The sequence below is a fragment of the Mesoplodon densirostris genome, chromosome 15 (genome assembly GCF_025265405.1).
Source record: "Mesoplodon densirostris isolate mMesDen1 chromosome 15, mMesDen1 primary haplotype, whole genome shotgun sequence".
Taxonomy (NCBI): Eukaryota; Metazoa; Chordata; class Mammalia; order Artiodactyla; family Ziphiidae; genus Mesoplodon; species Mesoplodon densirostris.
Genome location: NC_082675.1, coordinates 15207663 through 15487180, shown reverse-complemented (window position 1 = coordinate 15487180; position 279518 = coordinate 15207663). Strand labels below are relative to the sequence as shown.

General features: G+C 49.8%; 12 protein-coding genes and 1 pseudogene across 26 annotated transcripts in view; 9 read left to right on the top strand and 4 right to left on the bottom strand.

Moving 5' to 3' along the window:
* Nucleotides 1-6223, top strand: part of RPH3A (rabphilin 3A) — a 276562-nt gene extending 270339 nt beyond the window's left edge. For all 4 annotated transcript variants that reach the window (XM_060119651.1, XM_060119652.1, XM_060119649.1 and 1 more), the window contains 3 exons: nt 1589-1670; nt 3009-3105; nt 3911-6223. In XM_060119651.1, the coding sequence (XP_059975634.1) occupies nt 1589-1670; nt 3009-3105; nt 3911-4041 (310 nt within the window). In that variant the 3' untranslated portion in view covers nt 4042-6223. The remainder of the gene's footprint in view (nt 1-1588; nt 1671-3008; nt 3106-3910) is intronic.
* Nucleotides 6224-8094: 1871 nt separating this feature from the next.
* LOC132503237 (2'-5'-oligoadenylate synthase 1-like) lies at nt 8095-17437 on the top strand. The gene is made up of 7 exons (XM_060119653.1): nt 8095-9020; nt 9505-9544; nt 9944-10133; nt 10927-11215; nt 12441-12625; nt 15089-15321; nt 16146-17437. The coding sequence occupies exons 1-7, from the start codon at nt 8969-8971 to the stop codon at nt 16303-16305; spliced, it is 1149 nt and encodes a 382-aa protein (XP_059975636.1). The 5' UTR covers nt 8095-8968; the 3' UTR covers nt 16306-17437.
* Nucleotides 17438-21241: 3804 nt separating this feature from the next.
* LOC132502592 (2'-5'-oligoadenylate synthase 1-like) lies at nt 21242-28846 on the top strand. Its single transcript, XM_060118545.1, has 5 exons — nt 21242-21541; nt 22332-22620; nt 23850-24034; nt 26498-26730; nt 27555-28846. Exons 1-5 carry the CDS (start codon nt 21362-21364, stop codon nt 27712-27714), a joined length of 1047 nt encoding a protein of 348 aa, XP_059974528.1. The 5' UTR covers nt 21242-21361; the 3' UTR covers nt 27715-28846.
* Nucleotides 28847-32650: 3804 nt separating this feature from the next.
* LOC132502590 (2'-5'-oligoadenylate synthase 1-like) lies at nt 32651-42236 on the top strand. Of its 2 annotated transcripts, none has more exons than XM_060118543.1 (7): nt 32651-32950; nt 33741-34029; nt 35259-35443; nt 38935-39167; nt 40524-40677; nt 41765-41915; nt 42079-42236. In XM_060118543.1, the coding sequence occupies exons 1-6, from the start codon at nt 32771-32773 to the stop codon at nt 41894-41896; spliced, it is 1173 nt and encodes a 390-aa protein (XP_059974526.1). In that variant the 5' UTR covers nt 32651-32770; the 3' UTR covers nt 41897-41915; nt 42079-42236. The 2 variants fall into 2 exon arrangements, with proteins under 2 accessions (XP_059974526.1, XP_059974527.1); XM_060118544.1 differs by having other exon boundaries at nt 41765-41920.
* Nucleotides 42237-47515: 5279 nt separating this feature from the next.
* On the top strand, nt 47516-65554 carry OAS2 (2'-5'-oligoadenylate synthetase 2). 3 transcript variants are annotated; one of them, XM_060118542.1, is made up of 12 exons: nt 47516-47772; nt 49849-50032; nt 51829-52007; nt 53185-53420; nt 53918-54053; nt 56259-56432; nt 58874-59156; nt 60366-60553; nt 61549-61787; nt 62671-62824; nt 63734-63855; nt 64141-65554. In XM_060118542.1, the coding sequence occupies exons 1-11, from the start codon at nt 47596-47598 to the stop codon at nt 63821-63823; spliced, it is 2040 nt and encodes a 679-aa protein (XP_059974525.1). In that variant the 5' UTR covers nt 47516-47595; the 3' UTR covers nt 63824-63855; nt 64141-65554. The 3 variants fall into 3 exon arrangements, with proteins under 3 accessions (XP_059974525.1, XP_059974523.1, XP_059974524.1); XM_060118540.1 differs by having other exon boundaries at nt 49762-50032; XM_060118541.1 differs by lacking the exons at nt 63734-63855; nt 64141-65554 and having other exon boundaries at nt 49762-50032; nt 62671-63726.
* A 14346-nt stretch (nt 65555-79900) lies between these two features.
* Nucleotides 79901-111549, top strand: SLC8B1 (solute carrier family 8 member B1). Of its 4 annotated transcripts, none has more exons than XM_060119658.1 (17): nt 79901-80096; nt 80490-80644; nt 81273-81522; nt 91075-91227; nt 91318-91370; nt 91520-91578; nt 91711-91815; nt 91897-92064; nt 93034-93141; nt 96062-96121; nt 96348-96478; nt 97971-98112; nt 103470-103591; nt 105125-105278; nt 106054-106134; nt 107252-107316; nt 110064-111547. In XM_060119658.1, exons 3-17 carry the CDS (start codon nt 81355-81357, stop codon nt 110259-110261), a joined length of 1767 nt encoding a protein of 588 aa, XP_059975641.1. In that variant the 5' UTR covers nt 79901-80096; nt 80490-80644; nt 81273-81354; the 3' UTR covers nt 110262-111547. The 4 variants fall into 4 exon arrangements, with proteins under 4 accessions (XP_059975641.1, XP_059975642.1, XP_059975644.1 ...); XM_060119659.1 differs by having other exon boundaries at nt 81273-81510; nt 110064-111545; XM_060119661.1 differs by lacking the exon at nt 103470-103591 and having other exon boundaries at nt 110064-111549.
* On the bottom strand, nt 99639-102511 carry LOC132503194 (cytochrome b-like; annotated as a pseudogene).
* On the bottom strand, nt 111497-176379 carry TPCN1 (two pore segment channel 1). Of its 3 annotated transcripts, none has more exons than XM_060119655.1 (28): nt 176200-176379; nt 173506-173742; nt 144702-144829; nt 138860-139036; nt 138412-138525; nt 137482-137612; nt 136522-136610; nt 134739-134773; nt 134121-134179; nt 133775-133874; nt 131674-131790; nt 131325-131449; nt 130198-130246; nt 129608-129671; nt 128532-128576; nt 125932-125988; nt 125800-125853; nt 124573-124645; nt 122420-122527; nt 121354-121425; nt 120718-120807; nt 119253-119368; nt 118466-118512; nt 117618-117686; nt 117335-117419; nt 116065-116204; nt 115790-115870; nt 111497-114116 (listed from the first exon to the last, which is right to left on the bottom strand). In XM_060119655.1, the coding sequence occupies exons 2-28, from the start codon at nt 173615-173617 to the stop codon at nt 113997-113999; spliced, it is 2457 nt and encodes an 818-aa protein (XP_059975638.1). In that variant the 5' UTR covers nt 173618-173742; nt 176200-176379; the 3' UTR covers nt 111497-113996. The 3 variants fall into 3 exon arrangements, with proteins under 3 accessions (XP_059975638.1, XP_059975639.1, XP_059975640.1); XM_060119656.1 differs by having other exon boundaries at nt 173506-173739; XM_060119657.1 differs by lacking the exons at nt 125800-125853; nt 125932-125988.
* A 13397-nt stretch (nt 176380-189776) lies between these two features.
* Nucleotides 189777-197217, top strand: IQCD (IQ motif containing D). Of its 2 annotated transcripts, XM_060119663.1 has the most exons (4): nt 189777-190505; nt 193426-193659; nt 195481-195552; nt 196906-197217. In XM_060119663.1, the coding sequence occupies exons 1-4, from the start codon at nt 189777-189779 to the stop codon at nt 197215-197217; spliced, it is 1347 nt and encodes a 448-aa protein (XP_059975646.1). The 2 variants fall into 2 exon arrangements, with proteins under 2 accessions (XP_059975646.1, XP_059975647.1); XM_060119664.1 differs by lacking the exons at nt 193426-193659; nt 195481-195552.
* A 1907-nt stretch (nt 197218-199124) lies between these two features.
* Nucleotides 199125-204529, bottom strand: RITA1 (RBPJ interacting and tubulin associated 1). 3 transcript variants are annotated; one of them, XM_060118082.1, is made up of 4 exons: nt 204313-204529; nt 203495-203636; nt 202714-203079; nt 199125-200190 (listed from the first exon to the last, which is right to left on the bottom strand). In XM_060118082.1, exons 3-4 carry the CDS (start codon nt 202980-202982, stop codon nt 199683-199685), a joined length of 777 nt encoding a protein of 258 aa, XP_059974065.1. In that variant the 5' UTR covers nt 202983-203079; nt 203495-203636; nt 204313-204529; the 3' UTR covers nt 199125-199682. The 3 variants fall into 3 exon arrangements, with proteins under 3 accessions (XP_059974065.1, XP_059974064.1, XP_059974063.1); XM_060118081.1 differs by lacking the exon at nt 204313-204529 and adding an exon at nt 203810-204059; XM_060118080.1 differs by lacking the exons at nt 203495-203636; nt 204313-204529 and having other exon boundaries at nt 202714-203482.
* DDX54 (DEAD-box helicase 54) lies at nt 204325-225301 on the top strand. The gene is made up of 20 exons (XM_060118078.1): nt 204325-204529; nt 207179-207308; nt 210278-210348; nt 210949-211137; nt 211262-211311; nt 212673-212714; nt 212840-212935; nt 213619-213740; nt 213850-213911; nt 213990-214121; nt 215264-215474; nt 217894-218028; nt 218824-219054; nt 219141-219214; nt 219817-220029; nt 221150-221292; nt 221381-221494; nt 222112-222216; nt 222515-222627; nt 224684-225301. The coding sequence occupies exons 1-20, from the start codon at nt 204356-204358 to the stop codon at nt 224914-224916; spliced, it is 2640 nt and encodes an 879-aa protein (XP_059974061.1). The 5' UTR covers nt 204325-204355; the 3' UTR covers nt 224917-225301.
* A 1236-nt stretch (nt 225302-226537) lies between these two features.
* On the bottom strand, nt 226538-235747 carry CFAP73 (cilia and flagella associated protein 73). Its single transcript, XM_060118083.1, has 7 exons — nt 235692-235747; nt 234028-234136; nt 233008-233112; nt 232477-232677; nt 231737-231958; nt 231295-231453; nt 226538-226615 (listed from the first exon to the last, which is right to left on the bottom strand). The coding sequence occupies exons 1-7, from the start codon at nt 235745-235747 to the stop codon at nt 226538-226540; spliced, it is 930 nt and encodes a 309-aa protein (XP_059974066.1).
* Nucleotides 230559-277024, top strand: RASAL1 (RAS protein activator like 1). Its single transcript, XM_060118079.1, has 22 exons — nt 230559-230579; nt 247735-247848; nt 251937-251993; nt 254434-254547; nt 254706-254767; nt 259927-260056; nt 262114-262195; nt 262334-262465; nt 264244-264332; nt 264582-264699; nt 264833-264986; nt 265365-265429; nt 265723-265835; nt 268142-268334; nt 271022-271159; nt 271719-271863; nt 273070-273242; nt 274387-274524; nt 274612-274747; nt 275476-275596; nt 276580-276629; nt 276915-277024. The coding sequence occupies exons 2-22, from the start codon at nt 247784-247786 to the stop codon at nt 277022-277024; spliced, it is 2385 nt and encodes a 794-aa protein (XP_059974062.1). The 5' UTR covers nt 230559-230579; nt 247735-247783.
* Nucleotides 277025-279518: the final 2494 nt, after the last annotated feature.

The following is a 279518-nucleotide window of genomic DNA, read 5'->3' as shown; positions in this document are numbered from 1 at the left end:
CAGCAGCTTGTCAGTCTCCCCCTGCAGTTGGAGATCTGAGAGAGACATTTTCATGGAGTCGGTGCTCAACAAATACCTGCCATTATGGTTATAAATAATTACTATCACTATCTTACTCATGGCAAAGAGTGTGTATTAATGATCTCTCCAACCTGGGAGACACTCCTTCCCCCATCCCCACTGCCTCTGACAATAGAAATCAATGCTTCCCTTAAGGTCATGGCTACAAATCAGGCCACAGTGGACTTTGCTCCAGATTTTCTTTGGAAGAGGATTTTAGTTAACAAAAGAACACACGTGTCTGGAATGCGTTTGATTTCTAGGAGTAATTTGGTGTAATTTTCTAATTTTCCCCTATGGTCCAATAGAGTACATTAGCTCCTGGGCTCCTGTCCTGTACTCCATTGAATCCCAGACACATGCAAATTGTTTTTCTTAAATAACTCTCCCCATCACCCCTTCTCCCATCTACCCAACCCTCCAGAAGAAGTAGAGTTGCAGTGGTCACCAGTGAATCAGCTGCCCTGGTGGGCATTGTAAAAAAGAAAACAGGAGATCATTAACCAATTTAAGATCCAATAAAGTTTTTTAAAGTCAGAATTGCCCTTTATTTTTGTCCAGCATCTGGTACCTTTCAAATCCCCTTTTGTATCTCTTCTTTCAGATTATCCTCAAAAGCAGTTCTGTGAGTGAGAAAGAAAAGTTTGCCTTCTTTACAGATTGGGACGCTGAGGCATACCGAAGTTACACTCATGTTGAGAGTTGCACAGCTAGTGACAGCTTGCTTCAGAATCCAATTGTCCTAACTCTTAATTAAGAGTTTTTATTAGCCCATTTTATTTATTCGCCCAGAAAATATTGATTGAGCACCTACTACGTGTCATGCATTGTGTCTACACTGGGGAAGAGCCTTCTAGGCAGAACAGATAGTATGTGCAAAGGCCCTGGGATGGACAGGAGAGTGAATGGGGTGTGGGGTGAAGCACGTGGCACAAGATCAGGCTGGACAGGAGCAGGGACCCAACCACATAGAGCCTTAAGGCCACATTAAGGATTTTGAACTTCACCCGGAGGTTAAAGGAGAGCCATGGAATAGTTTTGAACAGGAGACTGATCGTAATTTGCATCTTCTCCCTTTTGTCCATACCCTCATCATCTCCCCAGGACCTGGGGGCAGCTTAAGAGATAATCAGTAGTGAAGCCCCAGGCACCGTCATCCAGGTTCTCAATGATCCATTGGGAGAAGGTCCTAGCTAAGAGCACAGACTCCAGAGGCAGCAGCTGGGTTGAGTCCCCATCTGTGTGACCAGAGGCACATGTCTCAACTTCACTCTGAACGCTCAGTTTCCTTATATGTAAATGGGTGGTTGTACCATCTAGGGTTTGTTGAGGATTAAATATGCATAAGGTGCTTAGGTAATGCCTGGCACCAAGTAGATGCTCTGATGCACATTGGTCATTATTAATGTTGATTCACTTTCTGATCTGTTCATTATTCTCCTGACACTGGGAGGACCTTTGGGGTCATCAAGAGGCTGTTCTTATTCATTAAACTTCATCCATAATAGCCTCTCCTGTCTCCTCTCAGCTGGCTGAAACCAGATATGGGAAAGAAAGCCAAACATAAGACTCAAATTAAGAAGAAAACGTTGAATCCTGAATTTAATGAGGTAAGGCTGCCCCATTTTTTGCCATGCTCTGGGATAGTTCCTATATGTGAGGGAGGAACAAATTCCCTGCTAGAAAGTTGTAAAGCACACACACAAAAAAGCTTTCTTACATAGATCAGCTTGAATTATCTAAAGAAGGAGGAATGAGTTCCTCATCATTGGAGGGAATCAAGCCTAAAACAAAAGCCTATAGATTTGGAATGTCATAGGGAAGACACTGAATTTGGAGAGAGAATGAATTAAATCATCTCCAACGTCTTTATCAACTCTAATAGTATATAATACTGATATTTGAGGAAATAAATAGGGGTAGTTGTCCCCTTTACCACCCACCCAGTTGGCACTGCCCTATCCCTCTCCCTCTCCCTCTCCCTCTCCCTCCATCCATCCCCAGGTCCATCCAGTGCATCCAGTCCTGCTAAAGCTACTATCTAGATACCCATTGAATGTGCTTATTCCTCTGTATTCACACTGTGACCTGTCAAGCATCTAAATACTCAAATGTTGAGCACTAGGTTATGGTCCAGCCACACAGCTGTTAGACAAAGCCATAAAAGTGGTGATGCAGAAAAAAAATTAAAAATAAAAATAAAGTAGTGATGTAGGAAAAAAAACCTGCTAACACACAAAGTTGGTTTTTACCATATGTTATAAAATGGAAAAAGGAAGCCACAGTACAGTATATTCATACTATATTTCTATAATACAATATTCAAATATTTCATATGGTATAAAATTCATATTAATTTTTCAAAACAGACACCAGTATGGTCACACATGGGGAATGTTGACAGTGGTCATTCTTGGGTAGATAGATAACAAGTTTTGATTTTGGATTTTTGTGGGGTTTTTTTTTTTTTGCTTCCTTGTTTGTTTTAAAGATGAACATGAATGAATTTTATGATTAGGCAGAAGAGTTATTGACAAAATCAGATTATCTGAAAACATAAGCACCTAACCCTCAACTACCTTTAATCTCTGAACAATGAGAGGGAGGAAAACCACTTCAGAAGCTATCAGAATGGAAGGACTGAGTTCATGGCTATCTGCCTTAAAGGAAACTTGACCAGGACCAGCCCTCTTAGAAACACCCCACCAGTCTTCTCAACTTGAAGCAGAGTCATTGAAAAGAGAATTATAGGGGCTGGGGGGCTTTGTTATATGGAGTGTTAGTTCAGAGGGGATCATCAGGCCTGGGGTAAAGGCCCCTTTGATTCCAGATACCCAGTACAAGGTCCTCCCCTTGGTCCATGAACCCCTAGGACTCAGCCTCTTAGCTTCCGATGCCGAAGGCTCAGAGAACTTTGTCACTCACATGTCTTCCTCTGCTGCATCTAGGAATTTTTCTATGACATCAAGCATAGTGACCTGGCGAAGAAGTCACTGGACATCTCAGTCTGGGACTATGACATTGGCAAGTCCAATGATTACATCGGTGAGTGCTCCCAGCTCCCGGGGAAAACCCTATCCTCTGTCCTCCCAGGAAAGGAGAGCCTTACCCAGGGATGCACAGGGTTGAGGGCACTGCTTTACTTTGGTAATTACATTGTCCAAACGCTAAGTCGGGACCCATGGTCCTCACTTGGGTCCAATTTGGGTTACAAAGCTGGGAAGATCGGATCACGATTGGTTATTTGCTGAACAAATCACCGCCAGCAGAATAATTAAATTACAGAAGAGTGGAGTGTGTGGCCTCTGCAGAAAATAGGGTGCAAAGGAAGTCTCCTTAATCTATTTGCAAGTCCAGAATGAAGGTTCTACTGTTCCCAGTCCCCCTCCAAATAATGAGGAAGAATAGTCATTACAGGTGGAGCAGGGAGGGAATTCCAGACAATGGATACAGCATGAGCAAAGATGTGCAGGCAGGATTGAGCAGGGTGATGAAGTGGACTCTTTGGAAATAGATGATGAGTGCCAGAAGTAGTGAGAGAGAACTGCAGTGAGTGGAGTGGTGACTTAAAGAAGGTCTTAAAAAATAGACAGTGAAGTTGTGACTTGATGCCACAGTAGGGAGCCATTGCAGGTTCTTGAGTAGGTAGTCTGTAGGCAGAGAAAGCCAGTAGTAATAATAACCTCATAACCACAACCTCCAGAGAGAATGGATCCCAAGTGGCTGGAGTGGGGGTGGGTCACTGCTTGGTGGCAGTTTTTCCCCAGCTAGACATTTGGGTCCAGAATGAGATTCCCGTTCATCCCTCCACTCTGACCGCCTGCCCCTATCTTCCCATCTTGTCCTCCAGGAGGCTGCCAGCTGGGGATCTCAGCCAAGGGAGAGCGCTTAAAACACTGGTACGAGTGTCTGAAAAACAAGGACAAGAAGATAGAACGCTGGCACCAGCTACAGAATGAGAACCACGTGTCAAGCGATTAGGATGGCGCCCAGGTCCCCACCTCCATGCCCCATCACTCCACAGCCTGTCCCAGCTGCCCGTTGCACTCTGGTCTCTCTTCTCTATTGCCTCCCCCAACCCCATCACTCCTGGAGCCTGCCTTTGAAGTCTCCCCCGCACCTTGGGCATTGCCACCAAAAACCTCCCCTCTCCTCAACGCTATGATGCGGGCTCTGAATGCAGCCCCTCTCTGATCACTCCAGGATGGAGCCATAGGGATGGGGATGGGGAGATTTTCACAAGGAGGTTGGTAATTTAACAACCTCTCAGCCTGGGTAAATTACAGAGGCTCTTCATCATTTGGGACTGTTTTTAGACCCTCCTGGCCTTGGACACACGCACATAACACACACACACACACACACACACACAACTTGTTTCCTATGTCGCATCCACCTATACCCACAGTTGTCAGCAGAGCCAGACAAGGCTGTGAGGATAAGCATTTGGGCAGAAACAGCATCCCAGGTCCCTCCACCTCTTCACATCATACACCCCAATTGCCACAAAACAGACCCCCATGTTTAAACTCCCCGGTGACTAGGAACACACCCTCCCGGCTCCAGGTGCATCAAGGAATGACCATGCAGAATACCCAAAGGAACTGGGTAGCCCCCTCCTCTTTCAGGATGTCCCCTATTTGCTTCCTAGCAGAAACTAGCTCCCATTTTCTACCACCCACCTCCCCCCTTCTCCTCCTTCCCCTTCCCTTAGCCCAACGCCACGTTCACCTCTCCCTTCCTCACCCTCTGACCTCTTCTCTCTGCTCCCACCTCTCGCCCCTTCTCCTTTCTCCCTCTCTGAGGGGGTAAAATAGCAAAAGCAAAAAAGTGTATCTTAACACAGCCTCACCTCCTCGCCTCCTCTCACCAGCCTGACCAGCAAATGCTGAGAAACTGGCAAAACCCTGAACTTCCATGTAGGTCTGCGCTTCTTCAACCACCCACTTCTCCCCTTGGCAGAGCCGGGTGTCCTCGGGCCTTGGGCTGCTGCTGGCGCTGCCCTGGGTGCATGGCAGCATCCCGCAAGCTGTGTAGACACCCCGTAGAGGGGCTTTCTCAACCCCTGGCCTCCCCAAGTGGGCGCAGAAGGTGTTTAAACCAGAGGTCTGGTTTCCAGGGGGCCTCTCCAAAGCCCCTAGCCTGCCTTCTTCCTTTGCTCTTAGCTAAATGAACAAATGACCCCCACATCTCTCTCTCTCTCCCCCTCCCTCCCTCCCTCCCTCCCTCTCTCTCTCTCTCTCTCTCTCTCTCTCTCTCTCTCTCTCTCTCTCTCAGACTCTCTTGCACCCTGTCTCACTCAGAATCGCCTCTGGTCTCTCTCTATCTCTTGCACCCTCTTCATTGTGTCAGGAGAACAAAACACCATCATGGTCATAAAACTTTAGAGAGTGACAGATCCTGACACCAAAGGCTTCTGTTCCATCATGAATTGTTCAGTCTTTCTTCCTAAAAATTAAAAAAAAAAAATTTTTTTTCAAAGGAGGAAAAGGCGACAAGGACAAACACTATAAGGTTCAGGGTCAGGTCATCCTCGGCGCCCTGTGAGGAAGGTTTGATTTTTCCCAATTTCCGGTAAGTCTTCCCCCACAAACATTGCACCCCCTCTCTCCAGTACCCCACCGTTATCTATAGAAGTAGCCAGAGGGACACTAAAGCTCTCACTTTCTCCAAACACACATCTTTTAACCTTCCATTTTGGGGCCCTCCACTCCTAGCTCCCTTGACAAGTCATTGGAAGTCATTGATTTCTTGCCTTGAATAACCATTTTCTAGACACCAGGTATTTCACCTTCTCCACGATGGCCAGCAGCTTCCTGGCTGCCATCTTCCCTCCTGAGCCTCTCTCTCCAGTGGCTCCCTTGGCGCCCACTCTCAGCCCACCTCCTGTTCATGGTTTGCCCTCAGGAGAAGGCACGCTGGCTGTGTCTCCCAGGCCTAACGCTGGCATTGGTGCTGGACTCAGCATGCGGCGAGCTCACAGTGCCTCTGTAGGCGCGCCCCCTCCCTGACAAATGTAAGCATCTCTCTGCTAGAACACACACGCACACACACACACACATACACACACACACGCACACACGCCCTCTGGTGCATGCAGAACCACCCATCGCCTTTCTTTGTGACGATGTAGCCAAAAATAAAGTAGGAATATCCAGGAAAACTGATGGCCTGGGTTTTTCCTCTCTGGTTTCTGGAAGCTCTTTCTCCCCACCAACATCCATGATGTTAGCTGGATAGTCAGTAGTTAATGAGCATCTACTATGTTCCAGCCACTGGGGATACAGCAGTAAACAAGGCAGATGCGGTCCCTGCCCCCGTGAAGTTTTCTTTCTGATGGATTTCATCTTGGAAAGGTGGGCTCCAGCCAACTTGACTGACCTCACGCTCTCCTGGAAGAATGCTTTTTGCTGGTGTCCACCCAATAAGAAGGCAGCATCCTCATCTTTTCCCGACTAACCCAACCTTGGGGAAAACTCCCTAGTGCTTGTGGAATCAGATAATTTCAAGGCTGAAAGAGACCACAGAGTTGAGCCAGAGCCTAGTTCAGTCAGCTCACTTACCTGACAGGTGAACAGCCCAAAGCCCAGAGAAGGGGATGGGCACATCCAACATCTCATGGCTGCAGTGCCAGGAAAGGAGCTAGATCGGTGGACCCCCTGTGCAATGCTCTTAACGCACCGATTATAAGAAGGCAGATCACCAAACACCTCTTTTATATTGAAGCACTTTCCATCCTGCGATGAGCCTTTTCAGAAATGACCCCTCACTTGAGATACTCAACAGTCCTGAAAGTGAGCTAGTGAGTAACTAACTTTCCAGAAGGATTTTTAAACTCACTGCAAGAGAGATTTTCGGCTTACATCAAAAGAGCTTAAGCAACTCATCAGGAAGATTGGTTGCTTTTTAGAAGGAGCTGACAATTCCATCCAACGGAAACTTCTCTTCCATGCCAAGTTTGAGGCAGTTTCCTTTTCTCACTCCCAAAAGGGTGGTTCTCACTGTTGGGGGCAGAAGTTGGCATATTAGAATCACCTGGGGAGATTTATTTTTCAAACTACCCATGCTCTCCCTACCACCATCGCCCCTTCCTGCAGATTCTGCTACACCCTGGGGACCAGAGGTATATTTGAAAATATTTCCTGGTTGATGGCTTGGGCTTCCCACCTCCATCGTGACTTTGCAAACCACTGCCCTAAAAGTCCATCATTTTGCCTACGATTCAGTCAGCTGCCGCTAAGTGGAGAGGGGTGCCAGGGCCACACAGGCCTCCGAATGGCAGGAAACCCTAGTTGCCGTGCTCTTTCCTGTGCTCATGGTGGATCACTAATCAATATGGCATTTTCCCCACAGAACCCACTAGCAGCATCTGCATTCTTCTGAACACAGCAGTCTACCCATGGCAGCCACCACCAGTCAGTCATGGGCAGCTGAAAAGAAGCTTAATTTCCACCTCTGAAATGGTTGATCTCCTTCCCTAGGCATGGGACATGCTTAACAGGCTGAGATGAATACACATGAGGAAAGTTTTCATAAGTATCAGTACACCTAACTTGACTAATTTTCTTTTTTTTCCCCACTGAAACCAAACATAGTGTAAGAGGCTACGTGGTGTGGTAGAAATCACCTGACCAGAAAAGCACACCAGCTTTTTAATCCACTCAGTGCAACATTCAGATCCTGACTGTCACTTACTAGCTGTGGAACCTAACCTCTCTGAGTCTTGGTTTCCTCATCTGGAAAATGGGGACAATATGTGAGCTTGAGCAAGTCCCTCCTGTGGGTCTTCAACTGTATAGGCAGGACATCATTTGCGGTCCCCCGGGCCCACAAGTAATGCCTTCATTTCCCAGCCATTCAAAGAAGACCTAGAGGGCTTCCCTGGTGGCGCAGTGGTTGAGAGTCCGCCTGCCGATGCAGGGGACACGGGTTCGTGCCCCGATCCCGGAAGATCCCACATGCCGCGGAGCGGCTGGGCCCGCGAGCCATGGCCGCGGAGCCTGTGTGTCCGGAGCCTGTGCTCCGCAACGGGAGAGGCCACAGCAGTGAGAGGCCCGCGTACAGCAAAAAAAAAAAAAAAAAAAAAAAAAAAAAGAAGACCTAGACCTCGTTGAGGGCAGATCCCCTGACTGCAGTCCTGCATTATCTATTTTGCATAAAACACACAAGAATGAGCCATCTGTAATTTCCTGTTCCTGTTTCTTTAAAGAAAACAAGAATGTAAAGAAACCTTCAAAGACATGAGGGCCTAATTCTGGATTTTTCCAATTATGCCCTCAGTTCTTTCAGAGTTGTCTCACTCATACCTAATTCTCTGCACTGTTCTATGGTACTAGGCATTAACAAGTACGATTGCCCAAAAAGCATTTGGGAGTAAACAGAATCTTTGATAAACATACATTCCAACTGTATGTATAGAGTGTCACATAGATGAATGCCCATCCCCTTCATGGTTCCACATGGCTTAGGCATAAGTCAATATGTTATACACAAGGCATGGGGAGTGTCAATTAATTGATGAGCTGGTTAAGACAAGGGTGATTCAAAAAGATAGCTAATTGGCACTGGCAGACTACTTCACCCAACAACAGCAGAATATACATTCTTCTCAAGCTCACATGGGATATTCACCGAGATAGACTACCGTCTGGGCCATAGAATGCACCTTAACAGATTCAAAAGCATACATAGCATACAAGGTACGCTCTTTACCACAATGGAATTAAACAAGAAATCAAGAAAAGAAAGATCTGGAAAATTCCAACGTCTTTGGAGATTAAATAACACACTTCTAACACACATGGGTCTAAAAGTCTCAAGAGACATTGAAAAAATATTTTACACTCAAGGAAAAGAAAAAATTTAGAGACAGTGAAAGCAGTGCTTAGAGGAGAATTTTTAGCACTGAATGCATATATTAGAAGAGAAGAAACATCTAAACTCAGATCGTGGAGCAACAGGTAAGACTATTCTGCAATGATTTCATAATTGGTGGAGACAACACATTATGATTTGACAAACCCATAAAATGTACAACATAGTGTGAACCCTAATGTAAACTTTGAACTTTATTTAATAGTAACATATCAGTATCAATTCATCTTGCAACAAATGTACCACACCAAATTTGGTAATGGGGGAAACTATGGGTGGAAGGAGAGGGGACATAAGTGAACTCTGTACTTCAATTTTTCTTTAAACCCAAACCTTCTTTAGGAAATAAAGTCTATTAATCAAAAGGGGGAAAAGTATAGGATAATGTCATTTAGAAAAAAGAGACACATGTTTAGAGTTTGTGTATATGTGTGTGTGCGTTAACCTAGAAAAAAATATCTGGAAAGATCTCCACCAAAATGTTTATAGATGTAGTCTTCGAAGTTTAGGATCCTGGATGGTCTTTATGCTCCCTGATTTTTCTGACATTTTTCTTTTTATGATATTCAGGTACTGCTGTAAAGATCATAGGAGACCATAAACCAATTTTGTAGGTAACAAAGACAAAGGAAACCCCCCCAAAAAGTTTTTACTTATGACTCCTCTTGGGTGAGGTACTAACCTGGGCTAAAAAGCAACATTTTCAGAACAGTCTGAAGAAAGGCCTGATGTTCTAGGGGGCTGGATAAAGGCAGAATAAGTCTCAGAGAGCAGGGGAAAGAGCTGGGAGACACAGGGTCAAAGGGCTTTTTGATTTCTTAAAGGCAAAGAACAAGGGTATGGCTCCTCCCTTTCAAAGAAAGGAAACCAGTGACAGTCCAGACTCAGGGCACACCTCTACCCTTTCGAGAAAATGAAACTAACAGCCTCCTAGACCCAGGCAGCAGAAGAGGTAGAAGCTAACAGGTTTTGGCAGCCAACTCTGCCGCCTCTGGCTCTCCTGTCCCAGCCTGAGCATCATAAAGAAACTCAGAAAGACCCGAGCCAACCAACTGGACAAGTTCATCAAAGACCACCTCCTGCCAGACGAGGATTTCCGCACGCAGGTCCATGAAGCCATCCATATCATCTGCAGTTTCCTGAAGGAGAGGTGTTTCCGATGGGCCCTCCACCCTGTTCGGGTGTCCAAAGTTGTGAAGGTGAGTCCAGAACTGCCTGGCTGGGGAGAAGGAGGCTGGAAGAGCAAGCATTTCCACAGAGACAGACAGACAGCAAAAGGTTGAGGTCTCTGGGGCTGGTGGTTTCTGATTTATCCATGCCAAAACTGTAACCGCAGCTTGTGAAAGTAGCTTTTGGGGTGAGGGCCTCCATCTGTAAGCTTTTAACAAACGCCCAGGTGAAGTTTATAAACCACCTATGTCACGTCCACCACAGAGATAGACAAACTGAAGCCCAGCTGTATCAACAATCCGCTGATCATTGACCAGGCTGGGAACTCACCATTCCTGCAGACTCATGAGCTGGTTGAGAGTATAAGTTTTGAAAGCAGATAGCACCTGCTGCTGTGAAATCTTGGGCGAGTCACTTAACCTCTCTGTGCCTCAATTTCATCATCCATAATTCCCAGTACTTTGCAGGGCTTGCAGATCAAGTAAAATAAGCCAGGGGCCAGTTTACAGTATTAATTATATAAGATCGTAAAGAACAGGGAGTAAAGAACACAGACTGAATTGCATCTCTGCCACCTACTAGCTGTGTGATTGGGCTGATACATAATCTCTCTCAGCATCTGTTTCCCCATCTGGAAAATGGGAACAGATAATAATAGTAGCTAAATCACAGAGTTCTTGTGAGCATTCTAGGAGTTAAGACTGGTAATGCCTTCAGAACAGTGGCTAGTACTCAAAATGGTAGTGATTGTTCTCAGCATTTTATTTAGGGAGGCTCTTCTCAATGATAAATATCAGTTCTCATTCTCATCACCTTTTTCAGGGTGGCTCCTCAGGCAAAGGCACGACCCTCAGGGGCCGATCAGATGCTGACCTCGTCGTCTTCCTCACCAATCTTACAAGTTTACAGGAACAACTTCAGCGCCGAGGAGAATTCATCGAGGAAATTAGGAGACAGCTGGAAGCCTGTCAAAGGGAGAAAACATTTGAAGTGAAGTTTGAGGTCCAGAAACAGCAATGGGAGAATCCCCGTACTCTCAGCTTCATGCTTAGATCCCCTCAGCTCCATGAGTGGGTGGAGTTTGATGTCCTGCCCGCTTTTGATGCCCTGGGTGAGCACTCTCAGCCACAAGGTGTTTCAGCCTTTGTCCTATGTCAGGGCTTCTTCTGCTCTCTTTTCATGTTTCTGAGCAGAAGTCTCTCTCACTTTGAGAGTCTTATTAAACAGGGCATCCCTTCAAGTGGGGAGGAGATCCTAGCATCTCTTCTGGGGCAAGAATGTTTAGGGTCATACTCAGCCACTGCAGTGACATTAACAACAAATTGGTACAATTTGGGAGCAGTATATTTTTATAGAGCACCTGCCAAGCTTACTAGTTTTACTCTTGGCAAAGTGTGTGAATCTTCTCTTTCCAAAAATGAGGCAGCGTATATCTGGTGTAAACACAGTATGTTAATTTCATCTTTTATCCAAAGCATAAGGAAATATCATCAAATTTATCTGAGGGTTGGAATCTGTAGACAATCTGCAGGAACACTGGGACAGGAAGCAGTACATCTCTGAGGCTCAATTTGCACTGAGTACCTTCCATGTGCAAGGCACTGTCCTATGGCCATAAATGAGACAGGGAACTTCTCTTCTGGAGCCTGACAATAATAATTTAAATACCATAAATGAAAGGATAACTTGTTGTGACAGAAACTAAATATGGTGATTCAAAAGGGAATGATGGGGCTTAGAGGGCATTTTTAGGGCAACAAGGGAGGTGACCTCTGACCCGAGGCCCGAGGGATGAGAGGAAGCCAAACCTGGGAAGACCTGGGGGCTCCAGGAAGAGGAAACAGCAAGTGCAAAGGCCCTGAGACAGGAATGAGCTTGGCATATTTGAAGAAGTGAAATAGCCAGGGGAGTAAGTAGCAAAGGGATCAAGGCAAGAGGTGAGATGGCAGAGGTGGCAGGAGACAGGTCACACCAAACCTCCTGGGCCACCGCGAGGACTCTGGATTTTATTCAGATATCCTGGGAAGCAAGAAGTGGAAGGATCAGGTTTTAAAAGGCCTCTGTGGGTGCTGGGTAGAGAATGGGCTGTGGAGGATCCAGGAAGGAGGCTGCTGCCATCTCTGCTGTGTCCAGGTGAGAGACGATGCTGGCTTGGATGGGGTGACGGCAGTGGAGATGGGAGTAGCGAGGACTGGGGATGGTCCTCGGGCCTCCTGGCTCTGGGCCTGCTGACCTTTCCACTGCACCCCATGGTCAGTGAGCTTGTCTCCTCAGAGGGATTGAAAGAAACTCAGAGAAAAGCTGACATCCTCACATTATGGATTAATTCCCAACAGGTCAGTTGACCAGAGGCTACAGACCTGACCCTAAAGTCTACATCCAGCTTATCCAAGAGTGCGAGTCCCTGAGGAAAGAGGGCGAGTTCTCCTCCTGCTTCACGGAACTGCAGCGAGCCTTCCTGAAGGATCGTCCAACCAAGCTGAAGAGCCTCATCCGCCTTGTGAAGCACTGGTACCAAATGGTATGGCATGTCCCATCTAGACGGAGGAGGAGGAGGAGGAGGAGGAGAAGGAGGAGGAGGGAGAGAAGGGAGAGAGTGAGGACAAGAGGAGGAGGGTGGGGTGGAATAGAGGGAGGGAAGGAGGAGGGAGAGGTGTGGGGAGGAAGCAAGGAGGAGGCAGCGGGAGGGGGAAGAAGGAAGGGGAGGGGAGGGGAGAGGAATCAGAAAGGATGGGGGAGGAAGGAGGGAGATGGACAGAGATGAATGGAGAGGAGGGAAAGAGCATGAAGGAGGGGAGAAGGCAGGGAACAAGGAGGGAGAGGATAAGAGGAAGAAGGTGGAAGAGTAGAGGTTGTGGGGAGGGGGGAAAGGAAAGGGAGAAGAAGGGTAGGGCCCGGGACAGGTGCCAGTGGACTCAGGTGTCTCATTCTTCCTGGTCTTCTGTATCAGGAAATAACAACTCCACCCTTCCAGTTACTCTGGATAAAACTGTGGCTCTTTCTTATCTTTTTCACACACACACACACACACACACACACATATCCAACCAGTCTGTAAATGGCTTGGTCCTATATCTAAAATATACCCATTATCATCAACGATCACCACCTCAGTCACTCCTACCGTGGTCCAAGTCACTTGGGAGGCTCACAGGATCTGCCCTTGACCTCTCTGAACCCCCATCTCTGCCCCTCACCACTCCCCCAGGCCATGCTCTCCTCTTCATTAGTCCTCCAAGAGGGAAACTCTATTCCAGCCTCAGGGCCTTTGCATGAGCTTATTTGTTTATTGCCTGTCTCTCCACTAAAAATGTACATGAAAGAAGGGATTTGTATATTTTCTTCACTGCTGTATCCCCAGAACCTAGAACAGTGCCTGGCACATAATAGGTTCTCACTAAGTAATTACTCAATAAATTAATGAGTGCTAACACCCCCACCCCCCAACACACACTCTTCTGTTCACTTCCTAGCTGTCCGAATTTGGGCAAATGAATTAACATCTTGCCCCTCCCGTTTTCTCACTTGCAAAGAGTAACATGGCACAGCAGTAGTAAATCACATACCACAGTGATGCGCATGTAGATTGCTTTGGGTAGTATGCACATTGTAACAATATTAATTCCTTGAATCCATGAGCATGGTATATCTTTCCTTTTATTTTTGTCATCTTCAGTTTCTCTCATCAAAGTCTTATCAGGGTACAGGTCTTTCACATTTATGGTCACATTTATGGTCTTTCACATTTAAATTTATTCCTAGTTTTTTTCTTCTTTTTGATGCAATTGTAAATGAGATTGTTTTTAAATTTCTCTTTCTGATAGTTTGTTATTCATGTATAGAAATGCAGCAGATTTCTGTATATTATTTTTGTGTCCTTCAATATTCCTGTATTCAATTTTTAGTTCTGAAAGTTTTTTGGTGGCATCTTTAGGGTTTTCTATGTATAGTGTCATGTCATCTGCAAATAGCAATAGTGTAACTTCTTCTGTTTTAATTTGGATGCATTTTGTTTCTCTTTTTAATGTTTTTTTTTAAAGTTTATTTATTTTATTTATTTATTTTTGGATCTGTTGGGTCTTTGTTGCTGTGCGTGGGCTTTCCCTAGTTGCAGCGAGCGGGGGCTACTCTTCGTTGCAGTGCGCAGGCTTCTTATTGCGGTGGCTTCTCTCGTTGCAGAGCACGGGCTCTCGGCCCGTGGGCTTCAGTAGTTGCAGCACGCAGGCTCAGTAGTTGTGGCGCACGGGGCGGGCTTAGTTGCTCCGCTGCATGTGAGATCCTCCCGGAGCAGGGCTCGAACCTGTGTCCCCTGCATTGGCAGGCGGATTCTTAACCACTGCGCCACCAGGGAAGTCCCTGCATTTTGTTTCTTTTTCATGCCTGATTGCCATGGATGGACTTCCAATACTATGTTGAATATATGTGGGGAGAGTGGGCATATATATCTTGTTCCTGATCTTAAAGGAAAAGCTTTTAGCCTTCACCGTTGAGTATGGTTTAGCTGTGGGTTGGTCGTATAGGGCCTATATTGAGTTATGGTCTCTCCATACCCACCTTGTTAAGAGTTTGTATCACAGATGGCTGTTGAATTTTCTCAAATGTTGTTTCTGTATCTGTGGATAATATGGTCATATGCTTTTTATCCTTCGTTTTGTTAATGCAGATGTATCACATTGATTGATTTGTGGATACAGAAGCATCCTTGAATCCGTGGAATATATCCAACTTGATCATGGTGTATGATCTTTTAATATATTGTTGAATTTGCTTTGCTAGTATTTTGTGGAGGATGTTTGCATCTATGATCATCAGGCCTATAATTTTCTTTTTTTGTAATATCTTTATCTGGTTTTGGTGTAGAATGAGTTTGGAACCATCTCTTTATCCTCAATTTTCTGGAATAGTTTGAGAAGAATAGGCATTAACTCTTCTTCACATAAAAGCTGAACAAACTCACTTTCCTAATTTTTTTTCCTCTTCTCAGTGTAAGATGAGACATGGGAAAAAACTGCCCCCACAATATGCCCTGGAGCTTCTGACAGTCTATGCTTGGGAGCAAGGAAGCATGGAAACAGAATTCAGCACAGCTCAGGGATTTCAGACTGTTTTGGAATTAGTCCTGAAGCACCGGCACCTCTGCATCTACTGGGAAAAGTATTATGACTTTGAAAACCCTATTATTGGACAATACCTGAGAAGGCAACTTGTAAAACCCAGGTACTCTATCCCCACATGGCTTAGCTCCCCACATAAATGAACCCATGATTACAGCTGTGGCACCTTGGAAATGTAGGAAGTGAGAGGGGTCCATATTTATTGATCATCATCTATTGTCAATCACTGTGCTGGGCACTTTACTCCTACCATCTGATTTAAATAATAAATTTAAATAATAACCTCCAATCCAGTGAGGCAGGCACTATGCTAACCATTCTACAGATGACTGAGGTTTGGAGAAATAAGAGCTTGTCCAAACCTTAACAGTAAATGAGTGAAATAGCTGAAATTCGACTAAAATAACCATAGCTACAGCAACAATAATGACTGCTCCCAGGAAGTAAGAGCTTGCTGTAAGACCAACACACTCGAACAGAATAGTAAAATTTTGATTATTAAAACTGACATGTATGGACCCCTTATTATGTTCCAGTTACTGTTCTGAGCACTTCACATGCTTGTCTAGATCCTCATACAACATGCTTTGAGGTAGAGTTATTCAAATCTCCCCATTTCACTGATGAGGATACTGAGGATTAGAGATTCAGGTGACCTGCCCAAGGACACACCACTAATAAAGAGCAGAGGTAAGATTCAAACCCAGGTTTATCAAGGCCCGAATGCAAGCCTCCTTCTCCTTGTGTTCAATGCCCACCGTAGCAGAGGGCACTCAGGTCACACCCCCGGGAGCAGTGCCCTCCTGGGCCCCTCCTGCTGCCCCGAGTCCCAGTCTGCCCAAGTTGGTATTTTGCTCTTCCAGGAGCTCTAGACCCCCCAGCACAGCCCACATACTCACCTGCCCCTCTCTAACTGTTGCTTTTCAGACCTGTGATTCTGGACCCAGCTGACCCTACTGGAAATGTGGCTGGTAAAGACCGATATAGCTGGCAGCTGCTGGCACAAGAGGTTAGAGTCTGGCTGGGGTACTCATGCTGTAAGAATTGGGATAGGTCTCCAGTCAGCACCTGGAAGGTGCCGGTGTGACCTCCTGATTCCCTCATGTGACCTGATATTAATGGCATGTTGAAATAACAACTTCTAAAAATACTGCATTGAATCAAATTGAATTTCATCTCTGTCTTTGTACTCTTTTACTGTGGTTGCTAGAAAATGTAAAATTACACATGTGTTCTGCCCCAGAATGGATCACTGGATTAGACAATAGGCTTACCAACTCACATTGTCACCCCGTCTTGGTACCAAAAGCAACATTGCATTTACAAAAGTCCAGTCAATAAAAACTCCCTTAAGGATGCACAAAAGATCAAGCATGTTCTTACCACCTGAGTTGCTGGCCACGTGTGTGGCTGGGAAACAGTCTTTGGCTTCTCCATATTACTGTTCCTCCTTTGAGTCCTCCAGCATCCCTGTGAGATGGGTCTTATTCTTGTTCTCATAATAATACACTGAGATTTGGGCACTTGCTTGAGTCACCAAACATTCCAGCAGCATTTGTTGAAGGGACCATCCTTTCCCCACTGTTCTGTAAAAGCCACCTCTAACATTTGTCCAGAGCCCGTCTGTGTGTGAGTCTGTGTAGTTCCATTGGTCAACTTTGGCATCCTTGAGTTAATACTACCTTGACTAATTACTCTAGCCTGGTGTTAATTCTTAATTTCTTGTAGAAAACTCTTTTTTTATCCAAACCAATGTCTTCTCTTGGCTCTATATCTATGTTAATATTATACTCCGTTTGTGAGGTTTCACCCAAAATACGGGGAGGCATTTGATTAGAATTCCATAAATTAGTTCAGGGAAGATGACATCTATTGAGAATCCCAATCCACAAACTTGGAGCTTCTTTCCATTAATTTTCCTCTTCTTGAATTACTCTGTAACTATGTTTTATCATTTTTCCCTGCATTGGTCTTAAGTGTGTTTTGTCATATTATTCCTAGATACTTGTTTTTATGTTATTGTACTTTGTAGGTTTTCTTTCATTTCATTTTGTAATGGTTGGTTTCATGAAGACCTAAATGTTTTCAGTGGGTATATTTGATTAAAGCATGGTGAGTGAGTGAGCTTTATACTTTTCTGAATTTTGTGATTTTTGTTTTGCTGTAAATTTGTACTGCTTGAATGACCACAAGAAACAATAAAGCATTTTCTTTCAAAACCTTTTGTGGTAAGTATTTGTCAGCTGAGCTCTGAGAGTTTGGGCAAAGCTGGCAGACCCAGGTGACAGAAAGCTCAAGGGTGCTGCAGTTTGGAGCTGCTGGTTCATGAGGTTCAGAAACAGAGGAACAAGTGTGTAAGGGGTGACGGAAGTGCTCTTGTGAAATTTGAAGCACCCGAGTCATAAATTCCTGACTGCCCAGAGCTGAGTCCCCATTCTGGGCAACTTCCTGCTGAGGAAATGAAACTGGGAAGAACTAAGGTTGAAGCAACAGATATGAGGGTGGAGTTCTCTGAGCCGCCCTGGGCACTCAGCATCGTGGTCATGTGCCCTAGCCCCACCAGGGGGTGCAGTTATTTTTTTCATTATTATTAACTTTTATTGGAGTATAGTTGCTTTACAGTGTTGTGTGGGGTGCAGTTTGATGTACTACCTGCCTTCCACCCTCCCAGCCACATGGGGTTTCAGCCTTTGTCCTGTATCAGGGCTTCTTTCTCTCTCTGTTCCTATTTCCGAGCAGTTTGAGAGCCCCCACAGTTTGAGAGCCTCACCAAAATAAGGTGTCCCTAAAAAATAGGGAGGAGATCACATTGGGTGGGCCAAAAAGTACCTTTGGTTTTCAATTAAAAATAAAAGACCCATTTTTCATTTTTACCAAGAGCTTTATTGAACAACGTAATCACCCTTTTGTTCCACTACCTTCTGCCATTTTTCATGCAACTTCATAATTCCATCTTTCCAAAACTTTTTATCTTTTTGAGAAAAGAACTGTTCCAGGTGCCTTTTACAGCGTTCCAGGGAACTGAAATTTTTTCCATTAAGAGAATTTTGTAAAGACCGAAATAAATGGAAATCCAAAGGTGCAATATTTGGTGAATACGGCGGATGGATCAGAGCTTCCCAGCCAAGCTGTAACAGTTTTTGCCTGGTTATCAAAGAAACATGCGGTCTTGTGTTACCCTGATGGAAGATTATGCGTTTTCTGTTGACTAATTCTGGACGCTTTTCATCGAGTGCTGCTTTCAGTTGGTCTAATTGGGAGCAGTACTTGTTGGAATTAATTGTTTGGTTTTCCAGAAGGAGCTCATAATAGAGGACTCCCAATCCCACCATTTACTCAACATCACCTTCCTTGGATGAAGACTGGCCTTTGGTATGGTTGGTGGTGGTTCATTTCGCTCGCCCCACGATCTCTTCCATTCCACGTTATACAGTATCCACTTTTCATCGCCCGTCACAATTTGTTTTAAAAACAGAACGTTTTCAGTACGTTTCAGTAGAGAATTACATGCGGAAATACGGTCAAGAAGGTTTTTTTCGCATAACTTATGTGGAATCCAAACATCAAAGTGATTCACATAACCAAGCTGGTGCAAATGATTTTCAACACTTGATTTGGATATTTTGAGTGTGTCAGCTGTCTCCCACATGGTATAACATTGATTGTTCTCAGTTATTGTTTTGATTTGATCGCTATCAACTTCAACTGGTCTACCCTACCGTGGAGCATCATCCAGCAAGAAATCTCTAGCACAAAACTTAGCAAACCACTTTTGACACGTTCGATCAGTCACAGTACCTTCTCCATACACTGTACCAATCTTTTCTTGCATTTCAGTTGCGTTTTGTTGTTGTTGTTTGCTGTACGTGGGCCTCTCACTGTTGTGGCCTTTCCCGTTGCGGAGCACAGGCTCCGGACGCACAGGCTCAGTGGCCATGGCTCACGGGCCTAGCCGCTCCGCGGCATGTGGGATCTTCCCGGACCGGGGCACGAACCCGTGTCCCCTGCATCAGTAGGCGGACTCTCAGCCACTGCGCCACCAGGGAAGCCCTCAGTTGCGTTTTTACCTTTCTTGAAATAATAAAGCATAATATGCCGAAAATGTTGCTTTTTTTCTTCCATCTTCAATATTAAAATGGCTACACAAAAATTCACCAATTTTGATGTCTTTTTTTAAATACACACTGATATGACAGCTGTCACATACAATCTAACAAAATTGTTTGGAATGAAGTTAAAGCTGGCTAAGTGCTGCTAGAGCCATCGTACGGAAAAAACCGAATGAAACTTTTGTCTCACCCAATAGTATCTCTCCTGGGGCAGTCCTGGTTAAACCATGCAAGCAACAGTAAACAGCAAACTGGCACTATTTGGGGCCAAGACATTTCTTATGGAACCTCTACCAGGCTTACTTGTTTGATTTATGGCAAAGTGTGTGAACTTTATTTTTCTAACAATGGGCCAGCATAGATCTGTCCTCTGCAGTTGGGGATCTGAGAGGAGCACTTCTGTGGAGTCTGCTACATAGGAAGTGCTCAGTTAATACCTGCCATTATGGTTATAAATAATTACCATCGCTATCTTACTCATGGCAAAGAGTGTTTATTAATGATCTCTCCAGTCTGGGAGACACTCCCTGCCATCCCCTGCTCCCACACCACCTCTTATAATAGAAAGCAATGCTTCCCTTAAGGTCATGGCTAAAAACTCAGGCCAGTGTGGACTTTGCTCCAGATTCTCTTCGAATGAAGAATTCTTAACAAAAGAATATGCATGTCAGGCATAAGTCTGATTTTTCATAATTTGGTGTAATTTTCTCATACGATGCAATAGAGAACATTAGCTCCTGGGCTCCTGTCCTGCACTCCCTTAAATCCCAGACACATGCAAATTTCTTTTCTTAAATGACTCTCCCCACCACCCCATCTACCCAACCCTCCAGAAGAAGTAGAGTTAACAGCAACCACCAGTGAAACAGCTGCCCTGGTGGCCATTGTGAAAATGGGAACAGGAAACCATTTAAGACCCAATGAAAATTTTTAAAGTCAGAATTGCCCTTTATTTTATTTTTTTTAAGATTTTTTTTGAGGTGGACCATTTTTAAAGTCTTTATTGAATTTGTTACAATACTGCTTCTGTTTTTATGTTTTGGTTTTTTGGCCGCGAGGCATGAGGGATCTTAGCTCTCCGACCAGGGATCGAACCCGCACCTCCTGCACTGGAAAGTGAAGTCTTAACCACTGGACCGCCAGGGAAGTCCCTGTCCTTTATATTTGCTCTGCATTTGATACTTTTCAAATCCCCTTTTGTGTCTCTTCTTTCAGATTATCCTCAGAAGCAGTTCTGTGAGTGAGAAAGAAAAGTTTGTCCTCTCTACAGATTGGGACATTGAGGCATGCCCAGTTACACTCGTGTTCAAAGCTGCACAGCTAGGGACAGCTTGCAATTTTTCTATCGACTTAAAAATGCCTTAATAAATAGTCTATTAAAAAGTAAAACCATTAAAGTCATGCCATTAAAAAAGAGAGAGAGAGAGAAATTATGTTTGTGTGTATGTGTGTGTTAACCTAGAAAAACATCTGAAAAGATCTGCACCAAAATAGTTGTAGTCTTTCAGGTTTAGGATCAGGGATGGACTTTATGCTTCTGGATTTTTCTGACCATTTCTGTTGCAATATACATGTACTGCTGCAAAAATCACAGGAGACTATAAGACAATTTTGTCAGCAATGAAAAAAGAGGAAAAGGAAACCAAAAGTGTGTTTTTACTCATGATTACTCTTGGGTGAAGTACTAACCTGGCTTAAAAAGTACCTTTTCAGAGTACAGTCTGAAAAAAGACCAGATGTTCTAGGTTGCCTGTTAAAGGCAGGGAGTAATTCTGGAATACTGGAGGAGAGAGCTGGGAGACTGAACAGGGCTCAGAATCAAAGGAATGTTTGATTTGCTGAGAGACAAAGACTCAGGGCAAAGCTCCTCCCTTCCAAGGAAACGAAACCAACAGCAGCCCTGACCCAGGGCACACCTCCTCCCTTCCAATGAAATGAAACTAACAGCCTCCTGGACCCAGGCAGCAGAAGAGATCGAAGCTAAAAGGTTTTCCCCGCCAGCTCTGTCCCCTCTGGCTCTCCTATCCCAGCATCATGATGAAGCTCAGTGATACCCCGGCCAGGTCTCTAGACAAGTTCATCGAAGACCACCTCCTGCCAGACGAGGATTTCCACACACAGGTCCATGAAGCCATCCATATCATCTGCAGTTTCCTGAAGGAGAGGTGTTTCCTATGGGCCCCCCACCCTGTTTGGGTGTCCAAAGTTGTGAAGGTGAGTCCAGAACTGCCTGGCTGGGGAGGAAGGCTGGAAGAGCAAGCATTTCCACAGAGACAGACAGAGAGCAAAAGGTTGAGGTCTCTGGGGCTGGTGGTTTCTGATTTATCCATGCCAAAACTGTAACCGCAGCTTGTGAAAATAGCTTTTGGGGTGAGGGCCTCCATCTGTAAGCTTTTAACAAACGCCCAGGTGAAGTTTATAAACCACCTATGTCACGTCCACCACAGAGATAGACAAACTGAAGCCCAGCTGTATCAACAATCCGCTGATCATTGACCAGGCTGGGAACTCACCATTCCTGCAGACTCATGAGCTGGTTGAGAGTATAAGTTTTGAAAGCAGATAGCACCTGCTGCTGTGAAATCTTGGGCGAGTCACTTAACCTCTCTGTGCCTCAATTTCATCATCCATAATTCCCAGTACTTTGCAGGGCTTGCAGATCAAGTAAAATAAGCCAGGGGCCAGTTTACAGTATTAATTATATAAGATCGTAAAGAACAGGGAGTAAAGAACACAGACTGAATTGCATCTCTGCCACCTACTAGCTGTGTGATTGGGCTGATACATAATCTCTCTCAGCATCTGTTTCCCATCTGGAAAATGGGAACAGATAATAATAGTAGCTAAATCACAGAGTTCTTGTGAGCATTCTAGGAGTTAAGACTGGTAATGCCTTCAGAACAGTGGCTAGTACTCAAAATGGTAGTGATTGTTCTCAGCATTTTATTTAGGGAGGCTCTTCTCAATGATAAATATCAGTTCTCATTCTCATCACCTTTTTCAGGGTGGCTCCTCAGGCAAAGGCACGACCCTCAGGGGCCGATCAGATGCTGACCTCGTCGTCTTCCTCACCAATCTTACAAGTTTTCAGGAACAACTTCAGCGCCGAGGAGAATTCATCAGGGAAATTAGGAGACAGCTGGAAGCCTGTCAAAGGGAGAAAACATTTGAAGTGAAGTTTGAGGTCCACAAACAGCAATGGGAGAATCCCCGTGCTCTCAGCTTCGTGCTTAGATCCCCTCAGCTCTATGAGTGGGTGCAGTTTGATGTCCTGCCCGCTTTTGATGCCCTGGGTGAGCACTCTCAGCCACAAGGTGTTTCAGCCTTTGTCCTATGTCAGGGCTTCTTCTGCTCTCTTTTCATGTTTCTGAGCAGAAGTCTCTCTCACTTTGAGAGTCTTATTAAACAGGGCATCCCTTCAAGTGGGGAGGAGATCCTAGCATCTCTTCTGGGGCAAGAATGTTTAGGGTCATACTCAGCCACTGCAGTGACATTAACAACAAATTGGTACAATTTGGGAGCAGCATATTTTTATAGAGCACCTGCCAAGCTTACTAGTTTTACTCTTGGCAAAGTGTGTGAATCTTCTCTTTCCAAAAATGAGGCAGCGTATATCTGGTGTAAACACAGTATGTTAATTTCATCTTTTATCCAAAGCATAAGGAAATATCATCAAATTTATCTGAGGGTTGGAATCTGTAGACAATCTGCAGGAACATTGGGACAGGAAGCAGTACATCTCTGAGGCTCAATTTGCACTGAGTACCTTCCGTGTGCAAGGCACTGTCCTATGGCCATAAATGAGACAGACAGGGGACTTCTCTTCTGGAGCCTGACAATAATAATTTAAATACCATAAATGAAAGGATAACTTGTTGTGACAGAAACTAAATACGGTGATTCAAAAGGGAATGATGGGGCTTAGAGGGCATTTTTAGGGCAACAAGGGAGGTGACCTCTGACCCGAGGCCCGAGGGATGAGAGGAAGCCAAACCTGGGAAGACCTGGGGGCTCCAGGAAGAGGAAACAGCAAGTGCAAAGGCCCTGAGACAGGAATGAGCTTGGCATATTTGAAGAAGTGAAATAGCCAGGGGAGTAAGTAGCAAAGGGATCAAGGCAAGAGGTGAGATGGCAGAGGTGGCAGGAGACAGGTCACACCAAACCTCCTGGGCCACCGCGAGGACTCTGGATTTTATTCAGATGTCCTGGGAAGCAAGAAGTGGAAGGATCAGGTTTTAAAAGGCCTCTGTGGGTGCTGGGTAGAGAATGGGCTGTGGAGGATCCAGGAAGGAGGCTGCTGCCATCTCTGCTGTGTCCAGGTGAGAGATGATGCTGGCTTGGATGGGGTGACGGCAGTGGAGATGGGAGTAGCGAGGACTGGGGATGGCCCTCGGGCCTCCTGGCTCTGGGCCTGCTGACCTTTCCACTGCACCCCATGGTCAGTGAGCTTGTCTCCTCAGAGGGATTGAAAGAAACTCAGAGAAAAGCTGACATCCTCACATTATGGATTAATTCCCAACAGGTCAGTTGACCAGAGGCTACAGACCTGACCCTAAAGTCTACATCCAGCTTATCCAAGAGTGCGAGTCCCTGAGGAAAGAGGGCGAGTTCTCCCCCTGCTTCACGGAACTGCAGCGAGCCTTCCTGAAGGATTGTCCAACCAAGCTGAAGAGCCTCATCCGCCTTGTGAAGCACTGGTACCAAATGGTATGGCATGTCCCATCTAGACGGAGGAGGAGGAGGAGGAGGAGGAGAAGGAGGAGGAGGGAGAGAAGGGAGAGAGTGAGGACAAGAGGAGGAGGGTGGGGTGGAATAGAGGGAGGGAAGGAGGAGGGAGAGGTGTGGGGAGGAAGCAAGGAGGAGGCAGCGGGAGGGGGAAGAAGGAAGGGGAGGGGAGGGGAGAGGAATCAGAAAGGATGGGGGAGGAAGGAGGGAGATGGACAGAGATGAATGGAGAGGAGGGAAAGAGCATGAAGGAGGGGAGAAGGCAGGGAACAAGGAGGGAGAGGATAAGAGGAAGAAGGTGGAAGAGTAGAGGTTGTGGGGAGGGGGGAAAGGAAAGGGAGAAGAAGGGTAGGGCCCGGGACAGGTGCCAGTGGACTCAGGTGTCTCATTCTTCCTGGTCTTCTGTATCAGGAAATAACAACTCCACCCTTCCAGTTACTCTGGATAAAACTGTGGCTCTTTCTTATCTTTTTCACACACACACACACACACACACACACATATCCAACCAGTCTGTAAATGGCTTGGTCCTATATCTAAAATATACCCATTATCATCAACGATCACCACCTCAGTCACTCCTACCGTGGTCCAAGTCACTTGGGAGGCTCACAGGATCTGCCCTTGACCTCTCTGAACCCCCATCTCTGCCCCTCACCACTCCCCCAGGCCATGCTCTCCTCTTCATTAGTCCTCCAAGAGGGAAACTCTATTCCAGCCTCAGGGCCTTTGCATGAGCTTATTTGTTTATTGCCTGTCTCTCCACTAAAAATGTACATGAAAGAAGGGATTTGTATATTTTCTTCACTGCTGTATCCCCAGAACCTAGAACAGTGCCTGGCACATAATAGGTTCTCACTAAGTAATTACTCAATAAATTAATGAGTGCTAACACCCCCACCCCCCAACACACACTCTTCTGTTCACTTCCTAGCTGTCCGAATTTGGGCAAATGAATTAACATCTTGCCCCTCCCGTTTTCTCACTTGCAAAGAGTAACATGGCACAGCAGTAGTAAATCACATACCACAGTGATGCGCATGTAGATTGCTTTGGGTAGTATGCACATTGTAACAATATTAATTCCTTGAATCCATGAGCATGGTATATCTTTCCTTTTATTTTTGTCATCTTCAGTTTCTCTCATCAAAGTCTTATCAGGGTACAGGTCTTTCACATTTATGGTCACATTTATGGTCTTTCACATTTAAATTTATTCCTAGTTTTTTTCTTCTTTTTGATGCAATTGTAAATGAGATTGTTTTTAAATTTCTCTTTCTGATAGTTTGTTATTCATGTATAGAAATGCAGCAGATTTCTGTATATTATTTTTGTGTCCTTCAATATTCCTGTATTCAATTTTTAGTTCTGAAAGTTTTTTGGTGGCATCTTTAGGGTTTTCTATGTATAGTGTCATGTCATCTGCAAATAGCAATAGTGTAACTTCTTCTGTTTTAATTTGGATGCATTTTGTTTCTCTTTTTAATGTTTTTTTTTAAAGTTTATTTATTTTATTTATTTATTTTTGGATCTGTTGGGTCTTTGTTGCTGTGCGTGGGCTTTCCCTAGTTGCAGCGAGCGGGGGCTACTCTTCGTTGCAGTGCGCAGGCTTCTTATTGCGGTGGCTTCTCTCGTTGCAGAGCACGGGCTCTCGGCCCGTGGGCTTCAGTAGTTGCAGCACGCAGGCTCAGTAGTTGTGGCGCACGGGGCGGGCTTAGTTGCTCCGCTGCATGTGAGATCCTCCCGGAGCAGGGCTCGAACCTGTGTCCCCTGCATTGGCAGGCGGATTCTTAACCACTGCGCCACCAGGGAAGTCCCTGCATTTTGTTTCTTTTTCATGCCTGATTGCCATGGATGGACTTCCAATACTATGTTGAATATATGTGGGGAGAGTGGGCATATATATCTTGTTCCTGATCTTAAAGGAAAAGCTTTTAGCCTTCACCGTTGAGTATGGTTTAGCTGTGGGTTGGTCGTATAGGGCCTATATTGAGTTATGGTCTCTCCATACCCACCTTGTTAAGAGTTTGTATCACAGATGGCTGTTGAATTTTCTCAAATGTTGTTTCTGTATCTGTGGATAATATGGTCATATGCTTTTTATCCTTCGTTTTGTTAATGCAGATGTATCACATTGATTGATTTGTGGATACAGAAGCATCCTTGAATCCGTGGAATATATCCAACTTGATCATGGTGTATGATCTTTTAATATATTGTTGAATTTGCTTTGCTAGTATTTTGTGGAGGATGTTTGCATCTATGATCATCAGGCCTATAATTTTCTTTTTTTGTAATATCTTTATCTGGTTTTGGTGTAGAATGAGTTTGGAACCATCTCTTTATCCTCAATTTTCTGGAATAGTTTGAGAAGAATAGGCATTAACTCTTCTTCACATAAAAGCTGAACAAACTCACTTTCCTAATTTTTTTTCCTCTTCTCAGTGTAAGATGAGACATGGGAAAAAACTGCCCCCACAATATGCCCTGGAGCTTCTGACAGTCTATGCTTGGGAGCAAGGAAGCATGGAAACAGAATTCAGCACAGCTCAGGGATTTCAGACTGTTTTGGAATTAGTCCTGAAGCACCGGCACCTCTGCATCTACTGGGAAAAGTATTATGACTTTGAAAACCCTATTATTGGACAATACCTGAGAAGGCAACTTGTAAAACCCAGGTACTCTATCCCCACATGGCTTAGCTCCCCACATAAATGAACCCATGATTACAGCTGTGGCACCTTGGAAATGTAGGAAGTGAGAGGGGTCCATATTTATTGATCATCATCTATTGTCAATCACTGTGCTGGGCACTTTACTCCTACCATCTGATTTAAATAATAAATTTAAATAATAACCTCCAATCCAGTGAGGCAGGCACTATGCTAACCATTCTACAGATGACTGAGGTTTGGAGAAATAAGAGCTTGTCCAAACCTTAACAGTAAATGAGTGAAATAGCTGAAATTCGACTAAAATAACCATAGCTACAGCAACAATAATGACTGCTCCCAGGAAGTAAGAGCTTGCTGTAAGACCAACACACTCGAACAGAATAGTAAAATTTTGATTATTAAAACTGACATGTATGGACCCCTTATTATGTTCCAGTTACTGTTCTGAGCACTTCACATGCTTGTCTAGATCCTCATACAACATGCTTTGAGGTAGAGTTATTCAAATCTCCCCATTTCACTGATGAGGATACTGAGGATTAGAGATTCAGGTGACCTGCCCAAGGACACACCACTAATAAAGAGCAGAGGTAAGATTCAAACCCAGGTTTATCAAGGCCCGAATGCAAGCCTCCTTCTCCTTGTGTTCAATGCCCACCGTAGCAGAGGGCACTCAGGTCACACCCCCGGGAGCAGTGCCCTCCTGGGCCCCTCCTGCTGCCCCGAGTCCCAGTCTGCCCAAGTTGGTATTTTGCTCTTCCAGGAGCTCTAGACCCCCCAGCACAGCCCACATACTCACCTGCCCCTCTCTAACTGTTGCTTTTCAGACCTGTGATTCTGGACCCAGCTGACCCTACTGGAAATGTGGCTGGTAAAGACCGATATAGCTGGCAGCTGCTGGCACAAGAGGTTAGAGTCTGGCTGGGGTACTCATGCTGTAAGAATTGGGATAGGTCTCCAGTCAGCACCTGGAAGGTGCCGGTGTGACCTCCTGATTCCCTCATGTGACCTGATATTAATGGCATGTTGAAATAACAACTTCTAAAAATACTGCATTGAATCAAATTGAATTTCATCTCTGTCTTTGTACTCTTTTACTGTGGTTGCTAGAAAATGTAAAATTACACATGTGTTCTGCCCCAGAATGGATCACTGGATTAGACAATAGGCTTACCAACTCACATTGTCACCCCGTCTTGGTACCAAAAGCAACATTGCATTTACAAAAGTCCAGTCAATAAAAACTCCCTTAAGGATGCACAAAAGATCAAGCATGTTCTTACCACCTGAGTTGCTGGCCACGTGTGTGGCTGGGAAACAGTCTTTGGCTTCTCCATATTACTGTTCCTCCTTTGAGTCCTCCAGCATCCCTGTGAGATGGGTCTTATTCTTGTTCTCATAATAATACACTGAGATTTGGGCACTTGCTTGAGTCACCAAACATTCCAGCAGCATTTGTTGAAGGGACCATCCTTTCCCCACTGTTCTGTAAAAGCCACCTCTAACATTTGTCCAGAGCCCGTCTGTGTGTGAGTCTGTGTAGTTCCATTGGTCAACTTTGGCATCCTTGAGTTAATACTACCTTGACTAATTACTCTAGCCTGGTGTTAATTCTTAATTTCTTGTAGAAAACTCTTTTTTTATCCAAACCAATGTCTTCTCTTGGCTCTATATCTATGTTAATATTATACTCCGTTTGTGAGGTTTCACCCAAAATACGGGGAGGCATTTGATTAGAATTCCATAAATTAGTTCAGGGAAGATGACATCTATTGAGAATCCCAATCCACAAACTTGGAGCTTCTTTCCATTAATTTTCCTCTTCTTGAATTACTCTGTAACTATGTTTTATCATTTTTCCCTGCATTGGTCTTAAGTGTGTTTTGTCATATTATTCCTAGATACTTGTTTTTATGTTATTGTACTTTGTAGGTTTTCTTTCATTTCATTTTGTAATGGTTGGTTTCATGAAGACCTAAATGTTTTCAGTGGGTATATTTGATTAAAGCATGGTGAGTGAGTGAGCTTTATACTTTTCTGAATTTTGTGATTTTTGTTTTGCTGTAAATTTGTACTGCTTGAATGACCACAAGAAACAATAAAGCATTTTCTTTCAAAACCTTTTGTGGTAAGTATTTGTCAGCTGAGCTCTGAGAGTTTGGGCAAAGCTGGCAGACCCAGGTGACAGAAAGCTCAAGGGTGCTGCAGTTTGGAGCTGCTGGTTCATGAGGTTCAGAAACAGAGGAACAAGTGTGTAAGGGGTGACGGAAGTGCTCTTGTGAAATTTGAAGCACCCGAGTCATAAATTCCTGACTGCCCAGAGCTGAGTCCCCATTCTGGGCAACTTCCTGCTGAGGAAATGAAACTGGGAAGAACTAAGGTTGAAGCAACAGATATGAGGGTGGAGTTCTCTGAGCCGCCCTGGGCACTCAGCATCGTGGTCATGTGCCCTAGCCCCACCAGGGGGTGCAGTTATTTTTTTCATTATTATTAACTTTTATTGGAGTATAGTTGCTTTACAGTGTTGTGTGGGGTGCAGTTTGATGTACTACCTGCCTTCCACCCTCCCAGCCACATGGGGTTTCAGCCTTTGTCCTGTATCAGGGCTTCTTTCTCTCTCTGTTCCTATTTCCGAGCAGTTTGAGAGCCCCCACAGTTTGAGAGCCTCACCAAAATAAGGTGTCCCTAAAAAATAGGGAGGAGATCACATTGGGTGGGCCAAAAAGTACCTTTGGTTTTCAATTAAAAATAAAAGACCCATTTTTCATTTTTACCAAGAGCTTTATTGAACAACGTAATCACCCTTTTGTTCCACTACCTTCTGCCATTTTTCATGCAACTTCATAATTCCATCTTTCCAAAACTTTTTATCTTTTTGAGAAAAGAACTGTTCCAGGTGCCTTTTACAGCGTTCCAGGGAACTGAAATTTTTTCCATTAAGAGAATTTTGTAAAGACCGAAATAAATGGAAATCCAAAGGTGCAATATTTGGTGAATACGGCGGATGGATCAGAGCTTCCCAGCCAAGCTGTAACAGTTTTTGCCTGGTTATCAAAGAAACATGCGGTCTTGTGTTACCCTGATGGAAGATTATGCGTTTTCTGTTGACTAATTCTGGACGCTTTTCATCGAGTGCTGCTTTCAGTTGGTCTAATTGGGAGCAGTACTTGTTGGAATTAATTGTTTGGTTTTCCAGAAGGAGCTCATAATAGAGGACTCCCAATCCCACCATTTACTCAACATCACCTTCCTTGGATGAAGACTGGCCTTTGGTATGGTTGGTGGTGGTTCATTTCGCTCGCCCCACGATCTCTTCCATTCCACGTTATACAGTATCCACTTTTCATCGCCCGTCACAATTTGTTTTAAAAACAGAACGTTTTCAGTACGTTTCAGTAGAGAATTACATGCGGAAATACGGTCAAGAAGGTTTTTTTCGCATAACTTATGTGGAATCCAAACATCAAAGTGATTCACATAACCAAGCTGGTGCAAATGATTTTCAACACTTGATTTGGATATTTTGAGTGTGTCAGCTGTCTCCCACATGGTATAACATTGATTGTTCTCAGTTATTGTTTTGATTTGATCGCTATCAACTTCAACTGGTCTACCCTACCGTGGAGCATCATCCAGCAAGAAATCTCTAGCACAAAACTTAGCAAACCACTTTTGACACGTTCGATCAGTCACAGTACCTTCTCCATACACTGTACCAATCTTTTCTTGCATTTCAGTTGCGTTTTGTTGTTGTTGTTTGCTGTACGTGGGCCTCTCACTGTTGTGGCCTTTCCCGTTGCGGAGCACAGGCTCCGGACGCACAGGCTCAGTGGCCATGGCTCACGGGCCTAGCCGCTCCGCGGCATGTGGGATCTTCCCGGACCGGGGCACGAACCCGTGTCCCCTGCATCAGTAGGCGGACTCTCAGCCACTGCGCCACCAGGGAAGCCCTCAGTTGCGTTTTTACCTTTCTTGAAATAATAAAGCATAATATGCCGAAAATGTTGCTTTTTTTCTTCCATCTTCAATATTAAAATGGCTACACAAAAATTCACCAATTTTGATGTCTTTTTTTAAATACACACTGATATGACAGCTGTCACATACAATCTAACAAAATTGTTTGGAATGAAGTTAAAGCTGGCTAAGTGCTGCTAGAGCCATCGTACGGAAAAAACCGAATGAAACTTTTGTCTCACCCAATAGTATCTCTCCTGGGGCAGTCCTGGTTAAACCATGCAAGCAACAGTAAACAGCAAACTGGCACTATTTGGGGCCAAGACATTTCTTATGGAACCTCTACCAGGCTTACTTGTTTGATTTATGGCAAAGTGTGTGAACTTTATTTTTCTAACAATGGGCCAGCATAGATCTGTCCTCTGCAGTTGGGGATCTGAGAGGAGCACTTCTGTGGAGTCTGCTACATAGGAAGTGCTCAGTTAATACCTGCCATTATGGTTATAAATAATTACCATCGCTATCTTACTCATGGCAAAGAGTGTTTATTAATGATCTCTCCAGTCTGGGAGACACTCCCTGCCATCCCCTGCTCCCACACCACCTCTTATAATAGAAAGCAATGCTTCCCTTAAGGTCATGGCTAAAAACTCAGGCCAGTGTGGACTTTGCTCCAGATTCTCTTCGAATGAAGAATTCTTAACAAAAGAATATGCATGTCAGGCATAAGTCTGATTTTTCATAATTTGGTGTAATTTTCTCATACGATGCAATAGAGAACATTAGCTCCTGGGCTCCTGTCCTGCACTCCCTTAAATCCCAGACACATGCAAATTTCTTTTCTTAAATGACTCTCCCCACCACCCCATCTACCCAACCCTCCAGAAGAAGTAGAGTTAACAGCAACCACCAGTGAAACAGCTGCCCTGGTGGCCATTGTGAAAATGGGAACAGGAAACCATTTAAGACCCAATGAAAATTTTTAAAGTCAGAATTGCCCTTTATTTTATTTTTTTTAAGATTTTTTTTGAGGTGGACCATTTTTAAAGTCTTTATTGAATTTGTTACAATACTGCTTCTGTTTTTATGTTTTGGTTTTTTGGCCGCGAGGCATGAGGGATCTTAGCTCTCCGACCAGGGATCGAACCCGCACCTCCTGCACTGGAAAGTGAAGTCTTAACCACTGGACCGCCAGGGAAGTCCCTGTCCTTTATATTTGCTCTGCATTTGATACTTTTCAAATCCCCTTTTGTGTCTCTTCTTTCAGATTATCCTCAGAAGCAGTTCTGTGAGTGAGAAAGAAAAGTTTGTCCTCTCTACAGATTGGGACATTGAGGCATGCCCAGTTACACTCGTGTTCAAAGCTGCACAGCTAGGGACAGCTTGCAATTTTTCTATCGACTTAAAAATGCCTTAATAAATAGTCTATTAAAAAGTAAAACCATTAAAGTCATGCCATTAAAAAAGAGAGAGAGAGAGAAATTATGTTTGTGTGTATGTGTGTGTTAACCTAGAAAAACATCTGAAAAGATCTGCACCAAAATAGTTGTAGTCTTTCAGGTTTAGGATCAGGGATGGACTTTATGCTTCTGGATTTTTCTGACCATTTCTGTTGCAATATACATGTACTGCTGCAAAAATCACAGGAGACTATAAGACAATTTTGTCAGCAATGAAAAAAGAGGAAAAGGAAACCAAAAGTGTGTTTTTACTCATGATTACTCTTGGGTGAAGTACTAACCTGGCTTAAAAAGTACCTTTTCAGAGTACAGTCTGAAAAAAGACCAGATGTTCTAGGTTGCCTGTTAAAGGCAGGGAGTAATTCTGGAATACTGGAGGAGAGAGCTGGGAGACTGAACAGGGCTCAGAATCAAAGGAATGTTTGATTTGCTGAGAGACAAAGACTCAGGGCAAAGCTCCTCCCTTCCAAGGAAACGAAACCAACAGCAGCCCTGACCCAGGGCACACCTCCTCCCTTCCAATGAAATGAAACTAACAGCCTCCTGGACCCAGGCAGCAGAAGAGATCGAAGCTAAAAGGTTTTCCCCGCCAGCTCTGTCCCCTCTGGCTCTCCTATCCCAGCATCATGATGAAGCTCAGTGATACCCCGGCCAGGTCTCTAGACAAGTTCATCGAAGACCACCTCCTGCCAGACGAGGATTTCCACACACAGGTCCATGAAGCCATCCATATCATCTGCAGTTTCCTGAAGGAGAGGTGTTTCCTATGGGCCCCCCACCCTGTTTGGGTGTCCAAAGTTGTGAAGGTGAGTCCAGAACTGCCTGGCTGGGGAGGAAGGCTGGAAGAGCAAGCATTTCCACAGAGACAGACAGAGAGCAAAAGGTTGAGGTCTCTGGGGCTGGTGGTTTCTGATTTATCCATGCCAAAACTGTAACCGCAGCTTGTGAAAATAGCTTTTGGGGTGAGGGCCTCCATCTGTAAGCTTTTAACAAACGCCCAGGTGAAGTTTATAAACCACCTATGTCACGTCCACCACAGAGATAGACAAACTGAAGCCCAGCTGTATCAACAATCCGCTGATCATTGACCAGGCTGGGAACTCACCATTCCTGCAGACTCATGAGCTGGTTGAGAGTATAAGTTTTGAAAGCAGATAGCACCTGCTGCTGTGAAATCTTGGGCGAGTCACTTAACCTCTCTGTGCCTCAATTTCATCATCCATAATTCCCAGTACTTTGCAGGGCTTGCAGATCAAGTAAAATAAGCCAGGGGCCAGTTTACAGTATTAATTATATAAGATCGTAAAGAACAGGGAGTAAAGAACACAGACTGAATTGCATCTCTGCCACCTACTAGCTGTGTGATTGGGCTGATACATAATCTCTCTCAGCATCTGTTTCCCATCTGGAAAATGGGAACAGATAATAATAGTAGCTAAATCACAGAGTTCTTGTGAGCATTCTAGGAGTTAAGACTGGTAATGCCTTCAGAACAGTGGCTAGTACTCAAAATGGTAGTGATTGTTCTCAGCATTTTATTTAGGGAGGCTCTTCTCAATGATAAATATCAGTTCTCATTCTCATCACCTTTTTCAGGGTGGCTCCTCAGGCAAAGGCACGACCCTCAGGGGCCGATCAGATGCTGACCTCGTCGTCTTCCTCACCAATCTTACAAGTTTTCAGGAACAACTTCAGCGCCGAGGAGAATTCATCAGGGAAATTAGGAGACAGCTGGAAGCCTGTCAAAGGGAGAAAACATTTGAAGTGAAGTTTGAGGTCCACAAACAGCAATGGGAGAATCCCCGTGCTCTCAGCTTCGTGCTTAGATCCCCTCAGCTCTATGAGTGGGTGCAGTTTGATGTCCTGCCCGCTTTTGATGCCCTGGGTGAGCACTCTCAGCCACAAGGTGTTTCAGCCTTTGTCCTATGTCAGGGCTTCTTCTGCTCTCTTTTCATGTTTCTGAGCAGAAGTCTCTCTCACTTTGAGAGTCTTATTAAACAGGGCATCCCTTCAAGTGGGGAGGAGATCCTAGCATCTCTTCTGGGGCAAGAATGTTTAGGGTCATACTCAGCCACTGCAGTGACATTAACAACAAATTGGTACAATTTGGGAGCAGCATATTTTTATAGAGCACCTGCCAAGCTTACTAGTTTTACTCTTGGCAAAGTGTGTGAATCTTCTCTTTCCAAAAATGAGGCAGCGTATATCTGGTGTAAACACAGTATGTTAATTTCATCTTTTATCCAAAGCATAAGGAAATATCATCAAATTTATCTGAGGGTTGGAATCTGTAGACAATCTGCAGGAACATTGGGACAGGAAGCAGTACATCTCTGAGGCTCAATTTGCACTGAGTACCTTCCGTGTGCAAGGCACTGTCCTATGGCCATAAATGAGACAGACAGGGGACTTCTCTTCTGGAGCCTGACAATAATAATTTAAATACCATAAATGAAAGGATAACTTGTTGTGACAGAAACTAAATACGGTGATTCAAAAGGGAATGATGGGGCTTAGAGGGCATTTTTAGGGCAACAAGGGAGGTGACCTCTGACCCGAGGCCCGAGGGATGAGAGGAAGCCAAACCTGGGAAGACCTGGGGGCTCCAGGAAGAGGAAACAGCAAGTGCAAAGGCCCTGAGACAGGAATGAGCTTGGCATATTTGAAGAAGTGAAATAGCCAGGGGAGTAAGTAGCAAAGGGATCAAGGCAAGAGGTGAGATGGCAGAGGTGGCAGGAGACAGGTCACACCAAACCTCCTGGGCCACCGCGAGGACTCTGGATTTTATTCAGATGTCCTGGGAAGCAAGAAGTGGAAGGATCAGGTTTTAAAAGGCCTCTGTGGGTGCTGGGTAGAGAATGGGCTGTGGAGGATCCAGGAAGGAGGCTGCTGCCATCTCTGCTGTGTCCAGGTGAGAGATGATGCTGGCTTGGATGGGGTGACGGCAGTGGAGATGGGAGTAGCGAGGACTGGGGATGGCCCTCGGGCCTCCTGGCTCTGGGCCTGCTGACCTTTCCACTGCACCCCATGGTCAGTGAGCTTGTCTCCTCAGAGGGATTGAAAGAAACTCAGAGAAAAGCTGACATCCTCACATTATGGATTAATTCCCAACAGGTCAGTTGACCAGAGGCTACAGACCTGACCCTAAAGTCTACATCCAGCTTATCCAAGAGTGCGAGTCCCTGAGGAAAGAGGGCGAGTTCTCCCCCTGCTTCACGGAACTGCAGCGAGCCTTCCTGAAGGATTGTCCAACCAAGCTGAAGAGCCTCATCCGCCTTGTGAAGCACTGGTACCAAATGGTATGGCATGTCCCATCTAGACGGAGGAGGAGGAGGAGGAGGAGGAGGAGGGAGAGAGTGAGGACAAGAGGAGGAGGGAGGGGTGGAATAGAGGGAGGGAAGGAGGAGGGAGAGGTGTGGGGAGGAAGCAAGGAGGAGGCAGCGGGAGGGGGAAGAAGGAAGGGGAGGGGAGGGGAGAGGAATCAGAAAGGATGGGGGAGGAAGGAGGGAGATGGACAGAGATGAATGGAGAGGAGGGAAAGAGCATGAAGGAGGGGAGAAGGCAGGGAACAAGGAGGGAGAGGATAAGAGGAAGAAGGTGGAAGAGTAGAGGTTGTGGGGAGGGGGGGAAAGGAAAGGGAGAAGAAGGGTAGGGCCCGGGACAGGTGCCAGTGGACTCAGGTGTCTCATTCTTCCTGGTCTTCTGTATCAGGAAATAACGACTCCACCCTTCCAGTTACTCTGGACAACACCAAGGGTCATCCTTGACTTCTCTACACACACCCCCATCCAACCTGTCAGCAAATGATGTTTTTCCTGTATTAACATATATTTATAATTCATCCATCGTCACCTCCTGTGTCACTCTCACTCTGCTCGAGGTCATCTTGAGAAGCTCACAAGATCTGCCCTCGACCTCTCTGAGCTCCAGTCTCCGCCCCCTCACCACCCCCCCCCCAGGCTATGCTTTCCTCTTCTTTAATCCTCCAGGAGGGAAACTCTACTCCAACCTCAGGGCCTTTGCATGTGCTTATTTGTTTGTATATTGTCTATCTCCCCACTAAAAATGGACAGGAACAGAAGGATTTATATGGTTGAATCCCTGCTGTATCCCAGGGACCTAGAACAGTGCCTGGTGCATAATAGGAGCTCAAAAAATAATTGTTAGATGAATTAATGAGTGCTACATCCCCACGCCATCACCACACACACACACACATACACACACACACTTCTGTTCACTTCCTAGGTGTCTGGCTTTGGACAAGTGAATTAACATCTCTGTGGTTCCTGTTTTCTCATTTGCAAAGAGTAACATGGCACAGCAATAGTAAATCACATACCATGATACCTGGCATATAGTCGGTCCTAATAAATGTCCTTTCTCTGAGCTGCCACAGGAAAACACATCATAAAAGCTAACATGGATTGTGCACTAAGCTTATGCCAGATACATCATATTTAAAATTTTGTGGATGTGATATTCATTTCTGTTTACTTTCAAATGTCCCATATCTTATTTAAGCATCATGGTGATTCTGTGACCTGGTTAAGGGTATTATTATTAAACCCCTTTTACAGAAAGAGAAACTAAGTGTCAGAAGACACTTTCAGCTAATAAACAGCAGAACAAAAACAAAAACAAAAACAGCATTTGGGTCTTTGGACTGAAGAGTTTGCCTAAGATGTAATAAGCATTCTATATATATTTAGATGAATAAATTGAGTTAAAGAAAGTAATTAAGGATAAACTTCCTACTTAAAAACAACACTTCATTTGCTAGACATCTCAATTTGCTTTGCAAGCATTTTGATCATGGCACTTGAGCATTTTAGAACTTACAAAAGTGGTTCTTGACAAGTGCAACACTGCCCCCCAAGACATACTGAAGCTTCATAAAGACATTTTTGTGATGTGGGATAAGGATGCTGCTGATAATGAGTGGAAAGAAGCCAGGAATACTAGTTGTTTTACAATGAGCAAGACAGTCCTACGCAGCAAAGAACTGTCTCTTTATTTCCTTCTTTCTCCTTTAATTCCTCCCTCCCTCACTCCCTTCCTTCCTTCTTTCCTTCCTTCCTTCCTTCCCCTCTTTCTCTTTTTCTCTCTTCTCTCTTCTAGAATAATAGAGGAATCGTACAATACTTTAACTCCTCTAGCCCCATCATCACCACCTTTAACTTACCTCCTACTTTTGTTGTATATTTTAAGTTTCTCAATATTGTCAAGTGCCCCCAAAGCATTATTATTGTTTTACAGAGCCAATGATCATTGAATCTACCCGTGTGTTTACTGCTTTCTTCACTATCGACTCTATCCTGCCTCTCTCACCTTCCATCTGGGATTGTTTTTCTTCTTCCTGAAATATGCCCTTTAAGATTTCTTTTGGTGACCGTCTTCTGATAGTAAACATGTCAGTGTTTGTTTCTCTAGAAATGTCTTGATTTTCCCTTCATTGTTGTCAGGTATTTTTGCTGGATTGGTATTCATTTCAGTACATTGGATATATCATTCCATCTTCCAGTGTTGCTAGTGAGAAGTCAGTTGTCAGTGTCACTGTGGTGCCTTTGTAGGTAAATCTATCTTATTTCTCTGGCTGCATTTATATGTTTCACTTTTACTTTGATTTTGTTTGGTTTCAAGCTGATGTGTCTTAATGATGATTCCTTTTTATTTGTCCTGCTTGGGGTTCATGGGGTCCTTCACTGGGATTCCTGAATATGTGGATATCCTTCATCACTTCTGGAAACTCTCAGCCATTCTCCTAAAATATTGTCGTTCTCCCTTTCTCTTCTTGCCTCTTAGAACTCCCATAAAATGTATGTTAGACCTCCTCGTTCTCTCTTCCAAATCTCTATACCCTGTTCTACATTTTCCATCTTTTGCTCTCTCCATGCTTTATTCTGAATAGTTTCTTCTAATTTACCTTCCAATCACAAATTTTTCCTTTAACTATGTCTATGCTACTGAGCTATTAGTTACATTTTTGTCATTTTTGTTCTAGGATTTCTATTTCATTCTTTTTTAAGTCTGCCATGTTACTTTTTATGGCTTCTAGGTACCTACTATTTCAAACGCTTATATGTTTGAACATAATGTTCCTAGTTATTTTAAAGCCTGTATTTAAATCTTCAATATTTAAAGTTTTGTGGATTTATTACTATTTTCTTTTTTGTTTTAGTTAGTCATCACTCTGGGTGTCTTATTTCTTTGTGTGCCTGGATAGTTATGTGATGGTCATTGTACATGAAAATTATCTGTGAAAGAGTTGGAGACTTTGGATTAAATATCTTCCTCCAGAAAAAAAAAATTGTTTGCTTCTTTAAGCTCTTAGGAACACTACAAGTCCTTCCTCTCAGTTAATTTTCATAGTATCCTTCTGAAGAAGGTGCAATTATTACCATTCACTTGGCAAATGAGAAAAAATAAGGCTCCAAGAGTCTACATTGTCTGCTCAGAATCAGATAATGGTGGAGCCAGGATTCAAACGCACATCAGTCAGAATCCAGAGCGCAAGCCTTTAACCAGAGGTCAGTAAACTTTTTCCGTAAAGGGCAAGTTAGCAAATATTTTAGACTTTATAAGTCACACGGTCTCTGTCACAAATACTCAACAATGCCTTTGTAGCATGAATGCCACCATAAACTACACATAAATGAATAGGTGTGGATTTGCTCTCAGAAAACTTTATACACAAAAACAAGTGGCAGGCTGAATTTGGTCCATGAGAAATGTGCTTTACACGAAAGCTAGAGAAACCCACTTTTCTGATTGTTTTTCCTCTACTCAGTGTAAGGAGAAGCTTGGGAAGCCGCTGCCCCCGCAGTATGCCCTGGAGCTTCTGACAGTCTATGCTTGGGAGCAAGGAAGCATGGAAACAAGATTCAGCACAGCTCAGGGATTTCAGACGGTCTTGGAATTAGTCCTGAAGCATCAGAAGCTTTGCATCTACTGGGAGAAGTATTATGACTTTGAAAACCCTATTATTGGACAATACCTGTTAAGGCAACTTGCAAAACGCAGGTACTCCATCCCCACATGGCTTAGCTCCCCACATAAATGAACCCCTGATTACAGCTGTGGCACCTTGGAAACGTAGGCAGTGGGAGAGTTCCGCATTTATTGACCATCTTCTGGTACTAGTCATTCTGCTGGGCACTTGACTACTACCATCTAAGTGTTTTTAAGCATTTAAAAAAATATTTATATATTTATTTTTGGCTGCTTTGGGTCTTCATTGCTGCGTGCAGGCTTTCTCTAGCTGCATCGAGCAAGGGCTACTCTTTGTTAAAGTGCACAGGCTTCTCATTGCGGTGGCTCCTCTTGTTGCAGAGAACAGGCTCTAGAGCACAGGCTCAGTAGCTGTGGCTCACAGGCTTAGTTGCTCCGCAGCATGTGGGATCTTCCTGGACCAGGAATCGAACCCATGTCCCCTGAATTGGCAGGTGGATTCTTCACCACTGCGCCACCAGGGAAGCCCTTCCATCTAAGTTTAAAAACAATGTGCAAGCAACCCTGTGAGGCAGGCACTATGCTACCTGCTTTACAGATGACTAAACCAAGATTCTGAAAGGTAAAGAGCTTGTCCAAACCTTAACAAAAAATGAGTGAAACAGCTGAAATTTCAACTAAAATAACAACAGCTGCAGCAACAATAATAATTGCTCCCAGGAACTAAGAGCTTGCTATAAGACTAACACACTCTAATAGCATAGTAAAAATTATGATTATTGTAACTGCCATGTATTGACCCCTTATTATGTCCCAATTACTGTGCTGAGCATTTCACATGCTTGTCTAGATCCTCATACAACATCCTTTGAGGTAGGGATGTTCAGTTCTCCCCATTTCACAGATGAGGATACTGAGGATTAGAGAGGTCAAAAGACCTGCCCAGGGTTTCCCTGGTGGCGCAGTGATTGAGAGTCCACCTGCCGATGCAGGGGACACAGGTTTGTGTCCCGGTCCGGGAAGATCCCACATGCCGCAGAGTGGCTGGGCCCATGAGCCATGGCTGCTGAGCCTGCACGTCTGGAGCCTGTGCTCCGCAACGGGAGAGGCCACAACAGTGAGAGGCCCACGTACTGCAAAAAAAAAAAAAAAAGACCTGCCCAAGGTCACACCCCTAATAAAGGGAAGAGGTAAGATTCAAACCGAAGTCTATGGAAGCCCAAATGCAAGGCTCCTCCCTCTGTTCACTGTGCTCCATAGGGCAAGGCACCCAGGACACACCCCAGGGAGCAGTGCCCTGCTGGACCCCTCCTGCTGCCCTGAGTCCCAGCCTGTGCCAGGCTGGTACTTTTCTCTTCCAGGAGCATCTAGACTCCCCAGACATAGCCCAGCTTCTCACCTATTCTCTCTCTAAATATTGCTCTTCAGGCCTGTGATTCTGGACCCGGCTGACCCTACAGGAGACGTTGGTGGTGGAGACTCATATAGCTGGGAGCGGCTGGCACAAGAGGCTAGAGCCTGGCTGAGTTACCCATGCTTTAAGAAAGGGGATGGGTCTCCAGTAGGCTCCTGGAATGTGTCGGTGAGACCTTCTGCTGCTTTCCTGCCGTCCTTCCCCCACCCCCTCCACACAGCCTGGGGCATGTAGATAGAGACCATTCTTTCCTAAGAAATTGCCTCTTGCTAGAGGTCACTCACATTCATATAGTGTCGGGCTGTGCTTTCTATTTTACAATCATTTTGGCCCCATACAGAGAGTTCCTGGACTTCTCACATCCCTCATCCAGAGTTCATTCTTTAATTAATGCCTCCTTGTCTGGAAGTAACTTTTTTAACAGCTCCAGTTGGCTCATTCCACTAAGAAGAAAAATAAACAATAACAACCACCACTTAATAAATACCTGCTTTGGGCTCAGGTTCTGTTCTAAGCCCCTTAAATTTCATTATTTCATTAAATCCTCACAACACCCCATGAGATATGTTTTCTGCTCCCATCTTACAGATGAGAAAAGGAGGCTCAGAGAGGTGAAGTCACCTGCTCAAGGCCACTCAGCTAGGGAGTGGTAGAGCTGGGATCCTAACTCGGTAGACTCCAACGCCAGTGTCTATTCCACTGAGCTAAACATCCTGCCTTGTATCCCCTCCCCCCTCAATATCATGTGACAAATGAGCGACTCAGAGCAGCTGAGGATGTGGGCATGTCACCCAGCTAAGTAGGGGCTGAGGGCCTGATCTTCCCACTCCAAGAGTAGAGATCTTTCTCATGCCGGGGTGGGGAGGGTTGATGATGCCATAGATGGGTTTCCTAGGAAACAGACTCTGGGATGAAGTTTATGTGCAGGATGTTTCAGGGGAGGACCATTGGATCCAACACCTGTGTAAAGGAGGGGAATTAAGCGGGTACCAGCACAGGGAGAGGTGCAGCTGGGGAGCCCTGGAGCTTCAGTGGCCTTCAGAGTTGTCCTGCAGAAGACTGCGGTGGCAGGTCTTTATACCCTAACGTGGATCAGCCACTGAATGGACAACTCAGGAGGGGATGTGTCCTTCCTCGAAGGGGATCCAGGTGGCACATCACAGTGTCCACCTGTCCACCATAAATGTTCACTGAGACCCAGTGCCAAGGTGTGAGGCCCAGCTCTCCAGTGTGATCATGTGCTTCACCCTTTCAGCCCAAAGACCATAGTGACCTGATATACAAGACCTATGGTTTTAGACAGCGCTATGGAACCTCTCCGAGACTCACACACCAGAGAGGAGCCCCTCCCCAGGTGGAAGAGAATTGGACATGTGCCATCCTCTGAACGCCAGAATCTCCTAAAGGCAAGGTCTCCGGAGCCATCTGGGCCAGACCCCTCATTTCTAGGGGTGGGGCGGGGGGCCTCGATCCCGAGAGGGCCATGAGTTGGTGTCAGACCTGGGTCTAGAATCCAGGTCTCCTGACCCCCATCCTTCCCGCTATTCTGTGCTCTCTCTTCTTTTACAGGTAGCATTTTCCCACAGCTCCCTCCCCACCAGAGCCTGTTCTCCGACAATATCCTCTAGAGACAGCAGGAGAGACTCAGACAAAAAAGAGGAATCCCAGTCTTCACGCTCTTCTCTGTACCTGGTGGGAGGGTTGTGGTCCAATTTATTGTCAATAACAACAAAAATAGTAGCAAATACCATTTGTTGGGTGTTAATTAACCACAAGGCACAGAGCCAAGAAGTATATCCGCATATTATATGTGTGTGTGTATGTGTGTGTGCGTATTCGTTGATTCAACTTAAAATATTAATTGAGCACCTGCTATGTGCCAAGCATCGTTCTGGGCACTGGAACATAGCAATGAGCAAAGCAGACAAAAATCCCTGCCTCATGGAGCTGACATTTTGTGGAATATTCTACTGTTGGATAGACTAGGATCCTTCCAATTTTCAATTACAGGTAATCCTGAGACAAACATCTTTGGTTCATCCTTTGTCCACCTCTCTGATTATTTATCCAGGAAAAGTTTTAGAACTTCCCTGTGTAATACAGTAGTCACTATTGAGCACTTGAAATGTAGCTGGACCCAATCGAGATGTGCTAATCTGTATACTTTTTTGGAATTTTCAGATTTTATTAATTTTTGGCCATAAGTTTGTACTGTTTGTATGACCACAAGAAACAATAAAGCAATTTGTTTCTTGCACAAAAAATTTTAATAAGTATTTCTCTCAGCTGAGCTCTGATAGTTTGTGCAAAGCCAGCCAGCCCAGGTTATAGAAAAGTCTGGGGTACTGGTGTTGGGAGCTGTTGGTTCAAGTCCAAATTCATGAGATTTGGAAACAGAGGAGAAACTGTGTAAGGGATGACGGAAATGCTGGAATGAAACTTGGAGCACCGGAGTCATAAATTTTTGATTCCCCGGAGAGAAAGCCCCATTCTGGGCAGTTCCTTCCAGGGAAACAAAAACTGGCAGATCTAATGTTTAGCCAAAGGAGATAAGGGTGGAGTCCCTCCCTGCACCCCCATTTGAGGAACCACCTTGCTGTAGCCCATAGCAGCTGCACCATTTACATCCCCTTCAGCAATAAATGGGGGTTTCAGTCTCTCCACATCTTTACCAACACTTTGTAATTCATCATCATTTTGATTATCGCCATCCTAGTTGGTGTAAGAGTTATATACTCTCAAAATAATCGGGCCTGCTAAGCAAGGTCAAGACCCTACTTGGGAAAGAATGGGACCCTGACACATAGACTGTGGACATAAGAGTGGAAGCTCCTGAGAATCTTGAATCCCCAGACTCCTCTGAACCTGGGGTTCAGAAATGTCCCATCTACCCTTCTGTTAGAAGCTAGCACCTCCCCCCTTGCAAGGAGACTCTGCAGAGGTCTGTCTTCCATAAGACCCCGCAGGACCGGCACCCACTTCCCCTCCTGCCCACTAGGACTATGAGTAGGGTTGAGTCCCAAAATAGCCCAGCGGGGGGCGCGCTGGGCCTGCTGAGGGAGGGATGGACCTATATCCCAAACAGCCAGACGACCCGGTCAGCGTGTAGCAGCAAAAGTCAGGCGGGTGTGTGTGGAAGTGACCCCGAGGGCACTTGATCAAGGGGCTACAGTGTCAGGTCAGATGCGGAAGAGTTTATTGACTTGGAAGTCCCCTCCTGGAATTCAGGACTTCACACCCCGGCAAGGACCCCAGGAGACGGTGCAGAGTTGCTGTTAGCCAGGCTCTTAGAATGGAAAAAGTGAGAGCCTCTGCTGGGTGAGGACAAAATGCTGATATTCCCATGGGAGATGGTGGAAGATGGGATTCAAAGGTCAGGGAAGTGGATGTGCTTGGGTGGACGTGCCATATAAGTCCAGAAAAGCCACCAAATTATCTCCCGTGGAAAAGCAGAGAACACAACGTTACCGAGGCCATAAAGAATACGCCAGTGAGAGGACTCAGTATCACTAAGAAGCTCGGGTGGCCTCCTCCATAGAAGATACTGTCACAGGCCTCCTAACAGCACTGGAGATGGTCGAACCCCCAAATCATAGCGGCCATGAGACAACACTTAGCTGTGACGTGGACACACTTCTCTTCGTGAGGGTGGAGGGGCAGTCGGGATGGCCTGACCCACAGAGAATTAAGGAGCTGGTCATAAAATATGGTGTCCCCGGGGGCAAACTAAATGGGCCACAAACGAGGGACGCTCAATCTGCCCCATCAAACTACAAGGATGGACCATTAGAACACTGAGAGATTCCCCCAATAAAAAGTCACCATCCCTTTCCCAGTGGCTTCCCAGGAGACCCATCTCTGACACATGACATCTAAATGTAACATGATCCTAGATTTGGGGGAGGGGGGTTGCTGTAAAGAACAACATTGGAATAACTGGTAAAAATTGAATATAAGACTATATCCATTGTATATGCTATAAGAGATGACAGCGTTGTATCAAAGGTCCAACTCTGAATGGGGTTGTCATTCTGTGTTTGTGTAACAAGATACCCATACTCTTAGGGGGTACATATGGAAGTATTTAAGAGTGAAGGGGACTGGGTGATTCTGATGTGTCCATGAAGGTTCATCACTTGTAACAAGTGTCCCACTCTCCCACTCTGCTGGGGGATGTTGGTAGTGGGCAAGACTGTGTGGCTGGGGGAGGGGGAGGAGGCGGGGGGGCACAGTATATAGGAAATCTCTTGGCTTCTGCCCAGTTACCTGCAACATGCACTCAAATGGCTCAGTAGTAATGATACTGATACATAGAGAATGAGGAGCAAATGTGGTGAAATATTTTCAGGATGAAGGATATGAGACAGTTCTTTGTGCTTCAAAAGATTTCAAAATAAAATAGTTTAAAAATAAAAATAAAGCACAGACTTTGGAAAGCAGGTAGTTAGAACCTAGTCAGACAACTTACAAGCTGTGTGACCTTGGGCAAATTTTTTCAACTCTCTGAGCCTCTATGTTCTTATCTAGAAAAGAAGGCTTATGACCTCTGCCCACCCAGCCTACCTCTAGGTGTTACAGTAGAAGTCAGATAAGGGCAGGGGAGGGCGCTTAATGCGCAGGTGTGATAATCAACTTTCACCAGAGAAACTGAACAGTGAACATGAACTCATAAAGGGAAACCTCATTTTAAGTGGAGTCAGGAGACCAGAAGGCGGGGCTCTCACACACCTCAAGTACCACCGGAATTCAGTCATAGGAAAGACAGTCAATCAACAGACCCCAACAAGAAGAAGCATCAACAGGAAAAAACTGTCAGTGACAGGCCTGGACAGGAAAGATGTACGTTGCATCTCTTGGAGGAAACCGACTAGCCCGGCAACTAAGCCAATCACCTGTCATCAGCCTGAATTCTTGCTTTTCTCCAATGGACTCTCGTTCAAAACAACCCCTCCCAACTTCCTCCTTTTTCTCTATAAAATAATGTTCCTCTTCTTTGTTTGTTGGACTTGCCTCTGGCTTTTGCCATAGCCTGCTTGTCCCAAATTGAAATTCTCTGCTGTTCCCGAATAAAGCCATTTTGCTGGTAAAATAACTGGCTGTTTTACTTTTGAGGTTAACAGAACTAATAGGCTTTATAGATCTAGATGTAGAGAAAGATTTGTTTTAAGGAATCAGCTTGTGCCATTGCAGGGGCCAGCAAGTCCAAATTCTGCAGGGTAGGCTGGCCGGCTGGAAACCCAGGGAAGCATCCGCTGGTAGAGTTCCCTCTTCCTTGGGGGAGATCAGGCTTTTTTCTTCTTTTTTTTTTTTTTGATTTATAATTTTGGCTGCATTGGGTCCTTGTTGCTGCTCGCAGGCTTTCTCTAGTTGCGGCGAGCAGGGGCTATTCTTCGTTGTGGTGCACAGGGTTCTCATTGCGGTGGCTTCTCTTGTTGCGGAGCAGAGGCTGTAGGCACACAGGCTCAGTAGTTGCAGCATGCAGGCTCAGTAGTTGCAGCACGCAGGGTCTAGAGTGCAGGCTCAGTAGTGTGGCGCATGGGCTTAGTTGCTCTGCGGCCTGTGGGATCTTCCTGGACCAGGGCTCGAACCCGTGTCCCCTGCATTGGCAGGCAGATTCTTAACCACTGTGCCACCAAGGAAGTCCCCAGGCTTTTTTCTATTCATGCCTTCTCCTGATTGGATGAGGCCCACCCACATTATAGAGAGTAATCTGCTTTCCTTGAAGTTTACTGATTTAAATGTTGATCTCATCTCAAAAATACCTTCAAAAAAAGATCTAGAAGACTGTTTGACCAAATATCTGAGTACCATGGTCCTAGCCAAGTTAACACAAAATTATTCATCACAACAGAGAAGGGGGTCTGCTTCTGTTCCACCTTGGAGATGTTTGCCTTCTGTGTTACAGAGGAAGCCAGTGGGAGCGCCTGGGAGTTTCATTTTCATGGTCCTGGACACAAGAGTTGCACGTCTGTCTCCCCTCTGGCCTGTGTGCTCCTGGGCCTGTTTTCCTTCCTTGCTGGGTGGGGTAAGTGCCTGATGAAACCTGGCAGGTGTCCATGTGTGTGCTGAGGAACTGGGCACACGGACACAGACCTCTTGGGACCTGTGTTTGCTCAGTGGCAGAACTAAAACCCGAGTGGCTGAGCCCTTGCCTTGCTGTGTGTCCCTGAACAAGTCAGCGCCCTCTCTGGTTCTCTTTCTCCTCGCTGTTCTCATTAACTCTGAGTTCCCAGACCATTGGGAACGGGGAGAAGGAGAAAGAGCCTCAAAAGATGACCTCTGGGAAAATAATCTAAAAAAACTAGATATAGGTATAACTGAATCACTTTGCTGTATACCTGAAACTAACACAATATTGTATATCAGGTATACTTCAATTAAAAAAAAAGAAAAAAAAAAGACCTTTGGCCCCTATGAAGTTATTTGCTTAACAAACATTTTACAGCTCTAGCCATGTGCCAGGTCCTGTTCTAAGCACTTTGCAAGTCTTTAATCCTTGCATTAAGCCTGTGAGGCAGGTACCATTGTTATCCCCATTTTATAGATGGAGAAATCAAGGAACAAAAAGGACTGGCAATGTGCTCAAGGACACAGATCTCGCATGTATCAAGCCCTCATAGTCCAGCTCCAGAGGCTGCATTTTTTTTTTTTTTTTTTTTTTTTTGCGGTACGCGGGCCTCTCACCGCTGTGGCCTCTCCCGTTGCGGAGCACAGGCTCCGGACGCACAGGCTCAGCGGCCATGGCTCACGGGCCTAGCCGCTCCGTGGGATGTGGGATCTTCCCGGAAGGGGCCAGGAACCCGTATCCCCTGCATCGGCAGGCAGACTCTCAACCACTGCGCCACCAGGAAAGCCCTGGAGGCTGCATTTTTAACCGCAAGTATTCCTTGAGAGCAGCTGAAAGGCTGATCATCACAGCTTGGGGGAGGGCCAAACCCTGGATTGAGGCAGCCAGCTCGGAAGGTTCTGTGAGTTTCCTTTTCCCCAGACATGAGTTTCGGTTTCAGTTTCCAGGCACAGGATTTCCTCATTCTCTTCTGCCTGCAGCTCTGCCATTAGCTGTCGTCTCAGCAGCCAGCCAGAGCAATGGGAAACCGGGAGTCCCATCTCTACGAACAGCCTCCCCAGAGACTGGGTGAGTTTATCCAGGACAACCTGAGGCCCTTTGAAGACTGTCAGAAACAGATCGACCAGACTGTGGACACCATCTGTGCAGTCCTTCAGGAAGCTGAGCAGTTCCCCCTGGTGACCGGTGTGGCCAAAGTGAGTAGAAGGCTGGGGTCAGGGCTTCTGGGACCCAGAAGGCAAAGCACCTTTGTGCTGAGCACCTACCGTGTGCCGGGCCCTGGGCACACAAGACATCATCTTGTCTAGCCCCACACTCGAGTGAGATGGTGGGATTATGGTGTAGAGTTTAGGAGTACAAGTTGGGGAGCCGGTTCTACCCCTTACTACTATGTGACCCAGGGCAGGCTGCTTAACCTCTCTGTGCCTCAGTACCTGAATTTGTAAAATGGGAGAGAAATAATACTCATTGCAAAGTGTTATGAGGCTTAAGCACATAATGTTCTTGCACAGGGCTTGGTACAAAGTTAGTGCAGTAAATTAGCTGTGGTTACTTTTATTGTTTTTATCCTCCCCATTTTACAGAGGAGCAAACTGAGTGTACAAGACTTCAGTAAAACTACCCAAGGATGCTCTGTGTCTTCTCAACAGCAAGGGTGGGGAGCTCTCATCAGTTAGAAATGTTTGGTGCTATGGGCACAAATCCCAGGGTTGAGGCTGAAGATTCTGAACCTTTGGGGAAGAAAGGGTGCTGGGAAGGGGCCAGGACCCTAGGGTGGGGAGGGGCTTATGGATGCCCACCACAAACCCCATGCTCTCCGGCACCGGAATCCCACTTCTCTATAGTCACAGTGCTTTCTGGCCTCTGCCCTTACACACACCCACTAGCCCTAGCAGTAAAGATACCTGGACACTTGGTGTCTCCTACCTTGGCCAGATGAGGAAACTGAAGCGTGGAGAAGTTATTTAATAGCTGGCATCTGACCTGGGATGTTAAGCTCAGGTAATCTGTTTGGGAGCATGCACCCTTAACCACTATACCACCCTACCTCTCAATATTGTTAACTTTTTTCTAATTAAAATATTAATAATACATACAAAAAGTGCACAGATCTAAGTGTACAGCCTGATGGATTGCCACAAACAACATACATGTGTAACCTACACCCAGATCAAGAAATAAAATATTCCCAGCCCTGACCCAAGATCCCCTGAACCCCCAATCCGGTCATTACCCCCAACCCCAGGCAACCACTCTCCTGACTTCTGACAGCATAGCATAGATTAGTTTTGCCTATTTTTAAACTTTGTATAGAGCGACAAACCATCCCAGTTTGCCCGGGACTGAAGGGTTTTCTGGGACATGGGCCTCTTGGTGCTAAGACTGAGCATGTCCAGGGTAAACCAGGCAGGTTGGTCACCCTGTGTAAAAGAAATCATGCACTGTGTGGCTTTAGTGTGTGGGGTTTTTGACCCATCTGTTGATGATATTTATGTTGTTGTGTGCAGCTGTTGTTTATCATTTCATTGCTGTCGTGTGTTCCCTGTATGAATACACCACATTTGTCCATTCTACTGCTGATGGCCATTCGAGTTGCCTCCAGTTTGGGGGTCGTAGGAAAAGTGCTGCTATGGGGCTTCCCTGGTGGTGCAGTGGTTGAGAATCCGTCTGCCAATGCAGGGGACACGGGTTTGAGCCCTGGTCCGGGAAGATCCCACATGCCATGGAGCAACTAAGCCCATGTGCCACAACGACTGAGCCTGTGCTCTAGAGCCCGTGAGCCACAACTACTGAGCCCGTGAGCCACAACTACTGAAGCCCACACGCCTAGAGCATGTGCTGCACAATGAGAGAAGCCACCGCAATGAGAAGCTGGTGCACCACAATGAAGAGTAGCCCCCGTTCGCCGCAACTAGAGAAAGCCCCCGAGCACAGCAACAAAGACCCAACACAGCCAAAAATAATAAATAAATAATACAATAAATAAATTTATTTTTTTTTAAAAGTGCTGCTATGGGCATCCTGATTCAGTTCTTTGGGTGGACAAATGAACATCTGCCACTCCGCTTTTAGACTATGTTGACATTTGGGGCTTTTGCTTGAGGTGAGAAATACTTCTGCCTGTCGGGGTGCCCTGCGACCCCAAAGGGTTCAGAGTCTCACATCCACTTCTCTGTTGCTGGCAGGGTGGCTCCTATGGCCGGAGAACGGTCTTGAGGGGCAACTCCGATGGTACCCTCGTCATCTTCATCGGTGGCTTTGAACAATTCCAGGATCAGAAGAAAAACCAACATGACCTCCTCAGCAAAATCTGGGCACAGTTGGAACTCTGTGAGCTCACAATGAAGCTGGCAGCCAAGATGGAGACCCAGAGCATCAATGGCAAGCTCACCATCCAGCTGTCCACAAAACAGCAGAGCATCACTTTTGAGTTGCTGCCCGCCTTCAACGCTCTGGGTGAGCCCCACTGTGTGTGTGGTGCGGGGTGGACGTTCGGGTCTGGAGGGGCTTGTCAAGAGAGCAAAGCCAGAAAAAGGGGTGGTAGATAGCCTGGCATCTGAATAAATAACGCTGGTGCTTTGCAAAATGAGGGACCGTAGACTTTCTTTCCCTCCTTCCTTTCTTTCTTTCTTTCTTTCTTTCCCTCTCTCTCTTTCTCTTTCTCTCTCTCTCTTCCTTCCTTTCTTTCTTCTTTTCTTCCTTCCTTCCTTTCTTTCCTTTCTTTCTTTTCTCACTGTGTGGCATGCAGGATCTTAGTTCCCCTACCAGGGATGGAACCTGCACCCCCTGCAGTAGAAGTGCGGAGTCTTAACCACTGGACCACCAGGAAAGTCCCGAGAGACCGTTGATTTTCAAAAGAGGAGAGTCCTCCTACCCTGAGCTTACTCTCTTCTGTAGAATTTCTCCCTTATCTCCTACTTGACTTCGGAGGAAATGTTCTAGACTCTGGAGTAGCGCATCTCAAACTGTGACATGCACACAAAGCACTTGAGAAACTTGTTAAAATGCAGGCTCTGATTCAGGAAATTGGGGTCCAGGATTCTATATTTCTAACCAGTGCCATGATATTGCTGCTGTTCTGTGGACTACCCTGGGGGATTTAGACTAGAATAAATGCTGGTTCGAGGTAGAGCATGGGGCAGACATCGGGGAAAAGTTCAGCTGGAGCAGGTATTTGGAATGTGCCTCTAATCAGGTCAACATCAAGGCAAAGATCTTCCATGGGCAACTATTTGAATGGATAGATGGTTTGGATGGATGGGTGCATGGTTGACTGGATAGATGGATGGATGGTTGATTGAATGGGTAAGACTAAGCATAGTCACAGCTTAGTCTCAAGCATAGGTACATATATTATCACAAACTTAAATACCAGAGCTGGAATTCAACCCCTCATTAAACAAGTGAGGAAGCAGAACGAAATGAATGTGTCCAGGGCCACACAGCCAGTTACTGACAGAACTAGAATAAAAGCCCAGGTCTTTTAAGCCCCAGGCCCAGTGCCTTCAAGGTGGACACACACACACACACACACACACACACACACACACACACACCCTGACGACTTACATTCACAGAAAGGTGACCTAGTGCAGAGAAAAATGCACCAGTTTGCAAGGTAGGCAGCCTTGAATTCTCATCCTGGACTTACTACTAACCCACTTTTGCCAACTGTAAGATCAAGGCTAGAAACAGCTAACTTGCAGGACCTTTAGGATGATAAGGGTTGAGTATACGTGCCTGACTCAAAGGAAGGCTAGAGTCAAGGTGAAGAGACAGAGTGTGACTCAGAATTCCTAGGAAATCCTGTGTTCTGTCCTCTGGTTCAGAGCACGGTGGCTGGAGATTAGGCCAGAGCGCCCTCTGCTGGCTACACTCCATCTCGCAAAGAATGATGTGAGAACGAGAAATCAGCTCTTCCTCACATGTAGTACCGAGAAGCTGCCACAAGATGGCGGCAGAGCTACACATGCCAAACAGATAACCTTTCCTAGACGGAAACAATAATGGTCGCTTTCTGAGAAAAGTAAACTACTGAGACATTTTTAAATTACTTTCTTTACTAAATATTAGCCTAACTACATTTTACTATCTAGCAGGACAAGCGACCCCTCACCTTTTATGCAAATGCACCAGTCCTCTTACAGATGAAGCAGTGAACGTGTGCTACCAAACCACATCCAGCCTTCTCTGTGGGCTCACCCAGGCCAGGTTCCATGAAAACCAAAAGTTCTGTTTCTGTTTCACACCAGGCTTAAGTGAGAAGCCCAGCCTCTGCATCTATCGAGAGCTCAAAAGATCCTTGGATATGGTGAAAGCCAGACCCGGTGAGTTCTCAATCTGCTTCACTGAACTCCAGGAGAAGTTTTTTAGCAACCATCCCAGCAAGCTGAAGGATTTGATCCTCTTGGTAAAGTACTGGTGTCAAAAGGTAAACTTCAAATTGCATGTCTATTGCTATCATCTGTTTCCCTTTTACTGAGATAATTCACGTTGGGTAAAGTACCACAATGTTAAGAATACAGCTCAGGGATTTCCTGGTGGTCCCATGGTTAAGACGTTGCCCTCGCAGTGCAGGGTGCTGGTTCCAACCCTGGTGGGAAAACTGAGATCCCACATGTCGTGTGGGCAAAGAAAAAAAAAAAGAATACAGCTCAATGTGTTTTTATAACCTTTCAGGCAACACCCAGATCAAAATAGGGCACATTTCCTACGCTCCAGCAGGATGCCCACTCCCAGTCCATACTCCCCCCAACAAACCACTGTACTAACATCTGTTACCACAACTTAGTTTTGCTTGTTTTTAAACTTGATGTCAATGGAATCATACTGCATGTACTTCGTGTTTGCCATCTTTTGCTCAATATTATGCCTGAGATATTTGTCTGTGTTGTTGCAGGGAGTAGTGGTTCTTCATTGTTTTGTAGTATTCCATTGCATTAATACCCTGTACATGGATGCGTTCTACTGCTGAGGGACATATGGGTCGTTCCCAAATTGGGGCTATTATGAATTAGGTTGCAGTGGATATTCCCCTACATGTCCTTTTGTGAATTTAAGCAGTCATTCCACTTGGGTAAATATGCAGGAGTGAGACTGCTGTGCTATAAGGTATACTTTATATATGTGTGTGTGTGTGTGTGTGTGTGTATATATATATATATATATATACATATATATATATATACACACATATGCCTTATATATATACACATATTGTACATTTATACATTATATATACCTTATCTGTGTATATATACATATATGAATATATATGTATATGTGTATACATATACACATGGCATATATGAATAAATTTGTGGAATATATATATATATATATATATAACTTTAGTAAATATGCCCAAATAGTTTTCCCAAATGGTTGTACCAAATCACCCTCCTGTCAGCAGTGTATGACAGTTTCAGGTGCTCCACATTCTTATCAACACTTGCTATTGTCAGTCTATCAAATTTTAGCCACGATATCATTTCAGTCATTGACAGGGGACAGTGACTTCCTATAGACTTCTAGTTTCTTGATTTCAGGCCCCTGGCATGGGCGGAACTGGGCTCCAAATGATCTGCTACACTTTTCTCCTCCCACAGTGCCAGGAAAAGCTGGAGGATCCATCCCCGCTGCCTCTGTATGCGCTAGAGCTGCTTACGGTCTATGCCTGGGAACAGGGGTGTGGAGCAGAAGGCTTTGACATAGCTGAAGGCATTAGGACTGTTCTGGAGCTTATCGGGAAGCAGGAGCAGCTGTGTGTCTATTGGACAGTCAACTACAACTTTGAGGATAACACCGTCCGCAACATCCTGCTGGGCCACCTCCGATCCCCGAGGTACCAAGCTTCCCACGGCCCTCTCTCCTTACCTCTTTATCTACATGCCATGCTGTACCCCCCTTAGAATGAGGGTGCATCCCTGTCTTTCCCAGCCAAGGATGCACCAAAAGAATGCTAGCAGCAGTGGGTAGGGAGGCAAAGAGAGGTGTGTCGGAAAGAGGGACGCTTCGATGCTTTTCACATTCTAAACCATTGTCACATTTTGTCCCAAAGCAAACACTTCCCCTCATAGAAGGAAGGGGCAAAGAGAGGAGGGGTCAGCAGAAAGAGGAGACCGTTTTATTAGGTTATGAATGGAACATGCCTGTAAAGCAGAGAACACTAGACACAGAGAACACCAGGACCAGAGAGGCTAGACATCTTAGACAGAGCATTTCAGCAATTAGGAGGAACTACAGGAGGTAAAATCCAGGTTTCCAGATGCCCAGTCCAGGCCTCTTTCCCCCAAGATGATTTCTTCTCCCAACTGATTTTTTTTTTAATCAAATTCATAGGCCAGTAATCTTGGATCCAACTGACCCAACCAGTAATGTGAGCAAAGATAAAGCCTGCTGGCAGCTGCTAAAACAAGAAGCGCAAATCTGGTTATCTAGGCTGAACGAGTCACCTGGACTGTCCTGGAATGTTCTGGTGAGAGGACTTTCCAATATAGCTCATGTCCTGCTGTAGGCAGGGCCCTCCCGATGCTCAGACTGCAGTCTTATCCAAGATCACCGTGAGTTGGTTTCCCAGAGGTGCCATGACAAAGCACCATGCACTGGTGGCTTAAAGCAACAGAAATTTACTCTTTCACAGTTTGGGGGGGCTAGAAATCCAAGATCAAGATGTTGACAGGGCCATGCTCCCTCTGAAGTCTCTAGGGAAAAGTCCTTCCTCACCTCTTCCAGCTTCTGGTGGTCGTGAGTAGTCCGTGGCTTGTGGCAGCAACGCTCCAGTCTCTGCCTCTGTTGTCACATGGCCTTCTCTTGTGTGTCTTCACAATGTCCTCCCTCCAGGCATGTCTGTCTCTGTGTCTCTCTCCTCTTCTTATAAGGACACCAGTCGTACTGGATTAGGGACCACAGTAATGACCTTGTCTTAACTTGATTACCTGTTTGCAAAGACCCTATTTCCATATAAGGTCACATTCATAGGGCCTAGAGGTTGGGACTTCAACATATCTTTTAGGGGGACACAATTCAGTCTATAACACACCATTAGGGACCTCCCCTTCCATTAAAATGACAATAAAGTGCAAAATTGAACAAAGAGAAAAGGCGGGCACCTGCAGATGAGAGATTTCAATTAGCTTCTGCAAGAGAGAAAGCAGGTGAGAAGGTGGTGACAGATGAAATGGAGCAGAACCCAAGAGACGTGGGTGGCACTCACCCCTGCGGATGCTGGGACAACCTCTGAGCTCTACTGAAGCAGGCGTTGGGGGCGAGAGTGAGAAGCGAGGCTGCAAATGGGAGAACTAATGAAGGGCCAGATGCATTGGTTTTTCCCCTCCCCTCCCCCAAAGGAGAAGCACATCTATCAACACAAATTTGATCATATCTGCAAAGTCCCGTTTTCCATATGGGGTAACATAGTCATAGAGCAGGACGTGGACTTTGTGTGTGTGTGGGGGCAGATATCACTATTCTCCCTCCCACTAGCAAGAAGTAAACTGCCTCTGCAGACTGAGGCCTGACCAGAGCATGCAGAACAGGGAAGAAAAGATGCTCAGGTGAGGTGTCATGACCTGTGGTCCATGGAGCACATCCCATCTGATGTTTTCTACTGAAGAGGAGAGAACTTCACTTTTATGCAGGTGTCAGACCCCATTTAGACATCAGAATATGGTTCCCTTCCAAAAGTGACCACAGGTACAAGGGAGTGAGCAGGCCCCACCCTCCACGGTCCCATTGGATTAGAGAACAGGTAACTGTCCCTTCAGACTGAACACACAGCCCCTCTGACTCCAGGACAGCCCTCTCTTCAACACACTTAGAGGGAACAGCATCCCCTGGTGTGGAGGGTTGAATAGTGTCCCGCAAAATTCATGTCCACCCGGATCCTCAGAATGTGACCTTCTTTGGAAGTAGGGTCTGTGCAGGTATTACCAGTTAAGAGGTCATCCTGGATCAGCGTGGACCCTGAATCCAATGACTGGTGCCCTTAGAAGAAGACACACAGGCACACAGACATCGAAGGGAGAAAGCCACGTGACAACGGAGGCAGGAGTCAGCGTGATGCAGCCACAAGACAAAGAAGGCCGTGGACTGCCAGAAGCTGGAAGACACAAGGAAGGATTTCCCCTAGAGCCTTTGGCCTGCCTACACTTTTATTGCAGACGTCTAGAAACGTGATTTGTTACGGCAGTTCAGGGAAACCAATCCACCTGGGCACAGGGTGTTTAACAGAGGCTGATAGAACCTTGAAGAAGGAATAATCTGATCATCAGAAGTCAAAACTACCTGTAATAAATGGGAAAAGAAGGGAGGAAGAGAGCAGCACGAGAGGCCAAGAGGTGCCGGCGGCCATTTGTGGACGAGCCCAGAGCAGAAAGTGGAAACCAGACAGTAATTTGGAGCCAGGTCTTCACAGACCTGTTGGGAGAAGGATCCAGATCCCTTCTAGAGGGCAAGAGGAGCAACTAGGAGAGCTTCTGTTTCTGGGGGACCTGGGGTACTGCCCAAAACCCTCAGATATACTCTTGGGATATGTCAGTGCAAGAACTCAGGATGACAAAGGTACCAGCAGGAGAGTTGAGAGCAGGAGGGAGAGAGGGGGGAACAGAGCAGGCAGGGGAGGAAGCGGGGGCGGGGGGCGGGGGGCTGGCACGGGGCGCCTCACAGCGTGCTCCTTCCACAGCCTGCACCGCTCTACGTGACCCCAGGCCATCTTCTAGACAAGTTCATCAAGGACTTTCTCCAGCCCAACAGGACTTTCCTTGATCAGATCAAGAAAGCTGTTGACGTCATCTGTAAGTTCCTTAAAGAAAATTGCTTTCGACATTCGACTACAAAGTGTCAGAAGATTGTCAAGGTGAGCAATGGCCTTTCTCTTTGTGACTGGTGGGGACTCAGCCGTTCCTGTAACTCTGCAATGCTCGTGACCACTGGGAACGTGAGGACAAAGGACGAGGGAGGGAAGCTGGGGAGATGGGCGGCTAGGACCCTGGTTTTCAGTGGAGGGTGCTGATGCACTGCTTACGTCATGCACAATAGACTTTTGAGGGGTGCACATTGTGCGGCTTGCGGCATGCTAGTTCCCGGACCAGGGATTGAACTCGGCCCACGGCAGCGAAAGTGCCGAGTTCTAATCATAATAGACATCGGATTCTGTGTTAACCTCCGAGAACTGCTGGCAACGCTTGCCGGTGCTTGGCTTGTGGTGCATCACTCCACCCTGCCTCCCTCTCCCCGTCCCCTTCTCCTCTGGGTCTTTCTTCTCTTCCCTTCTAAGAACACTTATCATTGGATTTAGGGCCCGCAGATCCCTAACTTAATTACATCTATAAAGACCCTTTTTCCAGATAACATCACATTCACACATGTTGCCAGCAGACATCTCTTTTTGGGGGGGCCACCATTCAGACCACAGCAGATTCTAAGCTCCATGTGTATTAAACCAAAAAAGTGACTGTCTTCCTAGTTTCAATTCATCCCATCAACTGAGCTAGAGATTCAGCAGATGGGGCCATTCTTGTCCAAGACTCCAAGGTCACGCACTGACACACTTGCCTCCGTCTGTTGGCCACCAACCAGATAACTGTGTGTCCGGGGTCACAAGAAGGGAGGGAGAAAAGTGCTGATCTGTGAGCAAAAACATTTGCCGTGATGCAAAAAAACAGTTCTGTGTGCATGCTGCCCTGGGACGGGTCTGGGGACCAGTACCGACGTCCCATGCGCCATGAGTAAAATGTCTCACGAGGTTAATTTGAGGGAAAACAAGACTGGCTGTGTTCATGGTCAGTGAACCATTGTTGAGGCACTCATTTTGTCCTCTCCTTCCCCAGCCTCTCATTAACATGATAGTAAATAAATAAGAAACGTTAATGACACATCAAAGAAGAAAATAGGAAGAGAGCCTTTGGCCAATAAGAAGTTGCTTTCTATCTTCCTGAAGTTGGTTGCAAGAAAGAGTTGTCTGCTGAGGTGATGGGGGAGATGCCACCTGGAGGATGTAGGGAGGGGGCTGTGGCCCGTGAGACCAGCTGCATGAATGAAGTGGCATGGATCAGGGATTAATTGAGCATCTGTGTACAGGAAGCTCCCCTCCCTCCCCTCGCCTCCTAGGCCATGTAGCCAGGCATTCACTACCCATGGGTAAAATAAACATTGCCTTTGCAGAAATCAAATGAGCTTTCTGGGGAAAACCAGGAAAGCATGCATGAGGGTTGATTCTCAGAGCAAATCCCACCAAGCTGTGGCATTGAGAGAGCTCCGTGCAAAGCTGGCTTCTCCCCGACTCACCCTCAAGAAGCCCATCAGCTAAGGAGCTGTGCCTTCAGGGAGAACTTCACAAAACAGACAGAATGAACCTGTGTGCCTGCCTAAGCTGCCTCATGCAGAGCTTGGCAAGCCAGGGCCAGCAAGCTAAGAGTGGTTTTACATTTTTACATAGTTGATTTATTTCAGATCACAGGAATTCAAATAAAGCTACATACTCCTTTTTGTTTGTTTGTCCAGTATACTGTAAATGGACATCTTGAGGACTATATTTCATAAGATCAAGTATGCAAAGGGATCTATATAATGTCTCACAGAGCACATTCAGCTGATATTAATACAGTGCCTTGTGTTTAAAATTTGCTCATTGCATATTGATTCATTCAAATTTTGTTTTATCTAGGGGGAAAATTTTAGATTTTCACTATTGAGGATTTTTTTTCTCATATGGTCTCTTTTTAAAATTTATTTATGTTTATTGAAGTATAGTTGCTGTACAATATTATATGTTACAGGTGTACAGTATAGTGATTCACAATTTTTAAAGGTTATACTCCATTTATAGTTATTATAAAATATTGGCTATATACCCCATGTTGTACAATATAACCTTGTAGCTTATTTTATTGCTAATAGTTTATACCTCTTATGTCCCCACCCCTGTAGTGCCCCTCCCCACTTCCCTTTCCCCACTGTAACCACTAGTTTGTTCTCCATGTCTGTGAGTCTGTAAAGCTACGTAGTCTTTACCAGAAATCTTCAGGAAGTTGACTTGAGAAGCAGGTCATTTATAACTAGCCCATCCATTGTTTGTGGGCAAATTCACACATCAAATGGCATGAGATGAGCCACCTTTGGAACCAGATGATTCTATTTAGAAAATGAAACACTCTGCTTCAGAATCAGCCCTAACTGGAGACTCGAACTTGGCACTGCTCCGGGCAACCTCATTAATTAGCCCAACGGGCGCCAGCCCATGGGGGGAGGGCTCAAGCTCTAGAAAATGCTGTATCTCGATTTGCCTTGCTTCCCTAGGGGGGGTCAACCGCCAAAGGCACGGCTCTGAAGAGTGGCTCCGATGCCGACCTTGTTGTGTTCGTGGACTCGCTGAAAAGCTACACCTCCCAGAAAAATGAGAGATGCAACATCATCAAGGAAATCCATAAGCAACTGGAAGCCTGTCAGCAGGAGAAGGATTTTGAAGTGAAGTTTGAGATTTCAAAATGGAAGGCTCCCCGGGTGCTGAGCTTCACTCTGAAATCCAAAGTCCTCAACGAAAGTGTTGACTTTGATGTGCTGCCTGCATTTAATGCCCTAGGTAAGACTCCTAAGATTTGAGCTTCTGGAAGAGGAAGAGGGATTCTGGTGTGATGGGGGTGGGGGTGGGGTGGGGGTAGGGAAAGTCACGTGACTTACTAATCGAACCTGGTCCAGTGCCCCAACAGGTGGCATTCATAATGATAGCAATACCTTACACCTGTATACATTTTCATTCTCATTTATTTTATCCCTATGACGGCCAGAACCCACATCTTACACTCCCATGGTGTCATTCACAACATCTATCAAAGAATGGGGTACACAGGAATTCAGTACACATTTATAGATAAAATGCCTCAAGTATTAGGGAAGGAAATGAAAAAACAGACTGCGGGAGAAATTCTGAGGCAAAGACAGGAAATCTGGGTGTTCGCCTTCAATCTTAGGCAAAAACTCCTTTAGAAATTCAATTCGTGAGTGACAGATACACAATGGTGTATTAAAAGAAACCAAGGCTATTTCAGGCATTTTCCAAATCAAAATCAAGAAGACTCTGGTACCTTCCCTCTGAATGGTTCTTAGGGTCTTTAGAGAGGAAATGACAGTATATAGATAGGGGGTCAGCTAACTTTTTAGATAAAAGGCAAGATAGCACATATTTTCAGCTTTAAGGACCATAAGGTATCTGTCACAACTGCTCAACTCTGCCTTTGTAGCTTGAAAACAGCCATAGACGATACATTAATAAGTGGGCGTGACTGTGTCCCAATGAAACTTTATTTACAAAAACAAGCAAGCGGCCAGATTTAGTCTGGGGGCCACAGTTTGCAAACTTCAGATCAGCACTGTCCAGAAGGCCTTTCTGGGATAACGAAAATGTCCTGTATCTGTGTTCTGTATCTATTGAGGGCTTGAAATGTTGCTAGTACGAGTAAGGAACTAAATTTTTCATTTGATTTTCCTTTAATGAGTTTGAATGCAAATAGCCACCTTGGCTGATGGCTACCCTATTGGACAGTGCAGGTCTAGATAACGCTTTAATAATACATACCACCTATACTCATATAAACCATGTAATTTTTAATATCTCATTACTCTGGGGATGCCCCCGATATCTTAGATATTCACACACACTAATAGTAATTCACACACACTAATAGAGTTCAAAATAATTTCCCAGAATTAAATTATAGTTGTCAACAGTGTTTTGAAATCTCTTACTTTCTATACAGATTAAAGCATAATGTAAATTTCTTCCCCATGTTAGGTGAACTGAAGTCTGGCTCTACACCCAGCCCCAGGATCTATGCTGACCTCATCTCTTTGCATAAATCCTCAGACGCCCTGGGGGGGGAATTTTCTACCTGTTTCACGGAGCTACAGCGCAATTTCGTTTGCTCCCGGCCCACCAAACTGAAGGATTTAATTCGCCTGGTGAAGCACTGGTACAAATTGGTATGACAGCTCTTGTCCTGGCCATCTGGTTATTATTTTTATCAGTACTCTGTGACCATGAAACCAGCACTTACCAGGGGCTCACTGTCTCCCATGCTGGGGGCTGGACCACATTACAGAATCTTCCCACGCCTAACCCTGAGTATCTTTGTGGAGTTCCCATCACTAACCCCATTGAGATGGGTCATATGTAAGCATCTCCCACCAACAAAGCTGCTACCCATGGTTTATTTTGCTTTTCTCTGACACCCAAAGAATTCTGCAGGAATCCAAGTTATCGTGCCTCCAAAAGGCAGATGAAGTTGGGATTTTCATGCCTACAAGCCACCAGCATGGCTTATCTGCTGCTAGGTGTCCATAATTAATAGACACAGATGCTACCTCTTGGAAGGCAGGTTGAAGCGACAGGCAGCACCAGGGGCTGCATTTTCTATACTGGTTCGCCTCCCTTCACTCCCATCAGTCTTGCTCACAGGGTAGTTTCTGAGTATTTTCATGACAGCAGACACCCAGCACAATAGCAGCTCTTTCAGGAGATGTCTCCTTTCTGTGTCCAGCTTCCTGAAACCCGAGGAGACCAGGGTGCTCAGAGTGCTCAGGGCTACAGGGTGACCTTGAGCAAGTCACATCACGTCCCCATGACTTCATCATGGCGACCTCTGCCCGCTGTGTAGGGATGTTGGGGGATCAGGAATGAGTGATGTAGGTGGAATGTCTGGCCCCATAGTTAGCACACAGTGGGTCTTTAGTAAATGGTACTATGTTATAACTCTAGGAAGTCACATAAAGCCAAAGCACAACAAAGAAGTCTGCATGGGCTGCCTTTAAGCTGCCGAGTGACCCTTCCCAGACCAGTCCCAGCACTGCGTCTCAAGACTCGGGTGCCCTACTGTGGCCCCAGCAGTCCTTCATGTGCACCCTCTACGGCTCTTGCTACGCTCATTTCACCTTCCTGCTTTAACCAGTATCGTCTGATGTTTCCACTCTTCCCTCAGTGTGGAAGCAAACTGAAGCAGAAGGGGTCTCTGCCCCCCAAATATGCCTTGGAGCTGCTCACCATCTATGCCTGGGAGCAGGGGAGTGGGGCGCAGGATTTTGACACGGCTGAAGGTTTCCGGACGGTCCTGGAGCTGGTCACAAAATATCGGCATCTCTGTGTCTTCTGGATGGTCAACTACAGCTTTGATGATGAGACTGTGAGGAACTTCCTCCTGACCCAGATCCAGAGATCCAGGTGCCCCAAACCTCAGCCCCCTCCATTTCTTAGCCTGATTCCCTCCAATGCTATTTGGGTGACCTGAATTCACCTCCCATGGGGTCCTGATCTGTTATTCCTCATATGAAACTGAGAAGGGAATGTGCTGACCATCAGAACCGCCCACAGTCTCCAGGGGTAAAATCCCAGGGAGGCAGGAGAAATGTCATCCAGGGGGAATAAAGAAGGAAGGACCAAGGTACCAGGTCCCTGAGTTGCTTTCATCTTTCTAGGTCAGAGGGAAAAGCATGGATTCATTAGCAGGTCTAAAAGGTGTGGAAGTTGGAAGTGTGTTCCTGAGAAATAATGCTAATATTCACTGCTGGTGTATCCTGCAGGCTGTTTATTAAATCAGGTTTTATCTCCCCTTTCCAACCTCCATCCCACAAAACCTTTATCCTTCAAGAATAGGAAGGAATCTTAATGTATCCACTCAGCACCAGCAGCAGGGAACCAAAACAGTGGAAGCAAAAGAAAAGAGAAGAGAGAAAAGAAAGAAACATTGAGAAAGAATAGAGGAGAAAAAAAAAAAGACAACAACATACCGTGGCTTGCCTACCATGGGTGTGACCTACTTGACAGTAGAGTTGATTAAATGATACATTATATTTCAGTTGCCTTAGCATGGACAGATGTTTATAGAATGCCTTCATGTGTATAATAATGAACAGCTTTCAGAACTTTTCTGACAAATATGATTTAATTCTAGGAAATCACTCTGAACTGTATTGGTACATTTGAATTACAGACATCTAAGCTAGAAAGACACATTGGTTTATTATGAAGAGTAGAATGGGCCCCCAATTCTGAGGCCACTGGTTCTAAAAAGCATGCCTCTAATGACGTCTAATCTCTCGTTTAGGCCTGTGATCTTGGACCCAGCTGATCCTACTGGCGACGTGGGTGGAGGGGACCGTTGGTGTTGGCATCTTCTAGCAGAAGAAGCTACTGAATGGTTGTCATCTCTCTGTTTCAAAGATGGGTTGGATTGTCCCATACAATCGTGGAAAGTGCCAGTAAGAATCATCTAAAGGAAGTGTCATCTGGAGATTACCCTGGGACAGGCTTAAATCAAAGAGCTTCCCTGCTATAGCAACTTGGGAATCACTCAGCCACAAATAACAGATAGCCCAACTCAGGAGCTTAAACGATTGGGTTTTTTCTTCCCATAACAAGAAATCCTAAGGCAGGCAATCTAGGACTCACACAACAGCTCCGTTGGACTTTCCCCAGGAGCAGATAATCTCCACCGTGGCACTTGGTATTCGGGGCTGGATAGTTCTTTGTGGTGGGGGCTGTCTTGGGTAGTGTAAGATGTTGGGCTACATCCCTGGTCTCTACCCACCAGATGCAGTAGCACCACCCCCGAGTGCAACAACCAAAAATGCCTCCAAACATGACCAAGTGTCCCCTGGGGCACACTCATCCCCAGCTCTTCCTGGCTCCACCCTCTTTAGTTGTTCATTTGAGTCTTCATGGCACTGAGAGTGGCTGTTGCACCTCCAGGTGGCGGGTTCACGGTCAGGTTGGAGGAACAGAAAGGGGGAGGATACCCACCCAGGGTATCTTATTAGAAGCCTCATCCAGCAAACTCCCTTACATTTCAAGTTGCAGCTACCTATAACTTAAAAGTGGCTCCAAAAAGGGGGGCGAAGACAGCTGTGAATGGGAGTTGGGTCAGCCAGCCAAGAGTGCCTGCCACCCCTGTCCAAAGCTCCACCGCCAACCAAGATACCTGCCACCAGGCATACTTGGTTCCCCCATCAGGTTCTCTGTCAACAAGTACCCAAAATTGTCCCTGGTAATAGTCATCTTCTCAGATATACTTCCTTCTTTCTTTTTTTTTTTTTTTCTGTCTCTTTTAACCAATGGTTCTAACTGCTTGGATATGTATTATTCTTGCACATATATTTCTTTCTTTCCAGACAATGCAGTCACCAGGAAGTTGCGGAGCAGGGATACATTCTATTGTCAGTGAGATGCACTTATTCAGAACGTGTAGATACCTGGAATAATAATGCTGGAAGAAACTTCTAGAGACCACCAGGCAATTGCTTTTTTTTTTATGGTTAATAAACTACAAAATTTACAAACCCAAGCCTGAATGAACAGTATTACTGCACTTCATATTATCATTATTGGTATAACATATTAGGCATGATTGATAGCAAAAATCATTGTACATAATAAATATTGTGCTTTATTTAGAAAGATGACTTATAAGCACTGCCATAGGCCTGCTAGATAGGGCTTTGATTTTCTAATAATACTATTAAGTTATCTAATCTATTCAAAATAGCTTGACCTGATGGCCACAATCTATGTTTTTCAGATGACTCGTATGATTAGAAATTTGGCTTATGACTAAGGCACGAAGCTGTTTTCTAGGAAAAGTTATTATCATCGTCAATGGGTCAGCCCACAAAGGTAATTTGTCCTCTCAAACACTGACTGAAGCACGACGCCCCCTCTGCCCTCTCTGTTCGGCAGAAGAGGAGAGCGGAAATCCCACCATGTGCTTTATACCATGACTGGCTGCATTCAGGCCCCTTGAGGAGGCGGTTCTGAGGAGCTAATCTCTGGTCCTCTTCTTTCTCTGTAATCTCATCTGAACAATTTAATGCACATCCATGGCCTCCCCCACCCCTGACAGGCAATTGCTTTTAAAGAATCGGTTCACTGTGTGAAAGAGTAGCCCATTCTTCCCTTGACGGTCCCCACTACTCCTTCCCTCGCTTCTCCAACTCCTCTTGAAATCAAGACCTCCATGTCCTTCGTAAAGTCTCACCTCGCCTTGCTGAAGTCTTGTTCCATGTGTGACCTCCGTTATTAAAAACATTTGCTCTCGTCCAGGCTTATGTGCACTGTATTTGTCAACCATTCTGTACTTTCCCAATTACTAACTCCTTCCTTTGCCTTCAAGTGTTAGAAGAGGGCTCTTTTCCCAAAGTGAAGCCCTTCACCTGCCCCTTTGTTCCCGTAATTCCATGATCTTGCTCTCATACTCCTCCACCCCACCCGCCACCTGTCTCTTTTCCTCTGTACCCAAAACCCTGTCTGCCCCTGCCGAGCAGAGGTCTCTGAAACCAGTAATGAGCTGGCCTCTTCTTACACCTGCAAACTCTCCAAAGGCTTGGCTTATAACTGTTGAGATAGATGATAGATAGATAGATAGATAGATATCAGCAGTTGTTTTATATATACATAAAATATACTATACATGTATATATATAACTGTTGTCATTTCCTTCTGAGCCAACCTTTTCTCCCCCATCCATGAGTATCTTCTTGCCAAATCTAAAGGCTTTATCCTCTGGCTTTAGCTTCCAAGATACTTGAAGATCTAAGTGCTTTAACCTCATATATCCACTTAACGTTTCATTACTGCCACATACACCAACTTGCTTGTCATATAAGAAAGAATAGGTCTGGTCTTTTCCCCAGTTCCAAGCTTCAAAAAACCCTTGGAATTTCCAGATAGGGTGTATTTTGTATTCATAAGGAGCCTCTTTCAACCCTCCCTGAGTTACGCTAACGAGGTGTGTGTCCTTAGATAGTTTCAAAGGATGGGCTGGCCATGCCAGAAATGCCAAGTGTGTGATGAGAGGGTTGAAACTTTCAGCCCCACCCCCTCCCCCAACCTTCCAAGAGAACAGGAGGGCTGGAGATTGAATCCAAGCACATGGCTAGTGATTTAATCAATCGTGCCTTTGTAATGAAACCCTAATAAAAACTCTGGACAACAAGGTTTCCTGGTTGTTGAGCATATGGATGTATCATGAAGATAACACATCCTGACCCCAAGTGGATGGGAGCTTTTGTGCTCACGAGCCTTCCAGCCCTCACCCCCTATGTATATCCTCATCTGGCTGTTCATTTGTATCCTTTATAATAAAATGGTGATTGTAAGTATAGCACTTTCCTGAGTTCTGTGAGCCATTCTAATGAATTATTGAACCTGAGGGGGTGGTCATGGGAACCCCTGAATTTGTAGCCAAGTCAGGCAGAAGTCAGTGTTGTCTGCAGCTGGGATCTGAAGTGGGGATGATCTTGTTGGGACCTTGCCCTTTAACCTGTAGGGTCTGCCCCACCTTCAAGTAATGTCAGAATTGAATTGAATCATTGTAGGACACCCGATTGGTGTCAGTGAGTTGGTGTTGGAATGCACCACTGTTCTTTCCCAGAACAAGGACAAAGGAAATTGCTGTGGCCTCGGGTTGAGGAATGAAAGAATGACCAAGTTCACATCTACTCAGGCTACAACTAATGACCAGACACCTCTAGACACCTGAACTTGCCCTAGATCCATAGATAGGAAACTATAAGACACTGCCCCACCCTCCAGGGGCTTATGATGTACCTAGAGGAAGGAGAACACATAACCCCAAGTCCCTTATAGAACAATGAAGGGCAATTTACAACCATGTGCTAAGTGATTTGTATACAGTGGACGAAGACCAGTCAGGATAAAGTGAGCAACTTAAAGCTCACCCCAGAGGCACAAAGGGACCACTTCAGTCTTCTCAGCATTCAGTAGATATTTAAGTTCATTAAGAGCAAAGATAAGGAAAAGTTTCAGGATCAAGAAACATGTGGTCATGGATCATCATTGAAAGTAACTAGGGCACCAGCCCATGTTTTTTCCAGAAAATTGGCAACTAACAACAATGAATAGGAAATAAATCCAGCCTTTCTTGTACAAACTTTATTTCAGGATAAACAAACGGCCATGACTGATAAGGAAACAAAAATTTTAACAGAAATATTCTACTTAATATGTGTTGAAAGAACGACAACTTAGAAACATCAATTTTGCAACCTCTGATGAAATAGGTGATTTAAGCAGAGATGGTCAATGGATGAAACCATTAGATGAAGTGCTGATGGGGAGCTCTATGATAGATGCAGGAGAGAGTGTCACCTCCCAAATCTACAGTTTAATTATAGCATCAGTAGGAGAGGGACAGCCAGACACGGTGTGCCAGCTGGTGTGAGGCCCATGGAGCACACAGCCCTATCCAGTAAGTAGTTTTGCCAAAAAAAAAAAAAAAGCTGTAAGAGACAAAAGGGATTGAGTTAGCAAACTCCAGGGAAAATGTATAGGCCAGACAGACTTCATAGGAAGAGAACAGCAAAGTCAGGAGAAACGAGGACAAGAAATGTGGAAGGGTGTGTGCATTTTTACAACTACCAAAGGGCAATGAGCCAAGAACATGGCAAGAATCCAGTTAAGTGGAGTTAAAGGTCAAGACCCGAGGCCCATGTTCCACTGCTGGTTACCCTGGCAACGAGGTCACTTACATCAAAGGAAGTAAGCAATGATTGGAAGCAGGGCTACACATGGCGACTGGTCAATGGCCCGGGAGGAGTTTGGGAAGGGTATGGGCAGCAGATCACAAATGAGGCCACCAATGGGGAGAACTTGTGGATAAAAGGATTCTCTGGAGCCCGCATCCTGGAGGGTATTGGCTGCTGTGACCTGAGGCTTCTCCAGCTGTGTTTGGTCAAATCTGAGTGGGTAAAATGTTATCACTCTTTGGTTCTATTTCTTCTCATCAGTGCATGGGATGAACCTCAGCCAGGGAAAGGTGAAGAAAGTTCTTTATATCTCTTTCTCTCTCACGCTTGCTCTCCTGGGGCCACCCTGTGTGAACTGGCCTGGGTCCACTCTGAGTGGGGTGTAGACCTGGAGGGAAGAAGTTGGCGCAGGGAGCAAAATGTGATGATCCCAGTAACTGAACCCAGCTCAACCCAACCCAACCAAGAGGGTTCCATCTGAGCACCAACGGTGTCCATCACGCTCGCTGTGGATGAAGATCCTCAAAGAGGTACAGAATCCAAGTTACCTTCCCTTTGTTATAGGGCCAGGCTGGGAACTGCAAAGGAGAACTTCTCATGTTCTGAGGGACAAGGCTCCAGTTGATGGAGCAGGAAGTCATCACCCGGAAAAGGGAGAAGTCTCAGCTGTTGTGCTGGGGGTGCTGGTCAGGAAAAGGGATCCCTCCCCAGGGCTTGGCCATGGTGATGCCAGAATAATGGGAGAACAAGATAGCCAGTGGGTGACGCCTATGAGCTCTGACAGCGAAGAGGGGAAACTGCCACAAACCACAAGAGACCTGGGAAAGCAAGAAGGGGGTGTGGTAGGTGGCAATAATTACCCCCCCAAGATGTCCGCATCCTAGTCCCTGGAACCTGTGAATATGTTACCTTACGTGGCAAAGGGACTTTGAAAATGTGATTAAGGACCTGGAGATGGGGAGATGATCCTGAGTTATTCAGGTGGGTTCAGGTGGGTCCAATCTAATCCCGCGAGCCCTTAAAAGCAGAGAAGCAGCCCCACCTGAAGCCAGAGAGATTCAGCTGAAGAAGAGGCAGGTGGGGGATCTGAGCCGCTGTTGCCGGCTTGAAGGGCCGGGTCAGGGAATATTCTAGGCTTCTAGGAGCTGACAGCCGCAGGGAAACAGGAACCTCCGTCCTGCAGTCACGTGGACCTGGACTCAGCCAACGAGCGGAGTGACCTGTAGGCAGACCCTCCCTAGAGCCTGCAGGTAAGGAACGCAGCCCGGCCAGTGCCTTGATTTCAGCCTTGTGCCACCCAGAGCAGAGACACCAGCCAGGCGTGCTGGGCCTCTGACCACGGAACTGTGAGCTGATGAACTTGCGTGGTCTTGAGCCACTAAACGTGTGATCGTTTGTTTCAGCAGCTGCTGCCTCACGGTCAGGTGGCGGTAAGCAGCTCGGGGCCTGGGCCCACAGGGGAATTGGCCTCCCCCGCTCTGGGACCAGTCACTCCATGCCTGCCCAGCCTGTGTCCAGGGAAGGCAACTCACATGAAGCGGGAAAACTCTTTTTTTCCTCGGCCTTCAGTACTTCTGACACCAGTCCCAGTGCTTCTTTTTTTTTTTTTTTTTTTTTTTGCTGTGCTGCACGGCTTGTAGGACCCCAATTCCCCGACCAGGGATCGAACCCGGGCTCTTGGCAACAAAAGTGCCGAGTCCCGACCGCTGGACCACCAGAGAATTCCCAATACTTCTGACACCAGATTGGGAGTGGGGAGATTTTCTCACACTGAGCAATTCTCCGACACCAGCTGTGTGTCCCACAACTCAATTCAATCCTGATCCTCTCTACCCGGAATCCATGTCAGACGCCACGGGTGAGGGGCTCAGTCCCACAGTACGGCCGCCACCTCCACTTCAGGGTCCAGGCCTCTGGTACTTCTAACCAACCAGTTATAAATCGGGGGTTCCCACGACCCCCTCCTCAGGCTCAGTAATCTTCTAGAATGGCTCCCAGAACCAGAAGAGCAGTTTACTTACTAGATTACCAGCTTATTATAAAAGGCTATAACTGGGGAACAGCTGGCGAGGGCTCTCCTCCTGCCTTGCAGGTGGCTGCCTTTTTGGTGTGTCTTCACATGGGGGAGAGAAATGTGGAGGGCAGGGAGAGAGAGCTTTACTATCCCTAATTTTCCCCTCATTTCCTCCACCTGCAGTATTAAAGGAAAATGCTGGTTTTCTTGTGTGTGTGTGTGTATGTCTGTGTGTATTTTTTTCAGATTATACATTTAATTCAGGCTTATTAGAGAATTTTGAAAAAAATGAAACCCACTTCTAAAAGTCACCCCTGATCCCTACCACCCAGGAATGATCTCGGTTAACCTTCCATCTGTTTTTCTATGCATCCATACAAATACATTTATATTTACAAAGATGGAATCATCATGCTTATATTATAGAGTGTCTCGCTTTTGCCACTTAGTACGGAATCATGGGTACTTTCTCATGTCATCATGAGAATGACATGTTCTTTCTCATGTTCTTTGAAAACACCATAATATTCCGTCATATGGATGTCATTGTATCCCATCATATGGATAAGTCATCATGGGCATGTAATTTAGTCATTCTCTTTTGTTGAACATTTTCGAAAAAGATTTTGCCTTTTGAAAAATGGCCACAACACACCTTTCTGTACGTAAGGCTTTGTTTCTTTTTTTTTAATTGAAGTATAGTTGATGTACAATTTTATATAAGTTACAGGTGTATAATATAGAAAAATGTTGGTATTCTAACAATTCCATAGCTACTCTTACGTTGAGCGTGTCCACCCATGGGCATCGGGCAGCTTCCCACTCATAGTCCCAGGTCCACCATGTGCAACCCATCTTTTCCTCTACTCCTGAACTCTTTGTAGCCGTGCTCTTGCTGCCATCTTGTGGTCTTCGAGAGAGTTAAACTAGCCTGTGCAGAAAGCAGGAAAGTCCTAGAAAATGGTTACGAATGCTTAAAGCCACTGTGGTGCAATCGCCGGAGGTTCATTTTGAGTCACGATCCATGCAATAAAGCATCTTTCAGCAAGCTATTATTTCCACATACTGTTCGTTAACTGCTCACTAATAGAGAAGGAAAAGCAGACCAAAGGCTCTGAAACAACTTTTGTCTTTTAATTCGGCTTCCCCCAAGCCTAGGGACACCGGATAGATTCTACTGAAGTAATCTGTGGTATTTCTGAAATCATTCTATGCTGTGTCTATTAGAGAAATGAGTCTTTCCCATCGACCTCAAATTTGACCATTAGGGATTCAAATCTTTGAGTTCTGTAGGCATTCCCACTTTTAAGAATCTCCCATTAAAATGGTAATCAGGAGATCCTAAAAAAAATAAATGGAGTTGTGTTCACGAATTGGGAGATTTAATATTGTTACGATAACAATACTACCCAAAGGGATATACAGATTACAGATTCAGTGCAATCCCTATCAAAATCCCAACTGTATTTTTTTTTTTTTTTTTTTTTTTTTTACAGAAATGGGAAAACTCATCCTGGAATTCATAAGGGGTTTCAAGGGACCTAGATTTCAAAACTGGTACAAAGTGACTGTAATCAAAACAGAGTAGTATTTGCAGAAGAATAGACATATAGACCAATAGAATAGAATTGAGAGCCCAGAAATAAAGCCTTACATTTATGGTCAATTGACTTTCGACAAGGGTGCCAAGATCATTCAATGAAGAAAAATGTTCTCTTCAACAAATGGTGCTGAGAAAACTAAATATCCACATGAAAGAATGAAGTTGGACCCCTTCTTTATACCATACACAAAAATTAACTCAAAGTGGACCAAGGACCTAAATTTTAAGAGCTAAAACTATAAAACTGTTAGAAGAAAGCCTAGAGGAAAACTTGCATGACCTTGGATTTGGCAGCGGTTTCTTCTTTTTTTTAAATTAATTAATTAATTAATTTCTTTATATTTGGCTGCATTGGGTCTCCATTGCTGTGCGGGGGCTTTCTCTAGTTGCAGCGAGTGGGGCTACTCTTCGTTGCGGTGCGCACGCTTCTCATCGCAGTGGCTTCTCTTGTGGAGCACGGGCTCTAGGTATGCAGGCTTCAGTAGTTGTGGCTCGCGGGCTCTAGAACACAGGCTCAGTAGTTGTGGCACACGGGCTTAGTTGCTCCGAGGCATGTGGGATCTTCCCGGACCAGGGCTCGAACCCGTGTCCCCTGCATTGGCAAGTGGATTCTTAACCACTGCGCCACCAGGGAAGTCCCTGTTGGGGACTTCAGTGGTTTCTTAAATATGACCCCAAAAGCACAGGTAACAAAAGAAAAAGATGAATTGGACTTCATTAGATTAAAAACTTTCGTGCCTCAAAGGACAGCATCAAGAGAGTAAAAAGACAACCCACACGATGGGAGAAAATATTTGCAAATAATACATCTAATAAGGGTTTAAAATCCAGAATATATAAAGAACTCCTACAACTCAACCACAAAAATACAAAAACCCAATTAAAAGGTGGGCAAGGGACTTGAATAGACATTTCTCTAAAGAAGATATACAAATGGCCAATAAGTACATGAAAAGATGCTCAACGTCATTAGTCATTAGAGAAATGCAAATCAAAACCACAGTGAAATACCACTTCACGTCAATTAGGATGGCTATAATTTTAAAAAGAAAAAAGAATATAACAGTTGGAGAGGATGTGAAGAAGTTGGAACTCATGTACATTGCTAGTGGGATCATAGTAGGTGTATGCCTATTTATATGCCTGTAAGTATATCCATTTGTCTACCCATATGTTTCTCTATATATGTCTATATCCCTATGTCTATTCATAGGTCAGTGTCTGCATCTACATCTTTAAGCAATGGTAGGTTAAATCGATCACACTCTGGTTTCCCACAGCTGGTTTCTGTCGTTTCTAACTTCGGATAGAGTTAGGGTTAGAATCAAAGAGAAGGGAGGGCATTTCCAGCAGTGGGTATAGCCTCTACAAGGCTGATTCCGGGGCAGGGAGTAAACCGGCTTGGCTGGATCCGATGACAGGTCCCATCTTCAGCTTTCTCCCTGCCCCGAGCCTGGCTCAGAGCTCGGCACCTGCAGAGCGTGTGCTTGTGGACTGGCTGTGAACGGAGGATGAGAGTGGGAGGTCGTTCGGAAGAGTAGGTTGAAGGTAGATGGTGGACAGTGAGCTCTGGGAGCCTCGGAGAGCCATGGGTGGTTTCTGAGCTGGGGAGTGAAGGGTATGAGAAAGGCAGGGTTTGGGGGAGGTGGGCCAAGGTGTGGTAAGTGGTCACCGTCATGATGGGGCAGGCAGACTGGGCTGCTCTGACGCGTCCTGGCGGTTGTGGTCTTGGAAAAACATAAAGGAGGCCAGGGAAGAGAGTTGCTTGAGCTAATGGGATGTCCTTGACTGGCCCCAAAGTAACTTTCTAAAGCTTTGAGAGTGCCCTTCCACCACTCCCCATACCCTTGGTGAGCTGGACCAGAGCGGGCACGCTCGTTCCCTTCCCATCTCTGGAAAGGGACACTCCCTTGACATTAGTAAGCATCATTGTCAATCATAACCTGTGAACACTTTCTATTACAGAATCCTCACAGCTACCCAAGAAGTCCCCACCATGACTACCCGCATTTTACAGGTGGGGAGACTGAGGTACAAGCAGGTGAAATGATTTGCCCAGGTCACACAACCAGGAAATGTCAAAGCGGGGATTTGAACTCAGTTCCGCAGCACTGTGGACGCTGCCCATAGTGGCCACCCCCAGAGGGCACACTCCACCAATTCCAAACTACTTTCCCAATTATGGTAACATTTCTCGCCGCCCTCAGAAAGGTAGTGCAGAGACAGATTTGGGCCTTTGTCCCTACTCCAACCCTCATTCCCTGGGGATCCTTGGCCAAACTGATGTGCCATTCTGTGCCTCAGTTTATTCATCTCTATAAAGGGGCCAAGAACAGGATCTACCACCTCATAGGGCTGCCAGGAGATTAAATAAGACCCTTGTACAGCACCTGAAACAGCACTCAGTTAATGTTACTTTTTAGCATTAATGCCTTCTAAGCACGCTGTGCTTGTCTAAAGCTGCTGCATGGAGAATTCTGGGTGACACTTCCCATTGGCATTTGGTCCATGTCCTCACTGTGGACTGACCCACTGGAAGCAAGGGCAGTCACATTTCTCATTAGCCAGACTGTGAGGGGTAACGGCTTGGAGCATGGAGTTGGGGGTTCAGACAGACTTGGGTTCAAATCCCAGCTCCATCATTTGCTGGCTGCGTGATCTTGGGGAAGTGACCTCACCTCTCTGAGCTCCAGTAAAAAGGGGATAATAATCGTTTGCATCATTTGGGCTTGTTGAGAGGATTGTGTGCAGTGCCAGGCACTACAGAAGCCAGGGAGACATGGGAGCTTGCATGGGTCCCCCGGCAAAGGGGCAGACCTTACATACTCAGGATCCTGGCCTGTGCTCTCCACTCCCCCCACCCAACAAGGGCCCCTGTCTAGAGGCTACCCTGTTCCAGCCAGTTTTTGAGGTCCCCATCATTCAAGAGAATGGGGCTTCCGGGCAGAGAGTACCCAGGCCCTACTCAGGAATGGCCCCGGCAGCAAGAAGCAGGTCCTTCTGCTGGGACAGCATTGTCCCAGTGCACAGCCTTTGATCCTCTCTAAGGGTCATGTGACCCCCTGTGGCTATTGCTGACAAAGCACCCCAGGTGTGCTGCACGTGGCTACTGAGCAATTCCATGTTCCTGTAGACTTGACCCCTGATAACGACATCTGACATCCACTTGCCGGGCACATGACATGTGTTTTCCCCTTAAATCTTTCTCCTTAAATCAACAACCCTAAGAGAGCCAGGAAACCCTTAACCACATTTTAAAGATAGAAAACTGGACTCCAAGAAGAGAGATAACTTCCCCCAGGAACAAACTCAAGTGAGCAGGGGACATGGATCTCGCTGATCCAGAGACTTAATTCTTATCTGCTGCCTATGGGGGACACAAAATGGGAGATGCTTTAATGTTCAGAGTCCTACCAAAACTGACAATTTTGCTAATGGCACAATGGCAACGGCCCCATAGAAAAATACTCAAAGAATGTGAGCTGACAGTTCACGGAGAAGAAAATGCAAATAGTTGCTAAGCTGATGGAAACTTGTCAGCTTTGCCAACAGGGAAAAATACAGATCAAAGCAATGATGAGAAAGTATTTTTTACCCATTGTGTTGGTAAGAAGTAACCCAACTGTTAAAAAATCAGTGCTGGTCAATCCCACTACAGGGCATATATCCTGAGAAAACCACAATTCAAAAAGAGTCATGTACCACGATGTTCATTGCAGCTCTAGTTACAATAGTCAGGACATGGAAGCAACCTAAGTGTTCATTGACAGATGAATGGATAAAGAAGATGTGGCACATATATACAATGGAATATTACTCAGCCATAAAAAGAAACGAAATTGAGTTATTTGTAGTGAGGTGGATGGACCTAGAGACTGTCATACAGAGTGAAGTAAGTCAGAAAGAGAAAAACATATACCGAATGCTAACACATATATATGGAATCTAAAAAAGAAAAATGGTTCTGACAAACCTAGGGGCAGGACAGGAATAAAGACGCAGACGTAGAGAATGGACTTGAGGACAACAGCACAGGGAGATCAGCTTGGTGCTTTGTGACCACCTAGAGGGGTGGGATAGGGAGGGTAGGAGGGAGACGCAAGAGGGAGGGGATACGGGGATATACGTATAGCTGATTCACTTTGTCATACAGCAGAAACTAACACAACATTGTAAAGCAATTATTACTCCAATAAAGATGTTGAAAAAAAAATCAGTGCTGGTGAGAAAGCAGGGAAATGGATACTCCCTGATAGGACATTGCTGGTGGGACTGTGGCTTGCTACAGCTTCTTAAGGAAGGGATGTGCTACAGCTGTTGACATTTAAAATATGCATGCCTGTTGATCTGCCTTCCACTTTCAGGATTCTGTCCTACAGAAATTAAAGCATATTCACCAAAGGTAAATGTCTTCAAGGATGTGTATGGAGCAGTGTTTGCAAGGGGCAAAACCCAGAAACACAGCAAGTACCCCCCTACGTGGGAGTGTTTGCAAAGTTATGGCACCTTCCCTCATCCCATAGAATATCAAGCAACTACTAGAATGAATGATTTTAGACTTAAATGTAGCAGCATGAGAGGATCCCATGAAGCATTATTAATTTTTAAAAATGCAAGTTACAGAACAACGTCAACGATGCGAGCCTACTTTTTACAAAGGTGACATGAAATCCAAGTTAGAATTCTTGTATGTGTGTATTTGCACATACCTGCTCTTAACTTTAGTTATCTGAGTCAGGGCAGGGGCAGGGTTAGCGTGTGGTGGGTCCTTAGAAGGGGGTAGAGGGCAGAGTTAATTTCATTATTTTATTGATTTTCAGACTTTAACAAACTTTTCTTTCTGTCCTTCCAATAAGAAAGGAAAGACACACTTGTGACAAATGAAATATCATGTATAAAGATGCACACTTGTGACTCCTTTTGCTTCAATCCCACTCCCGGGTCTATAACTGTGAAGGTCAGTGTTATGTGTCAACTTGGCTGGGCTACAGTCCCCAGTTATTCAATAAGCACTAAGCTAGGGACTTCCTTGGTGGCGCAGTGGTTAAGAATCCACCTGCCAATGCAGGGGACACGGGTTCGAGCCCTGGTCCAGGAAGATCCCACATGCGGAGTAACTAAGCCCGTGCACCACAACTACTGAGCCTGCATTCTAGAGCCCGCGAGCCACAAGAGAAGGCACCACAAGGAGAAGACCGTGTAACTGCAACGAAGAGTAGCCCCGGCTTGCCACAACTAGAGAAAGCCCGCGTGCAGCAACGAAGACCCAACGCAGCCAAAAATAAATAAATAAAAAAATAAAAAATTTTTTAAAAAGCACTAAGCTAGGTGTTGCTGTGAAGGGATTTTGTAGATGTGATTAAAGTCCATAATCAGTTGACTTTATGTAAGGGAGACTATTCTAGATCATCTGGGTGGGCCTGATCCAATTGGTTGAAAGGCCTTATATGCAGAGCTGAGTCTTCCTGGAAGAAGCAGTTCTGCCTGTGGATGGCTGGTACCTCCGAGTTTCCAATCAGCCCATCCTGTGAATTTCAGACTTGCCTAGCCAGCCTCCACAGTCCATAAATCCATTCCTTGCGATAGACCTTTTTTTTTTTTTTTTGTGGTACGTGGGCCTCTCAATGTTGTGGCCTCTCCCGTTGCGGAGCACAGGCTCCGGACGCACAGGCTCAGCGGCCATGGCTCATGGGCCCAGCCGCACGGCAGCATGTGGGATCTTCCTGGACCAGGGCGTGAACCCATGTCCCCTGCATCGGCAGGCAGACTCTCAACCACTGCACCACCAGGGAAGCCGTGACAGACCTTTTAATGTGGGTCTCCTACTGGGGTTGTTTCTCTGGTTGAACAGTGACCAACACAATGCCCTAGAAAAATTATTTTACAAGTGCACCAGAAGATGTGTAAAAAGATGCCATCGGTAGCAAAAACCTGGTAACAACACACATATATCCATCAACAGAGAAATGGATAGATAAACGTTGATGTAGTCATGCCATGAACTGTTTATTACACAGCACAGAAAATGCACAAACTGCCACCACATAGATGACAGGGTTGAAGCTCACGAACAGGATGGTGCAAGAAAGAAGCAAGTCACATAAGAATATATAAAGCACTATTTGATTTATATAAACTTTTATATAAACTTTTTATTTAAACTTTCTTTTTTTATTTTTGGCTGCGTTGGGTCTTCGTCGTGGGGGCTTTCCCTAGTTGTGGCAAGCAGGAGCTACTCTTCGTTGCCGTGTGCGGGCTTCTCATTACGGTGGCTTCTCTTGCTGTGGCTCACGGGCTCTAGAGCGCAGGTTTGGTAGTTGTGGCACACGGGCTTAGTTGCTCCGCGGCATGTGGGATCTTCCCAGGCCAGGGATTGAACCCGTGTCCCTTGTATCGGCAGGCAGATTCTTAACCACTGTGCCACCAGGGAAGTGCTGATTTATATAAACTTCAAAGACAGGCAAAACAAAAGTCATTGCTTAGGAATACTTATATAGTGGTAAAGCTATATAAATAGGTATATAAAATCTATATAGATTTTATATATAGATTATATTTATATAGATATAGATTATATCTATATAATCTATATAATCTACATATTATATATATTATAATATATATATATAATATATATATTATATATACTATATAATCTATAGTATATATAATCATATATAATATATATCATAGATTATAACATTTTATATATTATACATTATAATGTATTTATTATGTGTATTATATATAAATACTATCTTATAGAGGATACATTATATACATTATATGTGTGAATAAATATGTATATAAAACAAAGTTTTACACTTATAGTGATGGAGTGATTTACACAGTCAGCAGGTTGATAGTGATTTCAGGGACCCCTAAGGTTCTGATAGCTCTGTTTTTTAACCTGAATGGAGGGCATTTGTTTGTCCATTTTATTATTTTTAAGTTGTAAAGAAAAAATGTTGCCTGTCATTCCAGTTCTACAAGGATCAGGTCATCAGCTGCTATAGCTGCCCTCCTCCAGTATACCCTGAGGGGAATTCAGGATGGAGAAAAACAGAAGTATTCTGTGTTTTGGATATATGGCCTCTAGATGGTCAACATGCATATCTAGGGAAGGATTTCAATGACCCCAGATTCTTGCATCTTCCCATCCATAGAAAAGCACTAAAATCATTAACTTGAGATGTCTGTTTTTTTGTGATTAGCAGTCATCTTTTACCGAGATGTATGCTTGACTACATGTATTTCCCAGCCAAAAAATTTATATATATACTGGCTTCTCCCTGACCTCTTCGGAGCAGTTCCTCTGAGCTTTCTGAGACGCTGTCTCTCTGACTATAGTCCTCAGTAAGGTCCCAATAAAACCAAGACTCAACTGTTGTGCATTTTTTTTCGGTTGACATCACCCAGGCCGTGGGCCTTCTGAATAGGGGGGCTGAATGTCAGACAGATCCAGCCTTACCTCTGAGTGATGTAGGACACTCAGCCCGTGGTGGTGAAGGGGACTCACTTGGGGTCACACAGACCTAGGTGCAAATCTTTGCCACTTCCTGGTGGGTGTCCTGGGGACAGGTCGCTTCATCTCCTTGAACCTCGATTTCCCTTCTCTGTGAAACGGGGATCTCGGTAGCCCTCACCCCACAGGGCTATTAAATGGGACAAGCACGTGGACACTCACTGTAATACTCACGGCTATACTCTGTAATAATCACTATAATCTATATGCCGAGATTCCAAAGATATCGTGCTCTAGACCACAGTGTTGGTGGTCACCACAGAGACCACAGTCCTCTCTAGGGTGGGGAACTAGAGTGCTCGGAAGGTAAGGAAGGCGGGGCTGGCAGGGAGGAGGGTGGAAGACCACCCAGAGATGGTAGCTTTTGAGCTGGGCCTGGCACATAAGTAATAAGAGTTTGTCAGGTAGAAAAAGGAAGGGCTGGCATCCCGGGCAAGGGGCTCAGAAGGAGCAGCGGTGTGGCCGTGTGTAACTCCCCCGCTTCCGGGGCTAGAATAGGAGGGGGAGGAGGTGGGGATAAAAGATGAAGTCGGAAAGGTGCGCTAGGACTGGACGCTGAAGGGCCTCGATCGCCCTTCAGAGGGCTCAGAGCTGGGCCTCGGTGCTGAAGGGGATGAGGAAGCAGGACGGACTTTGAGAGAGGGAGGTGGTGGGATTAGATGCGTGGAAACTGTGGAGGTAGGGGCGGGGCTGCTGGAGGAGGAGGAGCGTGACCTCAGCCTCAGCATCCCCAGTGCCAGCCTCGGTGCCCTCCCCGACCCCAACAGAAGGAAAGACGGAGGCGACCAGAACTCCCCCCGGAGGCTAGGAAACTGGGGAGGGGGGGGGCTATATCCGTCAGGGCGAGTAGATCGACTAACTCCCTTGTTTTGACCTATTTGCCATCTTCTTCTTTTTTTCTTTTTCAGCCCCGCTGCGCGGCTTGCGGACCGTAATTCCCCAACCAGGGATCGAACCCGTGCCCCCTGTAGTGGAAGCGCGGAGTCCTAACCACTGGACAGCCGGGGAATTCCCTGCCATATTCTTCTTTTAAAAGCCACCCTGCTAGAGGGAAATGCTGAACCCAGTTAGGAGATCTCTCAAAGGGAGGCAGCACAGCCAGAGTTTTTGTGTGTAAGGCGGAGTGTTCCCTGCCTGGGATCTTCTCGAATACTTCTTCTCTTTTTTTTTTTTTTTTTTGCGGTACGCGGGCCTCTCACTGTTGTGGCCTCTCCCGTTGCGGAGCACAGGCTCCGGACGCGCAGGCTCAGCGGCCATGGCTCACGGGCCCAGCCGCTCCGCGGCATGTGGGATCCTCCCGGACCGGGGCACGAACCCGCGTCCCCTGCATCGGCAGGCGGACTCTCAACCACTGCGCCACCAGGGAAGCCCCTCAAATACTTCTTATCACCACTGATTACCAGAAGCATTTTGACGCCGTCTCACCCACCCGTCCCTCGGGAATAGAACCCTCTAGTTTCACCCTACACTGTACCTCTCCGGCCTCCTACTGTTTATACCCACCAGGTTTCATCTCAGCTTCTGCTTTAGCAGCGAAAACAGAACCGACAGACCTCGAGTGAGCCTGTGCCTTTAAGGGAAGAGGCGGGACGAGCCCTTGGGGGCGTGTCCTCTGGGCGGGGTTGTGTAAGGGGCGAGGCCGGGGCGAGGCCGGCGCGGGGCTAGCTGGGGCCGAGCCAGGGCTGAGCGGCTGGAGCAGACTCGGGCGCTCCCAAAGGCGGGAACCCTGGGCTCTCGGCGTCAGGAGCAGAAGTTCGGGCGGCTCGGGCCGGTGGGCAGGGACTGGAAAGGCCGCGAAGCCCGGCGGGGTCGAGGTGCGGAGTTTGCTGGTCCGAGGCTCCTCGCAAGGTAAGAGGAACCTCCCCGCCCGCCTGGGCGCCGCGGGAGGACTGGCGCCCGGAGTTCAGCTTCTCAACATCCGCCCGGATTGGGAAACGGAGCACATTGACGTTCCCGTGGTCTGGCACCTAGAAAGTGCAGCCGCAAAAGTGATCGCAGCCCCAATTTCCTGCCCCTGCCCCTTCCTGTCGGGTGTGCAGATCTGAGCGTCTGAACTCCTGACCTCGGACAGGCGCACGTGAAGCGCTGCATAAATGCCCCCTTGTGAATGAGTGCGAGAAATCGGCGGCCAATAAATAGGAGACAGGTGCTGATCCTCAAGTTGGGAACACCTGAGGCGCGAGCCCTTATTAAGCCCTTATCGTTTGCTCTGATGCGCCAGCATTTGTCTTCCTTTTACAGATGAGGAATCAGAGGCTCAGAGACGTGAAGTGACCTCCCCAAGGCTGCACAGCTCGTTAGTGGCTGAGACTGTACTGCAGACCTGGAGTGTCCGGTTCCAAGTCAGTGCCAAGTGCAGTTACAGAGAACAGCAGGAGGGAAGAGCCTGTCAACAGGTGAGGAAAGAGTGCTGAGACAGGCCCTTCTACCCCCGGTTCTTCTCCCAGAGCCGCGTCCTCCTCCTCCTGCCCCCGCCAGGACGTTGAGCGAAGATTTACCGAAAAACGTTGGTAAATCTGGGCTTTGTTGTTTTCTGGGCTTTGCTTTTCCTGAAGGCAAAACAAAACATGCTCAACTACAACCTGTGGAAGAGCCAAAGAAGAAAATTCGTGTCCCGGGGACTTTTTTTTTTCTTTCCAGTTTAATTTCTTTGGTAGAAAAACAAAGCTGGTTTTTCCCTGGTGTTGAGGGGAAAAGACAGATGCTAAAGTCCAGCCCAGCTCTGCTGCTGACAGGCTGTGTGACTTTGAGCAATTCACTTCCTCCTGGGCCTTGATTTCCCCATCAGAGGAGTTATTAGCCTAGGTTTCCATGGAAACACTACTGGGGATTCAGGACGAAGGGCTATCTAATCTGCATGCTAAATGAGTCAGGCCCATCCGGAATGTGGGCTCCCACCTGGGCTTTCCTTTGGTGTGGGTAGGAGGGGGGGCAGTTCTTCAGCTGAAAAAGTTTTCAGGCCCCTCCTGTTGGGTCCTGCAGTCTTCAGTGACACTGTCCCTCTTTCTCACCCCTACCCTACAGGCCACTAGAGGTGCCAGCTGTTTGGAACTGAAACAGGACAGAAGGGGAAGCGGAGAGTGAGGGCCAGGCCCCTTGGGGGCTGATGGCCAGAGGACTGCTGAATCTGTACTGGGTGCTCCGCTGGCTCTGTGTGCTGCTGATGGTGGAGACAGTGTCGGGGGCCGGGGGCCCATCTGCAGGGACCCGCATTAGCTCCCAGTTTCCAGCCTCGGGTGTGAACCAGAGCCCCGTGGTAGACGTGAGTGTCCAGGCAAGAAACTGGCATCAGGTGGGGGGTGTATTCAGCCAATCAAGTATTCATTGAGCATCTACTGTGTAGCAGGCACTGAGCTAAACCTTGGGATATGCCAGGGCATGAATACTGTAGACAAAAATCCCTGCCCTCACGGAGCCAGCAGTCTCTTAGGAGGGTGGACAAAGAAGTAAGCATGTAAATTTCAGGTGGTAAGATGCTCCGTGCTCAGCAAATAATAGGATAAAGTGATATTGGCGGGTGGGGGCTATGAGGAAGAAGGAGTATTTCCAACTATTTCAGCTTGGGGGGTCACAGATAGCCTCTGTGAGGAAGGGACCTTTGAGCCAAGCCCTGAATGGAGAAAGGAAGCCACTTACACAGACATCAGAAGGAAGAACATTCCAGGTGGAGAGAAAGGCACGTGCAAAGGCCCTGAAGCAGGGACAAACTTAGTTTCTGGAGCTGTGAGGAGGCCAGAGTGGCTGGAACAGGGTGAGTGAGGGGGAGAGTTAAGAATGGGGATGGAGGGCCTCCCTGGTGGCGCAGTGGTTGAGAGTCCGCCTGCCGATGCAGGGGATACGGGTTCGTGCCCCGGTCTGGGAGGATCCCATATGCCACGGAGCGGCTGGGCCCGTGAGCCATGGCCGCTGAGCCTGCGCGTCCGGAGCCTGTGCTCCGCAACGGGAGAGGCCACAACAGTGAGAGGCCCGCGTACCGAAAAAAAAAAAGAAAAAAAAAAAAAGAATGGGGATGGAGATGTACTGGTGGTCAGATTACAAAAGGCCTTATAGGCTGAGGCTGGGAGGTGAGATTTGTTTTATGACAGTGGGGAGCCAGTGGAAGGTTTTAAGCAGGGGGATGTCAAGATGTGATTTATTTCTTCAAGGGATGTCTCTGGCTTCTCTGGGGAGAATGGATTGAGAGGGTTGAGTGTGGCAGCGGGGAGAACAGTGGGAAGCCTCCTGCAGTTCGCCAGGTGATGGTGGTAGTGGGAGATAGGAAAGAAGTGGTGGGATTTGGAGGAAGTATTGGAGGTACAGCAAGCAGGGTATGCTGATGGCTTAGACGGAGGGGCACGGTGGTGGAAGAAAGAGAGGCGTCAAGGATGGCTCCAGGTTTCTGGCCTTAGCCGTGGTGGGGTGGAGGAGGATGGTAGTGCCACTGACTTGTATGAACGGAGGGAGAAGCAGTGGGGACGCTTACGCTTGGTGAGAGCAAGGAGGCTTCCTCCCGAGGCAGGGAGGTTTGGGCCGTTGAGACAGGCCAAATGGAACTTGCGTCATTCTGTTCTGATGTCTGTAAGGGGCGGAGAGGTCACATTGGATCCACAGTGAAAATCTGAAGGCAGGAGACTGCTCAAGATGACCCCCTGCTGCACGGGGCTGGAGTTCTCTCCTTTTATTCTCTTCGGTGAGAGAACAGAACAAACGGAGTAACAAACTCCTCCCCCCTTGAACTGACAGCTGAGAGTGCTTAGCGCCCACACCAACTTTCTGGGGCTGCAGAGTACCTTCATGCCCATCATTCGAGGCAGACAGACAAGTAATTATGCCTATTTTACAGATGGGCAAGTGATCTGTGGTTACTGTGGTTATAAAATTGACCGCTGCCTCTTGGGGGCAGGAAAACGGGGGTTAACTGTGGCTTGTGTCAGATAATCTCTCTGAGTTATTGAGCACTTAGGCCAGCAGTGTGCCTAGCTCATCAAGTCCTGCCCCCAAACCCCTGAGATGAGTGTGATTATCTCTGTGCTATAGGTGAGGACTCTGAGGTTCAGGGAGGGGAAGCTGGCCACGAGGGAAGTAGCAGAGCCAGGATGTGAACTCGTGGCTGCCTCATGCTGAATCCAGACCCTTCCCCTCTGGTTCACTTGCCTCCCAGGACTGACACAGGTGGCTGTCCTCCTGTAAGTCCCGCCAGCCTCTGGCCAGCTGCTGTCTGGCCAGCTTGCAGGCTGGGAAAGGCCACCCACTCCTCACCTAGGTGCTTTTGCATAGTCACTCGTTCAACAAATATTTATTGAGTACCTATTACGTGCCAGGAACAGTGCCACACGTGAGGGGTAAGTCAGGGAGCAGATAAGCTCAGTTCCTGCCCTCATGGAGCTTATACTCTAGTGGGGGACACAGATGAGAAACGGGTCAACAGGTAAATCCACAAGATTTCACTGGGTGATGAGGAGAACAAAACAGGGTGGGATGTGATGGAGTGAGATGGAGAGGGGTAGCCGCTTTGCCTCAGGCTGTCAGGGAAGGCTTCTCCGAGGACAGAGACCTGAAGCTTTGCAAAGATCTGGGGGAACAGCAAGTGCAAAGGCCCTGAGGCGAGAGTAGAATGACATGTCACAAACAAACTTTGAGAGGCCTCTGCAACAGTGAGCTAGGGGGTGAGGGATGAGAGAGGAGACAGGAGAGGTAATGGAGGCCAGATCGCCTGGGGCTGTGTGGACCGCTGTGCGAAGTTGGCCCGTTCCTAGGGGTAAGACGGGAGCCATGGTAGGATTTAGAACCCAGGAGGGACGTGATCTGATTTCAGTTTTTACAAGGATCCCATTGGCTGCTGTGGGAAAATCAACTGTAAGGGCAGAGGCAGAGAGTAGGCTGGCAAAACGATCCGGTGAGATGCTGGTAGCAGCTTTGGGAAGGGGTCCAAGTTAAGATTTTTGGAGGGGAAGTAGAAGACAGGGTTCTGCTGGGCCACCCAGTGCCCCATGCCCTAAGCCCGGGCTGGCCCAAGTGTGGCCTCAGAGGGCCAGGGACAGGTTTGGCATCAGACCACCAGGGCCCAGTGGTTCCAGGACACTCCTTTCGGGAAAGAGGAGGGTCTGGAAAAAAATCTCCACTTAAGACAGATCTGACCGAGGCTGGACATTTGGGGCTGACCCTTGGTGGGGCGGAGGGGCCCAAGCTAACAGGTGCAGTGAGCTCCTTAGTCTCAGTTTTCCCCTCTGGAAAAAAGAGTAATCAAAGCTCATTTTACTGAGCACTGACTGTGTACCAGGCACTGTTCTAAGCACATGGATTAACTCATTTAATCCTTCATTTCAGGAGTCGGCAAACTTCAGCCCACAGGTCACATAAGGTCCACTGCTGGGTTTTGTAGTCCAGGAGCTGAGAATGGGTTATATTTTCAAATGGTTGAAAACATTTTTTAAAAGAACACTATTAAGTGACACATGAAAACTATGTGAAATTTGAAGCTCGGTGTCCGTAAGTCCAGTTTTATTGGAATACAGTCATGCCTGTTTATTATTGCAGGTGATACTTTGACACGACAAAGCAGAGTGGAATGGTTTCAACAGAGACTGTCTGGCCTACAGAGGGGAAAATGTTTAGCCTTTTATAGAAAGAGTTTGCCAACCCCCGCCTCATTTTATAAAGGAGGGAACTGGGGCACAGAGAAGTTACGTGAGTTGTCCAAAGTCACACAGCTGTGAGTAGGGAAGCAGAATTTGAACCCAGCCTGCATGGTTCCAGAGCCCTGTCCTCATAAGCACTGTACCACCCAGCCTTGCTGAGCAGTTGTCACAAGGCCATGGGGCCTTTGGGAAATGGCAGTGTTCATTTTCTGCTCCTGGGTTGGTGTTCTGGTGAGAGCCCTGTGATTTTTCCACCCCTTTGGAAACTTGCCCTAGTGGGGTCCAGCTGCAGGGTTGGGAAAATAGGAGGAGGTGTAGCTACAGGACGTAGGAGAGTGGAATTGTAGCCCCAGGTCACATCTACAGTGCCTTTTTGGGGGGCTGATCAAATGAGGTTAAGAACATGAGAAGTCTTTGAGAGTACTTTAGTGTCTGCAGTTAACTGACTCTAGATGAGTGTTTGAGTTTCCTGTTGCTGCTGTAACAAATTATTACAAACGTAGTGGCTTAAAACAGCACACGTTTGTTATCTGGAGGTCAAAAGCCCAAAATGGGTTTCACTGGACTAAAATCAAGGTGTGGGCAGGACCGTGTTCCTTCTGGAGGCTCCAGGGGAAGTTCCATTGCCTTGCCTTTTCCAGCTTCTAGAAGCTTCCTGCATTCCTTCCTTAGTTTGTGGCCCCTTCCTTCATCTTCAAAGCCACCGGCCTAGCATCTCTCTTAGTCTCTCTCTCTGACCCTCTGACCTATGCTTCCATCACATCTCTTTCTGTGACTCGGACACTCCCACCTCCCTCTTAAAAAAAACCCTTGTGATTACATTTAAAGGCCTCCAGATAATTCTGGACAATCCCCCCATCTCAAGACCCTCAATCACCCCTGCCAGAGTCCCTTTTGCCATGTAAGGTCGCATATCCACAGACTCTGAGGATTAGGACCTGGACATCTTTGGGGACCACTATTCAGCCAGGGAGGATGAACCAGGAGCTTGTGAGTCCACATGTCCCTCCCAGCCCCCTCGTCCCCCAAGCCATCCCTGTACTGCCCATGCACCTGCACAAGGAGGTGCCATTGGCTGCAAGTAACAACGTTTGGAGAGGGCATCTAGGTAGGGAAAACCTGAGCCCTTTTTTTTTAATCCGACTATAGTTTAATTAATGGTATTGTACCAATGTTAATTTCTTAGTTTTTAAAAATATTTTTATTTATTTATTTTTGGCTGCGTTGGGTCTTCGTTGCTGTGCACGGGCTTTCTCTAGTTGCGGCAAGCGGGGGCTACTCTTCGTTGCGGTGCGCGGGCTTCTCATTGCGGTGGCTTCTCTTGTTGCGGAGCACGGGCTCTAGGCATGCGGGCTTCAGTAGTTGTGGAACGCGGGCTCAGTAGTTGCGGCACGCGGGCTCAGTAGTTGCGGCTCGCGGGCTCTAGAGCACAGACTTAGTAGTTGTGGCTCGCGGGCTCTAGAGCACAGGCTCAGTAGTTGTGGCGCATGGGCTTAGTTGCTCTGCAGCACGTAGGATCTTCCCGAACCAAGGCTCGAACCTGTGTCCCCTGCATTGGCAGGCGGATTCTTAACCACTGCGCCACCAGGGAAGCCCCCAAGCCTTTCTTGTTGGGCCCCAACTAACGAAATGGAAATGATTTAAAATTGTCCCCTTAATATTGGAATTGTTTAATTGTTTGGCTTCTTAATGGAGCCAGCGTGGACTTTGATAGTGTGCGTTCTGATATTCAGTAATAAAGGGAGTGTGGAGAAGCACTTAACATATGTGGCACCAAGATGCCAGTGGCCAGAGTGGGTTTGATGAACACGGCTCTGTAGGTGAGGAAAACAAGGCCCAGACCCCTTAAAGGGGCTGCTGAAGGTCACCCAGCCAGCTGGTGGCAGAGCTGGGTCTCAGACCCAGGACTGCCTTTCCTCTCAGCGGACCCTGTCTCCCATACCAGTCTTACTGGTATAGGATTGAAAACTGACGGCCCACGGGCTTGTCTAGCTGCTATGATTTTGGTTTTGGTTTCAGTGTTTTGGGCAGTGTGGGGAGGGGGTTTCTTTCATTTTATAACTTGGATGCCTTTCAGCAGGGCATGCACCCTCCAGCTCACCACCATTGCCAGCAGCTGCGGTGGTTTTAGACATTTATATAACCTGCCTGGCCCCCAAGGCGTTGAGTTTGCAACCCTTCCCTGTCTAGCCTGGCCCTTGAAACTTGTTCACAGAGGGGAAAATATTTGACCCTCTCTGGATTCCCTGGGTGTCCTTAGTGATTCAGGGAAGAGGATGAGAAGGGAATGAGATGGTCTGAAAAGTCACCCACCCCAGACTCAGAGCAATGCTGCTTTAACTCTCCCACCCCTGGGCAGAGCTGGGTTCAGGTCCTGATGGGCTTCGAGGGAGGGGACGGCCAGCTTGGGGCACGGGGGCAGGTAGGCTGCAGAGCAATGGGATTCTGGAGACCAGATCTGGGGGACCCGCCTTGCTGACTCACTCTGCTGTCAGGGAGATGGAGACGAGCTGGGCTGGGACCATCTCCCTGCCTCCTCCCTGGCTGACTGTGAAGACCAGGAGGTGGGGAAGAAGGCAGGAAGAGGAGGCTGCCCTTGCCCAGTTGAGCTGTTTCCCCAAGAGCTTCAGCTAGTAACTTTCAGGCAGACCTGAGTTTGAAACCAGCTAGCAGTGGTAGGCTATGTGCCCTGGGGCAAGTCACTTTGCCTCTCTGTGCCTCAGTTTTCTCATCTGTGAAGTGGAAACAATTGTACCAACCTCCTAGGTCTGTTTTGAAGACTGAGTTGGGGTCCAGCACAATGTGTGGCAAAACAATTATGAGGCCATACTGTGTGCAACACTGGTGGGAGGGACAGACATTAAAACAAGTCTGGGATCCTACAAATAACTGGGGATTTCAAAACAGGAGAAGTGCTTTGTAAGAGAAGACCGAGGTGATGGGAGCTTATAACTGGAGGATCTGCCCTATGCTGGGGGTGATCAGGGAAGGCTTCCTGGAAGAAGCGTCTAAGGATTGGAGGATGAATGAGTGGTGTTCTTCTGAGGGAGGTGTACCAGGCAGAAGGAACAGTGCATGAAATAGGTACGGTGGGTCAGTGTGGCGTCTGTAGAGAGCCAGTAAGCAAGGGATGAGGAGATGACCTGAGGGCTCAGGGACAAGAAATCTCATCTCCAGTTTGGCATTGTTGGGAGTTCAGAGAAGGCTTGTGGAGGGGGTGGAACTGTGATTTGACAGAGCTTTTAAAAAAAAATGTAATACAGCATACATAACCTAAGATTCACCATCTTAACCATTTTTAAGTATGCAGTTCAGGGGCATTAAAAACATTTACACTGTGCAGCCATCACCACCATCCACCTCCAGAGCTCTCTCATCTTGCAAAACTGAAACTCTCCTCATTAAACAACTCCCCATTTCCCCCTCCCCCCAGCCCCTGGCAGCCACCATTCTGCTTTCTGTCTCTGTGAGTTTGGCTATTCCAGTTACCTCACATAAGTAGAATTACATATACAGTATTTGTCTTTTTGCAACTGGCTTATTTCACTTAGCATGATGTCTTCAAGGTTCATCCATGTTGTGGCCTGCATCAGGATTTCCTTTTAAGGCTGAATAACATTCCATCGTGTGGATATGCCAAGTTTTGCTTATTCATTCATCCATTGATGGACACTTGGGTTGCTTCTAAACCTTTTGACTACTGTGACTCATGCTGCCGGGAATATGGGTGTGCACATGTCTCTTTGAGACCTGACTTTCAATTCTTTTTGACATATACCCAGAAGTAGATTTGCTGGATCATATGGTAATTCTGGGTTTTTTTTTTCCAGTTTTATTGAGATACAACTGACCTACAGCACTGTATATAAGTTTAAGGTGCACAGCATAATGATTTGACTTAACATATATTGTGAAATGATGCCCACAATAAGTTTAGTGAACATCCATCAACTCCTAGAGATAGAAAAGAAAGAGGTTTTGTTTTTCCTTGTGACGAGAACTCTTAGGAAATACTTTAACAACTTTCATGTATACCATACAGCAGTGTTAACTATAGTTATCACCTTGTACATTACATCCCTGGTACTGGTTATTGTATTTTTAATTTGGAGGGGGGAACTGCCGTGCTGTTTTCCACAGCAGCTGCACCATTTTTACACCCACAACAGTTGCACAAGTGTTCCAGTTTCTCCCCATCCTCCCTAACACTAGTTATTTTCTGGTTTTGCTCCTTTGGTTTGTGTAGTAGCCATCCTAATAGGTGTGAGGTGGTATTGACGATGCTTTTGAACATAAAGTTTGAGAAGGGGGAGCTTCTAGGCAATGCCGAAGCAAATGCATAACCTCACAAAGGCCTAATATCCATTATATATATATATATATATTTTTTAAATTTATTTTTTGCTGTACGCGGGCCTCTCACTGTTGTGGCCTCTCCCGTTGCGGAGCACAGGCTCCGGACGCGCAGGCTCAGTGGCCATGGCTCACGGGCCCAGCCTCTCCGCGGCATGTGGGATCCTCCCGGATCGGGGCACGAACCCGTATCCCCTGCATCGGCAGGCGGACTCTCAACCACTGCGCCACCAGGGAAGCCCTAATATCCATTATATAAAGAGCTTCTATAAATCAATAAGAAGAAGCAAACAATTGAAAAAACTAGCAGTTTAAAGAAGGAATACAAATGGCCATTAACATACGAAAAGAGCACTTCACCGTCCTCTGGGACTTGCAGCTTAACAACAGGGAGATTCCTACTACATTGGCTGGAACCAGACTTACAGCAGCCACCCTAACCCGGTAGGGGTGCAGGTATAAACTCCTTTCCCATTGCTGGTGGGAGTGTGTCTTAAGTAGAGCTTTAGGGAGGGTCTTTTGGCAAAATCCATCAAATGTTTAAGATGTTTCTCCCTCTGCAACAGACACTATCAGGGCCCTGCCCATATCCTTTGGACTCTACCATTTTGGTGGGCTTCTGTGGACTTCGAGTTCCCAGCATGTTTTTTCAGAACCACCCATAAGCATGGTAGGCCAGAAGTGCTGGGAACCTAGCACCTCCCTCCCTGGCAGTGCTCACCTGATGGCTGATAGGAGTTGGTGTATAAATACCCCAGCTCCCTTGCCCTTGGGATTACCAGCCCATGGTGGGAACGATCTCTACCAGCCTTCACTGGTTGCATTTCCGTCCCTGAGTCTCTTCTCCCTCTCAGTGCTTGTGTTCTGTACACCTCCCAAATATTCTGCTTACTTAGACATCCTTGTCTCTGGGTCACTTCTGGAGGAGCTCAGACTGGGATACTCTCTGACTCAGCACTTTCACTTCTAGAATTCTCTCTGACAGAATATTCTCACGTGTACTCAGAGTCATGTGCAAGGAAGTTGATTTTGGTAATAATGAAAAAGTAGACACACTCAACTGCCCATCAGTAGGGAAACGTTACCTCTACTATGTATCATCCACGATGTGAAATCCTAAGACTCTACAGTGGCGGGGGGGTGGGGGGGTGGCAAGGGTGGTAATGGTTAAGGACAGGGATTCAAACTGCCTGGGTTCCAACCCTGTCTCTACCACTGAGTGGGCCCTGGGATATTGTCTTAGTCTCCTTATCTGTATAATGGGCAGGTTAATAGTACCTCCCTTATTAGATCATTGTACAGGTTAATTGAGGTACATTTTAAGCTCTTAGCACTGTACCTGGCATATAGAAATCCCTCAGAAAGTTTTGACTTTTATCATCTTCTTCATCATCATGTGCATCAGTATATCAATACATGGCACATACGTGAAGTGGTAAAAGTTAAGTTGCAGAAACGAGCTTCAGGATGGACTCATTTCTATGAAATAAACTACACTAGGATGTATATACAAGTATCATTAAACTGAGAAATGTCTGTAAGGGTCTGCTTCAAACTGATCATGGTAGGACATCTGGAGAGAGGTGGGATCGTGGAGGGCAGGGATGAGAAGTGAGAATTTAGAAGTCTTTATGTATTGTTTCTTTTTGTTTCATTTTAAATACACCTATTCAGGACTTACTTGGGTTAGTTTCAAACACAAGTTTATTTTTAAAAATTAAAGTGTGCAGCTGGCACCTGGAGGCCTTGGGAGGCCTAGAGACCAGGATGAAGGAGGTTATCTTCACTGCTTAGGTGGGGCTGGTCCAGTCCACCACAGGCTGTCGGGCCCTGACGTCCCCTCTCCCTTCCCACAGTGTCGAGAAGTGTGTGGCCTGAATGCCTCTAACCGCTGTGACTTCGTCCGCTCCAACCCTGACTGCCGCAGTGAAGGGGGATACCTGGACTACCTCGAAGGCATCTTCTGCTACTTCCCACCCGACCTCCTCCCTCTGGCCGTCACTCTCTACGTGAGGCCCCGCTCCGGGGAGCTGGTGAGAGGGGCTGGTGGCCCCAGCGGGACTTAATGCTCTTTTCCCTTTCCGGCCCCCCCAACCCAGGCTTTTTGGCTGCTCTACCTGTTTCTGATTCTGGGAGTCACCGCAGCAAAGTTGTGAGTTTGGCCTTGGGCTCATATCCACCTTATAGATAGGAAAATGGAATCCCAGGAGGTTGACATTGGGGTGACCCTGGACTTGGGGGAAGGTTGGGGGCAGGAGCCACTCATTGTGGAAACACTCACTGTTTGCCTTTTCTCCATAGTTTCTGCCCTAACTTGTCAGCCATTTCGACCACACTCAAGCTTTCCCACAATGTGGCAGTATCCTTTGTCCCCGAGGGATGGAGGGCAGTTAGGGCGGGTGGCTGGGAGACAGGGTGGCAGCTCGTGGCCAGGAAAGGCCTGGGCAGGCTGGAGCCCCTGCACTGAGGCCCCTTGACACGCTCCCCCCATGGCGTCACCTTCCTGGCGTTTGGGAACGGGGCACCGGATATCTTCAGCGCCCTGGTGGCCTTCTCAGGTCCGCGCACAGCCGGCCTGGCCTTTGGGGCACTGTTTGGTACGAGAGGCCCCGGCTAGGGTGGGGTGGGGCAGCAGGAGGGGGCGCAGGGTAGACCAAGCTTGGCATCCTCTCCTCCAGGCGCAGGCTTGCTGGTTACCACCGTGGTGGCCGGTGGCATCGCCATCCTGCACCCCTTCACAGCAGCCTCGAGGCCCTTCCTCAGGGACATCATTTTCTACATGGTGGCCGTGTTCCTGATCTTCATCGCACTCTACCGCGGCAGGGTCACGCTGGCATGGGCCCTGGGTGAGCAGCCACAGGACCAGTGCGGGGTCATCCCAGGGCTGATGGGTGGGAGGCATGGGGGCACAGGAGGGAGTGGTCAGCAGGGCACAGAGTCACCTTTGGTTCCAAATGTTGGAAACCCTACTCAAGGTGGCTTGAGCGAAAAAAGGGGACGCGTGGTTCGGATAACCAAAGAGGGCAGGGCAGAGTCAGGGTGATGTTCTGAATTTTCACAATTTCAAATTTTAACAAGCAGTACAGCCAGGATGCTGATTGTGGCCATCAGGGTCCCGGCAGCATGTCCGTTCCATCCAGATGGTTCAAATGACATGAATGGCGGGACAATTTACAGAGGGTCAAGGAAGCCAACAAGGGATGCTGAGATGCAGAGACACCAGGGACCAGCAACAGTGGGAGCCCCTGAAGGGGCAGAGAATGGGGTGCCTGGAGCCTGCTGAGGGCTACAGGCCCAGACCTGGGACCACCCAACATGAGTGACAGTTATGGAGGGTCACAGTCCCTGCCGGAGACAGGGTACCACAGCAGGGAGGGAGCAGGGAGGAAGTGCCCCAGACCCTCCCCTACTGCCTTCTGTTTCGCTGTCAGGACTCCATGGGTGGGCCCAGGGCAGCCAGAGTTCAGGGGATGCAGTCTGCAGGGCTCAGCCTCCCAGGCCACTGAGCAGGACACCGACCCTTTGCACTTGAATTGTGTCCTAGAGGCCACTGTCTATACCAGGCGTTACACCCACCGTTGACTGCCAGATTGGTGGTGGGGAGGCAGGGGGTAGAGTTGGTAGGAAGGGAAGATGGGCCAAGGAGGGCAGGGGAGGGGGCGGGGCTCCAGGAAATGGCCATTTGCCTACTGGTGCTGGGCTGGGCTTACACAGATAGCCACCGCCGCCAGGCGCCAGTGGCAGAACTGGCGGCTCTTGTTCTCTGGGCCCCGTGGCCAGGATGCCACTCGGTGACAGCGTGCCCTTGTCTGCAGGTTACCTGGGCTTCTACGTGTTCTACGTGGTCACTGTGGTTCTCTGCACCTGGATCTACCAGTGGCAGTGGAGGAGATCCTTGGTCTACTCCGTGCCAGGTACTCCAGGTGAGTCTGAATGGAGCCCCCAAGGGAGGACCAGTGGGCCTGGCGCCCTCCTTGCCCTGCACTGCTGCCTTGTGTCTCTCGAGGCCTTTGCCTGTGCCCATCGCCTACTTTTTTTTTTTTTTTTTTTTTTGCGGTATGCGGGCCTCTCACTGTTGTGGCCTCCCCCGTTGCGGAGCACAGGCTCCGGACGCGCAGGCTCAGCGGCCATGGCTCACGGGCCCAGCCGCTCCGCGGCATATGGGATCCTCCCAGACCGGGGCACGAACCCGTATCCCCTGCATCGGCAGGCGGACTCTCAACCACTTGCGCCACCAGGGAGGCCCCATCACCTACTTTTTCTACTCATTCAACCAGGGTCCCACCTCTGCGCTTTTGCTTATGCTGGTGAAGCCTCCTCATCACCTGCTTGTCCAAGTTCACTAGTTCTTCATGCTGCTGCCTGTTGCCAGGGCACATCTTCCCAAGAGCTGTCACCGCTCGCGTCCAGGAATGCACCCCCTACCGTCGGGGTAAAATCCAGATGCTTCCATATACGCAAATACGTGCACACACATATCCTCAAACACACACATCCACAAATACATATACAACATGCACAGACACAACATATACACATATAAATACACATTCACAAATACGTACACATACACAGCCCACACATATATACAAATACGTGCATAGCACACACTCCCAAATACACACACATATACAATATATATACATACATGCACACAAATACATGCACAACACACATACATACTCAAATACATGTACCACACACATGCAAATACATGCGCACACACATCCACAAACACACACATCTACATCCACAAATACATATACTACACAAATATACACACACACATATGTACAAATACATATATGGCATACACAACACACATAAATACACATGCACAAATACATATACACATAGTCCACACAGGTACACAAGTTCATATATAAACGTGCACACACATATACAAAGACAACACACATATACAAATATATACACAGCACATACATACAACACACAAATACAAAATACGTACACATATATACAATTTATTGAGTAAATTATCAATAATTGTCAATAATTATTAAATTATCAAATTCATTCTTTTCAGTAAGACTGTAAGGTAGGGCCTATTGTATTACCATCTTTTCGGGTGAGGAGACAGGGAAGTCAGATTCTTCCCAGGCCACTGGAGGGAGGCGGAGCCAGGACTTGACCCTTGTTCCCCAGACCCCAAAAGCCATCCCCCTACCCACAATGCCAGAGGCCACAACTGGGAACCTACAGACCACCTCTTCTATACAGAAGTGTTGTTTTTTCGTGGTGTGACCAGTGTGTTCTTTTAAAAAATATTAGGCCAAGATTTAAAATGAAAAGATGTTGTTTTAATTTTTAAAATATTTATTTATTTTATTTATTTTGGCCGTGCTGGCTCTTAGATGCGGCATGCAGGCTTCTTAGCTGCAACGTACACACTCTTAGTTGCGGCATGTGAACTCTTAGTTGCGGCATGTGGGATCTAGTTCCCAGGCCAGGGATCGAACCCAGGGGCCCTGCATTGGGAGCGTGGAGTCTTACCTACTGGACCACCAGGGAAGTCCGTAAAATGAAAAGACTTGATATAAATTGTGACTTCTCTTGAAACATGAGACCATCTGGTCCTCCATCCCTGCCTGGCACAATGCCTAGAACGTGAATGGGGCTTCCCCCTTAGGAGAAGGTGTGGGTCCCCAGTTTGCCCCAGTCCCCACCACTCTCTGTCGTCAGCCCCAACACGTGGAGGTGGGTTGGTTGCAGACCTGATTGGAAAACCAGAATTCCGCCACCCAGCCTGTTTCACTTGGTCCCATGATGTGCTTGGTCCCTTTCAGCGTGTGAGCCTGAGAACCTTGCACTTGATCTGCTGCCATTTGTGCTGGGCCTCAGCTTTCTTCTCCAGACTCATTTCGTACCCCAAACTCCATGCCCCAGCTGTGCAGGGCTACCGCCGCGTCCCTGAAGACGCTATGCTCCGTCTGGCTGTCTCTGGGCCTTTGCATGTGCTGTCCCCTCTCCCTGGTGTGCCCTTCTTCTGAAAGACTTAAGGACTCGGCCTGGAGGGAGCTCTGCAGAGACCCCCAGGTGTCCCTTCTGGGCTTGTACAGCTTTCAGACTCTTCCCAGCACAGCCTTTATCTCTCCATTCTGTTATTAATTTGCTTGTATTTCTGTCTATTGGACTGTGAGCTTCCAGAGGGCCAGACTCTATCTCATTACCTCTCAAATCCCTGGGGCCCTGACACAGGTGCTGGTGACTCCTCCTACAGGAAGTCTACCATGATTTTTCCTCTTCTGCCCTCTTTATCAACTGAGCCTTCAGAATTCAGCACATATTACCCTGTGCTGTCTTTTAAACCCATCATAAGCCTCCAGGCTGGAACAGAGGGGGAAAATGAGGCCTGGAGAAGGGCCCAAAGTCACACAGAGGCAGAATCAGGACTAGCACTCCTCACGTGAGAAAGGCCATTTTCCTTTTAGGAAGCGCTTCTTTACAGGGCTCAGTCCTCTAATCATTCCCAAGGACTCCCAAGAAAAGTTGCAACTGGAAAAGAAAAATATGATGGGTTCCAAATTCTGAAAGGTACAAAGTTGAAGTCAGTAGATGTTTCAACTGTGTCTTCAAACACCCTTATTAAATTTAGCATTATGGCTGCATCATTACATTTGAAAATGTTTTGTGAGTTAGACTTCCTCAATCTGTAAGAATTCCTGAGCGTGCAGGGTGATTGCTGAGAAATCCAAGATACAGAGGGCCTGGACACTTGCACCCTGAAAACTGTCCTGTCCCAGAGGTGCTCCACCCTAGAACAGTGGTGGCAGGGTCTGGGCACCCCAGCTGGCTCATGGGAAACTCCTCTCTCTCCTACAGAGATGCTCTCAGGTTCCGAGGAGGATCGGGTATCTTCTAATACCAACAGCTATGACTACGGTGAGTCCAGTGCCCTGTGCCTGGCTGGGATGGAGAGGTGGGGAGATGGGGCCATCCAGGTCCCACCTCAGCTAAGCTCTGGGCCGGGTTTGCCTGCACCCCTACCAGGCCCTGGGCTTTCCCTTCTTCTCAAGGGTTGGGGGGACTGGTGGGAGGGGGAGGGAAGAGGGTTTCCCAGAGGCTGAGCCAGCCATGAACAGCTGCCGCTCCCACCTTGCACCCCCAGGTGAGGAGTACCGGCCGCTGCTCTTCTACCAGGAGACCACGGCTCAGATCCTGTTGCAGGCCCTCAACCCCCTGAATTACAGGAAGTGGAGGACCGAGTCGGTGTACTGGAGGGCCCTCAAGGTGTTCAAGGTAAGGGGGGACTCTGAGCCAGGCTCCTGGCTTCATGACAGCACAGGACAGTTGCCCCTCAGCCTTCTCCAGAGCAATGAGGGGAGGGTCGGCCTCTGCTGAGGACTTGATGGGGAAATAGATGAGCTGGGACTTGATGGGGAAACTGAGTCATGGAGCATAGCTGGGGCTCTGCCCCCCATGGAGGAATGAGAGCATCTTCTCAGGGACAGAGCGAGAGGAGATGGGGACCCCTCCTGACCAGGTGAGGGCAGGGAACTGGGATGGGGAGGGAGTGGGTCATAGTCCAAATGAGGCTGAGATTGCTCTCCTCGGATCCCCACTGCTTCCCTGAGCTAAATGTCTCCTGAGGTCTCGATGTGGGCAGGGGTATTCAGGCTGGTTTACATGAGGCACAGCTGCAGCTGCCTTCCACCACCCAGACCGAAAAAGTCAGGGGTCTCACCTCACAGCCCTCCAACGTGAATACCTCTTAGGCCTTCTCAGACCCAGGGGGTAGATAATGAACTATATTTATACCCCACAGTGGCTCTGGCTACATCATGACCTTGGGCAAGTCACTTCTTCTCTCTGAGCTGCAGTTTTCTCCACTGAAAAATGGGGATAATGACAGTACCTTTCTTCTGGAGTGGTTGTATTAGTAAGTTATTGCTGCAACAGTGATGTGTAACAAACAACCCCTCAACATCTCATTAACTTATGATGACAGTATTTATTCTTGTTCAAGAGCCTGTAAGTCATCTAGGGTGACTCTGCTTGGTGGTTCAGGTCTGCCCCCCGTCTCATTCTGGGGCCAGTGGGAGTGTGCTCTTTTCTTGGCAGAAAAGACCAAGTCAAACTCTCCAAGCACATTTTATGCCTCTGTTCACATCACATTCACCAACAGCCCATTGGCCAAAGCAAGTGACATGGCCAAGTTCAACATCAGTGGGACAGGGAAATATATTCTGCAGACTCTAGTCATTTGACAAAGTGTGGGAGTGTTTAATTCTGTTACAGGAAGGGACTGAAGAGTTGGGAACCGTACCCAGCCTACTGCAGTGATTGTGACAATTCAATGAACTAATATATGTAAAGGGCTGACTCGGGGGCTTAGCATATAGTAAGCGCTCCGTAAGTGTTATCAGTGGTTTAGTTACCGGCTGAAAACACAAGGTGTGGGGTTAGTCAGAGCTACCCCTCTGTCCTGGTTTCATATACCCTTCTGTGTGGCTTTGGCAAAGTTTCTTAACCTCTCTGAGCCTCAGTTTCTTTATCTGAAAGGTAGGAAACTTAGACTTCCTATTCCCAACATTGTCAGGATTAGCAGTTGGGGTGCTGTACTAGCCCTCGGTGTGTGGCAACGTGTTACGGCAGCAGTAGGAGGCTAATCCAGGCACTTGGGGGCCTGCACACAGTGGGTGCTCTATTAGCAACAGCCTTGTTCTTGAGTAACTGAGCTCAGGGTGGGGCCAGCCGAGCACAGGCCTCTCTGCCTTCCCACACTTGTCAGCTGCCCGTGGAGTTCCTGCTGCTGCTCACCGTTCCCGTCATGGACCCCGACAAGGAAGATGGGAACTGGAAACGGCCCCTCAACTGCCTGCACCTGGTCATCAGCCCCCTGTTCTTGGTCCTGACCCTGCAGTCAGGGGCCTGTGAGTATCCCCTCCCCCAGGCCAGCCCACCTCCCTCTTCCCCCTATTCCCGAGTTTTCTCAGCCACACCAGGGGACCCTGGGCCAGAGGGGCAGTCTTGTCACTTAATGTGTGCTTGTGCCGTGAAGGACACCAGCCTCCTGCAGCCTCTTGGTCCAGGCCCGCGGGCTCCACATGGAGGCTAGACATTGGTGGCCCTCGGACCAAGTCCGGCCCTCTGGCTCGTTCCCTAGCCTTACACAATTTGCAGATTTCACGTCAAAATCCAGGCCTGGGCTTCTCAAGGAGGTCTGGGCCACATTCCTAAAAGCAAAATTGGCTGGAGCTGAGCAGAGGGGCACCGCCCCCCCCCCCCCCCCACACACACACAATGCGGGTCCCACTGACTGATTCCTCACAGGCCCCTCCATTGCCTCCTGGGTGACCTGGGTGGGTTACTTCACTCGTTTGTGTGACCTGGCCGGTCCCCACTGGCACTGAGTCTTCCCCCGCCTGCCCCAGGCTTTCCTTTTCTGACCTGCTCTGGCTAAAGCGACGCCCAGTCTTGTCGGGTGTCTTCTAACTCCTGCTACCTAGGTTCCTCCCGTTGTCTGACCGTAGTATCTCATGCTGCCCACTCCTCTCTCTGTCATCTGGGCTCCTGCCCCTCAACCCAGGGGCATCTCCTGGAGTGGAGGTAGGGCTCTGGTAGCAAATGCATGGCTGGCTGTGGCTTTTTTGCTAAGGAGTGTCCGGATGAAAAGGCTGCCAAATTCTCTGTGTTTCTCCTCCATTTTATGGGAGGACACAGGCACTGAGGGAAGGAGCGTCCGTCAGGACACAGTGTGGCCCCAGAGCTGGGAAGGGCGCCCCCTACGGGTGCCAGCTGTCTGGTTCATTACGGCCGGCCTCTCCTGCCTGCGGGCTGGCTTCACCATCCTTGTGGCTTCTTAAAAGAGGGGCTCCCAAGCGTTAGTCATTCAGGAACGATCTTGATTTTTCTCTCACTCTAAACTGTTATATTTGATACTTAAATCAGCTCTTTTTTAAAAAAATTTTTGGAAAAGAATCTGTATCACCTGCATCAGTAGGAAACTGGCATCATTTCCAATGCATTTAAGGTATTTAAGTTTGTTACAGTGAGAGAATTGAAGAAGGAATCCATTTCCTGAGATGTGATTCTATGATATTTAGTGTCTTGTCCACCTGCCCCAACACCATCTAGTGGTAGCTGGTCCAGGCTAATGCATTTGTGACCCCGCTTCTGGGCCGAGCACTGGATAGAACCCCCAGACTGTGGGAGTAGCGCAGTTATGCATGATGAACATAGCAGTTTATGGTAAAAATGGGTCATTATAATACTGACACAGTACTCAATAATCTTGTAAATGTCCCATAAAAAAATGTCAAGGAATAGTTCAAGTAGAATTTTCAGCTTTGGGTGCTGATGGTGGAGCTGAAGCTTCTTCCCTGAGTCTTAGGGAGATGTGTTGTTCTTCTTTTCTGGTTTACAAGACCAGGGTAATGAAATATACTACAAAGACTCTTCATTTTAGGAGATTATTTTCAATGATGCCAATTACTGGTATTAATACTAGAATTAGAAAGAAGTATAAAATAGATGCTAGCTTTCCAATGATGTTGAAGGGTGTCCTACAGGTTGTCCTCCAATTCATGTTAGCATTAATAGGTCCGCTACTAGTACTCAGTACAGACACTGACTAAGAGGTCGGAATGTTATGCTTCGTTGCTTGGATATGTGGAGTATTGGGATAAATGCTAGGATTAAGATTGACATGACGAGGGCTGGGACTCCTCCTAATTTGTTAGGGATCGATCGTAAGATTGCCTATGCGAATAGGAAATACCATTCTGGTTTAATGTGTGGTGGTGTGTTGAGGGGGTTTGCTGGGGTCTCCTAGTAAGTTGGGTGAAAATAAAACGAATATTAGTAATGCTAGAACTAGTAGTAAGGCACCTAAGATGTCTAATTGTATAGTAGGGGTGAAATGGAATTTTATCTATGTTGGATGAAATTCCTGTGGGATTATTAGGTCCTGTTTCATGAAGGAATAGTAGGTGGACAGCTGCTCGTGCTGTGATGATACTGGGAGGATGAAATGGAAGGCAAAGAATCGTGAAAGAGTTGCCTTATCTACAGCAAAGCCGCCTCATTCCTTCGACACGTTTTGTCGAATGTATGGGATTGCTGAGAGAAGGTTGGTGATGACTGCTTCTCCTCAGAATGATATCTGTCCTCATGGTAATACATAGCCTGTGAATGCAGTGGCTACAACTGTGAATAGCAGAATAATTCCAATATTTCATGTTTCTAGGAAAGTATAAGACCCATAATATAGGCCATGTCCTCTGTGAATAAATAGGCAAATAAAGAATATGGAAGCTCCATTTGCATGTATATACCGAATGATTCATCCATAATTTACATCTTGGCAGATGTGTGTTACTGATGAGAAAGCGGTTATTGTGTCTGATGTATAGTGTATTGCTAGGAACAAGCCTGTCAGGATTTGTAAAATTAAATACCTACTAGAGAACCAAAGTTTTATCATGATGAAATGTTTGATGGGGCTGGAAGATCAATATGTGTGTTGATAATTTTTATTAATGGGTGTGATTTTCAGATGTTGGTCATTAGTGTTCTTATAGTTGAATAACAACGATGATTTTTCATGTCATTGGACATGGTTAGAGTCCATGTAAAGAATAATGATAACATACATTTATTTTGAGTACTATTTTTGTAATTAGTTCTGTGGAGTGTTCTTCAAAACCTTCACCCATTTATGGAGGACTTGGGTTGATTGTGGGTGGTGGGGTTGGTTTTGGAATTCTGTTGAATTTTGGTGGTTCGTTTTTAGGTTTAATGCTATTTTTGATTTATCTAAGGGGAATACTGGTAGTATTTGGTTATACAATGGCTGTGGCTACTGACCCTGAAGTTTGGGTTTCTTTTTTTTTTAACTACTTTTATTTATTTATTTTTTATAAATTTATTTATTTATGGCTGCGTTGGGTCTTTGTTGCGGTGCGCAGGCTTCTCATGGCGGTGGCTTCTCTTGTTGTGGAGCACGTACTCTAGGTGCGCAGGCTTCAGTAGTTGTGGCTCACGGGCTCTAGAGCGCAGGCTCAGTAGTTGTGGCGCACAGACTTAGCTGCTCTGTGGCATGCGGGATCTTCCCGGACCGGGGCTCAAACCCGTGGCCCCTGCATTGGCAGGTGGATTCTTAACCACTGCGCCACCAGGGAAGTCCCAAAGTTTGGGTTTCTAATAAGACTGTTTTAGGAATACTTCTCTCAGGACTGATTGTAGAATTTTCAACAGTGCTATATGTTTTAAAAGACGAAGAGGTGGAAGTTTATTTAAGTTCAATGGGCTAGGAGATTGGGTTATTTATGATACAGGTGATTCTGGCTTTTTTTTTAGCAAGGAAGCCATAGGAATTGCAGGTTATGTAGTTATGGTGCTTGATTGGTGATTGTTACTGGTTGATTACTGCTTATTGGTGTGGTGGTTATTGTGGAATTTGCTCGTGGTAATTAAATAAAATTATGCTTAGAGTAAGGGTAATGAGGAATGATAGGAAATATAGTTTGATTAGACCTTTTTGGTCTGAAACTAGTGTAGAGAATTTTAATTGAATAAGGGAAGTGGTTTTTGGTAAAACTCTTTCTAGTCAGATTAAGTCTAGGAGAGAAGATGCTGATTTTTGGCTTGTTGATAGATTTAACTAGGGTGGTAGGCGGTGTATGATAGTGGGAAAGTACCCTAAAAGGTTGGAGAATTTGAAGGTGCTTGAGGGGTAATTAAATTTTAAGTTTTGTGTAGTAAGATTAACTTCACGTACTGAAGTTAAAGCCTAGGACAGTCACTGAGGGCAGTTAAGTTTAGGTAGAACAGTATGGTTTTAGGGGAACTGAATGTTGCTGGAGATAATAAATCCGGCAAAAATGCTTCCAGTTAATAAGCATTTAACAGAATTAATCAGGAGTGGGTTATTTTCATTGATTAAGGTTAAGGCGGAGAATCGAGGGTAGAGATAGAGAGCCCTGCCTGGGGGGGTGCCGTGTCCACTAGCCAAGCCTCCCAATCTCACTGCCAACCTCCATCCTGCCTCTCTAGGCCACCCCGAGAGCCATCTTTCTAAAGTGCCACTTTTCACATGTGGTCACTCCTCCACTGGAAGACCTCCACGGCTCCCCCGTGCCTCTTGGAAAAAGCCCATGTCCTCGAACTATCATTCAAGGCCTCTGAGACCTTGAGCCAACTACCTTCTCCAGGTCTTTTTCTGCTATTGATGACACGAACTTGCTCAATTCCTTCCCACCCATCTCTTCCCTCTTCCTGTAGAACCCTTGTGCCCCTCCCTGCTTATGACTCAGCTCACATCCTCAGCATGCCAAGAAGTCCTTCCTAACTACCCCATGCCCCAGCCACCTCCTGAAATTCCTCTAACACAGGACTGGGAAATACAGAGAAAGGACCTCTCATCCAGGCACCAGGTTCCAAAGCCAGCTCTATAAGTAAAAGTCACATCCGTCAAAATTACCCCCTGAAAATCTCCCACAGTGTATTGTGCACACAATTTTATATATTCAGCCCCCTCGTGTAATCCTTATGCCCACTGATGTTTGCGAGCCCATGAGCTAGACTAAAGAAAGAACAAAAGGAAAGTCTTGTTATATGTGCCTGGGCAGTTGAACCATCCATTGCCTTTGAGATTAGTGGTGAAAGGATGGTATGTGGAGAATTCTAGAGTGTTCTGCCTGCCTGCAGGGTCTCCTCCCTTTGGTGTTTTTATATGAAGCCTCTGGAACCTTCGTAACTTTATAATGGATTGGTTTGTGGAGTAGACTTCTCAAGAGAGCCAGGGTCAGTGAGTAAGGTTGTATTTGACTGTACAGTTCATCTCATGGAACGATGCCCATCCATTGGTAATGCCTGGCTGGAGGGTGCTGTCTTGAAGCTCAGTTGGACCAAAGCATCATGGTTGATTAGTGATGTCTGCCATGGGCACGGGCAAGGATAGTGGTGGTGAGTAGTCTTAGCCATTCCCATCCTAGTACCACAACAAAAGGCTGGAGAGTGTTTTTCATGTGTCTGTCTTTTCTTTCCAATGTGAGTAGCTTGCAGGCAGGGGCTGTGTCTTTAATTTCTCTGTCTCCCTGAAGTGTCTAGGACAGGGCTGGGCGCATAGGAGGTATCTACCCTATATCCAAACAATCGAATTTTATCTGTGGGTTTTATCCATGGGTCTCCCCTCCACAGCATCTCAGTCATTCTTAGGGGGCTTCCAGGAGGAGGCACCAAGTTGAAGCCACGGAGAGTACCAGCTCCCTTTCTCATCCCTCTGCAGATGGCGTCTATGAGATAGGTGGCCTCTTTCCCGTCTGGGCCGTGGTGGTGATCGCAGGCACAGCCTTGGCTGCAGTGACCTTTTTTGCCACATCCAACAGTCAGCCCCCCAGGCTTCACTGGGTAAGAAACCTAGACTCTCCAAGCCGGGAGAGGGGACACTGAGGTCTCCTGGGCAGATGTTCTGGGACAATTTGGCCACTAATCACTTTCCACCATGACAGGTCTAAAGCCACTTTTAAGGAGTTTTGTGCCTGTTCAGGGTCCACTTCTTTTGGTAACAGCTTTATTTTATTGCGCTGTAATTCATACACCATACAAGTCACCCGATTGAGTATACAATTTAATGGTGTTCATTATATTCACAGAGTTGTGCAACCATCACCACAATTTGAGAGCATTTTCATCACCCCAAAAAAACCCCCTGTTCCCAGTAGCAGTCACTCCCCATCCTCCCCACCATCCACTGGCCACCACGAGTCTGCTTTCTGCCTCTCTAGATTTTCCTGTTCTATATATTTCACATACATGGAATCATACAATATGTGGTCTTTTATGACTGCCCTCTTTCCCTTAGCAAAATGTCTTCAAGGTTTATCCACGTTGTAGCATGTATCAGTACTCCATTCCTTTTCATGGTTGAATACTATTCGATTATACAGACACAGCATATTTTGTTTATCGATTCATCCATTAATGGACCCTGGGGTTTTTTTTTCCACTTTTTAGATATTATGAATAATGCTGCCATGACCATTGGTTTACATTTTTTTCTGCAGAAATAATTCTTTCATTTCTCTTGGGTGTATTCCTGGGAGTAAGTAGAACTGCTGGGTCAAATGTGAACTGTATGTTTACCTTTTTAAAGACCTACCAGACTCTTTTCCACCATCCTAACTAGGAAGCACCTGGGTTCCTAACCATCACATTCCAGTGATGGAGTTGTTCGGTCTTTGGGGGTGTTTTTTTCCCATTCTCTCACCTCTGCAGGATGTTAAAATTTTTTTAGGTAGTTTGTCCAGAGACCTTTTCCTCAAAAGTTTACTTAATTTTTTTTCTAATTATTGCTTTTAAAAATTATAGTTTCTATTTTCAGAAACTCTGAATGGATGTACCAGCCCAAAGGAAGTTGAATTTTCAGCCAATTGATTATTTAGAGAAATGGTCTTAGGCAGTGTTTCTTACTAGTCTTTGAAGTACTGACACATGTTCCAAAGTGGATGCACCTTGAAAACATGATGCTGAGTGAAAGAGTCCAGTCACAAAGGACCATGTATTGTGTGAGGCCATTTCTATGACATGTCTAGAATAAGCGAATCCAGAGAGACAGAAAATAGAGGAGTGATTGCCAGGGGCTGGGAGGAAGGTTGGGTGGGCTGGGAATTGACTGATCATGGGTATGGAGTTTCTTTTTCTGGTGATGAGGTGGCATTTGGTCCATAGACTAGAAATCTGATGAAAGCTATGATGAACTCCTTTTTGACAAAATGGTAATATTGATCTAGCATTTTGTTGAGCACTTAATATATGCCAGGCTCTAACTGCTTTGCATCTACTAACTCATTTTATGCTCATGACAACCTCACGGAGTAGGTACTGTTATTGTCCTATTTTATAGCTGAGGAACTAAGGTTGTGTCCCTGTTCCCTCCCCCAGCTCTTTGCTTTCCTGGGCTTCCTGACCAGCGCCCTGTGGATCAACGCAGCTGCCACAGAGGTGGTGAACATCTTACGGTCCCTGGGTGTGGTCTTCCGGCTGAGCAACACTGTCCTCGGGCTCACGCTGCTGGCCTGGGGGAACAGCATTGGAGGTGACTTGGGGCCGGGTGGGCTTCTAGAATGAGCACAGCCACCTGACTGCTTTTTGCTCCTCCAGACAGAATTGCATGTGGGCAGGAGCGTCCAGGGCATCTGCCCTCAGCAGGTGGTCAGTGCCTGTCATTTTGGAGTGACCATCATTGGGCATCTGGGTGGGGTGGCCCAGACTGTACCTGAGCCGGGAGGCTCTGTAGAAGCCCCCAGCCTCTCCCCCACTCTCTGATGCATGGACACTCAGTGGCTCCCCAGACTTCAGGCAGGACATGGAGCTCATTGCAGCCAACCAGGTGGGATGTGTCCGTGGGTGTGCGACATGGGTAGGCATTCACTCATACATACAGATATCCTTCTCTAGCTAGAGCTGCCAAGTAGGGTTGGTCAGGTTGTACACTGCCCAAGAGCATCCTGACAAGGGGTCAAGGGGCCCAAAGTCTAGCTCTCCTCTCCTTCCACTCACCTTTTTGGGCCCCTTTTCCTAATTTGCACCGAGGTACTGTGTGTGCTAGCAGCAGACGGGACATGCATGAAAGATTGGTGGTGGCGTGTCACACCCTCAAGGTTGCCCCTGGTGGAAAAGAGGCAGGTAGAAGGAATTAAGGAGGGAATTGTGTCTTACGGGATGATGTGGCCTCCCATAGCACCCCGCCAGCTAGTGCCAGAGCCAGGCAGACCTTCATCAGTGTTTGTTGACTGAATGAAGGAGTGAATGAACAAGGAGGGCTAGGGGAAGCCTTGCACAACTCAAGGCCTTCTCGTGCTTCCACCCAGATGTCTTCTCAGATTTGACGCTGGCCCGCCAGGGCTACCCACGGATGGCGTTCTCGGCCTGTTTTGGTGGCATCATCTTCAGTATCCTTTCTGGGGCTGCCACACGGAGCTAAGGGTGTGCTCCGTGCCCCCCCACACACACCCCGGATTGGCTTTCACTGGAACACCTGGGGCAGGTGATGCGGCTGCTCAAGCCTCAGCTTTTGCGTGTGTAGAAATGGGGATATTGAGAGGACTGATCTCATAGGTTGTTATAAGGATTGAGTGAGGTGGCAGAAGTGCTTTGCACCTGGCAAACGGCAGTGATGGCGGATATTCGTCTTGTTAGGGCAGAGGTATTATCAGTAGGTGCCCACACACTAAGCTGTGGAAGACCCCTCCCTCTTGCTTACAGATGTCATGGTCTGTAGATGTCAGGGTTGGCAAACTTTTTCTTAAAGGGCCAGAGTACATATTTTAGACTTTGTGGACCATAGGATCCCTTTTGCAGCTCCTCAACTCTGCTGTTGTAATGTGAAAACAGCCATGGACAATACATAAACAAATGGGCGTGACTGGGTCCCAATATAACTTCATTAAGAAAAGCAGGCCTTGGGCCGCATTGTCCTGCAGGCTTTAATTGGCCACCCCTTGGTCTATATAGAAAAGGCAGGGTCAGGCCACCTGGGGCTGTGAAAATCTCGGACAGTCTCCGGTGCCGGTTTCAGTGCTGCCAGCTGTGTGACCTGTGTGCAGCATGCCTCCTGCTGTCTGTCACTCCCAGGTGCTCACTGTGACCCGCTCCTGGCTTTAGGGCTGTGGCTTCTCCTGACCACAGCCCTAAAGCCAGGTTGGGGTGGGAAGGACGGAGCCCTGGCTGGAGCAGTGTCCCCTGAACAACCCCTAGAGGTGGCCCCGAGACACGCTCTGTCACCAGTCTCCCCAGTGGACCATGGGGGGTCACTTCACCTTGCCTCCCATTTTTCCATCTTACCAGGTACCAAGCGTTTCTGTCACCTCCTGCGATCCTTACAGACTGAGGCAAAATGTGCATTGGAGACTCTCTTAGAGGTGCTAAAACTGGATAAGGTGTCCTCAGATAGGGTGGCTTTTGGGGAGAGGGGGGAGCACAGCCAGAGATCAGAAAGAAAGCCAGTGGGCTGTGTGGTCGGGGTTATGGGGCGTTATGTTCTGGCAAACTTCCTGAGCTGGGCTGCAGATATCCTGGTGGGCGTGGGGCTGGGCTGCCTGCTCCAGATCTCCAGGGGCCACGTGGAGGTGGAGGTGAGTGGCCAGATGCTTCTGCAGGGGCCTCCTCATAAGGCTCTCTTCTCCTCCCCTCTCCCTCCTCCCCCCTCCTCCCTCCCTCCTCCCCCTCCTCCCCTTCCTCCTTCCCTCCTCCCCCTCCCTTCCTCCTCCCTCTCCCTCCTCCTCCCCCTCCTCCTTCCCTCCTTCCCTCCTTCCCTCCTCCCCCTTCCTCCCTCCCCCTCCTCCCCCTCCTCCCCCTCCTCCTTCCCTCCTCCCCCCCTCCCCCTCCTCCTTCCCTCCTCACCCCTCCTCCCTTCCTCCTCCCTCTCCCTTTTTCTCCCCCTCCTCCCTATCCTCCTCTTCCCCCTCCCTTCTCTGGACCAGAGACCATTCACATCTCAGTAGATGACACTTACTGGGGAGAGGACTTGTCTACATTTGCGACATGTCTGATTTGTAGGATATCTTTAAAATATTTTGCATATAGGGTTAAAAAAGGTATTCCTTGCAAGGTCACAGAGTAATTAAGATGTAGCTCTGAGGGAAAGGGGCGGGAAGGCCCAGGACTGGGGTCTTGGTCTCATCACTGAAGTCTCTTGCTATGTGACTTTGAATGAATCAGGACTCTGAGGATCTTTGAGCCTCAGTTTCCTCACCTGTGAAATGGGGTTGATGCCCCCACCACCACCACAAGCTTCCTGGATAAGCAGACATGAGGTAAGGGCCAGGCTGAACACCTTATCCCACCACTGCCTGGAGGGGACAGGCTGGGGTGAGAGAGAATGTTGGCAACAGCCCAGAAAGGGGGGATCTCCATAGATTTGGAGTTCTGAAATGCACTGAGCAGCAGAGTTTCTGGGGGTTCAAGGGCACCCAGGAATTTCCTGGGAGCGCGTGAGACCTCCTGACCCAGGCATTCCAGGGCTGGGGGCTGGAAACCTGCATTTTAAACATGCTCCCTGGGGACCGATGAAGGTTAGGACACTTGGAAACAGGTTTCCAACAAGGTTGAAAACTCAAAACACTACTTCAGGGCAGGTAGCCAAATCTTGTGCGTGACTCAGGTGGGCCTCCTGTGGCCACATAATCCAGCTTTTCTAGAGAAGAAATCGAGATTCCTAAGTGAACTTTTCTCCTTGGAAATGGTGCACAGGGCCAGCAGCACCCCGTGCAAAGCAGAGTCAACCCACATTCGGGCCCCAGCTTTGCATTCCCAAGGACTTGGATTCAGAGGCCAAACCGGAGAAGGATGGAGATGGGGAGGGCATGTGGCCCAGGGGATGGTTTCAAGGCTAATCGTGTGGAAGCACTTGGAATGTGCAGCTGAATGACGGCGTCGTTAATGGGAACAAAGTCGCCCACCTCTCGGCTAGTTCTTGAACAGATTCTTGTGGTTGACTTGTAACTAACTGCCAGCAGGGCCGGCCTTTCACAGTGGCCACGCCCATAAGCAGATAGCTACTTGCCGGCTTGAAAAGTTTGCTTTTCTAAGGGGTAAACACCCTCTGTCTGCAAATTTTGTTTATACTCTTCAGGGGTTTAATAGGTTCCTTTCATTCTCGATTTTCAGGCGGCTCCTGATAATGAGGCTTTAGGGGTTGGCCCCCTGAGGGCCTTACTTCTTTTCTCTGGCTCCTTGTGGAATGTGTGTGTGGGGGGGTGTCGGTCTGTCGCATTCCGCTGCCTTTGTGCTCCTGCTTTTAATTGCATAGGACATACGGCATCATGAGAGGTCATCCTAGAAGGAGGTCCAGGGCGTATTGTTGGCTGAAAAACAGGTTTTGCTCTTCAACACGTACCTATTGTACGGTCCCATTTGTGGTTTCAGAATGGATGGACAGGCCTGTGTGTGCACACGTGTACCCACACATCTGTGGGTACACGTATCATCGTACGGGGAGACAGGGTAGGGTATGAGCTTGGACTTCGGAGTTGGGCTCTGTCATGTACTACAGCTGACCCTTGAACGCCGTGGGAATTAGAGGTGCTGAGTCCCTGACAGTCGCAAATCCGAGTACTGCTATCTCTAAGGAACTGATAAATGACTGACCCGGGGACAGGATGCCGAAAGAGTTTGCATAGAGTCACGACTCAAACCCTAGCTCTTTCGATTCCACATACTGTGATCTCTAATTCAACACAAACTTCCCCCCCACACGCTTAATTTAAAGATCGTGAAATGAAAACAACAGGTACTACAGTTGTTGAAAAAAGTCCACATATAAACGGACCCATGCAGTTCAAACCAGTGCTGTTCAAGGGTCGGCTGTACTCGGTTTCCTCACTGTGGACTGGTGATCATGATAACGGTCTCCTTACGTGATGGGGAGATAAAAGCCTAAAGTGGGTGTAATATACCTAGCATAGCACCTGGGGTTAAGTCTTCCATATATGTTAGATAGATGCTAACTAAATCTGAAAGGGAGAGAAGTAGGAAGAGGACAATTTCATTTCCTCTTATTCTGTGTTGCTGGGGAATTTTTCAACTACTGCACGTAATATACATATGTATATATATGCATATTTTTATATATATATACATATACATATATATACATATATATATATATATATATATATATAAACTATAGAATTAGTTTCCTAGAGCTGCCATAACAAATTACCACATACCAGGTGGCTTAAAAACATTGAACTTCAAGGTGCGGGGTGCCATCCCACTGGGCAGGCCAAAAGTCCCTCCCTGGCCCCTAACGAGGGGCCCTCAGACCTCAGTTTGACTGTCAGCTGCAGTGACCCAGCCTCTCTCCCCGTGTTCCCCGCAGCTGGAGCCGGATGGACTGTTGGTGTGGGTCTTGGCTGGCACCCTAGGCCTCAGCCTCGTCTGTTCCCTGGTCTCGGTCCCACTGCAATGCTTCCAGCTGAACAGAGTTTACGGCTGCTGCCTGCTCCTCTTGTACTTGACCTTCCTCCTGGTGGCCCTGCTCACTGAATTTGGAGTGATTCACTTGAAAACTGTGTGACTGAAGCTGTGTCGGGGTCCACCTGGTGGTCGGGAGGTGTCGCTGCAGGCGGTGAGATGGAGGATGAAGTGCCTTCATTAGAACCCGCTCAGGCGAGCGTGGCCGAGGCCGAGACCGTGAACGGGGTGTGGGCTCGTGGGGCTGTGCTCTCTGCCGAAGCTCCCCAGTCGCCGCTGTGTGCAGTAAGGACAGCTAAACCTTGTTTCTGGGGCTGCGGAGGCTGGGCTTCCCTGTGGACAGAGTTCCAGGCAGCAGGTAGAAGACTTCCTTGTGTTATCTCCAGAGCCTCTTGAAAGTTGGGGTCTGGGGCGAAGGGGATGCCTGGGTGCCTTCCAGGCTGGAAGACCCCCGAGTTCAGGGCTGGAGACAGTTGTGGCGGCCCAGGCCCCTCCCCACAGTCACGCCCTGTTGCCTTTCCTGCTTCTCTCAGGGCTGCCAAACCCGGGTTTAGGGAGTCAGGGCGACTCGGACCTGGCAGATAGAACAGCTTGTGTGCTGTGGGCCTCGGGCCGATGCAGGCTGAGTTCTAGAGCTGCGCTGTCCAACAGAAATAGAATGTGAGACACATACCTAATTTTGAATCTTCTAGTCGCCACGTTAATAAAGCCAAAAGAACAAAGTGAAATTAATGATAATATATACCACTGCAAAATAGCAGCCAGTGGCACTGGCCCATTAGTGGCTGCCATATTGGACGGCACAGCTCTAGACTCTGCCTCTAGAACTGTCTGCTGGATTCAGAGGTTTCCCCAGCTGCAAAACAGGAGTCAGTATGACTGTGCCCTGTGCCTACCTCAGGGGGAGCCCTGGGCTGGGGTTGCTTTGCCTGCGAGCTCCTGGGAGGGTGATGAGCGCTCCCGGGCGCCTTCCGGCTGTCGGCCGGCGACCCGCCTTTTCAATAAGCAGCTCTTCCGTTTGCTCAGTGCCTTATACCGGCAGTAAAGGGACTCAGTTGTCTTTTTTTTCCAATGAAAAAATTATTAAATATTTCAAGTATACAGAAAATAACATACAGCCGGCTGTTACTAGTTCTTCTTAACCTGGGTCAGGTTGACAAGTGGTCAGTTCCAGGGCCGAAGGCGCTTGGGCCTGACGGATCTGGACTTCGTGGCACGTCTAGGGGTGGGGCTGAGGTAGGGTCAGCAACGGGCATGGATGGGTCCTCTCCCTGTTCCCCACGATCTCAGAAGCCACCGAATGGTGCCTGGTGGAAGTCACGAGGCAGCAACCACGTGTACAAAGCAGAGGCTCTTTTATTAATACGCCAGAAGTCCGGAGACGCGGTGGGTTTTCTAGGTAACAAATCGCCATTGTACAAAAACCTTACAGCGTCGCTCCCTCTATCTGTACAAAATGATTGTCACGTGGTGTGGAGTAAGGCTGGGTTGGGGGAGGGAAGCAAGGAGGAGGGGCCAGGTGGTGTCCCCCCCAAAGCGGGGCAGGGGCCCAGGGCCATCAGACACTGACAGGTGGTGTGACCCAGACCCAGTCAGTGCATCTCACCTTGGTGGTGTTCAGCTGACATGGGAGGTGAGAGGGCATCCGAGCTGGATGTCCTGGGTCCCCAGAGCTCACAGCCCTGGGTGACACCCGCTCCCTGCTCGATGGCCTGTGTGCAAGTTAGAGGGTCAACTTGAGGAGGCCACCAGTGGCTGGAGTCTGGTGCCTCAGCCCTGTTGCCACTTGGCCTTCATCCTGTCCCTGGCTAAAACCAGGGCCTTTCACAGGATGGGGCTGGGAGGCCTGGACTAGATCCCAATCTTCCTGGTACCAGCCTTCACCCTGGGGGCTGGGGGGCTGCGCTCAGTTTCCCTGGCGCCCCTCCCAGGTTTCAGCCTCCTGGGGGCAGATGCTGAGGTCGGAGGACTCACGCCCTCCTCCTCTGAAAGCCGCCCCTTGACTCCTGCTTCCAGAATGCCCGTTTCAATACACAAAAGCTAAAAGGCACCCAAATATGCAAACAAAGTTACTTCTCTGGAGAGGGGAAGGGGTTCTGGCCTGGGGCTTGGTGCCGAGCTGCCTGTGATGGCCCGTGGCCCTCCAGAGATAAAGAGGACAAGCCCGACTCCCGATTCCCTTGGGGAATCTCAGTGGTTCTCAGTGATTCGTTGTTTCCCTAAACTGCTGTGCTTTAAAAACAAACATCCACCACTTCTCCCCTAGTGAGGGGCAGAGCTGTGTGGTGCTGGCCATGGGACCAGCGTGTCCAAGGCCGCAGTCGAGAAGACTCGGCCGTGGAGACGGGGCACCGCACCCGGGATCAGGCCCTGCCCGGCTGGGAAGAGGATGTGGCAAGGGGGAGTTTGCCCACCCGCCTCCCTAAGTCACGGAGGCAGTGGAGGCAGCTGGAAAGCGGGGGTTGGGGCAGGATGCCCAGTGCAGCCGTTTCCCCTGCCCCCCCGCCGCCCCTTTCATCCCGGCTTCTGCCACCTCTGCTGCCTGCGCTGAGACAGGCTCACCGCCCCGGAGAGCTGAGCCGAGGCTCCCTCTGCTCTGCCGCTGCTGCTGCCGCTGCCACCGCCGCTCACCGGAGCTGCGAACGCCGACAGCCCGCTATGGGTTCAAGCCCCGCTGCATCCTGATCTCAGAGAACTCTCCCAAGGTCCCTGGGGAACTCAGGAAACGGACAGGCCACCTGAACCTACTCCCGGGAGTGGAAACCTCGGGGTGAGCCGCGTCCCCAGCCCTACCTCAGTCAAGTCCACAGAGGGTGACTGCTCAAGGTGAGGGGGGAGCTGGCCAAGGAGACCATGGGTTCAGCCGCAGGGCAGCCGTGGACAGCCTGAGGTGAGCCTCTGTGCTTTGTTCCCATCTCCAGCGAATGCACACACGTGAAGGATCTGCTGTTGTCTTTAGCAGAATCCTGAATTAACCAAAATGTCTTTTTGCTTAAACAGGACGATCCCAAGGAAAAGGGAGTTAAGGAGAAAGCCCATTTCACGACCTGGTCTGGGGTGGTAGCCATCGGCCTGGCCTCTTGCCCATCTTCCTCCTCCTACGGGGCTGTGATTCCAAAGGCCATTTTAGAAGGATTTTCAGCAACAAGGGTTGAAACCAAAAGGGTAGGTTGAGAAGGTTCACGGAGCCGGGATACGGCCTCTCTCACCTCCTGGCACTGGCTGAGATCCGACCACACGGAATAACCACAGCCCTGGATCACTCATTCCAGTAGGTGCTGGGTACTGGTCCCCCAAGGGAACACCAAATTTCATTATCATATCTAGAGACATCAACCCAAGGATGTGGGTTCTTTCCTTCCTAAGTGGTTTTGTCCCTAAAGCAGAACACAGAAACCCCAGGATATGGGCGGCAGGGCAGGTTAGTGGGGAAGCTAGCTGTCAGCCTGGGTGGGATTCTGAAAGCAGCATCAGGAAGACGGTGTGGATCTGGCCTAGGGACGCTGGCCCACGTTGAAGGCAAGCCCTGCAGAGATCGGCAGAATCCATTCAAGTGCTCTTGTGAAGGGACCTTCTGGAGCTTTCCATGTTAAGAAGAGCTCCCAGTGGCCTGATCCCCCCAAAATGAAATTGACTTCTGGGGTTAACAGGGCAAGGTGGGTACAAACCAAACCTCAACTTGTCTGTCTTTCCTTCTTCCTATATATAAATATGCATATTTATGAATGTGTGTGTATATATATAAAACATATATATACACACACATTATTCTGATACATTGTAGTAAAATAATACTATTGTTTTATTGCATAGAAGAGATGGCTTTTGCAGGCTGGGCTTAGGTGATGGTCTGGGAGCGTTGGCGGCTGCCTGGAGGCTGCTGGGTGGTGAGGGTCACGCAGCCGCTGAGCTGTCGTTGCTGCTGCTCCTGCTTCCGGGCGTGTTCCTCATACCACTCCTAAGGCAGAGAGCAGACAGGGTGCTGAGTGGGCCCCAGCCCTGCCCCCCAGGCTAACGGGGTCACCCAGGCTGGGCAGTGCTGTGTGACCCTCCCAGATCTGCTAGGAATTCTGAGTAGGACCCTAAATAGAAAAATGACGATGCAATCTTTCCCTTTTTAACTAGAGATTTGCAAACCTCCTTGTTAAGTGTGCCTGGCACCGTCACCTCTTTCAATGAGGCCCAGGTAGTAATAATCACCCTTTACTTGTGAACATGATCTGTGTGGTTCACAAAGGGATGTGTGCCCCCCACCCCCTCGCCAACCCCCTGTGTTATCCCTTTTGAGCTGGGTGTCCTCAGTTTACACCCAGGAAACCCGAAGCTCAGAAGTTGTATAAAGTTGTATGAAGCTTGAGTGCATCTCCCAACTCCCCGGTTGCTTTGCTGCCCTCCAGAATGGCTGTGAGAGCATTTTGAAAAAAACCAAACAAACAGCTCACCCGCCTAAGAGCCTAAGACTATTATCATTCTATCACCGACATTTTCAGGGACAGACGTATTCAGGTAATTGAGAAATTTTAAATATAAACCCAATGTTTTTAAAGAGTCTGAACCACAGAACTTTAGAGCTTAAAAAATTAGAGAGATGGCCTGGTTCTGTGCCCCCTCATTCCACAGAGGGCGAGACTGAGGCCAGGAGTGGACGGCCAGGCGGCACGTCTAGTGCCGTCCCCTCTGCTTTGTGAGGCAGGGACTGTCCCCCTTTCATAGATGGGGATGGGCTGCGTGACCTGCCCAAGGTCACGGCGCCTGGGATCAAACCCGGGTTTTGTGACACCGGAGCTCATGTTGGTTCCTCATCTCTGTGACTCCGAGTGCAGTGGTTCGCCAGGCCTTTGCCCAGGCCCCTTGTGTGTTTACAGATAGATAAGGTGAGAGTCGCTTCAGGGGATTGCAGCCTCCGGGCCTTTTGGGCTCGGACCCTGGTCCTCACTGTCCCAGGGAAACAACAGTTTCCATCCTGAAAACAGCATAGTCACAGTGGCTGGCGAGGGAGCTGGGAGCCTGGGCGGATGGGTGGCCCGAAGTCCACGGCTCTGTCTGGGCTGCAGAGCGCCAGCCCACGGGGTGCTTCGCAAGCTCTTTCACTTAGCAGCCAATGTGGGAAGACTGGGAGAGTTTGCAAAAAAAAATGTCTGACTTCTCCCTTCTCTTAAATTAGAAAACAAAACCCATCAAAAACCCCGAGAGCCAGGCGCAGCAGGCCCTTGTTCCTATCGGGCAGTGTCTGGCTGGATGTGGGAAGGACCATCCTCTTGGAAGAGGCCGGTCCAGGCCAGCTCGCCAGGGGCCCCCATGCTCCCTGTTCTGCCTGGAACGTCTCCCACTGTACGCGTTTCCTTTGCTCTTCTGGCTCAGAGGAGGAGAATGAGATGAGGTCAGTGACCTATGTGGAAGAGTGGACAGGGTGGCTGCCTATGTTGGAGAATGCTTCAAGGGTTCAAGGCTGAGCCCTGAAGCGCACCCCCCGGCCACCGAGCCGTGGTCCACTGGTAGTGGTCCCAGCAGATAATCCCATAGCTCCCCACACAACTCAAGATGGGGACCAGAGAGCAGCCTCTGCTCAGCAGTGGGGAGGACCACTCCCGGGCAGGAGGAGCTGGGCAGCGTGGCCAGGGGTGCTCCTACCTGAATCTCCTCTTGGTACATCTTTAGGCTCAGATCGCTTTTGGTCCTCGATCTCCGTCCCAGAAACACCAAGGTATTTTGCTAGAGAAGAACAGAGAGGCTGCAGGGGCCGGCCCAAGCCAAGGTCCTGGCGCCCGGCCTCCCCCCCTCTTCCGGCTTCTGCAACGGTGCCCCCCAAAAGTGCCACCAAAACTTGAGGGGATGGACAGTGGGGGAGCCTTTGCACTAAGCCACAACCCGCTCCCTCCGTGGGACGAGGCCCTGTCGCTCCCCACCTCGTATCTCTCCATCTGGGAGAGGATCTTGAGCAGCTGGGCAATGTCAGAGGCGGCTCCCCATGCCTCCTGGTAGAGCTTCAGGACGGCAATCAGCTCATCTTTGGAGATTTCCTTCTCAAGGGTGATACCGCCGTCAACTGCAGGACGGGAGGGCGGCAGGGGGAAGGAGCCTGGGACTCAGAGCCCCCAGTCTGGCTTGGTTTAGCCATCCTCCCTGCTCCCTATGGGGGCCTTAAGGTTCCCTCTCCTAGCAAAACTCTGGATCAGCACGACCACCTCCCCCCACCCTCTGGAACTCACGTCCCTCCCCATCCCCTCCCTTTGCTGGGGCTGTCAGAGGAGTGCTGGTCAGGCCACCAGCTTACAGGGGACAGGGTTTCAGGAGGGAGTCTCCGAGCAAAAAGAAAACGATCAGGTAGTCTGAGAAGACAGAGATTTGGAAACAAGTAGTAACAGGGGTGTGGCAGTCCTGACGGAGAACCCGGGAAGCGTGAAGGGTCGTTAGGCAGAAAGCTATGCCTCCGGGGAGAGGGCGGCCAGGGGTCGCGAGCTGCAGGAGGAAGCAGTATCGGGCTCTGCGGTCAACGGTATTCACACCGTTTAAATCAGGAGCCAGAGGACAAACACGGGGTTAGAAATGCGGAAACGATAACCAAAAGGGGGAACAGCTAAGGATGAACATTCTGGGAGATGAGAAAGGCGGGACAGAGGGCTGCGGGGGTCACAATCAGCCTGTGATTTTTCTTGATCTCTGAGCTGTACTGTTCTGATTCTTAAAATGAGATCACGTGCATTTTTCTGTCATTAAGTATTTGAAAAATCAATGCAAATAAGAGATCAAGAAAGCTAAGCCAGGACTGGGGTGGTGGCGCAGTGGTTAAGAATCTGCCTGCCAATGCAGAGGACACGGGTTCGAGCCCTGGTCTGGAAAGATCCCACATGCTGCGGAGCAACTAAGCTGTGTGCCACAACTACTGAAGCCCGCGCGCCTGGAGCCCGCGAGCCTGGAGCCCGTGCTCCGCAACAAGAGAAGCCACGGCAATGAGAAGCCCACGCACCGCAACAAAGAGTAGCCCCTGCTCGCCACAACTACAGAAAGCCCGTGTGCAGCAAAAAAGACCCAACGCAGCCAAAAATAAATAAATAAAATGGGGGGGGGGGGCGGGGAACCTAAGCCAGATCAGTAAGCTGAATTGCCAAAAGACTGGACAGACAGACAGATGAGCAGCAAGTGATGAATGCCCCTGCTCCAGCTACTTGCACAGACCTTCGGAGTCCTGGCTCTTGCGGCTGTAGTTCATTCGGAAGACGAAGGCTTCGAGGATGAAGGCGACAATGATGGTCATCACCACCTGGCCAGGCACGGAGAGGACGAGCCGGAAGAGAGCGGAATGAGGGGGTGTGAGCTGCCACGGGGCCCCAGAGCCAACAGAGCCCGGTCAGATGTGTCCCCGGCCCCCTCCTCCCTGAGCTGCCGCCCGATGAGCAGGGGCAGCTGGAGGCTTTGAGGATGGAGGAGGGTGGAGGGCATTCTGTGTCCCCGGACCTACCATGGTCACGATGTAGAAGGTCATGAAGTAGAGGCGGCTCCAGTGGGAGGTCTGCGAGGTGATGCCTTCCTGGAGACAGAGGGAAGCAGGGAGTGAGCGAGCTCCTGGAGTGGGGCCGGGTCGCTGTCTACGCAGGCTTCTCCGTGGCCCTGCTTTCTACAGACCCTTCCTGATGGGTTGTGGAAGACGAAGGGGGGGGAACCTTGCTCCCTTGGGTCTAAAAATCCCTCTGAGCTCCTAAGGCCTGGACACTCCCCCCAGGACTGATACGGCCAACCTTTGGAAGAGTTTTTTTTTTTTTTTTTTTTTCCCGGTATGTGGGCCTCTCACTGTTGTGGCCTCTCCCGTTGCGAAGCACAGGCTCCGGACGCGCAGGCTCAGCAGCCATGGCTCACGGGCCCAGCCGCCCCGCGGCATGTGGGATCTTCCCAGACCGGGGCATGAACCCGTGTCCCCTGCATCGGCAGGCGGACTCTCAACCACTGCGCCACCAGGGAAGCCCTGGAAGAGTTTAAGAAATGGAAAAAACCAACCAACCAACCACACCTGCCACACTGTTTCTTGATTGAAAAGTCTCCCTCACAGTGGTGGGAGCAGGACAGAGACCCAGAGGCTAACTGGCCTCTCCTGGCTGCTGGGGGATGTGTGGAAAGCAGGGACAAAGGCCACGTCCAGCAAGTGCTGAGGGGGAGGCTCTTGGGATTCAGGCCGCACCGTGGCATCCCCACAGAACCCTGCCCCTGCGGGGGACGGGGAGAGCCATGCACCCCAGGCTGCGTGAGGGGAGACGGGAGCCGGCTTCAGAGAATGGTGGGAAGATGCCCCCAGGAGCTGACGGAGGTCCTTACCATGATGATGTACCAGTTGTTGACAACTGTGAGCTCAAACAAGGTCACTGCCAAAAGGAAGGGAGAAACAGAAAGCATCTTGATCAGACCTGCTTTTGCAAAGTGAGTTTCAAGCGGCCTCTCTCCACCTATCCTGGGTACCACGCACCTGTCTGCCGGGCCGGCCTGTGAGCTCCCGAGAGAGCAGCCAAGGCGCTTCCTGAGCGCCCACCCCACAGGGAGTGCTGCCATCTCGGCCGGTCCCCAAAAGGGTGCACCTCTGGCCTCAGCAGCTCGTGATGGACCAGGGGTGGAGATACTGGGGAAAGAGTCCCCGGACCTTCCTTGGTGTAGATCTGGGATGTCGTGAGGGGATCCCTTCCTCTTGGGAAGCTGTGTCTGGCCTCCCGGCCTCTCCATGGAAGCCAAGAGCAGAGCTGTGTGGGCCTGGGTAGTGCGGGGCGCTGTGGCTGGCTGGTGTGGCCAGGCCCCACCCTGCAACTGTGGAGCTGTGACAAGGGGGCTGGTTCCCCAGCACCGGGCTGTACCCACTTCCCAGCCAAGCATGAAGCTCTGCTGCTCCCCCGATGCTGAAAAAGTAACAGGAACCAAGCCCTGGGGTCTGGCTTGGACTGCAGCCCTAAGGCTGGGCAAACCACAGGCTCCACTGGGGCCAGAGAGGACTCGAGAAAGTATGGCAACCGGCTCGGGATGGGGAAGCCTCCGGCAGCTCGCTCCGCCCCACCTGGGACCTGCGGTGATGAAGGCAGTACCCAGGGCGTGGCCCGCCTGGGCTTTCCGCACTCACCAAAGCTGTTCAGGATGTTGTCAAAGTTGTTCAGATAGTAGTAGCCCTCCTCCACCACGGTCCTGTTGTCCACGGTGTGACGGAGCCAGCGGTAGGCGTCTGCCACTGTGCTCGTACTGGCCGGGGGAGATGGGGCGGGGGGAGGCGGGGAGGTCACAAGATAACTGGTCACCTCCACAAAGTACAGGAAGTTTAAGCAAACCAAGGTCTGACTGAGGACCGTCTCTCTTGGCCCAGCCTGGTTTCCTGCCGAGCCCCCAGCTCCCTTGCCTGTCTTCCTGTCTCAAGGGGAGTGCCCAGGGTGCTGGTGGGAACGCCCAGACTTGCCCCCCATTCCACCTTCACTTGGCATTTCTCTGCCGCCAGCCAGGCCCTCTCGCTCTCAGTGGCCAGAGCCTGGCACCCCGGGAGGGGAGACAAAGGCAGTTCCTCCTCGAACACCACCCCCAGCCCCCTGCCCCCACCAGTCTGGGATCTGCCCTGGAGGCCGGGTGCCAACGGCAGCCCTCGAGAAGGGTCCTCCCCTCATCGGGCTTTCCCCAGCACCTGGCTGGAGCGTTCTGTTCTATTCTAATCGGTTGACCCTGTTCTGAGAGCTTGTTTGCTAATTTCCTGCCAACCTCTTATGGCTGATCGGCTATAATTCATGCTGATGTTTTGACAGGTCTGGTCCTTGGGCCCCAGGGAGCTTGTTCTGAAGGCAGAGTCCTGAGCCTCTGGCCTGTGTCAGACGCGCAGGGTGGGGTCTGGAGTTTGCCCTTTTAAGCAGCAGCCCTGAGGATTCTCATGTGCCCTAAGGTTTGTGACCCACTGCTACAGGCTCTGGTTCTTAGCTTAGCCTGACACAAAATGGCTACCAGTGTCCCTGAGAACTTTCTTTATCAGCGCTTGAAACCATAAGGACCAATTTTAAGAGAACACTGGATGGAGAATGAATGGCAGAGCCCACGGATTTCATCGTGGTGGCTTAAGAGGAAAGGGAGTGATGAAGGGAGGTTGTGTCCCCCGCCCTCTATCCCTGCCCCAGAGACCCTCCCGCGTGTGTCCATCTCATCCTAACAGGCCACCCCTAGCTGATGTGTCTGCCCAGGTCCTCAGTCACCCCTGGGGAGAAGCAGGAGGAAGCTGTGGGACTCTGGCCTCGGGCCCCAGGCTGCTCCCAGTTCTGGAGCAGCCGCCGGCGCCCAGCCCGAAGGGTAAGCTGGTGGAGACCTGGCTGGAGAGTGGCTCCTAGACCCTGCCTGGGGGACAGGGAAACTTGCTCAGACATCCTCACTTCAGAGAGGACCCTCTGCTTCCAGGCCCCCTCCCTTAGCTGCTGCACTGAACTAATAAGCCCTGGAAGCAAAGCAGAGTGCTTCTCGGGGCTTCAAAGGGTGCTGTGGCTTGGGGAGATGGGCCCCTGAGGGATCAGAGGTCACCGTTCCAGTCCTGCCTGGGGCTGGGGGCCCCGCTGCGTACTCACTTGCAGCAGTTGGGGTAGAGGGTTCCACAGAAGAATTCCATGCCCACGATGGCGAAGGAGTAGTAAAAGATGAGCAGGGTGAGGCCCAGGCTAGGGAGGAGGGTCAGAAGAGACAGGGTGATCGAGGGCCGGGCAGGAGAGAGCAGCTCGCCCGGCGGCCCCGGCATCCTCAGACCCCTGAGCTGACTGATGGAGACGCATGCCCCTAGCCAGGTGCACCAGCTGGAAAGTGCCTGCAGGGGAGGGGCCTCGGATTCCGGTCTGGGGTAGAAAACGGCTCGAATCAGGACTCTATCACCAGACGCCCCTCTACCAGCGATTCACCCCTTACCTGTGAAGGTAGACTCACAGGTGACCCTTACCTGTGAACACAGACACAGGTGGTAAGTGAGTTGACAGCTCCCTGCCCTCCCTATTAAATATTTCAGACAGGTCAGTGGAGAAAAGTGGAACCAGGGAGACCTGTGGTGGTCAAGGTCTCGGTCTCCTTGAAGAGATCTGACCCTGTCAGGCCCTCGATTTTCGTCCTTTTTGGGACTCCTCCTCCCCCTCCTCCCGAGACCACCCAGCTGCCCACCCCGAGGGGGCACAAGCCTCGCGACGCCTGGCCCTGGGGGCCAAGAGGCAGGGCAGTACCTGGCCATCCGGGGCAGCAGTTCAAACATGGTGTCCAGCACGTTGCGGTAACGCTTCTTCAGTTTAAACAACCTGAGCGAGGGAAGCGGGCCGGGTCACTTACAGGTGCCGGGCGTGGCCGCAGCCCCTCCGTCCACAGCACCACCTGAGCGCCTACTTTCCCCAGAGCCGCCAGCCGGGCACTCAGCTCGGGCGACTCGCACCCTGGGCAGGGGCGGCGGTGGCGCCGGGACATCGCGGCTGGACGGGCCCTGCCCTGAAGGGAGGTAGGGCGAGAATGGCGTGAGCAGGCGCCGCCGCCACAGCTCCCGGATGAAGCGCGGAGGCTGGGCGCGGGGCGGGGCCTTGCCCGGGACGCCGCGGCAACCCCGGGAGGGGAGAAGGCCGCGCGCGCGCAGAGGAGCCGGCGGTGCGGCAGCTCCTCCAGTAAGAAAGGGCCGCCCCGTCCCTCACGTCCACGACTCCTGGGCAGGACGGGAGGGGGCGATGGACGTGAATAGGATCGCAGCTGAATATTCTAGAGGAAAACCAGCCTTCTGAGGACACACAGAGATCTCTAACTAGTAAGGGACACCGTCCACGGATCTCTACAAATTTGTGCTGGTTTCCTACGGTGGTCCCTGGGGGAGAGCTGAGAGCAAGTGAGGGTTTTTCTTGACAAGGGACTGTGCCAGAAAATCACGGCTGTCTGTGGTAGGGGCTTGAAAGTCCCTCTGGACCCTCAGAGGCCGTGGCTCTCTAGTTGATGACTCTGAGCACGTGTTTCTGTGGCTGCAGCCGACACCAGCACAGGCCAAGTTCACTGGAGCCCTGAGCCACGTTTCTCTTCCACAGTCAGAGGCAACTGGTCCCAGGATGTGAGGAGGTGGGCACACCTGCCCAGGTGGAGACAAGGCCCCCCCCATCCCCCCTCCCCCCACCCGCACCAGGTGCTCCTGCAGGGGCCGTACCACCCCTGACATCAGGCCTGTGAGCCTTCTGGCTCCTGGTCGCTCCCCAGACCAGTCCCAAGGCTCTCCCCACCCTCCCCTGCCCACCACTCCCAACCCCAGCCCTGCCCCGTCACCTCAGCAGCTGGAGGGGACGCAGGACCACTATGAAATAAAAGGGCTCCATGTTGAAGGCCAGAGCCAGCAGTCCCAGGAAGGCGAACGCTGTGACAGAGAAGTCGAACCTGGGAGGGAGGAGGAGAAGCCATGGTCTGTTCGGCCCACCCCTAGCCTCCCCCACGACGGCCGGTGGCTCCCCCGCCCTGTGCCCAGCACTCCCTTCCAAGGAGCCCTCACGCCAACCACCGCAAAGGCAGCCACAGGCCCCGCAGTGGCCCACAGCCAGCCAGCTTCCTACTGCTATCGGGTTTCTGAGGCTGGTGTGGTTGGGCCCCAGTCACAGCACACACCTCAGGGGTCAGACATGCCTACAGACGTCCCTGGTGGCGCAGTGGTTAAGAATCCGCCTGCCGGGCTTCCCTGGTGGCAGTGGTTGAGAATCTGCCTGCTAATGCAGGGGACACGGGTTCAAGCCCTGGTCTGGGAAGATCCTACATGCCGCGGAGCAACTAGGCTCATGACCCATAACTGCTGAGCCTGCGCGTCTGGAGCCTGCGCTCCGCAACAAGAGAGGCCCGCGCACCGCGATGAAGAGTGGCCCCCGCTTGCCACAACTAGAGAAAGCCCTCGCACAGAAATGAAGACCCAACACAGCAAAAATAAATTAATTAATTAATAAACTCCTACCCCAACATCTAAAAAAAAAAAAGAATCCGCCTGCCAATGCAGGGGACACAGGTTCGAGCCCTGGTCTGGGAATATCCCACATGCCGCGGAGCAACTAAGCCCGTGCGCCACAACTACAGAGCCTGCGCTCTAGAGCCCGTGAGCCACAACTACTGAGCCCGCAAGCCACAACTACTGAGCCTGCGCTCTAGAGCCCGTGAGCCACAACTACTGAGCCTGCGCTCTAGAGCCCGTGAGCCACAACTACTGAGCCTGCGTGCCTAGAGCCAGTGCTCTGCAACGAGAGAAGCCACTGCAATGAGAAGCCCATGCACCGCAATGAAGAGTAGCCCCAGCTCACCGCAACTGGAGAAAGCCCGAGCACAGCAACAAAGACCCAACACAGATAGATAGATAGATAGATAGATAAATAAATAAGAAACCGCCTGCCAATGCAGGGGACATGGATTCGATCCCTGGTCTGGGAAGATCCCACATGCTGTGGAGCAACTAAGCCCGTGCACCACAACTACTGAGCCTGCGCTCTAGAGCCCGTGAGCCACAACTATTGAGCCCGCGCTCTAGAGCCCGTGAACCACAACTGCTGAGCCCGCGTGCCACAACTACTGAAGCCCGTGTGCCTAGAGCCTGTGCTCCACAAGAAGAGAAGCCACTGCAATGAGAAGCCCTCGCACAGCAATGAAGAGTAGCCCCTGCTCGCCGCAACTAGAGAAAGCCCGTACACAGCAACGAAGACCCAATGCAGCCAAAAATTAATTAATTGAAAAAAAAAATGCCTAGAAACCCCTCCTGAAGGTCCCACACTGGTCTCATGGCAGACACGGGTTACACCAGCGACCCTGGTGAAGGCACTGAGGGGTGGGGCAGGACCACAGGGGAGTCCCACAGGGAAAGCAGGACAGAGAGACCCTCTCTCCTCCCAGATACACATTAAGGCCCTGCAAACTGCATGCCCACACGCTACTGCTCTGCCCGACTCTTCTCTACTTATTAACTTGTTTTTACTCTCATGACCCAAGACCTCGTGAGTGCAGCCTGATTTTGTGGGTGAGTTAACTTTCATGGGCAGTGAGCCACCTCTCAGGGTCTCTGGGACAGGGAGAAGGGCGACCAGCTCAATGCTGACCAAGCATCAGGACCCGTGGCACTTCCTTCTCTGTGTGTGTCATGGTTTTCGTGGAGGAGAAAAGAGCTTAGTTGTCAGGTAGGGGTGTGGGGTTAAGTGACTCACAGAGAGCCAGCTGGCCTAAGGCCCCCAAGAGGCCATGTCCAGGAGAGGGGCTGGCGGGGGCGGTCTGAGAGAGTAAGATGAGGGCCTGACCCTGGGGAGGCCTGGAGCCACAGGCAGAACTGCTCCAGGAGACAGGCGCCTGACCCGGCCTCGGACCTTCCCTCTGAAACTGTGCAGTGGGTGTGGACAGAGAGGACCATGGCTTTCATTTAGAGTCTCTGGCGTGCGTTAAGAAACATGCTCTCTACTCACAGATTCCATCCGGAGGACAAGTACTCAACGGGGCCGAGGCCGGCTACTTTCAGGAACAGCTCCACCCCGTAAACTGTAAGCAGGAAGAAGCAGTCAGCAGCGGCCCTGCCACAGCCCCCGCCACCCCTGGCCTGGCTCGTCTCCTCCTCGAGACTCCCCCGAGGTCTGGTCACGTGCCCTCCAGACACCCACGTCACACCCGCACCCCTGAGAGAGTGTGGGCTCCAGGGCAGGGCCTGGCCCAGGTGCTGGCCAACCGCAGCCGCCCGCTAACAAGCAGCACTCGCTCCCACTCTCTGGGAGTGGCCGCAGGCATTGTCTGTCCATCCAACGGGTATTTCCTGAGCCCTTCTCCTGTGCCAGGCATTGCACTGGGTGCTGGGTGCCCAGCCCTGAACAACACAGAGCTTAGAGTCTAGACTCAGGGGAAAGACAGCAAACTGATATGTTAGACTGGGGGAAATAGACTGGGGGAAGTGTTACATTTGAAAGAAATCAGGAGCCAAACAGGATATGATCTTGGCCTGCTTGAGGGGCAGAAGGCAGGTTGGTGTCATTGGAACATAATGAAAGGAGGAGCCGAAGAGGGAGCTCTGGAGGGGCCATCAGATCACACAAGAGACACAGCTGGGAATAGATCCAGGTCTTTCTGACCCCAGAGTGTGTGCACTGAATCACTATGCTACTCTGAACTCCACAGAAAAAGCCAAAGGGCACTGATCAAGGCAGTAAAAGTCATGCTTTTTAAGAACAATGAAAACAATTTAGGACACAGTGTTATTAGTTATGTCTCATGTTTAGACATAAAGGGAGAGGGGTGTCAGGCAGAGCGGTGTGGTGAGGGGATGAGTGCACCAGGCAGAGGAAAACACTTGTGCAGAGGCCCAGAGGTAAGAAAGGGCAGGGGCCCTGGGAGGCAGGATGTGTTCAGGGGGTCTGCAGGTGGGGCACGGGTGGTGGTACTGGCAAGAGATGAAGCCTGAGAGGGAGGCTGAAGGGGCCCCGTGTGGCGCCATGACTCACACCCAGCACGGGAACTTGGTCTGGAGGCCAGTGGGCAATCACCGAAGAGTTTGAAACAGGGACGGGGTAGAATCAGACTCGATTTCTGCTCCACCCTCATTACGCTCCCCTGCTTTAGAGAAGAGCCATGAGATCTTAACCCAAAAAGAAGTTCCAGCCAGTGGTTAGGACAAGCACTTGAGCAAAGCCATGTCAGAGACTTACTAGTCAGAAAGACGAGGTAACTCCAGGGCACATGCTTGGAGAAGAAGTTCCCACCTGTAAGAAGAGAGGCGGCACTTCAAGAGGTGGGCCAGGTGTGCCCACAGGACGGGCCAGTCCCCTCACCAGGCTCACCTTCCAGCATGAAGGTCTCCACAAGGATCCAGACCCCGTTGACTGCCACCACCAAGTCTGCAACAGACAGGCTCATAACAGAGAAAGCACAGGTGGGTGTGGAAATCTACAGGTCACAGCTGCAGCCCCTGGTTAGTTTCTAGGCAGCTCTGAGACATGCAGAGAGCAGGGCTTGTAACAGATAACTTCCTGCTTAATGCTTTACCATGAGCTAAATCAACCAGTAGTTTCTCTTAGAAAATAGCTACAGATTTCTAAAAATCACCCTCTGTGTCACTATAGGGATACCAGTTAAGATGTTTCAGTAAAACCTACAGATTATTCCAAGTTGGTGTAAAAGATGGAGCATAGACAAAGGGTTTGAGTATTGAAAACATTTGTTTTTCCCTAGAGATATCTGGTTTTTAAATGACTGCAGGAACTAGTTAGCAAAATTGCATATGCGTTTGGCCTTTCACCTAGCAATCCTACTTTTAGGGATCCGTCCCAGAGACATTAGCAAAAACACAAATGACGTATACTAAAAGCTATTCACTGAGGAACTATTTGTGATAGCAAGGAAACTAGAAACAACCTAAACGATCAGTAGGAGACTGGATGAACAAACTATGATACGTTCATGAAATGGCGTACTCTCAGCTATAAAAAGAAATGAAGAACATCTCTGTATATTAATATGGTGTGATCTCTAGGATGTATTGTTGAAAAAAAAGCAAGGTTGAAAAAAGTGTGTAAATTATGCTAGTTTATTTAAGGCAGGAAAATGTGCATATATGCATCTACTTAAAGTTTTTTAAAAAATGGAAGGATAAACTACAATAAAAGTTACCCATTGGGGGAGGTGACAGGATGGAAACAATTCTTCCTTGAGTATACTTTGTTTGTTGATCTGACTTGGAATCATATACATATTTTACATAATTATAAGGCAAAATTCAATGTAAAAAATGATCTCTAAAAATATTTTTTCAGGGCCTCCCTGGTGGCGCAAGTGGTTGAGAGTCCGCCTGCCGATGCAGGGGATACGGGTTCGTGCCCCGGTCTGGGAGGATCCCATATGCCGCGGAGCGGCTGGGCCCGTGAGCCATGGCCGCTGAGCCTGCGCGTCCGGAGCCTGCGCGTCCGGAGCCTGTGCTCCGCAACGGGGGAGGCCACAACAGTGAGAGGCCCGCATACCGCAAAAAAAAATAATAAAATAAATTAAAAATATTTTTTCAAATGAAATAAAGAAATGTAGATGGTGACATACCCACATGGAGAAAAACTACTCCAGATGAATTTAAAACAGTCATCTGAATCCCTGGAGTGGTGTTTCTAGCAATTATATTATTAGGGTTGTGTTGGTATTGTTTTTTGGAGACTATTATGTGTGGACTGTGGGATAAAGCAAGTGAGGGACTGTGGCAGTGTTGTTGGGAACTAGGATTTTAAGCCTGGGAATTTAGACGTGAAAGAATGATGAGGGCTTCCCTGGTGGTGCAGTGGTTAAGAATCCACCTGCCAGTGCAGGGGACACAGGTTCAAGCCCTGGCCCAGGAAGATCCCATAAGCCATGGAGCAACTAAGCCCGCGTGCCACAACTACTGAAGCCCGCGTGCCTGGAGCCCGTGCTCTGCAACAAGAGAAGCCCCGCTCGCTGCAACTAAAGAAAGCCTGTGCACAATAACGAAGACCCAACGCAGCCAAAAATAAAAACAAATTTTTAAAAAAGAAAAAAAAAGAATGATTAAGTTAGGTAAAAAGCCTATAGTCCACAATTTGAATTAAGAATATCAGGATAAACTCACAAGATAGTTTATCTTTTAAAAATCCAAAATCCTACCTCTGTCCATGGAAAGGCCTGGAAACAATAACCAACTCCAAGCAATGAGCACCTCTAGCATCTCAGATTGTGGTCTCTAAACACCATTTCCCATTAAATGGAACCAGAACTCCTTAGAAAGAGTGAATTCAATCAAGCCTCTAGATTAGCAGAAGTGTTTGCATCTGTGCTGTCCAATTGGTCATCATTAGCCACACGTGGTTACTGAGTGCTTGAACTGCGGCTATTGTGACGGGAACTGAACTTTTAAGTTTTAGTTGGTCTAAATTTAAATAGCCATATGTGGCTGGTGGCTGCCACACTGAACAACACAGCTCTAGCTATAACTACCAAATTACAGTAAATAAGCAACAGAGGAACACGCAAAATCAAGAATGAAGGACAAACAATCCTGTTTCTTCAACTAAATATTGCAAGAGGAAGAAAACAGATTGGGGGAGAAACCTACGGATTAAAACAGACTGAAGTGACATATCCACAAACCACGATCTGTGGTTCTTCAATCTGCTTCCAAAAACACCAGGTCTAGAGAAGGGATGATGAGCTGGACTGAGGGGATTAGACAGACAAGACAGACGGGCAATGAGATGATAACTGCTGAAGCTGGGTGACAGGTACATGGATGCTCTTTACGACCCTCCACTTTTATACATGCTTGGAATCTTCTATAATAAACAGCCAACATTGTAACTGCAGGATCTATCCCTTGCATCTCCATCTTCTGGAGCAGTAAGACTCAGGAGGAAAGGGACCGAGAGCTGTGATATTTCACACTTACACATGAAATACTGGAAGGCCTTGGACTTCACAAGGATATTAATTCCTATTTGAAGAGAAGAAATGTTAACAGTGAAATGTTCACGTACAAGTACACGTTCCCCTACCACAGACATCATGCGTGTAAGCAACGGGGGTGTTTATGCCCAGGGGTGAAAAAGGAAGGGCCTGCTCTCAGAAGGACACCCACGCTTGTGCCCGGACCCCTGGGCAAGACTGCACTGGCAACATTCCCTCTGGGAAGAGCCTGAGCAACCTGGAGCCGGGACAGAGCAGAACAAAGCTTTGCTGGCCACTGCTGAAACTTTAAGTTTGCTCCTGGCCTAGAACCGGCACTGTTTATTTACCCACTTGAGTAACTACCATCCCAATGGAATGGAAAACTCGCTGAAGAATATGGAATAATAACAGCTGTGCTCAAAGTCCTAGCTGTGGGAGAAATAACAAAATAGGCCATGCCATTTTAACTCTTGCTCATATGGCCCAGACCCCTGTGAGCTAACCATACCCCATGTGGAACTTCAAAACTGGCATTAAATTCAGGGAAAACTGTTAGGTAAACAATATGGGGCACTCCGATTTTAAAATTTTCCATTTTATACAATGCAAGCATTATGTAAGGGATCAGATATACTAGCTATATATCCTGACACTGGAGGAAGGTCAAAATCCATCATTAGGTAAAAAGGCAGGTTTCAGAACAGAATATATAATGTAATCCCCACAACTGTTTTTAAAATGCACAGAAAAATAACCAGAAGGAAACACATCAGAAAATTAACCGTGGTTATCTCTGCGTGGGAGACTTTCATTTTTTTCTAATTATTTGACTTTGTATCAATTTTCTTCAATAAATATCCCACAAATTTTTTTTGGTTTGGTTTTTATGTTACTGATTTCCTTCCTAATCCAACACTATTTCCCTGCTGGGGTAATCACACTCTGTCTCTTTTACACACATAGACATTTCACATGCACACACACACACACATCCTCTGGACATGTTCTTTTAATGCTTATCTGTGGTCACCGGAAACTTCCATTCGTCCCCAGCTGCCATATTCAGGTCAACCTTACCTTTGAAGATGAGGAATGCTGTCCTGGGAAGCTCATCAAACCAGTGCTCTCTATTTCTCTTTGCCTGGCCAAGGAACAGGGCCATAGGAGAGAGGGCGTTAGGACCAGTGACCAGAGCCCAGCCCTGGGGGCATGGATGCAGCTTTCCTTTCTTGCTCTCCTGGCTAACTTGGGAAACCATGAAAACACTCAGGGGTCTAAAGAACAACAAAGCCAGCCAATGTCTGCTGAACTCTTCAATGTGCCCTGCACTGGCATTGTTTTTATAGAATCCTGAAAATAACGTGGTAGGTAGGGACTCTCCTGACCCCACTTCCCAGGTGAGACAAGCCTTGGAAGGGTTCCGTAACTTGCCTGATGTCACACGGTGACTAATGGGGTCTGAGATGTAGTGCTTTTAATCAGGACACCGCACTGCAGATGGACAGGCAGATGCAGGGCCAGGGGCCACCTGTTACCCCTCCAGTGCACAATGCCCAGCCGAGAGCTGAGATGTCCCAGCAGGGAGAGAGCTGGACAGCCAGGTGCCTCCTGGCCTCATCCCCCTCCCATGGAACCGTCTGCCGGGTCACTCCCTGGGGAGCACCCACCTTCCACTTCAAGGCGGCAACTTCGTAGATGTCTTGAAAGTCCTTCAGGCTGTCATAAGCAACAAGGGCAAAAAAAATCAGAGCACGTTCCCACCGAGCTTCGGTCCTCTCACTCGCCTGCCTATGGTCACCTTCGAGGGGTGGAGCGGGGGAGGGCAGGAGGCGACATCTGCGAGTCCCAGCGCATCAGGGCCCAGGGGACCCGTACCTGCAGGCATTGCATCTCCTCGTTCCTCCAGGGACTATGGATACTTAATCCACTCAGTCTACACAGACCACTGCCGGCTTCCGTCCCCCAGAGAGGCAGCCCCCAGATTACCACCATTCTTAGACAGACAGGGACTGAGCCTCCTTTAGCAAAGGACTTAATAGAACCGGGGCAGAGAGTTCAGCCCAAACAGAGCTCGCTCACTCTCGTCTCTGCAGCAGGCCTGCTTCATCTCAGATCAAAAAGAAGGGTTTTGGTCATCAGCAGTCAGAAGACCAAGACTGCCCACGGAGAGCACAGCTCTTTGAGGCTGTGCCAGAGCTGTGAGTGAGTGAGAGAGAGAGAGAGAGAGAGGAGTGAGTGTGTGAGTGTGCGTGTGTTTCACATTGCTTTGTGGATTAGCTCACATGCAACCACCTTGCTCATGGCTCGAGGGTGAGCAGCTGGGCCAGTCCATTCCACGAGCCAATACATTCCTTTTTTATTTTTATTTTTTGCTGTACGCGGGCCTCTCACTGTTGTGGCCTCTCCCGTTGCTGAGCACAGGCTCCAGACGCGCAGGCTCAGTGGCCATGGCTCACGGGCCCAGCCGCTCCGCGGCATGTGGGATCTTCCCAGACCGGGGCACGAGCCCGCGTCCCCTGCATCGGCAGGCGGACTCTCAACCACTGCGCCACCAGGGAAGCCCCATTCCTTTTTTTGTCTCAAGTTTAAATTGGATTTGGGTTGGACTTTTGTTACTTGTAAAAAGAATCCTGAGGAATAGGGTCTACATGCTTAAGAATCTCTGAAGAAAACTAAAGTCTCTACGAGCCTCTCTGCCTGCCCACTCCCCAGCCCCCCGGCTTTTGCAGGCCCCAGCTGCCTCTTGTGAACGCCTCGTCCGGCCACACTGCGCCCAACTGGCATCCGCTCTCACCTGAGCAGAGGCGAGTTGCTCTGATTCAGGGCCTTGAACGTGAGATAGCGCTCCCCGGCGCTCATCCGGGGCTTGTAGAAGCGCATCAGGCCTTCAAACTGCCTGTAGGAGATGCCGGCAGGCTCCTGGGGGAAGAGGGAAGACGGCCACGTGGAACACGGTGGGGAGCAGCCATGCCAGATGCCCAGCATCACACGGGATCCCAGGGTGCCCTGTTCTCTTGTTCTCCCGAGGGCAGGACTCCTGGTTTCGGAAGCTGCCAGCCCGCCCACGCTGAGGGGATACCATGGGGCAAGGGCTGGGGAGCAGGGACCGACCTCCCTCCCCGGCTCAGCCCCTGCCCGGCTACCCGCTGGCTGATGAGCAGGCGGTAGGCGTGCTGGATGGCGGCTCGCTTGTGTAGCAGCAAAGACTTGAACTTGTGTTTCTCGATGTCATTGAAGGTGTCAAACACCACGGCCAGAAGCTGTGAGGGAAGAGCAGAGACCTGGCTCCTGTGCCCGGCGGGGCCTCAAGGAACCAGGGAGTTGCTCTCCAGCCTCCAGAGGGCGCTCTTCCAGCCACCCCAGGGAAAGGGGTTGAAAAGAGCCTCTCGCCTGCCCCCAGGTGGTGTAGGAAGTTCATCTCCAAGACTCAGCAGAGCAAGGTCATTCATTGCCACTTGTAAATTTCCCCTCTAAAGATTCATGAAGACACTGCTATTACATTTTCCCCAGGTTTTTCTTCTCTCCGCCTGTAACTCATCCCTGGCTGGGCAGCTTTACAAGGGGAGAGAAGCAGCGAGGGGAACACACTGGGTTTTTTGCCCAATTCAGCTCCGTGTGATGGCCGGGGAGGCTGTGTCCATCCTGTGCCCTCCCAACCTCAGAGCAGGAAGGAACATCGCTGTGCCGATGCTTCCTCTCCTGTCCCCCTGTTCCTTCTCCTGGTGAGTCTGCGTGGCCCCAGAAAGCAGGGGTGTGAGGTGGCCTGCACAAAAGGGCACAAGGTTCTGGAACTTTCTAATTCCAAATTTAGCAGGTGAACAACACAGTCTGCGTTATTGGAACGCGATGGGAGGGCAGGAGCAGAATCTGGAAGAACACTTTTTGGAAACACTTTCTTTTTCTTTCAAAAATATTTTGAGGGGAATGCTCTTGTCCTTTCCATCCCTTCTAACTGGTCCCCCATATTTCCTTTTAGATCAAGGGAGAGTTAGCATCTGTAAAGGGCCAGAGAGCAAATCTATTAGGCTCTGCAGGCCAGATGGTCTCTGTAGAAAGCACTCAACCCTGCGGCTGCAGCATGAATGCAGCCATGGACTATATGCAAATGAATGGGCCAATAAAACTTTACTGACAAAAACAGATGGTGGGCTGGGTATTGGCCCTGATTGCTGACCCATGCCTTATATTTTCACAGCTCTAAATATCTTTTAAAGCAAATCAATTACACATAAACTATTTTTTAGATTCTAAACTAACAACAGTATAAAAGAGCTGTAAGATGTTCAAAGAGATATCTAACATACTTATTTTGGGTTTTGAGGAATTAAAAAAAGAAAATATTTTCCTTCTTAAGATGTCACACTTTTAGGAGATTTCACAGATCTACCCCAGAGAAAGTGTTTTCCACTTCTATACTGGGCCTAACTGTGGTGACTGGTGTGAGAATGCTCTTCAGAAGTATAAAAATAAATGCAAGACTTGATAAGGCCTCTTCCTAGTAATTCTGGCGTTGATGTGGGCTCAGCACCAGCCTGATGGCCCGGTCCGGGAGGCAATCTGCTGATGGCAGGACACTGCTGGTGGCCGGCCGAGCCTCTGCAAACACCTCCAAAGTTCCCAGTGTGCATGGGGACTTTATGTTCTCCCTAAAGGAATATGTTCTGTGTTCAATTTCCCAATGGTTCGTGATAAACAAGGTGGAAATACACAAGACATTCCTGGCATGTGGGTACAGTAGGATGGAGTGGCTAGGAGCAGGGCTCTGGAATCAGACCAGCTCCCCTGGCCACCCCGAGCTGTGCAGGCGAGTTAGCCTATCAGTCTGATCCTCAGTTTCCTCAACTATAAATTGAGAATAATAATAATAATTCCAGGGTTTAAGTGTTAAATTATTTAACCCTCATCCATAAAACACTTTGCACAGTGCCTGGCTAAGGCTTAATAAGTACCAGCTTTTATACTTATTATATGTTTGCTGTGAGAAGGAAAAGATCCCAGGGTACCTTTGGTTTAAACCCTAGCACTGTCAGCAGCTGTGGCGGCCGGCTAGTTACTGCTGGTAACCAGCTGAACTTAAGTCCCGACAGGGAATTCCTAGCCACACCACACTTGACCACGGTCTGGGACCTCCTTCCCCAATGTCCTGCCCTCGGAGGCTGAAAGCTGTCCCTACCTCATCCCCACAGTGCCCAGCAGAGTGTGGGCTAGGGCTGCTCCAGTGGGGCGCGAGGCAAGGTCACTCACCAGGTTCATGATGAAGTACAGCTCGATGGAGAGGTACACGATGAAGAAGACGCAGGACCAGGGGTTCCGGGAGTAGGAGGGCATCATCACATCTGGGAAACTGTGTTTGCAGAGTGTTACCTGCAGGGCCCGTGTCTGCTGGTCTCCGTCTTCTATAAGGACATCTCTTCTCCTGCCTTGCCGGCCCCCTCCCCCCTCCCCTACTCTTGGCTCACCAGGCTACTCCCGTCCCTCACGGGGTCCCAAGAACCTGTCTGGGCCAAGATGTGGAATATTCTTGGCTGAAAAGAGGAGGAGACCCCGGGCACTAGAAGAGGGCAGAAGCCAAAGCAGGGCCCAAACTTACTTGGCGGTGGTCAGAAGGACAAACAGACTGACAATGCTGTTCTCCAGGGTGCTGAAGTACTGAGGGGGAGAGGAGGAGAGGAGGGCACGTGGCCGCCGGGCCGAGGGCACACGCCACCGGGAACAGGCTGCCTGCCTGTGGGCCGCCTCCAGAGCCCTGCCCTCCCGCTCCCTGCCCCGCCTACTCCTTCTTCCTCCCAAGGGATCCCTGAAGGATGGCAGAGGAACAAGCAAACATGGAGTCCAAGGCCTCCTCCTTCCTGAGCTCAATGCTTCTGGCGGCAGCAGACAACTAGCTTTGGGACTTGTCTCCCGGGGAACCACATACGCGCAATTAGCTGAGCTCTCCTCCACTGCTCCTCTGCCAAAATGTGCCCGTGTTCCAAATCTGATGCTGGAAACACCCCTCTCAAGGACAGGGCAAGGGGCCCCCCTTGGCATTCAAGGAAGGAGACAGCTCAAATCTGGGTGACGGGGCACTTTCAGGTGCCAGAAGCGATGATGAGAAGCCAAGCAGGGCATCCCTTCCTAATACAGCTAGGGGGTCAGTCCAGCCACCTTATCTGAGGGGAAAGGCCTCCCGTAAAGGAAGAAACAGACAAACATGTTGATTACTTACGGGGTCTGAAGGATTAGGGGAGAACAGGTAGAAACCTAGAGAAGGTGGTGGGAAACAGATTGAAAAAAGGGTTAGAGCACAAGAGTCCCAAACCCAGATGTCAGAAGGACTGGACAAATAAATGTGAGTCAGTGCAGAAGGCAGAGGAAAAGCATAGGGAGTGGTGGGGACTGTGGCAGACCACCGGATAACGGCTGCCATTCAGGAGGGTGACCCAAGTACCATCAAATGTATGATTTTAAAAGGCCGTATAGGGACTTCCCTGGTGGTGCAGTGGGTAAGACTCCATGCTCCCAATGCAGGGGGCCCGGGTTCGATCCCTGGTCAGGGAACTAGATCCCACATGCATGCCGCAACTAAGGAGCCCGCCTGCTGCAACTAAGACTTGGGGAAACCAAATAAATAAATAAAATTTTAAAAAATAATAAATCTGTATAGTAAAAAAAAAAAAAAAGCAGTACGTACAGCATGGTGACGATAGTTAATGATACTGTATTGTATATTTGAAAGTTGCTAGGAGAGTAGATCTTAAAAGTTCTCATCAGAAGGAAAAGAAATCGTAACTCTGTATAGTGATGGATGTTAACTAACCTTATTACGATGATCACTTTGCAGTATATACACAGCAAAGCATTATGTTGTATACCTAAGACTAATACAGTGTTATATGTCAATTATATGTCGATTTTTAAAAAAAACGGAAGTTTAAAAAAAGTTTAAAATTTTAAGGCTGAAAATCTGTATTTTCATGTAAAAAAAAAAACCTAGTTTCAAAATGCTGCTCAACACTTTCAGACCAAACAAAACTCATCCATAGGCTGGATTTGGAACCCAGACCGCCGGTTTGCAATCTTTGGTTTTGAGAACATGACAGCCAAGCACAACTCCAAAGGGACCCTGTTGTTCCCCTGTAGCCAAATTAACACCATTAATTTTTTCCTCTCAGAATGAGCTATTCCCGAGTCCTTGAAATCCTGAGCGGGAAAGGGAGTAACTCTGCCCTCAGGGGAAGTCAGCCCCCTTGGAACACAAAGGAAATTCTATCGAGAGTGGGGTGGAAGTGAGGTAAGTGGGAGTCAGTGGCTCAGGACAGAGCAGTCATGAGAACCCGGGGCTTTCAGCACTGGTGGGGGCCTTAGAGCCAGGGCTCTCTAGTTCCACTGTCATTGCCATCTGAGTACTGGAGAAGGGACCTTGGGCTACCTCGCCGTGTTCTAAGACCTCCACGGTCTAAACCCTGTGTCTGAATGTGGGTGTCGCATCAGTACTTGATCTTATCTGAAGAGGCAAGGCCTCCTCAGAGTTAGAAAGGCCATGACCTTGCTTTTACATCTAGTGAAGCTGAAGTGTGTAGACCCTAAGGTCCTAGGCACACGCTGTAGGGAAACCCTCCCCCGTGTGCGCCAGGAAACGCACGAGAATGTTCACTGCAGTGTGATCTGTGATAGTGAAAAGTGCCCACCCACAGAAGACGTGATAAATAAATTTGGATATATTCACATATCAGATCACGACACGGCAGTGAAAACGAATGACCTACATCTACGTGCAGCAGCGTGAATAAAGGCTGGGGGTACCTCTGGGAGCCGGAGGGAATCGAGATCAGGAAAGGGTACAAAGGTGGCTTCCATTTTTTTTTTCCGATACTGCATTTCCTCAGTTGGGTGTTTATATCATTTTGAAAACCTTCCTGAATTTCTGAAACTGTCAAAGTACCCTTTCTTCTCAACTGTGAGTTTGCTTTTCGCGAGCGCCTGCATCCTGGGGCGCAGGAGAAACTCACCAAGGATGGCGAAAATGATCATGAAGAAGAGGAGTAGTGAGAGGATGTCCATGAAGGGTGGCAGGGACTGGAAGATCTGGCGCAGGTTGCTGGGGAGACAGACGGGGCCGGGAGGGGTGAGGCGCAGCCGGGGACGGGCCAGGGCCCAGGGCATGCTGGCTGGGGCTCCTCAGTGGGGTACGTGCCTGTCAAGATGGGGCCCTGGTGCTCCCGACCCCCAGAACACTAAATTCCCTCTTGCCCTGGCTTGTGACATCATGCTAGTGATGTCCTCGGCCTTCCACTCAGTGGGTGATGGGGAGAGAACCGGGGCAAGTGTAGCACTTGCGGAGCCCAAGCAGGCAAGTGCCTGCAGGGGACTGAGACGGCAGGAGAAGGCCGGGTGCGTGGCCTCGGGTGACAAGGCCAGCTTGCCTGGGATGTGGGAAGACATTTCAGGGCCACCCAGTCCTAGGACATTTGTCTCCGGTTTTAAGGATGGGCACTAAGCGTGAATGGCCAGCCCGCTCTCATCCACAGTACCTCAGCCAAGAGGTTTTCCAGATGGATTCTCAAAACTCAGTTTGACCTTAGGCTAACGGCCTGGTTTGAGTTCAGTACCCCCAGTCCCAGGGGAGGTGTCAGGACAGCCTGCTGAGTCACGTGGACTTTACTGAGCTCCTGCTTTAGGCTGTGTTTGGGCAGGTACTGTGCTCAGAGAGAGGACCAGCCCCAGAGAAGCACAGGTAAGGCAGGAGAGAGCCCTGGACCCAGAGTCAGGAGACCTGAACTTCAGCAGGAAGACCACCTGCCTCTCTGTGTGGGTCGAGTAGCAGAGGGAAGTGAGCATGACTATGTCCCTACCCAAGTGCAGTAGTGGCCTTGCTGCTACGTCACTCACTGGCTCTGGCTTCACTGGCCCGGAGGTCCAGGCCAGGCCCTGATAGCGACTGTCTGAGCAGCTCCTCCCCCGGGCCTTACCGCCGGATGCCACCGCAGTACCGACAGTCCACCAGGAAGATGCAGCGCAGCGCCCGGGTCACCCGCACGTGGGACGTCTGCCGTACCAACACCACGATGGCCTCAATGAACTGCACCACCAGCACAGAGGTCTGTGGGTGGAGGGCACAGTGCGCCGTCAGCTCCTCTGACCCAGCCCCTCCTGTACACCCTGAACAGAGGGCTGGTTGGATACTGCCCAGCCCGGCCCGGAGTCCAGAGAGTCCTTTCCCTCGCCCTTTCTTACCTCCCCCAACATTAAGCGGGCCCCAGGGAGAAGCCCTCTGGCTGCTGGCAGAGAAGTGCAGTCCCAGGAGAATGAGCCCCAGATGATACCCGCTGAGCAAAACTGCTATTCCGCAGGCCACATCCAGCCACCCTCTGCTTCCAGCTCTCCCCGCTTGCACCGTGAGGGCCCCTGAGGTCTGCAGCACACCCCGACCTCCAATTCCTTGGGCACATTTTCCTGGACAAGTGTGTGGGCTTTTTACACTGCCAAACGCCACTGTGACACATCCCAACTCATGCCTCTCTCTGCCGCAGACAGAGAAAGCATATAATATGGTCCCGATCAGCGTGGGCGTGGAGGCCACAGAGCTGGCTTTGAATTCCAACTCACTGGGATTTAGATCCCATTCTCTTCCAACTGGCTGCATGTAGGCTAGGAAGAGCGCTGCACCTCCCGCAAGTGTCAGCGTGCCAGAGCTTGGCACGCGCTAAACGCCAAACCACATTCACTACTGTTAGCATCACTGTGGCACCTGGAGCAAGGCTGGAAGCATGGCGAGGACAGGGACCCAAGGTTACACTTCTGAGCGCAGGACTAGGCCCATGGGGGACTTGGAATTGAACTGAAGATACAGACTTGAAGTTGACAGGGGAGGAAATGCTGTAGGGAGGTGTGCACAGCACCTTGACCATGGTCCGTCTGTGCCGGATGAAGGTGTGAAGGCCCAGCCACCGCAACTTCATGCAGAGTTCAAACACGACCACCATCAGGGCAAACAGCTCCAGGGTCGCGTGGACCTGCAGCCAAAGGGTGTGAAGGAGACGTGGCTTCCCCAGCGCCTGCCCTCCCCCAGCAGCGAGCACACCTGCCCACCTTCTCCTCTGAGGTTGGAGACAGCTAATCAGGTATGCTGCCCACCTGGGGGCCAAAGCGGGGCTATGGGTTCTGAGGCAATCCGAAGGTGCCCCTCCCTGGAATTTACAAGGGAGCAGGATCCCAGGGAGACGGGGGAGGTGCATTCAGTCGGGCAGGGGCCCCAGGCAAGACGTCTGCCCTTCCAGAATGTTCCCTCTCAATCTTGAGTTACTCTGCCCCCAGAGAGCCGTGGCTCCCAGCCATCCGGACACTCACGTAAATGCCCAGCCGGAGCGCGGGCACGGCCGGAGCCTCGCACAGGGACAGCAGCAGCAGGAGCAGGGCTGCGGACAGCTCCATCAGGTAGAAGAGGTGGTTATGAGCAAAGAGGTAGGCCGCCAGCGCTTTGGCATTCTTGGGGTGGGTGAAGAACTTGTCATTATTCTCACCTTCCTGAAAGAGCAAGCGTCACGTGGGCGAACGCGCCTGGAGACGACAGGGCGGCCAGGATGCGCGGTGGGCGGGGAGGGGGGGGAGGGCCCTCGGCAGGTGGGAGGAGATTCAGGCCAGAGTCGGGAGATGATGGAGAAGCAAAAGTGTCATCTTCGTAGAACCGCACACCAGTCAAGTCTCACCCTGGCCCGCTGATGGGGCTCCAAAGACTTGCTTCTTCCCAAAACTACTCAGAGGAATCAAAGAATAAAAAATCCAAGAGATCGAAGAGAAGCGGGCACATCTGGTCCCCTCTGAGGTCAAATGTTCAGTCTCAGGTGTGTCTGTGGGATGTTAAGTGCTTGAGGTCGGGGGGTGGGGTCTGGGGTAAACTAAGAACAGCTGAGTCCCGGCTCCCCCCTCCTCCCTGGGTAACACTGAGAATGTTCCTTCACCTTTACAACCATCAGCACTCGTACTCACTCCCCGGGTTCCTGCAAGACACTTAGGACAGCATCGGGCACACAGGAAGCTCCCCGCCAGAGGTTACCTGTTATTATTATTTTAAATTATAGGAACACTGAGGGGAAAGTGTCAGGGTACCTTTATCACGCTCCTTCTTCACTCAGCTTTCCCCATCCCACTTCTTCATTTACTCCATTTCCACCCCATTTCCTAACCGCTTGATGCCTTCACCCCAACAGTAATGAGACAGCGGCTGACCCCCAGCGAGTGCCCTCCAGGCCCGGCACCATGCTCAGCGCCCCCACCCCCCACGCCGAGCCCTCCACACTCCTCTCACCCCTGACAAGGAAATCCAGGCACAAAGCTTCAGTAGCACCTGAGCTCATAGAGCCAGACAGCCTGATTCCAGCGGCCCTGCTCCATTCTTGGCCTCCTGCTGATGATGTAGAAAGCAAAGGACGGAGCAGACCGGGAACGGTCCACTTGCGAATACAAGCAGATAACCCTCCCGGTTAGGATCGGCCTTCTGGGAGATGTAGGGGATCTTCACTGCCTCCCCAGGGTTGGTGGGCACGGGGATAAGTAAGGGAGGCCCCTCAGCTTCATCACCTCGGTACCCCATCCAGCAGCCGACACAGAGAGAGTACTTATTGGCTCATGCTTTACAAGCATCACCTTGCCTCAGTGCTTCTCAACTGGGGGCCATGTTGACCACCTGCCCTCCCCTGACTCCGCCCCGGCCTGGAGACATGTTTAGTTGTCCCACCTTGGGGGGTGCTGCTGGCATCTATAGGGTAAATTCCAGGGATGCTGCTAAACCTCCTAAAATGCACAGGAGAGCCCCTCACAACAAAGAATTATCCAGTCCCAAGTGTCAACGGTGCTGAGTCGGGAGAATCTGTCTCATTCACTCCCAGCACAAACACTCAGAACACAGGCTCTTCCCCTTGGCTCCAATCCTTAGAGGAGGAAAGGGGCACAGCCAGAAGGGATGCCCAGAGCCCTTCTGAAAGCATTCCAGCTCTCCTGGAATGCAGTCCGACCTTCAACTATTCCAACTATTCGACTCTTCTGAGATGAGGCCACACTCAACCGTCTCATAAACCCTTATTCTGGGGAAGGTGAAACTAACACACGCTCAGTGATTCCTGCAGAGGTTGCAAAGCCCGGCCAATGGGAAGAAGTGTCTCTGGGCCCAGAGGTGGCACATGGTGCTGTGGAAACAGCTCTGGCTGGTGGGCTGCTGTACTAGCCCGAGGTGGCTTCAGCTCGCCAAGCCTGTTTCAGAGAATCGGGAAGGCAAGAGGTATTGTCAGGTCCTCAGCTGGCGGTGCCTGGTGCACACAGTAGGCATTTAATAGGTGTTTAGTAGGATGAAGCACTCCTGCAAGAGATCATTCTCCAGGCCCCTGCCCAGCCCGAGGACTGCCCAGGAGCTGGGAGGCGGGGAGCTCTGACCTTGGCTGTGGTTTGCAGGGGGAACTTCAAGTGAGTCACTTCCCTGAAGCCGGCTACATCCCTATCCTCACACTCAATAGGGCAGGGAACAAACACCCCGGCGGTCACACGGAGGGCAAGCTGGACAAGCCTTGCTCCTAGTCCTGTGATCTGTGCCAGGCTGTGGTTTCCACCAGCACTGCCGTGGCCGCGGGGGACACACATGGCCTGGGAAGCTTCTGGTTTGGATTTCTAAAAAAATGCAATGCTTGGGTAATTTCTTCCAACAAGTAGCCAGGGATGAAGGTCTGGCTAGAGGAAACCACTAACACGGGGGACTCGGATCTGACCGCTAGGACTTGAAATTGCCACAGAGGAGATTGAAATTGCCACAGAGGAGATGGAGAATGAGGCCTCCCCTAGCAACGACGGAGTGAAATACGGCCCGAGTCACTGGATTCTGACCCAGACCCTAAGGAGAACACTGGCCTTGTTTCCTAACTGCCGATCACGAACTAGGAAATTCATGATTAGGAAAAATAAGAAGGCAGGCCAGTTGTATGTGACTTCCAGGTCTTTGCTTTCTGCTCCCTGGGGCAGAAGTCCACACAGAAAACTAGGGCTGTCTTGGAGGCAACAGGAGCGCCGAGCACACAGCTCCTGAGGGTGAGTGAGTTAACAGGTAAAATCCGGGAAGAGAGGAAACTGCAGGCACTAGATAGCCTCAAAGCAGCGAGCGGCCAATTACCCAAGCACACCAGCAACCTGCTTCAGGGGCCATGCTGCAGCTCCCCTGCAAGCATGAAAACGACCAGCAGACACCAGTTAAAGCCATCCTCCAGAAACAGCCACGAACTACTGTCCATGGGGATCCAACTTTTGCTTTTAGTTTTAATTCTACAAAATGATGCATTTTTTGTAAAATAATTCAAATCATACACAGAATTATAAGGTAGTAAAAATTCCATCAGCCAAAAATAATCACCTTTAAAAAACAATAATAATAATCACCTTTAATATTTAGATAAGTAACTTTCCAGATGTGGTATATGTGCATAGATACAGACACACATTATATAAAACTGTATATAATTTATATATAAAAATCATCACATGATACCTTCTGTTCTGTAACCTCTTTTCCCACAAAGACATGGCCCATTTTCAAGTGAATACATGGGGACAGGTAGAGAAATGAGGCAACCACGTAGAGAAGAAAAAACATCATTTGGAGGCTGGATGGACGCGGTTTAAATCCAACCTTGGCAGTTTACTAGCTGGCTGGCTTTGGACTCATTGAGCCCCTGGGAGTTTCAGGTGTATGAACTGGGAGATGATTAAACTGCTTGGTAGGGTTGTTAGAAAGATCAGCAAGTGCCCAGTTAAACTATATAAAATTTGTTTGCATTTTGTGGGGGGGGTTGTGTTTTTTTGCCGTACCCCACAGCATGTGGGATCTTAGTTCCCCAACCAGGGGTTGAACCCGTGGCCCCTGCAGTGGAAGCAGGGAGTCTTAACCACTAGACTGCCAGGGAAGCTCCATTTGCATTATTTTTAAAATTCCAAATATAAGTGATATAATATTTGTCTTTCTCTGTCTGACTTAATTCATTTAGTATAATATTCTCTAGGTCCATCCATGCTGCTGCAAATGGCAACATTTCATTCTTTTTTAGGTCTGAGTAACTCTATAGTGTATATATACACCACATCTTAAACCAACTGTCTGCTGACAGGTACTTGGGTTGTTTCCATGTCTTAGCTATTGTAAATAATGCTGCTATGAACATCAGGGTGCACGTATCTTTTCAAATTAGAGTTTTTGTCTTTTCTGGATATATACCCAGAAGTGGGACTGCTGGACCATATCATAGCTCTATTTTTAGTTCTTTTTGGAAACCTCCATACTATTTTCCATAGTGGCTGCATCAATTTACATTCCCACCAACAGTGTAGGAGGGTTCCGTTTTCTCCACACCCTCTGCAGCATTTATTATTTGTAGACTTTTTGATGATGGCCATTTTTATTACTAATGTTCTCACCTGCTTAAGGAAAGAAGGAATTACCAAGCAGCTTTCTAATTCCACATTCTGACCCATCCCACCCTCTTGTCTAGCACCTATTCAACTCTGGAGAAGGTGACAGTGCATAGGGGGGCCCTGCCACATCAACTGGCATGCCCAAGCTTGCTAAAATTTCCCTAAAACATTTCTATTGCCTTAACCTGAATCAAAATACATTTCTTGAGGAGTACAGCCATAAGATGCGAGAAACACACAGACACCCAAACAATTATCAAATAAGTATCTGAATGTCATTAAATCTTTTTAAAAAATAGCAAAGCAAATACTTACAAGGGAGAGCTGCTTCAAAGAAAAAAAGATTAGGGGCAAATGATCATTCAAATGAATTTAAGAAAAATTCCATTTCCTCACCCAAACCCTTATTCAATGCACAGCTGAAGCTGAAATCTTATAATGACAAAAATGGCAAGATTAAGGTGAAAATGCCATTGACAGTCAGACTGGAAGTTAATAGGCAATATCCCCTTTGGAGAGTATTCGATACTACATAACAAGGGCATTAAAAAAGGTTGATTCCTTCTACCCACTGATTCCACTTCTTGGAGTCTTTCCTAATAAAATAACCCTAGATATTAAAGAGAAAAAGAGAGAAATAGCCGTAGGCACAGATTGTCCTCGGATTATAATTTACAATAAGGAAATGCATAATAAGGGAAATACATAAGGGAAATATAAAAAGAGAAAATATCCAACCTTATCAGGATAGTTAAGTAAATCAGGACACACTTACCAGATAGAATTATAAAGACTTTAAAATTTGTTTACAAGAGTTATAACATGAGGGCCTCCCTGGTGGCGCAAGTGGTTGAGAGTCCGCCTGCCGATGCAGGGGATACGGGTTCGTGCCCCGGTCTGGGAGGATCCCATATGCCGCGGGGCGGCTGGGCCCGTGAGCCATGGCCGCTGAGCCTGCGCTCCCGCGTCCGGAGCCTGCGCGTCCGGAGCCTGTGCTCCGCAACGGGGGAGGCCACAACAGTGAGAGGCCCGCATACCGCAAAAAAAAAAAAAAAAAAAAAAAGAGTTATAACATGAGTAAAAAGCTTAGGCCACATGCTAGGGAAAAAAAAAAAAGCAGACTGTACAGCTGTAGCTACTACAGGACTTTAAAATTATTTTAGAAGACACATGAAACCTATGTATTATTCTTAAATAATGTTGTCAGCGACTGCGTTAGGTGAATTTTTTTTCACATCGCCTTTGTACTGAAACTTATTGTAACGAGCATGCATGACTTTTATTAAAAAGTATTCTTTTTCTTTAAAAAAACAAAAACAAAAACCAAGCATGAAATAGCAAACATGAGAGCAGCAGCAAGTTAAACAGGAAGGGAATAAAGATCTCTAGATTCCCCACACTAAGTCAGCAGTGTTAAGTAGATAAAAGAATTCCCTCCCGAGAACCGGCCTCTCAATGTGCCTGAGAAGAGGGAGCGGGGCAGGGGAGGCCAAGTGGACAGACTTGGGGAACCTTGGGGGCAGGCAGAGCCACAAACTGGGGGTCCCAAGAACAAGCCCGTTCACATCACCCTTCCACGTGGGCGTAATCGGGTTGGCTCTCCCAGCCTGATCTTAGGAGATGAGAAGCTCACACACGGAGCACTAAGCCAGAACTGAGCTGCTGGGCACCCAACAGAACCCCGGCTATCCTACTCCACCAACAGGGGCCAAGAATGGCCAGGTCCTGACCGGAAGATACTCACCTGGAGGTAGATTGCTGCCTCTTGATAATTCATCTCCCAGTTGTGTCCGGTGAGGCTGGAGGGGGAACTCTCGCCCCCTGAGCTCAGACTGGGGGTGCAGGAGTCGTGGACGGCATATTTGCCTCCATCTGCATTGCAAGAGGAGATTCACTTACAACCCAGGCTTAAGAGAATAAAGACACCATTCACCAGGAGAAAAGGTTGGCAGTCACCTCGTATACTCACACACATATCCTATTAACTGTAAGTCAACGCACTATCCCGTGTACTAATGACAGCAAGAATTAGTGTGCCTAGTTAAAAATGTTTTTCTGGGCCTCCCTGGTGGCGCAGTGGTTGAGAGTCCGCCTGCCGATGCAGGGGATACGGGTTCGTGCCCCGGTCTGGGAGGATCCCATATGCCGCGGGGCGGCTGGGCCCGTGGGCCATGGCCGCTGGGCCTGCGCGTCCGGAGCCTGTGCTCCGCAACGGGAGAGGCCACAACAGTGAGAGGCCCACATACCGCAAAAAGGAAAAAAAAAAAAAAAAAAAAAATGTTTTTCTTACATGGATGGACACGAAGGGTATTATGCTTAGTGAAATAAGTCAGACAGAGAAAGACAAATACTTTATGATATTACTTATATGTGGAATCTAAAAAATAAGACAAACTATTGAATATAAACAAAAAAAGCAGACTCAGAAATAGAGAACAAACTAGTGGCTACTAGTAGGGAGAGGGGAGGGGGGAGGGGCAAGATAGGGATAGGGATTAAGAGATACACACTACTATGTAGAAAATAAATAAGCTACAGGGGTATACTGTGCAGCAGAGGAATATTTTATAATAACTATAAATGAAGCATAACCTTTAAAAACTGTGTATCACTATGTTATACACCTGAAACTTACATATTGTACATCAACCATACCTCAATTTTTTTAAGTTTTTCCTTCTCTTGTTAAGTGAAAAAAGCAAGTACAAAAAAAGCACATACTGTATGCTATCTTTTGTGTAAGAAAGGGAGAAAACAAGAAAACACAGAGATATCTACTTAACAAAAGAAACAGGAAGAACAAATTAGAACTTGATGAAATTGATTGCCTACAACGGATGTAGGGAACAGTGTAGAAGTCACTCAGAGGGAGTGATCTTTTTGATTACTTTTGACTTTTGGAAGCGTGTTAATATACTACCTTGTCAAAAAAATAAAAACAATTGGGTTTTTTCACTGGTGCAGTGTCCTCTGTGGCTTTTCCCTGCTGACATCCATGCCCTTTTCTTCCAGTAACACAGCCCCATCTGCTTTTGAAGAACATCCTCTCCCTACCTTCTGTCCATATTCTTTGGCTCTGGCCAATTCCACCCCTGGCTCCCAGGCAGATGATCCAGTGCAATGAGATCCCCTCATCCCCCCAGGACAGGCACTGGTTCAGGCAGCGGTGCTGACCCAAGCTCGGCCAATGAGGGCTGAACTTGGAACTTTTCCTGGACCAGTTAGAAAGGAGGGGCTCTTTCCCTGTTGCTGCTGACGGCTGCCTCTGCCACGACCTGGGGAAAACCTGCCTGAGTTACATCCCTGGGATCGAGCTGTGCCCAAAATCTACCTCGTAGCGTTTCTGAAGTCTGAGTCCACAAATATCCTTTTACACTTAAGCCTGTTTGAGTTGGGCTCGTCATAACACTCAGGTGTCTCCACTGACATATGCAATAGCACCGAGAAATGACTCTCAGCTTTTTAAATTTATTGGGAAGAAGAGAATCTAGGATGAGAATTTGGTTCCCCTAACCCACATTCCGAATGACCCACCTATGGGAGGATAAAGAATCAAATGTTTGGATAATGAGTCATGCACAGTGGCAGGGAGCAGATGTGTAAAGCTCACAACCAAACAGGAAAGGGGAGGAAACTGGCAGGGTTCAAAGGGCTGTTGGGTCGCAACTGGTCCTTCTGACTTTGAACTGCTAAGCAAGGGCAGTCAGGTCTGCCCTCTGCAAAGCTCTTCTCTACCGATTTTTAAATACTTTTACTGAGATATATTTGACACACAATAAACTGCACATATTTAAAGTATTCAATTTGATATGTGTTGACATGCGTACACACTCGTGAAACCATTACTAAATACAATCAAGGTAATGTATCTGTCACTCTTTCAAGCCCCGCCCCCCCATCCATCCTCAGGCAACCGCTGATCTGCTTTCTGTCACCACCAGGCGAACCTGCATCTCTTAGAATTTTATGTAAACAGCATCACAGTATGTACTCTTTTTTTTGTTTGGCTTCTTTCACTCGGCATAATTATTATTATTATTATTTTTTGCGGTACGCGGGCCTCTCACTGTTGTGGCCTCTCCCGTTGTGGAGCTCCAGATGCGCAGTCTCAGTGGCCACGGCTCATGGGCCCAGCTGCTCTGCGGCATGTGGGATCTTCCCGGACCGGGGCATGAACCCGTGTCCCCTGCATCGGCAGGCGGACTCTCAACCACTGCGCCACCAGGGAAGCCCCGGCATAATTATTTTTAAATTCATCCATGTTATATGGTGTATCAGTAGTCCATTCTGTTTTATTGCTGAGTAGTATTCCATTGCATGGATGTACCACAGTTTATCCATTCACATTTAGATTGTTGCCAGGGTTTCACTATTTCAAATGAAGCTGCTATGAACATTCATGTACAGGGTATGGTATGGACATAGGCTTTCATTTCTTTGGGGTAAATACCTAGGGCTGAAATAGCTAGATCATACATTTAATTTTTTACAAAACTACCAAACTGGTTTCCAAACTGATTGTACCATTCTACATTCCCACTAGCAGTGAATGAGAGTTCCAGGTCCTCCACATCCTCACCAACAACTGACATGCTCAGTTTTTTTAGTCAACTACTCTAAAAGGTTGTGATGGTACTGCACTGTTTTAATTCCAATGCTTTTACTTTGTGTTTCCTTAATGACTAATAATGTTGAGCATCTTTCCATATCTTTATTTGCCATTTGTACAACTTAACTGAAGTGTCTCCAAATCTTTCTTTTACCTTTTTCTTTTTTTTCTTTTCTTTTGAAGGTTTTAATTTTTTTAAATTAAAAAAATGTATTTATTTATTTATCTATTTATTTATTTATGGCTGTGTTGAGTCTTCGTTGCTGTGTGCGGGCTTTCTCTAGTTGCAGCAAGCAGGGGCTACTCTTCGTTGCAGTGCACAGGCTTCTCATTGCGGTGGCTTCTCGTTGTGGGGCACGGGCTCTAGGCACACGGGCTTCAGTAGTTTACCTGCTTATTTATTAGGTTATTTTCTTCTTTTTGAATTTTGAGAGTTTACATAAATATACAAATATTTATCTCTGATTAATATGTCTACTCTAGTTTTGATTACTTCTTTGAGTTAGTGATTAGTGTAGCTTTTTCCATTCTTTCAATCTCTGTGTCTTTTTTTTTTTAAAGGAGAAAAAAAATTTTTTTTTGGTTGCACCAGGTGTGCTCCTTAGTTGTGGCATGCAAACTCTTAGTTGCGGCATGCATGTGGGATCTAGTTCCCTGACCAGGGATAGAACCCAGGCCCCCTGCATTGGGAGCACGGAGACTTATCCACTGCACCACCAGGGAGTTCCCTCTTTGTGTCTTTATATTTAAACTTTGTTTCCTGTAGGCAGCATAGAGTTTGGTCTTGCTCCTTTCTCCCAATCTGAAAAACTCTGCCTTTTAATTGGAGTATTTAGATTATTTACAATTAAGTAATTACTAATATGATTAGGCTTAAATATATCATCTTGCAATTTATTGCATATTTGTCCCACCTGTTCTTTATTCTCGTTTTCTGCCTTCTTTTGGATGACTGTATATTTTTTTATGGTTCCATTTTATCTCCTTGTTGGCTTATTAGCTACAATGCTTTCTTTTGTTATTCAGAGGTTGCTCTGGGGTTTACAGTATACATTTTAAATTTATCACGTCTACCATCAAGAGACCACTTCATGTCTAGTATAAGACTCTTACAACAGTATAGTTCTTTTTCTCCCCTCCCAACTTTGTGCGTCTGGAAGCGAAGGGACTTCCAGTTCACCAACCTACTCTGGATTGAGCTCCATTGCTAGCATGTGTAACTAGGACAGTCTTTCTGGAAGGGACTGCACCAATGAAGGATATAAGAAAAGTAATGAGTTAACGCGACTTGCTCTGTGCTAAGTGCTCCATGCTGATTAACTCACGTAATCCTCACCATCCCCATGAGATACACACTAGCATAAATCCTACTGTACAGAGAGGTTAACAACTTGCCCAAGGTCACACAGCTGTAAAGGGCTGAGCCAGGATTTAACCCCAGGCAGCGCCCCTCCAGAGCAGCTCCACTGAACCATTATGTTATACTCCCACCCTCTAAGAAAGAGAAGTCTGGGGTGAAGGACCGCAGAGAATGGTTTTAAACTAGCGGAGCAAACTTGTGGGTGGCTTATTACACGTCAAAATCTATTCTGTGGCAGATGTTTTCCCCAAAGATAGCCACAGCATTATCTTTCATACTACATGCTCTTCTAGAACTCCGCCACCTCCCTACAAAGAGGTAGAGACTGTGTCTCCTCCTCCTGAAACCAGGTGAGGCTTTGTGACTGTCTTGACCAATAGAGGAAGTAATGCTTATGACTTCCGAAGCTAAGTCGTAAAAACGCTTCCACCTTTCTCTCTTGGGTCTCTTGCTCTTGGAACGTAGCCACCGTGCTGTGAGAGAGGCCCACGGAGGAGAATCAAGGCGCCCAGTCCACAGCCCAGCTGAGCTACCAGGCAGCAGCCAGCACCAACTTGTTGGTCAGTTGAATAAGTCATCTCAAAACCAGGTCCCCCAGCCCTAGTCACTGTGTGGGGCAGAGAAGCTGCCCCTCCCCCAAGCCCTGCCCAAACCTGCAGATTCATGAGCAGAATAAATGATGTCTTTGTCTTAAGGTGCTGTGTTTGGGGCTGGTTCGTTATACAGCAATAGATAACTGATACATACCTGAGTACTTTCTACCAATCAAGCTATTTAATTCTCACGGCTATCCTATGAAGAAGGTAATATGATTATTCCCACTTCAGACTTGAGGAGATTAAGGTGCAAAAGGGTTAAGTACCTTCCTAAGGTCATGCAGCCAGCGAGAAGAAGGGCTTGGGTACCAAACTAGGCTGGTTAGCTTCTCATTGGTAGGCTGCCTGCCTCTCAAGGATTGGAAACCCGAAAAGGAGGACAAGGTAGTGCCGAAAGGATTAAAAATATAGCAGCGGGGGCTTCCCTGGTGGCGCAGTGGTTGAGCGTCCGCCTGCCGATGCAGGGGACACAGGTTCGTGCCCCGGTCCGGGAAGATCTCACATGCCACGGAGTGGCTGGGCCCGTGAGCCATGGCCGCTGGGCCTGCGCGTCCGGAGCCTGTGCTCCGCAGCGGGAGGGGCTGCAGCAGTGAGAGGCCCGCGTACCACAAAAAAAAAATATATATATATATATATATATAGCAGCGGTTCCATCACTCAAATGGAGTAACAGGTAGAAGGCAGGACATCTGGCTGCAGCCAGCCCTTGATCATCCTGGTCCTGCTCTACCAATGCCAACATTTCCCAACTCTGATCCCAGTGCCCATTTCTGAAAGAACTAAGCCCTAGGCAGAGACAGGAGAAGGTCAAACCACCTTCCTCCACCCGCTCACATGGACCAGGGAAGCATGAGCCAAAACGTGACTCCCAAGTAGGAGAAAGATGCCTGCCGGCATCTGGATGGAGCTGGGAGCTTGTGCGCCTGCGCCCTGTCCTCCATGACCTTTGCACAGCATGGCAGGAGCCAGCGCCCAGGACACAGCAGTCCTAGGTCGAATAAATAGCGGTGCTGGTGCGGGGTGGGTGGCGACAGGCTGGCGCAGACGGCAGCGGACATGAGTGCCATTTTCCCAGCCCGTGCTAGACGTAAGCGTCTGCAGGAGCCCCTGCCTTGGAGACCCCCGTGTGAGCCTTCCAAGCCCTTCTTCTCGTGTAGGGGTCTCAGCAAATTGATCCAGCTTCTGCCTCCCGCCCGGGAGCTCTCTCAGGCCCATCCTGGTGGGGAGAAGGCACATGGTCCTCCTCAACTCCTCCCCTTTGCCCCCATCACTTATACCACACACTACTGTGATGGGGGGGGAACGCTACAGCATCCCCCAGGGCAGGCCAATCCTTGCCACTTCCACCTCACTCATACCAATGGCTTTTGCCTGGGAGCAGGTGACCCTTGGTATCTTTTTTTTTTTTTTTTTTTTTTTTTTGCTGTACGCGGGCCTCTCACTGCTGTGGCCTCTCCCGTTGCGGAGCACAGGCTCCGGACGCGCAGGCTCAGCGGCCATGGCTCACGGGCCTAGGCGCTCCACAGCATGTGGGATCTTCCCAGACCGGGGCACGAACCTGTGTCCACTGCATCGGCAGGCGGACTCTCAACCACTGCGCCACCAGCGAAGCCCAACCCTTGGTATCTTGAAGGGCCCTGGTTTGGGTGAGAGACAGTCTTCTCCCCCGATGCACAAACAACAACTCCATCCAGTCTCTGAAATCCACAAGGACCACTGGGACAGGGAGACAGACCAGCCTTCCGGCTGCCTTGGGAGGAGGGTCCTCACGGCCGGAAATCTTTGACATCACCTTTTTCCCCCCCACCCCTCATGGCCTATAAGTCGCCAGGTCTGGGAGGGTCTCCTCTCTGTAATCCATCTCTACTCCCCACGTTCACTGGAGCCTCAAGCCTTTCACCTAAAAGTCAGCAACAGCCTTCAGGCTGGTTCTCGCTGCCTGTGCCTTTTCCGGTCACCTGACCGCAGGGGAGTCTTGCTGCAGGATGAAGTCGGTAAAGCATAAATCTGATCGTATCCTTCAGCTGCTTAACCATCTTTCAATAGCTCGCCCTCGGGAAAGACTCAGACTCAGCAAGGGTCTTTAGGATCTGGCTCCCGCTGCATTTCTCTCCATTTCCTGTTCCTTCCCAAACTCCTAACAGACACGTAGATCTTCAGAGGGCAGCTGGTTACTGCCGAGCACTAGGATGCCGGGGCCCCAATGCAACAGCAAGCATCACAGAGACAAAATGTATGCTCTCTAGTCACAGATCACACCTGGTGGCTGGCAGGTGTGAGGAGACATGTTGTGAGGCTACAAAGGGCAGAACAAGGACTTGGGAGGAGATGTCACAGGACGAGCATTTCCACCAGATCCCAGGAAGGCTTTTCTAACTACAAGAGCTGCCCCGGGGACTTCCCTGGTGGTCGGTCCAGTGGTTAAGACTTCACCTTCCTATGCAGGGGCTGTGGATTCAATCCCTGGTCAGGGAGCTAGGACCCCACATGCCTCGTGGCCAAAAAAACCAAAAACATAAAACAGAAGCAATATTGTAACAAATGCAATAAAAACTTTAAAGATGGTCCACACCGAAAAAAGAATCTTAAAAAAAAAAAAAAAAAAGAGCTGCCCCCAAATGCACTGGGCAGAGGGGGCTTTAACTCTGTCATGTTTGATTTATTAAAATTAAGTAAGCACTAAGCTCTGGTGGCGCTGGGTACATATGTATTTGTCATTTTATTCCTCATGTGATCTGTAAGTTAGAAATAATTCTTGGGCTTCCCTGGTGGCGCAGTGGTTGAGAATCTGCCTGCCAATGCAGGGGACACGGGTTCGAGCCCTGGTCTGGGAAGATCCCATGTGCCGCGGAGCAACTGGGCCCGTGCGCCACAACTACTGAGCCTGCGCGTCTGGAGCCTGTGCTCCGCAACAAGAGAGGCCGCGACAGTGAGAGGCCTGTGCACCGCGATGAAGAGTGGCCCCCACTTGCCACAACTAGAGAAAGCCCTCGCACAGAAACGAAGACCCAACACAGCCAAAAATAAATAAATAAATAAAAAATTTTTTTAAAAAAAGGAATAATTCTTAATAAAAATATTTTAAAACCAACAATGAATGGCATTGTTCTACTCGTTGTTTTGATGGGCATCCCCAGGGGTGGAGTGCAGCTCCTAGGTGCTGGGGGCCCTGGCTGGGGACTGGAGGTACCTGGATAGTCCCTGTCCTCTGGGGGCACCTGTCTGCCAAGGCAGCATATACGCCATCAACACGGGGCCTCAAGAGGAGGCTTCAACAGAGGGAGGTTCTCCCCCAGCAAGTGGCAAGTTGGACCAGCTGCCTTTGCAATTCACAGCATCTATGAATTTACAGATACATAAAGACGGTGAGGGGGACAAGCAAGGGGGTGCAGATGGCTTTAAAAATGACTCCCAACTCATGCACCACCCATGGGACCGGCCATGCCACCACTGGTGCAGAGGCCAGCCGCTTGGATCCTGCTGGCTACCAGAAGCCTCCCACCAACACTGCCTCGCTGCACCGCGAGGGTGACAGGGTCTTTTTTAGCGCACACGTCCCTCCCCCACCCTAATTAACCTCTATGTAGCCCAAACCTCATCAACTCAGCTTCTGCTAAAATAACAAACACACTTACAGGGCATATTCTGTGTGCCAGGCTATTCTCAGCACCATATATTTATTTATGTATTTATATAAATGTATATATTTCTATAAATTTCATACTCACAATAACCCTATGAGGTAGCGATCATCATTGTGCCCATTTTACAGATGAGGCAATGGAAGCCCAGAGACATCTGTGAACTTGTCCGGGTCTCACACATTTAGAAGGTCAGCAGGTTCTGTGATGAGAATCCCCACGCTAAACCATAGAGCAGGGTTTAGCGTGCTCTATGGGCTACGGGGCTTCCCTGCGTGGACTTGAGTATTTTCTGCTGCTCAGCTTAGAAACGATGAGTGTCAGGTCTGGGGTCTTAGAAAGGATGATGGTCAGGTCTGCAGTGGATCACAGAGACCACTTAATTGAATGCCCGTCTCTTAGAGATGGGAAACTGAGGCCAGGGAGGGGAGGTGTGCCTGTGTAACAGGGCTGATCCATCAGAGAGCCCGCTCTGGCACCTGGGCCTCCTGGCTCCCCGTCTAGAGCTTTCTCTGCCACAGACACTGGTCACTCATCCCTCACTAGAGTAATGTGGACAGGGGTCTGCCGCCCACTGTCTGCCACTGTGTAATTGCCGGTGCACAGCTGTGAGACAAATCAAAGAGAATAAGCCACTGGCCTACTCCTACCCACCTGGGCCAAATCTACACTTCCTGGGAGAAACAGCGGCCCCCCAGGTCTCCAGGTGAAAGTTGATGATGCAACTTTCAGGGCATCCCCTGCACAGGGAGAGTCTGGACAGCAAGGCGGTCTGGAGGGCTCTCACACAGCACCCCAGGTCCAGGCCCCTCCTGTGATCAGGGACCAGCCCTCACACCAGCGGTTGTCAGAGACCACATAAGAATCAACATGTTCAACCTCTGACTTTGGCACCGTGCTCGCCCAGAGCAGGGTGGGTGTCTCCAGACGAGCTGGAAAGGCAAGGTCAAGGCATACCGCAAGGGCCCAGCTGGAGGAGGTGGGATGACCTCACGACGGGGCTGTCGGGGAGCTGGCCATCCGCTGCCTCGTCCAGGAACATGATGGCTGGCCCTCGCCTCTGCATTTCCGTCTTTCCTGGGAGGCAGCTGGCCCGGAAACGGGCGGGAAGGAGGAGGAAAACGATACACAGCAGCGCAGGAGGGTGGGAGCGGCAGTCTTCTGGCTCCCACAGCAAACCAGCTGCTCCGCTCTCAGGAGAAGGGCCAGAGGAAGCTGACCAGGAACATTCTTGGCAACCAGGAAGATCCCATTCGGCGCCTCTAGGGCAAGTCCCCCCCCACCCCAACCCCCAAAGAGAAACACTTTGTTCTGCACTTTGGGTGCCCTGGGCAGGGAACTCTCCTGTGAAACCAGCCTGCAGCCTTTTCAGGCCCAACGACCTTCGCCACTAAAGATTTATGCATCACCAACCCCTTAACTGCCCTCCCTGCATCCTGGCAGTCAGCCCAGGGAGAGGAACATAGAGGAGAAGGAACAGAAAGAAACTGCTGAACTGACAGGCACTGGAATACAAAACAACAATAACAACAACAAAAGAACTGCCTCCAAGTAGGAGAGAAGTTCCCCACACAGAGGACAGGCAGACAAACCAGGATGACCTGTTTGCACAGATGGTAACGTTTCCTGCAAGCTGATGTAACAGGGCCCAGAGGCCCCCTGCAAAACAGCTGGCTGCTTTGCATGCAGCCTCTGAAACGACTCTGTGGGGAATCCAAGATTTCCATTCGCTGGAGCACAGTGTGCAGCAGCATCCTGGTGGCACTGGGTAAATAGAAACGGTTTCCATATGCCGGCTGTGGAGCCAGGGAGGAGAGGGAAGGAACAGACAGGTGAGGAGGGCTTCTGTGACCCACCCCCCATCCAGCGAGCGCAGGGTCCGCTAGGGCTGGGAAATCACTGCGGCCTTCCTTTGGGGCCTGGGCAAGAGGCTGCTTTGGATAAAAGGCATATGAGTTCCTGGTGGGACGTAGTTCTGATCGGAAAGACTGCAAGGCAGTGACTGTTCTCGGGCAGGTTTACACTGAGGACCCCACCCCATTCAATCCTCCCTCATTTTCATTCTCATTCTCTTACACATACACAACCTTATGCATTCACACACACACACACACGTCCCGCACATCCTCTTCAAGACAAAATGCAGCCCTGAACACCCAAGGTCGCTCCCAGCTGTGCCCCTCACAGCCCTTGGTTCACGATCTTGATGCCCAGAGCCTCAGTTTCTTCATCCATTAACCGGGACTGGTGCCAACTGTGCACCTGGGCATCTGAGAAACAAATGCGAAAACCCACAAAGCACTTGGAGCCCTCCGGACACCAGTGCCCACCAGAATGACAACGAGCAATCACCCAACCGTTTGCTAGTTGTCGCTGAGAGCCCCACTCCATGGGAAAAACCTTGAAGGGGAGAGGAAAATCAACCAGAGTGACGCTGATGAGTTTTCCAGGCACGGCGTCGCCGTCCCGCTTCTGTGCCGGCTGGCTCCTTAAAGGCCCCCAGATAAAAATCAGGCAAAAGACACTACACCGAAAGAAAGCAGAGTGCACAGTTCCTTCTGCTCGAGACTTCTCTGCTGATGACTGATTGCAAGATGGCCTGGGAGGTAGACCCGCGTCATCAACGTACGTTAGGAGAGGCTGTAAACCCAGGCAGAACCCCGGGCAAATAGACTAACCTCCACAAAGGCGAGAGTTGGCGTGCAGCCCTCCCAGTTGAATCGCTGGCCTCAAGCCCAAAACCTGTCCCGCCAAAGGCTTAATCCAGAGGAGGAGAGGAAAGATGAAAGGCTCACCCAGGCCGGTACTGGGTCAAGCACTGTTCTAGAAGGAGCCCTGGTTTGGAAGTAGCCAGGATAACGCCCTGTGCCACCTCCAACTGTTTCTGGCCAGCTGACAGGGACCTAAGTGGCCAAATCCAGAGGGATTCCCTGCAGATACACAAGGCCAGCCATGGAAGGGACTTGAACTGGGTAGAAAGTTGAGAGCAGCAGCTATAAACAGAGGAGACGTACAGAAAGTCGGGAGGGGTGAAGATCAGAAACAACAGACTCTTGGGAGGGGCCCGGCACATAAGCATCTCTTGGTAATTTAGAGAAGCAACTGCTGTCCCAGGGGCCCACCCTCAAACTGGCCACACAGGGAACTCACACCCTGAGGTTGCAAATGTGACCTTGAGAGCAAGTCTCTAGTCTTAATACATCATGCGGTTATTTGGGGGAGAAAAGGGGAGGGGAAAGTTTTTAAAAGGCTGACCTTCTAGATGCAAACAAATATGGTTTCATTTGAGGAGACATTTCCTCAGCACCTACTGTATACCAGGCATTGGGTTAGGTGTTGGATTTGAAAAAGTAAAACCATGAACTTTGCCCTCATGGAGTTCACAATCAGGAGGCAGAAGAAGGGATGTGATTCTGGTGCATTAAAGGCACTTGTTGGGCTTCCCTGGTGGCGCAGTGGTTAAGAATCCACCTGCCAATGCAGGGGACACGGGTTCAAGCCCTGGTCTGGGAAGATCCCAAATGCCACGGAGCAACTAAGTCCGTGCACCACAACTACTGAGCCTGAGCTCTAGAGCCCGCAAGCCACAACTACTGAGCCCACGTGCCACAGCTACTGAAGCCCGCAGGCCTAGAGCCCGTGCTCCACAACAAGAGAAGCCACCGCAATGAGAAGCCCGAGCACCGCAACGAAGAGTAGCCCCCGCTCGCCGCAACTAGAGAAAGCCCACGCACAACAACAAAGACCCAGTGCAGCCAAAAAAAAAAAAAGGCACTTGTTAGTTACAACAGCCTAGAAAAGGATGTGATGACAACTACTGTCCACGGGGGCTGGAGGAAAGAGGCAGAGAGGGATTCAGGGGCGATATCCGTGCTGGCTTTGAAAGGATGAGGGATGAAAAGGTGTTCAAAAGGGGGATGGGGATGGGGTGAGGGGTACATTCCAGAAACAGGAAGGTCATGCATAAAGCACAGAGAAGCAAATAGCAGGCGATGTCTGGGAAACTGCAGAGGGTTCGGTAATTCTGAAGCCAGAGATAAGGCTGATGTGTGGGAATGAGAACAAGAATAACAGCTCACACTCAGCGCTTTATGTTTGTTAATTCTTTTAAGTATAAAAAGCCCCATGAACTAGAGACTATTAATACCTTCAGTTTCCAGAAGGGGAAACTAAGGCCCAGAGAGGCTAAGTGATTTGCCCAAGGTCACAGAGCAAGAAAGGGGCCAGGCTGGGGTTTGAGCCCAGCAGCCTGACTCTTTTGTGAGGCAGGAGCAGAGGGTGGGCTGTAAGCCATGCTAAGGAGAATGGACTTGAGCTGCTGGGTTTTACCAGCAGAGCAGCTAGACCAGGTGTGCCAATCGGATATACGCAGACCAGGAGGGCATTCTCGGTTATACCGTAATCCCATCTACATTCTGCACAGGCAAAAGGGCAAGGTCCCTTCCCTGGAGGAGCCATGAGCTCATGTTTACAGAGCAGTTAACTTGCCAGGAGCCGCTGGGGTCACCTCCACTGTCTGATTGTCCTGACCACCCTGCACGTGAAGAACCATGTCTTGCCACTGCTACACAACCCACCACCACCCTCTGCCAAGGCAAAGAGAGAAGAAGGGGTTTGCCAGATGCTGGCAGATACTTTCTTGGTGAGGCTGGAAATGATTTCCATCTTCTTTAGTCTGTGAATTTCAAGGCCTGACTTGGAATTGTAGTTCCTGCTCCTGGGCCCCTGGGTTTTTTATGAAACAAAAGGCTTTTATTCCCACTAATAACTCATCACAAAGTACTTATTGAGCACCTACCATGGGCAAAAGTGCATCGGATGCTTTGAGAAAACATTTGTAAGCACTACATCCATCTCCAAGGCCTACTTTTCACACACACACACACACACACACACACACGCACACAGAAAAACATGCAAACTCCACTCTGTTTACCCAGTGAAGAGTGCAGCACCTGTGCAAACATCTGTCCTGTGTTCACTTGGAAGCACTGGAGATGCTAATTGTGAAACGCACAGGGATGGGGATGGGAGCAGTACAACAGCAAATGGAGACAAAGGCATTTTTCACTGCACACTGGCGCTCCCTGGGCCTCTGCGGGGGTCAGCGGGTAAGTAATGCTCAGAGGAACAAGTCTGGCTATGATACTTGTTCTCCACATGGCTACTGCTCAGAGGTCTGCTCTAGCCCCTACCTGGGAGCACCTGGGGGACTGACTGGACCCGGCTCCCATGAACACTGGCCACAGCCCAGCATCTGGATCTCCTGTGAGCTGGTCGCTATACTCAGAAGAGCAGCAACAAGGGGTAAGATGGCCGGGAGGCACAGGTGCCTTGGAGGAGTGACATGTCAGGAGGAGGTCTACAACCCGCAGAGCTTGATGGCCTGGGCACGCCACTTCTCCAGGACCCAGGCTGGCCTGGTGCATGCTGCTCCCAGGGGAGCCGGCAGGGCCTGAAAGCCTGTGCAATCTGTGGTCGGGCACTGGGCTCAGCCTCCTCTTTCTCTTCCTCGGTTCCCTTTCTGTCGAGTGGGGAAGAGAGCGCAAAAGAGGCATTGTGAATAAAGAAAAATACAATGGAAACCAAAAAGCCATCCTAAAGAGTGGGCAGGAGGTGGGGCTACTTCAGTTGAATTGTCTCTGCAGTGCACCTGGATGGCCAAGGAAATTAACAAATGGTTCCCCCATTTGCCACCACAGGATCCCTAAGAAAATCCAAAACCCAACTAACATTCCTTAAGAGGAAGAATTTAATAAAAGGAAGGGCAACCTCAAGTCCTCAACACAGAGAGTCCTTAGATTATCTACTCAGAGTCTCTAGAAAGGGCGTCATTGCTACTTTGTTGAAAATGAAACCCTGATACTTTACTATTAGTTAGAGTTTCCACTTACTGAGGTGGTACCGGGAGATGTTATATGGAATTTCCCGTTTAATCCTTATGTCAACCCTGAATGGAGATGTTCTTCTCCCGTTTTACAGCTGAAGAAAGTGAAACTCAGGGAGAAACCGAAGCTTAGCTCCTCCTTCAAGTTTGCACAGCTGCTGAGAGATGACACTAGAAATTCAACCCCATCCTTTGCTACAGACCAAGAGACTCTGAAGAAATGTCAGAACACACTACATCAGCAGCATGTATGATCACTCGCCCGACACACACACATGTCTAACAACCTGAGGATTCTCCCAAGCTATCCCCGTCTCCAGACTTGGGAGCCCCTGCTCACCCTGGGATGGTGTCTGAGCTCCAAAAGGAAACAGCACAAAACATGCAGCAAATGCAAACAGGTCAACTGGCCTGAAGGCTGAGCAGGCTCTGCAACTGAGAAAGTCTGAGCCCCATCGAGGTGACCAGACAGGCTCCAGGGTGCGCAGTAAAAACTTCCATTCACAACAAAAAGGCAGGCCAGCCAAGTGTGAACAGCCGAGCCGGCAAGAAGAGGGGACCCTGGGGTGTCACAGAGAAAAGGCATCACGCTCGTCGACAACCACTCACAAGTGAAAGCCGACGCATCCGGCAGCCTGGAGTGGCTCCAAGCCATTAGCCAGCGCTGAGCACAGTCACTCTGCCCGAGCTGATTTCCAGCAAGAGCCCAAAGAATAAGAAAAAACAAATAAATAAAATCCCAGTCTAACAAAAAGAGAGATTAACAAGAGGGAGAGGTGGCCTACGAGTGGTGCGGTGGTGGAGGGGCGAGCTCAGATGTCAGGGAAGGTGGGACCACACCACCCCAGGCTGACATGGCAATTATGAGACGTGTGCACCCCGGAGAACTCCAAAAGCAGAGACCAAAGACATCCCCAAAGTAGGCCGCTCCTAGGGCAAGCAGGGGCCAGGCCCCGCCCGGACTAGTTCTGACCTGATCACACGTGAATGAGTCTCCTGGTCACCCCAGATGGTTCCAGGGGCTGGTTAAGCTGTGACAAACAGAGTCACTTGGGACCCTGGGTGTTTTGGGAACCTAGTGACTCACTCCCAGATATGTTACTTCATGGGAGTCTGTTATTAAGTGCCCTGGGTGTGTGCAGAGAAGATATGGTCCGTGACTTTGCAAAAACTTGTGCTCCCAGAAAGAGGCACATCAGGACCCAAAACAATAGCACCTACTCAGGCACAAAGCAAACCCTGACTCAGTACGTGAGACATTAACCAAACCTGCAGGTGCTAGGGAGCAAGTGGGCCTCCGCGCAGTGTATTCAGAGGATGGTGTAGAAGTGCAGCCACTACCCTAACCGGCTAGGGGCGGTTAGGGAAGCCTCCATGGAAACAGAGGACAAGATCTTCGGCTGAAGAAATATGAAGTGGGGATAAATCAGAAGCAAGAGACGGCAGCCCACAGGAAGGTTTGGTAGTGAAAGTGGTTCAAATGAAAAAAATGTGAGATTATGTGACTGTTAAATAAATGAGATGATAGGGGACTTCCCCTGGCAGTCCAGCGGTTAAGGCTCCGTGCTCCCAATGCAGGGGGCATGGGTTCGATCCCTGGTCGGGGAAATAAGATCTCGCACGCCGTGCGGCACAGCCAATAAATAAATAAATAAATGAGATGGTATGAACAGCTCTACGTTTAAGACTTTTGCTTATTGGTTCTGATTTCTGGGAGGGGTAGTGAAAGAATGAAGGCCCGTCAGCCAGGGATATAACTGAGGTGGAATTTCTCATGGCCTGTAAAGTGCTGGGGCCACTGCCACGTGGATGGGGGCCAGGCTGGGAAGGTGGATCAGAGGACTTGGCATTCAAGGTCTTCATTTTCATTTGATCCAAGAACTTGGCCTAACCCTCACCAAGTGAACAGGTCTGAGTTTATGGTTTCCTTATCTATACTCTGAAGTTAATGAAAGTTTCAAAGCCACTAGAGCTTGGATGGAGAAATGTTGCCTCTGGGCAAGGCCTGAAAACAGAGGTGGCAGGTCTGCGATCCGAGAGCAAGAGGGACCCACAAACCTGCCTTCCCCAGGGGTGTGCTGGGCACACAGCAGCCCACCAACGCTGACGATGAACGAGGCCCACCGCTCCACTGTCTGCCTGTGCAAGTCACTTCCTTCCCCACCCCTCGAATTGCACATCTGAAAAATGGGGATAACTACTGTTACTTCACAAGGGATCGTAGGAGCAACCGCTTATGTTAACATTACCGTACACAGTTTTTCCAACTGCAGTCAGTTGTAATAGTGCTTGCTGCCGCCAGTGAGAGAATAGCAAGAATGGCTCTGGGGAAGACTTCTACTTTAAAGTAGCATAAAAGATGCTCTGATTTGTAGCTCCTGGATTCATTGTTGGGCCAGGGTGCAGGGGTGGAGCCCACAGAGCACTCATGGGAGATATTTGCTAGTGTTGTTCCAAGTGCAGGCTGAGGTCACCAAACGTTCACCTAGGAGACTCCCCAAACAATTGAGTCTTCCAGGGAAAAACAAAGCCCCTAAATCACGCCTTTAAAAAAAAAAAAAAAAATGCTGCTACCGTATCATGCGCTTGCTTGTGCTATAGCTAAAACACACAGGGAAAGAGATCTAAAAAAAAAATTTTTAATTTGTCATCCAAACACCCCAGTTGTAATCCAAGATGACAATTCCTCAGTCCATGGAGGGTGGTTATGAGAACAGAATTCAACTCTCCTTTTCTCCACTGAATGGAAATACCAGCCATGCAGGAATTATCATGAAAGAGGATAGAGAGAGTTAGATCTACGCTTCCTGGCTGAGCAGATTGAGAACTTCCGGATCAACTCTCTAGCAGGATGGATTGTTTAGAGGGCTGTGTCAGTGCACTGGAACAAAGCAGAAACTTATCCGCTGGATACAGTTAGAAGCCGTGCCTTTTTAAATCAGGAGAATAGCTCCTTTCTGATCCTAAGAGCTTGGCAGCAGAGCATATTCACTCCAATCTCGGCTTTTCAGCTCCTGACGTTACTAATCTGAGACACACCCTCCTACACATATATCCCAAGCCAGGGGAACTCACGAAAGGACTGACGGGTCGCATATTGTCCAGATGTTTCCTGAGTGCCTAGGGTGAGGCAAGAACTGCACTGAGCTTCAAGAGACAGAAAGAAAGAGAGAAAGATGCTCAGTCTGGGACTTCCCTGGTGGCGCAGTGGTTAAGAATCCGTCTGCCAATGCAGTGGACACCAGTTCGATCCCTGGTCTGGGAAGATCCCACATGCTGCGGAGCAACTGAGCCCGTGCACCACAACTGCTGAGCCTGCGCTCTAGAGCCCACGAGCCACAACTACTGAGCCCGCATGCCACAACTACTGAGCCTGCGCTCTAGAGCCCGTGCTCCCAACAAGAGAAGCCACCATAATGAGAAGCCCACTAACTGCAACTAGAGAAAGCCCATGCGCACCAACAAAGACCCAACACAGCCAAAAATAAATAAAAAATAAAATTAATTAATTAAAAAAAAAGATGCCCAGTCTGGCTCCTGCCACTATAGGACATGCTGGGAGAGTTTCCTTTCCACCCACCTCCCAATCTCCAGAGCAAAATGCCATCCCTATTCAGGACTGACCCGCCCCAGGGTCTCTAAGGCAGGTCTCTAAGGTCTATCACGGTGGATAGAGACGGCCTCCGGAGCTGGAAAGAAGTCAGCTGGAAGAAATGTTCTCATCACGTCACTTTCTGGTTATTCCACCAACTCTAAACTACTGTCTGGGGAATTCCCTCATGGTCCAGGAGTTAGGACTCAGCACTTCCACTGCCATGGGCCCACGTTTGAGCCCTGGTAGGGGAACTAAGATCCCACAAGTGGCGTGGCATGGCCAAAAATAAAAAAAAATTTTTTAAAGAAAAAAATAACAAATAAAATGCTGTCAGCATTCCAGGCTCTCCATAAAATAGGTCTACCTGCTCTGACCCCTCCCCTAATGAAAACGGCTAACATCCACCCAGTGCTCCTTCTGCTATAAGCCAGGCAATGTGCCTGTTTGAGGTACGCTGTCTTGGTTCAACCTTGGGACAGCCCTCTAAGGTAGTATTGTTATTAGTTTCCTTTTACAGATGAGGAAACCGAAGCTAAGCGACGTTATGTCAAGCGCCCAAGGTCCCAAGGCAGCAAATGGCAGAGCTAGACTCAAACTCGTCGTGTGCTCTTAACCACCCCATCTGCCCCAGCGCTCTCATCTCTGGCCTGCATGGGGAGGCTCGTACCCCCTCTTTCCTTCTGCCCAGGCATTCGGTCCTGTCCCCAGCATCCCCAACTCCCATCTGTGCCTACAACTCCACCTGGGACTTCCCTGGTGGCGCAGTGGCTGAGAATCCACCTGCCAATGCAGGGGAAATGGATTCAATCCCTGGTCCAGGAAGATCCCACATGCCGCGGAGCAGCTAAGCCCATGCACCTCAAGTACTGAGCCTGCGCTCTAGAGTCCGCAAGCCACAACTACTGAACCTGCGTGCCACAGCTACTGAAGCCCACGTGCCTAGAGCCCGTGCTCCGCAACAAGAGAAGCTACCATAATAAGAAGTCCGCACACAGCAACTAGAGAAAGCCCGTGCGCAGCAACGAAGACCCCATGTAGCCAAAAAAAAAAAAACTCCACCTGCCCACAGGCTGATCTGCTCCCTCAGCTGAGCCTTCACTGTCCTTTGTGCTCTCAACTCCTGCCACGGTGCCGTCCTATCAGAATTTACTGCCAGGGCTACAAACTCAAATGCCTGAAGGCACCAGGCAGGCAGCAAAGCTGGGGTGTGTGAGACGGCAGGTGCTGAGCCCTCACGCTGTGAACAACCATAATACCTGCTTAAAATACCATTCAGGCCGAACAAAAAAAGGTCCCATCATGTGCCTCGGCCAGCCCCCTGCCAACTGGTCTTGTCACCCATTTCCAACCACTCTTTGCAGGGCAGCCTGAGTGAATTTGCACACGCTCCCCTGAAATGTGACCGTGTCACTCCCCTGCTTAAAGCACTCTGGGACTTCTGCATCACCCTCAAGATGAAGTCCCACTCCTCAGCACGGCCCTGGAGGCGGAGAGACCCCCCCAAGATCTGGATCCAATCTCTCCTCCCCGCCCACCAGTCAAAGCGCCAGCCACGCCCACCCGTCCACACCAACTCTCTACACCTCTGCCCCCCCCCTTCCTTGAGATGGTCTTTCACTTCCAGCTTCCACTTCCTGCCTCCTGTTCATCTGCTCTTTAAACACTGAGCACAATCAGGCTTAATCTCTCTAAAGCCTTTCCTGATGTGCTCCCTCCCCAAATCAAGCAGACTGACTCTATCTCCTGCCCCAATATTTCACCTCCTTGGGAAAGCGCTTCCACCTCCCCTGCCCATCCTTACTCTCTCCTCCTCTAAATCCTTCCACGGTTACAATAAAAGCCACAAAAGTAGCACGTCATATACTCGTCTGTTTTACTGCCAACCAGACCATAAATCCTTCACGAGCCATAACTAGATCTGCTATGTTTCTGTGCCCTCCGCAACAGCACTTCTAAGCTCTGAAGAAATCCATGCCGGCCAGTTGAAAAACTACTTAGCTTTCCAGTTGACAAGATGACAACGATTCAAGAAAAAAAAGAATTAGAAGACGACTAGCTATTAAACTATTACTTATTTTTAAACTTTTAATGCCCACTTGAATCTTTATTACACATCTCAAAGTCAAAGCCAAAGAAAAAAAAAGAGTCCCATGATCAAATAGCTAAGAAAAGAGAAGAGGGACTTCCCTGGTGGTCCAGTGGTAAAGAATCCGCCTGCCAATGCAGGGGACGCGGGTTCGATCCCTGGTCAGGGAACTGGGATCCCACATGCCGCAGGACAACTAAGCCCACGCTCCACAACTATGGAGCTTGCATGCCTCAACGAGAGAGCCTGCGTGTCGCAACGAAGAGCCCACATGCCGCAACTAAGACCCTACACAGCCGTAAATAAATAAATAATAAAATAAATCTTAAAAAAAGAGAGAAGACAGTCTTAAAGTTGGATGCAGATAAGAAAGAAGGAGCAAAGGGCACTCCCACAGAGAGGGTATCAGGTGAACTGCAACCCAGAGGAAGCAAGGAATAAACAGAAAAGAAAGATGGAGGGGATCCCGGGAGATGTGCCCACCTGCTCTGTCCTCCCACCTCACCTGCCTGGCCTGGCTCGACCAGGGATCGAACCCGCGCCCCCTGCGGTGGAAGCGCGGAGTCTTAACCCACTGGACCACCAGGAAAGTCCCGAAATCCGGTCTTTCTTTAGGTGAAGCATGCAGAGGCACAGAAAAGTTTTCCCCCAGCCAGTTCTGAATCTCATGGAACGGCATCCAAAGGTGAAGAACCTCTCCGAGGCCACGGAGAGCACGTCCGTTGGTTCTGTACTGTTTCCTTATTTTGAAGGAGTTCGTTCTGAACAGAAAACAAAGGCTGAACAGGTAGGTTCTATGTCGTAAAGTGGCAGCCGCTGACTAGATTTTACTCAGCTGGCTGTTTGAGAAATGTGAAACGGCTGCTGATATGTAAAAGTCAGAAGGCTTCCGATGAAAAGCGTAGGTTTTCATTTCTCTGAAAACACTGGAAAATGTAGTCACGAGCAGCCCGTGAGCCTCCCTGGTAACGAATGGCCAGACGGAAGTAGCAGCCAGCCCACCAGACAGCACGTGCGCTCCCCAGCGTGTCCCCGGCCCACCCGGGCCCAGGGCAGCCACGTGCTCAGGCACTTCCTACAAGGTCACTTCAGCTGAACCATAGCCTCTCAAGTGCTTTGAGTAGAGAAAGAGCCATACGTTTTTATGAGTAGATAAGTACCTCCAACAAAAAGCAAACACAGCAAAGGGGGTCACCAGTGCAAAAGGCAACCCAAGCCCTGATGGCCTGAATCAGTTCTCCTGTCCAGGGACACCCTCCAGGCAAGTGATGATAGGGGGTCACCTGCCCCTGGGAACCCGTGACCTCAGGGGATGGCTCTCCTTGGCCACCCCAGCTGGCCTTTTGAGTCTCGTGCCCTGCTCCAAGGCTGGTCCTCCTTTGCCCTTCCTTTCCCAAATCTTGACTCCTATGAATTCCCATTTTCAGCCCAAACTGTCTTGTTCCAGCCACCATGATGTAAAGTTTAGCCAAATGCCTGTGCACTGGAAAAGGGCGTACACTGAGGAGAAAGCTGCGTGAAGCTGTGGCTGTCCTTTGTGGTCTGTTGTTTTTTCACTTGCCCGTCTTTTCTAGTTTCTCAGTGATGACCCGATACCACGTGTACAATGAAACTCCCGTAAGTTTGGCTGTTTTTATAACAGGAAAGGGAGTTCCAGGTACGGAGCTCCAATCGAGAATACCATGCCTTGCAGGAAATAAAAAGTTTAACTGAAAAAAAAAGAGATGAAGGTAGAGATATCATAGAAACCAACTTCCTTTTCGAAAAGAAACTCTGGCCTAAAGTTCTACCTCTTGCACAAAGCTTTACTTCCTGGTGTGCAGCACATCAGCTCAGAACCTGAGTTCCCGAATCAGAAGACCTGGGTTCCAATGCTGCGGCCGACACTTCCTGGCTGTGTGACCCTGGGTAAGTTTCGACCTCTCAGAGTGTCAGTTTCCTCTTCCGTCAGATGCAGATGCTGAACCGACCGCACAGATATTCTGGGAGGACCCAATGATTGAGACGGCACATGTAAAGTGCTTTCAGACGCTGCCTGGCACATGATAGGGGCTCAATACCCATAAGCCATTATTATTATTTTATTTATTTATTTATTTTGGCTGCATTGGGTCTCCGTCGCTGCACGCAGGCTTTCTCTAGTTGTGGCGAGCAGGGGCTACTCTTGGTTGTGGTGCGTGGGCTTCTCATTGCGGTGGCTCTCTTGTTGTAGATCACGGGCTCTAGGCGCCCAGGCTTCAGCAGTTGTGGCTCGTGGGCTCTACAGCGCAGGCTCAGTAGTTGTGGCGCACGGGCTTAGTTGCTCTGCGGCATGTGGGAATCTTCCCGGACCAGGGATCGAACCCATGTCCCCTGCATTGGCAGGCGGATTCTTAACCACTGCACCACCAGGGAAGTCCTGAGCCATTATTTTTATTGTGAATGACCTTACTCAGTTTGGACTGATGGGGAGAGAAGGGAGTCAGGAAATGTTCAAATCAGGGAAGTCACCCAGCAAGGGGAGTCCTGTGGACTCCCTGAGCATGAAGGTGGGATGGGGATGGTCCTGGGACCAATGTCCCTCCTGGGGGCTTGATCGCTTGCTGCCTCCTCTGGGTTTCCTTCCAGGGCCACCGTGCTGTGATTCGCAAGGCAGCCCCGGGGGCGGGCACTGCAGCCAGGGGCCATCAGAGCCCTCCCACGTTCCCTCCCTGACTTGGAGGCTGAGAAGTTGAGTGTTCTGCGTCATGAAGTGCTCCTGGAGCAAATGGGAACTCAGACCCCCTCAGGCGACGGGTAAAGAGCAGTTCAGCAGCCGCTCCAGCCTGCGCCCAGCTGCCACGACTGCCATTTTGACACGGTAGCTTTCGGCGTGCGGAGGGGAGAGATGGCATTTCATGGCGGGGGGCCTGAGGGAACAGACAGGATCCCCCATGAAGACTCGGAGGGTGGAGGAAGCGAAAGGCTTCAAGTGTGGGTTACGAGGCTGGAACCCAGCAGGCCGGATGCTTGCTCATTTTAATTGGTGCCTCCGCCGGCCTGGTGACACAGGCATTCTGCCTTGGCGAGGCCCTAGGAAAGCCAGGGGACCAACTCCGGCGGAGCCAAAAGCCCAAGCTCCCTGGGAAGCTGTGAACATCTAACTGCTGTTCGGTCTCCAGTTGCCATGCTGCTTTTGCTTCCCAGCTTGGCAGTGACCACCTGCTGTGCCAGGAGTGGGCCAAAAAAGGATTCAGATCTTGGCCTGGGTTCAGCATCCCCGCTCATGCACTATGATCTTCCAGAGAAGAAGCCTAGTCTCTGGTCATGACAATAACGCCGATGACTGGCTGAGCACTTACCATGGGCATCACACACGTGATCTCACTAAATCCCCACGATAACTCTACTGGAAGATACTATCATGATCCCACCCTATAGATGAGGAGGCTGAGGCTTAGAGATGCTAAGTTCCATACTCAGCTGGGATTGGAAGCCTGCAGCTTGACTCCAGACCCCGAATGCTTAACCATTCCACCACCCAGGGTATCACAAGTGACAAAAGCTACCCAAGTCCTTGGGCTTTATTTATCGTTTGGCAAGTATGCTGGGGAAGCTTGGTCAGGGAAAGAACAGACACAGATTTCTGTGATGGAGCACCGACCTTGGGGTTGGTCACCCCTGGGAATACAGCCCCACTGCTCTATCCCAGCTCATGTTGGCTACATCTGCCCTGAGGCCAACAGCTCTGGCCCACCTTGGCTAAGACAGGTGTCAGCTGGCTCTGGCTGCAGGAAAACTCTGGAAAAGGAGCCAGGGTGCCTGCCATGTGTTGGCCCCTGCAAATGGGCAGTGGCCCTCCACCTTGTACTGGGTCCCAGGTTAACTCCTGAGGATACATTAGGCATAGGGGCAAAGGAGGGGGAGGGGGTCCTCTGCTCTATCCCCTTAGGCCTTATCCCTGCATGGCCTGTCACCAGAAAGCCATGGACCACCAGCACCAAAGTAGCACATGAGACAAAGTGCCCTCCTCAAGCCTCAGCCACCGCCTTGCCCACAATCCTTTTATCACCCAGAAAAGGCCGACAGTACAGGCCCATCTTAGGCAGCTGCTGGGTTTAAAGGCAGTGAGGAGGCAAAAGCTGAGTGTGACGAGAATTCCCCTGGAAAATCCCTTGTGTTGCCCACAATATTCAGACTCTATGGTCTAGAGATGGTCCAGACCGCTGACTGATGCGCAGTGCAGACAGCGGGCTATCTCCAAACTGCACTGTCAAATGCCAACCCCGCTGACTATTTTCAAGGTTATTCCTAATTCCATGCTTTAAATACCTTTGCTCATACCTGCCTCCTTTATCAACCTGACATCCCCTGCCTGTGAGTCATTCATTAGCATTTCAGCAGCTACTCTTATAGCCCAGAGATGTCTGAGTCCTGGATAAAATCCATCCTTTCCCATATAAGGAAAAACAAATCCAAACCCTCCAGTTTCCTTTAGGGATAATTCCCCAGCATTGATCATCCCTAGCATAGGGTCAAAGGGCACAGGCTGCACAGCCAGATTCCTGGGGACCGCATCTAAGGAAAAGGCAGGAGTGTTATGGGCTGAATTGTGTCCCCCCCTAAAATTTCTATGTTGAAGTCCCAACCCCCAGGGCCTCAGAATGTGACTGTATTCAGAGATAGAGCCTTTAAAGAGGTAATTAAGGTAAAATGAGGTCATATGGGTGAGCCCTAATCCAATAGGACAGGTATCCTTATAAGAAGAGATTAGGACACAGACACACAAGCTGAGGCCACAGTGAGAAGGCAACTGTCCAAGAGCCAAGGAGAGAGGCCTCAGACAAACCAACCCTGCTGACACCCTGATCTTGGACTTCCAGCCTCCAGAACTGTGACACAATACATTTCCATTGCTGAAGTACCCCCCCCCGCCCCCTTCGGTGGAATTCTGTCATGGCAGCCCGAGCACACTCAGACAGGGAGTGTGTGGTACATAGCCAGAGGAAAGCACCAGTGACCGCTGCTGGGTCACGGCAGAGGCCCAGGCTCAATCAAGGCACACACCCTCAGAGAGCTGGCTTACGTATCCTCAGGAGTTAACCTGGGACCCAGTACAAGGTGGAGGGCCACTGCCCATTTGCAGGGGCCAACACATGGCAGAGTTCTCAGCGGCAGTCGTGCCCACATAGCTGCCAATTCTGCTGAAGGCCTCTGTCTACATTCTTTTTTCGTTTTTTTAAATTGGAACTTGTATGTTTTATTTATAAAAATGATAACAGAAACTTTCTTACTTTTTAAAGACTATTATTAAGTACCCTGCATTTAGTTTTCTTTAGAGAAATGCTACTTTTCAAGGATTTTGTTTTTATAAAATTTTCTTCTCTTCCCTTCTGTCTGCATACTGCCAACGCCTTAACACCTCAAGGGTTTCTATCAGCCACAGACCGCTGGCAATGATGCCAGCCCCCAGGACAATCAGCTGTGCTGGGAGTGATGAGACTCCAACCGCTGGTGAACAGAGGCAGGACGGGCTGCTGTCCACCTCTGACTGGACCCTCAGACAGCCCCTCCCATGAGCTACCAGGCCTCAGAGACCCAACTAGGCTTATTTGGACCATGACTTGTTGAGTGCCTGCATACGGTAGGCATCAAGCTAGGTGATGCACAGATGAATGAACACTTGGGGCCTCGGAGGTGATCAGATGGTTAAACAAGTCATTTCCGCACAGTAAGTAGCCGTAATAATGGAAGCCTAGACCAGATACCAAAGCAGAAAAGGGTGAGTAATTAGCCCCATCGGGAACAGGAGGTTCAGTGAAGGCTTCAAAGAGATGGGATTATCAGCAGGATTGTCAAGACAGCGCTGAAGCTCATGAGTAAACAAGAGCCTGGGGAAAGCATGCCAGACAGTTACCAGCAAGGCGGAGAGGTTTAAGAATATACCAGGGGGGCTTCCCTGGTGGCGCAGTGGTTAAGAATCTGCCTGCCAATGCAGGGGACACGGGTTCGAGCCCTGGTCCGGGAAGATCCCACATGCTGCGGAGCAACTAAGCCCGTGCGCCACAACTACTGAGCCCGCATGCCATACTACTGAAGCCCACGTGCCTAGAGCCTGTGCTCCACAACAAGAAGCCCGCGCACCGCAACGAAGAGTAGCCCCCGCTCGCTGCAACTAGAGAAAAGCCCTCGCACAGAGATGAAGACCCAACACAGCCAAAAATAAATTAAAAAAAAAAAAATCAGTAGCCCTGAAAAAATTAAAAAAAAAAAAAAAAAAAAAAAAGAATATACCAGGGATTCCGAGAACTAGAATTGTGGGTTAAAGCAGGAAATGGGACTGGTCAGGCAAGAAGGCACTAGAACACACATATGCTGGCTAAGGAGCATGGCCGTCATCCTGTAAGGGACAGGAAGGTCCTAGGGGCGGCAAGCTGGGGAAATTACAGGCAGACCTCAGAGATATTGCGGGTTCAGTTCCAGACCACTGCGATCAAATGAATATCACAATAAAGTGAGTCACATGAAGTTTTTGGTTTCCCAGTGCATATAAAAGTTATGTCTACACTATACTGTAGTCTATTAATTATGCAATAGCATTATGCTAAAAAACAATGCATACACCTTAATGAAAAAATACTTTGTTGCTAAAAAATGCTAACCATGGGACTTCCCTGGTGGCGTAGTGATTAAGAATCTGCCTGCCAATGCAGGGGACATGGGTTCGAGCCCTGTGTGACCACAACAATGATCAGGAGTCCAATTTAGAACCTTGAGCCTGGCTATTTCCAGAATGATCCACACCCTGTGCACATCAACCACCTTCCCTACAGTCCATTCCCTCATTGGCGATGGACTTAACTGCTCCCCTCACTAGGGGGTATCCTACTCTGAAGCTGAGACAATGTCACATTCATTTACATCCCTTTCCCCAAAGCACCTTACATGGTGGTGTTAGAGGGAAGATCAGAGAGACACTGCTGCTTGCTAGCTGTGTGACCTTGGACAAGTTACTTAACCTCTCTGAGGCTTTGCTTCCCCAGTAAATATGGATAATAACAATTATCCTTAGGTTTATGATGAAATAATATATGTAAATGCTAAGGACCAGCACTCACACTCATTGAGGGCTTGTGAAGGAGGAAGAGGAGAGGGAGGAGGGGAGGAGGAGGAAAAAGGGAAGAAGAGGAGGGGAAGGAACTTTGGGGTCAGTCCTCAGTTCAAATCTTTGCTCAGCCGCTTGCTTGGCTGTGTGACATCAGGCAAGCTCCTTAACCTCTCTGACTCTCAGTTTTCCAGTTTTCTCCTCCGTAAACTAGGGATAATACTGTCTACCTTGCAAAAAGGATCTTAGTTAGGATAACAGATAAGAAAGAGCCTGAGGGGAGGGGGAAGGGTAAGCTGTGACAAAGTGAGAGAGTGGCATGGACATATATACACTACCAAACGTAAAACAGATAGCTAGTGGGAAGCAGCCGCATAGCACAGGGAGATCAGCTCGGTGGTTTGTGACCACCTAGAGGGGTGGGATAGGGAGGGTGGGAGGGAGGGAGATGCAAGAGGGAGGGGATATGGGAACATATGTATATGTATAGCTGATTCACTGTGTCATAAAGCAGAAACTAACACACCATTGTAAAGCAATTATACTCCAATAAAGATGTTAAAAAAAAAAAAAAAAAAAAAGAGCCTGACACTTAGTTTGCCAACGCTAGGGTATTTAAGAAGTGGGCCTGAAATCACAGCCACTGATTTCTTGGTCCTGAATGGCACTTAGGGAAAAATCTGGTCTACTTTCTAATCTTCCTCGATCACCCAGCTCTGCCACTCTGGATGGGTGCACACGCTAAAGCAAAGAGAGGCCAGTTTAGAGGGAGCCAGGCCTCCCACTGCACTCCCATCCACGGGAACAATGCTGTCCTTCACCACTTCCAAGGGGAGGCTGTTAAGCTCCCTGCAAGCCAACTGCGTTCTCTCTGGACAAAGGAGATGGGAGAGCCAGGCTTATCTTTCCCTGGACCCAAGCAATACCCCTGGCTCAACAGTATGGCTTGTGGGTAGAATTTCCATCTGCTAAGGAGACCCTAAAGCACTAGCCCCTGACATCTTAGGACCCTCCATAAAAGGCAAGTTATTTTAAGCCTCTCTTGGACCCAAGGTCTGAGCAAACGAAGCAAATGGCTTCGGGACAGGAAAGGTTTTTAAGGCCTCTCGTTCTGCCAGAAACACACTTAAAATCTAAAAAATTTAAAGCTCACAACCTCTCGCGGGTGCACTTTGTGCTGCTGGGATTTGGTTTAGAGGAAGACAAAGCAAAACCCCAAACCCTCAAATCAATGGATCACGACAAATGCTTGCCCCCTTCCACCCTGTCCTGGGCAGTACAGGGACTGAGTGCCAGTGGGGAGAAGCAGTCAACTCCACTTTCCTGCCAAAGATCAGGCAGACGGGGACCAATGTTGAAATCTGTTTCTTTTTTTAACAAGGAATGGGGCAGGGAAGCTAGCCAAGGAGCAGGTTTGCCTGAGGTCCCCACCAAGCATCCATGAACAAAACCTGGGTACCACCGGCGCAAGAGAGGGGAGGCGCTATGGGAAGCAGGGCAGGCTAGTCCCGGAAAGCACCCCTAAATTGAGGGTGCAGGATTAGGACCCCACAGGATTAGTCTCCCAGTAGTTTCTGTGTCAGAACTTGGGAGTCAAACGTGGGGTCAGGCATTCAGGTACATGCATCTACCATCAGAGCACCAAGCCCACAACTCATCCCCTGAAACAGAAAAGCTGCACCCCCTCCCCCAGCCCACCCTACCATCTTACTTCTGCTGGGCAGATCCTCTTGGCCCAGGCCGTTGGAGGGAGCCAGCAGGGTGCTACCACCCTCATCCAAGGTCAGGATGAGGGGAACGTCGTCATCTAAACTCACGGCCATGTTCTCCTCTCCTATAGCCCTCAGGGTGTGATGTCCAGAGCTTTAAATAGTCTCTTCTTTGAGCTCCAGTTCAAAGCCACTGGCCCAGAGGTGCTTCTTAGAAACTCCTCCATCAGTGGCATCTTCTAGGGTTTGGGGGATTAAAAAAACAAAAAAGGACAATTATCAAAATACAACCACTACTGATGAAAATGTTCTGGAATTAGATAGTGGTGATGGTTGCATAACCTTACAAATATACTAAAGACCAAAGAATGGTACCCTTTAAGATGTAAGATGATGGATCTTATAGTAATGTGAATTGTATTTCAATAAAAAAGAGTATTGCAGTATAATAGCACTAAAATTCTGTGTAAGATTAAATACTGAAAAGTTAAGGGTAATTATGTTTGCAGATTGGGATTATGGCTAATATGTTCCCCCTCTACCCTTCATAATCCTTGTTTGTGTGTGAGTTTCATAGAGGTTTTAAAGACTTAAAAATATATATACATATACAACCATTCAAATAATAGTAGTTAATACTCAGAGAACGCTTACTATATGCTGGGGCTCTTCTAGCAATTTTTAAGTAAAGCTGATTGAAACTCTGTAATAGATAAGTAGGATTATTATCCCCCATTACAGAGCGGGGAACTTAAGGCTTAATTTAGAGAAGATAAGTAATTTACTTGTTCAAGAACCCACAGCTGGAAAGTCAAGCTTTGAACTACGCAATCTGACTCCAGACCTGTGTTCCCCGCCAGCATACTACAATTCCTCCATGTCCCAGCCCTGGTATTTAGGCAGCACTTAGCTCCAATGACCTATAAAGAGTTAGTGTGCCAGGTCATCTAGATTTGCCCATATCACTCTTATTATTCTCCTAGATTTAGGTATTTGGGGAGGAAGGGGAAGAGACTAGAATATTTTTTAAAGTGATGTCCGGAGTCACACAGCAAAAACACTCATTCTGAACTCCCAATTCAAAACGGTCAGAACTAGCCTGTTACAGTTCCTATTTATAAACATTCCCATTTCCGCTGAGGAAGACCAAAAGAAAAGCAAACACTCAGCAGATCTAACAGCAGACCTTTGAACTTGAAAACAGCAGCAGGTTCCTTCCTCAAACTGCTGTATTCTGGTCTCGATCAAGTTTGCCTCCAAACTAACCCACTGAATGGCAACCCATCAATTTACTTCCTTCACGAATCACCAGGACAATCCAGGGCAGGCCCCTGTGCGTCAATATCTTCTTAAAATTAGGCAGTAAAAGTGAGCATCATTCTTTGCTGCTAAGCCTGTAGTGGTCTGCCCAGTAAACTTCCTGCGAGGTTTTTTTTTTAAGTTTCCTCCAGATCTGGGGATTAATTTCACTTTTAAATCTCAGTAGTGGGAAGACAGAAAAGGAAATTCCAAATGAGATGTTACCATTTGGCTGTCTTAAGCATTATATGTTTTTTTTTTTCTTTTTGGCTTAACTTTTTATCACAGCTATTTTCAAACACACTCAAACGTAGAGAGAATACATAAATGAACTTCCTTGTGTTGATCACTCAGCTTTGACAATTATTAACATCTTGTCATTCTCTCCCGTATTTACTGTGAAGGCTGGAGAGTCTGTTAACTTTCTCAACTCATCAAGAAGAGCTTTTTTAATTGTATCATTGTTACCAAAATAGCTACTGGTTTTTATTTTAACTGTATAATATACGACTGGTTGCTTGCAATGCATGCATTAGTTCTGTGGCTCTCAGACGGGGTGATTCCCCCGCCACACACACACATTAGCAATGTATGGAGACATTTCTGATTGTCACAAGTAGGGGATAATAGTAGGTAGAGGCCAGGGATGCCTGGAAACATCCTACCATACACAGGTGAGACCCACCACAACATAGAAATATGTGGCTCAAAATGTGAATAGTGCTGCTGTTAGGAAATCTTACTTAGCTAATGTCCTCACTTCACAGACGAGGAAACTGAGGCTTAGCAGGGTTAACTTAACCTGCTTCTTGTAAATAAACAGCAGGGAAGTGATAGAGTCCAGATTTCAACCCAGGAAGTCTGAATTCAGGGACCCTCCCCACTTAACCATTACCCTTCATCTCTTCCCAGACGGTCCCCTCATCTGAATTCAAACCCGTATTTTACAGAGAGGGAAAAGTGAGGCCCAGAGGAGAGAAGGGACTTGCCCAGGGTCACAGTGCTTCTCCCTCTGTTGAGGAGCCAGAAGGGAAGGGTCACCCCTAGGGGCAGGTCCTAGGGAAAGAGGGCAGGCAGGCTCTTGCGGGGTGGGTCGCCTGAGGGCGCCAGGGAGACAAGCAGACGAGGGAGGAGGGTAACGAAGAGGAGTGCGGGCGCCTGCTCCACGTGCTCGTCCTTGCGCCCCTCCTCCCCGCCCCGGGCTTCCCCGGGCGATCCCTACGCTGGGGTCTCCGCGACCAGGGCTGGAGGGAGAGAAAAGCGGCGATGACGTCCCCGCAGGCCCTCTTGGCCCAACCTGCCCTCCTCCCACGTTCCAATGCCCTCACTCCGAGCCCCCTGACCCCTGACCCCTGCCCTCTCCATCAGGCCAACCCTCACACCCCTTGAATTCTTACATGCGCCGCCCCAGCAACCCGGACCGCGCGCCGGGGTCCGCACCGCGCAGCCCAGTCCTCCGGCGCCGCCGCCAAAGCCACGAGCCCGGAGCTGTTGCAGCTGTGGCAGCCGCCGCAGCCACCGCCACTTCAGCCGCTGCCACCACGGCAGCTGCGCCAGCTCTCCCATCCACCGCCTACTGCCCCTTCCACCCCACCTGCCCCGCCCCATTTTCCCTTCACCGCTGCCTATTGGCTACCTCGGCTGTTATGGTGAGCTCTGATTGGTCAAGTCTTACGTCCTTCCCCAGTTCTTGCCTGCTGCTAATGCAGGACTCCATGCCTCCCTCCTTGAGAAGGGGCGGGACGAAGAAGCTCCGCCCCTTTCCCTTCCGTTTCTCCCCGCCTTACTCGGTCAGCCCAACCCAGAGGGAGGCCCGAGTCTTCCAATTGGTGGAGAGTTATAGAGACGGTGCTCCTGATTGGTCAGTCCTCAGGAGGTGGAACGAACTGAGCGGAATAAGGAATTTAATGGTGAAAGAGAAAGTCAATCAGACGCTGAGTCCCGCCTTCTGAGATTGGCCGGTAACCTAGCAACGCAGGCACCTCGGTAGTTACCACAGATAGAAAAACCTGAAGCCCTCCGAGCAGGTGAATGACTTTGTGGGGAAGGGCTGGGAATGATGAAGAGATGTTGAATGGGGTCTAGCCCTCTATCCTTTGGCTCTCTGAGGAATCAGTAGCCCCCCACCGTGAGCTCGTCCCCTACTCAGGACCCTGCTCTCCAGCCCCTGCCTCAGTTTGGACCTCCCTCTCGACCCCCGGCAAGGACTACTGGGCATCCTCTACTCTGCCCCTCCACTTGTCCACTTCCTCATCCGTAAAACGTGGATGATACTAGTCAAGTGGAGTCGCATCAAAGTTAACTACTTTCAAGTCAAACACAGGTGCTGGGAGTGAGAATGTAGTTTATAAGTCCGCTACCATTCCACCCAACGGCCTATATATACATCCCAGGTGAGCATCCAATGAAAGTGAGTGTTTAAATCAGGTGATTTTGATTATACCAATTTTGGCCTTTTGTGCTAACTTTAGAACTTAACTCCCATCCCCGTCCTTAAAATATGATTTCATTTACATACTTAAGACAAAGGGTTTGTTGTGAGGATTAACTAAGGCAGAAAGTAGAATAGTGGTTGTCAGGGGCTGGGGGGAGGGGAAAACGGGGAGTTATTATTTAATAGGTACAGAGTTTCAATTTGAGATGATGAAAAAGTTCTGGAGGTGGATGGTGGTGACGGTTGCACATAGATGTGAATGTAACAATTTAATGCCACTGAATTTAAAATGGTTACAATGGTAAACTTTGTTATGTATATTTTACCACAATAATAATTTTTGTGTGTGTGTGTGTGGTACGCGGGCCTCTCACCGCTGTGGCCTCTCCCGCCGCGGAGCACAGGCTCCGGACGCACGGGCCCAGCGGCCACGGCTCACGGGCTCAGCCGCTCCACGGCACGTGGGATCCTCCCAGACCGGGGCACGAACCCATGCCCCCTGCATCGGCAGGCGGACTCCCAACCACTGTGCCACCAGGGAAGCCCCACAATAATAATTTTTAAAAGCAACTATAAAGCTGGACAAAACCATCTAGTACTATGTTAGCACACTGAAAATCAACCGAAGTCATACAACAAACTGAGAGTTTTTATTCATAAAAGCACCAAACTTCAAGTTTGTGCTATACTTACCTGAGACTTCTCTAATTTCCCCACCCCCAGTTCTATGGGCATAGTAGTTCAACCAGGGTGGGTAGCCCCCTGAATACCAACAGCTTCACTGTTACTGTCTGATGGGGCTCACTTGGTTTGAAGGAGTATTGGCTAAAGTGGCAATCTTGGTGGGAAGAGAACAGGGGAGGCCGGCAGCTCTAGCAGTCCAAGGTTGTAATCCTATTTAGCACAAACAATGGACTGAAAGCTTGGAGTTCCTGGAGAGTGAGGCAACCATAGGGGGCCTGATGAGCTTTGTGTATATCTTGGTTGACTAGAGGTTATGCGCATGTGTAGCAGAGACCAGAGCAGGCCCAAGCCACTTAATCCCTGGCCGTTGGAGCCTGTGTAGACGTGCTGAGCGCATGCTGCACTTTCCATGGGACAACAGAAGCCTTACCGGCTCAAAGTTTGAGCACAACCTCGGACTGACTTTTGGCTGAATATTAAACTATGTGGATACAGAGGCAAACCCTAGGAAGCCAGGTTTAAAAATAAAAATATGAAAAAAAAATTAAGCAGAGACATCAGTAGCTGCACATTGTGGAGGAGACCGACTTGACAGATTTAGTCCAGGAAGTAAATTACCAAACACCCAAGCAAAACAAGAACAACAATCATTAGGAAGGAAAAAATAGCGAGTTGCTACAAAAAAAAAAAATCTTCCCTCTAAAATTTCCAGTGTTCAATAAAAATTGTGAGACGTGTGTAAACATACTCAGGAAAAAAAAGCAGTCAACAGAAAGTGTCTCTATGTGTCCCTAGATGTTGGCTTTAGCAGACAAAGGCTTCAAAGAAGCTATTATAAATATGTTCAAATAACTAAAGGAAGCCAGGTTTAAATAATTTTTAAAATGTAGGATAACAATGACCCATCAAATAGAAAATATTTAGTATTCCAGAATAGACTATGATAAATTAAGATGCACATTATAATCCCTAAGTCAGCCACTAAGAAAACAACTCAAAAAAAATTTTTTAAATCAACAGAAGAATCAAAAGAGTAGACTAGGGCTTCCCTGGTGGCGCAGTTGTTGAGAGTCCGCCTGCCAATGCAGGGGACACGGGTTCGTGCCCCAGTCCGGGAAGATCCCACATGCTGCGGAGCGGCTGGACCTGTGAGCCATGGCCATTGAGCCTGTGCGTCCGGAGCCTGTGCTCCGCAATGGGAGAGGCCACAACAGTGAGAGGCCCACATACCGCAAAAAAAAAAAAAAGTAGACTAAAAATATTTATTTAACACAATAAAAGGCATTAAAGAAATAACACAGGAACAAAACATGAGATGAGACAAATAAAAAAACATAGGAAAATGGCAGATGTAAATCCAACTGTCAGAATAATTTAATGTAAATTATTAAATGTAAATGGAAAAAACACTTCAATCAAAAGGCAGAGCTTGCCAGACTAGATTTAAAAAGTGAGACTGAACTATATGCTGCCTACAAGAGACTCACCTTAGATTCAAAGACACAAAGGAGTTGAAAGTAAAAAATTGGAATCCATGCAAAGAGTAAGCATGAGAGAGCTGTAGAGGCTATATTGCTATCAGAAAAAATTGATTTTAAGACAAAAAATATTACTAGAACAAAGAGGGACATTTTATACTGATAGGAAGGTCAGTACATCAGGAAAATATAGCTAGACTGACCAAGAAAGTAAAAGACACAAATTACCAAAATCGAACTGCAGAAACTTAAAGAATTATAAGGAATATTATGAACAACTTCATGCCAAGCAAAGACAACTTAGATAAAATGAATGAATTCCTAGAAATACAAATTATTAAAATTGACCCAAGAATAAAGAGAAAATTTGAATAGACCTATAACAAGTAAACAGATTGAATTAGAAATAAATAGTCTTCGGGAATTCCCTGGCGGTCCAGTGGTTAAGACTCAGCACTTTCACTGCCATGGCCCTGGGTTCGATTCCTGGTCTGGGAACTAAGATCCCACAAGCTGTGCGGCATGGCCAAAAAAACCCAAATCTTCCCTCAAAGTAAAGCCCAGTGCTAGATGTCTTCACTGGCGAATTCCAAATAGTTAAAGAAGAAAATAGTGGGAAAGTCAAGAGTGAGAAGGGGTAAGTTCTGAGGTCACTGTTCTTGCCTTTTCTGAATATTATAAAGCTGTTAGTAGAAAGCAAAAACCTATCCCACAGTTCCCTTTCCCAGACTTCAGCCTCTACCAAGCCTTTTGATTGAAAGAAACAGTAACAGAGGCTGCAGAGTCAGTATCAATATCCTTGCCTCCAGGCTGGATAGGCTGCCCCGGGCATCCCAGCCAGACCTCTGCCCTGGCTCAGGGAGAGGCATCCCTTGGGAACACACTCCAGGCATGGTTAGATATAAATGCCAGGGCTTTAGCTTGGGATTTTCACTTGATTTACAGTTAAAAAAAAAATAAAATAAGGAATTCCCTGGCAGTCCAGTGGTTAGAACTCCATACCTCCACACTTTCACTGCAGGGGACACAGGTTCAGTCCCTGGTCAGGGAACTAAGATCCTGCAAGCTGCATGGCTTGGCCAAAAAAAAAAAAAAAAAATTGAATTAAAGGGGTGAGTCTTTCCTGCCTACTCAGTTGCTAAGTTCCCCACATGTACTTCCCTTTTTCCCTAGGAGAAAAGAGCTCTGGGCGATGAGGCTGATGCACTACGTGATTTATCCCTCAACATATAATCAGCATCATCGCTCCCTGTTGAAGAGAGCCTTGAACTCGCCAAGGGCTTTCCTGTCTATTAAACCATCCCTTCTCTACTCAGCTCCCTTTTGATGTGGCTAAGACAGGTGTTGTGTCACCAGGTGCCAAGGAGATAAGGGACTTGCCTAGACTTATTCCAAGAGCCCCTGACAGGAGAGAGTCATGCACCCAGGGCTCCTAAGACCCAACTTGTGAATCTGATCTTGATTCTGTAACTGATGGTGGCTGTAGATGGTGCTGAGGTCAGCTCGTCAGACAGAGCTGGGCTAGGCTTGGGCATGCCTTCCTTTGAATCTGGATAGAGCATTGGACTTAGCATGGGGGGGGGCCAAGAGTTTTACAGGGAAGCCAAGCTGCTGTGGTCTAGACCAGTGGTTCTCAACCAGGAGCACCGCACCCACATTCCACAGGGACATTTGGCAACGTCTAGAGATATTTCATCTCCAACTGATCAGAGCTAATGGTGGGAGAAGGGTGCTACTGGTATCGAGTGGGTAGAGGCCGGGGATGATGCTAAACGTTCTAGAAACACACAGGACAGCCCCCACAGGAGAGGATTATCTGACCCAAAATGTCAGTCGTGTGGAGACTGAAAAACCCTGCTCTACACTGGTATTTTCACACAAGACAAGTGCTACACACACACACACCCCTTTTCCCTTCAGGCCCTAGTTAGTGGAACTGAAAGCAAAAGGGATTGAAAATCAAGACCATTTGAAATACAGAGCATCCGGGAAAAGAATCTCTTTGACCTTAGCTCTCAAATAATCGCAGCAGGTTATATCCTATGACCAATCAAATGCCTTTAACATGGGGGCTTTTGAACACAAGTTGATTTTGGTTTGGGTTTTGTTTTTTTGGCTGCGTTGGGTATTCGTTGCTGCGCACGGGCTTTCTCTAGTTGCGGCGAGCGGGGGCTGCTGTTTGTTGCAGTGCGCGGCCTTCTCATTGCGGTGGCTTCTCTTGTTGCAGAGCATGGGCTCTAGCCGCGTGGGCTTCAGTAGTGGTGGCTTGCGGGCTCTAGAGTGCAGGCTCAGGAGTTGTGGCGCACAGGCTTAGTTGTTCCGCGGCATGCGAGGTCTTCCCGGACCAGGGATCAAACCCGTGTCTCCTGCACTGGCAGGCGGATTCCTAACCACTGCGCCACCAGGGAAGTCCCTTGTTTTTTTTTTTAACCACAAGCCAGACAAAGAAATACATTTTCCTCCTTGATCCAGCAGACACCTGTTTAAAAACAAAAGAATACTTACTACATGCAGTGCACTATGATATTTTCTATTCTATTTCATTTATTTTTAATGCTAGTCTCAACAGGCAAATTGATTCCACCACTCACTAAAGGGTCATGGTTTAAAAAAGACTCTTCTACAACATAATCTGTCAGTCAGGAAAAGCCAGTGTTTTGCATTTGCTAAGATTACGATTTAAATACATATATATATTTAAGTGGGGGGAAGTTTATTTTAGAAGAATCTAAATTCACTGCTAAGAAATTCTTCCTTCTGTCTGAAACAACCTAAGTGATACTATCCACAGTTGGATATAACCAGAAAGAAACACATCAAAAACCACACTGCCAAAAGAGGAATTAAGAATTGTGATGAATTAATCTGTAAGGGGGAAGAGACTGGAAAATGGTGAGCGGTTTAAGGGATCTCTGTCCTCCTCCATTACTAACTGAACGTCATGAATAATGCAGAAACCTGCAAAATTAAAAACAGAAATAGTGGGCTTCCCTGGTGGCGCAGTGGTTGAGAGTCCACCTGCCGATGCAGGGGACGTGGGTTCGTGCCCCGGTCCGGGAAGATCCCACATGCTGCGGAGCGGCTGGGCCCGTGAGCCATGGCCGCTGAGACTGCGTGTCCAGAGCCTGTGCTCCGCAACGGGAGAGGCCACAACAGTGAGAGGTCCGCGTACCACAAAAAAAAAAATAATAATAATAACAGAAATGGTATAAAGGAGTAAAAAATGGATCCATGTTGGCTCTTTATAAACCTTTCTGCACAAAAACAAGTATAATTATTTTGAGGAAAAATACATGTTCTATTTTTAAAAGTATTCAAATGTTAATATTAAATTGTATCATTTTGGAAGTCATCCTAAAATCTCAACATGACTGAGTCAGGACTTCATTTCACACTCACAACAGTTTTATCAAGCGTGGGTTCTGTTACTGTCCCCACATTACAGGTGAGGAAGCCGAAGATGTTTAGAGACGTTCATTGACTTGCCTAAAGCCACACAGGAAGGAAGTGTTGATCCCCTAGGATTGAACTTCAAATTTGTCTGACATGGGAACCCACAAACTTAATCACTGTGCAGCAGGCTCATGTTTTCCCGTTCAGCTTCAGATATGAGAGTCCAGAAGGTCAAATGAATTTGCTCAGGGCTATAGCCGTAGCCAGTGGCCAGCAGAGAGTTGTTCATTATAACCAGCAGCTTAGAAATCTGTCCCTGGGAGTACATTCCCTCCCAACCTCAGTCACTATTCAGGGTCCTCTGTCTCCAAAGCACAGGATAACACTGGAGCCTGCGGCCACAGAGCCATCACCACCAATGCAATCCAGTCTGTTAATACCTCCAGTGTTCACTGCTTCAGCTCCAGCCCTGGAACCTTCTGCAAGCCAAATGTCATCCATGAAACATGGGTTCTCAAAAAGAACAAGATAGGATTGGGTAATACTTCAAAAGCGGTGGTAGAGGGAATTCCCGGGAGGTCCAGTGGTTAAGACTCCGCACTTCCACTACAGGGGGTGTGGGTTTGATCCCTGGTCCCTGGTCGGGGACCTAAGATCTTGCATGCCGCACGGCGCAGCCAAAAGAAAAAAAAGTCATGATAGGAAAAAAAATGCAACCATGAAAAAGAGAAAACAAAATATATTTAAATCTTTAACCTTAAAATTCCAAGCCCTGTGTCCAGGGATGGGAAACAACCCATATAGGCCAGATCTTGGCCCACCATTTTCACTCTTGAAATGTGACAGTATTTTCTGGTTCTAATTCAGGACAGAACATATTTTGTGAAATAACATTATCCTGTGATGCCAACATCACCCTGTGAGGAAACGGGGCTGTTGTTAAAGCTGGGTTTGCCATCTCTCCATTTATTCAATAGTGCTTTCCTGAGCACCTACTGTAAGATAGTTCCTTGGGAGATAGCGTCTTCATCATGAATGTCCTGCCCCTTTCCAGCCCCTCACCTTCCCGCTCTAGATCTGGAAGGCTCAGATAAAGCCTAGAGTGTTCTGGAAAAAAGCTAGCTGGGTGGTTCACAGGCCAGTTGGATCTTCCTGAGGCTGAAAGGAAAAATGCTGCTGCTTCGAAGGCAAAACCTCTGCCCATTAACCCAGCAGGTAGGTGGAGGAATCAGAACTAAGTGACCAGGAGTCCCTTAGCCATCAAGGACTTGTCTGAGTCATAAGCAGAACATTAGGATACAGGTGAAAGCACGGAGTGTAGGTCTTGAAGTCGTGGGGTGGGTGAGAATTGTGCCTCTCAGAAACATGGCAGAACTGTGAAAACCACATGAAATCAGCTAAGCAAATTATAACATCCACAGAGTGTTATCAAACTGATGGCCATAAAGTTCATAATATTCCTTTGTTATGTTTTTTTTTTTCCGGTACGCGGGCCTCTCACTGTGTGGCCTCTCCCGTTGCGGAGCACAGGCTCCGGACGCACAGGCTCAGCGGCCATGGCTCACGGGCCCAGCTGCTCTGCGGCATGTGGGATCTTCCCGGACCGGGGCAAGAACCCGTGTCTCCTGCATCGGCAGGCGGACCCCCAACCACTGTGCCACCAGGGAAGCCCCTTTGTTATCACGTTAACATCCACGGGATCAGTAGTGATGGCCCCTCTTTCTTTCCTGATATTAGTACCTTGTCTCTTCTCTCTTTTTCTTAGTGTGTCTTTAACATCTCCCTACCGCTTTCTAATCTTGCTTTTTTAGCAAGACAGAGATCTGGTCTCAGACCCATCTTTCCTGGGTCACAGTATCTAGCTGGAATGAAATAACATCAGGATGTAGACATTGTTATCTTCTGTTTAATGCAAGTGAAACAGATTTTCCAGTTACAGCGAGGTATAAAGTTTCCTTTTTAAGGAAAAGTACTTAAGAAGGAACATGTATTTAAAGAAAATAATTGAGTTGATAATAGTACAGCTTGGTCTAGAGATTTGGCAGAAATCACAAAGGTGGCATTCCAGCGAGAGAGATTTGGGCGACACTGAATTAGAACCAGCCGCCATGAAGGCATCTTTCTTGCCCCACCAGCTCCGCTCCATATGGTGTGACATCATGCTGCTCAGCAATCCCCACGTCGTGATCAGTTACGAGGTATGTCTTGGTAATTCGCTGATAATAAAGTTCCACAGTATGTGAATGATTGACTCCAAAATATAAAAATCAATGAGAGATGATTCAAAGCTTACCCTAAAATAATTTAATCCCTCTCCCTCCCTCACCCGCATTCTGATAAGCTTTTTTTTTTTGGCCACATAGCTTGTGGGATCTTAGTTCCCCAACCAGGGATCGAACCCAGGCCCATGGCAGTGAAAGTGCCGAGTCTTAACCACTGAACCGGCTGAGAATTCCTGATAAGCTTTCTTAAGTGAGGAGAAAGCAATGGGGCGGCAGCTCTGCGCTGTGAACTGTGTCTAATCCCAGGTGTACCCATGGGAACGTGACACCGGGTGGAACACCGTGAGGCACTAGAAAGAAAGGGGAATCAAGTCTAGCATTTATATTTATAAGTAGTATAATATAATATGAAGTAATGCAATATAATATAATGTATTGTATTATATATGCACATAGAACAACAAATATGCGTATTCATGTTTGTAGTTGTTAAATAGATCGAATGCTATAGGAATTGAGTTGTGAACCCATCTCTTCTCTACGCCTCCGCTTAACAGGACTCACTGAAACTGGGCCAGCAAAGAATTAGTCTACAGATCATGATTCTAATTTTTCCACCATAGAAGTCAATCTTAAAATCAAGAGGCTGGACAGAATAGTGGTTATGGGATGCAGACTCCTAAGACAGACTGCCTGGGCTGAAATCCCAGCTCTGTGACTTACTTGCTATAAACTAGTAGAAACAGCTAACCTCTCTCTGCCTTCCTTTCCTCTTCTGGAAAATGGACGTAATCAAAACACCTACCCCAGGAGGCTGTTGTGAAGAATAAAGGAGTTAATTTGTGTAAAGCATTTAGAACAGTGGTCGGTACATTGTAAGTTCTCAAGAGTTAGTTCATTTTTTTGTTTGTGTTTTTGTTTTTTGTTTTTTCGGGGCCGCACTGCGTGGCTTGTGGGATCTTAGTTCAGGGATCAAACCCAGGCCTCTGCAGTGGGAGTGTGGAGTCCTAAGCACTGGACGCCAGGGAAGTCCCAGGAATTAGCTAGAATTTAATGGTATTTCTTAAAATGAGATGCTCCCCACCCCCACATAAACCTCTCTCTCTCTCCCTCTCTCTCCCTCTCCCTCTCTCTCTCCCTCTCTCCCTCCCTCCCTCTCTCTCTCCCTCCCTCCCTCCCTCTCTCCCTCCCTCCCTCTCTCTCTCCCTCTCTCCCTCCCTCCCTCTCTCTCTCCCTCCCTCTCTCCCTCTCTCTCTCTCCAGTTTGTTTTTTCACACCTTCTGACTTCGCCATGGACCAGTGCTGGATGTGCAGGGTACTTGTAGGGTAGTTGGGTTTTCTTCTCCTTTTTCTCCCTGGGGGGAAAAAATATAGTTTACCTCAAACCTTTTTTTTTTCTTCAAAATGTTCCGAGAGGGAAAGTAAAACATCCAACAAGCTTATCTGAGTGAAAACTAGGTATAATTTGCATGATAAAGATATATTTCCATTTATAAAGTTCATCAGCAGAATTAATGACAAATAAAGGGAAGATCCAATTAAAGTCCCCCCTCCATTAACAACCTTGTTTCGCGCTTAGGGCAAGAATTTTAAAAGGAGAGGCTTAAGTTGGAAATGATTGAAATATTAAGGTTCGTGGCATTAATGAAGTGATCGTATTAGAATTCAAGGAAAGGAGATTCTCCAGTGATTTTTGTAATCAGAGTCAGATGCATTTCCCCCAATTCCAGTTCCACCAGCTTTTTCTTGTTCACCCAAATGAGCTGTCAGGAACTGATGGGCGTCATCATAATCAAAGAAAACAAGTTTGCCCTTTAAAGCAAAGAGGTAATTTGGCTGAAAGCAAATTGAAAACATTTCCCATAAGGTTGCATTTGCAGCCGCAATCTCTAAAGAATTTGAGAGTTTTGATTTATGCTTGAGAGCCTTGGGGGACCATGGGGAGAAGTGAGTTCATTAAACACTTGGTTCACATTCATTCTGTGGCCCGTGGGGCGGAGATCCTTCATTCCCCGGGGAGGCCGAGGAAGCTCCATGGCTGTCCCTAAAATGTTATTTTCGGGAAAAGCCTTAAGGAACTCACGAGATTGATTGGGGAACAGGAAGCAGGTGGGAATCAAGGAGATGCAAGATAATGCCCTTCTGCCCCAGTCCTCAGCTCCCAGAGGCTTCTGATTTTTCTTTTTTTAAAATAAATTTATTTATTTATTTATTTTTATTTTTGCCTGCATTGGGTCTTCGTTGCTGCGCGCGGGCTTTCTCTAGTTGCGGCGAGCGGGGGCTACTCTTCATTGCGGTGCACAGGCTTCTCATTGCGGTGGCTTCTCTTGTTGTGGAGCATGGGCTCCCAGCGCACGGGCTTCAGTAGTTGCAGCATGCGGGCTCAGTAGTTGTGGCTCGCGGGCTTAGTTGCTCTGTGGCATGTGGGATCTTCCTGGACCAGGGCTTGAACCTGTGTCCCCTGCATTGGCAGGCAGATTCTTAACCACTGTACCACCAGGGAAGCCCAAGGGATCCATTTTTCCTGGCCAAGGAACAAAGCCTCCTTAGCACCTGATCTGGGTGCATTTCTTCCTGTTCTTTGTTACTTTAGGTGTTCCTTGGATTTCCTTACTCTTTGCCTTGCTGAACAGGTGTCGGTTGTGGCTTCATACATCGCTTGCTCCTCCCTTGCATTCATATCTCCATTCCCAAGGTCTTCCTGGAGCCCCCTCGACCTTGTGTTGTCAGTTGCCTAGCATATTTTGTCAGCTAGGGTCCTTTGATCGCGAGCAACAGAAACTAACCCTGGCTAAGCAAAATGGTGAAGGAAAAGCTGAAGATCCAGCCCTCAGACAGGACGACAGCCAAGGAAGTTCTGGGGATCTTGGTAGCAGAATCTTCAGGAACCCATCACGGCCATGAATCAGGTCCTGCCATTTCTCATCCATGAGTCACTCTTCAGGGTTCTTAGTAGGCAGAGACCAGGATTGTTTGATTGGCAGTCCCACCAAGACCACACACAGGGAGAGAGAGGATGAGTTCCTCAAAGGAAAAGTGGGGTGCTGTCCCCCGACGAAGAGCAAACAGGTCGCAGGAAGGCCGAGACATCCTTGCCCACTGTCTACTCCAGTTACGGCAGCTATAGCTCGATGAGTTTAAAACTGAAGTCCCTATCCTCCCTTCTAAACTTCCTCTCCCAATTTCCCTAGATTCTCAAGGGCCCCACCATTCTCTCCCATCCCCACCCAAGCTCAAAACTGTCCTTCATGCATCAGGTCCTAATGGTTCTTTCTTCAAAACGTTTCTCACATCCACAGACAGTATGAAAATTGAAATGGCCCAGGTAACCTGTAGTGGTGGCAACAGATCTCTCCCCAAGATGAATATCAGTTTTTTTCAGTGCTGGGAATTCAGGAGTCATGAAAATTGATAAAGCCTCTGCCTTCTTTGGAGCTTACTTTTTAGAGGAGGGGAAAGACAGACAATAAACAAATAAAGAGGTCCATGGACAGATGTCATATGGTGAAAATTAACCTGCTGAAAAAGTAAACAGGATAAGGGGACTGGGAGGGTGGGGGAGAAGGAGAGGGTTTATATTTTACATCAGGTGTCAGTAAAGCACTCACTATGACACTAATATTTGAGCTGAGACGAAGGGAAGGTAAACTCTGGGAGGATAGGAACTATACCTTGTATCTTTTTTATAACCCCAGGGGCTCAATGAATACCTGAATAGATGACTACAGGGCTGATCTTTTTTTTTTTTTTTTTTGTGGTACGCGGGCCTCTCACTGTTGTGGCCTCTCCCATTGCAGAGCACAGGCTCCGGATGTGCAGGCTCAGGGCCATGGCTCACGGGCCCAGCCGCTCCGCGGCATGTGGGATCTTCCCAGACCGGGGCATGAACCCATGTCCCCTGCATCGGCAGGCGGACTCAACCACTGCGCCACCAGGGAAGCCCTTAATCCATTCTTAAAAGCCAATGCAAATGCGCTGTGCTGGTCCTCATGCTGTTCGCTCTCAGCACCATTATTTGCTTGTCCCTCTTCCGCTCTGTCTCCAGCTGCTGACCCCTGCAGGCTTCATTGCCCAGGCTCCCTTGTCCCTGGTTTCCCACTGGATTTGGTCAGTGGGAGGCACTGGTGTTAGACTGGAAGGCTGGACAAAGGGAGAAACCAGATTTCTCCTCTTCTCTCTGCTTTGGGCTGCATTTCCGGCAGTGGCCACAGCTCCACTGGGGCTATAGTGACTCCTGGACAGGAAATGGCTGTGGCTCCAGCTTCCCCTGGGTGGCCCTGATCCCCAAACCCAACGCTTCCTCCTCCTTCGTGGTTTCCTGCCATTGACAATCGCTGGGTGGCTTTCCCTTCCCCTGGTTGGCCTCTCAATTCTTCCATCACCCACGTAACTGGTTGCTGTGTTTGAATACCTAGAATGATGTCTGTATTCCTGGTTGGTCCCTGCCTGACACATGTGCCTGAGACCCAGCTCCACACATGGTCCCCTTACCCTTGGGGCCCTGAGCACTGTTACAAAGCTAAAAACTGCTTTCCTTGAGAGGTTCTGTGTAAAAGCTGCAGAGCATCTAAGACAGACTCTCCACGTCAACAGTTTACGGCTGCTCTGGCCACACCAGCCATCCCGAAGTCAGCCTGACTCTGCTGACTACTTACTCCTTCCTTTTTCAGGGTTGCCAGAGACAATAAAAGCAGGAAGCCCAGATAGTCTACCAAAGTCTCAATCTCTCAGGGCGTACAAAGGCGAAGAAGACCACTCATAAAATGGCTTTGGACGTCCTTGCCGTGGCCCCTCTCTACCAAGACCCTGACGTCAACAGAGTAAGGCTGATAGCACAGACAACCAAAAAGTCCACCACCCCGCCAAAACCCTTGCCTCCTACCAAGACCAAACTCACCACCATCGAGACCAAGAGGATCATGTCCGTCCTGGACGAGACCATTCACAAGGTGGAGTGGGTGACCCTGCTGTCATACGTGGCATCCAGCTCCAAGAATTTGGAGGGGATGCTGGGGGAGGACATCATGAAAGCAGTGAGAGAGCACGAGGACCTTTGCCAGATCCTCCTGGATCGCATCAATTACCTGCAGGAGGAAGAGAGGCAGTTGCAGGAGGAAGAAGAGTTCGAGGATGAACCGTGGTTCCGAGACCGTGTCCTCTCCATAAAGGTGCAGAAATCCCACCTCCCACCCCTTATGCAGCAGATCAAAGGATCCACCAAGAACATCGTGAGATTCCTGCTCAGTAACCCCCAGGCTGCCAGTCTGTTGCAGGTGCAGACCCCAGGCAGAAGTGCGGAAGCCCAGAGTTTTATTGATAGCCTGGTAGAACTCCGAGGTTTCCTGTTTGAGAAGCTAGTCACTAGTCCCATGGAAGCCAGAGACAAGACTCAGTTCCTCCAGGACATCACCAGACGGAATCAGAGGAACCAAGAAATCATCGATACACTGGAAAATGAATTGGCAGTCTGCGTGAGGAACAGGGATGCAGAGGTATCACTGCACAGTATTGGTCAGGATATAGAAGGAGCCCCAGGGAGGAGCCCAAATCTTTTGACAGTTGGGTTTTTTCCTCAGTGATTTAAATAGCTGTTTTCATTCATTTACTCCATAAATATTGTTTTGAGCACTTACCAGGTGCCAGGTCTTATAAATGATGAGTCCACATGGTCCCAGCCTCATGGAGTTCATGATAGGGAAGGTAGGTCTTAAAGAGCTGATTTAATTACAGTTTTGAGAAGTACAAGGAAGGGTAAGTATAGGGTGCTATAAGAGAGTGTTATAGGAAACCTGAACTTGGAACTCAGGGACGTTGAAGTCAAGACATGGAGAATGAGAGGGAGTGAACCAGGCAAGTGAGGTAGAGAGAGACCTTCCAGGCCAAGGCTGGATAGTAAATACTTAATTTGAGGCTTTGCTGGCAGATTACACAGGGCCTTTGAGACTTAATCGAGGAATGTGGTCTTTGTCCTGAGGGTTAGGGGCAGGTAGGAGGGGTGGAAGCTCTAGAAGAATTTTTAAGAGGGGAAAGGATAACATGATCCCAACCTAATAATAACCATCTGGGGACACATACTATGTGTTATTCTTTACACACATTTTCGCACTAACAACTAGCAAAGTCCCTGGGAAGTGGCATATAAGTATAGGTTTGGCTGCCAAATCAGAGACCCCAAATGATAGTGGCTTAGTCAAGCTGGTGATGTATTTCTGTTTAACAGAGAGCTGGCATGGAAGCTCTGCTTCGTAAACTCATCAGGGGCCCAGGTTCCTTGCTGCTGGCTTCTCTGCTGTCCCCCACATGGGACTTCTAACTGTGGGCCCAGAAGGCTGCTCCAGCTTTCCACCGTCATGTCACCACTGGTCCAGCCAGCAGGAAGGAGGAAAGGGGAGGAGGGGACTTTGTCCTACCCTTTTGGGACATCACCCAGAAGCAGCATTCATACAGTTCTTAGCTACACCCAGTGCTAGAGATGCTGGGAAAGTGGTCTGTAGCTGGGGCCACCTTCCCAGTGAAACATTCTGCTCTACAGCCTTTCTGGGGAGAACAGGTCCTGGGGGACAGCCAACCAGCACTGCCAAATTTTCATCACCCTGTGATAGATGAGAGATCAAGGCCACCCTCCCTCCCCGATGTACTAGCTCGGGCGGGGGGGTCCCCCCTTCCTTATGTTCTCTCGGACTTTGTCCTGTACAGCATTCATCAGGGTTTGTTGATGACTATTTGTGTGATGATTTGATGATATGATTGGGGTCTGGCTCCCCCACAAGAGGACAGGGACCTTGTCTCTCTTGGCCTTCCACTGTGTCCCCAGTGGGCCTGGCACAAAAAGGGGGACAAGGTAATTATCTGCTGAGAGATGACAGGCTCCTGGGTGCTCAGGGGACACCACTCATAGGTTGGAGGGGTGTCACCTAGGGACAGGAAGAGGACTTCCAAGTGGCTTTGCCAGTCTCATTCGGGTAGTGGAAACAGCTTGGGGCTGCCAAGTTGGACAGACCTGGGGTCAAATTCCATTTCTGCCAAGTGGGCAGGTTTCATCAGGTCACTGGATCTCAGTGTAAAATGAGACGATGATACCAATAAGGCATGTTGAGGGGTCCACAAGGAAAGCTCTGACTGCAAATAGTACTGCCTGCTTCAAACCCAACCCCTGAAGGCTGAAGACTTGCCCACAGGACAGGCTTGCCTCAAACCCCTCCCCACCCCGCCTCCCACTCCCTGAGTACAGGAAGTGAGCTCAGGCCCGCTGCGGCCCGGCTGCCCGCTGCCCCCAGCCCGAGGCTGCTGGCCTGAGCCAGCCACAGCCCCCGTGTGTTCAGAGGGACACCCTAGCACTGTGATCAGCCTTTGGAGTTTATTTACGAAACAGCGGCGCCCCCGAACCCCAATTCCTGTTTTATTTTATTTTATTTTATTTTTCATTTATTTATTTATTTTTAACATCTTCATTGGAGTATAATTGCTTTACAATGGTGTGTTAGTTTCTGCTGTTTAACAAAGTGAATCAGCCATACATATACATATATCCCCATATCTCCTCCCTCTGGCGTCTCCCTCCCACCCTCCCTAACCCACCCCTCTAGGTGGTCACAAAGCACCGAGCTGATCTCCCTGTGCTATGCGGCTGCTTCCCACTAGCTATCCGTTTTACATTTGGTAGTGTATATAAGTCCATGCCACTCTCTCACTTCGTCCCAGTCCCAGCTTACCCTTCCCCCTCCCCGTGTCCTCAAGTCCATTCTCTACGTCTGTGTCTTTATTCGTGTCCTGCCCCTAGGTTCTTCAGGACCTTTTTTTTTTTTAAGATTCCATATATATGTGTTAGCATACGGTATTTGTTTTTCTCTTTCTGGCTTACTTCACTCTGTATGACAGACTCTAGGTCCATCCATCTCACTACAACCAATTCCTGTTTTAGAACCGACTGAGGGGCAGGAGCCAAGCCAGGCCCTCAAGGGGAGAGTGGGTGGGGGGCCAATCCCTGCGGCGTGTGTTTATCTCACACTTTCATGCATCGAGCCAAGTGTCCCTGGCAACTAGGCACTCCCCTGCTGTGACCCGGCAGGAGCATCGCGCTGTCGCAGACCTCTCCTCCTGTGACCCCGCTCAGGCGCGCCTGTGCACTTCACTCACGTCGGGAAATAGAGGATGGTGGCCATGAACATGGGCTCTGGATCAGACAGACCCGGCTTCAAATTCCATCTCAGCTGCACAACCCCAGACAGACTCAACCGCCCTGAGCCTCAATTTCCCGGTCTCTAGGCAGGCTGGCCCCGTCCTCCGGGGCCAGGGCTGGGATTTGGTGAGGTGGTAGCGCCCTGTCCTGAGGGGGCTGCAGGCATGCCAGCCTCTCCTGCGATGGCTCATGACCGCGGAGGTATCCTGGAGCCTCTCTTCTTCCTGGCCCAGGTAGAGAAGGAGAACTTCGTGATCCAAGAAATGAAAAACCACCTGCACCAGGTGCCCAAGTTCTCAGAGAACAGCCTCCTTCGCACCAAGCAGGAGGCTGAGGAGCAGCAGAAGGCAGACTTCCAGGCCTCGCAGGCCCGGGTGGCCAAGATCCAGCAGGAGATCCTGCTGCTGCAGTCGCGGTTCAACAGCCTGGTCATGGAGAACTGGAAGGCAGAGCAGGCGCTGAGGAAGGTGCCCTGGGAAAGCGGGGCGGTGGGGGCAATGGGGCCACTGGGGCAGGGGAGGGGGCGAAGGGAGGGCCAGGCGCAGGGCTTGGGGTGGGGGGCAGGGCTGCTCCAGCCACCCAGGGAGCAGCTCCCTGGGGAGAAGGGTGCAGGGAAGCCCAGGATGGATGCAGTATCCCTCGGGAAGCGGGAGGGAGCAGCACACAGGCCCAGGGACTGGGGGCAGAGAGATCAGGTCCTGCTGCAGGCCAGCTCTGTGACCTTGGGCAAGTTCCTGAACTCCTCTGAGCCCCACAAGGAGGATGATACCCACCTGTCCTGCAAAGGAAATGAAGGCGCACAGAAACCTCTGGCAAATCTCTTAACTCCCTCCGAGCCTTAGTTTTCACATTTTTAAAATGAAAGCGATTGAATAGGCCTTAATGAGTTGCTATGAGAATTAGATGGGATGATGGGTAGCTAGCTGGTAGCACCTAGTAGGTGCTCAATAAATATCCTTTTTTCATCTGCCTTCTCCATCGTCTCAGCTAGGACCCAGGCCCAGCATGCATCCAGCTTGCTTCCGATTCCCTTTCCTCACAAAGGGCACCCTTTCTAACACTTGTTCTCAGATTCGTTTTTGTTTCACTACACTTTTGAGCATCTGATGGAAGCACTGGGCCTCTCCCCCATGAAAAGGCTCAGAAGTACATACCCATGGTGGGGGGCAATTCTTGGGTCACAGGCCCCCTGAAGCCAGCCCATCCATGGTGCCCAAGTTACGAACTCTTGCACTGTAGGACTAAGGAGCTGATTTTTTTTTTTTAATTGAGGTGAAATTCACATAACATAAAATATAACCATTTAAATTTATTTATTCAGTGGCACTTAGTATATTCACAATGTCGTACAACCACAACCTTTATCTAGTTCCAAGATATTTTCATCACCTCCAGATAAAACCCTGTACTCATTAAGTAGCTTCTCCACCCCCCTCCCCCCAGTCCCTGGCAACCACTAATCTACTTTTTGTCTCTATGGATTTGCCTATTCTGGACTCTTCATGTAAATGGAATCATACAATATGTGGTCTTTTGTGTCTGGCTTCTTTCACTTAGCATTGCACTTTCAAGGTTCATCCACGTAGCATTTACCAATACTTCACTCCTTTTTATGGCAGAATAGCATTCCATTGTATGTACAGGAGCTGATCTTTTAGAAACAAAATTAGGTCACGTTCCTCCACTGTATCTAACTCCACCCAACAGCTTCCACTCTCCCTTACATTAGAAACCAAACTCCTTCCACTGCTGACACTCCCTCTGTGACACAGCTTCTCACTCTGAGCTCAATGGGACCATTCTCCTCCCCGGCCACGCCATTCCAGCCACACTGGCTCAGTTCCTACTCTGTAAACATCACCAGCTTGTTCCCACCTCAGGGCCTTTACACCTGCTGCTCCCTCTGCCTACAATGTTCTGGAGCTGGACTGCTGGCTTCAAATCCAAGCTCCACCACCCATGAGCTCTGTAATCTTGGGCCAAGTGAGTTAGCACATCTGACCCTCCGTGTCCTCGCCTGTGAAATGGAGAACGTACCTTGTGATGTGGATTCAGGAGGCGAGGCGTGATGCACGGCCTGCTGATGCAGAGCGGGCTGAGTGCTTTTTATTGTTAATGTTAGTATTAATATTGGATTATGGATTAATGGATTATTTTAATGATTAATTAATTATGGATTAATTAATATTAATATTAATTAATAATAATATTATTAATAAAATATCCATTAATATTAACAATGGATTAATATTAATCCATCGCACAATGACTAACTGAATTTTTTTTAGAAAAAGTATAAAGTGGAAACGGAAATTGAGAACTGGATCCAGAAATACGATTTGGAGATGAGTGAAAAGCAGGTATTTGTCTGCCTAAGTCTCTCTCAAGTGTGTTTCCCAAGATCCTCTAGGAATGGGGGTGAGGGGTGGAGAAGAGAAGCCCTAGTATGTATGGTCCATGGTCTATGCCAAGTTCTGGGCCTCTCCAGAGTGGCTTCCCTGCCCCTTCTTTAGGCTCAAGGGTTTGTCTAGCCTGGGGCAGTGAGGGGAGTGGTGGGAAAGGAAGGAGCCAGAAGCTGCGAGCCACCAAGATGTGCTTGACCCCAGGCCCGAAGATCTTGGCTCCATCTACTGTCAATATCCCAGACTCCCTGTTCCCTCCTGCTCAGCTCCTGCTAGCAGGCCCCTAAGCCGGGACTCATCCCCACGGGATTCAAGCATTCACCTCCACCACTTCACTCAGTCACTCAGGAACTTTCTACCGAGTGCTTAGATGTGCCAGGTGCTGGGCTCCAGTGGTCAAGAAAGTCCCCATTGTCATCTGGAGGTTCTACTCTAGTGGCACTTACTTGCTGTGTGACCCTAAGCAAGGGACTTGACCTTTCTGAGCCCATTTCTGCATGTGATCACAGTAACACCCACGCTGGAACCATGGTGGGGATTGAACGAGTCACTGTTGTCACAGGTGCTTGTACAGCACAGGATCTGGCCTGGAGGAGGTGCTCAGGGAATAGTAGCCTAAAAACGGGGTGCCCTTAAGCCTCCACCCAGCTCTGTGATAGCATCGGTGGCCCACAGCCCCGACTTTGGGGCAGGGGGGCCTGGTGAGCACTGGAAGTGACATCAGCCTCTGAGTGGTCAACGTCAGGTGTGCTGTCTGATCCTGAATGCTCTACGAAGGGGGAGACTTTGGAGGCTGTGCTCTTGTTTCTCTGTTCCCAATGAGGGTGGTGGGTTAATGATGGCAGAGACCGAGTCCACTTAGCTCTGCGTCCTCTGGAAGTACTTTTCTTCTGGTAGATGCCTGGTGGGGGCGGGGGGATGGAGGTTGCATCCATCCCATCATTTAATCCTGGAAATAGCTCCCACCCCTGCTCCTGGGTTTGGAATTGTCCTCATGTTTCAGATGAGGAAAAATGACGGCTTGAAAGGTGAAGCCCCTCAAGATGTGGCTGAGCTGAGATTGGAAGCCCAGCCTGCCCAGCCCATGAGCCGTATTCTTTCCTCCTTCCTGAAACTGTTTCAGCTGGGCCCCACTGTAAACTCAGATGGACTGCGTCAGCTCTCCCATTCTCATCTGGGCCTCAGATGCGGAAAGGCTTAGCGTAGGCGGCATTGCTGGGGCGGAAGCGCCTTCGGGAAGGGTGGGAACAGAAGAGGGTGGCAGGCGGTGCTCTGTGCCTGGAGACCCCTACCCCCTGCCTCTCACCCCAGGATGAGTACGAGGAGTTGGATGTCATCCACAAAGAGGAGAAGCTCCAGCTGGAGGAGCTGAAGAGACGGCATGACGTGCTGGTGGAAGAGTTCTCCCAGATCCGGGCCGAGCAGGAGATCAACGCCAAGAAGAGGCTGGAAGCCGAGCAGGAGATGGTGCGCATGGTGCGGGCTGCCACGCTCATCCAGGCCCTGTGGAGGGGCTACCTGGTCCGCTCCATGCTCAGGTCCAAGAAGAAGAAGCGGAGCAAGAGCAAAGTGAAGGAGAAGGGCAAGGGCAAGGGCAAGGGCAAGGGCAAGGGCAAGAAGTGAGTCCTTCCCCCAGCCTGCCCAGACCCCTGCCCTCACCATGACCTTACCTCTCACTCGAGAGCCGGCCTGGAAGCCCCTGGGATGTGGAGCCCTGCAATTCATGGCTTTAACACTTTTTCAAAATTAAAAACCCTTTTAAACCACAGCCTACAAATAAACTTCACTTTACCCAGGGCCATTGGGTGCGTGTCCATGCTGCAGATGCCAATTCCATGAGGGGAACACACAGGCTGGGTGTCAGCACGTAACCATTCCTTCGTTTTGCTTCAGTGGGAAGCCGGACCCTGGGCTGCATCCCCCTCGGTCCCAGCCCAGAAGCTGCCATGACTGCGATGGACACATCACCCACCAGGACAGCTGGGTGTGGGTCACAGCTGCCCACAGGGGAGGGCGGGGCAGGCAGAGAACTCCAGGAGAGAGAGGGAGGGTTTCAGGCTGCACCCTGCCCCTGCTCTGGGTATCAATTTGCCCACAACTTCTCCCTGGTTTAGCATCGTGAAAGCTCAGGGGTCCTGAGGTCATAAACCAGCAACCTCACATTAGCCTTATTCGGTGTCCAGGTAGTTGAAGAATATATTTTTAAATTCACTACTGGCGTTTTTTTTTTTTTTAAGTCTTTATTGAATTTGTTACAATATTGCTTCTGTTTTATGTTTTGGTTCTTTGGCCGTGGGGCATGTGGGATCTTAGCTCCCTGACCAGGGATCCAACCTGCATTCCCTTCACTGGAAGGCAAAGTCTTAACCACTGGACCACCTGGGAAATCCCCACTGCTGGCATTTAAAAAATCAGAGGCTACTGCTTAAAAATGCCTTTTCTGGAAAAATCTCATCATCCAGATAGCCCGGGCCTGCATGTCTTCTAAAGGTGAGCAGGAGCGCCCCCTTTGGATGGCAGAGACAGGTTGTCCCAGTCCCCACCACTCCCAACTGTCTTCCGGCCATCATGGCCTTAGTGTCAGTCGCCCCTTATCATCATACTTGGGCGGTTGCTTCCCTTTTTTAGTACAGTTTGGAGGAAAGGTATTTGTGGCCAATGTCTACTAAAACATAGGGGCAAGGGATAAAGGCAAATGAGAGCTGAATGTTTCAAGTAAAACTGAGGAGGGAGGGAACTAATTCTTGGTGAGAGTTCTAGGAAATTTAAACACCCTACGTTTAAAATGCTGTCTGTGCCAAGAGCATGGTTCGCTTGCGTCCCTCACGGCCCACCGGAACCGTGTAGGCGTCTGAATGTGGGCCCCTGGTCCTAGGCACCGTTGGTCCCTCCCAGACTGTTCCCCGGGAGTGTGTGCTCTTCCCTTCCCCCAAGGTGGAGGCACAGAACCAAAGATGTGGCTTCCAGCTGGCCTCTCTGGAATCCCGGTGCTTCCTGGAGGTGCATCAGGACACAGAGAGGCCCAAGGCGTGGCCTCCACCCAACCCACCAGGATGCTGGGATTCTGGGTGCAGCTCCATCAGAGCAAAGGCTTTGCTGTTCCTCCTGAGGGGCCTGACCCAGGATGGTGCAGGGCAGGAGGCAGGTGGGCCCTGACCACTTAGGCTTCCTTCCCGAGTGCTCTCCAGGTGCCATGTGGAACTTTCTGGTCTTCTTGGACCCCTCAAGGTCCAAGCAAAGTCCTAGTCACTGTGGTGTTTTTTTGTTTTTTTTTTTTTAACGGTAGGAAATGTGTATCATATATATATATACATATGATTTCAAAACAAGTCAACTATAGCCCATATTCTGAGCTCAGGAAGAATCAGCTAACCCCCCAATTAGTGGTATTAGCTAGAAACCAACGGGAGGAGGATTGGTTGCCCACCTGCGACTGTCATGATTGCTATGTTATTTAACTTTGTTATTTAAATCAACTCAGGCCTAACACTGGCCTTTATCCTAAGGAAAAAATTAGCAAAACTCGCGGCTTCGATGAGCTGATATATTTAATACATGAAAATAAATACATGACTATTAAAATTTTAAATGTCCACCCACATATCACCTTGTGTTCCCTGCTGGTCCACATACTGTGCCTGGGAAAATTCCTGAGGCGTCCAGACTCAGCTAGAAACTCATCCTGAGCAGAAGCTTGGCTTGAAGGGAGGGAGAAGGAACCCTCCGGGTTGGCGATCATACCCTTTACTCACACTTGGTGGCGAGACCATGTTGTGGGTGTGATGGAGGGGGTGGGGGGACCCTCCCGGGGGACACCCCTGGGTTGGCACTGATATGCTGTGTGGCTATGACAGAACTTGAAACAGGGATCTCAAGAGGCGGCCCTCATATCCACCTCAGCGGCAAAGGCAGGGAGCAACCAGAGGTTGTCAGAAGAAAGGGCGGCACTGCCCCCCCTCGCTCTGCCCCCAGGAGTGCTTTGCCAATGCCTGGTGGTCTCCCCAAAGGCCCGCCCACCAGTGCCATCCTCTGAAACTCTGCCCTTTGCTGTGACCCCATGGGCAAACCTGCAGAAAGCACCAAGAAATTCATTTCCAAGGTGGCTTTGGTTTCTGGGTGGCTCCGCCTCGTCGGGGGGTAACTGGCACTGAAACACTGACTGAATGAGCCCTGGGAGTCACCAGGGGCCTCCGGAAGGTCACTCCTGACGGGGAAGGTCTGGGATCTTGAGGCCCGTTTGTGCAGGGGGTACTGGTGGGTGGGTGACTTGTGCTGGGGACATTAAGGTGGGTGAGGGAATAAGAACGCTCCCGCCTCGGAGGGCGTGGAGAGTCTAACCCATCCACGGACAACCTCCGGGAGTCTGCCACCACCCTGCGCTCTGTCTTCGAGGGACCAGCTGGGTGAATGGCTCGCACTGGAGTCTCCCTGGGGCGGGGTGAGTGGCTGCCCCTAGGGGTAGCTGGGGGTGTCCAGAAGAGGGCATGGAGCTTTGCAGCATCCCCCTTCGTCATCCACGAGGCCTCCCAGCCGGCGCCCTCAGGTCGGGAGCCAAAGAGCGACTCATCGCAGTAAGATGGAGTGTGGCCAACCAGTCTGGTAAGGGAAGAGAAACAGTGAGCTGGGGAAATAAACCCTAAAAACCTTGCCCACCCCCACCCCCTGCCAGGCAGCTGCAGCAGCAGAGGGTTGCCTATAGGTCCCAGAAGTCCCTGTCTCCCAGCCTGGCACCTGCAGTGAGGCCACAGCCCTCATGTACCACTACCCCCATCTCTGCTATTTTTCCCCTGCCAAGTATCCAGTCCCCCTGCATCCTGCCCCACCCCACCCCCACTCCCTGGCATGTGCCCCAGGCCAGGCCAGTTTGCATATCCCATCCTCCTGACCACACTGATTGCCTCAGGAATAACCACATGACCCATTCTGCACAATAAGGTTATGCCTTAGGACCTCTGCAGAAACTACTAGGAGAGAAATGTTTTTCTTCCACCTAGCCCTGAAGAACTGGCAGGATATAAGGGCTAAATGGCTGGTGGCCATCTCACCTGGGATGTGTAGGGGAAAGCTGCACTAAAACAGAGACAAAATCCCAAGAATGTTTTGAGCCCGTTATATGAGCCCCAAATGCCCTTTTTCTGCTGAAGCCAGTTTGGGTAAGTCTTCTGTCACTTGCAACCAAGAGTCCTGATTAATATAACCTTAGTCTTTATAGCCTTCACTCTTTCTCTTAACCCACTTTTCCCTTTTTTGTAGTGGCCCGGTCAGTCAAACCCTCTGCAGTCATGTGGCCCTTCCAACTATATTTGAAATTGCACAGCCCAGCACCTGGCATGTAGAGGGTACTCAGTTTGAACTTCTGTGATCTGGCCTCATCACCAGAGCAGCTTTTAAAATTTTTGCATATTTACTCAGGGCTTTTCATGTGTAGGTCCAGGACCCAGCAGGTCACTTGTGTGTCATCTCATTTCTCACAACACCCACAGGAGGGCGATATAATCCCATTTTACAGACAAGAAAACTGAGGCATAGGGAGAGTAAAAAGGAGGGTACAGACAAGATTCAAATCCAGCGCCCTGCTCAAAGACCCAAGCTCTTGATCACTAAGTCAGACTTAAGTGCCTTCTAGGCCTCTCACCTTTAATTAGATTCATTCAGCAATTCTTTTTTATTAGTCCCACAAATATTCATGGCATACCTATGAGGTGTCAGGTCCATGGTTTTTGGCCAGGACTAAAAGTCCCAAACTGCAAGTCTTTGAAAAGTCAACCTTTTGCCACTTGATTTAGCTGTTCAAAACCACACCTGGTTGAAACCTATGTCTGTCTGGTACCAAAGTTGCTGCTCAATAGCATCTCTAACTCTTATGTACCTTCTAACTTGACACCCTCTACTTGTCAGCATCCAGCGTAAAATTCCATCCTCCAGGAGAGCATGGGGTTGACTGTTATCTCCCTTGTTTAGGAAACCATACTTCTGTTAATACAGCCTATGCTGACACCAGCATTTTTAACGATGTTGTAGCTGTCAGGGCTGCTAATGTCAACCTGAGCCTGCCTTGTGGTCCACGGCAATTGTCAGGTAGACATGATAATTAATGGGGACTTGCTTTTATCTCTGTTGAATTTTATCTACTTAAATAAACACTATTCCCATTCTCAACTAATATATGTGCCTCTTGGCTCAGAATGGATCCTAAATATGATTGGCTAGTTATTATGGACTGAATTGCATCCTCCCAAAATTCATGCTGAATTTTAAAGAGGTAATTAAGGTTAAATGAGGCCATAAAGGTGAGGCCCTAATCCAATAGGATTTGTGTCCTTATAAGAAGAGGAAGAGGCACCAGGAGTGTACACGCTCACAGAGAAAAGCCCATGTGAGGACCCAGTGAATAGGTGGCCAGCTGCAACCCAAGGATAGGTAGCCTTCAGGAGAAAGCAACCCTGCTGCCGTCTCGACCTTGGACTTCAAGCCTCCAGAACTGTGAAAAAATAAATTTCTGTTGTTTAGGCCCCCCAGTCTATGGTATTTTCTTATAACAACCCTGATTGACTAATATACTAGTCTTCCATGTCTTTGTTCAAGACACTGATGACAATAAATAAGATAGAGCCCTGAGGCCTCCCTCCAGGCTGATATTAATCGAAATAATCCAAATAATCTAATTCGAACCTACACTAACCACTGGCATTAGATCCTGTTTTTCTAAATTGTTCGTGAAAATGCAGCAAGAACCATTTTCAAAATGACTTGCTGAAGTTTGGAATCATCACATTTGTGTCATTTCATGGATCAACCACACTAATAATGACATGCAAATTGCTGTGTGATCTTGGGCAAATCACCTGACCCCTCTGGGCCTCAGAAGCCCATTCTAAGACATTTGGGGATGGGTATTCCACCATCACAACCATTATCACTACCGTTTACTGAGTTTACCGTTTCCTAAGTGTCAGGTTACCGTGCCCAGCACTGTACATGTCTCATCCCATTTAACCTTCTCAATAATCCCATTAGGTCCCACCTTCCACTGTGAGAAAACTGTGGCTCAGAGAGGTCAAAGTGCTTGCCCAAAGTCACACGGCATGTGAACAACAGGGCATCTCCCCATCCTGTTACCTGTATTTGTTCTTCTTCCTTGGTGCGAGGGTCAGGGTCTTGTCCCTGGAGGAGGTAGTCTCACAGCTCCCGTTGGCCCCTGAGGTCTGTGACGCCCCTGTACCCACTCCTCTGGTTCTGTTGGCCTTCCCCATCCACGGTGGGTCAAAGACTGGTGGTGTGGGCTGGGTGCCTGCAGGACTGCCAAACAAAGTCTCATCCACGTATGACGGCCTAACCTTGACCCGGCAGCTGCCCCGGCAGCGGTGCTGAACGTGGAGGGTCTGCATCCCACTGACGGCCAGCTCCACCGGGGTCTTCACGCTGCTCACGGTCTTGGGTGACAGCAGGTGTGCTCTGCCTGTCAGTCCCTGCCTCCAGGTCTCCCTATGAAAAGTGGTCATGGTGGCAACCATCTGTCATCAGCAAAGACTGGCAATCTCTTAAGTCCCCGTCCCCAGGGCAAAAAGGTCACGTTCTCCCTCAACCAGTCCTCCTCAAAGGGGAGCTGCCAATCCCAGGGGACATTTCGGAAAATTGACCTTTTTTGAGTTGTTGTAATGACGGGGAGGAGGGTGCTACTGGCAAATATTTAATGAGTAAATATGCATTCCTAGCATACAGTGTGTACTCAGTAGATATTTACAGAATGCTAAGGGGGTGAAGAATAGATTGGGCCTGTGCCTACTTTAGCACCAACCAGAAAACAAACTATGGTGGCGGGGGGCAGACAGGGCAGGCTCCTATATCCTGTACATATCTATGGGGCAGGAATAATAACCTGCATAGATCCCATGCCTACCTCCTGCAAAGAGCTCTACAAGCATTGTCTCATTTAATCTTCTCAGCAGTCCTGTGGGGTAGCTTCCATTATGTCCATTCTACAGATGACAAAACTGAGGCTTCAAAAGATGACGTCACAAGTGTAAGTCCCACCTATAAAGCTAAAACAGTGGAAATAGAATGTGAACCTGATAGGAGTCTAGAGCTTGTGTACTTAACCATTCTACTACTGGGGGATTACACCCAGCCCGCCAACTGCCCCACATTCACCGATCCCCAAGTCAATGTCCCGGCTGATGTTCGAGGTGCCCGCATTCTGGAGTTATTCTCCTACCTGAGCATCTTGGCTGGCTGATGTCGGCGGCAACCCACAGCGCCCCCTCCCCCCAGGCCTGGACTCCTTTGCGGGGACGCTTGGGCACCTGTGGCGCGCGGTACATCCGAGATCTGCAGCTCTGAATCCCGGGAGCACGCGACCCCTGGCAGCTCAGGCCGCCCCCGGCCCCCGCCCGGGGCACCGCGCGGGCAGACTCTACCCGGGAAACAGAGCCCTAGCTATGCATGCTCCGAGCGCGCATCAAACAGCAACCCGCGAGCGGTATGGCGGGGCGGGGCGGCCAGAACCATTCGCTCCCGGGGGGGGGGATTAGGTCACCCTTTTCCGGACGCCCCCGGAGCTCCCCAAACCCTCGGAGAGGGGTCTCCCGCACCAATGAGGGGAGTGTGTGCGTTTGTGTGTATGCATGCCAAGCCTCCGGAGGCTCCAGAAGGTGAGGGAACGCAGCCTGGGCTGCGTAGAAGCGCCCCCCCACGCCCTGCAGCGCCGTTGGTACGTACCCGCAAACTCCGCCCCCTCCCGTTTCTCTGCGCCCTGGCCCGCATGGCTGCTGGAAGGCGTCCGGCGGCCGCACCGCGGTCCAGAGCTGCCATGGCCCAGTGGAGGAAGAAGAAGGGGCTCCGGAAGCGCCGGGGCGCGGCCTCTCAGTCCCGCAGCAGCGACTCGGAAGACGGCGAGTTTGAGATTCAGGCAGAAGATGACGCCCGCGCCCAGAAGGTAGTAGCGCTGGGCTTGGACCTACGTCAGAGACCGAGTCCCGGCTCCGCGCAGCGTCCCGCGGCCTCAGTTTCCCCAGCTGGGGAGTGGGCACGACTGAGGGTGGGGAGAGGTCGGCTGGCCGGGGGTCGGGGCAGGACCTCTGGCCTGAGCACGTGTTTCGGTGTCCGACACGCCCAGGGTCCTGACGTCCCGAGCCTCTGTGCTAGGGAGGCTGGGGCCTGCGGGCCTTCTGGCCTTCCGGGCCGGCTCTTGGTCTCGCGCTTCTCATTGGCTACTTCCTGGTCAGGGGGCGGGTCCCGGTTCTCATTCGTCCAGTGAAAAGTGCGGGTGATGAAGATCGGACTTTGAGAGGGGTATTCTTGGGAGGATGAATTAAGAGAAGGCTGCACCTCTTGGCTTGAGACAGTGACGCCCCCAAACCTCTGGGAAACTAGTAATAATAAGTTAAACTTGCGTTTGTAGATAGCTTACAGTGTGCTGTCCTCCGTGCTAAGAGCTTTACAGGCCTTATCATTTAATCCCCACGCCAACCCTGTGAGCTAAGTAGTCACAGTCGTTTTCCAGAGGAGGAAACAGAAGCCTGGAGGGGTGAAGGAACTTGACCAAGACCTCACAGCTTGTGAGTGGGAGAGCCAGGATTCAAATCCTGGACTGTATGGTTCCAGGCCCTGTGTTATTTCCACTACTGAATGCCAACTGTATGCAAATGAGGATGGGGTCAGGTATGAGCACCAAGGGGGCAAAAGAGCTGAAGCCCATTATTTCTCACAGCCTTGTGCTTAGCGGGTACCTGGCACAGAGAAGACTCCGGGTAAGTAGGGCTTTATATGAAGAGAGAGGTCTACACTCCTCTGAGGCAGGGACCAGATGGGGACCTTATTCCACACCATCCGAGCCTCACACTAGGTGCTCTATAAATATGGGCCAAGGCACAGCCCTGTGTTCAAGTTCAACCCAACCTTGTACTGGCTGTGGGACCTGGGAGAAGTTGCTTAACCTCTCTGTGCCTCAGTTTCCGCATGTGTAGAAAGCTGTTGATTATGTGTGCCTCAAAAACTGTGGAAAGGATGAAATGACAGTGTTCACACATTCTACTCTACAGTAAATATTGCTGGGGCACCAGTGTGTTCCAGGCACTTTGTTATCATGTGTCTAGAATGGGGGTTGGCAAGCTTTTCCTGTAAAGGACCAGATGGTAAATATTTTGGCTTTGCAGGGCCATATAAGGTCATTGTCTTCCTTGTTTGACTTTTTACAATCTTTTAAAATTTAAAAACCATTCTTAGCTCACAGACTGTACAAGACAGGTGCAGCTCTGACCTAGAGGGTTGGTGGGCGACCATAGAGGGTCTCATAGGAAAGAATATAGACTCCAAAGCCAGGGTTCAAATCCCTTGCTGGCCGTGTGACTTTGGCAGGTCACTTCACCTCTCGTGCTTCAGTTTCCTTCTCTGTAAAAGGGACTAGGTAATAGCACCTACTTCACACAGTTGTTGTGAGGATTAAGTGGGTTAATTTATTTTTTAAAATTATTTTATTTTATTTTGGCTGCATTGGGTCTTTGTAGCTGCGCGTGGGCTTTCTCTAGTTGTGGCGGGTGGGGGCTGCTCTCTGTTGCAGTGCGTGGGCTTCTCATTGCGGTGGCTTCTCTTGTTGCGGAGCACAGGCTCTAGGCGTGCAGGCTTCAGTAGTTGTGGCTCGCGGGCTCAATAGTTGTGGCTCGCGGGCTCTAGAGTGCAGGCTCAGTAGCTGTGGGGCACGGGCTTAGTTGTTCCGCGGCATGTGGGATCTTCCCGGACCAGGGCTCAAACCTGTGTCCCTTGCATTGGCAGGCAGGTTCTTAACCACTGCGCCACCAGGGAAGCCCTAAGTGGGTTAATTTATATGAATGCTTAGCACAGCACCTGGCTTATAGTAAGTGCCAGGTAAGTTTTAGCCATTATTATGAATTAGTGCTTTTATAAATGTGATTTCTGAGAAGAAAGGGATAGCGCTGTAGTCCAAGAAGACTCCCCAGAGGCAGTGTCTGAGTTTGATTTAGCTGTGCTAGAACAAGTGGGTGGCAGAGATGAGGCCAGGAATGAGAGACACCAGAGCTGGGGAGGGATGATGGACCAGAAGGGGGATTGTGGAGAGGGGAGCTGGGCAGATTGGAAAAGTCTGGTATCTCACACATAGTAGATGTTTTGATTGGCTCCATAAAGTTTTGAGGGCTTTGAATGACAGGCTAGGATGATAATTATGATGATACCACCTCCTGGGCACAGTTCAAAGCTTTACACTCACCCATTTAGTCTTCACAACACGCTATGAGGCATATGCTCTTGTCATCCCCATTTTCCCAATGTGGGAACGCAGGCTCTGGGAGACGAAGCCCCTGGTCTGAGGTCTCACAGCTGGAAGTGACAGAGTTGGGATTGCAACGCAGGCTGTCTATCTGCAGAGCCTGCTCTCTGACCCTGTGCCCTGTCCTGGTCTGGTCAAAGGAGAGCCCTTTAGCAGAGAAGTCATGTGATCTGGCAGGAGCATCATCGCCTCGAATGGGGCAAGGTTGGGGGCGGGCACTGGCGACAGGACAGCCCCCTTCCTTGCCCCCAGTGGTCTCACTCTACCTGGAATGATGCTGCCTGTGTTGCTCCCTCCCAGCTGGGGCCCGGCAGACCCCTACCCACCTTCCCCACCTCGGAATGCACCTCGGACGTGGAGCCGGACACACGGGAGATGGTACGAGCCCAGAACAAGAAAAAGAAGAAGTCGGGAGGCTTCCAGTCCATGGGTGGGTGAGCCAGGCATCCGGGGACTTTGTGTGGGGGGAGCAGCAGTGGGTTATGGCCTTCCGTGCTCTGCTCTGGACCCAACACCGTGATGGGTTTGGGGGGATGGAGGCAGCGGATAGTCTCCAAGCCACTCACGGCCTTCTCGTGGGGGCAGCGGGCCTGACACGATGAGAGAACAGTTGGGACAGGACTCAGGGCGATGCTGGTGCAGGAACAGGCACAGACGTCTGGGGACTGAGCAGCATGACAGAGCTGCATTTCAGAGCCGAGGGTAAGAGATGAGATAGTTGGGTGCTGTTGGTACACCTGGCCAGCCGGAAGGAAAGCCGGACTCTTTCTTGGCTCTTTACATATCAGTAGCATCTGGAGCAAAGATTGAAACATCAAGGTGAATAGTTGTATAACCTGAAAGGAAAAGAAGCCTAAGTGTGACCTGAGCACTGTTTTATTTGACTTTTTTTCTATTTAGATGTGTGTATGCCAAAAACACACTGTAGACTTAAGTTAAAGTAAGCACTGTACCAGGAATATATTTGCAACTATAGGACAAAGGGCTGATAACCCTAATATACAAAGAGCTTTTACAAATCAAGAAGAAAAAGACAGACACCGTGATAGAGAACTGGGCAAAGAAAATAGCTCACAAAAGGAATCTAGACAGCCAAATGTGCTAAAATTCATCAAAATCAAAGGAAAAAGCCAAAACATCTACATGGGGCTATTTTTGGCCTTTCTGACTCTCTAAGATGAAGGATTGACCAAAAAGCAGATGAAACCATGGTGCTTTCCTATCTCCAGGCCTCCCACTGTCCTCCCATCTCCACAAGCCCAGGTCACATGGAGGCTCCAAAGGCCACCTTCTCCCCCTCGCAGTACCATGTGCTTCAGCTGTCACACCCGTGCCTGCACCCATCACAGGCCCTTGTCACTTAAGACCCTTTTCTTCCTCTTTCCTCCCTTCCTTCCTTCCTTCCTTCCTTCCTCCCTCCCTCCCTCCCTCTCTCTCCTTCCCTCCCTCCCTTCCTTCCTTTCTTTCTTTCCACTTTTTTTTTCTTTTGGCCACGCTGCATGGCATGTGGGATCTTAGTTCCCCGACCAGGGATGGAAAACCTGTGCCCCCTGCAGTGGAAGCACGGAGCCCTAACCACTAGACCGCCGGGGACTTTCCGACACCCTTTTCTTTTAATTATGAAAAATTTCAAACATATAAAAATTAGGAAACAGTGAGTCTCCACATACCCATCACCAGCTTCAGCAGTTTTAACCACTGGTGTTGTTTTATCCACACCCTACCCACTCATGGCCACCATCCCGGAGGATTCTGAAGCGAATCCCAGGCATCCCCTCCTATCCCTAAATACTTCCCACCTGCCTCCAAGAGATGCAGGACCCTCCTACACCTAAAACAAACACAGTTCCTCAGTATAATCCAAGGTCCTGTCAGCGTTCAGACTCCCATTGTCTCATGGCATTAAGAGCTTTCAAATCACAGGAATAAAGATGCAGACGTAGAGAATGAACTTGAGGACACGGGGAGGGGGAAGGGTAAGCTGGGACTGGGACGAAGTGAGAGAGTGGCATGGACTTATATACACTACCAAATGTAAAATAGATCGCTAGTGGGAAGCAGCCGCATAGCACAGGGAGATCAGCTGGGTGCTTTGTGACCACCTAGAGGGGTGGGATAGGGAGGGTGGGAGGGAGATGCAAGAGGGAGGAGATACAGGGATATATGTATATTTATAGCTGATTCACTTTGTTATACAGCAGAAACTAACACACCGTTGTGAAGCAATTGTACTCCAATAAAGATGTTAAAAAAATTATTAAATGACACTAAAATTTGAATATTCTAAAAAAAAAAAAAAGATGGGCTTTTTTTTTTTTTTTTTTTTTTTTTTTGCTGTACGCGGGCCTCTCACTGCTGTGGCCTCTCCCGTTGCGGAGCACAGGCTCCGGATGCGCAGGCTCAGTGGCCATGGCTCACGGGCCCAGCTGCTCCGCAGCATGTGGGATCTTCCCGGACCGGGGCACGAACTTGTGTCCCCTGCATCGGCAGGCGGACTCTGAACCGCTGCGCCCCCAGGGAAGCCTGGGCTTTTTTTTTTAATGTAAACTTTTGACTTTAATATAACATACAAAAAATGCACAAATCATAAGTGTCCAGCTCAATGAAGTTTTACAAAGTGAATGCACGTGTGTAACCACCATCCAGATCAAGATAAAGAGCATTACCAGCACCCCAGAATTTCCCTGGCCCTTCCAGTTATTACTTTCCATCAGATGTAACCACTAGTTAAACTTCTATCACCATAGATTTGTTTTGCCTGTATTTGTAACTTAATATAAAATGACTCGTTCAGTATGTGATAATTGACGTGTCGCCTGTCTCTTTCAAAATTAGGTTTGCGAAATCTAACCATGTTACTAGCTTTTTCAAGCTGTTCAATTTCATTGATGTATAATATTTCATTTTATGAACATACCTACCACAATTTATTTCTCAACACAGTGAATGAAAGCTGCAGGTGCTAATACCTACAAATGTGATCTGTTTTCATTTTAGCTGTTTTGCTGGGTGCACAGTGGTGGCTCACTGTGGTTTCCGTTTGTATTGATAGTTCTCTAGTGACTAATGACGTTGACCACCTTTTCATATACTTTTTAGCCATTTTACCTCTTCCTTTGTAAAATGCTTATTAAGGTGGGTTGTTTTTGGTTTGTTTTGTCCATTAAAATTGTTACGTCGGTGAAAAAAAAAGCTTCCAAATCAGAATCCAAATGTGGTTCATACCCCACAATCAGATTTGTTTTTTAAGTCTCAGTTAACCGATCAGCTTTGCTCTATCACTTTTCTTTTTTTCTTGCTATTTATTTGTTGATGAAACTGTCATTTGTCCTGTGTAGTTTTCTGTCATGTGTCATAGGGGCTCCTCTAGCCCCCTGGCCATACCCATGTCTTTCCCAGGCTTGAGCTACCCAGTGTTCAAAGGCATCATGAAGAAGGGCTACAAGGTGCCAACACCCATCCAGAGGAAGGTACGGGGCGGGGAAGCTGATGCGGGTCGGGAGGTGGGGATGGACAACCTGGCCCTCTTGCCTGGCCTCTTGACCTCCACCCCTTGTCCCATCTGTCATATCTGTCGTCCCCTCTACCCTGGCCAAAGCCCCACGAGCCTGCCCATTTCACAAGTGGAGAAAGTCGGGCCCGGCAGAGCAGAGGTTCGATCCTGTGCCTCTTTGCCACTTAAGCTGCCCACTGCTGAGTCCCTGCCCGGGCAGCTCACAGGCACCCCATCCTCACCTGTGTCTCATGTTTGTTGTCCTCAGACATTTAGCCAAGAGGGAGATAACGTTTCTCTGGGATCCTGAGGAGGATGACTAGCTGGGGAGATAGAGTCTGGCTTAACCTGAAGAAGGTTGTTCCAGCAGTGGAAAGAGTTGGGGGTAATGGGCTGCTCAGCCCCGGAGGTGTGCAAACAGGCTTTAGCAAGAGTGGGATCAGGGCTGGGGGACAGGCGCCATCCCTTTTGCTGAGATGCTCTGGTTTGCCCACTCCCCGCAGACTTGAAGCTCTGGATCATGTGGTGCTTGGGTGCAGGAGCTGACCCCTCCCCTCCCCTGCTCATTCCCCTGCAGACCATCCCGGTGATCCTAGATGGCAAGGACGTGGTAGCCATGGCCCGGACAGGCAGTGGCAAGACGGCCTGCTTCCTCATCCCCATGTTCGAGAGGCTCAAGACCCGCAGCGCCCAGACCGGGGCCCGCGCCCTCATCCTCTCACCCACCCGAGAGCTGGCCCTGCAGACCATGAAGTTCACCAAGGAGGTCGGTCTGTCCAGGCTCAGGGACGGGGTGGCTGGGCTGAGCTGGGACCAGTCAGCGAGGCCCGAGTGGGCTGAGTCAGCTCCCATCGTCGGCTCTCAATCTCTCTCTTTCTCTCTCTCCACAGCTGGGCAAGTTCACTGGCCTCAAGACTGCCCTGATACTGGGCGGGGACAAGTAAGAGCCCCCTCGGTGCCCTGTGCAGTGGTCCCCCAAAGCAGACGTGCCCCACGCCTCCCCATCAGATGGACTGAGCTTGCACTGCTCATTAATAGCAGCAACTTCTCTGCACGTTCTTAAAACACCAACAAGGGGGGCTTCCCTGTTGGCGCAGTGGTTGAGAGTCCGCCTGCCGATGCAGGGGACACGGGTTCGTGCCCCGGTCTGGGAAGATCCCACATGCCGTGGAGCGGCTGGGCCCGTGAGCCATGGCCGCTGAGCCTGCACGTCCGGAGCCTGTGCTCCTCAGCGGGAGAGGCCGCAACAGTGAGAGGCCCGCGTACCACAAAAAAAACCCCCCAAAAAACAGAAACAAAAACAAAAAAAACACCAACAAGGGGAAAAATACAGTAAAGTACCAAAAGAAATTTCACACACACAACTCAGACACAGGTTCTGATGCTTCTAAAAGAGAGCTGGTAGTGCACTGGGTCACCCAAATGGGTCACTTGGTTGTGTATGTTTTAATATGCTTGATTTGGGGCTATTTAAAGTGGAATGCAGACAAAAAGAGGATGTTTGTAATAGCTCAAATCTGCAAAATACTATATTTTTCCTGATGTGGTTGCACCATCCTTCTAAGGTAGCAGGCACCACACCTGTTTTACAGATGAGCTAACTGAGGAAGTGATGGGCTCAGAGAGCCGCACAGTGGTCTGGTAGTAGAGCTAAGATTAGAACCCCTGTGCCCTGCCCCACAGTTTCTCCCTCAAAGCGCAGCCCCTTCCTCATTCTTTTCTCAGAATGTCACTGTCACCAGTCGCTTTTGATTCTCACTGAGAGTGTTTTGCTTTTCAGTGCTCTTTTGCCTACATTGTAACTTATTATCTCTATTGTTGTGATTGTCAGAAATACCTCCATAAGCTGGACCTGGCCCAGAATTCTGCCTCCTGGTTCCTACAGGTGTCCCAGGGGTGTTTTCAGAGGAGAACTAAAGTTAGGGATGTGTACTCAAACGGTTTGGGAACACGGACACAGATCCAGGAAACCTGATTCTAGGTGGAGCTGGCAGTTCCAGAGTTAGTTGCTAGGTGGCGCTGTGGGTCAAAGGCCGTTTTGCTGCAATATGAACAGAGTGAATGAGATGGGTTCCGTGGCTGAGTCTATCTTTGGAGAACTTTGTTGTTATCAGTCCTTTTGTGTGTTTGAACCTGTAGTTCTTGTCAGGGCAGTGCTTTTGCCTAGTAGCTCAGCAGTAGCTTTTCCCCAGTTCTGAGCCTGGGGTCAAGGTGTGGGACTCTGCTGAGCATTTGGAGATGGGAAGGGAGAGAGACAAAAGAGACCTGTTCTATCAAGCTAACACCTCTTCTTCTTCCTAGGATGGAAGACCAATTTGCAGCCCTGCACGAAAATCCCGACATGTGAGTTTGTGGATTGGGGATGATGCTCTGGGGTCCCCTCCCACATGGCCAGGGTCTGGGGAGTGACAGGAGGGCTATGCTGGTGCCCTGGCCCTGGGTGACCTGGCCTGCACAACCACTTCCAGAATCATTGCTACCCCTGGGCGCTTGGTGCATGTGGCTGTGGAGATGAACCTAAAGCTGCAGAGCGTGGAGTATGTGGTCTTTGATGAGGCTGACAGGTAAGGCTGCAGTTGCATCCCCGGGCACTTGTGTCAGGGTTGACCAGGAGGAAGGGCTCTGCCAGGAGACCTATGCAGTCGAGATCAAAGCAGCGTTTCCCCAAAGAGGGCCACAGACTGTAGGCAGTGCCAGAGCTGATGGGGTTCCCTGGACCAACAGTTTTTCTTTTGTATTACTTTTAGGAATATTGAAAAGAATAGTAAAACAACAAACACATGATTTGAAAGAGATAAAAAACAGCACAAGGTTGAAAGCACAGACTGGAGCCAGACAGGTGGGATCAAATCCCAGCTCTATGAACTTGGGTAAATCCCTGAGGGTCTGCGGGCCTTGGTGGCCTCAACTGCAAAGTGGGGATCAAATAGCGTGTACCACACAGGGGTGCCGTGAGGACTAAAGGGGTTGATATTTTATAAAGTACTTAGAACCATGCCTGGCCCAGAGTGAGGGCTGCTGTCATTTATTTCAACATGAATTTGTAAGAAATGTAACTGAGACCAGACCTAAGATTTCAAGGTCATTATTGCTTAGGATGAGGTTGTTGAATAGAGAAAAAGTGAGCTGAGTTCAGGATGCACCTGTGCACCTAACAGAAAGTGTGATGGGGGCAAGGATGACAGGTTTGAAACTTACAGGAATGGAAGCCCCTGTCTTGACCCTGTGCTGCCCTCTGCCCTCCCAGGCTCTTTGAAATGGGGTTCGCAGAGCAGCTGCAGGAAATCATCGGCCGCCTCCCTGGGGGCCACCAGACTGTCCTGTTCTCTGCCACGCTGCCCAAGCTGCTGGTGGAGTTCGCCCGGGCTGGTGAGGGAGCCACAGGAGCGGGGCTGGGGGCTGGGACGCGTGTCAGCGCCTGGAAGGGGCTTGTCCCTCAGCAACTCCCCCTCCCATCCTCCTCTCTTGCCCACCGCAGGCCTCATGGAGCCCGTGCTCATCCGGCTAGACGTGGACTCCAAACTCAACGAGCAGCTCAAGGTGAGGCTCCACCCGTGCCCCTTCCCGGCCCGTGGCCTGGACCCTGTGAGCCAACCGGAGTGACCCTTCTCCCTGCAGACCTCCTTCTTCCTCGTGCGGGAGGATGCCAAGGCTGCTGTGCTGCTGCACCTGCTGCGCAGCCTGGTGCGGCCCCAGGACCAGACAGTGGTATTTGTGGCCACCAAGCACCACGCGGAGTATCTCAGTGAGGTGAGCTGGGGGAGGCCCGCACCTGACCCAGGCCTGGGGACCAGCACGGACTCCATCGCCACCTCTGAGCTGCGGTTCCATGCGCAGCCACCAGAGAGCAGCACCAGAGCAGGACTGAGGCCTGGCCAGAGCTCTGTGCTTTTTTATTCTTTTAAGTTTTTCTTATAAAAAATTCCAGACATGTAGCAAAGTCAGAAAACAGCATAATGAACTCTCAGGTACTCAGTTATCAACTCACATCCAGTCTTGATTCATCTAATATTCCCCGTTCCAGCCAGGGTATTTTGAAGTGTATCCCAGCCGTCCTATCATTTTTCTGTAGATGTTTAGTGTCCCGTGTGTTTCACTTTTTTAAATTGAGGAATAGCCTGCACGCTGTAATCTGTGTAAAGTGCCCTAATCTTACATGAGCAGCTTGATGAGCTTTTCTACACGTGTATATCTGTGACCCTCCTGGGAAGAGGTCCACGAACCCCCAAGGCTACCCGGGCCCCTCCTGAGTCAATGCGGCCGCCTTGGGTCAACCACACCTGAGTTCTGTTATCTGAGGACACGGTTCGCTGGGTTTCACTTATATGACACACATTTTCCGGTGCTTCCTCTCTGTAGCTGCTGGGGTCACTGATGAATAAAACCAAAATAGTAGTTTTTAAAGAGCAGTTAACACTTTCACTGGGCCCTGTTCTCAGCACTGTATGTGTATTGGCTCATTTAATTCTCATAACAAAGCTACAGAGAGGCAACTGTTATTCTCCCTGTTCTACAGACAAGGAAAGTGAAGGCACAGAGAGATTAGGGAACTTGGGCAAGGTCACAGAGCCTGTTAGTGATAGTCAGGATGAGACTTGTGTCTTGGGGGGGGCATTTGCAGCCTCCCTGAGGGAGACCTCTGCATGTGCCATCTTTTTTTTGACATTCAGACAACCCTGCAGAGGTGAGAGGTGATACGAGCCCCATTTATACTGATGAAGACCAAACCGAGGTCACCCAGCTGAGCTGGGATTTATACTGAGGGCGCCTGACTCCAGAGCCCGTGCTCTTACGGCCATGTCATGGCGCCCACTGCCACGGCCCAGCCTCCTCTCCTCTCCCCTGCCCGTCTCTTCACCCTGTTCCCTCCCTCTGGTCTTCACTCTGGGCAGCTGCTGACGACCCAGCGGGTGAGCTGCGCCCACATCTACAGTGCCCTGGACCAGACGGCCCGCAAGATCAACCTGGCCAAGTTCATGCACGGCAAGTGCTCGGCCCTCATCGTGACTGACCTGGCAGCCAGGGGCCTGGACATCCCCCTGCTGGACAACGTCATCAACTACAGCTTCCCCGCCAAGGGCAAGCTCTTTTTGCACCGCGTGGGTACGGAGCCTGTGGTTGCACTGGGCACCAGGGTGTGTGTGTGTGGGGGGGTGTCCCAGCGGGCACTGAGGGCACAGGGCTCGACTCCTGCCACTGCAGGTGGGGAACTGAGGCCCAGGGAGGGCACCAGTCAATCAGAATCTCTGGGGAGCGTGGCCCAGGCCGGCTCTGGTGGGCAGCCCTAGACTCTAAGGAGGTGATGCTCCCGCTTTCTGGCTTCCCCAGGCTGGTGCTTCTCTTTCCCATCAGGAACTTGATGACGCGGCCCCTCCTCCCCACAGTCCTCTCCCTACTGCTCCCTCTTTCTAGCTCCTCTCCTGGGAGCAGCCTTTAAACAGCATCCCGACCCCCCTCTGCCTCCTGCTCCATCAACTGCAGACAGAGTCTCCTGACTCCCGGCCTTGTCCCGTCAGCCTGTCGGGCCCCACCTTCCCCTCAGCCCACCCAGGCCAGCTCACTCCATTTAATTTTTCAGTTATAAAAGTAAGGCCCTGGGCTTCCCTGGTGGCGCAGTGGTTGGGAGTCCGCCTGCCGATGCAGGGGACACGGGTTCGTGCCCCGATCCGGGAAGATCCCACATGCCGCGGAGCGGCTGGGCCCGCGAGCCATGGCCGCGGAGCCTGTGTGTCCGGAGCCTGTGCTCCGCAACGGGAGAGGCCACAGCAGTGAGAGAGGCCCGCGTACAGCAAAAAAAAAAAAAAAAAAAAAAAAAGTAAGGCCCGCACGTGGTGGGAAAATTTGAAAGTGGAGCAAAGCGCCGAGAAGGCAGGAAGTCACCCTCCCCTCACTGGTGATGTGACGGCCACAGGTGCTCACCCAGCACTCCTGGTGGGCCCTGGTCCACGTGCTCTGCCTGCTCTTGTCTTCGCAACAACCCTGTGCAGTGGGTACCAGCAGCGTCGGCTCCATTTTACAGATGAGGAAACCGAAGCAGGGAGGCTAAGAACTGGTCAGGTGTCTCAGACGTAGCAAAGTGGGGCCACTGGCATTCTTTCTTTCAATTGTGGTGAAATACACATAACACACAATGACCATTTTAACCACCTTCAGGTGTAAGTTCAGTGGCATTAAGTACGTTCACACTAATGTGCAGCAATCACCCAGCTTCCATCTCTAGAACATTTTCGTCTTAACAAACTGAAACCCTGGACCCATTAAACCCATTCCCTCTTCCCCCTCCCCCAGCCCCTGGTAACCATCAGTCTACTTTCTTTGTCTTCTTTTAACTCATAAACGGGCGTGTCATGTTTATAAATACAAGTAAGTTAAATAAGTGCGTGTGAGAGAAGCATCTGGTGGGCAAGTTCCTTGGAATTGTTCTGCGTATGATTGAACATCATCAAATGAGTAAATTCTGGCTGCCCACAGTGGGCTGGCCGTGGGCGGACCTTCGGGGTGCGAGGGAGGCCTCCACCTGGGTCTCCAGCCTCTTCTCCCTGTTGGCAGTTGCATGCTGTGCCCTCGATTCCGTTGCTTTGGGAGGGCTGGCCCTGCACATCCCTTGAGGCGTCCTCAGAACCCCCAAAGGGAATTTCTCATGTGCCACGTGACCAGCAGTGTGAATCGGACTACCGCAAACGAATCTTCCGAATGTGGTGACACTGGGTTTCTGCAAGAAGCAGAAACAAGCCAAGGCGTAATGCTATTCATGGACCGACTTACCACAAAATTAGAATCACCCTGGATGTTTTTCTTGCCTCTGTATACATCATGCATGTTTTTCATTCACCATTTAAGCATCATTCCGTAACGGGTCAGCAAATTGTTTCTGTAAAGGGCTGGATGGTAAATATTTTAGGGTTTGGAGCCATTTAGTCTCTTAGAGATCTCAGCCCTGGGAGCATGAAAGCAGCCACAGGCAATATGTAAATGAAGGAGTACAGCCGTGTGTCAATAAAACTTTATTGACACAGACAGGCTGCGGGGGCCGGGGGGCGGTGCTGGATTCGGCCAGGGGCCACAACTTGCAACTCCTTTCCTCAGCTGTGTAATTCCCACCACGTGGTCATCAGCTGATTAACTAATCCTCTGTCCTTAAGTCTTTAAGTGGTTTCCATTTGGGGGCAGTTCCCGGCAGAGCTGGGGTAGGTGTCCTGTGGGTGAATCTTTGCACCCTGGGTTATTCCTCTGGGTAAAAACCCCCCAAAGTGGGGATGCTGAAGACCTGTGATACTGATGAAGAGCAGTGTCTTGCCTCTATTCCTGCTAACCTCCCAGAGCACCATGTGGGCTCACGTACTCTCAGGCAGGTAGCCCCGGTGACTTGTCACTGCCTTGCCCCCTTTTGTAGGTGGGACACTGCTCAAGGAGGTGGGGCTGTGGCCTGGCTTGCACCTTTAGGGTCTGGCACGTGGGACTCGTGCTGGGCTGTGGGGTCCTTTCTTTGCCTTTGCTCCCGCTTGACTACCTTCTCCTGCAGGCCGTGTGGCCCGGGCTGGCCGAAGCGGCACGGCCTACTCCTTGGTGGCCCCAGATGAGGTCCCCTACCTGCTGGACCTGCACCTGTTCCTGGGCCGTGCCCTGACCCTCGCCCGTCCGCACGAGGAGCCCTCCGGTGAGTAGAGGCTGGGGAGGGGCTGGGGTCCCCCCTGGAGTTCATGGTATGGATGGGGGTTGGAGGTGGGCCAAGCTGTCCTGGCTTGGGAACTTGACCCCAGGGGAAGGTCCCTGTATTTATTTTTTTAAATTTATTTTTGGCTACATTGTGTCTTTGTTGCTGTGCATGCAGGCTTTCTCTAGTTGCGGCGAGCGGGGGCTACTCTTAGTTGTGGTGCGCAGCCTTCTCATTGCGGTGGCTTCTCTTGTTGCAGAGCACGGGCTCTAGGCACGCGGGCTTCAGGAGTTGTGGCACGCGGGCTCAGTAGTTGTGGCTCGCGGGTTCTGGAGCGCAGGCTCAGTGGTTATGGCTCACGGGCTTAGTTGCTCCGCGACGTGTGGGATCTTCCTGGACCAGGGCTCGAACCCGTGTCCCCTGCCTTGGCAGGTGGATTCTTAACCACTGCGCCACCAGGGAGGCCCAAGATCCCTGTATTTTAAAGTCAGTAAAGAGCCAGATAGTAAATATCTTAGGCTCTGAGGTCACGTGATCCACGGCAGCTCCTTTCCCGTGCCCTGTAGTGCAAAATTAGTCACAGACAACACAGAAATGAGTAGATCGGGCCATGTTCCATAAAACTGTACTTGTAAAAACAGTAGGAGCTGCTCGATAAGTGATGGTTTCTCTTGTGGGGATTATTTTGTGATTCAGGACCCAGAGTGGGGCTGGGGAGGGGAGGTGGGGCCCTGGGCAGGCGGCCGGGCCGGAAGGCCTCTGACCAGGCCTCTGACCGAGCTTCTGGCGGGGAGGCAGGTGTGGGCGGCGGGGACGGCGTGCTGGGCCGGGTGCCGCAGGGCGTGGTGGACGATGAGGACTGCGGTCTGCGGACCAGCCTGGAGACGTCGCTGGAGCTTCGGGGTCTGGGCCGTGTGGCCGACAACGCCCAGCAGCAGTATGTGCGCTCACGGCCGGCGCCCTCGCCTGAGTCCATCAAGGGGGCCAAGGAGCTGGACCTCTCGGGCCTGGGCCTGCACCCCCTCTTCAGTGAGTCCCTGCGTCGGGCGGGCGGGGGCTGGCGGCAGGCCTCATGGAGCCCACTGCGGCTTCACGCGTCCCTCCGTCCCCACCAGGCTCGTGCTTCCGGGAAGAGGAGCTGCAGCAGCTGCGGCTGGTGGACAGAATCAGGAACTACCGCTCCCGGGCGGTGAGTGCGGGCCCTCGGGGCTCCGGTTGAGCTCCTGACCCCCCGCAGGACCCCAGCGGGGATTTTCTCAACCCGCGGCTCTGGCCGTGTCAGCACCTCTATAGCCACCCCTTGTTCTGGAACCATCCCTGCTGGTCCACAGCAGGTTTCCCCCCGCTTCCATACAGTTGGGTAGACTGAGGCTCACAGAGGGCAGTGACACACCCGAGGCTGCCAGAGGCCTGAGGAGCTGGCTTTCGATAGCCTCTCCTCTCCTCCTGATTCCCATCGGGTGCCCCGTCTTGTGCCTCTGGGAGGTGTACCCAAAAGCAGGAAAGGCCTGCCAGCCAGCGTCAGGAAAAAGGGGCTGGAGCCTGTTGTGGTTAAGGGCACTGGTTTTGGAGCCAATGAACCTGGGTTGAAATCCCAGATCTGGCTTGTCCCAGCTGTGTGACCTTAGGTAGGTTACTCGCCTTCTCTGGGCCTCCCTTTGTCATTGTGAAAAGCAGGTAACTAGTGTAAGGGAATTGGGAGGAATGCTGGAGAGAGCACACCAGGCTGGGGAGGGTAGAGTTGGGGAGGAAGTGGCCAGTGGGTGAAGGCCTTGGGTGTCCCCTCCACAGACCATCTTTGAGATCAACGCTTCCAGCCGGGACCTGAGCAGCCAGGTGATGCGTGCCAAGCGGCAGAAGGATCGCAAATGCATCGCCAGTTTCCAGCAGGAGCGGCAGGAGCGGCAGGAGCGGCAGGAGAGCCCGGCCGTCCCAGCCCCGAGCCTCCCAGCACCGCAGGAGGAGCAGCCTGAGAAGGAGGAGGCGGCAGGAGACAGTGTGGAGGTGTGCAGGCCCCACCCTGGGGACCCTGGAGTCTGGCCTGTGGTTGGGGGAGCAGTGGGTCAAGTCCCAGCAGCCCATGGGGTGGACCTCAGGGCTTTGAGCAGTCACTGGGGGTGGATGCAGTGATTCCAGTCCCACCTCCGACACTTGTGGAAATCAAGGGAGGCCTCAGCCTCCCCATCTGCGGAGTGGGGTCATAGTCTCGTCCACCATTCCCTGCCTGAAGCCCTGGGGGCCAGATGTGATTCAGGATTCAGAATCTTTATGGTGGGTCCACTGTGTATGATGTAACACCCTCAGCAGGGTCTGGGGTGTCACGGTCGTCAAATGCATCAGTTTCCACAGTGAGACCCACACCAAGAGGATGGGCAAAGCCTCTTGTCAGCTCAGGTCAGCTTTTGCCACCAAGTGAATCTCAGGAAAGTTTGTTTTCAGAATGTTGTGGACTAGGGCTCTGCAGCCAAGTGACTGCGGTACCCACTCCTGGGTCCGCTGGGCAGATTCAGGATGGTACGTGGAGGATTCCCACAGGCCTAGGTAGCCCTGTCATTGTCATCATCGTCGCCTTGCCTCAGCCTGGGGTCCGGCAGGTGGAAAGGGGCGGAGCCGGGACTGTTGGTAGCAGTGGGGGCATGACTCAGGCAGGGTCAGGCACTGGGTCCTCGTGGCGAAAAGCAGGGCTGGGGGGCCAGAGTGTCCCGTTCGCCTGGTGGGTAGGACCTTGGGCCTGCTCATCTTACGTTTGATTTGGACAGAGGCAAAAAAATGCACTTGAAAACCCCTGGACTCGTCCACGTCATAGAGAGCAAGTCCAGACCCAGAGAGGGACAGGGCCTTGCCTTGGTCAGATGACCTGGGGGACCAAGCTGGGACTGGAGCGTGGTGGGCCTCATCCTAGTTGGCACCCTGCCCTCCCCAACTCCCGCCTGTCCTGCCTCTGCTGGTGCTTGAGGCAGGGGTTGTGGTGCATGTGCAGATGAGGAAACGGAGGGTCTCAATGGCAACACCAAGCTTTCAAAGTCCCAGCAGCCCCTGACCCTCAACCCTAGCTGGGCTGGTGGGTGGAGAGGCCAGTCCACTCCCTGGGGCCTACAGGTGACACTGGGCCCCGGTCCACCAGGACCTCTTCACAGAGGTTGTGGGTCGGAAGCGGCAGCAGCCAGGACCCGACCGAGGAGCCAAGAGGCGGAGGGAGGAGGCCCGGCAGCGGGACCAGGCGTTCTACATCCCCTACCGGCCCAGGGACTTCGACAGCGAGCGGGGGTGAGTGGCCGCTGGTCCCGGGTGGGGCAGGCGGGCCTGATGGGCCCCCCTCCCAACCCCATGGTATCTCCCCACCCTCCCTCTGCAGCCTGAGCATCGGTGGGGATGGGGGTGCCTTCGAGCAGCAGGTGGCTGGCGCTGTCTTGGACCTGATGGGGGACGAAGGCCAGAGCCTGACCAGGGGCCAGCAGCAGCTCAAGTGGTGAGTGAGCCAGTGGGCACACCTCTTCCATGCCCACCTGTCTGCCGCTTGGTCCCCACAAAAGGTGACCCCCTCCTATCCTGACTCCCGTTTGATCCCCTAGAGCAGGAACTATGACACCCTCACCCCTCATTTGGTCCTCACAGCACAGATTATGACGCCCACCCTGTCCTGCCCCCATGTGGTCATGCACAACAGGGATCTTGACCCCATCTGTCCTCTTGGGGGGCTAGTCCTGCTAGACAGGGGCTCATGACCCAGTTTGCCCATTTGGACTCTGGTTCTGGAGAAGTGATGTGGCTCAACCCAGGGTCACAGAGCCAGGAGGTGGCCAGGTGGGGGTTGGGAACCCTCCAGGGTCCCCTGTCCCTGACCCAGGCCCCCAGGTTGGAGCTAATCCCCTGACCGCCACACTGCCTTTTGAGACCTGGGCTGCCAGGGAGTGGTGAGGAGGGCCAGGGAACGGGCCTTTAGGGGGCACCTGCTGCCTGCCAGACGCCCGGCATGCTGCTTTCCTTAAATCCTCCAACAACCCAATGAGAGGGTCAGGGGGAAACAGGCCTGGAGGGGAAGCGGGCCACCTCCCTCCACAGCACACCTCCCAACTCTTCCCACAGGGACCGGAAGAAGAAGCGGTTTGTGGGACAGTCGGGACAGGAGGACAAGAAAAAGATCAAGACGGAGAGTGGGCGCTACATCAGCAGCTCCTACAAGAGGGACCTGTATCCTGGAGTGGGGTGGGGGGCAGAGGGGGCGGGGCCAAGCAAGCGCCTTCTATATCCACATCTACTGTGGCTGGGGGGCGGGCTCAGGAAGGGGCATGGTCTGGCTCCTCAGCCACCCCAGCTCCTACAGGTGGGGGCTAGAGGGGGGGCGGGGTCGAGCGGATTCAGCCACCAGACCCCCTATAGGTAAGCCCTGTATCCTCTGGGGGGCAGGGGGGCCTTGCTCCCAGCCCACGGTTGTCTAGGGCATCTCTCTCTCGATGCTGCACACAGCCTCCTTAATGCAGCCTCCCAGCTACCAGAAGTGGAAACAGAAGCAGAAAATTGATGATCGTGACTCAGAAGAAGAAGGGACACTTGACCGGCGTGGCCCAGAGCGAAGAGGTGGTAAGCGCGGCCGAGGGCAAGGTGAGAGCCGGGGTAGGATCATCCGTAAAACGCAGGTTGTCAGGTAGCACACCTGGTCATCTTGGGCGCTTGGTCCTCTTGATCTGGCCTGGGTCCCTCAGTGAGTGACACGCTAAGGTGGGATTTGAACTCGGCTCTGCTGCAGCAGCTTGTGCTCAGTGACCTCGGCTGGGGCCGGCTGCCCCGCGTGCCAGGACCTTGGTCGGCCCCTCAGGGCAGAGGAGCTCCTTGGGAGTGGTGACACTCGGGACTCTGAAGGGAGGAGCCTGGAGCCTGGGCCCCGTCCCACTGCAGCCCCACCTTTGGGGCCGAGCTTGCTGTCAGAGGGGCTCCCGCTTGCTGTCTGGGGCCAGGCTGTGTGCTGGAGCCTCGCCGCACATGACCTGGGGGCGAGAAGACTGAGAATGGCCGGCGTTCAGGCCAGGAAACAAGTCGCAATGACTGGCCCTGGGTCCCCTGGCTGCCTGCTCGCTCCCCCGGCCCCCCCGGCCAGGGTTGGGGAGCTTGAACCTGTCCTGGGCCTCTTTCCGCTGGGCCCTGGCCCTGCTTGTCTCGAGCCCGCAGGGCTGCTCACTGCCTCTTCAGCGTCCGAGTCTGTGTGCTTCAGCCTGGGGACGCTGTCTGTCACGGCTCCAGGCGCCCCTCTTCTCTGCCTCACCCAGGGCCGCCTCTGTTCTCTGCACGTTCCCTCTGTCCCCGTTGACATCTCTCTGACAGTGGATATACCTCTTCTGTTTCTCCCTGTTTCTGTCTTGGATTTTCTCTGACGCATCCTCTCTCTTGTTCTGTAGGTGTCTTTCTCTCCAGGTCTCTGTTTCTCTTTCTGCCTCTGACTCTGTGTCCCTGTCCATCTCTCTGTCTCTTTCTTTGTCTCTGTTTCTCCCCATCTGTCTCTGTCTTTCTGTATCTCTCTCCATCTCTCTCATTATTCCTGTTCCTTTCTCTCCACACACACACACACGCACACACACACATGCACGCACACACCCCTCCCAGTCTCTGTCTTTCCTCCTCTCTTTGTCTTTCTGTGGGCGTGTCCCTGCCTCCCCCGGACCCCCTCATCCCTCAGTCCTCAGCTCCCAATTTTATCTGGAGTGAAGCCGGCTGCCGCTGTGGGCTTGCTGGACCCGGGGTGGTGAGGGTGGCCTGTGAGCTTCGGGAAAAAAACAGCTGTTCTCCCCCTGTGCTTTGTCCTCACTGGGAGTGGTGGGTCCCTGTCAGGTGGCCTGGCCCCTGTGGAGACATCTGGGGCCGCCTTAATGGCCATCTGCGTGGGAGCCCTGCAAGGCTACTGCTGTGGGCGGGGAGGAGCTGGGTGAGGCAGGTGAGTACAGAAGAGGAGGGGCCAGGCCTTAGTGGGGAGCCAGGGGCGGGGGTGAGACCTGCCGGCCCAGAGAGCCGGGAGGTGGCAGGTGGGGCCACCAACCACTGCTGCTGCTGCTGGTGCCGCTTTGCTGGGTGACCTTGGATAAGTCCTTTCCCCTCGCTGGCCTTCTCTGATTTCTCTCCTGCCAGAGAGAGGTTAAGCTACAGCCTGTTTTCATCTAACAAGCCTAGAGCATGTAGTGCAGAGAGACAGGGTTTGGAGTCTGGGTCCCCAGTGCCTGGCATAGAGGAGGCACTGAAAAGCCTTTGTTGAATGATTTGATTGTAATAGTTACACTTAGGAGGCCATACTGTGGACTAGGCCTTGTTCTGAACCCTGCACACATAGTAACCCATTTACTCCACATTAGGACTTATGAGGTAGGTACTCTTATTCTTAATTCATAGGAGAGGAAACTGAGGCACAAAGAAGTAAAGTAGTTTGCCCAAGGTCTAAGAGGTCACAGCTGGGACTTGATCCCTGGCAGTTTGGGCTAGAGGGTCCATGCTATTGCCCATTACAGTAGACTACTTAAGCTTTATTAAGCAATTACCATCTGCCACATGTTGGGGCCACAGCAGTGAACACAGAACGAGAGCGGGGACAGGGGAGCATCCCGGAGGCTTCTGGGAGGAGGAGACATTGAGAATCGACCCAAAGCCTGAACTCCCTGAATCTCCATCCTGGCAGGTGCATCCCAGCCCCGCACCCCTGGTGCCCCCACAAGCCGCGTGCGCTCAGAGCTCAAGACCAAGCAGCAGATCCTGAAGCAGCGGTGCCGAGCCCAGAAGCTGCGCTTCCTGCAGCGTGGGGGCCTCAAGCAGCTCTCTGCCCGCAACCGGCGCCGCGCCCAGGAGCTGCAGCAGGGCGCCTTCGGCCGGGGCACCCACTCCAAGAAGGGCAAGATGAGGAAGAGCCTGTAAGGAAGGTGATACAGCCCCGTGGTTCCTCACCTGGTCCAAGTGTGGACACCAGCAATGTTCCCCGTGTACCACTGTGTGCCTGGCCCTGAGCTGGATGCTGGGGGGCTCCCTGCAGAAGCCGTGGTCCGTGCAAAGGAGTGCTTGCTATACGGCTGCGAAGGGGCAGCAGCTGCCTCTGCCTAAGACAGGGTACGTTTGAGCAGGGTGTTGAAGGGTTCATGGGGGTTTGCCAGCAAGGCCAGGCAGGCCACGACCTGAGTTGGCAACTCGGCTGCTGCCGCTTCTGTGTGTTCTGGATTCAGAGGTGGTGGCCACATGGGTGTGAGCCCTGAGTGCCTGAGACCTAGTGGTGTATTTTTAATGTAATAAACCTTTATTGAGCGCCTCCAGTGGACCAGGAGCATTGAGTTGGAAGGGACAGACCCGGGTACTAGACTCCCAGCTAGTGTGCAGCTGAGCCGAGAGCACGTGGGCAAGAGTGGGCTCTGCTGGAGCCTCCATTTTGCAGGTGAGGAAAGTCAGGCTCAGAGGATGGGTCGGTTGCTCCGATAGGAATGCCCCAAAGCTGGCAGTCGGTCCCCTTCCTCCCACCAGGACAGGCTTGCAGCTGGGACTGGACGGTGGGAGGGAAACAGCATGTAGAGTCTGGGGGCAGAGGGTGCAGTGCACTCCCCGGCTGTGAAGGAGTTCGCACTATCCCCACACACCCAGAGGTCAAAACCTGTCCTGGCCTCTGTCCTGCTATAAGCCCTGTGCTCCTCAGCTCCTGTTGGGGGTCCTGGGAAGGTCAAGGGCAGCCTCCGGTAGCTGCATTCTCAGAATGGCCATCACTCAGCACCAGTCCACGACGGAGGAGCCTTCGTGAGCAAACGCCCCGGGGATGGGTGTCTGCCGTGTGACCCTCTCGCTGGTCCTCCTTTATTTTACTTTACTTGCCAAACACTCATCTAGAATTTACCAGAAATTTTGCACCAGGCCCCATTCCAAGCATCTGACAAACATCAGCTTGTTTAAATGCCCCCAACTGGGGACCTCCCTGGTGGCGCAGTGGTTAAGAGTCCGCCTGCCAATGCAGGGGACACGGGTTTGATCCCTGGTCCAGGAAGATCCCACATGCTGCAGAGCAACTGAGCCCATGTGCCACAACTACTGAGCCTGTGCTCTAGAGCCCGTGAGCCACAGCTACTGAAGCCCACGTGCCACAACTACTGAAGCTCGTGCACCTAGAGCCCGTGCTCCGCAACAAGAGAAGCCACTGCAATGAGAAGCCTGCGCACCGCAACGAAGAGTAGCCCCTGCTCGCCACAACTAGAGAAAGCCTGTGCAGCAACAAAGACCCAACGCAGCCAGAAATAAATAAATTTATTAAGAGGAAAAAAAAAATCCCCCATCTGCCCTGGGTGGGAGGACCAGGTCCCAGGTCACATGGTGGATGTGGGATTGGTGCCCTCCATGTAGCCCACATTCATTTAGTATTTGCTGTGTGCCCCTCATGCCCACCCCACTGCAATCTGAGCGGGCACAGCCCTCCCGTCTTTCTGGTGAGAGCCACTCAGCCTGTACCCCACAGGAATTGTGTACCTCGTGGCGGCACCTCCCCCACTGCTCACCTGGGTCAGGGTCAGGAGGCGGGGACGGAGGGCTTGGCCTGATGGAGGCCAGCCAGCATGGCAGAGAGGTCCAGGATGAAGAGCTTCACCTGGGGGTTCCAACACAGCCAGAGTCAAATCCCAGCCTCTTGAGTGTCCAGTCACCACCCCCCAAAACCCCAGAGGCTGCAAAGCAGGGGTTGGGGGTAGAGACCCTTATTAGACAGCAATGATGGTGGTTCCCTGGGGCAGGGATGGCCCAAACAATGGCCTAAACCATTCTAGGTTTGTTTTGTATTTGCAGTATGCGGGCCTCTCACTGTTGTGGCCTCTCCCGTTGCAGAGTGCAGGCTCAGTGGCCATGGCTCACAGGCCCAGCCGCTCCACGGCATGTGGGATCTTCCCGGACTGGGGCACAAACCTGTGTCCCCTGCATCGGCAGGCAGACTCCCAACCACTGTGCCACCAAGGAAGCCCCCATTCTGGGTTTTTGAAGCCTCAGTCCAGGCTTCCCAAACAGTTGATTAGCGGGCATCTTCAGTTTTCTAGATGGCTATCACCTGTATTATAGTTGAATTAGTATTTTCACTTGCATCAATTCTTTTTTTATTTTTTTTCCTTTTAATTGGATTAGTCGTGTTCACTGGTATATGACCTACTCTTCTCCATGGGGCACCCTCCTTTATTTTAACTAACCTATTTATTGATACAAACTTAATGAACACCCATGGATCCACTGCCAAGACCTAGAACTTGATGGCAAACTTATCCTTGGGCTCTTCCTTCACTGAAATAAACATCTGACAAGGAAACTATACCTCTACCAAAAGTGGAAAGAGATTAAATTACTCCTTGCCAGGGCTTCCCTGGTGGCGCAGTGGTTGGGAGTCCGCCTGCCGATGCAGGGGACACGGGTTCGTGCCCCGGTCTGGGAAGATCCCACATGCCGCGGAGCGGCTGGGCCCGTGAGCCATGGCCGCTGAGCCTGCGTATCCGGAGCCTGTGCTCCGCAACGGGAGAGGCCACAACAGTGAGAGGCCCGCATACCGCAAAAAAAAAAAAAAAAAAAAAAAAAAAATTACTCCTTGCCATAAGTAAGGGGTAACCGGAAAAATAACAAAATGAAAATGAAACCTGGTTACTCAATTCTGGCAGCTACCATTGCCCACAGAGGGTGTGAGCCCCCAGGCCCTGGAGACCAGGGAGTATTATGAGGTTAAAGGCATAATTGCTGCCCCCCCACCCCACCCCCTGCCATTGAACCTTTCTCCTTGGTAAGATCAGATGGTTGGTTGAAAAAGCACTGGCTTTCCATCACCCTGATACCAAAACCAGAAGATATCACAAAAGAAATTATAGACCAATATCACTGATGAACATAGATGCAAAAATCTTGAACAAAACACTAGCAAACAGAATCTAACAACACATTAAAAGGATCCACACCATGATCAAGAGAGATTTATCCCAGGGATGCAAGGATTCTTCAATATACACAAATCAATCAATGTGATACACAACATTAATAAGTTAAGGAATAAAAACCATATGATCCTCTCAATAGATACAGAAAAGGCTTTTGACAAAATTCAACACCGATTTATGATAAAAACTCTCCAGAAAGTGGGCATAGAGGGAATCTACCTCAATATAATAAAGGCCATATATGACAAACCCACAGCAAGCATCGTACTCAATGGTGAAAAAGCATTTCCAGTAAGATCAGGAACAAGACAAGGCTGTCCACTCTCACCACTCTTATTCAACATAGTTTTTGAAGTCCTAGTCACAGCAATCAGAGAAGAAAAAGAAATAAAAGGAATACAAATTGGAAAAGAAGAAGTAAAACTCACTGTTTGCCGATGACATGTTACTATACGTAGAAAATCCTAAAGATGCCACCGGAAAACAACTAGAGCTAATCAATGAATTTGATAAGGTTGCAGAATACAAAATTAATGCACAGAAATCTCTGGCATTCCCATACACCAACAACGAAAAATCAGAGAAGTTAAGGAAACATTCCCATTTACCATTGCAACAAAAAGAATAAAATACCTAGGAATAAACCTGCCTAAGGAGGTGAAAGACTTGTACTCAGAAAACTATAAAACACTGATGAAAGAAATCAAAGATGACATAAACAGATGGAGAAATATACCATGTTCTTGGATTGGAAGAATCAATATTGTGAAAATGACTATACTGCCCAAAGCAATCTACAGATTCAATGCAATCCCTATCAAACTACCAATGGCATTCCTCACAGAATTAGAACAAAAAATTTTACAATTCGTGTGGAAACAAAAAAGACCCCGAATAGCCAAAGCAATCTTGGGAAAGGAAAACGGAGTTGGAGGAATCAGGCTCCCCAACTTCAAACTATACCAGAAAGCTACAGTAATCAAGACAGTATGGTACTGGCACAAAAACAGAAATATAGATCAATGGTACAAGATAGAACGCCCAGAGATAAATCCACGCACATGTGGGCACCTAATTTATGACAAATTACAAGAACATACAGTGGAGAGAAGACAGCCTCTTCGATAAGTGGTGCTGGGAAAACTTGGACAGCTACATGTAAAAGAATGAAATTAGAACACTACCTAGCACCATGAATAAAAATAAACTCCAAATGGATTAAAGACTTAAAGACCAGACACTGTAAAACTCTTAGAGGAAAACATAGGAAAAACACTGTTTGACATAAACCACAGCAAGATCTTTTTTGACCCACCTCCTAGAGTAACGGAAATAAAAACAAAAATAAACAAATAGGACTTAATTAAACTTAAGAGGTTTTGCACAGCAAAGGAAACCATAAACAAGACAAAAAGACAACCCTCAGAATGGGAGAAAATATTTGCAAATGAAACAGTAGACAAAGGATTAATTTCCAAAATATACAAACAGCACATGGAGCTCAATATCAAAAAAACAATCCAGTTAAAAAATGGGCGGAAGACCTAAATAGACATTTCACCAAGGAAGACATACATGAAAAGATGCTCAGCATCACTAAAAATTATTAGAGAAATGCAAATCAAAACTACAATGAGATATCCCCTCACGCCAGTCAGAATAGCCATTATAAAAAAATCTAGAAACAATAAATGCTGGAAAGGGTGTGGTGAAAAGGGAACCCTCCTGCACTGTTGGTGGGAATGTAAATTGATACAGCCACTATGGAAAACAGTATGGAGGTTCCTTAAAAAACTAAAAATAGAACTACCATATGACCCAGCAATCCCACTACTGGGCATATACCCTGAGAAAACCATAATTCAAAAAGAGACATGTACCCCAATGTTCATTGCAGCACTATTTACAATAGCCAGGACATGGAACCAACCTAAATGTCCATCAACATATGAATGGATAAAGAAGATGTGGTACATATATACAATGGAATATTACTCAGCCATAAAAAGAAACGAAATTGAGTTATTTGTAGTGAGGTGGACAGAACTAGAGTCTATCATACAGAGTGAAGTAAGTCAGAAAGAAAAAGAAATACCATATGCTAATGGATATATATGGAATCTAAAAAAAAAAATGGTACTGATGAACCTAGTTGCAAGGCAGGAATAAAGAGGTAGACATAGAGAATGGACTTGAGGACATGGGGTGGGAGGGCGAAGCTGGGGCGAAGTGAGAGTAGCATCGGCATATACACACTATGGAATGTAAAATGGTTGGTAGGAAGCAGCAGCATAGCACAGGGAGATCGGCTCGGTGCTTTGCGATGACCTAGAGGGGTGGCATAGGGAGGATGGGAAGGAGGCTCAAGAGGGAGGGGATATGGGGACATGTGTATGCATATGGCTGATTTGCTTTGTTGTGCAACAGAAACTAACACAGTATTGCAATTATACTCCAATTATACTCCAATAAAGCAATTATACTCCAATAAAGCTCTATTAAAATAAAAAGGACTGGCTTTTGCCTGTTGCTTCATATCGAGCCTCTGTCCCTCCTAGAGTCGTCTTTCGTACCTTGGGGTACCCGGGCCACGCTTGAGAGAACAGTGGTGTACATACGAATCCACCCGACTCAGGATGTGGCACAAAGGTAGGCTCTGGGGACCCAGTTCTTGGCATTTGGTTGGAATTCTGGCTGCAGGACAGGAGTGGTATAGGATGGGGCAAAGGCGGGGGTGTTTTCTCCACTTCTCAAAGGGGCCATGCTTTGGAGACCCACTAGAATCAACAGAAGTGTCCAAAGTCAGAAACCCCCTGCCTCTGTTGTAAACCATGTCACATGTTCTACCACCTTGCAAACCCGAGTGAATAGAAAAGCCGGGCATACTTGGTACACAATGACATTTGTAATGCCATTGTGCAGAAAGAAAAACCACTGTACAACGCTGCCCTCACGCTCCCCAGGGAAGCCAAGGCCTGACCATGCGGGAGCCAGAGGGTCAGGGACTAATGAAAAGTGAGTCTCCATCTCCTGGTTTCTTACCGATGTCACGTTTGTGCTTTTGATCCTGAGACAGAAGAACTCTTGGCATAACTGTATTGTACCCATCAGTATATACCCCGGCCTCCTGCACAGTGAGGGCACTGAGACCCAGAGAGGATCCAACTTCCTTCTGACCTCATAGCAGGTGACCAGCAGAGCCAAGACAAACCCAGGGCTCCCAGGCAGGGGGCTAGGCGGCCAGGGAGCTAGAAGACTGGGCTCTGATCGCAGAGGGTCATGCTTAACCCAGAGAAGGTGGGATTTCAGGCACCATGATATTCCCAACGGTTAGGGGGCTGGAGGTGACATAAAGGATCCTCACCTGCTCCAGCTGCCCCTCGGTGTCCTCGATGTCCAGGGCAGGTGGCCGCCGCTGGTGCTGGCACACTAGCTGGAACAGGTTGAGTGCTGCCATCCTGGTGCGTCTCAGGAGCAGGGTCTTCTCAGCCGCGGTGTTCTGGATCTGAATACACTTGGATTCCTGGAGAACACCGCCCCCTTCCCCATTAAGGTGTGAGCTGGCCTGAGGAGGGCTGGGGCCACATTCGCGTCCACTTCCCACCAGTCATAGATGCCCCTAGGTGCTATCAGGGAAAGGAGTGCTGGACTCGGGTGTCAAGTTCTCATAGGAAGGGACTCCTGCGCCCTAAAGTGCTTTCCGATGCCTGAAACCTGCCCATGAGCGTAGCGTTGCCCCATATGGCACTCCTCCCGGCGGTGGGAGGCTGGGGTCCCGGGCGCCCACCTCCTCCCGGCGGCGGTACCCAGAGCAGCGTGCGCTCCCGCGCCGCTTCCAGTTTCTCCAGCAGTTGCGCTCGCCGCTGGCCCTGCCGCAGCAGCTCGTCCTGCCAGGCGTCCCGCAGCCGCCGCAGCCGCGCGCGCGCCTCCTCCAGCTCCGCGAGCCGCTGGCGCTCCGTGAGCCTCAGCGCCGCCTGCGTGTCGGCCAGGCCGTCGAAGCGCGCCACCAGCTCGGGGACCTCTTGGAACTGGGATGGGGTCGGGAGAGGGACTCACCGGGACAGCAGCCCCCCTGCCCTTCCCCGCCCTACCACCCCCCGCGCCTCCTCAGCCCAACTGTGAAATGGGGGCATCACACAGCCCCTGCCCCAGAAGTGTGATTACTCCGGCCCCTCCCCACCGCCACCATCAAGCCTAGCTAAGCTTCACTGCCTGTGATTAATACTAAGTCACTGTTTCATTCAACTAATACTGAGTGTTTGGATTCCCCCTCCCTCCACCTGCCTGTGTGTCCTGAGTAAGTTATCTTTCTGAGCCTCAGTTGCCCCATCTGTAAAATGGGGTTGGCAGTAACAAGACTCACTTCACTGGACCTTGGGGAGAATTCAAGAACAAAGCGTGTTCCTGACATACAGTTAGTGCTCAATAAGTGGTGACTCCTGGCATACAGTCAGCGCTCCAGTAGTGCACACTTCCAAAGCCGTCCCTGAGGCTGCCTGGGGCTGCACGTGGCGCTGAACACTAAAACCTCCCGCAGGGCGCTCACCTCGGGCAGCTGCTCCAGTACTTGCCCCAGCAGGCGCGCGCAGGGCTCGAGGCGCCAAAGCCGGCGCTGCAGCCGCGCGCGCTCCCGCTGCAGCTCCTCCAGCTGAGCCCGAAGCCGCAGCGCCTCCTCCTCCCGGCGGCTCGCCAGTTGCCGCTCCTCCGCCGACCTCCGCAGTGCGCGGCTGCGCCGGGCCTCGGCATCCTGGGAAGGAGGGATGGAGAGGAGGCGACGACCCCCAGGACTTGGGAGCCTGCGGAACTTGGCCGCATCCACTCCGCCCCAACATTCGCACGCTGAGTCACGGGTTGCAAACAGATGGCCCGCGGGCCAAATCCAGCCAGAATCTCTGATTTTGGTCCCTCACTCCTCTCCCACGCTTTTAAAAATGCTTCAGGCAGTGAGTGTGTATTTCCCACCACTCCCTTTTGTGTTGGTAAGCCCACTTTTTAAGTTTATGTGACCTGTCTGGCTCCTTTAGGATTGTGACTTTGTGACCCTCTGCCCTGCCTCCCCCCAGCAGGCTCCACCTACCTGCAAAAACTTTTCAAAGCGGACAAAGGACCCCTTTAACTCCTGCTCTTTCTGTTCCAATTGTTTCCACCGCTGTTTCAGGGATGCCTGCATAGTCTGGAACACCTGGGGGGTAAGGAGTGGGTGTCTGTGTGTGTTTGGGGTTTCAAGTCATCCAGCGCTTTAACGCTCACACTTAACCTCGCTCATCTTTTGCCCTTAATCTTTTTTTTTTTTTTTTTTTTTTGGCTGCGCCTTGCGGCATGTGGCATCTTAGTTCCCATGCCCCCTGCAGTGGAAGCGCGGAGTCCTAACCACTGGACCACCAGGGAAGTCCCTTTTGCCCTTAATCGTGTCACTGAACCCTTGCTCAAATCCACCCGTGGCTCTCACCACCCACGATGAAGCCCAAATTCCCTCCTGTAGCCCCTGCTTATCAGCCTCTCTGCTCTTCCTTGGGGCCTCATCTTACCCTTTCTCCTCTGATACTGTCTTCTAGCCTCTTACCCACCTGTGTTTTGTCCTTGCCTTCCTGTCTTTGTATATGCTGCTCCCTCTGCCTGTTTCTCCCTCCTCACCCTGGCCCCCTTTGCTGGATAAGCCGACTTGCCCTTCAGCGTTCCCTAAGACATCACTTCCTCCAGGAAGCCCTCCATGACCACCCCTGTGTAGAGATAGGGGCTTTCTCTGGGCTCCCACAGCCCCTGCTCAGTGCTTCCCCCCTCACAGCCATCACCACCTGGACACTTGTCTGTCCCCTTCTCTAAGCTGTGAACCCATGAGGGCAGGGACAGTGGTGAGACCTCTAGATCCCAGTGCAGTGCCCTGCATGCAGTAGCTGCTCAATGCACATTTATTTGCACAAACCACTGATCTCATTTGATCCCCATTTGACAGACGAGGAAACCAAGGCTCAGGATGGTGATTTGTCTCAGACCTTGTAGTAATAAGTTGGCTCCATCACTTTCCCATCTTTTTATTCCCATCTTTTTTTAAACGTTTTGTCCCAAAAAGTTTCAGGGACTACATTGAGTGGCTCACCTCCTTCTGGGCCTGAAGACCCTGGTCCGCATCCACCAGTTCCTGCCTCTTCTCGAAGAGACGCAGCAGTGGCGGTGGGACGTGGTCCACATTCTGCCCCTGGATCTTCCTGGAGGGGCTCAAGGAAGAGGTGAGGGTGAAGGAGGCAAGAGTCAGGGCCCCCAAACTCCCCACTGGTGCCTCACATACCCCAATTAGCCACCTCCTGGCTGTTGAATTTTTCATTCATTCAACAAATTGTCCCGAGCACCTACTCTGTACCAGGCACTGTTCTGGGCACTGGGGATGCAGCCCTGATCAAGACAGACAGATCCCTGCCCTCCAGGAGCTGCCATCCCGCTGGGGGCCACAGAAAAAAAGCTAGCAAATAATAATAAATAATGCTAGGACATGGCAGGTGTAAGATGAAAAATTCAGCAGACTGAAGGAAATCTCTCAATAGGGAGATAGAAAAGTCTCTGTGGGGGGACATCTAAGCAGAAACTTGAGGGGGAAGAGGGAGGGAGCCATGTGGATACCGCAGGGAACAGATTCTAGGCCGAGGGAATGGCCGATGCCAACCCCCAAGGGAAGGACCTTGGTGTGTAGAAGGAGCTGCCAGGAGGCCAGTGCAGCTGGAGGGGAGGAAGGAGCAGAGAGATGGGAACTGAGATCAGGGAAGTTGTGAGGGTGAGACTGCGGTGGGCCGTGGTGAGGGGGGACTTTGGCCTTGACTCTGAGTGAGGTGGGAGGCATGGGAGGGTTTGGAGCAGAAGAGGGAACCCCCTGTGGCTCCTGTGGGGAGCAAGGACAACAGGAGGGGCAGGGCAGCTGCAGGGACCAGGGACGGGTCACTGGATAATGCGGAGAGGATGGGGCTCTGATCTGGGAGGGTGCAGTAGAGAGGTAAGGAGGGGTCGGTTCTGGATACCACTGGAGGGCAGAGCTGATGGGTTGACGAGAGGGTGAGAAAGGAGTCGAAGGGGAACCTAGATGCTGGAAGGATGCTGCTGATGGTGGGCTGAGTGGGGAGCAGGGAGATCAGCTCTTCGCCGAGGCCAAGTTGAGACTGAGCTGCCTGTTGACCTCTGCGGGGAGGATCCAGGGGGAGGCTGGGATCCGGAGCCAGGCTGACAGGGGAGAGGAGGGGCTGGACACAGCTCCGCAGGGTCGGCCGTGTAGGGAGCAGAAGGGGTGCACTGGCATTCCACTAGGCAAGGCTCTCCCAGCTCTGGTCCAGGGGAAACCCTCCCATTTTACTGATTCTGAGACTGAAGATGGGACCCCCGGCCACACTGCTGAAACAAGGCAGGCCCCGGACAAGCTTCCTCCACCCTTCCTTTAAAATGCAGTTTGCAGTGAGAGGGGGCAAGAGCTCAAAGAGTAATTCCTTCCCACCTTGGATCAAATGATATAATCTCAGCTGGCTATCAACTAGGGATGGGGATCAGGAACAGGTTAGAGACCTGGGCCATTGACCCAGCTCTGCCCTAACTACCCCTGAGACCTTGCGGAAATTGCTATTGCCTTTGGAGCTTCAGTTTCTGCCTCTATGAAATGGGGGCAATAATCCCCCACCAAGAACTGCCCGAGGAAGCCAGAACCCAGGGGTAGGGGGAAGGGAGGGATCATCCCACCTGCTCCTGCCCTCCTTTCAGCCCTCCCTGCCACTCCACGCCACTCACGTAGACAGTTTCTCTTGCAAGGCCAGTCGGAAATATTTCTCCCAGGGCACTGCCATTCTCCTGGCAATTGCCCCAGGCTTGCTTTCTTTCTGGAGTTTTGCACTAGCCTAGAGGAGGCCCTGGAGGGTTCTGATGGAGGGTTTGCACGCTCAGTATTCCCGGAAGGCAGCCGCCCAGCCAGCCCCGGTCGCCCGAGCAACCAACGACACAACATTCCATTGCCTGCCTGAGGTCTGGAGAATCCACCCGGAGAGGGAGAGAGAGGGGGCTGCAGTGAAGGGATCATCTTCTGCCTGTTCTGGAGGAGTCTTAAACTCCCAACCTAACTTGGGGTGCAGTGAACAGGACATGGGTCTCTTGGCCAAGAATTTGCCCCTCGGTGCCCCATGTCTGGTCAAACCTCTTCCTGGATGGGTGGGATGGGGCCTCACTAATGTGGCTGTGTGCTCAGATGTCTGTTCAAATGAGTAATTATTGGGCACCCACTGTTTGTCAGGTCCTTGGGGGGCAGGCATTCACTCCCTGGCAAGGTGCTGAGGTCCTACTACGTTCCAGCCCTTTGATGGTCCACTCCCATTGCTGGGGATGGCGCTACCCTAGCCTTGTCTCATGGAGCCCCCAGCCTGGTTAGGGAGATAAAGCAGAGGGGCCATCAGCACGACCCTGTGGAAACCAACTTGGAAGGGACCCATAATCTGCATTTGGAGGACGGGGGGTAGGGGAGGAGGTGACATAGTTTGCGCAATTACAGTGGGTCAGACACTGCCCTGAGTACTCTACTTATGGTATCTAATTTAATCTTTAAAACAGCGCTGCCGGGAGTGGTAATAGGGAAAAGTACCCAGAGTAATATTACAAATACTCATGCGTCCGCCAACTGGAATAACAAACACGAGCGTCTTGTCCTCTTTGCTTCCAATCGTCTTATTTTTCCTTTTTATTTTTTAATTTTTTTTTATGATACGCGGGCCTCTCACTGTTGTGGCCTCTCCCGTTGCGGAGCACAGGCTCCAGACGCGCAGGCTCAGCGGCCATGGCTCACGGGCCCAGCCGCTCCGTGGCACGTGGGATCCTCCCGGACCGGGGCACGAACCCGTGTCCCCTGCATCGGCAGGCGGACTCCCAACCACTGCGCCACCAGGGAAACCCTATTTTTCCTTTTTAAATAATTTGTTTTTTCATGTAAGAAAATATATTTTCTTTTTGTAGAGTAACACTATTTAAAAAATTTTTATTGAGGTATAATTGATTTATACTGTTGTGTTAATTTTTCTGTAAGCAAAGTGATTCAGTTATACATATATATGTATTCTTTTTCATACTCTTTTCCATTATGGTTTATCACAGGATATTGAATATAGTTCCCTGTGGTAGGGGAACAAAGTAGGACTTTGTTGTTTATATCCATTCTATATATAATAGTTTGCATCTGCTAATCCCAAACTTCCAATCCATCCCTCCCCTAACCCCCTCCCCTTTGGCAACCATAAGTCTGTTCTCTATATCTGTGGGTCTGTTTCTGTTTCGTAGATAAGTTCATTTGTGTCATATTTTAGATTCCACATATATGTGATATCATATGGTATTTGTCTTTCCCTTTCTGACTTATTTCACTTAGTGTGATAATCTCTACGTTCAGCCATGTTGCTGCAAATGGCATTATTTCATTCTTTTTTATGGCTGAGTAGTATTCCACTGTATATATGTACACCACATCTTCTTTATCCATTCATCTGCTGATGAACATTTAGGTTGTTTCCATGTCTTGACTATTGTAAATAGTGCTGCTGTGAACACTGGAGTGCACGTATTTTTCAAATTAGAGTTTTGTCCGGATATATGCCCAGGAGTAGAATTGCTGGATCATTTGGTAACTCTATTTTTAGTTTTTTGAGGACACTCCATACTGTTTTCCATAGTGACTGCACCAATTTACATTCCTACCAACAGTGTAGGAGGGTTCCCTCTTCTCCAGACCCTCTCCAGCGTTTGTTTTTTTCCCCATAAATTTTATTTATTTATTTATTTATTTATTTATTTATTTACTTATGGCTGCATTGGGTCTTCATTGCTGCGTGCGGCCTTTCTCTAGTTGCAGCGAGCAGGGGCTACTCTTCATTGTGGCGCACGGACTTCTCATTGCGGTGGCTTCTCTTGTTGCAGAGCACGGGCTCTAGGCATGCAGGCTTCAGTAGTTGTGGCACGCGGGCTCAGTAGTTGTGGCTTGCGGGCTCTAGAGCGCAGGCTCAGTAGTTGTGATGCATGGGCTTCGTTGCTCTGCAGCATGTGGGATCTTCCCGGATCAGGGCTCGAACCCGTGTCCCCTGCCTTGGCAGGCTGATTCCCAACCACTGCGCCACCAGGGAAGCCCCACTTGTAGACTTTTTAAATGGCCATTCTGACTGGTGTGAGGGGGTTAGAGTAACACTGTTTTAAAAATACTATAGTTACTGTAATGTCTACATCGTATAAAACAGCCCCCAAACATTTTGTTAGAGCATATTAAAAAAAAAAGAAAGATGGAGCTAAAATAATGTACATTTTGTCTTTGAGCATTTTGCATTAAGTTGTACATACTATTTTTCTGCATAAATTGATGCAAAGTTACAAGATTCATGATCTAAGTTTTCTTGATTTAAAAAATACTGAGGTAGAATTCACAGAGTAAAATTCATTTTTTTCCACATGCAGTTCTGTGGGTTTTAGCAAATGTGTAAAGTCGTGGAACCATCGCAGTTAAAATGCAAAATATTTCCATCACCCCAAAAAGTCCTCATGTCCTTTTGTAATCAACCCTTGTCCCCACCCAGCCCCTGGCAACCACTGACCTGTTTTCTGTCCCTATAGATTTGCCTTTTCTAGACTATCATCCATGGAATTTATATACTTTATAGCCTTTCGAGTCTGGTGTCTTTCACCGAGCAATATTCATTTGAGATTCATATTGACGTGTGTATATTGACACGTATTTTTCACTGCTGAGTAGTATTTGATAACATACTATAGTTTATTTATCCTCCACTTGGGTTATTTCTAATTCTGGGCAATTATAAATATAGCCTGTTTCATGTGCAGTTTTTCTTTGTGAACAGAAGCTTTCATTTCACTTGCATATTTACATAAGAGTACGATTAATGGGTCATATAGTAAGTGCATGTTTAACTGTATAAAAAACTGCAAACCTGTTTTTCAAAGTTTTTATATTCACACTAGCAATACATGAGAGTTCTGATTGTTCCATCTCTTCACCGACAGTTGGTACTGTCAGTTTTTGTAAAAGTCATTCTAAAAGATGGGTAGCTGCATGGATACGGCTTTTTTTTTTTTTTTAATTTATTTATCGCTGTGTTGGGTCTTCGTTGCACGAGGGCTTTCTCTAGTTGCGGAGAGCGGGGCCTACTTCTTTGCAGTGCGCTGGCTTCTCATTGCGGTGGCTTCTTTTTGTTGCAGAGCATGGGCTCTAGGTGCGCGGGCTTCAGTAGTTGTGGCACTCTGGCTCAGAAGTTGTGGTGCGTGGGCTTAGTTGCTCCGCAGCATGTAGGATCTTCCCAGACCAGGGCTCGAACCCGTGTCCTCTGCATTGGCAGGTGGATTCTTAACCACTGTGCCACCAGGGAAGCCCCAGCTTTTGTTTTTGTTTTTGTTTTTGTTTTTGTTTTTGTGGTATGGGGGCCTTCACTGTTGTGGCCTCTCCCGTTGCGGAGCACAGGCTCCGGACGCGCAGGCTCAGTGGCTGTGGCTCGCGGGCCCAGCCGCTCCGCGGCATGTGGGATCTTCCCAGACCGGGGCACGAACCCGTGTCCCCTGCATCGGCCGGCAGACTCTCAACTACTGCGCCACCAGGGAAGCCCCCAGCTTTTTTATTTACAGATAATTGTAGATTCCTGTGCAGTTTAAGAAATAAAAAGAGAGATTCCATACTGCTTCACCCAGTTTCCCCCAGTGGTGACATCTTGCACAGCAACAGCCCAGATCACAACAAGGATATTGACATTGATACAATCCACCCACCTTATTCAAAATGCTCAGTTTTATAAGCACTCGTGTGTGTGTATGTGTATGTGTATTTAGTTCTATGCAATTTTTACAATTTTATTTATTTATTTGGCCACATAGCCGGCTTATGGGATCTTAGTTCCCCGACCAGGGATCAAACCTGGGCCCCTGGCAGTGGAAGATTGGAGTCCTAACCACTGGACCGCCAGGGAATTCCCTCATTCTATGCAATTTTATCACATGTCCATTCCTATGACCGCCACAGTCCAGATACAGAGCATTCGTCACGAGGATGCTTCAAGCTAACCTTATATAGCCACACCCATCCCCTCCCTCCCGCCTTCCTAATCCCTGGCAACCACTCATCTGTTCTCCATCTGTATTACTTTGTCATGTCAGGGGTGTTGTATAGTAATTGGAATCATATACTATGTAACCTTCTGAGATTGGCTTTTTTCAACTCAGCATCATTCTCTCTCTTTTTTTTTATGGATGAAGAAATTTTATTTTTTATTTTTAAAAAATATTTATTTAATTTATTTATCTATTATGGCTGCGCCAGGTCTTCACTGTGGCACGCGGGATCTTCACTGCATCATGTGGGATCTTTTAGTTGTGGCATGTGGACTCTTAGTTGCGGCATGCATGGGGGATCTAGTTCCTTGACCAGGGAATGAACCCAGAGCCCTTGCCTTGGGGGGCATGGAGTCTTACCCACTGGACCACCAGGGAAGTCCCTCAACATCATTCTCTTGAGATCCATGCTGGTTGTTACAGGTGTTTGTTTTTTTTGATTGCTGAGTAGCATTCCACGGGATGGATATACCTCAGTTTGTTTAATCACTCATGTTGGAGGACATTTGGGTTGTTTCCTATCTTTGGCTATTATGAATAAGGCCACTGTGAAGATTCCTGTCCTGGTTTTTGAGTGAACATAAGTTTTCATTCCTCTGGTATAGAAGCCCAAGAGCACAATTGCTGGGTCATATGGTAAGTGCCTGCTTAGGGTTTTTGTTTTTGTTTTAAATTAAGAAACTGCCATATTCTTTTCCAGAATGGCTGTACCAGTTTATATTCCCACCAGCGATGTGTAAGTGATCCAGTTTTTTTCTACACCCTCACTGCCATCACTATTTTTTGTTTTAGCCTTTCTGATCGGTGTGTAGCGATATCTTTGTGGTTTTACGTTGCATCTCTCTACTGGCTAATGATGATGAACATATTTTTATGTGCTTATTCGCCATCTGTATATCCTCTTCAGCAAAATATCTGTTCAGGTCTGTTGCCTATGTCCTAACTGGATTTTTTTAAACTGTTGAGTTTTGAGACTTCTCTGAGTATTCTAGATATGGGTCTGGATGTTCCAGAGAGCCCTCTGTTGGATATTTTCTCCCAGTCTGTAGCTTCTCTTTTTATTCTCTTCACATGGTCTTTTGCAAAATTTTAAATTGTGATGAGATCCAATTTGCCACTTTTTCCTTTGTGGATTGTGCTTTTGGTGTCAAGTCTAAGGCGGGTTTTGAACTCAGGCCATCTGGGTGTGGAGTCCACCCTCTTAACCACAGCACTCCAGATAGAGTTGAGCCCTTTTTGGACCTTTCCCTCCTTAGACCCATTCCCTTCCTTCCATCCCTAGAGAATACCATCATCTTGAAGCTGGTGTGAATCTTCCCTTCTTAATTTCTCTTCTTTTGGAGGTGGTTTTTTTAACAGTGTTTATTGAGCACCTTCTATGTGCCAGGCACTGTGTGAGGATACAGCAGTGGATAAGACAAAACCTGCCTTCATGGGTCTTAGAGGCTAATGGGGATGCCAGATGAATCAAATCACCCTGCAAATATGTCATTACATGCTGACAGGATTGCCAGGGGAGATGCAGAAGTGCAAGGAGGGAGTCAGGGAGGCCTCCTTGAGGAAGTGACATGTAAACCCTGAAGGGTGAGGAGGGGTGAGTGGAGGAGAGGAGGGGTATTCCAAGTATTGGAAACAGCATGTGCAAAGGCCCTGAGGCAAGAGGATATGGCCCCTCCTAGAAGAGAACAAAGGTCTGTAGCTTGGTGTGCAGAATCCTAGGATGAGGGTGCAGGTCAGGACTGCACAGGGCCAAGGAAGGGCAATACCTGGGCTAGAAGTGACAAACAGGGGATGGAGGTTCAGGGGAGTTAAGTGACTCCTCCAAGAGTGCACAGGCTGAGAGGTGCTGGGCCCTGGAGTTTGTTTATATATAGAGATAACCTATCCCTGCTTTGGAACTACTCATGGCTTGGAGGAGGTGAGGTCCCTACACACTTGTCTTCAGAAGGCTGGAGCTGTGGCTTTAGCTCTGTGGCCAGTGGATCTACCCCCCCACCCCAGGCCACAGCATTCCTCCCTGTTAAATGGGGCATTGCTTCCAAATGCTTCCGGGGCTCCCCTGCCAAGCTGCTGAAGCAGGACCTCCCCCCTGTCTCTGTCTCCATGTCCTGGGGGATGGGGTGGGTGGAGCTGCTAAGTGACAGCAAGACACAACTTCTCAGCTGGCCTTGCCCTTCCTTGGCCACAAAGCCACAAGCTCTGGAAATATCCACTCTCCCCACCCCTCCATTCCCCCAACCCCCAGTCTCACGCTTGGGCAGCTTCCCCCTTCCTACTTCTCCATTCCAAAGCGGGGACAAGGTGGGCACTTTGTGGAGTAGGGCTGAGGAAGGAGGAAGCCGGGTGCAGCCTGCGGACACACACCTTGTCTTCAGGCTGTGGGAGGAGGGGACTTACAGGCCCTGCTTCCTGGCAGCCAGCCCGCAAGAGGGGCTTTGGAAATCCTGCTGCCTCCTGTCCCACGTGGCTTCCTGCCCGGAATCGTGCCTGGAACTCACAAACGAGGCTTTGTGTTCCCGAGATAAAGAACACGCTCCTCACCCCTCACCCCCAACTGGTCCCGATCTTGGTGGCCTCAGAAGGGATGGTGCCACTTCCCAGCAGGGGAAACTGACGTCTAGAGATGCACAGGTCTGCGGAGCCAGAGGAGGGGTCTGTCTCCCCTTTTGGAGGGTGAAGGCGTAGCGGAGAGGTGGTGAGTTGGCAATGTTAAGGCACCGTGGGGAGAAAGGGAGTAAAAAGGAATATGACCATTGCCACAAGGAGAGAGGCCAGATTCCAGCCCTCGAGGGGAATTGGATACTATTTAACCCAGACAGTGTCTTCTGAGTCCTTCTTATGTGCCAACTGGCGTGGGAGGCACTGCGTGAATCAGTCATTGTCCCTGACATTTAGGAGATAAGACAGCATGTAAATCCCCACAAAACAAGGGAACAAGAGACCAAGGTCACAGAGAGGTGCCAACAGGCGGGCAGTGGGGGCCGGTCATCACTGCCTTCCCTGCCACCTTCCAGGCTTCCCGGAGGCTGTGAGCAGAGCTACGAAGCAAGGGCAGCGGGGCTTTCAGAGACCAGAGGAAGTACAAATTATTGTCTGATTATAATTTCTGATTAAAAAGAAGCACATGCCATTAAGTCAGAGAAAGCCCTCCAGTTCTGTGCTTGCTTTATTGTCTACATATCACTTCGTACTTCCCACTGAGAGTCTGTTCCTAGCTGCCCATTACTTTTGTCTGTATCACCCTCCTGAGAGCCCATGAGAGCAGGGCTGGCTGTGTGTACCTCACTGTATCCCCATTGCCTAGTACATAGTAGGTGCTCAATACACATTTGTTAAGTAAGTATTATATGTATATAATACTTTATGGCATCAGTATCATGCCTACATAAGGTTGTATATACTGTGTTTTTCCCACGACTTGCATTTCTTTTTGGCTGCGCCACACTGCTAGTGGGATCTTAGTTCCCAGACCAGGGATCAAACCCATGCCCTCGGCAGTGAAAGCATGGAGTCCTAACCACTGAACCACCAGGGGATTCCCTATGACCTGCTTTTTTTTTTTAAAGCACTTATCCTGTCATTAAATAGTCTTCAAGAACATAATGCCATTTGCAGCTATATATAGCTGGGACTTCCCTGGTGGTCTAAGACTCTGTGCTCCCAATGCAGGGGGCCCGGTTTCAATGCCCGGTCAGGGAACTAGACCCCGCATGCCGCAACTAAAGATCCTGCATGCCACAACGAAGATCCCACGTGCCACAAGTAAGACCTGGCGCAGCCAAATAAATAAACAAATATTGAAAACAACCCACATAGCTATCTAGTGTTCCATGGCACTGCTCTTACATTATCTGCACTTTATTTCACCCCACCCGTCATAATTTTTATTTAATTGTATCTGTGGGACTTAAACCAGGAAATAGGTAGATCAAGGAATGTAGAGGCTTTCCTGGTGGAAGGATAGGGCAAAGGTAGGATCAGGGGGTGGGGTGGGGGGAATATGAATAAAATCTTAAAGGTGTTGAATTCAGGAATGGGGTCGAGAGGGCCATGCAGCCAGGGAATCCTGGACCCAGTGGTGTGTTGTTAAATTGCCTCTCCAAAACAAATTGTAGTGTTTATTTGCTGATTTCCATGGTGCAAATTCTCCTCCTGTGGTTGATTTCAAGTTCCTGATGAGGCATTGCTGAGCACGGGGTTGGAAGGGCGTGGGCACAGCCAGCTCTCAGGGACCAGTAGGCGCAAGCTTCAGCACACCCCTGTCAGTGCCCAGGCCTGATCTCCACTCTGGGATGAGGAGCCCTCTCCACTCTGTGTCTGTGAGCCCTCCCTGGGCCCCAGGCCCAGCATCTCAGACGAAGGGGGTGGGACTCGTCCTGGGTAGTGAGGCCCATCGGGGTGCAGGAGCCCAATCTTGAGATCTTGCTATCAGATTTCACAGCTGGGATGCAAACCCCCAGATTCCCCCAGCTCAGCAACTCGGAGCCGCAGTGGCTCCACTGAAGTGTGGCCGCTCCATCCATCCCTGGAATTCAGGGCTGGGCCTGGCGCTCTGCCCCAGCCACAAAGTCCTTAGGACCCAGCCTCAGAGCTCAGTCACCCAGTGGGGCTCAAGGTCAGGCACAGTGGTGGGATCAGGATGTTCCATTACGGCCGTGACACTTATGGGCACTTGCTGTATGCCAGGCTGTGCTGAACGTTTGACGTTTAATTCATCCCATCCTCACACCCAGCCTATGAGGTAGGCGCTAGTTTTATTCCCAATTTACCGATGAGGAAACTGAGGCACTGAGAGGGTAACTCACTTGCCCAAGAGCATCCAGCTCATACCTGTAGGCGCCAGGATTCAATCCCAGGTGGGCTGACCGCTAAAACCTCTGCTCTTAAATCCTCAGCCCAGTATCTCCTCCCACTTGGCTTTACGAAGCACCTGCTATGTGCATCCCATGGGCGGTAGACTATGCACAGAGTTGACAGGAAGATGATAGTGGGTTTGTCTTGAAGAGGCTTAGAGGATGGGGAAGGGGAGGCAGCTAACCATTTCCTGAGCACCTACTATGTGCCAGGAATGATGCCAGGTGCCTTACACAGCCATCTTGATGAACTCTACAACAATCTCACGAGAAAGGTGAGACCCTTTCCACATGACAGCCCAGGCCTGGGCTCTCAGGAGCCTGCCTTCTTCTTTCCCAAATGGCCCCTAGCAAGTCACACTCCTCTGGGCCACATTTCCCCCTCTGGTTCCTTGACAGGAACTGCCCTAGGAGACCTCAAACCCTCTGCCAGTTTCAGGTCAAAGCTTCTCAGAACAACAGGAGGTAGCCAGGCCATTTGGAAAGTATGGAGACTGTGGCCACAACTCCAGGCAAATTGCAGGGTCAGACGCTGGATATTGGGTAGGTGACAGAGCTAGCTCCCTGGAGGCCTGGCTGGCACAGTCCATAGCCTTTGTAACCCCCCTGGGAGCCTGGGGAGGGGAGTCTGGGAATGTGACTTCCTGCTCAGCTCCGGAAGTTGGGCCAAGATGGCCGGTGGTGGTTTGGCTGGCATCCCAGGTGGCCCTAGGACAAGACCCCCAGGTTCCATCAAGGGTCCCTGGGGGCTGGATAGCCTATCTGAGGTCTCTTTTTCAGAAGAAAAAGGTTTCGCCACAAGCTCCCACCTAGGTGAGTGGGGGCGGGGAGAGGCAGGACACCTGTCCTGAAGTAGCAGTCGCATAACAAGTACCATTTTCTCCTCCTGAGGATCTGGGGTAACTGATAAAGATTATGGGAGGGCTTTAACTACTCCCTCAGGGCTCCCACTGCTCTGGAATCAACGCTGCATCACCCCTCATACCCTGTTGAAGGATGTTGCAATACTTCTAAGCCTTGGGGCCAGCCCTGCTAGGCCCATTTCCCAGATGGGGTAACTGAGGCCCAGACTTTGGAAGGACTCACCAGATGGAGGCCAGCCAGGGAGAGAATTCCAGGGATCTGCATTCCTCACCAGCCTGGCTGGGGTGCTGGGTGGGAAGTCAAGGAGGGAGACGGGGAAGCAGATCACGGGGCTGCTCCTGTGGCTGGGCAGGGCCCTCCCGGAATTGCCAGTCTGGGCATTGACTCCCGAAATCAATAAGTAGAGCCTTCTCATTGGTGCCCAGCCCTTGGCTGACCTGACCAGAAAGAGTCCCTTCTGAGAACTCTTAGGTAAACAAAAAACTCATGCGCAGAGATAGTGTGTGTGTATCTGTCCTGGGACAGGCCTTTCCAGTCACATTATCACATTTAAAACTCGAAAACTGTGCAAACCTGGAGCTGTGGGAGCAGAGAAAAAAGGGGAGAAAACCTCTGCCTGGCATGGGAGAACATCCCGGAAGACTTCCTAGGAGAGGTGATATTTGAGCTATGCCTTGAAGAACAATAATGATAATAGCAAACACTTTCTGAAAACTTCTTATGTGCCTGTCGGTGTTCTGAGATCTGTATCGGCTTCCTTCATATCTGTTTTATCTCATCTAATTCTCTCAAAACCCTGTGAGCGAGATACTATAATAACATGAACCGATGAGAAAACCAAACCAGGGCACAGAGAGGTTAAGAGACTTGCCCAAGACCACACAGCTACCAAGTGGCGGAGCCAGCATTCAAATCCAGAAAGGCAAATCAATGACTGTAAGACCTTCCGAGTGCTATTTAATCCCTCTGAACCTCAGTTTGTGTATCCATACAAGGGGGGTGGGGGAACTAGTACAATAGTAAGTAACGCATAGAATTATTGTGAGGACGAAGGTGAGAAATTCCTGTAAAACGCTTAGAACAGTGCCCGGCACACAGTAAGCGTTCAAACAATTGTAGATGACTTTTACCATCGCTGTGGTGGTGATCTTCAAGCCCTCCCCTCCCACTCCGGCCGCGGCTTCCGCCCCCGCAGTGCCAGCCAGTGACGCGGGATCTGCCGCTCGCACAGTCTGGGTTTAATTGGAAACTAAAAGAGATGGAAGGGGATGTTCGCGGCCCCTCCCTTGACTCTGAAAAGGACCCCCAGGGAGGGTGTGACTCTCTCTAGCGACGCCTCCCGCGATCTCCGATACTGCTCCGGGATGGGGCAAGAAGGTCGGACCGAGAAGGCGGCGCCGGGATGGTAGGCAGGGGAGAGCCGGGGAGGTGTGAACGTGCTGGAGGCAGGGCAGGCAGGGGACATACTGTGTCTTCTGAGCCCGATGCCAACTCACTAGGAGCCTGCGGCCACACGCATCATGGCCGTGGGCGGCTCTCCACCTGGCAGTCCCAGCCTCCAGGCACCCGGGGCTCCGAGGCCGGTGCGCTCTCGCACGCTTGGCTGGGGTGCCGGCAGAGGGCGCGCGAGGGGGCCCGGGAGCTGGCGGAGGCGGGGGGGTGCCGCGGGAGGCGGGATTGCGGGGAGGGCCCTGGGCCGCCCCTCCCGCCCCCTGCCCTCCCCGCCTGCCCACCGGGAGCGCTGGACTAGAAGGCAAGGGCTGGCGGTGTCCCCCGCGCGCCCAGCCGGCTCGGCGCCCAGCTCCTACCTGTAGAGTCTGGCGGGGGCGCCCCCTCCCTGGACACCTATCCTTTCTCCTCTTTCGGAAACCTCTCGCTCAGCTACCCGCGTGGCGGACAGGCGGCGCTGGGATCCCGGGACAGGGTGCCAGGCTCTCTGTTTGTGACACGTAGTCGCCCTCCCCGCCGCGGTACAGACTCGGAACCTGGACGCCCTCCTGGCCGGAAAGTTTGGGGCTGGGCGCCATGGCCAAGAGCAGCTCCCTGAATGTCCGCGTCGTGGAGGGCCGGGCGCTGCCCGCCAAGGACGTGTGAGTATCCCCGGGGCCAGTCGGGGATGGGGAGCGTGCCGGGCATGGGATGGGGCGGGGGTCGCCCATTCTGCGTGCCAGGGAAGGTCGGTGAAGTGGGCGGGGGTTCTTGTCTGAGACCGAGTATTGGGGCAGATCCACCTTCATGGGGCGAGAGGCCCCACGCCCATCGCTTCCTGGTGGGAGGGGACACCAAGACTTAGCAGATGCCCCGCCCCGCCCCCAGGAAGGGGGTGTCTTTGTTCCTGGGACGTACTAAAGGGGGTCTTCCAGGGCTTCAGCCCTGGGGATTAGAGGGTCGGATTCTGTCAGAGCTGGGGAGGGGCTTTAGGTGGGGTTTCTCCAGGCCTGGGTGGGCACCTGTTAAGAGAACCCTGGAGAGGAGCCCCAGAGGGCCTGGGATCCAGGTGGCCCCAGGATTCCTCTGTGTGCATCTGGTATTTAGGTTTGCAGAGTGTCACCAGGTGGCCCACCAGCCAGGCCTGGGGGAAACTGGGGCCCTCTTGACCCAAAACCCTAAGCTCCCCAGCCAGCAGCTCCCAGCCCAGTGGGGACCTTCCCTGGATGCTAAGCCGCTTGAAGAGCCAACTTCCCCCTGCAGCCCCCTCCCTAGCCAGGTGTGATGGGACTGGAGGACCCTCAGGTTGCCCTGAGTACCAGTCCTCGGCTGTGCTTCCCTCAGGGCTGAGTCAGCAGTTGCCGAATCAGCAGAATGGGGAGAGGGGTACCCCCCTCCAGCCTGGCCTGGAGCCCAGAAGGGGCTCTAAGGGTGTCAGCACCTGAAACAGGTGTGGGATCCTTGGCAGGACATTGGCTTTGTGACCTTGAACCTAGTCCTGTTTGGGTTTGGATTTCCCGTCTGGGCAATGGAAACCCTGGACAAGAGTCTCCAAGCTGCATGCAGCTGAGGGTGGAGAACCCTTAGCATTTACCCGCTGGCCAGGGCGAGCAGGAACGTGGATTCTGAGCCTTCGCACAGGCTGGGGCTTAGCTATGCTCTCACTCCCCCAGCTGTGGGCCCCCAGTGAGGAGTATCCTGCCTTTGACTTCATGAACATCCCCCCTCCCCAACCCTGAAGCTGTGTCAAGGGGGAAGCTGCATAGAGCAGTTCTAGCTCCCCGCATCCTCATCAGCGACCCCCCAAAAACACACACCTGAGGAAAGCAGAGAGCTCGCTTGCTGTGCAAATGCAGCATCTGGATGAGCCCCCTGATTCCCCTCTTATGAGATGCCCTCTCAGAGCACCCGAGAATTAGTGATTCTGGAACTGTCGAGGCAGTGAGGTCAGGAGTGGGGACCTGGCAGCTGCTGGGGGGCTGAGGGGGAGAACCTTCCAGAAACCAGGTTTCCATCTCACGGTGCTCTGGCCCCTCCACCAGTCCTGGGTGAGGGCCATGAGGGAGTGACGGATGTTGTCCTTGGACCCGGACATGGCTCGCGGGGCTCCCTCTACCTCTCCTGGGGAGGGAGTTGACTCATACCTGGTTCCTGCGTCTCTTGGCCACCCCTCCTCCCCCAAGTTTCCGGGCCAAGGTGAGCTCTGAGGTGGGCCACGCCCCAGAACCAGGGTAGGGAGGAGAGTGACTAAGCCCCATTGGGGGATCCAGCCACACTGCCTCAGTTTCCCTGGCTGTTGGTGCCCTTCTTCAGAGGGGCTCCCTCAGAGCGTGCTGGGATCTCCATGCCCGTGGGGACTCTTAGATGGGTATGTCCTCTCTCCCCTCTCCTAAGGGAGAGGGCCCAGATTCTTCCTGAAGCCTCACCAGGTTTGAGGGGGTTTTGGCCTGGCTTGGGAGGAGGCCTCAGCTGATAATCTGAGAGTTATTTCTGTCATTAATAATAACAGCTATATGTCTTTGACGGCTTCCTATGGGCCAGGTCCTGTGTTTAACACTTCCTGTAGTCCTATTAGCATTTCCATTTTACGAATGGGCAAACCGAGGCACAGAGAGGCAAAGTCACCTGCCCAAGGTCACACAGCTGGGATTCGAGCCCTGACTGCCCCCATGCCCCAACCAGACTGGGCAGGCAATGGCCGATGGACCTGCTTTCCCATGCTTGAGGTGGGGCAGGAGCCGTGGGAGAGGCCAAGGGTCTAGAGAGACTGAGGGTCTGGAAGGGGCAGCCCCCTTCCGCCACTGTTGCCCCTGCCTGATAGGAGCCTGATAAGGCCCTTGTGCGTCAGAGCCCTGGAGCTGACGTGCTTGGCTCCCATGAGGGACCTAGGGGTCAGGCCGGGTAGATGGGAGGGGGCGTGGCTCCCAGCCCTTTTCTATGGATCCCAGCCTATTTGTCCCACATCTGCTGCTGGGGAAACTGAGGGATTGGAGCCCGTCTAAAAGAAGCTCAGGGAGAGAGGACCCAGAGAGAGAAATGAGATAGAGGGGGTTACCAGCCACGGGCATCCAGGGGGGTGGAGCCCGATGGGAAAACTGAGGCTCCCAGGGTTACTCAGCCCAATGGGTTTGGGATACATCAGATGGGAAAACTGAGGCCTGGGGCATTACGCAGAAGGGAGGTCAGAGGTAGAACCCAGAGAGGAGTTCAGAGACACAGGACACCAAGCAGTCTGAGGTGTTCAGGGTTGGAGAGCAGATGGGGAAATGGAGGTACACCCAGCAGAGGGAACTAGGGGAAGAGTCCACAGAGGGAGCCGAGGCATGGGGAGGGCCCAGCCAGCAGACGAGGTTGGAGCAGCTGTGGTGCCAGCGTCCCTCTTCCTGGGAGTCCCCGAGGCATTTGTGGATCAGTGACGAACTGAACTGAGAGAGGGAGCAGAGAGAGGTCGGGGGCTGGGGTGTCAGGGGAGGGGGCCATTTGGGCAAGGCATCGTGAGCTGGGGTGCAGGCATTGGTTAAGAACACGTGTGCTGAGCCCCACAGACCTGGGTTCGAATTCTGACTCTGCGGTGGTGGGGGGAGACGGGGGTGGGGAAATACAGCTCCTCCCCCAAGGAACTCAGATTTCGGAAGTTGCAGGGAGCCATGGAGACAGACACTAAACAGAGAGAAACGGAGCAAGATGATTTCACATGCTCAGAGGGATCCGAGATCAATTTTACACTGTCTACTGTTGGAGGATGGTGGTGATCAAGGACCACCTCTCTGAGGCAGTGACTTTTGGGCTGAGGTTTGAATAATAGGATGGAGCCAGCCATGATAAGATCAGGAACAGAGAGGGGGTCTTAGTTAGGTGGAACGGCAAGTGCAAAGGCCCTGAGGCTGGACTGAGCTTAGTGGAAGACAAAGGAAGCCTGTGTGATGGGAAGGGGGCGGGGGTGGGGGAAAGAGATGAAGGCCCCTGGTCGGTAGCTTGGGATGGACTAGTAACTCTTACTATGAAGGGGGGATGGAACTGGCTTTGGTTGGCCTATGGCTCATGGCTACTCAAGGGGATGCAGCCCATTTCTCCTACTGGTTGTTTTGAGGTCTGGGTGCCCTGGTCTGTGCCTGCCGTGAGAGCGGCTGCTGAGGTCCATCCCCGCTGAAGGCTGAGCTATGGGGAGTCCCCTCCCAGGGAACCTCCCAATGGAGAGGGCAATGCTTACCCTGAGGGTGGCGTTCAGGCACCTGTGGGGAAAGCTCTGGGGTCGGCCATGATGCATCGCACCATGCATTAGCTTCTTTAGCTCCTCCAACCGCCCTAGGGGGTATGTGAAAACATTACACCCGACTTACAGAGCAGAGAAACTGAGGCCCACAGAGGGAAGGAGTCTTGCCAGAGTTCCACAGTTAGTACACTTGAGGCCAGGGATGACTCCCCAGCAGAGCACATCCTCTGGACCACCGCTTCGGGCTTCCTGGGACCGGGACTCCAAATTTTCTGGCTTCATGTCTCAGTGTTCTGTTTCTTTGGGTGGAAGCCCAGGGTCCATTCAAGGAGGTCCGCAATGGGTGGGCTGGGCAGCCATGACGCCGTCTGCTGGTCCCCAGAGGTCCTGCCTCCACTGAACTTGCTGTGTGACCCTGGGCAAATCCCCTCCCCTCTCTGGGCCTTAGTTGCCCCCATCTGTAAAATGAAGGCAGATTGGGATCCCCACCCAGGGCTGCTCTCTCAAGCCCGCTCCCCAAACCTCCTCCTTCCGCAGGTCTGGGAGCAGTGACCCCTACTGCATAGTGAAAGTGGACGACGAAGTGGTGGCCAGGTGAGGAGGGGAGGGCAAAGGGAGCAGGGCTGGGGGCCGGGGCTCCGTCTTGACCTGGGGAGTCCAGGCACAAGAATTCACGTTGAAAAGAGGAACTGGGGGAGGGCAACGTTTACCCCAAGGGATGACTCGCAGGCCTGATGGTGGGTGCTTTGTGCCCTGGCCATGGGCCCAGACAGAGGGGCCACGGGCTCCCCTCTCCATCTGGTCCCACCAACTGGCTGACATCTTCCCCCTTCCCCCTTGTCCTGATGATGTCCCTGCTGGCGTCCTGGGGCTGACTCAGTGGCGGCCAGACTGTACCTTCCGCAATGGCCTCCCTGGGGAGGGGCATCTCATGCTTGCCTGGGCTGGCTGGTTCCGGGCCTGCTGGGTGCTGCGGGCACCGGGGTGTGTACGTGTGTGTGTGTGTGGGGGGTGTGTGCATGTGTGCCTGGCTGGGCCTGCTTGTGAGTGTGTGTCGGCGTGTCGGAGGGCTGGTGTGAATGCCTGCGACCACTGGTGCGTGTCCCTGGGGGTGTGCAGGCTCAGAGGTTCACGTTGTGTACCAGCGTGGGGGGGTATACGTGTGTGTGCACACGTGGGCTGCCGTGTACACGCATGTGTGCACCAATGTCTGCTTATTTGGGTATACAGGCGCCACTGTGAACACATGTGAGGATGTGAAGATGTTTGGTGTGTGTGAACGAGTCTCGGGCTGGGGAGACATCGGGCTGGGCTGTGCTGGGCTGGGCTTGGTTGCCAGCCCTGCAGGCTGAAGGACGGCTCTCAGCCCCCGCAGGCCTGAAGGGTGTGGGTGGGCCGGCGGCTGAGGCCTCGGTTCCTATGGAGACAGCAGGATTCAGGATCCTCCTGGCACCAGTTCTGGTCCAGATGGGCTGGGAGCCGGGGGCAGGGAGCCCGTGTGGGGGAGGGTAGCCTGCAGCACACCAGCCGCCCACCCCCCATCATTCTCTCTGTGCTTTTGTGCTGCCCCTTATCACATTCTGTGACACCACCCCCAAACCCACAGACTGATTCTCCGTGTGAGCCCAGGCTGTCACCCTCTCTGGGCTCTGAGGAGCCTCTCAGCTCGGGGGCTGGGGAGCCTGAGGGGACTTCCAGCCGAGAAGAGGTCAGGGTAGCGGGAAGAGGGTGCTTGGAGAGGAGAGTCCGTCTGATGGTGGGGCCCTGGGCTGTGTGTGTATGTGTGTGTGTCCACGTTCATACTCTTTGTTGGGGAAGAGTGTGTGGAAGGGAGGAGGAAGGCAGTGGCAGGTGTGCAGACCAAATTTTGCAACTGTCAATTTTGGTGTGTCTTCACTGGGCAAAGTAGGTTCTTTTCTTCCCCCATTGCGTAAAGGGAAGTGCATCTGCAGAGGTGCTGTGGTGAGATGTACGGGTTTGTCTTGGTCCCTGACCCTCCTGGGGTTCCCCCTGCTTACTGGCCCCTGCTGACTTCATGGTCTCCTGGCCCCTCACACTTCCCTGCCTCCCAACCACCGTCTTCTTGTTCCTCAAACTCACCATTCCTGCCTCAGGGCCTCTGCATGTGCTCTTCCAGCCATGTGGAATACTTGTTCTCATCCCTTCTCCCTGCTTCGCCTGACTAGCTCCTGCAGGAAGCCTTTCCTGACCCCTCCTATCCTCACCCCAGTGGGCACCACTGAGCTAACCAATCACAGAACTTCTTTCACTATGTCACAAGGGCTCAGGAGGGAGCACCAGTCTGCTGAGCGAGGCTCTGTGGGGGTGGGGACCTTGGCACCTCTTCCTCTGATTCCCCATAGCCCCCAAGACTTGGCACATAAGTCAGGGTGAGTGTTTATGGAGTGAATCAATGAATGGATGGGTGGACTTGTGGGTCTTGTCAGTTACTGTGTGACAGTGTGATTCTGTGTGTGTATCTCTGCTGCATATCACCCTGTGTATGTGAGTGTGTGTCTGGGGGTCTATTTGTGTCTCCATGTTCGGGCATTTCTTTTCTCTGTGTCTCTGTGTGAATGTTTCTGTTTTCTCTCTGTGTGTCTGTACGTGTCTATATGTAGAAACACACAAATGTGTGTTTCTAGAAAATTTTGAGGATGCATATGTATATCTGTATATGTGTGAATGTGTCTCTGTGTCTCTGGCTTCCTTGGTGTATCTGTGAATATCTCTGTTTCAGTGTGTATCCCCATGGGAGTGTGTGATGTGTGTGTGTGTGTGTGTGTGTGTGTGTGCATGTGTGTGTTGAGGTCCCTGGGTGTGTGAGGGTCAGGGTTTCTGTGTGTATTTGTGTGTGTCTCCATGCCTGGATTCTTGAGTGTATGAGTGTGTGTGTTTGTAGCTGTATTTGAGTGTATTTGAGTAGCTCTGGGTGTGTATGTGTCTGGATCCCTGTGTGTGTGTGTTTGTGTCCCCAGGTATCTGCTGCCTGTGTGGCCCAAAGGCCCTCAGCCCCCCATGTCCCCTTTTGCAGGACAGCAACCATTTGGCGAAGCCTGAGCCCCTTCTGGGGGGAGGAGTACACAGTGCACCTGCCCCTGGATTTCCACCAGCTGGCCTTCTATGTGCTGGACGAGGATACCGTGGGGTGTGTGTGCTGGGGACCCAAGCCTGGATATCTGAGGGAAGGCGGGACACCCCAATACATAGTACCCACCCACCCAGCCGTTGACTCCTTGCCTCCACCTCTCCACGGGCGGGGCAGGGGTCCCTAAGTTGGACCCTCATCTGCCTGCCTTTCTGCAGGCACGACGACATCATAGGCAAGATCTCACTGAGCAGGGAGGCCATTGCAGCTGACCCCCGAGGTGGGTGAGGGGCACTGGCCCCCGGCCGGGCAGAGGGCAGAGGGCAGAGGGGGTGGCAGTTGTAAGGGCATAGCCAGCAGCACGGGGCAACACAGAGCCTTCAGGGGAAAATTATCTCGGTTGTTGCTTTTGTTTTTCATTTTAATTTAGTTCGTTTATTGAGCAGTTAGCTTATTTACATAGGTCAATATTCAAAAGATAAGATTAGCTGTGAAACTGTCCCTCTTACCCCAGCTACTTCATTCTTTTTTTTATTTTTGGCCGCACTGCACGGCATGTGGGATCTTAGTTCCTCAACCAGGGATCCAATACACGCCCCCTGCAGTGGAAGCGGGGAGTCTTAACCACTGGACTTCCGGGGAAGTCCCCCCGGCTACTCCATTCTCATCCTCAGTGTTGTCAGTTTCTTGTATGTCCTTCTAGGGACATTTTAAATATATGCAAGGAAGTAACAATAGTAATAGCAGTAAAAACATATAGTGCTTACTGTATGCTGAACGCTTTCTAAGTGCTTTACATGTATCAATTCACTTAATTATCTTAATAACCCTAAGGGATAGCTACTCTTGTTATGCCCACTCTATAGGTGAACAAACTGAGGCACAGGGGGTTAAATAACTTGCCCAAGATCACAAAGTTATTAAGTGGGACAGCTGGGATTTGAACCAAGTTGTCTAGTTCCAGAGTCTGTGATCTTCACACTATACTATATGTGTTTTTATTCTCTGCTTATAGGAATGGTAGCCTATTAAACTCATCGGTTCTGTACCCTGTCTTTTCACTTCACCATGTACCTTGGAGATCTTTCCATAATGGTGTCCCCAGAGCTTCCGCATTCTTTGATCTTCGTATGACTTCATGGCACTCCATTGTGCCATCCAGTGATGGATGTGCCATCATTTATTTGGCTGGTTTCCTCTTGATGGACACTTGGGTTGTTGACAGTCTTTTCCTAGTTCAAACAGTGCTGCAATGACTAACCTTGTACAAACGTGACTGCACACATATATGCAAGTTACATCAATCAGCTTGATAAATTCCTAGAGGTGGATTTGCTGGATCAAAGACTACCCACATTAGCACACTTGATAGTTATTATAGTAATTAAGTTACCCTCCCTGGAGGAATTAACAGTTTAACCCATCCTGCACCCTTGCCAACAAATACCAAACTTTTGGATCTTGTATCTGATAGGTAAAAAAAATTGCCTCTTAGTGTGGGTTATTTTGCATTTCTCTATGAGTGAGATTTTTTTTATTCAAACAGAAAGTCACAAAAATTATAATCATCCTCATCAGTTCACCCAGTCCCATGTAATTAATTTTTTTTCATCTTGATCTTTTGTTAGCACTTTTATGAATTCATCAGTTTTCCATTAGAGGTCTGAATCTATGAGTGAGATTGAAGACCTTTTTATATATTCAAGAGTCACTTTATTTCCTTTTTTGTCTATTGTCTATTCACATTGTATGTGTATTGTTCACCCACTGGGTTGTTGCCTTTTCTTACTGATTTGTAGGAGCCCTTTACATGTGAGGAAAATGAACTTTGTCATATTAGCTGCAAAATGTTTTTCTCCCTTGTGGCTTATATTTTGACTTTGCTTACAATGTTTTCCAGAAGAAAATTTGTTTCTTTTTCTGTAGTCAAAAAATTTTTTTGGCTCTTGATTTTCTGTGATACCTAAAAGGCTTTCTTTTTCTTTCTTTTTTTTTTTTTTTTTTTTGGCGGTACGCGAGACTCTCATGGCTGTGGCCTCTCCCGCTGCGGAGCCCAGGCTCCAGACACGCAGGCTCAGCGGCCATGGCTCATGGGCCCAGCCGCTCCGCGGCATGTGGGATCCTCCCGGACCGGGGCACGAACCCGTGTCCCCTGCATCGGCAGGCGGACTCTCAACCACTGTGCCACCAGGGAAGCCCCCTAAAAGGCTTTCTCAACCTTAAGATTAAGACAATTTTTTTTTACAAGATTCTTTCAAGCAACAGTTTGTTTCCTTTTTTTTTGCAGTTAAGTCTTTCATCTATTTGGAATTTACCCAGATACAAAGTATGGGGTAGGGATTAAACTTTACTACTTTTTGTCTAGATGACTACTACTTGTCTTGACACCATTTACTGAATAATATAATCATATATTTTTTCATTAGTGAGCGTTAGTTGACAGCCTATGTGCCAATCATCATAATCATCACTCCTATTTAATGAGGGCTTATTATGTGCCAGGAACAATGCTAAGTACTTTACATTTAGTCCTCACAACACCAAATGAAGTATGCACCAGAATGATCTCCAATTCACAGCTGATAGGAAGTGAGGCTCGGAGAGGTGGGGTGACTTGTCCCTCCTAGATGTTGCAGAGGTGGGAATTGACACCAGGCTGTGCCTACCTCCTAAGCCTGTGTTCTTAACCTGTCCACTGAGCTGTCCCCAGTGTGCCTCAAACATCCACCCAAGGGAGAGGAATTAAATTAATGACATATAAGGCTTAACTTCAAGGAACTTATGGACAGATAGAAAAATAAAACACATTTACCCAGAACAGGGAGGAAGAAAAAAACAAAACTGTCATGTGTCTGTGGGTGCCTTTTATTTTTTAAAACGACTGCAATGTGGGGTGGAGGTATATGAGGCATCACTGGCATGATAGAGGGCAGTGAGGGCTAGTGTGGTCAAGGAAGCCTTCCTGGAGGAAGGGGAATGAGTTCTTAAAGGTGCTCTGGCAAAGATGCTAAGGCACATCTCCATGGATTCTCTTCTAAGGTCAGGTGTAAACCAGGCCAGATGGAATACTTGATGGGGGTTGATTGGGGAGGAGGCCAGAATCTGGACTTTCTTCTGGAGACACTAGGGAGTCATCGATGGTCCCTGAGTAAGAGAGTGAAGAGATTGGAGCCATAATATCAGAGGATGCACTGACAGAAGAGATTAGATACATTTTCAGAAGGTTTCTTTGCTGCTGTGTGGATATTGGATCACAGTGGGACAGGAGTAGATGTGGGAGATCAATTAGGTATCTGCTGCAATAATCAAGTGAGAAAAACTGATGGCATCCTGGACTTGGGGGTAGCGGTGGAGCTAGAGAGGTGAGATGCAACTTAACACTTCCAGCAGCATGAGGGAACTAGATCCTCAGAGGGGCCCTCCTGCCACATAACAGTGAGATCCTGAATTAGATGCAATTCCAAATACATTGTGGGAAGGATGTAAAGAAGGAAAAAACCCTCAGTGTTCCTCCTCCCCCTGCCTCCTGCAAGTCATGAGCTAAAACCTAACGGGGAGTGGTGAGCAACAAGCAAGGGAATAAGGAAGGATTTCCCTGAAAGTAATTGTGAACATCAAATTTGCAGTCAACAAACAGACTGAATCTTAGGCTAGGGGGAAGGCAGATATTACTGAATCTGAGAATTCCCCATTAGATTGAGACCCTTAAAAGGTTCCAGAGTGGGCCTCCCTGGTGGCGCAAGTGGTTGAGAGTCCGCCTGCCGATGCAGGGGATACGGGTTCGTGCCCCGGTCTGGGAGGATCCCATATGCCGCGGAGCGGCTTGGCCCGTGAGCCATGGCCGCTGAGCCTGCGCGTCCGGAGCCTGCGCGTCCGGAGCCTGTGCTCCGCAACGGGGGAGGCCACAGCAGTGAGAGGCCCGCATACCGAAAAAAAAAAAAAAAAAAAAAAAAAGGTTCCAGAGTAAGCAACCACCACTACAGTCCAGGGAGAAGCATCTTCATGTTAAATTTCCCACAGAGTGAGCTCCAACAAGCATGACTTCACAATCAAAGAACACCACACACTCAAGGAAGTGTGCCATGCCACCATGAGCGAGAGTCAGCAGAAACAATGGCCGTCAGATTTAGACCCATAAAGACTTTAGATTTTGTATTTATGATTATAGAAATTTAAAAAAATCAATAAATAAACGAATCACCAGAAAGGGCCAGCAATAACCATGATAAATTAAAGCAATACATTAAAAAAATAGACTGATTTGGAAAAGAACCCAATCAAACTTTTAGAGATTAAAAAGTACAATTGTTGACATTGAAAACTAAGTGGCTGAGTTCAACAGCAGATCGTTCATTCAGAAAGAAATTATTTAAACCTTAGCCCAGAGAAATGAGAAGGAAAGTGTAAAAGAGAAGTTGAAGGCATAGAAAATAACCGAGAAGGTCTAACATTCATTTAATTGGAGTCCTAGAAGCAGAAAATAGAAAAAGCTGGGGAGAGGAAATGATAAAAAAAATTGACGACCTGGAATTTTCCGAAACTCAAGGAAGGGCATGAGTCCATAAGTAGAAGAAGGACAACCTGTACTAAGCAGGATAATAAAAAAAAAAAATCCTTACCTAGACACATTGTGGGGAAACTGCAGCAAACATCAAAGCCATGGTCCTTAAACTTGGAAAAGATAGACCATTCACACAAGATCAATTATTAGGCTGAAATGACTTCCCAATAACTACAATCAAAGCTGGAAGCCTTTGAGAGAAATGAGAGACAGAGAGGGAGAAGGAGAGAGGGAGAGGTTAAGACTGAGACTAAGATTGACTTGATTGGTTCAAGCAGAGAGCCTGAATGAAGGCTCAGAGATAGGAATGTCCAAGTTTTTTTTTTTTCCGCGGTACGCAGGCCTCTCACTGTTGTGGCCTCTCCCGTTGTGGAGCACAGGCTCCGGACGCGCAGGCTCAGCGGCCATGGCTCACGGGCCCAGCCGCTCCGCGGCATGTGGGATCTTCCCAGACCGGGGCACGAACCCGTGTCCCCTGCATCGGCAGGCGGACTCTCACCCACTGCGCCACCAGGGAAGCCCCCAAGGTTTTTTTTTTGAGGGGAGAGTATATTGGGACTAAATGATGCAGGGCTTTATATATCAGGATGAAGAGTGTGATAGTACATGGTTAGGGGCCTTGGCCCTAGAACTATACTGCCTGTGTTTAAATCCTAGCTCTGCTGTTTACTAGCTGTGGGATCATGGGCGAAGCTTCTTCCTCGCTGTGCCTCATTTTCCTCATCTGGAAGTAGGGATACTTACAGTACCTACAACAGAAGGCTAACATGAGAGCAGAAAGGTCTCAATACCTTTTTAATGTTAATTGAATTTTTAAGTTAAGGCAATGTCTAGACCATGGTAGGTGCTTAACGAATGTTAGTGCCTGCGCCCTCCAGGAATTGATAGCTGGATCAACCTGAGCCATGTGGACCCTGAAGCAGAGGTGCAGGGTGAGATCCGCCTGGCCGTGCAGATGCTGGAGGGTGTGAGGGGCCGTTGTCTTCGCTGTCACGTGCTCCAGGCCAGGTATGGTCATGATGGGGGACTGGGTGGGGGGATGGTCTGAGAATGAGCAGAAATCCACTGGGTCCTCCCAGCTGTCTTGAGACCACCTCTCTCTTGGCACACTTCTGGGCTCACAACCAGGATCCTTGGCAGGCAAATGGTCCAAGCTCACCAGGTTGCAAATTTCTTGGGTTAAAGCACAAGCAAAATCTTTGTTGGGGCCCCAGTGACTAGCAACCAAAGGCCAGTTACTCAGGATGACCAGACAGATGAGTGTGGAGGTGTATTAATCAAATTGTAAGTGACAGACACCCAATTCATACTGGCTTAAGCAGATTGGCTTGTATGAATGACATGTAGCTTCAGGCATGACTGGATCCAGGTGCTCAAACAGTGACATCAGGAATCTGTAGAAATAGATTCCTTGGATGTCTTTTGTATTAACTTCATCCTCAGACAGTCTCTCCCCAGGTAGGGGCAAAGATGACCCCAGAAGCCCCAGACTGGCATCGTATCAACTTGGCAGCTCCAATGGAAAAAGAACTTCTGTCTCTCACCATTTCCAACCAATATCCTGGGACTAATTCTTATCGACCCAGTCTGGGGTACATGCCTGTCACTAAACCAATTACACTGACTCTGATTGGTCAGGCCTGAGTTCCAAGCCCATTCCTGCAGTGGAAGGAGGGATCACCCCACAAAAGTCATGTGGACTGGGAGAGAGGGAGGGGTAGGTCCTGTCCCAAAGAAACATAAGAAAAGAGATGGATGCAGGACCAGTAAAACCCACAGATGAACCTCCAGGGGCACCAGCTCCTGGGATATTCATCTTCCTTCTTGCCTATTTATCACTCCTCTCTGTTTCTCAGCTCCCCCATTACTCTATTTCCTTAAATACTTCCCCTCCTCTTTTCCCTCCCATCTCCTATCTTGTTTTCTGCCTTTTATTTCAACACCTTACTCCCTCGACCCTTACTTTTAGGCCAATCCTTGCCCAGGTTGGGCTGGATCTCTATTTCTAGTTTGCTCTGTGACCTTAAAGCCCTTTCTTGCCCTCTCTGTGCCTCTAATACAACCTCCAGATTTCTGTCCCCAGCTGGGGCTCCCTGGAGTCTGGATGGAGTAGCAGGCAGGCACAGGACAAACAAAAGGACTCAGTATAGGGCAGGGACACCTCATCTGCTCTGTGCCCATGACCTCTTCCCCAGCCACAAAGCTGTGCAGGATCCTTGCAAGCGGGAGAGGGACTGATTGCAGTCGCTTAGCAACTAGGCTGGCTCCTAGGAAACCAAAGAAGGCTTTGGATGCCGAGCAGGGGTGGGAGAGGAGCAGTGGGAGGAAACAAGCAGCCCCTGGGTGTGTGTGGGGGGGAATGTCCCTGGATTTGGGGGACCTTGGGAAGGAGGGGTGGGGGAGGCTGACTGGGGTGAGCCTTTGAGTTGTCATGGCAACCAGAGGCAGGGGGTCCCTGCTTCATGCCTTTTCTTCGTCCTAGGCACAGTGTGGGCATGAGTGTTTGTTGAGTGAGCTGAGCACTTACCACCTGCCGGCTGCTATGCTGAGCCCTTTACACATTTAACCCTTGGCCCTGTGAGGTTGGTCTGTTATTACTCCGATTTTCCAGATGAAGAAACTGAGGCTCAGGGAGGTGAAGTAAATTTTCCCAGTGTCACCCAGCCAGTGAATGGGAGAGTCAGGCTTTGAACCCTGGCATCTGGCATCTGGTCTCCCATCCAGGGGCTCCAGGGAAACTGAGGCTCCCTTTCCCCCTCCTCACTGCACCTTCACCTGCTGCTTTGTGATGTTCAACTTGACCTTTCTGTGCCTCAGTTTCCTTCCCTAGAAAATAGGGGCATAGTAGCGTGTCCTCGTAGGGTAGCATTAGTCAATAGGAAGGTACTGGGTTTGGGTGGGTCTAGTGAGGGATGCTCCTCGCTGGATCCCTACAATGGGGTAGTTCCTTGCCTTGGAAACCAGCAGCATTTGAATGATCTACCCTGAACCCCCTTTCCAAGGTCCAGCTTGGGTCTTGCTCCTCAAGGGTCCTGTGACCCCCCCCTCACTTCATCTGTCCCTAGGGACCTGGCCCCCCGAGACATCTCTGGTACATCTGACCCATTTGCACGTGTGTTTTGGGGCAGCCAGAGCTTGGAGACTTCGGTAAGTGGTGCAGCGGAGCCGGGAGAGTGGGGCATCAGATGACCTTGGAAAGCCACTTAACCTCTCTGAAGCTCAGTTTTACCATCTGTAAAATGGGGACAGTGGTCCCATTAGCTCTCTCTCTCCCTCCTCTCCTAGACCATCAAGAAGACTCGCTTCCCACACTGGGATGAGGTGCTGGAGCTGCGGGAAATGCCAGGTTCCCCATCCCCGCTGCGCGTGGAGCTCTGGGACTGGGACATGGTTGGCAAGAATGACTTCTTGGGCATGGTGAGCACCCCCCCCCAACACCCCCTCCCCTGACACCCTCCATGGCTTCCCACTGCCTCCGAGGGGGAAGGGGGAGATGCGCTGGGCATCTTCGGGCTTGCTTGGAAGGGTAGGTGTGAAGGCTCCCTCATCAGGTCCCCTGGCCAGGCCTGGGTGATGGAGTGCCATTGGTCCACTGGTGCAGGAACCTGTCCAAGGTCACCGGGTGGGCCCAGATTCTTATTCTGGGATGAGAGTACCTACGATGACTGTGTGCTAGCCCTGTGCTAAGTGCTTCTCCAGCATCACATCATGTATGTAACCCTGATGGCCACTGTTAAGAGGCTAGGACCACTGTTGTCCCCATTTTACAGATGGGAAAATGAAGGTTCAGAGAGGTTAAGTGGCTTTCCCAAGGTCATATGATTAAGAAATGGCAGAGTCAAGATTTGAGTTCAGGTCTCTCTGATTCCAGAATCTAAGTCTAACTCTTACTCCTGGAAGCACTGGGCTCAAGGTCTTTCTCTTGGAACCTCAGTTTTCCCATCTGTAAAATGCGTGTGATTTTTCTTGCCTCTCAGTAGTAGTGGATGTATACTCAGGCTTGACAGTTTTTGGGTTTTTTCGGCCGCACTGTGTAATCAGGGGTTGAACCTGGGCTGCGGCAGTGAAAACACTAAATCCTAACCACTAGGCCACCAGGGAACTCCAAAGGCTGACAGTTTTTAAAAAGAGGCAAGATTAGAGCAAATAAGAGGAAGACTTGGTTATGCACTCCTGGTGGGACTGTAGAATGGTGCAGTGGCTTTGGAAAACGGTCTGGCAATTCCTCAAATGATTAAAGATAGAGTTACCACATGACCCAGCAGTTCTACTCCTGGTGTGTACCAAAGAGAAACGAAAACTTATATCCACACCAAAAAGGTTACATTAATGTTCATAGCAGCATCGTTCATAATAGCCAAAAGTAGAAACAGCCCAAATGTCTATCAACAGATGAACAAATAAACAAATGTAGTATATCCACACAATGGAATATTATTCAGCCATAAAAAGGAACAAAGTACTGACACATGCTACAATGTGGATGAACTTTGAAAACACGATACTAAGTGAAAGAATTCAGTCCAAAACCTCCCACATCTTATATGATTTAATTTATGTGAGATGTCTAATACAAGCGAATCTATAAAGACATAAAGTAGATAAGTTGTTGCCAGGGGCTGGGGGATGGGGAGTGATTGCTAACGGGTATAGGCTTTTTTTTGGTGGGGGAACTGATAGAAAATGGACTGAAATTAGTGGTGATGGTCACACAACTCTGTGAATATACTAAAAACCACTGAATTATATGCTTTAAATCAGTGAATTGTATGGGATGTGAATTATATCTCTGTAAAGTTGTTATTTAAAAAGAGAGGGAGGTGGGGCTTGCGGGCCTTCTGGATATTATTTATTTATTTATTTACCTTTGGCCGCGCCACTGGACTGCCAGGGAATTCCCTTTATGCCTTTTGATGGATGCAAGTTTCGTCCCTAAACAGAGCTGAAAATACACTCAGTCCAGACATGCTGTCTCTAGCAGCTGTGTGACCTTGGACAAGTCACTCCACTTCTCTGAACCTCAGTTTCCTCAATTGTAAATTAAGTGTCCCCTGGAGGCCCTCAGGATACGGTATGGGAGGAGGAGGTAGCCCTTGGCGGGCTTTGCCGCCCCTCCTTGGGTGGGCAGCCCGACCTCTTCTTCCAGGGCTGGGTGGGGCAGAGCTCTGCTGAGGGTCTGTGTGTCCCCCCCGCAGGTGGAGTTCCCCCCGCAGGTCCTACAGCAGAACCCGCCCAATGGCTGGTTCCACCTCCTTCCCTTTCCCAGAGCAGAGGAGGATTCTGGGTAAACGTGGGTGCAGAGGGAGGAGGCTGGGCTGGAACCATGTTGGGTACCACCTTCAGCTTGTATTATTACAGTATTTATACCGGTTGATATCTGTTCACACCTGTTTATACCGGCCACACCTGTCCACACCTGTCGTGTTTTACAAATATCTATGCTCTTTACCTGTACTCACACCTGCCTATCTTGGCTCACTGCGCTGGCCCATACATACTTACGTTCCTTCACCTGTGATCTGGCCCTGGCCAGGGGGAGCCTGGGTGCTCTGCGGCTGAAGGTGCGCCTGACGGAGGACCGCGTCCTGCCCTCCCAGTACTACCAGCCACTCAGGGAGTTGCTCATGGAGTCTGTGCTGGGGCCGGCAGAGGTGGGTGCATCGCTGCGGGTGGGCAGGGATCTGGAGCATGGCCTCCCCTTGCTTCAGGGGTGTCTAGCTGGGCTTTTCTGCTTTGGGGTCCCAGGGCCCCAGGCCACCTCTCCTGCCTCCTGTCCTTGTGCAGGAAGATGCTGCCAGCCCCCTGGCCGTCCTGGAGGAGCTGACCTCGGGGGACTGCCGCCAGGAGCTTGCCACCAAGCTGGTGAAGCTCTTTCTTGGCCAGGGCCTGGCTGGGCCCTTTCTGGACTATCTCACCCGGCGCGAGGTAGCGCGGACCAGTGAGTTGCCTGCATGACCCTCAGGCATCACTCCCCAAGGATGAGTCTGCAGCGCGTCTCTGGGAGAGAAATGGGGGGGGCTCAGGCAGAGGGCAGGGGCTGCTGTGTCTGTATGTGTCGGTGGTGGCACGGGCTGTGCACTCCCAGTCAGCTGGGAGCATGGTCCTGGCTTCAGGCCCTGGTTTTGCTACTCATGAGCTGTGTGACCTTAGGCAGCTCACTTAACCACTCTGGGCCTTTGCACTGTGAACGGAGTTGATGCTGCAAATCTCCTCAATTCCTGAGGCTGGAAGAATCATGATCCCCCACCTTGGGTGGGTGGGGTGAGGTGGATTCAGCCCCCCACATCCCAGCGAACACTTCCCTCTGTCCTCCCAGCTGACCCAAACACCCTCTTCCGTTCTAACTCCCTGGCATCCAAGTCAATGGAACAGTTTCTGAAGGTGAGTAGGTGAAGGCCTGGGGGGGCCTGGCGGCAGCTTCCTCAAGGGAACTCCCTTCCCAGTGCTTACTCGGACCCCAGAGCTTGGCCAGCCTCAGGTGGTACTGGGTGGCTGAGCTGGGGTGCTGGTGGCTGGTGGCTGGCCTAGTCCTGAGTTGCACCCCAACCCCAGCCCTTGGGCAGGCCCCCGCCTCGCTCTGAACCTCCCCCTGCGTGGTCCCCCTGCCCCTCGCTCACGGGCACACCCTGGCCTCGCCCTCAGCCCCGCCCCGTGTGGTGCCCCCCTGCCCCCAGCTCGTGGGCATGCCCTACCTGCACGAGGTCCTGAGGCCGGTGATTAACCGCGTCTTCGAGGAGAAGAAGTACATGGAGCTGGACCCGTGCAAGATGGACCTGGGCCGCACCAGGTGAGCCAAGCCTGAGGCGTGAACCCTCCACGGCCCCCTTGTCTGCCTGCAGCCTTGTCAGGCCGGGTCTCTGCCGACTGCCCCCCACCCCTCCCTCCAGCACGACTGCTCAGGAGCCCCACATTCTACCTCAAAGCCTCCCCTGCAAGCGCCCAGCCCCTCAGACGGTGTCGTACAGTGGTTATGGGCAGGACTCTGAGACATGAGCTCCCTGGGTCCAAATCCCAGCTCTGCCACACCTGCTGGGCAAGTTAGTTAAACCCCCGTGAATACCTACCTGATGAATTGTCATGAGAATTAACTGAGTTATACACACAAAGCCCAGCATTAACTAATACTCCGTAAGTACTAGTTATTTCTGTTATCGTGGTGGTGGTGGCTGAGGCCCTTGGGGGAGGGCCCCGCGTGGGTCTGCGAGCAGAGGTGGCATCCTGCAGCGCTCGATGACATGGAGTTAGGGAGCAGGGCAGTGACGGGGTCGGGGGAGTCAGTTCATGCCTCCCTGGGCTCCTCCTTTCTTTTTTTGTTTTGGCCGCACTGTGCGACATACAGGATCTTAGTTCCCTGACCAGGGATCGAACCCGCGCCCCCTGAAGTGCAAGTGCAGAGTCTTAACCACTGGACCTCCAGGGAAGCCCATGGGCTCCTCCTTTCTTTTTTCTTTTTTTTTTTTTTTGTGGTACGCGGGCCTCTCACTGTTGTGGCCTCTCCTGTTGCGGAGCACAGGCTCCGGACGCGCAGGCTCAGCGGCCATGGCTCACGGGCCCAGCCGCTCCGCGGCATGTGGGATCTTCCCAGACCAGGACACGAACCCGTGTCCCCTGCATCGGCAGGCGGACTCTCAACCACTGCACCACCAGGGAAGCCCCTGGGATCCTCCTTTCTTGCCAGGACTTTCCTCCTCCAGCTAGGGTGGGCGGGCTTGTTCCTGCCAAGCCATCCAAGCCGGTTGCTGGGCAGTCCATTGGGGACCATGGTGGAGGCAGGAGAGGGTCTTTCCTTCACTTTGGGCCTTGCCCAGCAAGTGCTGCCCACACCTTCCGACCACCTCAGAGGCAGGTATTAGGATCCCTTTTTACAGATGAGGAAACTGAGGCTCAGAGAGGGGAGGTCACCTGCCTAAGGTTGCACAGTTGGGGTGTTGCGAAGTGGGGATTTGAATCCAGGCCCTGAGCAGAAGGGCAGAGTCCATCTGTGAAACCCCTAGGCCAGGGCTTTTCCCAGCACACCTGGCAAGGATTGTGGGAGTCAGTGGGCGCCCACAGGGAGCTGGAGCATCCAGGAACCTGGGCAGGGCAGGGTTGCAGACAGACTCTGGAACTGGCAGTTTTGAGTTATAATCTCTGTTCTGCCACCTATTTGCAAGGGGACCTCTCTGAGCCTCAGTTTCCTCATCTGTTAAATGGGAACAATCAGCCTACTTAATCTAACATTGGGTTGCCATTAGGATTAAATGATTCAATGCCAGAGACAGTTCAGGGCTTAGCTTGTTGGGTCCAGGGCATAGTGGGGCTGAGAACCCCCAGCCTGGCTTCCATGGAATTCACAATCTGAGGGTAGGCAAGACAGACCCTAAACCTGCATGGGGACAGGAAGGAAGGGAACAAGATCATTGCAGATAGAAAAGTGCTATTCCATCGTCCATTCAACGAAACAATTGTTAAGCACCTACTATGTGCCAGGCACTGGGCTGAATGCTGAGTTCGTAGCAGGGAGCAAACGGACACAAATCCCTCTTCTCGGGGGAGACAGATAATAAACTAAAGAAGAAGGTTATTGCAGGCGATCAGTGGAAAGGAGGGAGATGAAGTGAGGGAGGGTCCTGGCAAGAGCCAGAGCAGGGGAGGGGCTTGCGATATTCCATAGGGTGGTCACAGGGACAGCCTCCCAGAGAAGGGGACATGGAAGCAAAGACTTGGAGGAGTTGAGGGAGGGAGTCGTGCACAGATCTGCTGGAAGAGTGTTCCAGGCAAGGGGAACAGCAAGTGCAAAGGCCCTGGGGCAGGAGTGTGTGTCTGGCAGGTCCACGCTGAAAATGCACTGAACCAGGGTCCGTGATTATGAGCAGTGGGGGAGGGATGGCCTCTTTGAGGAGGTGATTCCCAGCAGGGAGATCAGCAGGTACAAAGGCTCCAAGACAGAAATAAGCTCCGTGGGTTGAAGCAGCTGCAGTGGAATGGTAGGAGGGGAGGCCGTGGAGATGGGATGGGAAGGTGGGTGCTCTCTGAGCTCAGTGGGGGCCCATGGAGTGTTTTGAGCAGGCAGATGCCAGGCTCTGAGGCGGAGCCCTCCACTTGCTCCCCCAGGAGAATCTCCTTCAAGGGTGCGCCCTCCGAGGAGCACGTGCGGGAGGCTAGCCTGGGACTGCTGAAGGGCTACCTGGGGCCCATCGTGGATACCATTGTGGGCTCTGTGGGGCGCTGCCCGCCCGCCATCCGTCTCGTCTTCAAGCAGCTGCGCCAGTGTGTGGAGGAGCGCTTTCCCCAGGCAGAGCACAAGGTGGGCCAGGCACTCCCATTGGGCAGATGGGGAGACTGAGGCTGGGGAGGGGCAGTAGCTGGTCTACGGTCACAGGAAGAAGAAGGGCAGGGGCGGGACATAACCTGGGCTGCCTACGCTGAAGTGCTGTGTGTCTTGGCAGAAGTGGGGACAGTGTTCTGATAGGATCTGGGACCCAGGGGTGATGATGATGATGATGATGGTGATGGTGATAATAGCAGTTAACACTGTATATAGCCCTTTCTAGGAGTCAGACCGCGTTTTACATATTTATTACCTCGTCTAGTCTTCACTTCCACCCTACGAGCTGGGTGCCAGTATTATTCCCTTTTACAGAGGAGGAAGCTGAGGCCCAGAGAGGTTAAGTTACACAGCTAGGAGGGGGCAGTGATGGGATAGGCACCCACCCAGGCAGACTCCTGAATCTGTGCTCATAACCACCAAATAATACAGTCTGGCGCAAAGCAAGTACTTCTTAAATTCCAGCTATTAGAGAGAGAGAGAGACAGAGAGACAGAGATGGCTGGCACACAGTACTCAGTAGCAGACACCTAAAATAAAGTCTAAAAATAAATCCCTGCACATGCTAATGCTTTTCTAATACTGGTACAAAAGTTGAACTCTAGGTGCTGTAGGGTTCAGGCAGGTGAGGTAAATAAACAGAGCAGTCATGGTGTTGTGCAGTAGGGAGTGGTAGGGACTGTGGCAAACTGGAGTTCCCACCGCTTGTCTTAAAGGGGCAGATCCAGACAATCAATTATTGCCATGTAGGAATGGGGACCCAGTATTGCCAGATCTTCAGAGTTTTTTTGGTTTTTAATCCAACAGTCTGGATTTTATGTGTGGAATCTTATTTTTTAAATTTTGGCACTAGTTTACCTAACAACAATAACACAACAATAATACCTTGAGCCAATCATTACACGTTTGCTGCTGGACTGGCCTGTGGGTTGCCAGTTTGAGACGCCCAGGTTTAATGCTCAGCATGCCTTCCGAGGTGGCGGTCACAGTCTTTGCTTACAAATGACACCGAGTGAGGCTAGGTCTTACACAGCACTGACATAATAGAAATGCAGACTGGGGTTCACTTTGCAGAAAGATCTAGGACCTGCTAAATGTTGGAGGTGTAATGGCCCAACCCCTAGAGCCTGGGTTAAGAGGTCCTGATTTATGCCACACCTCTCACCACTTACAGATGGGGAAACTGAGGCCCAGAGAGGTGAGGCACCTTGGCCAAGAGTCGTGGACTCAAGGCTAGGCCTCGACTCGCAGTGGGAATCTTTTCCTTCTTCCCTCATCCCTGCCTGAGGAGTGAGCTCTGGGCCTCCAAACTGGGACATGGGTGATGTACCCCACAGCTGCAGGGCTCTTGCCTGGGTTGCCAGTGGAGGTGCTAAGTGGGACACAGCCAAGGCAGGGAGGAAGGGAGGGAAGCGGGAGGCCAGCGCCCCAGACAGCCTGGCCCTTGTGGGAGGAACCAAGGTCAATGGCACCCAAGTGTCCCCCAGTTCTCAGCCTCCATGGTAGGCAGAGGCCACAGGCAGGGAGCAGGGACTTCCTCAGGCCCACGAGGATGGGTGGGGTCATGGGAACCCAAGGGAGCCCCTTTCTTTGCCGCTCTGATACTTGTTCCTCCTTCTCAAGAAAGGAGGAAGTTAATGAGCTGATATCAAAGACTAAAATTACCCTGGAACATGGCGGGCTGGGGGGGGCAGCCTTGGGGGCAGTTCAGGGTTCCAGATGAGTGGGACCTCCACCCTCACCTCTGGGCAGTTCCAGGTGCCCAGCTCCTGGCAGGGCTCACTGTGAACGCAGAGGTGCCCCCGGGAAGTTCGCACACACCCAGAGAGGGTATTGTCTTATGTGTGAATACAACCCCTAAATAAACACTGCAGCACATTCTCGGGCTAAATATAGCTTGGTGAGTGTGAGGGGTAGGTGAGGAGCCCCCTGCGGGGAGCCTGCACCCAGGATAGAGAGACACCTTCTCCCCAAGTCCCCTCTGCTGGAGCTGGGGGGACCAGCCTTATGTGCATGCAGGTGGGCCAGGCCTGGGTCCCACACAGAGGGGTGCCATACTTTACAGTTTGTAGGGGGCAGAGGCTGGGGCTGGGGGATGTGCCAGAGAGCCAGCTGAACTGGGTTCACTACTGAGCCTCAGTTTCCTCATCTGGAAAACAGAGATAATAGTATCTACCCCCATGGGATTGCTTTAGGAGTAAATGTGACAGTTCAGGCTTAGTTTTTGACACTCAGTAGCTAGTGTTGAATGCAGGAGAGTGTGGTGAAGAGCAGAGTTCAAATCCTGGCTCTGCCACTTATAGCTGTGTGGCCTTGGGCAAGTCACTTGACACCTCTGAGCCTCTGGTTCCTCAGCTGTAAACTGGGAATAATGATAATGCCTCTTTCATAGGGCTGTGCCCTTAGCATAGTGCTTGGCACAAAGCAGACTCTGAGGATGTTTGGCTAAGTCTGATCGTGCAGGATTGGTATTATTACTACATTTTCCAGGTGGGAAAACTGAGGCCCAGAGAGGAAAAACCTCCTCAGCAGACCAGGATGGCCTCCTGACCTGTCTCCCATTCTACTTCCCCTTGTACCGCCAATCTTTAGTCCTTGCTGCCTCAGTTTCCCCAGCTGAGAAGTGGATTTGAGGGACCCCTCTCACCTGCTGTTCCTCTCCGCAGGATGTGAAGAACCTGGCCATAAGTGGCTTTCTCTTCCTGCGATTCTTCGCTCCTGCCATCCTCACCCCGAAGCTGTTTGACCTTCGGGACCAGCACGCAGATCCCCAGACCAGCCGCTCACTGCTGCTGCTTGCCAAGGTGCCGGCAGTGGAGCCCCCCACCTTGGGTGCCCTTAGCCAGTGAGAAGCATGGGAGGAACAGAGTGGAGGCCAGACCCGTGGAAGACCCAAATGAGACCCAGAGAAATCTCTGTTTGAAACGGCACCATTAGCTTTCCATCCTGAATGTGAAAGTGTTCATTTCTCTTTCTAATTCCCTCTTTGGAACAAAACCCCTACCCTTCCAGGGGGAAAGCGGGAAGCAGGCCAGCAGTCATTTATGCCTTAGTATGAATTAGACCATCCTTTGCAAAGGGGCCACATTCGGAGGTTCTCATGGGCCCGAGTATGCATGATGGGATCAAGCAGTCCTGAATGGGGTTATCTGGGTTCAGGAGGGGACAAAATAAAAGCACTGGGGATACATATCTGTGCACAGAGAGGGACAGATATCGTCTAAAGCAGGTGCTGCTAGGAGTTTTCTCCTTTTTTTGAGCACTGATTTGGGAGCCAGGACTCGGGGGCTCTGTTCTGGGTCTGCAGAAGGCCTTCCTCACTGCAGTGACCTTGGCGCTGGCGTCCCTGCTTCTTTGCTCCAGGCTGTGCAGAGCATTGGAAACCTGGGCCAGCAGCTGGGCCAGGGCAAGGAGCTGTGGATGGCCCCCCTACACCCCTTCCTGCTGCAGAGTATTTCGCGTGTGAGAGACTTCCTGGACCAGCTGGTGGATGTGGATGGGAAGGAGGGTGAGTTCCTGTGGCCCTGCCACAGCCAGCCTGTCATTCCACTGGACCCTCGGGACCTGCCCGTCTACCACCCCTCCCCCACCCCTAGCACTGAGACCGTGGACCTGTGGGTCAGCTAGTCAGTCAACTAACATTTCCTGGCACATACCATGCTAGGTCCCACAAACGAACAGACTCAGGCCCTCCAGACCACTCCAGCCCGTGTGGAGATGTGAGTGGGAATCGTGGCATGGTACTCATGCAATTGACAAATATCTATTAAGTGCCTACTTTGTAATAGACACTGTTCCAGGTGCTGGGGAAACAGCAGTGGACGAGACAGAAGAAACTCCTGCTCTCGTGGAAGTTTTATTCTAGTGGAGAGAACAAGCTGTAAACAAGATTAATTACCAAATCACATGTGTTAACAGAGTGATAAGTGCTTAGGAGAAAAAATAAAAGAGGGTAGGGAATATTGGGCTGGGGGTGGCAGGTCATTCTTTTAGAGAGGGTGGCCAGGAATGGCCTCACTAGGGTGATATTAGAATAAAGACCTGAAAGAGGACAGAGAGCAAGCCGTGAGGATCCTGGGGAAGTGTTCCAGGCTGGGCACAGCATGTGCAAAGGCCCTGAGGTGGGGACAGAAAGTGACAGTGAGGGGGCCAGTGAAGAAGAATGAATGAGAGGGAGTGAAAGAGAGGTGAGGGAGGCAGATCATGTGGGGTTGCTGGAAGGATTTTGGCTTTCACCTGGAGTGAAATGGAACTACGGGATAGTTTTAAGCAGAGGAGTTGGGGGTGAGTCTATATCAGAGTGTGGGGCCCGGGTCATGAGACACTTGGGTCCAAGTCACATAGGAGCAACCTGTCGAAATGTGGAGGCCTGGTTGTGGCCTGATGAGGTCCCTGTGTGCTGGGGAGGGCCTGTGTCTGGACCCCTAAGGGTGGCTAGATCTGGGGCACTCCGTGGACTGACTCCATAAGGCGTAGCTCCCCCTGCTGGCTGCCTGCACATCCCTCAAGCTGGAAAGGGATCGCCAAGGCCAACTTTGGGCCCCCCACTCCCTGCCAGCCCCAGCCTCCATTCCCTATGGAGAAAGTGGAGTCCAAAGTCATCTCCTCCATCCTCCTGCCTCTAGGGGAGCCAAGAATCACGCTCCTCCATGAGGCCCTCGGCAGGTTGAGCCTGAGTGGGAAGGGTTCACAGTCCCCCCTCCCCATTTCCCAGAGCCTGGGGGCCCAGCCAGGGCCCTGGTCCCGCCCTCGGTGACCGTTCGAGAAGGCTACCTGCTCAAGCGCAAGGAAGAGCCCGCCGGCCTGGCCACACGCTTTGCATTCAAGAAGCGCTACTTCCGGCTCAGCGGGGAGATGCTGTCCTACTCCAGGAGTCCTGAGTGTCAGGTGGGGCTCCAGCCCACTGTGGAGGGTTTTCCAGGGGTGGCCTCGCTCATAGAGCTGCCTCTTTGTACCCAGGGAGATACTGAGGTCCAGGAGGGAACAAGGACTGCCCAAGGCCCCGTGGCAGCTTAGCAAGTCCAAACTCTGAGGCCAGGCTCTGCTCATATCTTTGGGTCAGTGTGGGCACAGGACACGGACAGGCAAACACCTACACATAGCATCAAACATTCTTCAGAACATGCACCTATGGTGGCTGGGACGTATCCTCCCAGATGTGGACATGCACAGGGCATGGACACTGCTTAACCCCACTCAGATGTGACCACCCAGGTCTCTGCCCACATACCATAGAGACTCACAGAAAATTGGATCTGTTCCCCCAGAGGTACATGCCCGGCTGGACAGGCACTCACATCCAGGCATTGGTTCACTCATTCATTCATCCATCAAGCATTTATTCGAGCACCTACTATGTACCATGCAGTGTTCTAGTCACTGGAGATACCACAGTAAACAAGACATAAACTCCCTGCTCTCATGGGGCTGCCATTCAAGTCTAGCACAAACTGAGACACACACTGGATCTACCCATTTCTGTGTCCGCACATCTACAGATCATAATAGCTAACACTGGAGAGGGTGCCCACAACTTATTCTTTCTATTCTGTCAGCAGAGTGTAGATTCTGGAGCTCAACTCCCTGGGTTTCAATTCTGGCTCCACCAGCTGAGTGACCACAGGAGGGTCCTTTAATCCTCTTGTGCCTCAGTTTCCTCATCTATAAATTGGGAGGAATCATAGACCCAGCCTCAGAAATTTGTTGGAATGATGAAATAAGTTGAGAAATGTATAGTGCTTAAACTACATCTCAAGTGCTGTGTCAGGGGTTGCGATGAGGAGGAGGAGGAGGAGGATGAGGATGAGGATGAGGATGGTGGAAACTGATGTCCAGAGGCGTTGTCACTTAGAGAGTGGCGGGCCAGGACTGCAGGACTCAACGGGACTGCCACGTGGACACGCACATAGCACAGATGCGCGGGGTGAATGTCCCCACGCCAGGGCACACACCCACAGGAAAGCTGTCCCTAGGCGCAGCCACCCCAGCCCCAGCCCCCGGCCCGCCCGGCAGCGACAGTCCTCTCTCACAGACGCGATCCTCCATGCCGGTGTCGCACATCCGCGCCGTGGAGCGCGTGGACGAGGGCGCCTTCCAGCTGCCGCACGTGATGCAGGTGGTGACGCAGGACGGCGCGGGAGCGCTGCACACCACCTACCTGCAGTGCAAGGTGAGGCGCCGCGAATATGAGGGAGGAGGGGAGGGAGCCCCTTGGGTCCCCCCCCACCTCTGACCGCCCCCCACCAACTCCCTGAAGAACGTGAACGAGCTCAACCAGTGGCTATCGGCCCTGCGCAAGGCCAGCGCCCCCAATCCGGACAAGCTGGCCGCCTGGCACCCCGGTGCGTTCCGCAGTGCGCACTGGACTTGCTGCCTCCAGGCCGAGCGCTCAGGTGAGGGGGCGGGGCGGGGCGGGCTCAGGCTCCGCCCTCCACGCCTGTCAATCAGAGAGTGTCCCACCTCATCCTGGGTTGGCGCTGCAACCTTGGGCAAGTTCCTTAACCTCTCTCTTGCCTTAAAGTCTCTCCAGGTGTGAAATGGGGTTGATAATAGTGTCCACCTTGTAGGATTGCTGTGAGGAGTAAATAAGTTGACATATGCAAAGCGATTAGAACACTGCCTGGCACACAGATATCTTTTAAGCGCCCACTCAACGCCAGGCGTCTAGTGGTACACAGACATCAGGCTTGCTCTCAAGGAAAACAAGTGAATAACCAGACCATTGTAATACAGTGTTACAAGTGCCAAGGTGTGGCTTTTGAGACTCCAGAGAACACCTCTGACCCAGCCCCAGGGTAGGACAGCAAGGAGGGCTTCCTGGAGTAGGAGCTGCTTAAATGTGACCTGAGAAGGATAAGAGTTAAGTAGTGAAGTTGGAGGAAGGAAGAGTGTTTCAGGCAGAGCAAACGTGGGCTGAAGGATTGAAAAAGGTCTGTGGCTGGAGCCTAGAATGTGGGAGGGGGATGGAGAGACAATGGCTCTTCTGGGCGAAGGTTGAGGCAGTGCGGCTGAGGGAAGTAGTAGGTTTGAAGGGTGGTTTTAGAGGCAGAAGGGCCAGGGCTTGGCCATGGGGCTTCTGAAAGGGGAATGGGAGGTTAATGATGATGCTGTGTCCCCGCAGCTGCCGGTTGCAGCCGCACACACTCAGCCGTCACCCTGGGGGACTGGAGTGACCCGCTGGATCCCGATGCTGAGACCCAAATGGTGTATCGGCAGTTGCTTCTAGGGCGGGATCGGCTCAGGTGGGTCCTCCCCACCACCCAACCCACTTCACTATGACCCGCTGGGGCAGCTACCCACTGTGCCCTCCCCACGTCCACATGTTCTTTCTTTCCATGTGCATCTGATGAGCTTCCGGGGGCGCAGCCTCCAGGGGAGGACTGGGAAGCATCCGCAGGTGGACCCTAATGTGGAACTGGATCATGGGATCTTTTTTTTTTTTTTTTTTAATTTTTACTTTTTGGTCATGCTACGCAGCACGTGGGGTCTTAGTTCCCTGACCAGGGATCGAACCCGCACCCACTGCATTGGAAGCACAGAATCTTAACCACCGCACCGCCAGGGAAGTCCCATGGATCTTGGGATCTTTTGATACCCAGGACTCCAGAGACACAGGGCACAGAGCTTGGATGTGTCCCTCCACCTTGCTGGCTGGCCTCAGGATCACTGTCATTCAGTGACGGAGATTTGTTCCAACTCATAGTGTGGGTTCTGAAGCTGGCCTGCCTGGGTTCAAATCCTGGACTGGCTACTCACTGGCTATGTGATCTTGGGCGAGTTGCATACCTTCTCTATCTCAGTTTCCTCATCTGGAAAATAAGGGTACCAACTGTACATACCTCATGGGGTTGTCCTAAGGAACAAATGAGCTAATACAGGTAAAGCACTTTGTAGGTGCCTGGCCACATACTTAGCTTTCAATAAAGGGTAACAATTACTATTATGCTGTGTGACCTTAGGTAAGTTACATTACTTCTCTGTGTCTCAGTGATCATCTGTATAACGGAGCTAACAGTAAGTACCTACATGTGTTTTGTGCTAATTAAATGAGTTTATACATGTAAAGGGCTTAGAATAGGATCTGACATGCTATAAATGTTTGCTGTGATGATGATGATGGTTTAGTGGGAACCTGTAATGTCTCCTTCAACCAGCAGAATCTCTGGGTTCGAGAGCAGCATTGGGACTCAGGAACCAGCTTGGTTTTCTCCCTCTTAACTTTCAGGATGAAATTCCTGGAGGATTCCACCCTGGATACGACTCCCGAGGCAGACAGAGAGAAGGGCTCCAGTGCCACGGAAGGTAAGGGGATGAGGAGGTCCCTTTTCTTTGCCGTCTCTGATACCTCCCACAACTTGCTCAGCACTCCGCCCTGTCCTCCCCTCCCACTCTCCTCTTTCCCGTCCACCAGCAGGCCAGAGGGCTGTGTGTATGTGGCCCTGGCACATTTTAGGATCTCAGGGCACCAGGCACATATGGAGCCTGAGGAAGCCACTGGATCTGAATTACAGCAGCCTTCCCTGGCCTCACTGAGCCCCTGTGGCCTCCTTTTCTTTCTCCCAGGGGCCTGTCCTGATGCCCAGGCTCAACAGAGAGAGGCAGCTGCCCGTCTGCTGGAGGTGCTCACAGACCTGGATCAAGCCCACGAGGAGTTCCAGCCTCAGGAGTAGCGGAAGGTGGCCCCAGGCCCCCTGAGGCCCTGAGGACACGCCAGAGCCAGCCTGAAAGCAGGCGGAAAGAGCCGGTGGGCCCTTCTCAGCGTCCCCTGGCCCAGGAGTCTCCTCGTGGCTGTCCGGTACCTCGTGGATGCTGTGGCTTGCAGGCTCCTGGAGATATCCTAATCCCATATGTCCTAAGCTCAGAACCCAGGCATGGAAACCCTTTGGCAGGGGACCATCCTTGCACTGAATGAGTCTTACCCTCGGGGTTGAGGCACCCTGGAGTGGATGGAATAAGGAACCTGACCCACTTGTCTCAGCCTGAGGTTTCTGCTTCACACGACTGGCCTCTACCCACACTGACATGGCCAGCCTGGCCCTGAGCTGCTGGATACAGCTGTACCTGAATCCCTGATGCCCATGTGGCCTTGTTGCCCCAGATAGGCACTAAACAGGCTCAGCCCTTCCTGTTTTCATGTCTGCCAATCCCTGTAGCCACATTGATCCTCCTGAACCCCGTCCTTGGCCGAGAATCCTAACCACAAGCCTCCAGAATCAGGTGCCCTCAGGAATAACTGAGGCTGAGAGCCCAGCGTGCGTGACTCAGACCCTTGGGAGACTTTGGACCAGGCTCTTTCCCTCTCTTTGAGCCTCAGTTTACCCTGTATAAAATGAGGAGGGAGCGAGTCTAGATGTGTGGTCTTCAAAATGGGTTCCATGGGGATAGCGTGGGAGCCAGGGAGGGATTTCTCAGACTGTGGTTCAAAGCCCACCCTCAGGTTGTCTGCTAGAAATGCAGATTCCTGGGACCGCCCCCAGATCTCCTGAATCAGAATCTGAGGGAGCATGAGGGCAGGAATCAGGGTTTGAAACAAGTTCCACAGGTGATGTGGATGCACATGAGATTTGAGGACCATGGGGCTGGGTGATTTTATATATTGAGGTGAGATTTTGCTTGAGAATTAATCACAGGAGGTAAAATGTTTGGGAACACCCAACTGGCAGAATTGGAAGGGCCTCCAAAGACTCATTTCCAGTTTTGTGTGACTAGAGGGTAGGACAGAAACCTAACCCTATCTGGCTGGGGGAGTGGGGTGTGGTGGCGGCGACATGGACCAGATGCAGTGCTATCCTGAGCGTGGCCGGAAGGGGTCGCCTGGAGCCGCGGCGTCCACCACAGCCTCCTAGCATCCTGGGATGTTGCAGAGACTGACAGGAGACTTGCTGCAGATCCCGGGTTACGTCCCTGTCTCTCCCTAGACAGAACCTGGTCCTCCGCCCTGAGGGCAGAGGCTGGGGCTCTGAGGTTCCAGCGAGCCGATCACGGCGTCTCCCGGCTCCTCCATACTTTCCAGGAGGCTCGCAGCTCCCAGCCCAAGTCCTCATTCCTGGTAATTGTACCAGGGAGCAGCTGTGTGCATTGCCGTGCCCGTGCTTGAGAGCAGAGCTTTCACCTGTGCCCTCTTGGGGACTAGGATTGGGAGGGTCTGCCTCTGCCACCATCACACTCCCTGCCTGTCCCAGGACAAGAGAAGTATGGGGACCCTCCATCTCCAGCTGCCCAAGGCTGACGGGGCAATGGTCCTGGGTCATCATTTTGTTGCAAGCTCCCCCATGAGATGGACCGAAAGCTCCCAGAAACAGAGCCACGCACACCCCTTCTTGACAGGAAAAGACCCAGCGGAGGAGGAGAAAGACAATTTATTTCTCCACCCACAGTGGGACTGGTAGATTTTCAAAAGAGCAATCACTGGCGTCCCTTTAAATCTTGGCTGACTTCCGCCGTGGCAGCCAATCAACAGAGGCAGAGCTGGTGCGTTGCCTGGGCAACAGGCCCCTGGTTGGCCGAGACCATCAGCCACCCCACTGCCCACTCCCTAGGAAAGGGAAATGGACTCTTTGCTGTCCGGTCTGCTTTTTAAACCTGCTGGCCTAAGCCAGGCCTCCTCGTCTCACTCCTGAAGCCAGATGCTCCAGCCTTTGGATCTTGACATTGGGAGCGATTTGGTGGAGAGGATGGGGTGGGGAGGAAAGGAAAACAGTGCCTTTATCAGGGACAGACGTAAGGCCTGGGGATGGCAGGGGAGAAGAAGGGGGTCAGGGTCCCAGAAGGATGAAGAGACACAAGCACAAAATAAGATTCTCCTCGTCTGTCTCCCTGGCCCGCCCCTTGGCAAAACTGCTGAATATTCTGGGAGCTTCCACCCTGTGGGCCCACAATTGCCCATTAGTGGGTAGCAGAGATGGGGGGAGGCTGAGGCTCCCAAGTGCCCCCTTTTCTCCCGGACCCTCACCAGGCCCCTAAGTGCTTGACCCGAGTCCTTTTGTTTGCAGACAAGCCTGTACAGATGCGATAGAGACACAGATGGGAATCCACATGGAGTATCATCACAGGGGTCTTTCTGTCTCTTCCCCCCCAGTCTGGGGGTAAGTAGAGGCACGTGGGTGTGCGTGCATGTGTTCAACAGGACACGTGTGTTTGCGTGAGGGGGTGGGGCTCTGTCTT

Bases quoted from the DNA above. Each gene is read 5' to 3' on its own strand.
- RASAL1 (XM_060118079.1), top strand. From the start codon at position 247,784: ATGGCCAAGAGCAGCTCCCTGAATGTCCGCGTCGTGGAGGGCCGGGCG. The intron at 271,864-273,069 runs GTGAGTTCCTGT...CCCATTTCCCAG, and splicing joins GGATGTGGATGGGAAGGAGG to AGCCTGGGGGCCCAGCCAGG. The intron at 274,525-274,611 runs GTGAGGCGCCGC...AACTCCCTGAAG, and splicing joins CCACCTACCTGCAGTGCAAG to AACGTGAACGAGCTCAACCA.
- CFAP73 (XM_060118083.1), bottom strand. From the start codon at position 235,747: ATGGCAGTGCCCTGGGAGAAATATTTCCGACTGGCCTTGCAAGAGAAA. The intron at 233,113-234,027 runs GTGAGCCACTCA...CTTACCCCCCAG, and splicing joins GTCTTCAGGCCCAGAAGGAG to GTGTTCCAGACTATGCAGGC. The intron at 231,959-232,476 runs GTGAGCGCCCTG...ACCCCATCCCAG, and splicing joins TACTGGAGCAGCTGCCCGAG to TTCCAAGAGGTCCCCGAGCT.
- SLC8B1 (XM_060119662.1), top strand. From the start codon at position 81,355: ATGGCCAGAGGACTGCTGAATCTGTACTGGGTGCTCCGCTGGCTCTGT. The intron at 91,579-91,710 runs TATCCTTTGTCC...GCTCCCCCCATG, and splicing joins GCTTTCCCACAATGTGGCAG to GCGTCACCTTCCTGGCGTTT. The intron at 96,122-96,347 runs GTGAGTCCAGTG...TTGCACCCCCAG, and splicing joins TACCAACAGCTATGACTACG to GTGAGGAGTACCGGCCGCTG.
- OAS2 (XM_060118540.1), top strand. From the start codon at position 47,596: ATGGGAAACCGGGAGTCCCATCTCTACGAACAGCCTCCCCAGAGACTG. The intron at 52,008-53,184 runs GTAAACTTCAAA...CTCCTCCCACAG, and splicing joins TAAAGTACTGGTGTCAAAAG to TGCCAGGAAAAGCTGGAGGA. The intron at 62,825-63,733 runs GTAAGAATCATC...CTTTCTTTCCAG, and splicing joins TACAATCGTGGAAAGTGCCA to ACAATGCAGTCACCAGGAAG.
- LOC132502590 (XM_060118543.1), top strand. From the start codon at position 32,771: ATGATGAAGCTCAGTGATACCCCGGCCAGGTCTCTAGACAAGTTCATC. The intron at 35,444-38,934 runs GTATGGCATGTC...TCCTCTACTCAG, and splicing joins TGAAGCACTGGTACCAAATG to TGTAAGGAGAAGCTTGGGAA. The intron at 40,678-41,764 runs GTGAGACCTTCT...TCACCCTTTCAG, and splicing joins TAGGCTCCTGGAATGTGTCG to CCCAAAGACCATAGTGACCT.
- DDX54 (XM_060118078.1), top strand. From the start codon at position 204,356: ATGGCTGCTGGAAGGCGTCCGGCGGCCGCACCGCGGTCCAGAGCTGCC. The intron at 207,309-210,277 runs GTGGGTGAGCCA...TGTCTTTCCCAG, and splicing joins GGGAGGCTTCCAGTCCATGG to GCTTGAGCTACCCAGTGTTC. The intron at 220,030-221,149 runs GTGTGCAGGCCC...CCGGTCCACCAG, and splicing joins CGGCAGGAGACAGTGTGGAG to GACCTCTTCACAGAGGTTGT.
- LOC132503237 (XM_060119653.1), top strand. From the start codon at position 8,969: ATGCATATATTAGAAGAGAAGAAACATCTAAACTCAGATCGTGGAGCA. The intron at 11,216-12,440 runs GTGAGCACTCTC...AATTCCCAACAG, and splicing joins GCCCGCTTTTGATGCCCTGG to GTCAGTTGACCAGAGGCTAC. The intron at 15,322-16,145 runs GTACTCTATCCC...GTTGCTTTTCAG, and splicing joins AGGCAACTTGTAAAACCCAG to ACCTGTGATTCTGGACCCAG.
- LOC132502592 (XM_060118545.1), top strand. From the start codon at position 21,362: ATGATGAAGCTCAGTGATACCCCGGCCAGGTCTCTAGACAAGTTCATC. The intron at 22,621-23,849 runs GTGAGCACTCTC...AATTCCCAACAG, and splicing joins GCCCGCTTTTGATGCCCTGG to GTCAGTTGACCAGAGGCTAC. The intron at 24,035-26,497 runs GTATGGCATGTC...TCCTCTTCTCAG, and splicing joins TGAAGCACTGGTACCAAATG to TGTAAGATGAGACATGGGAA.
- IQCD (XM_060119663.1), top strand. From the start codon at position 189,777: ATGGCTTTGGACGTCCTTGCCGTGGCCCCTCTCTACCAAGACCCTGAC. The intron at 190,506-193,425 runs GTATCACTGCAC...TTCCTGGCCCAG, and splicing joins TGAGGAACAGGGATGCAGAG to GTAGAGAAGGAGAACTTCGT. The intron at 195,553-196,905 runs GTATTTGTCTGC...CTCTCACCCCAG, and splicing joins TGGAGATGAGTGAAAAGCAG to GATGAGTACGAGGAGTTGGA.
- TPCN1 (XM_060119655.1), bottom strand. From the start codon at position 173,617: ATGGCCGTGAGTTTAGATGACGACGTTCCCCTCATCCTGACCTTGGAT. The intron at 133,875-134,120 runs GTAAGTTTGGGC...CTGCAAACACAG, and splicing joins GTCCTTCTGACCACCGCCAA to TTTCCCAGATGTGATGATGC. The intron at 128,577-129,607 runs GTAAGGTTGACC...CTCTTCAAATAG, and splicing joins AGCATTCCTCATCTTCAAAG to GAATTAATATCCTTGTGAAG.
- RITA1 (XM_060118080.1), bottom strand. From the start codon at position 203,108: ATGGTTGCCACCATGACCACTTTTCATAGGGAGACCTGGAGGCAGGGA. The intron at 200,191-202,713 runs GTAACAGGATGG...TTCCCTTACCAG, and splicing joins AGGAAGAAGAACAAATACAG to ACTGGTTGGCCACACTCCAT.